The sequence below is a fragment of the Bos taurus genome, chromosome 16, assembly GCF_002263795.3.
Source record: "Bos taurus isolate L1 Dominette 01449 registration number 42190680 breed Hereford chromosome 16, ARS-UCD2.0, whole genome shotgun sequence".
NCBI lineage: Eukaryota > Metazoa > Chordata > Mammalia > Artiodactyla > Bovidae > Bos > Bos taurus.
Genome location: NC_037343.1, coordinates 38,485,651 through 38,750,939, shown reverse-complemented (window position 1 = coordinate 38,750,939; position 265,289 = coordinate 38,485,651). Strand labels below are relative to the sequence as shown.

Genomic DNA, 265,289 nt, shown 5'->3' with positions numbered 1-265,289 from the left:
ATAACCCTGTATACGAGACAACAAAAGAGACACTGATGTATAGAACAGTCTTGTGGACTCTGTGGGAGAGGGAGAGGGTGGGATGATTTGGGAGAATGACATTGAAACATGAATAATATCATATATGAAACTAGTTGCCAGTCCAGGTTCGATGAATGATACTGAATGCTTGGGGCTGGTGCACTGGGACGACTCAGAGGGATGGTACGGGAAGGGAGGAGGGAAGGAGGTTCAGGATGGGGAACACGTGTATACCTGTGGCGGATTCATGTTGATATATGGCAAAACCAATACAATATTGTAAAGTTAAAAAAAAAAAAGAGCTACCAAAAAAAAAAAAAAAGAAGAAGACATGTCAACACATTTTTTTGAAGATGGGAATTGATTCATCAGAAATGAGAAAGTTAACGTATGTATTTGCATGAGAAATGGTAACACAAAAAAGGTGAATTAAATCAGATGATGTCAGGATGGCTTAGGAGTTGAAGGCATCAGGAACTGCAAGATGTTGGTAAGGAAACAACAATATTGGTTGTAAATTTGTTTAAGGGACAGATATTTCTCCCTCAAATACGGCATAACCGTGAGGCTGGCCTCCATCCATCTTGGATGGGAACTGAAAGTTTGATGTTTGTAGAAACTGAGCTGGTGAAGATCTAGACCTGAAGATGTAAAAGGACCCCCAAACAGGGCACTTCACTATGACAAAAATTGCAGGTGTAAAAAGAAGTTTCTATAACCTTCCAGAAGAAATACAAGTTGTATGAGAAGAAAAGAGAATAGAAATAACAATGGACTTTTAACAATAATACTGAAGCTAAAAGACAGTGGGGCAATGACTTAAAAACTCTGAGGTAATAACATTTTCAGTTTATAGTTTTATATCCAACTGAAATGTTTACTAATTAAGTTTGTGAGGAAAGACATATCAGAGACTGTTTATTGGCTCTCCAAAAGCTTCCAAGTTCATTTTCCTTTTCCACTATAGGTTGGAAAAGATTTTCATTATTACAGATGCCCTTCCACCTGGAAGTCACCATGCAATTTTAATTTTAATGATGAAACATACATAGAAGTCTTCCAGTGGATTTCTGGGAAGTATTTGATTTCCTTCCCTTTCTTCCTTCCATCATTCTTTCCCTCCTTCGTTTCATTCTTCCTCTTTCCCTCCTTCTCTCTTCCTTCCTCTCCTTTCCCCCATCTTCTCCTCTTCTCCCCCTCCATTATCTTCTTCCCATATTCTTCCCTCTCTCTTCCTCCTTTCCCCTATCTATTTAGATATAGCATAGTCTTCATCTTTTGAACTGTGCTGTTGGAGAAGACTCTTGAGAGTCCTTTGGACCCTGCGAGGACATCCAACCAGTTCATCCTAGAGGAGATCAGTCCTGAGTGTTCATTGGAAGGACTGATGTTGAAGCTGAAACTCCAATACTTTGGCCACCTGATGTGAAGAGCTAACTCATTTGAAAAGACCCTGATGCTGACAAAGATTGAAGGCAGGAGGAGAAGGGGATGACAGAGAATGAGATGTTTGGATGGCATCACCAACTCCATGGAGACAAGTTTGAGTAAACTCCAGGAGTTGGTTATAGACAGGGAGGCCTGGTGTGCTGTGGTCCATGGGGTTGTGAAGACTCGAACACCACTGAGCGACTGAACTGTACTGAACTGAGTCTTCATCTTCTTTATTTATTTTTATTTTTATGATAGTGGGATGTTTTATTAGATTCCCCACTTAATGATTCATTCCTCCTGAAGAACAGAAAAATTCTGGTATTTAAAATTTTTGTTTTGTTTAAATGGTAGTGGAAGGGTTATGAGTCCTCTCATCTTGAGGTTCTTTTTTTTCTGTCTTGGAAGTTCCTAGATTTTTCACCCTTTTTTTTTTCTTCTTTCTTTACCACCAAAATTTAAAAGGGCACATTGTCCTTTCTTTTGTCTTTTTTCTCCCCCAGAGCTGTGTATTTCAAAGACTGTTTCTTTACGCATAGTTTATCCTTTCAAATTGCACCTACCTTAAAGATGCCAGAAAAAAAGAAAACTACAGGTCAATATCTCTGATGAACATAGATAAAATCCTCAATAAAATTCTAGCAAACAGAATCTAACAACATATTAAAAAGATCATACAACATGACCAAGTGAGCTTTATTCCAGGGATGCAATGATTATTCAATATTTACAAATCAATCAATGAGATATACCATATTAACAAATTGAAAGACAAAAACCATATGATTCTCTCAGTAGATGCAGAGAAAATCCTTGACAAAATTAAACAACCATTTATGATCAAAACTCTCCAGAAAGCATATAAGGAACATACCTCAACATAATAAAAGGCATATATGACAAACCCACAGGAAACATTACCTTCAGTGGCAAAAAATTGAAGCATTTCCTCTAAAATCAGGAACAAGACAAGGGTGCCTACTCTCACCAGTACTGTTCAACATAGTTTTGGAAGTCCTAGCCACAGAAATTAGAGGAGAAAAATAAATAAAAGGAATCCAGATTGGAAAAGAAGAAATAAGACTCTCACTTTTGCAGATGACATGATCCTCTATATAGAAAACCCTAAAGATACCACCAGAAAATTACTAGAGCTAATAAATGAATATAGTAAAATTGCAGGATATGAAATTAATATGCAGAAATCCCTTGCATTGCTGTATTATAACAATGAAAAAAACAGAAAAAGAAGTTAAGGAAACAATCCCATTCACCATTGTGATGAAAAGAATAAAATACTTAGGAATAAATTTACCTAAAGAAACAAAAGACCTATATATGGAAAACTATAAAACACTGATAAAAGAAATCAAAGATGACACAAATAGACGGAGAAATATACCATGTTCATGGATTGGAAGAATCACTATAGTGAAAATGAGTATACTACCCAGAGCAATCTATAGATTCAACACAAACCCTATCAAGCTATCAATGGTATTCGCCACAGAACTAGGACAAATAATTTCACAATTTGTGTGGAAACACACACACACACACAAACTCGAACAGCCAAAGCAATCTTGAGAAAGAAGAATGGAACTGGAGGAATCAACCTGCCTGACTTCAGCCTATACTACAAAGCTACAGTCACAAGGCAGTATGGTACTGGCACAAAGACAGAAACATAGATCAATGGAACAAATTAGAAAGCCCAGAGGTAAATCCACGTACCTATGGATACCTCATCTTTGACAAAGGAGGCAAAAATATACAATGGAGAAAATATAATCTCTTTGACAAGTGGTGCTGGAGAAACTGGTCAACCACATGTAAAAGAATGAAACTAGAACATTTTCTAACACCTTATACAAAGATAAACTCAAAATGGATTAAAGACCTAAATGTAAGACCAGAAACTATAAAAATCTTAGAGGAAAACATAGGCAGAACACTCTGTGACATAAATCATAGCAAGATCCTCTATGACCCACCTACCAGAGCAATGGAAATAAAAACAAAAATAAACACATGGGACTTAATTAAACTTATAAGCTTCTGCACAGTAAAGGAAACTATAAGCAAGGTGAAAAGACAGCCTTCAGAACGGGAGAAAATATTAGCAAATGAAGCAACTGACAAAGAATTAATCTCAAAAATATACAAGCAGCTCATGAAGCTCAATTCCAGAAAAATAAATGACCCAATCAAAAAATGGGCCAAAGACTAAACAGATATTTCTCCAAAGAAGACATACAGATGGCTAACAAACACATGAAAAGATGCTCAACATCATTCATTATCAGTTAAGTTCAGTCGCTCAGTCGTGTCTACTCTTTGTGACCCCATGGTCTGTAGCACGCCAGGCCTCCTTGTCCACACCAACTCCCAGAGTTTACTCAAACTCATGTCCATTGAGGTGGTGATGCCATCCAACCAACTGATCTTCTGTCGTCCCCTTCTCCTCCTACCTTCAATCCTCCCCAGCATCAGGGTCTTTTCAAAAGAGTCAGTTCTTGCGTCAGGTGGCCAAAGTACTGGGAGTTTCAGCTTCAGAATCAGTCCTTCCAATGAATACTCAGGACGGGTTGCCTTTAGGATGGACTGGTTGGATCTCCCTGCAGTCCAAGGGACTCTCAAGAGTCTTCTCTAATGCCACAGTTCAAAAGCATCAATTATTCAGTGCTCAGCTTTTCTTATAGTCTAACTCTCACATCATACATGACTATGGGAAAAATCATAGCTTTGACTGGATGGATATTTGTTGGCAAAGTAATATCTCTGCTTTTCAATATGCTGTCTAGGTTGGTCATAGCTTTTCTTCCAAGGAGCAAGTGTCTTTTAATTTTATGGCTGCAGTCACCATCTGCAATGATTTCGGAGCCCCCAAAAATAAAGTCTGACCAGCCTAGGGTTTCTCATGATGTACTCTGCATATAAATCAAATAAGCAGGGTCACAATATACAGCCTTGATGTGCTCCTTTCCCTATTTGGAACCAGTCTGTTGTTCCATGTCCAGTTCTAACTGTTGCTTCTTGACCTGCATACAGATTTCTCAGGAGGCAGGTCAGGTGGCCTGGTTTTCCCATCTCTTGAAGAATTTTCCACAGTTTGTTGTGATCCACACAGTCAGTGGCTTTGGCATAGTCAATAAAGCAGAAATAGATGTTTTCCTGGAACTTTCTTGCTTTTTCAATGATCCAGCAGATGTTGGCAATTTGATCTCTGGTTCCTCTGCCTTTTCTAAATCCAGCTTGAACATCTGGAAGTTCACAGTTCATGTAATGTTGAAGCCTGGTATGGAGAATTTTGAGCTTTACTTTGCTAGTGTGTGAGATGAGTGCCATTGTGCAGTAGTTTGAGTATTCTTTGGCATTGCCTTTCTTTGGGATTGGAATGAAAACTGACCTTTTCCAGTCCTGTGGCCACTGCTGAGTTTTCCAAATTTGCTGGCATATTGAGTGCAGCACTTTCACAGCATCATCTTTTAGGATTTGAAAGAGCTCAACTGGAATTCCATTACCTCTACCTGCTTTGTTCATAATGATGCTTCCTAAGGCCCACTTGACTTCTCATTCCAGGATGTCTGGCTCTAGGTGAGTGATCACACCATCGTGATTATCTGGGTCGTGAAGATCTCTTTTGTATAGTTCTTCAGTGTATTCTTGCCACCTCTTCTTACTATCTTCTGCTTCTGTTAAGTCCATACCATTTCTGTCCTTTATTGTGCTCATCTTTGCATGAAATGTTCCCTTGGTATCTCTAATTTTCTTGAAGAGATCTCTGGTCTTTCCCATAGTATTGTTTTCCTCTATTTCTTTGCATTGATCTCAAAACCACCATGAGGTACCATCTCACGCTGGTCAGAATGGCTGCTGTCAAAAAGCATACAAACAATAAATGCTGGAGAGGGTGTGGAGAAAAGGGAATCCTCTTACACTGTTGGTGGGAATGCAAACTAGTACGGACACTACGGAGAACAGTATGGAGATTCCTTAAAAAACTGGAAGTAGAACTGCCATATGACCCAGCAATCCCACTGCTGGGTTTCCACACCAAGAAAACCAGAATTGGAAGAGACAGATGTACCCCAAAGTTCATTTCATCACTGTTTACAATAGCTAGGGAATGGAAGCAACTTTAGATGTCCATCAGCAAACGAATGGATCAGGAAGCTGTGGTACGTATACACAATGGACTATTCAGTTCAGTTCAGTTGCTCAGTCATGTCCAACTCTTTGTGACCCCATGAATCGCAGCATGCCAGGCCTCCCTGTCCATCAACACCACAGTTCAAAAGCATAAATTTTTTGGCGCTCAGCTTTCTTCACAGTCCAACTCTCACATCCATATATGACTAGTGAAAAAACCATAGCCTTGACTAGACAGACCTTTGTTGGCAAAGTAATGTCTCTGCTTTTGAATATGCTGTCTAGGTTGGTCATAACTTTTCTTCCAAGGAGTAAGCGTCTTTTAATTTCATGGCTGCAGTCACCATCTGCCGTGATTTTAGAGCCCAAAAAACTAAAGTCTGACACTGTTTCCGCATCTATTTCCCATGAAGTGATGGGACCAGATGCCATGATCTTAGTTTTCTGAACGTTGACCTTTAAGCCAACTCTTTCACTCTCCTCTTTCACTTTCATCAAGAGGCCTTTTAGTTCCTTTTCATTTTCTGCCATAAGGGTGGTGTCATCTGCATATCTGAGGTTATTGATATTTCTCCTGGCAATCTTGACTCCAGCTTGTGCTTCTTCCAGCCCAGCGTTTCTCATGATGTACTCTGCATAGAAGTTAAATAAGCAGGGTGACAATATACAGCCTTGACGTACTCCTTTTGCTATTTGGAACCAGTCTGTTGTTCCATGTCCAGTTCTAACTGTTGCTTCCTGACCTGCATACAGGTTTCTCGAGAGGCAGGTCAGGTGGTCTGGTATTCCCATCTCTTTCAGAATTACTCAGCTATAAAAAAGAATGCATTTGATTCAGTTCTAATGAGATGGATCAAAGTGGAGCCTATTATACAGAGTGAAGTAAGTCAGAAAGAGAAACATCAATATAGTATATTAATGAATATATGTGGAATTTAGAAAGACAGTAATGATGATCCTATATGCAAGGCAGCAAAAGAGACACAGATGTAAAGAATAGACTTGTGGACTATGTGGGAGAAGGTGAGGGTGGGATGATTTGAGAGAATAGCATTGAAACATGTATATTACCATATGCAAAATAGGTGACCAGTGCAAGTTTAATGTATGAAGCAGGGCACTCAAAGCTGGGTACTGGGGCAACCCAGAGGGATGGGTTGGGCAGGGAGGTAGGAGGGGAGTTCAGGTTGTGGGGACATGAATGCACTTGTGGGTGATTCATATCGATGTATGGCAAAAACCACCACAATATTGTAAAGAAATTATCCTCCAATTGAAATAAATTAATTAATTTAATAAGAAATCGTTCTTACTAAAAAAAAAAAGTGTCTGTCTTTTTATATTGCACCAGTCCTTAAAATGGTGCCCAGTTCTTCAAATTCCTTGTATTTAAAGTTCCTTTCCTCTAGTCTGTACTCTGGTCTGCCTAGATGCTTTTCTGGTATTTTGTAATGCATGGTGAATGTAATTAATCTAGAGATTGTTCAACTCACCTTTAGCCTCCTTCACTATCTCCATCTTTCTTTCATGCAGTTTTTCTTGATCTGCCTCTACAAAGTCTTGCAATTTGAGGAGGAGGGGTGGCAGAGTGTTGCACACTGTTATTTGGTGATCTTTCTCTCTTACTCACAATTACTTTGCAGTTTTGGCATCCTCTGTCCTCAAGTTATACTGAAGGAATGTTTTGGTGTAGAAATTACCTTTTATTTCTGCTTGTTTCAATTTTTTTTGATAAGGAGATCCTTGGAGAGGGGTCATATACAGCTGTCACTATCCTCAACTGCTCCGGATTTTTTTTGCTTATATGTAGCTTGTGTGTATGTGTTCATTTAGATAAATTCTTTTCAAGCAGGATTAGCTATTTTTCCCTTACTAGCAAAATGCTTTGCATGTCCTAGTTGTTGAATAATGATCACATTCAGGATCAATTGATTTTGAATGAAATGGTACCTTAATCCACTAGGATTTCTTGAGGATTATTGACATAGTCCTACCAATTTTAAATTTAAGGCAAATAAAGTGATTAGTATTTGCCTTTGAGGGTATCAGTGAAAAATGAATGAAAAGTTTGAATAATGATTACTTTTAAAGTATATAACATGGTTCACTTTTTAATGTGCCACGGACCTCAGCAGGCATTTTCTTAGCAAAGAGATCATCATTTATAATTTCCATAATTCTAATTTTATGCATTTTGTGCTGTAATAGTAAATAATTAGTTTTTCTTAATTAGGCTAAGTATTCTCCATTTAAATATTGTTCTTTTATTCATTTTCTTTTCAATTTGAAAAACAGAAGTCATAGTTAGCAAGTACTCTACTCATGACATTATGAATTCTACATAGAGATTTAGTGAGATTTATGACAGAATGTGGTCCACTGGAGAAGGGAATGGCAAACTACTTCAGTATTCTTGCCTTGAGAACCCCATGAACAGTATGAAAAGGCAAAATGATAGGATACTGAAAGAGGAACTCTCCAGGTTGGTAGGTGCCCAATATGGTACAGGAGATCAGTGGAGAAATAACTCCAGAAAGAATGAAGGGATGGAGCCAAAGCAAAAACAATACCCAGTTGTGGATGTGACTGGTGATAGATGCAAGGTCCGATGCTGTAAAGAGCAATATTGCATAGGAACCTGGAATGTCAGGTCCATGAATCAAGGCAAATTGGAAGTGGTCAAAGAGAAGATGGCAAGAGTGAACATTGACATTCTAGGAATCAGCGAACTAAAATGGACTGGAATGGGTGAATTTAACTCAGATGACCATTGTATCTACTACTGCGGGCAGGAATCCCTTCGAAGAAGTGGAGTAGCCATCATAGTCAACAAAAGAGTCCGAAATGCAGTACTTGGATGCAATCTCAAAAATGACAGAATGATCTCTGTTCGTTTCCAAGGCAAACCATTCAATATCACAGTAATCCAAGTCTATGCCCCAACCAGTAATGCTGAAGAAGCTGAAGTTGAATGGTTCTATGAAGACCTACAAGACCTTTTAGAACTAACACCCCAAAAAGATGTCCTTTACATTATAGGGGACTAGAATGCAAAAGTAGGAAGTCAGGAAACACCTGGAGTAACAGGGAAATTTGGCCTTGGAATACAGAATGAAACAGGGCAAAGGCTAATAGAGTTTTGCCAAGAGAACACACTGGTCATAGCAAACACCCTCTTCCAACAACACAAGAGAAGACTCTGCACATGGACATCACCAGATGATCAACACTGAAATAAGATTGATTATATTGTTTGCAGCCAAAGATGGAGAAGCTCTATCCAGTCAGCAAAACAAGACCGGGAGCTGACTGTGGCTCAGATCATGAACTCCTTATAGCCAAATTCAGACTTAAATTGAAGAAATTGGGGAAAACCACTAGACCATTCAGGTATGACCTAAATCAAATCCCTTATGATTATACAATAGAAGAAGAAAGAAGAGAAACAGATTTAAGGGACTAGATCTGATAGAGTGCCTGATGAACTATGGACGGAGGTTCGTGATGTTGTACAGGAGACAGGGATCAAGACCATCCCCATGGAAAAGAAATGCAAAGAAGCAAGATGGCTGTCTGAGGAGGCCTTACAACTAGCTGTGAAAAAAAGAGAAGCAGAAAGCAAAGGAGAAAAGGAAAGATATAAGCATCTGAACACAGAGTTCCAAAGAATAGCAAGAAGAGATAAGAAAGCCTTCCTCAGCGATCAATGCAAAGAAATAGAGGAAAACAACAGAATGGGAAAGACTAGAGACCTCTTTAAGAAAATTAGAGATACCAAGGGAATATTTAATGAGTTGACTCATTGGAAAAGACCCTGATGCTGGGAGGGATTGAGGGCAGGAGGAGAAGGGGATGACAGAGGATGAGATGGCTGTATGGCATCACCGACTCGATGGACATGAGTTTGAGTGAACTCCGGGAGTTGGTGATGGACAGGGAGCCTGGCGTGCTGCGGTTCATGGGGTCACAAAGAGTCGGACATGACTGAGTGTCTGAACTGAACTGAATTGATTATCTTTATAAAGCCTCTTAGAAAAGGAGATGTTCAATTCCCTTTGTAACTCATTCTCTTTTAGCAGTCCTCACTCTCAGGGAGTTCTTTATTATGTTTAACTAAATCCTTTAAATCTTATTAGCAGTACACTTTCCGTATCACTAATTCTTAAGAAAACAAACAACTTGAATTTTTACTGGTTTTCTTCTCTGCGGACACATCTGTAACTTTTAATTCTAGTATATTTTGTGTAATTTAAAACTACATGATTTTACTTTATAAATAAAGGATGATTTCTGGTCTATTTTTGCATATTCTAAAATACATACTTGGATTATAGCTCATATATTTTTTAAGGAGATTATTTCATGGATTGAAAGCTTAATTCATAGAATCTTGGGTAAAAGGGTGAAGCTGGTCAACTGTTATAATATTTGAATGAGGGGATATTTTTAAAGAAATAATGAATATGTGCAGTTACTTAGTAAATATTAATTGAGTGCTAAGTGTTTGCCAAATATTGCACATACTTAAACAAGTTATCAAAGTACAATTTGGGCTGGTTGTAGCCCAATCAGAGTCTTTCAAGAACATACTTTCAAAAATAAACAGTCATTTAAAACTTCCTCATTAGTCATGTAAACATGATTGCTACCAAAGTATTTAAAATGTTCTGTACTTTGTAATATTTGTTTTCTCTTACAACTTTTTATAGTACTAACTGTTCATGAAATTTCTGTTTTATAGAAAAGAAAAAGGGATACTTTACTCACATCCTTATTGGAATTATCACATCTTCTGAATTATTGAAATAAGGCCTGAATTATTGCAATAGGTTTCTAACTAGTCTTGTTTCCACCATTGTCCACTTACAACACATTCTCCATCCTGAAGCTAGAGAAATTTCTCATATTGCTAGTTTAACTTATGCCACTTCTTTGCTTAAAAAACGCTATTTGGTTTCCCATTAAAATTTTTTGAGCCTTTTAGTATATGTTATAAATATTTTAGGCTAGTCACATTTTGCATGTGATTTGTGTGTAACAAATTTACAAAACAAAAATTTCACTATACGGATGAAATGATGAATCTAGTCAACATCAAACTGTGTCACAACTAGATAATTTAAAAAATGCACAAACCTAATAGAGATGTGGAGAAAATCTCCACATTTTAGAACAAAATCCATAATCACAGTCTCTGTGGCTCTAAACTCTAGACAAAGCAAAGTCATTTACCTTTTTCTTCTTTCTATATTATTCCTCCAGTTTTATGATTCTACTTTGTGTTTCCTTTAAGCTTTCAAGGCTGCCCTTGATTTTTTTGTGACTGGACAATTATGACACATGGGGAAAATTAGAAAGGTTGTTGTTATGGTTCAAAGGAGAATCCTTTGTTGACTGAGATGGTTGAGGAAACTAGAGAAAATGGGACTGTACTAATAAGAAAGGAGTAAAAGATTAGTAGGGAGAAGGTAGAGGAGGTGGTTTGTTTGGTACTGGAGAATGCAGTAGCAGGGGGTAGAAAGGGTTGAGAAGATGATGAGAATGACATGATAATCAAAGAGAAGCTTTGAGAGCAAGTAGAGGTGTCTGATGATTTTTCGATGAAGTTTTCCCTTATGGTGCCAGATGTATCCCTCTGTTTTCCAACAGGACAATCTGAATTGTTTGCTAATGCTTCATGGAATTAGATTTATTTAAGGGAATAGTGAGAACAAGAGCAAAGGTTGCCAACAAAATTAATTAGTTTATTTTAAGAACAATGTGGAGAAGGCAATGGCACCCCACTCTTGCCTGGAAAATCCCATGGGTGGAGGAGCCCGGTAGGCTGCAGTCCATGGGGTCGCCAAGAGTTGGACACGACTGAGCAACTTCACTTTCACTTTCATGCATTAGAGAAGGAAATGGCAACCCACTCCAGTGTTCTTGCCTGGAGAATCCCAGGGACGGGGGAGCCTGGTGGGCTGCCGTCTATGGGGTCACACAGAGTCAGACACGACTGAAGTGACTTAGCATAGCATAGCATAAGGACAATGTACTCCACAGTCCAATTTGTGTTTGTCTAGATGGAGGAGAGCAGGAAGAATGTGCATATGTTTGTTTGACCTTTTCTATTTTCAGGACCTGATGACTTAATAATAGCTATAAATAGCTAAGGAGAGAGAGGGAGAAAGTAAAGATTATTTGTAAGATTTTTGGCCTTGTAGACCATCATGTACTTGGAACAAGAGCCTTCTTGGTGTAGCCTATTTGGAATTGGCTTTAGAAGTGCTGCTAGAATGCCTAAAAGGCAGCAGAATATCTGGGCCTGAGCAATAGCCAGGGTAAGGGCTAAAGATAGATGAGGTGAGAAGTGAGAGTCATGGCAAAGAGAAAACTCACAGAAGAATGAGCATGTGAGCACTCTAAGGTTGGACTTAGGAGAAAACCTTCTCTCAGTATTTTACCCAGGAGTGGTGGGAAGGCTCTGATCAGATAAATGCCTCTCCATCTGCTGACAGATGCTCAAAGTCCCACTCTTGGGTCTTTATCCATTTCATTTAGGTGAAGTCTTTGATACTTTTTTCCCTCCTGTAGCATTAGCACAACACCTTACCAAATAGTCGCTACATTGATGATTCAGACACCCTGGTGTTGGAGTTTCCAGGTGAAATACAAATAATCCATAGGCTGCATTTATACTAAAACATTATTTGTTGTTTACCTGAAATTTAAAATTACCTGGATGTTCTGTATTTTTATTTGCCAATTTTATCAGCCTTCTTTGGAAGGGCTCACCAGTGTTAGCAGATGTCAGTCATTGAAAATGGAGTGTAAATTAATTTGTCAGATTTTTTTTTTACTGAAAGAAGTTTTTTTTTTTTTTTTTTTTAAGAGGAGAAGTAAATGTATGGGCCAACTGTGAGCAAAAGAAGAGTCAGGTCAATGACCTCCAGGAATAACCACTATGGAGAAAAATAAATAATAAAATATCAGGAGTTATCCAAGGGGTTGTAGAAATGAGTATGAGGTCATGGGGGCTATCTGGCAAGGGGAACAGCATGAACTGTTGAGGCAAAGCAATGAGTCATTATGGTATGAGTTTAGGAAATATGACCTGTCCAATGTCACCAGAATATAAAGAGGGCAGCAGGGAGGGGTAAGAACAAGGTAGGCTACAGCCAGATAATGGGTTTTGTATGCTATCAAGCTTGAACATTATCCAAAGGGTATGGGAAGCTTTTGAAGGATATTAAGGATGGGCTTGCTGTGCCAGCCTTGTAGCAGTGTGAAGGAGGATGGATGGGGGTGGCAGGGCATTATCAATATCCTATTATTATCTCTTTTGCAGTCCTGTGCATTTTTCTGGATGATGTATTATGAAACATCATTTATATCAGTTACCTGGAGACTTTCAGAATTCATTTTTTCTTACCTTTCTCTTATCTATAAGGCAATGTATACTGTTATTGGCTTGTGACACTCTGACCCCAGAGTATTTATCCCACAGGCTGGGCATTGTGAGTTTGTCCACAATCTTGCCTGAGCTTTTGTTAACTCATCTATGACTGTTTATTCTAATGAAGTGCATTCTAGTAGTGAGTACAAAACTCTCTAATTACAGTGCTCTAAGATAGAATTACAGTAAACATTGTTATATAATGGATAAAGCTCATATTATATGGTATCATATTACCACAGGGAGTGGTAATATGATATACACCACAAAGGAGTGTCACTGAGAAAGCACGAAAATTAATTTGCAGTTGAGGCTGGAATTCTTAAACACAAAATCTTTCATTTCCTCTTGTCTTCATGAAGTTAACCAATCAAACATCTTGTAGGTGCTTTGTAGGCTGAATGATACCTCTTAAAAAATCTTAAGAAAGATATATATGAACATAATCATATTGAAAACATATATGTACATATATATACATGTGCATGGCACCCCACTCCAGTACTCTTGCCTGGAAAATCCCATGGATGGAGGAGCCTGGTGGGCTGCAGTCCGTGGGGTCGCTAGGAGTCGGACACGACTGAGCGACTTCACTTTGAATTTTCACTTTCATGCATTGGAGGAGGAAATGGCAACCCACTCCAGCCCTCTTGCCTGGAGAATCCCATGGAAAGAGGAGCTTGGTGGGTCGCACAGAGTCAGACACGACTGAAGCGACTTAGCAGCAGCAGCATTTACATAAATGAGAAAACATTGCACATATTATTTAATTACTAGTTTTTTTTCATTAAACAATATGTTTTGTAGAGTTCCATGTCAAGTTGATTTCATATATTTTACAGTATATTATTTTACATTATGGTGGATATTTGACTTGTTGCCAGTTTTTCATGATTACAAACAAAGCTGCATTGAATCTCCTTGTCCATCCATCTTTGTGCATTTATGCAAACATTTGTATAGGATAGTATCTGGGAGGTAATCCTGCCTTTTTCAATATTCGTTTAAGTAATTAAAACCATAGTTTGGAATTAATTCAGTGCTTTACTTTTGGTTGTTGAGCAAGTAGATAGAACATGACTCCTACATTTGACTCTGAAAATTACAGACATCGCAGGGCTAGTCACCACTGTGAATGAATAGTAATCATACTGGATATGTGACTAGAGGCAGTCAGTAATCTGAAGGCTGCTCCAGAAGGTCATGAATGAATCATATGCCTAAATAGGTATCAAAGAGGAGGCTGGATATTGTGCAGAAAACACAAACCTCTATCAAGGAATGAACTAGGCAGTCTTTCAAATTCCTTTGAACTTTGAAATGGTGACTATATGAAGGCAATACTTACTGTTTCAAGGAAGGCAAGAAAGATATCTTAAACTAGAAGCCCCTGAAAACTGTATTTACTGGCCTGTCCCAGGCTGAAAAATCTCAAAAAAGTTGCCATACACTAAAAATCCAGAAAATAAAATAACAGATATAAATATCAATACTAAGCTTTCAAAAATTTTAGAAAATTTGATTGTAATGGACCTGCATTCTTCCCTTTTCAATTTATTGGAATTATTTGAGATGGATTGGTGTTAACTCTTATTTAAATGTTTGGTAGAATTCAACTGAAGCCATGTGTTCCTGGGTTTTTGTTTTAGAAACTTTAAAATTATTAATTTCATTACTGATAATTTGTCTGTTTATACCTTCTATTTCTTCCTGATTTAGTCTTAGGAGATTTAACATTTCTAGGAATTTATTCATTTCTTTTACCTTGTCCATTTAATTGGCATATAATTGTTTATATATTCTCTTAAGGATCCTTTGAATTTCTGTGGTATCAGTTATAACTCTTGCATTTTATTTATTTGGGCCCTCTCTCTTTTGTTCTTGCTGAATCTGGCTAAGGTTTTCATCAATTTTATCTTTTCCAAAGAACCAGCCAGCTCTTAGTGTTATTGATATTTTAAATTGTTTTCTAAAATTTCCATTTTGTTTATTCTCTGCTCTTTAAACTTATTCCTTCGACTAACTTTGGATTTTGTTTTTCTTTTTCTATTTCCTTTAGGTGTAAGATTAGATTATTTATTTGAGATTTTCCTTGTTTCCTGAGGTAGATTTGTATCACTATAAACTTTCATTTTAGATCATCCCATAGATTTTGGATCATTGTGTTTTCTTTTTCATTTGTCTTAAGGTATTTTTGGATTTTCTCTTTGATTTCTAAAGTGACCCATTGATTGTGTAGTAATGTATTGTTTAACCTTTATGTGTTTTTGGGTTTTGTAGTTTTTCTCTTGTAGTTTATTCCTAATCACATCCTGGTATAGTTAGAAAATATACTTTGATATGATTTCAAGCTTCTTAAATTTATTGAGACTTGTTTTGTGGTCCAGCAAGTGATCTATCCCAGAGATTATTCCATGTGTGCTTGAAAAGAATGCGCATTTTGTGACTTTTGGATGGATACTGAAAAAAGCTTGAATTTCCAGATGATTTTGGGGTAAGTATTTTTAAAGGCAACATTTGGGGTGATGGCTTGATGGCTGCATGATGTGTGACTTTACTTTTATTAATTGGTGGTGAGGTAGCAGGGTGGTGTTCTAGGAATCTTGTGCTCGGAAGTTACCACCCTCTGTCTCATCTCCCTGATTATTGGGTTGGCCAAAAAGTTTGTTTGGGTTTCCCATCATATCTTATGGAAAAACCTGAATAAACTTTTTCAACAACCCAATAGCAACTGTTAGAATCTGCCCTTTGGAACTCAGGGAAGATCTGGGAGGCTGAAACATTTTCTCTTCAAATATGAATTGAATCAGTTCTAATGAGGTGGATGAAACTGGAGCCTATTATACAGAGTGAAGTAAGCCAGAAAGAAAAACACCACTACAGTATACTAACGCATATATATGGAATTTAGAAAGATGGTAACAATAACCCTGTATACGAGACAGCAAAAGAGACACTGATGTATAGAACAGTCTTTTGGACTCTGTGGGAGAGGGGGAGGGTGGGATGATTTGGGAGAATGGCATTGAAATATGTATAATATCATATATGAAACAAGTCGCCAGTCCAGGTTCAGTGAACAATACTGGATGCTTAGGGCTGGTGCACTGGGACGACCCAGAGGGATGGTATGGGGAGGGAGGAGGGAGAAGGGTTCAGGATGGGGAACACATGTATACCTGTGGCAGATTCATTTTGATATATGGCAAAACCAATGCAATACTGTAAAGTTAAATTAAATAAAAAAAAAACTACCATTGTGGAACTAAAAACAAACAAACAAACAAAAAAACCAAATATAAAATGGAGAGAACAGAAAGGATTTTTTAAACAAGAGGGACCCATAGGGTTCTACTGTTTCAGTGACCCCTTTTCTTTGATACTCCTCAGTCTTGGGACTGTAAGAAGACAGGTTAAGGGGTCCTCAGAGAAAGAGAAGCTTAAAATTTCTCTGATTTTTGCTGTTTGAGGAAACGTCGCTTTGGGAAAGATCTCTAGTGTTCTTACTTGCTGCTGCTGCTGCTAAGTCGCTTCAGTCGTGTCCGACTCTGTGCGACCCCATTGACAGCAGCCCACCAGGCTCCCCCATCCCTGGGATTTTCCAGGCAAGAGTACTGGAGTGGGTTGCCATTGCTTTTCCATCTTACTTGCTGCAAGTAATAATAAATACTTCCTTTCCCTGACCTTTGGTGTGGCTGTATCTTTTGGCTTGACAGCCACCAAGAGGTGAACCTGGCTTTTGGGTAATGGGACAAGAAAGGGTATAAAATTTTGGATAGAAAGGTTAACTTAGCAGAGGAACTAGGTTTTAGGGGGAGTTGGTTTCAACCACTCCTGTTTCAACCTTCTCCCAATCTTTGAGGGAATGGGGTGGTAACTACTCTGGCTATTTCCTGCTTAAATGGGACATAGTTCTGCCTCAGTTTGTGGAATGGACACCAAGGGGTTGGAAATTCCCTGAATTCCAGGTTGTGAATCAGAGTTTTGCGATTAATACCTCAGCCCCCCTTGTACACCATTTTGAAGCTATTAGACCCAATTAGATTTAGGAGGAGATGTGACAAGCTGAGTTTTAATAAACTTTGGAAAATAAACCTTGTTCCCTTGTGGATTCAGGGGAATAAGTCTAAAAACAAGTCTGGACTTGGCATTTTGGGTTAGGCTTGTTGCGACCAACACAGATTTTCTCCTGAGGACTTCATGTTTTAGTGGATCATTTTTTCTGATCCATAAATCTGTGTATTCATTTGAAATAATAGTATAATTATCATATTATATCTTTACACAATACTTAAACACCTGACAGAGAAATATTTTCTCCCAGATTTGTCTTCATCAAAATTTTCCAGGCTCCTTTTTTTTTTGACTGATTTCAGATTAATTTTGGAATTGTCATTTAATGGACAATTTGTATTTGTTGGGTTTATAAACACCTCAAAACTCCTTTCTTCATATTTCAGCATGTTACTTATTCCTAGTTTCTACTCCTATCTTTCTAAGTATTTCTTTTTAATTTCCTTCTTTTACTTTTCCTACTAGGGCTGTCTATTTTCTTTTGACACTACATGTTCTCCCTAGCTGATTTCACTCGTGGTTTTAGCTTCAACAACTGTTTTTGCCCATGTTAATTTTGAAACTCTCACTTTTGTCTTCTAGAACTATGCTTCCAAATGCCTTTGGGACATTTTCAAAAGAATTTCAAATTTCGCTCACCCTAACTTGTCATCACTGTTTCTAATCTGAACCTGGTCCTTTGAGATTATTTAGTTCAGGTGGAAGAGTTACCATCCACTTAGGTTCCCAATGGAAACTGTAATGTTGTCTCTGTCTCTACCTTTCTATGTGTTATTCTACATGTTCAGGTAGACACTAATTCCATCAGTTCCCCCTGGAATTTAGCCTCTCATCTCCAATATCATCACCATCACATCAGTTTAAGTTAGGAGATTACCATCTTTGGTTTCCAGAACAGTCTTCTGACTGTGATCCTTCGTACCAAACTGTTCTTTTGTGAGGCCATCCTCCATTCAACTGCCAGAGTCTTTTCCTAAAAAATTCAGGTCATTGAAATTATAAAACTCATAGAAAGAAACTTAGGCAGTATACTCTTTGACATTGGTCTTAGCAATATCTCTCTAGATATGTCTCTTCAGGCAAGGGAAACAAAAGTGATAGCAAACAGATGGGATTATATAAAACTAAAAAGCTTCTGCACAGCAAAGGAAACCATTAATAAAATAAAAAGACAACTATTGAATGGGAGAAGATAGTTGCAAATAATATATCTGATAAGTAATTATATCCAAAATACATAAAGATGTCATACAGTTCAGAAAAACACCCCAAAGAGCCCAATTACAAAATGGGCAGAGGAATTGAACCAACATTTTTCCAAAAAAGACATGCAGATGGTCAGTTCAATTCAGTTCAGTTCAGTCACTCAGTTGTGTCCGACTCTTTGGGACCCCATGAACCACAGCACGCCAGGCCTCCCTGTCCATCACCATTTCCTGGAGTTCACTCAGACTCGTGTCCATCGAGTCGGTGATGTCATCCAGCCATCTCATCCTCTGTCATCCCCTTCTCCTCCTGCCCTCAATCCCTCCCAGCATCAGAGTCTTTTCCAATGAGTCAACTCTTCACATGAGGTGGCCAAAGTACTGGAGTTTCAGCTTTAGCATCATTCCTTCCAAAGAAATCCCAGGGCTAATCTCCTTCAGAATGTACTGGTTGGATCTCCTTGCAGTCCAAGGGACTCTCAAGAGTCTTCTCCAACACCACAGTTCAAAACCATCAATTCTTCGGCGCTCAGCTTTCTTCACAGTCCAACTCTCACATCCATACATGACCGCTGGAAAAACCATAGTCTTGACTAGACGGACCTTTGTTGGCAAACTAATGTCTCTGCTTTTGAATATGCTGTCTAGGTTGGTTATAACTTTCCTTCCAAGGAGTAAGCATCTTTTAATTTCATGGCTGCAGTCACCATCTTCAGTGATTTTGGAGCCCCCAAAAATAAAGTCTGACACTGTTTCCACTGTTTCCCCATCTATTTCCCATGAAGTGATGGGACCAGATGCCATGATCTTCATTTTCTGAATGTTGAGCTTTAAGCCAACTTTTTTCCTCTCTACTCAACAGGCACATAAAAAGATGTTCAGTATTACTAATTACTAGGGAAATGCAAATCAAAATCACAATGATATATTACTTCATGTTTGTTAGATTGACATTATCAAAAAGCTAAGAAATAACAAATGTTGCCAAGGATATAGAAAAAGGTAGGAATGGAAATTTGTGCAGCCATCTTGGAAGACAATATATAGATTCCTCTAAATATTAAAAATTTAAGAAAAGAACTACTATATGATCCAGCTATCCCACTTCTGCAACTTTATCCAAAGCACTATAAAAAAGCACTAATTTGAAAAGCTATATCCACCTGTATGTTTACTATGGCATTAATTACAATAGCCAATATATGAAAACAACCTAAGTGCCCATCAGTGGATACATGGATAAAGAAGAAGTGGTGTATATAAAGGTGTGTGTGTGTGTGTGTGTGTGTGTGTGATGAAATACAAAAATAACATCTTGCCAACTGTGACAAAATGAATGGACCTTGGTATTTTGCCAAGTGAAATAAGCCAGACAGAGAAAGGCAAAGCCATATGATTTTATCATATGTGAAGTATAACAAAGTAAAAGAACAAACTCAACAAAACCCCCCAACCTTGTAGGGAACAAAGTAGTGTTTACCAGAGGGAGAGGATCAAATGGGTGAAGGGGATCTAATGTATGGTGGTCAATGGAGCCTAAATTTTTGGTGTTGAGCACACTGTAGGGTATATAGAAGTATAGATACAATGTTGTATGCTTGAAAAAATAAATTGAGGTTAATTTTGAACTCCTAAAGTTTCAAAAAATTCAGATTGTATGATCTATTTTTTCCTCTATTAACTCTTGGCAGTAGACATTCTAGGGAAGGGAAAATAATTTTCCCCCTAGCCTTCTGAGATCTTGGCTGAGACCCTTGTAATTAAAGATAAGTTCATAAGAGAAAAAAACAGAAGTTTATTAACATGTATGTCTCATATATACATGGGAAATGCCCAGAGGAAAATGAGTAATTTCCCAAGATGGCTTAGAATTCCAATTATACAGCATTTTCAACAAAAAGATAATAAATTTGTGGAGAAATGACAGGACAAAATAAAGCAGGTTTTTGCTTCCAAGGGTGAAGATAAGCACTATTTAGTAGCGTTTGTTATGTAGATTCCTCTGGTGGTTTTTCCAGGCTGATAGAGTCTAAAGTTGTCTTTAGGTATTAACCTTTGTTCTTTGTGAATTTCTGTCCTGCTTTTAGGCAGATAGCTTTTCTTGTGTCTGATTCCCAATTGGCTTCACCTCAAGATAATCCTTATGCCATAGTGGCATATTTTGGGGTGACATGTACTGCACTTCAATGTCATAAAACTGAAAGCCCTTAGTATAAAATATAACACTGTATCTAGTTTGGCCTACCTTCCTGTTCATCCTTATTTTCTATCACTTGCCTTTTTATATCCTTTACTTCTATCACTGAACTTGAAATTGTTTTATTCATGGCTTTGATGAGTTCATTCCTTCTTATTAGAATACTGTTTTCCATCTTCTCCTGTGTATTCTTCATATGTCCAAACAAATGACACCTCCTCTGGGAACCTTTTCTAGAGAAGTCCAGGAAATATTTCTCTGTTTCCTACACTACTCCCCTCACATTGTCTTTGTAATCATGGTTACATTTTTGCTATGTTTAATATATGTACACATACACACAAAGACATATACAGTAATTCACATATGAAGTATAGTACTCCTCAGAAATATAATTAAATGCATTGTGCCATATTTATACGTACACATGCAAACAATATATATGTATATATGCATTTGTATATACAAACATGTATATGTGTATTATATATATACACACATATATGTGTATATACCCATACACATATATAATGTACACAGTGCATTTAATCATATTCCTGAAGAGTACTTCTGTGTATGAAGAATGTTATTAATACGTGGGTGGTGACATAAATATGTCCTTTTTGTTCTCAATGCCCTCATGTGTTGTTTAGAGAAAACAATAGGAACTAGTCAATTAGCTCTTGGAAAGGACTCCTTAGTGCTACCCTTAATCCTCATGTTACCTCAAAGTTTCCACTTCATTGTAAAATGGGGCAAGGTGATGATAATAGAGTCACTCAGTTGTGTCCAACTCTTTGTGACCCCATGGACTGTTAGAGGGAATGCCACAAAGATTAATGAAGTACTCTCAAACATGAAAGAGAGTCATGTTAATGAGTTCTGTGATGGTCACACTAAGTATATTATCTCAATTTAATTTATTACTGTATGCTAGGATTTTAGGTTGGAGAAGGAAGTGGCAACCCACTCCAGTGTTCTTGCCTGAAGAATCCCAGGGATGGGGGAGCCTGGTGGGCTGCCGTCTATGGGGTCACACAGAGTCGGACACGACTGAAGCGACTTAGCAGCAGCAGCAGGATTTTAGGAGTAAAGGAGAACATTAAAAATAGTTCGTGTATGGCTGAGTCCCTTGGCTATTGACCTGAAACTACCACAATGTTGTTAATTGGCTGTACCCCAATACAAAATAAAAGTTTGAGGTTTGGGGAAAAAGAAGTTTGTGTTTGATGGGAAACCAGCAGTTGCTTAACTGTTAGACTTTCTCCCAATCTGATGTAAAAAAAAAAAAAAAATCAGTGGTTATCAATGATAACGAACAGTTAAAAAAGGTTTTGTTTCTTAACTTTGTTAATGAGTTTGCCTGCTATAATCCTCACACTGGATTCAGTCACAAACATATTCACACACCTACATATACATATTCTTACACAACATGAATTTCACCAAAGATCCAGCTAAGTACTAAGTCAGGAATATGAATTGCCCTTGAGTTGCCTTGCTCTGTAGACCCCTGTTGCTCCTCATTGTTCCTTGTTCTCATCTTATTTTGCATAACTGATAAATATGATGGGAAAAAGACATACTTAAGTCTGTTTACTACACAGGACTAAGTACATAGACGTTGTAAATAGCATCCCATCAAATTTAGTTTGATAAAAATCAGTATAGTCCTTTTGACTGAATAAGATACCAACTACTCCAATTTGCCAATGAAATTTCCAGTTGGCTTAGATTTTTTTTTAATCAAAAGAGCCAACACTGTACTTATCCACACTTCCACGAGAATCTTGGTTGGGGAAAGCATCCCTGTAGCATTGGGTCTGGATTGGGAGGATACTCTTCACACCCTGAAACATGTTCTTGAAGCATAGATATCTTTACTCAGAATATCACTTTTCTTCTTTTTTAAAAAAAATATTTCATTCCATTCTCTTCTATTTATTTGTTTTTATTATTTTTATTTTTGCTGCATTGGGTCTTTGTTTCTGTGCACAGACTTTCTCTAGTTGTGTATGGGGATTACTCTCTAGTTACTGTGTGTGAGCTTCTGCTTGTTGTAGTTTCTCTTGTTACAGAGCACAGGCTCTAGGTAATGAGGGGTTTGAAGTTGTGGCACATGGTCTCAGTAGTTGCAGCTCATGGACTCTAGAACATGGGCTCAGTATTTGTGGCACACAGCCTTTGTTTCCCTGTGGCATATGGAATCTTCCTGGACCAGGGATTGAACCCATGTACAGGGATCAAGACCATCCCCATGGAAAGGAAATGCAAAAAAGCAAATGGCTGTCTGCAGAGGCCTTACAAATAGCTGTGAAAAGAAGCAAAGCGAAAAGCAAAGGAGAAATGGAAAGATATAAACATCTGAATGCAGAGTTCCAAAGAATAGCAAGAAGAGATAAGAAAGCCTTCTTCAGCAATCTGTGCAAGAAATAGAGGAAAACAACAGAATGGGAAAGACTAGGGATCTCTCCAAGAAAATTAGAGATACCAAAGGAACATTTCATGCAAAGATGGGCTCGATAAAGGACAGAAATGGTATGGACCTAACAGAAGCAGAAGATATTAAGAAGAGGTGGCAAGAATACACAGAAGAACTGTACAAAAAAGATCTTCACGACCCAGATAATCACAATGGTGTGATCACTGACTTAGAGCCAGACATCCTGGAATGTGAAGTCAAATGGGCCTTAGAAAGAATCACTACGAACAAAGCTAGTGGAGGTGATGGAATTCCAGTTGAGCTATTCCAAATCCTGAAAGATGATGCTGTGAAAGTGCTGCACTCAATATGCCAGCAAATTTGGAAAACTCAGCAGTGGCCACAGGACTGGAAAAGGTCAGTTTTCATTCCAATCCCAAAGAAAGGCAATACCAAAGAATGCTCAAATTACTGCACAATTGTACTCATCTCACACGCTAGTAAAGTAATGCTCAAAATTCTCCAAGCCAGGCTTCAGCAATATGTGAACCGTGAACTTCCAGATGTTCAAGCTGGTTTTAGAAAAGGCAGAGGAACCAGAGATCAAATTGCCAACATCCGCTGGATCATGGAAAAAGCAAGAGAGTTCCAGAAAAACATCTATTTCTGCTTTATTGACTATGCCAAAGCCTTTGACTGTGTGGATCACAATAAACTGTGGAAAATTCTTCAAGAGATGGGAATACCAGACCACCTGACCTGCCTCTCGAGAAACCTATATGCAGGTCAGGAAGCAACAGTTAGAACTGGACATGGAACAACAGACTGGTTCCAAATAGGAAAAGGAGTTCATCAAGGCTGTATATTGTCACCCTGTTTATTTAACTTATATGCAGAGTACATCATGAGAAACGCTGGACTGGAAGAAACCCAAGCTGGAATCAAGATTTCCAGGAGAAATATCAATAACCTCAGATATGCAGATGACACCACCCTTATGGCAGAAAGTGAAGAGGAACTAAAAAGCCTCTTGATGAAAGTGAGAGTGAAAAAGTTGGCTTAAAGCTCAACATTCAGAAAACGAAGATCATGGCATCCGGTCCCATCACTTCATGGGAAATAGATGGGGAAACAATGTCAGACTTTATTTTGGGGGGCTCCAAAATCACTGCAGATGGTGACTGCAGCCATGAAATTAAAAGACGCTTACTCCTTGGAAGGAAAGTTATGACCAACCTAGATAGCATATTCAAAAGCAGAGACATTACTTTGCCAACAGAGGTTCATCTAGTCAAGGCTATGGTTTTTCCTGTGGTCATGTATGGATGTGAGAGTTGGACTGTGAAGAAGGCTGAGCGCCGAAGAATTGATGCTTTTGAACTGTAGTGTTGAAGAAGACTCTTGTGAGTCCCTTGGACTGCAAAGAGATCCAACCAGTCCATTCTGAAGGAGATCAGCCCTGGGATTTCTTTGGAGGGAATGATGCTGAAGCTGAAACTCCAGTACTTTGGCCACCTCATGCGAAGAGTTGACTCATTGGAAAAGACCCTGATGCTGGGAGGGATTGGGGGCAAGAGGAGAAGGTGACGACAGAGGATGAGACGGCTGGATGGCATCACTGACTCAATGGACGTGAGTCTCAGTGAACTCAGGGAGTTGGTGATGGACAGGGAAGCCTGGCGTGCTGCGATTTATGGGGTCGCAAAGAGTCGGACACAACTGAGTGAGTGATCTGATCTGATCTGATCTGACCCTACATTGGCAGGCAATTTCTTAACCACTATACCACCAGGGAAGTTCAAATTTTCACTTTTCCTGTTCTCAAGTGTTTTTATGTTTCAAATCACTATTTTTATATCATATAAATATCCAATTGTTCCAGTACCACTTGTTGATAAGACTATCATGTCACTATTGAATTATGTGAGGTAAAAGGTACAGATTGCTTGAAATACTCATATTGCCACAACTCTCTTAAGAAGAAATATATAACTTGAATAGCCTTACATCTATGACAGAACTTGAATTTTTAGTTTAAAACTTTTCCCACAAAGAACTTCAGATTAAAGATGGCTTCACTACTAATTCCATTAAACATTTAAGAAAACAATAATGCCAATTATATACAACTCTGCCAGACAAAGAGGACAGAATATTCTTCAATTTGTTCTATAAGTCCATCATTACATGGATACCAAAACCAGACAAAAATATTATGAGAAATTAAAGACAGATTAATATCCCTAACAGACAAAAGTATAAAAATTCTTATCAGATGTTAACAAATATAATCCTATTGCATATAAAATGGATAATATTTATCATGACCAAGTTGGGTTTTATTTCAGGAATGCAAGATTGGTTTAACAGACAGTGGAATTCACCATATTTATAAACTAAAACAAACAAAAAAAAAAACAAAAAAGAGACCGTCTCAATTGATGCAGAAAAAAGCAGTTGAAAAAGACAAAATCCATTCTTGATGAAAATTGTCTGAAAACTAGGAAGAAAAGGAATGTTCTTCAATTTAATGAAGGACATTTATGAAAAATCTATAGGTAGATCATGTTTAATGGTAAGAGACTGAATGTTTTATTCCTAAGATCAAGAACAAGGCAAGGATGTCTGATCTCCCCACTTTTATCCATAATACTGGAGTTTCTAGTCAGTGCAATAATGCAGAGAAAGAAATAAAAGACATTTAATTTTAAATGAGAGAAGTAAAATATCTTTAATTTTATTTATTTATTTTTACTTTACAATATTGTATTGGTTTTGCCATACATTTACATGAAATCTTTATTTTTAGACAACATGATTATTTATGTAGAGTATATAGGTCTATATAAAGTTCCTAGAACAAATGAGTGCATTTCTATATATTAGCAATAAACAATAAGAAATTTAAAAAATTAAACTATAATATTCAAAAATGCTTAATACTCAGGATAAACATGACATAAAATGGGCACAGTGCTAAAAACTACAAGAGGGAGAAATTAAAGATCTAAATGGAGAGATATACAGTGTCATGGGTTATAAGACTCAACATTTTTTGTGATGTAAATTCTCCCCATGACCAAACACACTTTAAAAAGCTTATTAAACTTTATTCAGCCAACAAATCTGGGCTCACTCCCATATACCCTCCCATCTTTTTCTGTATCTTAAGCATGTCAAAACTTGCCAATTCAGTATGTGAAAATCTATTTAAAGTATAGATTCTCATCATAAAGAGAGTTATTATTTTGCATTTTATTTAGACTTTAGTCAGATTGGCTAGGATTTATTCTTACATCTGCAAGAAGGGAAACAACAGCTATAAAATTTAATATATGTGTATACATATCTGCAATTAAACTTCTAGGCTGAATTCTGAGACCCAAATAAATTTCTTATCAATAAAATTCAAGTAAAACAGCCAGAAGAAGCACTGGGAATAAAAGAATTTTAAGCAAATTGTAAAAAGGTTGGGGTCTTTTAGCTTCACCGACCGCTCTTGTCCTGGTTGGCTTTAATGTCCTGTCCCATTGGGTCAGGATGGCATTTCTGGCCCCATCCCACTTCCCTGGTCCCATCAGTCGAAACTGGTATGGGCTACAAGGACCAAAGAACACCTCCAGGGCCAGCTGGGGATCAGTCAGGAAGAGCCATGGTATGTTAGGTTTGGCCCCTATGAAGGAGCCCAGTTCGTCCATGTATGTGATGTAATCTGTCTGCAAAGTCTGGCTCTGGCCAAACCTGAGGAAACAAAATAACACATTGCAGTGAGTGCCACATTTGTAAACAGAGGCACAAATTTCATTTTTTTTACTTTCAGAAAAGTAGCATTTTAGTCAGCAACTCCAGTGATACCCCATGACTCCTCTCTTTTCTCACAACATAGAATGCATCATATGTTCTTTGACTTAAATTACCTGTTTTTGTTTTTTCCTCTCCTTTCTAACCTCTGTTCAACTATGATGTCATTTTTGGTTTTTGCCTCTAGCCATGAAGCCGAGAGTGAACTGACCCTAGGGTCTCAAGGTGACTGATTAACTTAGTCTTTGATACATGATATTCTTTATATGACACTTGCGTAAGATCTTCTCCAGAGTTAGTTTTTTATATTGTTGTGTTTTAATTGGTGATAGACAGGGAGGCCTGGCCTGCTGCAATTCATGGGGTCACAAAGGGTCAGACATGACTGAGCGACTGAACTGAACTGAACTGAAATTGGGTTTATGAATAGTTTTAATATTTGCTGCAATTTATAAATTGTTTCATGCATTTAGCTGGAATGTGATCTCATTTGCCTTTAGAAACTCTTAAGAATAAGATTGACATTGAGGCCTCTCTTTCCCCTCCTCTTTATTCTTATTGGCTTCAGTCATAAAGGGTGGTAAGCAGAGTAGAGTAAGCTGCATGAACTGTTAGCACATAGGAGTGCTCATTTCACAGAGCTGTCCTGTGAACTGGAGGAGGTGCAGGGGAGGTTTTTTTTGGCTGATCTTTTTATTTTTTAAAAAATTATTTATTAATTTTAATTAGAGGATAATTACAATATTGTGATGGTTTTCTGTATGAAAGGCTAATTACAATATTGTGATGGTTTTCTGTATGAAACAGGGAAGGTTTTGTTGAGTCTGAGTATACCCATGTCTTCTCTTCTTTAGGCCCTTAGCCAATGACTTTCTTGGGCCTTTAATGAATGGCATGTTAGAGACTTTAAAGTAGAAATACTTCCTATATGGTCACTTATTCATCTATATGTGATCCATTACCTAATTATTTTTAATAGATTTTTACATTTAATTTGAAAAGGACTGACTTTTATAGGAGTGATTAACACAAAAAAGAGTACATTTATACATCTGATGTTGAGTCACTTAACTTCCTACAAATCCCATTTATGGTTACTTGAAAACTCATGATTGGATGAATCAGAAGCGACTATTCTATTAGTAGAAAATATTAGGGCAGGTGAACTCTATTTAATTCTGTATTTGGTTTTCTTGTTACAGCATTGCCACCGGTCACTTTCCAGTTAGCTAATTAGTGATAGACCTGTGGCTGATGGGAAATAAGCTCTTGGGAAAACAGTCATTTCTCAACCTCAGCACTATTGACACTTTGAGATGGATAATTCTTTGTATAGGTGGACTGTTCTCTGCATCCCTGGTTTCTACCCATTAGCATGACCTCTTCACTTGCAATAACCAGAAATGTCTCCAGATTCTGCCAAATGTCCCCTGTGGGGCAAAATCACCCCTGTTTGAGAACCTGTGTGCTAGAGTTATAGAAGAGAAATATAATGATTATTATTTGCCCATCTAATACTGCTTGATTATAGCAAATGTTTCAATAATGTAAACTGACTAATGACAAGGTTATAGAATCTATTAATGTTTCCCTACATATAAAGGCAAATTTTAAGATTTGTTCATTAGCGAGTACCATCTCTTACCATTTGAGTTTCTTCCCCATTTTCTCCTCAATGTCATCCATCATTTCATTTGTAGTTGGCAAGGTACATGAATCTAAAAAAGAAATGAAGTCAGAGATATTGAAAAAGAAAAAGAAATCAGAAATATGCAATTACACATGATGAATTTCATTCAGTGTTTATGAACTATATCCCTAAAAGATTTTCTATCAAGAGGAACTATCTTTAGTGTGCTTAGCAGAATAACAATTCACAGAAACAAAGATTTGAGAAGCCAATGAACTTGCTCTGGGAATTGCAAAACTGGCTTTCTGTGAGATAGTGACCGTGGAGAAGTTTGTAGCTTCAAGTGACTCAGTCTTATACTTCTGATGACATAATGAAGGGCCTAATCCTCAACATGCCTCATGCATATAATAGCTTACCAGTGTCTTCATATTTTTTTCTGCATCCTCTTACTAAGAATTATCTCAAGAGATAGTCTGGTAAAGTAATTCAATCTAAGGTCCATGGCAATTCAATTGGGACAATGGAAGGAAATCTGGATTTTCCAGCATCAGCCTGGAGGATATTTTAAGGGATGACAGAAAATTTTTAGTTTTTTGTAAATTTCACATTAATGGAGGCCTCTTCCAATTGCTAACTATAGCTAATTTGCCTCTGTAATAATGGCAGGGGATATTATGACATTCTCATGAATACTCCCCAATCATTGTTCATATCTCGCCTCAGCCTGCTGGTACCCTGTGGTCAGATATTTGCTATGCCCCTATGAGAAAGTAAGGGACCAGAATTCTGGTCATTTTGCTCAATGTATCTTAAGTGCCAAGACAGAGCCTTGCACACAGCAGGTGTTCAGTGAATATTTGTTGAATGAATAAATGATGCCCTTAGTTTTATGTAAATTTCTTGGATATATGAACTGTATCTGATATTCCCATAAGAGTGTTGTGCCTTTCAAGAGAAAAAAACAATAGGATCACTTACAAAAGATTTCATGATGGGTTTTTGAAAGTAATCATCCTTCATGGTACATTTGAAATAGAAACTTGATTACCCACAACATGTTAAGAAAACATATACATATGCTCTATGATTGTAACTTTTTCTTTATTACCTATAGTCTAAATTTCTATGGACAGTATGTTAGGTAAGGTACAACTATATTGGCCAAGGTTCTTGAATCCTTGAATAAAAGCATACTTTAACAGTGGCGATCAACATGATTCAGTTCAGTTCAGTTCAGTTGCTCAGTCATGTCCAACTCTGTGACTCCATGAACCGCAGGACACCAGGCCTCCCTGTCCATCACCAACTCCCGGAGTTTACTCAAACTCATCTCCATAGGGTCGGTGATGCCATCCAACCACCTCATCCTCTGTTGTCCCCTTCTCCTCCTGCCTTCAATCTTTCCCAGCATCAGGGTCTTTTCAAATGAGTCAGCTCTTTGCATCAGGTGGCCAAAGTATTAGAGTTTCAGCTTTAACATCAGTCCTTCTGGCTTTCAATTCTTCACCATTGAGGATAATGTTTGCTGTGGGTTTGTCATATATAGCTTTTATTATGTTGGGGTATGTTCCTTCTATTCCTGCTTTCTGGAGAGTTTTTATCATAAATGGATGTTGAATTTTATCAAAGGCTTTCTCTGCATCTATTGAGATAATCATGTTGATGTATGGCAAAACCAACACAATATTGTAAAGTAAAAAAAAAAAAAAAAAAAATAACATCAGTCCTTCCAATGAATACTCAGGACTGATCTCCTTTTGGATGGACTGGTTGGATCTCCCTGCAGTCCAAGGGACTCTCAAGAGTCTTCTCCAACACCACAGTTCAAAGTGTCAATTCTTCGGCACTCAGCTTTCTTTATGCTCCAACTCTCCCATCCATACATGACTACTGGAAAAACCATAGCCTAGACGAGATGGACCTTTGTTGGCAAAGTAATATCTCTGATTTTTAATATGCTGTCTAGATTGGTAATAACTTTACTTCCAAGGAGTAAGTGTCTTTTAATTTCATGGCTACAGTCACCATCTGCAGTGATTTTGGAGCCCCCCAAAATGAAGTCAGCCACTGTTTCCACTGTTTCCCCATCTATTTCCCATGAAGTGATGGGACCAGATGCCATGATTTTAGTTTTCTGGAGTAAATTAAATCAACATTTGAGACATTGTTTTTCTCTGTGTAACCCTTATATTCTTTTTAAAAAAAATTTATTATTATTATTATTATTTTTTACAATATTGTATTGGTTTTGCCATACATCAACATGCATCCACCACGGGTGTACACGTGTTCCCCATCCTGAACCCCCCTCCCACCTCCCTCTCCATACTATCCCTCTGGGTCATCCCAGTGCACCAGCCCCAAGCTTCCTGTATCCTGCATCGAACCTGGACTGGCGATTCATTTCTTATATGATATTATACATGTTTTAATGCCATTCTCCCAAATCATCCCCCCCCCTCCCTCTCCCACAGAGTCCAAAAGACTGTTCTATACATCTGTGTCTCTTTTGCTGTCTTGCATACAGGGTTGTCATTACCATCTTTCTAAATTCCATATATATGTGTTAGTATACTGTATTGGTGTTTTTCTTTCTGGCTTACTTCACTCTGTATAATAGGCTCCAGTTTGATCCACCTCATTAGAACTGATTCAAATGTATTCTTTTTAATGGCTGAGTAATACTCCATTGTGTATATGTACCACAGCTTTCTTATCCATTCATCTGCTGATGGACATCTAGGTTGCTTCCATGTCCTGGCTATTATAAATAGTGCTGCGATGAACATTGGGATACACCCTTGTATTCTTAATTTGTCCACATAAACATACTCGTTGCCCCTGAAGCCCACAGGATCCAGGTGGAGGAAGGGGGAGAAGATTATCAACAGAATATAGGAGTGGCCTGACACTGTTATTTTGACAGCATTGACACCAATAATGTCTCCAGCATGCCCTGACACCCACCAGGGCCCTTTCAATCTTTGCAGGGTAACTTGACATTGCAGTGACCCACTGCTGTCCTTTTGCTTTTATAGGCTTTCAAAGTCCTATCAATCCCCCAATGAGAAGTTTAAGCTCTCTGACATAGCTTGTAAGGCCCTCCATGCTCTGGTTCCTTCCTTACTTTCTTTCTTGCTACTCTCTACCTCTGCTTTGTATTTTGTTACACTAAAATGCTTCTCATTCCTCACACAGTCCATGCTGTCTCTTACCTTTATACCTTTTCTCAGACTGTTCTATTTTTAGACAGTAACTCACATCCCAATTATCCTCACCACAACACCCTAAACCTTTCCCTGTTGTAGCATTCCCCCTACCCTGTTTTAAGCTCTGTGAGGTCAAGGCTCATGTCTGTCTTATTGCCTTTATATCCCTAGCGCCTATCACAGAGCTTGGCATGCAGTATGTCCTTAGTAAATATTTGTTGACTAAATGAATGAAAGACAGAATGGCTCACTTACTTGCAAATACTTTAACAGCCCAGCGGGCCTGCAGGTCAGCCGTGGGAATGGTAGCACCAAGGGACTGGACAAGGCCAATCACAGCCAAGGTTGGCTTTTCCAAGAATGGGGGGAAGATGCCTTTGTACAAGGTGACCTCATTATTTCTGCTTTTGATGATGGAGTCCTCAAGGAAGGGGTAGGCATAACCGTAGCCTGTTGCAAAGATGACATAGTCAATGGCCTCAAACACTGTCCCATCCTCAAACATGGCTGAAGTCTCTGTAAACTCCTTCACACTGGGTTTGATGGTTATAGTGCCACATAGGATGCGGGAGGGGAGCTCATCATTGAACACAGGCTCTTTCCTCAAGGTGCTGTGGAGAAACAAGAGAAAGAGGCCCATGCTATAAAGTACCTCATTTCCAAGAAATATCTGCAACAGTCCATAGCACTGAAACCAAATTTAAACAGTTGAACATCAGCATGAACACATAGAGGGCAACTAAACTCTCTTCTTTTGGAAAAGTTCTTTCCTGTAGATATTAATAGTCCTTAAGAACATCTGTTTGACATACAGATGGCCAACAGCCTCATGAAAAGATGTTCAACATTTCTAATTTTTAGAGAAATAATAAACTAAAATGATGTACCAACTCACACCAGTTAGAATGGGAATCATCGAAAAGTCTATAAACAATAATTAGGGATTTCAGATACATACTACTATATAAAATAAGCACAGGGAAATGTATTCAGTATCTTTTATTAACCTGTAATGGAAAAGAATATGAAAAAGAATATATTTTAACTGAATATATCTAAATGTTCTCCATCCCTTAGAAGAAACAGAGTAGCCTTCATAATCAACAAAAGAGTCTGAAATGCAGTAATTGGGTGCAATCTCAAAAACAACAGAATGATCTCTGTTCAGTTCAGTCACTCAGTTGTGCCCAACTCTTTATGACCCCATGGACTGTAGCACACCAGGCCACCCTGTCTATCACCAACTCCCTGAGTTGGTGATGCCATCCAACCATCTCATCTTCTGTCATCCCTTTCTCCTCCTGCCTTCAATCTTTCCCAGCATCAGGGTCTTTCCAGATGAGTCTGTTCTTCGTATCAGGTGGCCAAAGTATTGGAGTTTCAGCTTCAGCATCAGTCCTTCCAATGAACATTCAGGACTAATTTTCTTTAGGATGGACTGGTTGGATCTCTTTGCAGTCTAAGAGACTCTCAAGAGTCTTCTCCAACACCACAGTTCAAAAGCATCAATTCTTCAGCGTTCAGCTTTCTTTATAGTCTAACTCTCACATCGATACATGACTACTGGAAAAACCATAGCTTTGACTAGACCAATCTTTGTCAGTAAAGTAGTGTCTCTGCTTTTTAATATGCTGTCTAGGTTGGTCATAACTCTTCTTCCAAGGAGCAAGGGTCTTTTGATTTCAAGGCTGCAGCCACCATCTGCAGTGATTTTGGAGCCCAAGAAAATAAAGTCTGTCACTCTTTCCATTGCTTCCCCATCTATTTACCATAAAGTGATGGAACCAGATGTCATGATCTTAGTTTTCTGAATGTTGAGTTTTAAGCCAGCCTTTTCACTCTCCTCTTTCACTTTCATCAAGAAGCTCTTTAGTTCTTCTTCACTTTCTGCCATAAGGGTGGTGTCATCTGCATATCTGAGGTTATTGATATTTCTTCCGGCAATCTTGATTCCAGCTTGTGCTTCATCCAGCCCAGTGTTTCTTATGATGTACCCATTTCAAGGTGAAAAAGGACATCTTTTTTGGGTGTTAGTTATAAAAGGTCTTGTAGGTCTTCATAAAACCATTCAGCTTCAGCTTCTGTCTAAAGGACAGAAATGGTATGGACCTAACAGAAGCAGAAGATATTAGGAAGAGGTGGAAAAAATACACAGAAGAACTATACAAAAAAGGTCTTCGTGACCAAGATAACCATGATGGTGTGATCACTCACCTAGAGTCAGACATCCTGGAATTTGAAGTCAAGTGGGCCTTAGGAAACATCACTACAAAGAAAGCTAGTGGAGGCTATGGAACTCCAGTTGTGCTATTTCAAATCCTTAAAGATGATGCTGTGAAAGTGCTGCACTCAATATGACAGAAAATTGGAAAATTCAGCAGTGGCCACAGGACTGGAAAAGGTCAGTTTTTATTTCAATCCCAAAGAAGGGCAATGCCAAAGAATTTTTAAACTACTGCACAATTGCACTCATCTCACATGCTAGCAAAGAAATGCTCAAAATTCTCCAATCCAGGCTTTAACAGTATGTGAATGGAGAACTCTCAGATATTCAAGCTGGATTTAGAAAAGACAGAAACTAGAACTAGAGATCAAATTGCCAAGATCCATTGGGTCATAGAAAAAGCAAGAGAATTTCAGAACATCTACTTCTGCTTTATTGATTATGCCAAAGCCTTTGACCATGTAGATCACAACAAACTGGAAAATTTTTCAAGAGATGGGAATATCATATCACCTTACCTGCCTCCTGAGAAATCTGTATCCAGATCAAAAAACAACAGTTAGAACCAGACATGGGACAACAGACTGCTTCCAAATTGGAAAAGGAGTACATCAAGGCTGTATATTGTCACCCTGCTTATTTAACTTATATGCAGAGTAATCATGCGAGATGCCAAGCTGGATGAAGCACAAGCTGGAATCAAGATTGCCGGGAGAAATATCAATAATCTCAGATATGCAGATGACACCACACATATGGGAGAAAGTGAAGGGAAACTAAGGAGCCTCTTGATGAAAGTGAAAGAGGAGAGTGAAAAAGTTGGCTTAAAACTCAACATTCAGAAAACTAAGTCATGACATCTGGTCCCATCACTTCATGGCAAATAGATGGGGAAACAGTGGAAACAGTGACAGACTTTATTTTCTTGGGCTCCAAAATCATTGCAGATGGTGACTGCAGCCTTGAAATTAAAAGGCCCTTGCTTCTTGGAAGAAAGGTTATGACCAACCTAGACAGCATATTAAAAAGCAAAAACATTGCTCTACTGACAAAGGTTGGTCTAGTCAAAGCTATGGTTTTTCCAGTAGTCATGTATGGATGTGAGTTGGACTATAAAGAAAGCTGAGTGCTGAAGAATTGATGCTTTTGATCTGTGATGCTAGAAAAGACTTGAGAGTCCCTTGGACTGCAAGGAGATCAAACAAGTCCATCCTAAAGGAAATCAGTCCTGACTGTTCATTGGAAGGACTGATGCTGAAGCTGAAACTCCTAGTACTTTGGTCACCTGATGCAAAGAACTGACTCATTGGAAAAGACCCTGATGCTGGGCAAGATTGAAGGCAGTATGAGAAGGGGACAACAGAGGATGAGATGGTTGGATGGCATCACTGATTCAATGGACATGAGTTTGAGAAAGCTCTGGCAATTGGTGATGGACAGGGAAGCCTGGCATGCTGCAGTCTATGGGGTCATAAAGAGTTGGACACAACTGAGCGACTGAACTGACTGAATATGTATATATTTAACAGAATCACTTTGTATACCTGAAATATTGTAAATAAACTATATTTCAATTAAAATGTCTGCAAATATTAAATACTGGAGAGGGTGTAGAGAAAAGGGAACCCTCTTAACGCTGTTTGTGTGAATGTAAATTGATGCAGCCACTATGAAGAACAGTATGTATTTTCCTTCAAAAACTAAAAATAGCACTTCCATATGATTCAGCAGTCCCACTCCTGGGCATATATCTGGAAAAGATAAAAACACTAATTCTAAAAGATACTTGCACCTCAATGTTCATTGTAGCACTGTTTATAATAGCCAAGACATGGAAGCAATCTCAATGTCCATTGACAGATGAATGGATAAAATAGATGTGGTACACACACACACACACAGAGGAATATTACTCAGCCATAAAAAAGAATGAAATAATGCTATTTGCAGTAACATGGATGGACCTAGGGATTATCATACTAAGTGAAATAAGATAAAGGCAAATATCATATGACATCACTTACATGTGGAATCTTTAAAAATGGTACAAATGAACTTTTTCACAAAGCTGATATAAACTCACAGACAGAGAAAGCATCCTTATGGTTACTGAAGGGGAAACAAGGAATGGATAAATTGGGAAATGGGGTTTAACAGATATACAACTACTATGTATAAAATGGCCTTCTCTAGTGCTTCAGATGGTAAAGAATCAGCCTGCAATGCTGGAGGCCCAGGTTTGATCCCTGAGTCAGAAAGATCCCTTGGAGGAGGGCCTGGCAACCCACTCCAGTATTCTTGTCTGGAGAATTCCATGGACAGAGGAGCCTGGCATGCCACGGTCTGTGGGGCCACAAAGAGTTGGACATGACTGAGCAACTTCCACTTTACCTTTTTAATATTCAAAATAGGTAAACAGTAAAGACCTGTGTAGCACAAAGAACTATATTCAGCATCTTATAATAATGTATAGTGGAAAAGAATCTGAAAAAGAATACATATGTGTAACAATCACTTCACTACACCTGAAACATTGTAAATCTACTATACTTAAAAAAATAAAGAATATCTGAGCTGTTTCTTTTGGCTTCTTGAAACTTGAATATTCTCTTCTGGATAACTTAAACTATTTGAAGACTCACCAAATAGATGAGGATAAAACTAATTCCTAGTCACAATAAAGTTGTTAAGAGTGCTGACTGTGGAATCCGGTGGCCCAATTTCATAACCTAGTTCCTTCTCTTACTAGCTGCTACTTCTCTGTATTTGTATTTTGTATTATATGGAAAATAGGGATAGTACAGAAGCTATCTTTTACAGTTGTTTTGAGAGTCAAATGAACAGTTATCTGTAAAGCACTTAAAACAGTGCCTGGCATGTGCAAGCATCATTATTCTAAGCGAACTATTATTATAAATAAGCTCTCATCTTACATGAGGAAATCAGATCTATTGTGGTGAGATGTTTTAATGCCACTCCAGTAGCTCAGACGGTAAAGTGTCCACCTACAGTGCGGGAGACCCGGGTTCAGTCCCTGGGTTGGGAAGATATCCTGGAGAAGGAAATGGCAACCCGCTCCAGTGCCCTTGCCTGGAAAATCTGATGGACACAGAAGCCTGGTAGGCTACAGCCCATGGGGTCGCAAAGAGTCGGACTCCACTTCGGTTTCCTTTCATTAACTGTAGTTGCAAAAAAAAAAAAAAAGTACAACGTTGATACTGCACTTCAGTTGCCAAAATTCTAGGAATGCTGCTTTTTGATGTCATTCTTCATTTTGACTTAAGTTTCCTTCAAGGATTCTGGAGTTTCCTCTAACTATTTCAAAGACTAAGAAACTTTATAAGTCTTAGAATTTGTTTTTATATTCCACACTGTTCTCTACCTCTTTAATTCTGCAAACTGTTCTTTAACCCTATAGGTGGCGATAAATAGGTCACAGCCAAACCTGTTTTTCTCCCCTGTTACCCTCCCTACAAAGGGAGGAGTGAGAAGGTATCATCAACAACTTTTGGTAATTGGAACCCTTCCTGGATGAATGGATTTCCAATTCTGTTTTTATTGTCTGAAGGAAAAAGCCAAAATATGGTTTGCAGTTACTATTACGAGACAAAAAATCTTTACCAGTTCAAGCTCTGAAATTTCTATTACATTAAAAAAATAATTTTAAATGCATGAAATCAACATTTTTCTCGAGGGATATAGCAGTCTGCCAGACAAAGTAAGATAAGTGCTACAGAGTGAGAATTTGCTACTAAACCTTGTATTTAGTACTAAAGTTTGCAATTTGTTCTCACTTTTTAAGCCTGTATTTCTAATCACAGTGAAAAGCTTTTGCTTTTCATGGACCAAAGATGAAATTTCTAAGGAATTCTTTTTTTTTTTTTTCCTTACCCACTTAAATGTTACTTTTTTTTTTTTTTGATATACTGATTCATCTACCTAGATACCTTTTTAATTAGTAGGTATTGGACTCTGTCTTTATAGAGAAGTAAATAGTGATTCATTAATTTGCCAGGTTACATCAGTTCTGTGTCTCTCCCCTGCCTTACATGCTCCATGCCTCCTCACTGTCCTGCAGAAATGTCAACCCTTCCGTGGAGGCATGCACATTCATTTTCAGACTATCTACTTGCTGAGACATGTTGCTTAACACTACTTTGTTAATTGCTCCTCGTATGCCCATTAGTATGAAAAGTATGAAAAGGCAAAATGATAGGATACTCAAAGAGGAACTCCCCAGGTCAGTAGGTGCCCAATATGCTACTGGAGATCAGTGGAGAAATAACTCCAGAAAGAATGAAGGGATGGAGCCAAAGCAAAAACAATACCCAGCTGTGGATGTGACTGGTGATAGAAGCAAGGTCCGATGCTATAAAGAGCAATATTGCATAGGAACCTGGAATATCAGGTCCGTGAATCAAGGCAAATTGGAAGTGGTCAAACAGGAGATGGCAAGAGTGAATGTCGACATTCTAGGAATCAGCGAACTAAAATGGACTGGAATGGGTGAATTTAACTCAGATGCCCATTATATGTACTACTGTGGGCAGGAATCCCTTAGAAGAAATGGAGTAGCCATCATGGTCAACAAAAGAGTCTGAAATGCAGTTCCTGGATGCAATCTCAAAAATGACAGAATGATCTCTGTTCGTTTCCAAGGCAAACCATTCAATATCACAGTAATCCAAATCTATGCCCCAACCAGTAACACTGAAGAAGCTGAAGTTGAACGGTTCTATGAAGACCTACAAGACCTTTCAGAACTAACACCCAAAAAAGATGTCATTTTCATTATAGGAGACTGGAATGCAAAAGTAGGAAGTCAAGAAACACCTGGAGTAACAGGCAAATTTGGCCTTGGAATATGGAATAAAGCAGGGCAAAGTCTAATAGAGTTTTGCCAAGAGAATGCACTGGTCATAGCAAACACCCTCTTCCAACAACAGAAGAGAAGACTCTGCACATGGACATCACCAGATGGTCAACACTGAAATCAGATTGATTATATTCTTTGCAGCCAAAGATGGAGAAGCTCTATCCAGTCAGCAAAAACAAGACCAGGAGCTGACTGTGGCTCAGATCATGAACTCCTTATTGCCAAATTCAGACTGAAATTGAAGAAAGTAGGGAAAACCACTAGACCATTCAGGTATGACCTGAATCAAATCCCTTATGATTATACAGTGGAAATGAGAAGTAGATTTAAGGGACTAGATCTGATAGAGTCCCTGATGAACTATGGATGGGGGTTCATGACATTGTACAGGAGACAGGGATCAAGACCATCCCCATGGAAAAGAAATGCAAAAAAGCAAAATGGCTGTCTGGGGAGGCCTTGCAAATAGCTGTGAAAAGAAGAGAAGAGGAAAAGCAAAGGAGAGAAGGAAAGATATAAGCATCTGAATGCAGAGTTCCAAAGAATAGCAAGAAGAGATAAGAAAGCCTTCCTCAGCAATCAATGCAAAGAAATAGAGGAAAACAACAGAATGGGAAAGACTAGAGATCTCTTCAAGAAAATTAGAGATACCAAGGGAACATTTCATGCAAAGATGGGCTCGATAAAGGACAGAAATGGTATGGACCTAACAGAAGCAGAAGATAGTAAGAAGAGGTGGCAAGAATACACAGAAGAACTGTACAAAAAAGATCTTCATGACCCAGATAAGCACGATGCTGTGATCACTGACCTAGAGCCAGACATCCTGGAATGTGAAGTCAAGTGGGCCTTAGGAAGCATCACTACGAACAAAGCTAGTGGAGTTGATGGAATTCCAGTTGAGCTATTTCAAATCCTGAAAGATGATGCTGTGAAAGTGCTGCACTCAATATGCTAGCAAATTTGGAAAACTCAGCAGTGGCCACAGGACTGGAAAAGGTCAGTTTTCATTCCAATCCCAAAGAAAGGCAATGCCAAAGAATGCTCAAACTACCACACAATTGCACTCATCTCACACGCTAGTAAAGTAATGCTCAAAATTCTCCAAATCAGGCTTCAGCAATACGTGAAGCATGAACTTCCAGATGTTCAAGCTGGTTTTAGAAAAGGCAGAGGAAACAGAGATCAAATTGCCAACGTCCGCTGGATCATTGAAAAAGCAAGAGAGTTCCAGAAAAACATCTATTTCTGCTTTATTGACTATGCCAAAGCCTTTGACTGTGTGGATCACAATAAACTGTGGAAAATTCTGAAAGAGATGGGAATACCAGACCACATGACCTGCCTCTTGAGAAACCTATATGCAGGTCAGGAAGCAACAGTTAGAACTGGACATGGAACAACAGACTGGTTCCAAATATGAAAAGGAGTACGCCAAGGCTGTATATTGTCACCCTGCTTATTTAACTTCTATGCAGAGTACATCATGAGAAATGCTGGGCTGGAAGAAGCACAAGCTGGAATCAAGATTGCCGGGAGAAATATTAATAACCTCAGATATGCAGATGACACCACCCTTATGGCAAAAAGTGAAGAGGAACTAAAAAGCCTCTTGATGAAAGTGAAAGAGGAAAGTGAAAAAGTTGGCTTAAAGCTCAAGATTCAGAAAACTAAGATCATGGCATCCGGTCCCATCACTTCATGGGAAATAGATGGGGAAACAGTGTCAGACTTTATTTTGGGGGGCTCCAAAATCACTGCAGATGGTGATTGCAGCCATGAAATTAAAAGATGCTTACTCCTTGGAAGGAAAGTTATGACCAACCTAGATAGCATATTGAAAAGCAGAGACATTACTTTGCCAACAAATGTCCATCTAGTCAAGGCTATGGTTTTTCCAGTAGTCCTGTATGGATGTGAGAGTTGGACTGTGAAGAAACCTGAGTGCTGAGGAATTGATGCTTTTGAACTGTAGTGTTGGAGAAGACTCTTGAGAGTCCCTTAGACTGCAAGGACATCCACCCAATCCATTCTAAAGGAGATCAGTTCTGGATGTTCTTTGGAAGGAATGATGCTAAAGCTGAAACTCCAGTGCTTTGGCCACCTCATATGAAGAGTTGACTCATTGGAAAAGACTCTGATGCTGGGAGGGATTGGGGGCAGGAGGAGAAGGGGACAAGAAAGGATGAGATGGCTGGATGGTATCACTCACTTGATGGAACTGAGTTTGAGTGAACTCCAGGAGTTGGTGATGGACAGGGAAGCCTGTCGTGCTGCAATTCATGGGGTTGCAAAGAGTCAGACACTACTGAGCGACTGAACTGAACTGATGCCCATTAGAAGACACTAATATGAACTGATATTTGTAAAGCTTTAGAGTTCACAAAGTAATCCTTACATATTAAATTTCACTGAATACCACAACAGTCTTGAGGAGTACATCTTACTATTGCTATGCATATTCAGCTATAAGCATGGACAAAATATTCCTCAAGAAAATCATTTATGAGATGTCTCAGCCCTCAAAATTCTGTGCTATGGCTTGTGCAACCCCAAATGAATCTTGCATGTTAGGGTAATCTAGTTACCAGATCCACCCCCATTTTGTATTCTTTCTTACTACTTTTACCACTAGACTAATTTCAGTAAGATTTTCATCCCATTCATGGTCTCTGATTATACCATGTCATCTATGCAGTCCTTAATTTAATTTCACCAGGCTTAATGCAGTAACTAAAGCAAGACTTAGAAAGAATTCAACTTAAACCAGTGCTTCACTTTTTTTAATAGTAAGATATGTATTATTTTTAGTACCTATTTAAAGGCATCAGGCCATAGTTCTCATGTTTAAACCACGTGTTCATCTTCTTGACATATAACCAGTCAGAGACAAATGAAGGAAGGGCATTCTGAAGAAAGGATGCAAAGCGGGTAACATACAGCATGTCCCAAGGATAGCCGTCATCCCAAACCCGACTCATGACCCAGGAACCACTTCTGGTGCTGATAATGACCTGGTAGGGAAGGTAACAGATTTCAATATCACTCTGTAAGAATTAAGCAGATACAACACAATTCCATGGACATCTCTATACATTATTCAGGTAGGAAAACTTTTAAAGAGGTAGGTCAAGATGAGTAGTCCATGATAGAAGCTAGATAGAGGCAGAACTACCCTCTCTTGCTCCACCCCAGAGGGCGAGTGCATAGATGTTGAAAGAATGAGTATCCGACACCTTGGAATATGAGAGTTCTCTGTTCCCTGGTGGCTCAGTGGTAAAGAATCTGCCAGCAGTGCAGTAGCCACAGGAGAGGTGGGTTAGATCACTGGGTGGGGAAGATCCCCTGGTGGAGGGCATGGCACGCCACTCCAGTATTCCTGCCTGGAGAATCCCGTGAACAGAGGAGCTTGGTGAGCTACAGTCTGTACGGTCACAAAGAGTCATGCATGACTGAAGTGACTTAGCACGCATGCATTATTCAACTGTGACAAATATAGTGTTTGCAGACCTTTAAGACTAAAACGGTAGGTCTAGTAAAGATCAGTCAATGGTGGTGGCTGGTGGTAGTTGCTTGGCTGAGTGGGGGTAAAGCATTTAACTTGCTGGCCAAAATTAGTCTGAGGAAATGCCAAGGATTTAATTCTGTTCTCTGTGCCTGGTCTCCTTTTCCAGTCCTCACTACACATACACTCCAGGACCTTGGGCAGCTGCTTTAGCCTAAGACAAGCCCGACTGCTTATCTATTTTATCACTTTTGTGATAAGCTAAGGGAGCCTGACTTTGAATAATCCTTAGGTATTTTTAAATATCCATTTACGAATTTATTTATTGAGCAACTATTTCCTTAGAAATATGTTAGTACGTATCTATGGATATTTCCATATACATTTCCCTTAATATCCAAGTAGGAGCACTTTTAAAGAGGTAGGTCAAGATGAATAGTCCATCTTTGAAACTAGGTATTTAGAGGCAGAACTACCCTCTCTCCACCCTAGAGATCAAGTGCATAGGTGTTGAAAGAATGACTACCTGACACCTGGGAGTAAGAGAGCTCTTTATTCAACTGTGACAAGTTTAATCTTGTATTAGAAATATGTTAAGTTCTTTTGGGTTTATTGGTTATGTATGACTCAGCATGGAGTCCTCTGGGAAGACTTCTTTGACAATTCATCCATGCAAAGTTCGATTATCTAGTCATGGTGCTGCCACGGCCACAACTAAAGTCTCATTGCTTCCTTTCATGATGATCGTGTACCTGTCATCCTATTTCTACCCATTGATTCCTCCTTGAAATCAAGAAGTAGCTTGACTTACTTCTGTGTTTATTTCTAGCCTGATGGAGTGCTGACACATAAAAACAGCCTGTTATTTGTTGGCTGTTGAATGGGTAAACAATAGTAAAACCTAAATTTTGTTTCTTCCAGTGTGGTAAGCATAGTACTGTTGCATGGTAGGTGACAAGAAATACTATTAAATAAATAAAGGCAGAGCTTGACTAGCAACCAGTTTGCTTGGAGGTGATCAGAACATAAAACTAAAACCAAAAATGCATACTTACATATATATACATGTACTTAACTCTGGTTTCAGCAGACTATACTTCCTTATTAGCATGGGACACATTACATTGCTTCACAGGGAGTGTCTCAAGTCCTTGATTTGATTGGCATATACAGCAGGTAGACTGTGGTATGACATGGTCAATGCCATCCTCAATGCTTTGGATACTGCTGTTGTAGCATAGCCATCCTAAGTTTGTTTCCCCAGACCTTTTAGATCTCATACCTGTGTAACCAGACGACTGAGCTCAACAGCAATGTCACATCCTGAGTTCCCCAGGCCAATCACGAGGACCCTCTTCCCCTTGTACACTTCTGGGCCCTTATAGTCCCGGCTGTGGAGGTAGTGGCCTTGAAATCGGTCGAGGCCTACACAGAACACGGAGAGTGGTTTGAGTTGACTTCCAGAAGAAATGATTAAGTGCCGGGGTCCAGCCCCGGTGGATCCAGGGAATTCGAAGCGGGGACGGCATCGGCGAGGATCAGGAAACAATTGCTTAACTAAACGTTAATTAAGGATATAAAGAGTGGTTAAGTAAGGATAGCTCAGTGAGGAAATTCAGTGGAGAAAAGAGGCTGAAATAAGGATAGCTCAGTGAGGAAATTCAGTGGAGAAAAGAGGCTGAATAATTCAGCCAGAAGGTGAGAGAAAGAACGATATGGGGAGACCAAGTTTTGGTGAACAAGGCCTGCACTTTATTTTCCAAAGTAGTTTTTATACCTTAAGTTATGCATAGAGGATAATGGGGGAAGGGGTAGAGTCATGCAGTATGCCAGGCTTTCTTCCTGCAAACTTATCATATGCAAAAGTTTAGGTGATTTTGCATCATCTTCTGGCCTGGAGGCCTGTTAACATTTTAAGACCCTTTCTTCAGAAAACTTATTTTTCTCTAAAGGTGATTAGTCAAGCGCCACCCTCCAAAAGCATTAGATAAAGTTACATTCCTATAGGGCAAAGGTGTGGTGGGCTATAACAAGAAAAAGAATTAACTCAAGGGTCCAAGGTTGCAAACATTAAAGCTACTACTTACACCAATTATATTAATCAATACACTGCCAGGGACACAGCAGGTGAGGGATATGGAGACTTAGCAGCAAACATTGGCCCAACAAATGAAAAACCCTTCACCAATACAATTTCTAATCAATCTTTTAACTGCTCAAAGGAATCTGTGTTTAGACAGTTTAGAACATCTCCTGCCTCTCACAGCTGGGAGGCTCTGAACAATCACATGTGGCCAGAAAAACCTATTCAGGTAGGCTAGAGGATTTCCAAAGGAGTTTGTAGGTTGAAACACTGTCACACTCAGGAATTATTAACTGGAGCTGTAAGTTAACTCTTGTTTCAGAGAGAGGTAGTGGGGAACAGCCCCCCGTAAAGTCAGAGGTGTAGGTGAGAGCACAAAGCAGAAAGTAGGCAGACTCTGGTTTTGGGGGTAGATGCTCGAGAATTTCCAGGGGGACTCCTGAGGCTCGATCTCGCCTTTGTGTATGCCAAGCCTTCTTCCTCATGACCTTTGCCAGGGGCAGAGCTCCTGCTACCAGCAATTAAGAGTCACTTTTCTTCCCCCCACTATTTTTAAATGTTTGATTCTCCTATTAGCAATTTTAATTTAAAAAATTTCCCTAATTGAAATGCACTTATCCTTTTGGAGATTTTTGGCACTAAATCCCTAACTAATTACTTTTAAAGACGTCATAAAAAACTTAAGGAATTTGAACTTGTATTTGCTAATAACCGTACTATTTGTTGGAGAAGGCAATGGCACCCCACTCCAGTACTCTTGCCTGGAAAATCCCATGGACGGAGGAGCCTGGTAGGCTGCAGTCCATGAGGTCGCTAGGAGTTGAACACAACTGAGCGACTTCACTTTCACTTTTCACTTTCATGCATTGGAGAAGGAAATGGCAACCCACTCCAGTGTTCTTGTCTGGAGAATCCCAGGGATGGGTGAGCCTGGTGGGCTGCCGTCTGGGGTCGCACAGAGTCGGACACGACTGAAGCGACTTAGCAGCAGTAGCAGCATACTATTTGTTGAGGGTTTACTTGTCTTAGTCATTTAATCCAGATAACACCTCTGAATGGTAGGTACTAGTATTATCTCTATTTTAAAAGAAAAGGAAATTGAGACAAAGAAGTTTAGTGAGTTGTCTAGGGTTACATGGTAAGTATCTAGTAGAATAAGGAGTTGAGCCCAGGTATTCTACATTCAGAACCCCCAAATATGCTGCCTCTTAGCATTAGTTATGTCAATCTACTATTCTTCCTTAATCTCTACTCTTTTAATTACCTTGGTTTATGAACAACGTGGGCTTCCCTTGTGGCTCAGCTGGTAAAGAATCTGCGTGCAGTGCAGGAGACGGTTTGATCCCTGGGTTGGGAAGATCCCCTGGAGAAGGGAAAGGCTACCCACTCCAGTATTCTAGTCTGGAGAATTCCATGGACTGTATAGTCCATGGGGTGGCAAAGAGTTGAATACAACTGAGCGACTTTCATTTTCACTTTCATGAACATCAGCCTCTGACATATGAGCTCTAATATTTTTGAGGGGATGCATTCCTGTTTCAAAGAAAGAAGGAAGGAATGAGGGAAGGAAGATAGGAAGGAAGGAGAGGGGGAAGAGAGGAGGAGGAAAGAAGGAAGAAAGATGAAGAAAGGAAAAAGGAAGGGAGGTTGCTTATGTATTTATTTGCTATTTGCCACTTCTGCAGAGTAATGAAATGTATCACTACACACTCACACACATAAATACTTACATACTTACTGTGATTTTTAAAGTTAATTTGCAAAATGTGGATATAGATGAAATTTTAAGACCCAAGTTTCTTCTCTACAGACCTGTGTCTTCATTTAATCTCTGACCTGCAAGTCCTTGTTTCTTTTAGGATGAGGCCAATGATGAGTATATTTGACATATCATCAGACAAATTTTTAAAAAAATATTTGGAACATTAAGAATGATTATTATGTGCAATCTGTGGAAAACTCTATCTTATTCCATGATGTTTGTGTTTAAGATTCTTATATATTTTCCAAACTTACCAGGAAAGGAATCCGTTGGTAGATTGGGGTACACATGATGTCCTGAACAGATCATTACAGCATCAAAAATAGTAGATTCTTGTTTCTCATCCTTTTCTGAAACAACTTCCCATTGGCCAGTGATCAAGAAGTTGGGACATTTCTTAATACTAGTAACCAGGGTCTTAAAGAAAACCAGAAAGAAATTGCTTCTATTTACAGTTCTATGAGGTTTTTTGTTTGTTTGTTTCTTGCAGTATTTCTGTGGAGAAAATAATTGCTGTGTTCTCATGTTCATTGAGGATAGTGTGGAAAGGCATTAAAATAGGAAGTCACAGTGAATCTTCAAACTTCACAAGAATAATTACTCACTGGGGTATATTTATTTTTTTTGCATGTAGTTAGTAGATTTGGGATATATTGCAGTGAGTATTCTTATGAATCTTATGAAGGTGCCATATCATTTGCTTGCTGTCACCCTACATTGACATCCATGGCTTCTTCCTCTCTAGCTTCCTCTTCTATCTACTCCAATAATATGAGATTATCTCAGGCTTCAATCCTTGATTTCTGTTTTGCAATATAAGGACACTATCCTTTGGAAATATTAGTCACTTCCATTGTAAGACTGTTATGTTGATATCAGCTCAGTTCAGTCACTCAGTCGTGTCTGACTCTTTGCGACCCCATGGACTGCAGTATGCCAGGCTTTCCTATCCATCACCAACTCCCAGAGCTTGGTATAAGTAAAATAATTTAAAATATAATAAGATAAATAAATAAAATGTTAAGTAAAGTTCAAATTTATGATTTTGCTTCTTTTTTTCCCCACTATATATAGGTGCTCTGCACATAACTAATGGATTGAAGTTGAGTTCTAAACAAATGTGAAGAATTACTTATAATTATGGAAACAATGCTGCTATGCCATAACTCGTAAGGCTTCTAATCTAAGGGACTAAGTGTGTGAAGAATGATGGCAATAAAATTATCCTTTTACATTGTTACTCTCTTATTAAAGGCAGAATCTCTAACAAATGCCACATCTATTAGAATCACAACTTGGGCATTGGACTTACAGAAGTCTAAGTGTGAACTAGAGACTTTGGGGTTGTTTCTAAAACATAAGTGTGTGAGGGTGGAAGGTTCATTAGGCTGGTACAGCTGCCTCCACCACTTTCTATGATGTTTTGAAAGCTCTTAGAGACTTTGGAGAACATGTTTTAAGGAGAAATAAAAACAATTCATGAGTATTTTATAATCTGAACCAACAGTTGGTTGGTAAGGTGTCCAAACCTTTGACTCTATTTTCTAGGATAATGTATCCCTGTATCTCTGCTTTTCCTCTAATCCTTAAACATATTGATGTCAACAGCACATGTTATAAGGTCCTTACCTCAAACTGTATATATCTTAAAAGATTCTTCTTTTGAGCAAATGTCTTTATGTAGTCCTGGACCTTGCTTTGGTGCATGTAGTTCGGGTAATCGTCAGGGTATGGGAAGTCTGGAAAGCACATCATCTCTTTGGAAGAGTTGGTGAACACAGACTTGTAGATGCTGGCTCTGCCTTCTTCTGAATGGTCCTAAGGAGAATAAGACAACAGAAGAATAGATGGTTGGATGGCATCACTGGCTTGATGGACATGAGTTTGAGTAAGCTCCGGGAGTTGGTGATGGGCAGGGAAGCCTGGTGTGCTGCAGTCCATGGAGTTGCAAGGAGTTGGACATGACTGAGCGACCAAACTGAAGAAGAATAATAAGGCTTAAAAAGGAAACCAAGAATGGTATTCCCCTAAGTGACTATTCAATGCTCAGTTGATTGAAACTTTTTCCATATGTTTAAAAAAAAGAAAACAACATGAAAAAAATTGAGTGCTGTCTGTAAGACATGGAAAGGAAAGCCTTCAACAACACCTGCCACAGAGCTGATGAATCTTCCATCTTGGTCCTTTTACTCTGTTTAGCTCCAGTTTAGCTCTCTCCCCACCCCACCCCCAAGTCACAGCACTGGGTCTGATCTCACTCATTTTCAAGAACATAATTAAATGTCCAATGGATGCTGTGGCTTTTAGCCTGTTTGATTGGCTGTATGGAATTCGGTGAACTCTTCTCTTCACTAGCCATAGAACTCTCTAAAGAAATCATTTCTTGAAGGGCTCCTTAGACTGTCACTTCCTGGGTCCCACTTCTGAATTTCTGGCTCATTGTGTCTGGGTTGAGGCCTGAGAATGTGTATTTCTGATAAGATCCCTGTGCTGCTGATGCTGTTGGTCCAGGGACCAAGCCTGAAGACCACTTCTGTAGTGTAAATGAATTCTGTGTTTGAGGAATTCCTGAACTCACCAACTAGTGGCATTCACTCCTCACCAAAGAAACAGAAGAAACAAGAAGTCTTAGAACTGGTGTTAAATTTTGGCATCTTATAGTAAAACCACCATGTAATTGAAAAGTGGCTTCTTTTGAGGAGCAGTGGAAGGCTAAGTTCAAAACAAACATTTCCTCTCTGTTTCAAGAATAGGATAAAAATTCACAAAATGTGCTGCCTTGAAAGTACATCTAAAAGCTGGCAAGCCATCTTTCCCCAAATCTTGAAGGAATTCTCATGAAAGGAAGGAAAAAGATGAAATGTTATATTGCTCCTGGATTCAAGACAGCTAACTCCCTCCAGTCCAACAACCCCAAATGAGAGAACTGTGTCTATGGGGGGCTGCTTGAGTCTTCACTGTTTCCCCTTAAGTGACAAAAATAAACTTCCTATACTCATGGTTGCTGCATTTCTCATGATAACTAAGCCCAGAGATTTTAACATTTTAAACCACACTTGGAAATTTCTGCTAAGGTCAGAGAAAGAGTGAATGCTTTGCCTTGGTGGGTTCTCATGTTTGGGTCTGTCACTGTTCACCCCTAGCCAGTAACTTGTGTTAATGTTTGTGAGAAAGAGTTTTCTAAGCTGCCCACTAAAGGGAGGGCTGAGCTGTGGGTTGGAGACTGGTTTAAAAAATGTACGATTTTGCTCTGAGAGGTGATAAGACCATGAATTATTTCCATCATTAATGAATTACTAGACTCTTTCACCACTGGACTCCAGCCGAACTTAACACAAGAAGAGAAGACTATGTTCCCTATAGCTCCTTAGAATTTTCCCTAAAAGACTGTTCTACAAACAGAGGAAAATAAAAATATTATGTAACAACAGACACTAACTAGTTCCAGAGAGTTCATATTTTTATTATTTAAATATGTGGGGTGGTTTGAGCCAGTAGGGAGGAAATTAAGCTCAGATGCTCCCCACTGGCTGGGAGAGCTTGTCCTCGACCTAGATGTCTAGGACAAGATGTCATGCTATGGGGCATGTTAGCATTGTCTGTCTTGGGTTGTAATTGTGTCCATCTCCTATCATCCCCACTAGAACATAAGTAACTTGAGGGCAAGGTCAGAGACTAATTCAAAACTATTGTGCATGCATTTTAGCAGTCTGGTTGATCATCTTTCATATTCCCATTTTATCAGTCCCGTTTTTGCTTATATCTAAGCAAGCTTGCTTAGATAAACCTTCAAGATCTAGCTCAAAAGTTGTCCCTGTCTCTTGCCTTTCCTTATCTTCCATCCCACCCACTGGAAGTCATCTCTACTTTCACCAAGCTCTAATTGTATTTACTATCCTAATCATATTCTGTTTATTCATTTGTATTATGATTACTCTAAGACTTCTTTTCTCTCCACTTTTAGAATACTGCATGCCTGCTCTACCTCTTCTTTGCAGCCATGCCTAATGTAGTACCCTATGCATAATGAACTCAAATATGCATTTGCTGAATGAATAAAGGAATGAATGAGTGTTCATTCATTCAGATAGTTCTGGTTCAATACTTTTCCCTTTGGAATCCAAATGACCTATTGTATGTGGCTTGTTGAGCAACCTTTTATTATAGGCACACAGAATCTTTTGAGGTCATGAGGTCCTATATTAGAGTGTATAAAATTTAAGACACACTCACATTCAGCCTGCTGGTTTTTAAATCCCATTTGGTTTTTATTTTACAGAAAAAGCACACAGAGAAAAGTGCAGAATTCTTAAGTTTCTCTCTTCCAGAATACCTTCTACATGACAGAACTTGCAAGATAAAAGATTAACGTAACACACTTTTCAAAAATTCCTCTCTGATAATACAGCATACCAAGGAACTTTTCTTAGAAAAGAAGGAAGAAGTGGGGTGTATGGAGAGGGCTAAAGTTTAGAATATTTGTATATGTTTATACTCCCACACGGAGAAGGCAATGGCACCCCACTCCAATACTCTTGCCTGGAAAAATCTCATGGGCGGAGGAGCCTGGAAGGCTGCAGTCCATGGGGTCGCTAAGAGTCGGACACGACTGAGCAACTTCACTTTCACTTTTCACTTTCATGCATTGGAGAAGGAAATGGCAACCCACTCCAGTGTTCTTGCCTGGAGAATCCCAGGGACGGGGGAGCCTGGTGGGCTATTTATGGGGTCGCACAGAGTCAGATATGACTGAGGCGACTTAGCAGCAGCAGCAGCAACATACTCCCACAGGGCTTTTGAGAATAATTCTGCTTATACACAATGACTTTATGAAAAAGATATCTTTCCCTCTTGTGGATAACCCAGAGTCTGACTTTGAATCATATTGATCTATCATCTAGTGCTTCCTAAAATCAATTTTCTGATCTAGCTGCACTGGTTAAGTTATAGATCCGTGGACACACTGTATTCATTGCCTTCCCTGCACCTTTCATGGATTGCTGATCACTGCTACCTAGAAGCCTTTCCCACCTGATGCTGGCACACTGTTGGTGTCTGTACTGTTGGGAATGCCCCTCTTTCTGGAGCTGTGTCACATGATGGTTCTTTACGTTTCTCATCTGAGAACATCCTTCAAGTCTCAGCTAAGTGTTATCCCTATAGGAAATTTCTCTTGACTTGCTAGTATTTTAGGAGTCCAGCCTCATCTCAATCTCAAGGCACTTGTTTATTTAACTAACAGTCACCACAGGCTATCTTGTTATAAACTTTAACTTAAAAGTGTTTTATATATATATATATATAAAAGACTATATAATCTTTTGTTTGTACTCTTAGGACCAGATATATTAACATTTTGGAATTTGTAGATTTTTGAAGTTTTTCCTTAATATTTCTAGTGAGATCTGGTGCAACACCTTATCATCAAATGTAATAAAGTTATTACAGCAAAACACAGAGTTGGACAAAGACCATATATATAGCATCGTATCAGTTCAATCATGTTTCCTGACCATATGACTTCAGGACAGGTTTTGCTATTAAATGAGTTTTTCTGTCACAAGATTGTGGACCTTTATTAAAGCTTGCTACACCAAATGAAGTAGAAACCATTTACATAAAGTGGTTATGACACATATTTGTCATCCCAGAACTTAGTACAAAACTCTGTCAAAATAGATGCTCAAGCAGCACTTAATTACTTCTAATAAGTCAATGCAAAGAAATAGAGGAAAACAACAGAATGCAAAAGACTAGATATCTCTTCAAGAAAATTAGAGATACCAAGGGAACATTTCATGCAAAGATGGACTCGATAAAGTACAGAAATGGTATGGACCTAACAGAAGCAGAAGATATTAAGAAGAGGTGGCAAGAATACACAGAAGAACTGTACAAAAAAGATCTTCATGACCCAGATAAGCACGATGGTGTGGTCACTCACTTAGAGCCAAACATCCTGGAATGTGAAGTCAAGTGGGCCTTAGGAAGCATCACTACGAACAAAGCTAATGGAGGTGATGGAATTCCAGTTGAGCTATTTCAAATCCTGAAAGATGATGCTGTGAAAGTGCTGCACTCAATATGCCAGCAAATTTGGAAAACTCAGCAGTGGCCACAGGACTGGAAAAGGTCAGTTTTCATTCCAATCCCAAAGAAAGGCAATGCCAAAGAATGCTCAAACTACTGCACAATTGCACTCATCTCACACACTAGTAAAGTAATGCTCAAAATTCTCCAAACCAGGCTTCAGCAATACGTGAAGCATGAACTTCCAGATGATCAAGCTGGTTTTTTAGAAAAGGCAGAGGAACCAGAGATCAAATTGCCAACATCTGCTGGATCATTGAAAAAGCAAGAGAGTTCCAGAAAAACATCTATTTCTGCTTTATTGACTATGCCAAAGCCATTGACTGTGTGGATCACAATAAACTGTGGAAAATTCTGAAAGAGATGGGAATACCAGACCACATGACCTGCCTCTCGAGAAACCTATATGCAGGTCAGGAAGCAACAGTTAGAACTGGACATGGAACAACAGACTGGTTCCAAATATGAAAAGGAGTACGCCAAGGCTGTATATTGTCACCCTGCTTATTTAAGTTATATGCAGAGTACAGCATGAGAAATGCTGGGCTGGAAGAAGCACAAGCTGGAATCAAGATTGCTGGGAGAAATATTAATAACCTCAGATATGCAGATGACACCACCCTTATGGCAGAAAGTGAAGAGGAACTCAAAAGCCTCTTGATGAAAGTGAAAGAGGAGAGTGAAAAGTTGGCTTAAAGCTCAAGGTTCAGAAAACTAAGATCATAGCATCCGGTCCCATCACTTCATGGGAAATAGATGGGGAAACAGTGGAAACACTGTCAGAATTATTTTTGGGGGCTCCAAAATCACTGCAGATGGTGATTGCAGCCATGAAATTAAAAGATGCTTACTCCTTGGAAGGAAAGTTATGACCAACCTAGATAGCATATTCAAAAGCAGAGATATTACTTTGCCAACAAATGTCCATCTAGTCAAGGCTATGGTTTTTCCTGTGGTCATGTATGGATGTGAGAGTTGGACTGTGAAGAAAGCTGAGCACCAAAGAATTGATGCTTTTGAACTATAGTGCTGGAGAAGACTCTTGTGAGTCCCTTGGACTGCAAGGAGATCCAACCAGTCCATTTTAAAGGCAATCAGTCCTGGGTGTTCTTTGGAAGGACTGATGCTAAAGCTGAAACTCCAATAGTTTGGCCACCTCATGCAAAGATTGACTCATTGGAAAAGACCCTGATGCTGGGGGGGATTGGGGGCAGGAGGAGAAAGGGACAACAGAGGATGAGATGGCTGGATGGCGTCACTGACTTGACCCACATGAGTTTGAGTAAACTCTGGGAGTTGGTGATGGACAGGGAGGCTGGCGTGCTGCGATTCATGGGGTCGCAAAGAGTTGGACACGACTCGGTGACTGAACTGAACTGAACTGAACTGAATAAGGCAATAAACAACCATTTCATGGTTTAGATTAATTGGTCATGTCTCCTTAATAAAATGTAAATTAAAAATTGAATTCATAAAAAAAAATACATCGGTTATTTCATAGTGGAAAATACAAATTTATGGTCTGTATTTCATGCAATATTTTCAGAGTTATAGGACCCCCAGAGCAACCTATTATTGCAGGTTCCACAATACAGAGATCAGGACAGACTGAGGTTACAAGATAAATGATGTGGCTAGAATATCTTCAAGCCAAATAAGTATCATCTATATCTAATCCTAATGGCTAAGAAGTTCAGGACAGAAAGTCTGGAAGTTTCCCAAAGCTGTTTTTTGAAATTTAAGAATTGGGTTTATAATGAATATTTCCTGATTACATTGTTTTTCTAGCAATGAACCGAATGGCAGAGATAATCATTTTTCTCTCTGGATATGGCCTGACAAGAGTATTTAATATCCATGTACATGCCACACACAATCAACATTTATAATAACTTATAATATGTGCCTAATAGACATGAATTAATTAAAAAATCATATCCTGCTATAACTAGGAGGCAGGTTAGAATAAACTTAATTTTCAACTCCTGCATTTGACTAATGAGCATTTGAAGGGTGGGAAAAAAAAAAGTGACTTTCCTGAAATCTGTCTGCTTAAAAAATCAGAGTTGATACTGGAACTCAGGACTTCTGACCCCAGTCTAGGTTTTTCTTTTTCACAAGTCCCCCACCCCCATGCCCATGTTCTCAGGATTTAATAGCAATAGGCACAGGATCTTTCAGTTACATGGGGAAGCTCTGTTAACTACTGACCCTTTTACCCCTTAAAAGCCTAGAGATTTGGGCTCTGCCATGTAGATGGCTACACTTAATGAGCTGGAGAAGCCCTCTTCAGGATAAGCCTTGCTGGTATGACATAGTTTTAAATGATGGGACTTGAGTAGGATGGGAGAGAGAAGATTTTAGTTTCCAGAGCATCTGGAGCATTGTGATCAAGTCTGAAAGAACTGTTCACATTTGATTTGCAGTGTAAACCCATCACTTTCTATTGTCTTACTCACCGAGAATTCCCACAGACCTCCAACTTCATTGCTCCTTTCAAAGCAGATGGGCTCCAGCCCCTCTTCCAGACAACACCGTATGGAGGCCAAGCCACTGACACCAGCTCCAATGATGGCCACTCTCTTCACCATTGTTGCCTGTAGGAGGATCTGGAGAGAACTTCTTCAGAACATATCCCTAAATGCTTAAATTTTTTTCAGTAGAAATAATCAGCTGAAGTTTGTATGTCACGATCCTCATCTTAACACTCAAGAAGACATAGATATACATTAAGAGTTTATGCTAAAAAAAAGTTTATGCTCTTTTTTCTTTTTTTACCACTTTTGCTGTAGTAAGATACTGAATCTGACTTCTTCTGGTTATTCAAGATGCCAAAAATAGCAGAGCCAGTGAACCCCAGAGCAGTAAGAACCTTATAAATCATCTATCTAATGCTCTCAATTGCAAATGAAATGGCTGTCATTCCAAGAAGTTTAGAAATTACTTCTTCAGGGTCTCAGAGTTTATAAGTATAAGAACTGGAACAAGAATTCAAGCCTTCTACATAAAAACCTACCATAACAGATCACTTATACTTACTTGGAATGTTTGGCGCTAAGGGGCCTTACTCTTAATCAACCACCTTCTTTCCCCAGAGAAGTTACAGTTCTCTAAACATAGAAGAGAATGGCTTTTAAGAATGTCTTTTGATGTAAAAATTGGGAAAGGGGAGGAGTTATTTTTCTTAAAGTAAAAATTCCTTTTTACTTGTATTTTTCATGACGTAGAGCCCTGGAAAGAGAAAACTTGGAAGAGAAAGGTTGAGTGTGGTAGGCATAGGAGAACAGGGGCAGGGAAGTTGGTGCGGGGCAGAGGAAGAAAGGAAAAAAGGTAAAGGCAAAAATGAAGTCTGTGGTTCTAGTTCCAAAAAAATAAAGCAGTAACTATGATATGGTTATTAAAGCTGTAAAATAAACCTCCTGGGAGATTAGAGGAATAATGGTTTTTAAACATTTTTTTTGCTCTGGAATTATAGAATATGTAAACAAAGGCTATGCACCTGGACTATAATGAAAGGTTTTGCTTGGCCAACAGTGGAAAAAAAAGTCTCAATTTTCTAGAAATTTAGGAGGGCTTTATGAGATGAGTTAACTCTTGGAGAATATGAGTTTCAAAGTTTGAAACAGGCAGAATTTCAAAGTCACTGAATGTTGGCTCTGTCCCCGTCTCACTTTTCCTGTTTTTATATACCTTCTTCCTACTCTTCCCCCCTTCCCTTCTGTCCACTTCCCTGAGTGCTTCCAATGTCATGCATTGTAGTAGTCTGTTGGGGGCTCAAAGATGGAAAGAACAGTTTTACCATCTAGAAATATTTAGTCTAATGGAGAGAGGTGATCAGAGTCACAGTGGAAGTATGATTCAGTGGAGTGCTCGCACTCAGGTAGGAACATCTAGGTCCACCTGGAAGAGGAGTGAGAGAAACCTCAAGAGGAAGTGAGAAGAAAGCTGAATCTTGAAGGAAGAATAGAGGTTTCTTAGGTAGATGATGGGCAAGGAACATAAAATAGAAAGAAAAATATGTGCAAATGCACAAAAAAGAGAACAAGATAGAACAAGCTACAATTAGTTCAGTGTTGCTGAACTGTAAGGTGATGGGATCATGGCATCTGGTCCCATCACTTCATGGCAAATAGATGGAGAAACAGTGGAAACAGTGTCAGACTTTATTCTTTTGGGCTCCAAAATCACTGCAGATGGTAATTGTAGCCATGAAATTAAAAGACGCTTACTCCTTGGAAGGAAAGTTATGACCAACCTAGATAGCGTATTGAAAAGCAGAGACATTACTGAACTGTGGTGTTAGAGAAGACTCTTGACAGTCCCTTGGACTGCAAGGAGATCCAACCAGTCCATCGTAAAGGAGATCAGTCCTGGGTGTTCTTTGGAAGGAATGATGCTAAAGCTGAAACTCCAGTCCTTTGGCCACCTCATGCGAAGAGTTGACTCATTGGAAAAGACTCTGATGTGGGAGGAATTGGGGGCAGGAGGAGAAGGGGATGACAGAATGAGATGGCTGGATGGCATCACTGACTAGATGGACATGAGTCTGAGTGAACTCCGGGAGTTGGTGATGGACAGGGAGGCCTGGCATGCTGTGACTCATGGGGTCGCAGAGTCGGACACGACTGAGCAACTGAACTGAACTGAACTGAAGGTGATGGGAATAGCAGATGAATTAATCAGGCAGGTCCCAGATTATGAAGGGCATTGAAGTGCTACATTCAAGGGTTTGGATACCATCCTCTGGGTTGTGGTGATGCATTCAGGAATTTTGCACAAGGGAGTGATAAGATCAGAAAAGATCAGATTCACATGGAAACTAGAATGGACAATAACCACAATCGAGGATATCAAAACCCAGGAGGTTATTTCAGAAGTCTAGGCAGAGATGTGGGGGACCTAAATTAGAGCAATGTCAGCAGAAAGGAGAATAGAGATTGGACATATGAGATATTTAGGAGGTAGATGTTTGGGGATTTGCTGGGTAATTATAGAGTTGATGCCTCAGAGAAGGTCCTTCCATCTTTAAGATTTTATATTCGTGGCCTATATGCATATCACTCATGATTTAGAACAGGAAGCAGAAACTATTCTATTTCACAAAAAAAGGAGTAGATAAAAGGGCAAGAGGAGCAGAAACTGGAGGACTGCCACAGGCCTTGTAAGGTTGTATCACTAGAGCTACCACCCAAAGGACAGGAAACTTCTGCTATTACCACAGATGCCTTCAAAAAGTGACGTATGGAGTCTGACTGATGTAAACACATCTGTTGGAACGTGTTTGCCTACCAACATGTCACAGAAATGTAGCCTCTCCTTCCCTTTGCCTTACAAGTCCAGATGTTTATCTCAATGGGAAAACCTAAATTGTATCCAAGCTTTAACTGCAAACAAGTCTTAGAAGTGTAGTTTGAACCTTCAAATCCTTGGGATGCAGGAGTGACGCTACAGGAGTGGGTCGATGTCACTGAGCAGTGTCTAGCACAGGGGGTTATGTATGAAGTGGAAGCCAGGAACTTCCCTGGTGGTCCAGTGGTTAAGAATCCACCTTCCAATGCAGGGGACAAGGGTTCAATCCCTGGTTGGGGAACTAAAATCCCCCATGCTATAGGGCAATTAAACCTGTGTGCCACAACTAGAGAAGCCCACATGCTGCAACTACTGAGCCCATGCACCCTACAGCCTGTGCTCCCCAGCAAGAGAAGCCCTTGCACCGCAACTAGCAAAAGCCCATGTGCTCCAAAAAAGACCCAGCACAGTCAAAAATTTAAAAAAAAAAAAAAAAGAATTGGAAACCAGTTTTGTATTTCTAGAACCCCTAAACACATTCATACTCTTCTCTAATGGCTATATAATAAATACTCAGTGATTTACCCTTTGGTTGTATATTTTGTGTTAATTCTTAGAAGACTTCAGATCTCTACTCTGTAAAATGAGAAAATTGAACTATTAATAGCATCCTTCCAACATTCTCTGAATCTGTTGATTTACTGAATGCATGAGTGCATGCTAAATCTCTTCAGTTGTGTCTGACTCTTTATGACCTCATAGACTGTAGCCTGCCAGGCTCCTCTGTCCATGGAATTCTCCAGGCAAGAATACTGGTGTGGGTTGCCATGCCCTGCTCCAGGGGATCTTCCCAATCCAGGGATGGAACCCCTGTCTCCTGCGGTTCCTGCATTGCAGGCAGATTCTTTACTGCTGAGCCACCAGGGAAGCCCAATCTACTGAATAAATCAAAGTAAACTTTTCAAAGATAGAAAATGTAAGCTAAAGACAATGCAAATACATTTAAACTGCTTAAGAGATTGTTCTATATGACTCTAATGTCCAAAAGTTGATTTAATTTGGGTGCTAAGAGCCAGGTTAAATTGGAAGTTTCAGCTGATGCAACTGAAAGTGTAAGAGTGTCAAGAAAATGGAACTTGAGAGAGAATCTTGAAATGAATCTCTCTGGAAAGAGCTGGAGGTATGCTCTGTGTCCATTTTCCATCAAAGAGACGGGATCAGAAGACCTTCTTGCCACATGCATAAAGGAGCTCCATTCGATCACTTAGAGGGAGGAACTTTGTCTACCTGCCTCCTTCCTGGGAAATCTAGAGGATCAGATTCTGGCTGGCTACCTAGGAAGGACCTTCTGTGTTGGCTTTGGCCTGCACTCCCAGAGGGTGTTACAACAAAATGTGTGTAATGGTTTCTTGAGGGCCAAATGTGAGCCTCCCAAGATGAGCTAAAATGGGGTTATATTAAATTCTGTCCAGTACAGCTGCCTAGAAGCAGCATGGGACCCCAGTGTGAGGAGATGTTGCTGAGGAAGTGCCTCCCAGTTCCTCCTCTTCTAGGTCAAGGGGATACTGTGGAGAGACTACTACTGTTTGAGGCCTCTGAAGTATAAGCCAAACCAGCTATATAAGGATTGTTGTTATTGTTGTTCAGTCACTAAGTTGTTTCTGACTCTTTGCCACCCCATGGACTGCAGCACACCAGGCTTCCCTGTCCTTCTCCTGGAGTTTGCTCAAACTCATGTCCTTTGAGTTGATGATGCCATCCAGCCATATCATTCTCTGTTGCCCCCTTCTCCTCCTGCCCTCAATTTTCCCCAGCACCAGGGTCTTTACCAGTGAGTTGGCTCTTTGCTTCTGGTAGTCAAAGTATTGGAGCTTTAGCTTCAGCATCAAGTCTTTCCAAGGAATATTCAGTATTGATTTTCTTTAGGATTGACTGGTTTGATATCCTTGCTATCCAAGGACTCCCAAGAGTCTTCTCCAGCACCACAGTTTGAAAGCATTAATTCTTTGACGTTTAGCCTTCTTTATGGTCCAACACTCACATCCGTACATGACTACTAGAAAAACCATAGCTCTGACTAGACGAAACTTCATCAGCAAAGTGATGTCTCTGCTTTTTAATATGCTGTCTAGGTTTGTCATAGCTTTTATTCCAAGGAGCAAGCATCTTTTAATTGCATGGCTGTAGTCACCATCTGCAGTGATTTTGGAGCTCAAGAAAATAAAATCTGTCACTGTTTCCATTGTTTTCCCATCTATTTGCCATGAAGTGATGGGACTGGATGCCATGATCTTAGTTTTTTGAATGTTGAGCTTTAAGCCAGCTTTTTCATTCCTCTTTCTTCAATTCTCCATTTTCCAAATTCCATAGGTGGTTTGTAGTTTGAATGCTGGACAGAGCAGAAGTAGTTTGGACAGGCTGCCTGTTGTCTGGCTTCCCTGGGAAGCAGACTAGAATTCTTGGAGACTGGGGGAGAATAAGAGAATTTACTGTGAGCCTTGTATAAGGCGTGAGAAGCACTGATGCTTGACAGACAAGCTGATTATTGCAGAATAGGTGAGGGTTTGGGAAGATTTTCCAGATCACTTCATATCTTGTAATTCTCATTATTGTATTTTGCTGAACCTAATGGAGTCTTGGGAGACTCACAACTGTAGCCAGAGGCCTTGCTTTACTGTGATTCTAGATCCCTGGGGTTCATGTCATTGTATCTCCAGAACTGCTCAGACCACAGAGTTACGCCCTTACTCCTTTCCCTGAGCTGATGTCTAGCTCTACCTGGTTTATGCCAAATATAGAAGAGGGAGACAGGAAAAGAGATTTAGGTTTCTCTTTCTTGGAAGTTTCCTTCAAGCACAAGATTTTATGGCAATTGCCTTGAAGGTGACCCCTCAGGGTTATCTAAGGGGAGGCCTTGGGCCACAGAGAAGAAAGCTGTTCAGTCAGAAGAAAGTTTGAAGGGTCAGAATGGCAGTATCCCCTTTCCTTTCTTCAGTGACGACTTTACCTTCTTGGCCCCAGCCTGTCCCAATGAATGAACTTAGACTCAACTGCATTCTCTTTGAGTGCTCTTCTGCGGCTAGCATTGTTTCTTTCTTTTGCTCTTTCCCAAGGGCCATTCTTCTGAAGCTGGGACTTCAAGTGACTTTGAGAAATTAATCTTCCCAAAGCACCTATTATGTCATGCCCCTTCTTAGGAGTTGAAGATCATTTCCTGCTGGCAGTCACACTCTGCCCTGCTCTACCCATCCCACCATTTCTCTGCACACACCCTGTCTGCCCATCACATACACCCTACTCCTTCTCATCTCTCTGCTTGTGATCATGCTCTCTCCTGGTGCAGGCCCCTAAATTCAGGGGTGGAGGAACTCTTCCACCGTCATTTGGTCTGTACAAGTCCTGTGCATCTTTCAGACCCTGAATAAACTTCAGTCTCCTCAAGAAGGCTTCCTAGTACCTAAACACTTTGCTGATGATTTCCTGTAGGTCAAATATGATGTCTCACACTCCCTTACCTTGGAGACTTCTGGGGTTGTGTGCTCATTGTCTCATGAGGTTTTTTTTTTTTTTTGTCTCATGAGTTTTAAGTCTTACCTCCGTTCGACTGATTTGATATTTCCTATCACAGACTATAATGTGCACCTAAATTTTATCTTCCTCAACACCTAGTAGAGTTGGGTATTCCGTAGGAGCTCTATAAGTAAATGTTGATTTAACTTGGTGACCCTATTCTGAATATTTTCTTATTAGTAACACAGAACAGTGATTCAGTTCATCTGCCAGAAGTATTTTTTGGTATCTTGGGATTTGGAACAGACTTCATCTCTTTCCACAAGAATGCTTGGAGCCATCCTTCCTTTGTTCTGAGTATAATATTCTGTTTAACTTTTCAGATAAGTCTACACCAGATGCTTTTTTTTTAGTTTGTTTTTCTTACTGGTTGCAAAATATGTTGTCTCTGTTTGTTGTGTTATGTGAAACTGGCTTCAGTTTTTGGATCCACTTAAGTCTGTGAAATTTTCATATATCTCCCTTCTGACATGGCCAGGAGGATAAGGAGGAAGGTGCAGTGAATTAGATACTGAGAATTTTCCTGAGTTTGAAATTAGGTCAATCACTCCACAAAGAGGCCATTTTCTTCTATTTCTTCAAAGGATATTTGGTTTAACCAAGGCAATATATTGTTAAAATTTAGGTACACATTATGGTCCTATGTTCAAAAACCCCTAGTGTTATCCAAGTCTGATTTCCCTAGACTGATACTCAATCAGTTAAATTTATTCACTAACTTAGTCACTCATTAAAATATGTATACCTACTATGTGGCAGTGAATCTATACAACTAGTTATTGGGAAGTCACAGGGAATGTGGAGAGAGGTGAATTACTGTTTCAGTATTCACGAACCAGCATGGATGTGTCCATGTATGGAGGAGAAGGACAGTGGGGAGGGGAGAGATTAAGATAAGTACAAGCATAAATCTACTTCAGGGAAAAATACAAGTGACACCAAAAGGAAACCAAGTTACTATATTGACTCAAATGAGAGAGAACAAATATTTATATGCGAGTAACTTGAGAGGCTTTATGGTGGAAGTGTGGTATTTGACAGAGAAGGCAATGGCACCCCACTCAAGTATTCTTGCCTGGAAAATCCCATGGACGGAGGAGCCTGGTGGGCTGCAGTCCATGGGGTCGCTAAGAGTCAGACGTGACTGAGCGACTTCACTTTCACTTTTCACTTTCATGCATTGGAGAAGGAAATGGCAACCCACTCCAGTGTTCTTGCCTGGAGAATCCCAGGGACAGGGGAGCCTGCTGGGCTTCCGTCTACAGGGTCACATGGAGTCAGACACGACTGAAGCGACTTAGCAGCAGCAGCAGCAGTGGTATTTGGGATGGGTTTAAAGAATGCTGGCTGATTATTATTTTCCTTTGACTCAAAGTCGTTAAAAATTTTTGTCATTGTTTTTAATTTTTATATGATTTAAAAGTTAATTTTCATTCACTGTTATTAAAAAATATTGGCTATATTCCTCATGTTGTACAATACATCCTTGAGCCTGTCTTGCACTCAGTAATTTGTACCTGCCATTCCCCTACCCCTATATTGCCCTCTACCCATAACCACGAGTTTGTTCTCTATATGTGTGAGTCTGCTTCTTTTACATTATGTTGACTGGTTTGTTGTAAGTTTTTAGATTCCACATATAAATGATATCATACAGTACTTGTCTTTCTCTGACTTATCTCACTTAGCATAATGCCTTCCATGTCCACCCATGTTGCTGCAAATAGCAGAATTTCATTCGGTGACTGAGTAGTATTCCATTGTATATATGTCACATTTTCTTTATTTATTCACCTGTTGGTGGACACTTAGGTTGCTTTTATCTTTTGGTAATTGTAAATAATGATGCTATGAACATTAGGGTGAATGTATCTTTTTGCCTTAGTGTTTTTGTTTTTTTCTTGTATATACCCAGGAATGGAATTGCTGGGTCATATAGTAGTTCTGTTTTTAGTGTTTTGAGAAACGTCCATGCTGTTTTACACAGTAGCTGCACTAATTTACTCTCCCATCACTAATGTATAAGGGTTCCCTTTTATCCACATTCTTGCCAACATTTGTTATTTGTAGAGTTTTGGTGATAGCCACTCTGACAGGTGCGAGGTGATATCTCACTGTGGTTTTGATTTGCATTTCCCTGAAGATTAGTGATAGTGAGTATCTTTAAAAAATTTTTTTCATTGCTTTACAGTGCTATGTTGGTTTCTGTTATAACAACAGTGTGAATCAGTTGAGTATCTTTTAATGTGCCTATTGGCCATCTGTATTTCCCCATTGGAAAAATGCCTATTCAATTCTTCCGCCCATTTTTAAACCAGGTTGTATTTAATACTGAATTGTATGAACTGTTTATATACATTGGATATTAATCCCTTATCATTCATATCATTGGCAAATATTTTCTCCCATTCAGTAGGTTGTCTTTTCATCAAATCTGTTCTTTTCTGCTCTACTTTCTGGGCCTGGGACTCTGCAAACCTCATTCTTCTTTGCCAGCTGGCTCCTTGTCTGGGGGAGTTTAGAACCTAGAAGAGAAGGGACTTACTCCTTTCTATTTGCTTCCTGTTCCTGTCAGCACTACTGTAGCAATATACTGGTTCCATAGCCAGCTCCAGATTACAGTTGTTCTAATACTCGTAGAGCCAGTTTCTACATGCTGCTTCAAAGAGCCAACAGTAGCCAGCTGGCACCCTCCTCAGAGGTGCAATCTCAGGCCTGCAATTTTCCTTTAAGCTTCTAAGTTCCAATCATCCCAGTCTCTTCCCTTTGTCTCTTGGGCCTGGAGGTGGTAGCCCTTTCTGCAATTACTACCTCTATGATATTCTGTATCCTCTTTTTGTTCTTTAGGGTTTCTAGTATCTCGCCAACAATTTTTAATATTATATTCTTTATGTGAAAATAAATGGTGACTGGGTAGTGACTAATACAAAAGTTGCTGTCAGGAATGGTCCAATAAAAAAAACACTTAAAAATGACATTTGGGAGCTGGCTTGGTCATGTCCTTAGATCTCAGTGTAGTGTTGAGCCCTTTGACAACTGTGAATTGGGATGCAGTAATCCATGGAAAATGGTGGTATCACAACTAACCATAATATCACGTATGTTTGATTGTGGCAAATTGTGTACTAAAGCAAGTGCCTTGTAGGAACAAGTGGCTCTTATGCTTACTTGTGTGGCAACAAAGATGCTCAAAAGGTCAAGTGGAGGGATGGCTACTTCTGAAGAAACTGAAGTGCTTAAGAAGGAAAATGACAGGCTTAGGTCTTTAGACTCTGGGCTCAGTGAATGGTCAGAGAGGCAGAGCTTCTGTGGTGGACCTAAAAGAACCTCTTATTTCTTTTAGCTTCAGTGGTAATCTTGCTGGAAATCAGAGCAAATTTTACTTTTGTAGGTTTCAGAATCATAACATTAGCTGAGTCCTCAGCCTCATCAAGTCTTTCAATGAAGTTGAGAATCTTGTACTTGTAAGTCACTCTACTCCTGGAAGCAGCCTATCTTCCATATCTGAGGATGCTTAAAGATCCTGTAATAACTGTGAAAGGATGGCTATTATCCTCAAGATCTACCCCTATCTATCCCTTGTTGCCTTTAGATTCATAATCAGAGTTAGACCTCAGCATGTTCCAGGGGAACAGGTAAAAAGTCTGACTCAGGAGGAAAGAGTTTAGATTTAAGATGGGTTTGAAAGATGCTTAGACTCCAAGCATAAAGATAACTGTATCTGTAGGCATGAAGGGGGCTTCCCAGGTGGCACTAGTGTTAAAGAATCTGCCTTCCAATACAGGAGACATAAGAGATGTGAGTTTGATCCCTGGGTTGGGAAGATCCCCTGGAGGAAGGTGTGGCAACGCACACCAGTATTCTTGCCTAGAGAATCCCTATGGACAGAGGAATCTGGTGATCTATAGTCCATAGGGTTGCAAAGAATCAGACATGACTGAAGTGACTTAGAACACACATAGGTTTATTCAGAGAGTGAAATGTAAACCGTCTAGTTAGTTTGGAACAAAGTTGTTCCTTTAGTCCTGTCTTGGTATATGCTTCTTGGAGTACCCTGGACTAATCCTTTGTCTTATGACTGGACTTTTACCCTCTTTGTTTTTAAAATCATAAAATTTTATTTATTTATTTATTTAAATTTTATTTTATTTTTAAACTTTACAATATTATATTGGTTTTGCCATATATCAACATGAATCCGCCACAGATATACATGTGTCCCCATCCTGAACCCTCCTCTCTCCTGCCTCCCTGTATCATCCCTCTGGGTCGTCCCAGTGCACCAGCCCCAAGCATCCAGTATCGTGCATTGAACCTGGACTGGCGACTCGTTTCATATATGATATTATACATGTTTCAATGCCATTCTCCCAAATAATCCCACCCTCTCCCTCTCCCATAGAGTCCAAAAGACTGTTCTATACATCAGTGTCTCTTTTGCTGTCTCATATACAGGGTTATTGTTACCATCATTCTAAATTCCATATATATGCATTAATATACTATATTGGTGTTTTTCTTTCTGGCTTACTTCACTCTGTATAATAGGCTCCAGTTTCATCCACCTCATTAGAACTGATTCCCTAATCTGGTCTCCAGGCCATTTGAGTGGGACTCTGAGAGCCTGTCTGGTTCTTATCTATAATCCCTTTTTTCCATTCAGTAGCTGGATTTTTTCATACCATCTACTTCTGGCTGGAGTCTTACTCAAATGGTTAGACTATATTGAATCACAGTGTTTTTTGGAACCATTTGTAAGACTTTGACTATTGCTACCACCTGGAAACTCACTGTCTTGTCTTCATTATTGCTACGAGCAAGAAATCACCACCTTGCCGTCCTCTTGAATATCAACTGATTCACTTTGTTGTACACCTGAAACCAGCACAATAATGTAAATCAGTTGTTGTTGTTCAGTTGCCCACTCATGTCTGACTCTTTGTGACCCCACGGACTGCAGCATGCCAGTTCTCCCTGTCCCTCACCATCTCCTGGGGTTTGTTCAAGTTCACTTCCTCTGCATCAGTGATGTCTTCCAGCCATCTTCTGCTTCTGCCCTCAATCTTTCCCAGCATGAGGGACTTTTCCACTGAGTGAACTCTTTGCATCAGATGACCAAAATACTGGAGTTTCAGCTATAGCATCAGTCCTTCCAATGACTATTCAGGGTTGATTTCTGCTAAGATTGACTGGTTTGATCTCCTTGCTGTCCAAGGGACTTTCAGAAGTCTTTTCCAGGACCACAGTTCTAAGGCATCAGTTGTTTTGCATTCTGCCTGCTTTCCGGTCCAGCTCTTACAACTGTACATGACCACTGGGAAGACCATACATATCCTTGACTGTATGGAAATCAACTATACTCCAATAAAAATGTACAGAACAGAATTAAAGTACTAATCGTGTAAATGAGATGTTGAAATATACATCTCAGCAGAGATGACATTGTCAGCTGTTTTCAGTAATCCTTAATGAGAGTGAATTACAGATTCTTTGTTGAGGTTAGTGCGAAAGTAGGAGAAGTATGAAAGCAGTGGGTATTGGAATAACATGGCAAATATACCAAGGAGCACAAAAGCATAAAGGGAAATCTTGTAACTCCAAAGCAAACCCCATTGCCTCTATAGTTTCTCCCAGTGTCAGGGAGTGCCTTGGACTTTCTACATATCTGTGGCATGGACTCAACACAAAGTTGAAACCTCTGTTTACCAGACTCCCACATAGTTACATAACAAGCAAGATGCTTTACATTTCCACGTGGGGTATACTATTACAACTTAATCCTTTTGGCAAGAATAAAAGGGCAATTATTCTGACCAACTTATGTTTCCAATTCAGTAAGCTGTTTATTTTCAGGGCTTCCTCCATAGCTAAGTCTAATAACTGAGTTTGTGAACAGCAGTCATGAATACAGTAGGTACAAAGTCTATAAGAAAAGGTTTGAGTGCTGTAGGAACCATCTTAAGATTGGAAAAGGTAGTCAGAATTTCCTTTGTTTAATGGTGTTATCTTAACCCTAGAAAAATGGTCAACAGAGAACTGGGCTTGTAGACTACAGTTGCTTTCCTTCTATTTTTGTCAAAGAATTAACCTGTACCTTGCCAGGGGGTTGAAAGATTCTTGGCTCTGCCACTAGCTCTCTGTATATTTATTTCCTCATCTGCAATATAGATGTGGAGACTATCCTGGTAAGCTTACATACTGCTCATGTGTTCATGAAAAGAGGATGATAAAGTAAATTTGAAAGCCCTTGGAGAACAGTGTGATGTCCTAAAAATACAGGGAATGCTATCTGGATGAGGATGGTAATAATAAGAAACAAGGGCAACCATGTACTTCTGTACTTTAGATAACAAGTTGATTAGCCTCATAAATTAGTAACATGGGTTTCTTTCCATTTGTTGTTGTTCATTGTTCAGCCACTGTCATCTCTGACTCTTCACAACCCCATGGACTATAACACACTAGGTTTCCCTGTCCTTCACCATCTCCTGAAATTTGCTCAAACTCATATCCATTGAGTTGGTGATGCCATCAAACCATCTCATCCTCTGTCATCCACTTCTTCTCCTGCCTTCAATCTTTTCCAGCATCAGGATCTTTTCCAGTGACTCAGCTCTTTGCATCAGGTGGCCAAAGTATTGGAGCTTCAGCTTCAGCATCAGTCCTTCCAATGAGTATTCAGGGTTGATTTTCCTTAGGATTGACTGATTTGATCTTCTTTCTGTCCAAAGGGCTCTCAAGAGTCTTCTGCAATACCACAGTTTGAAAGCATCAATTCTTCGGCACTCAGTTTTCTTTATGGCCCAGCTCTCACATCCGTATATGACTACTGGAAAAACCATAGCTTTGACTATAGGGACCTTTGTCAGCCAACTGATGTCTGTGCTTTTTAATATGCTGCCTAGGTTTGTCATAGTTTTCTTCCAAAGAGCAACCATCTTTTAGTTTTGTGGCTGCAGTCACCATCTATTGTGATTTTGGAGGCCAAGAAAATAAAGTCTATTACATTTCCTTTTTTCCCCCAATCTATTTACCATGAGGTGATGGGACCAGATGCCATGATCTTAGTTTTCTGAATGCTGAGTTTTAAGCCAACTTTTTCATTCTCCTCTTTCACTTTCATTAAGAGGCTCTTTAGTTCCTCTTTGCTTTCTGCCATTAAAGTGGTATCATCTGCATATCTGAGACTGTTGATATTTCTCCTGGCCCTCTTGAATCCAGTTTGTGATTCATCCAGCCCAGCATTTCTTATGATATTGTCTGCATATAAGTTAAATAAGCAGGATGATAATATACAGCCTCGACGTACCCCTTTCCCAATTTTGAACCAGTCCATTGTTCCCTGTATGGTTCTAACTGTTGCTTCTCGACCTGCATGTGGGTTTCGTAAGGGGTAGGTAAGGTGGTCTGGTATTCTCATCCTCTTAAGAATTTTCCACAGTGTAATCCACACAAAGGCTTTAGTGGATTCTGTGTTGTATTCTAATTATAATGACTCACTATTGTGGGGACTTAATCTTGGGGGTAATAAGATCCTATATGTGTTTGAGAAAGATCACTCTTGCTGCTGCATAGAAATTGGAATGTTAGGATGCAAGACTGGAAGCAAAGAGACTACTCGGGAGGCTCTTAGAGTGATGGTTAAGAGTTAATGGTGTTTTGGACCAAAGCAGAGGCTGTGGAGGTAGAGAGAAGTACAAACATCTGCTGATGATACAGGTAGGAAGGTAGTGAGGTGCTAAGGGCTGAATTGTGTCCCCTCTCAAATTTCTGTATTGAAGTTCTAAGCCCCAATACCTCAGATTGTGACTGTGTTTGGAGACAGGGTCTTTAAAGAGGTAACTGGTTTAAAATGAGGTTTGAGTATGGGCCAAGTCCAGGATGATCTGTGTATTTATAAGGAGAGAAGATTTGGATACAGGCACACAAAGTGGGGAGACCATGTGATAACAGAGGGAGGAGAGATGGCTGTCTACAAGCATAGGAAAGACTTTAGAAGAAACCAACCCTGCTGACAACTTGGTCTCAGACTTCTAGCTTCCAGAATGGTGAGAAAATATCTTCCTGTTGTTTAAGCCAGTCAATCTCATGTATTTTGTTATGGCAGTTCTAGCAAACTAATACAGGAGGCAAAGAAAAGAATCAAGGATCATGCTTTAGTTTTTGGCTTGAGAAACTGACTACTTAGACATCTTATTACCAGGGTGAATAAGGCTGAGGGAGGAACAAGTTTGGGGTATATATGTGTGTTAATGGTGCGAAAAATGAAGAGTGGGGTTTAGTAGTTTTATGTTTGAGATGCCTATCTATGTGCCAGATAATACATCACGTAGGCAGTGTTATGTATAAACATAGAAAATTTGTAAATGGTTATATAAGTACTTCAAATAAAAGAGAGTCCAGCCACTCCTCATAGGACGTCAATACAAAGAGCTGGTTATACATAGCTAATTGGAAGGAAAGTTGTGACCAATCTAGATAGCACATTGAAAAGCAGAGACATTACTTTGCCAACAAAGGTCCATCTAGTCAAGGCGATGGTTTTTCCAGTGGTTGTGAATGGATGTGAGAGTTGGACTGTGAAGAAAGCTGAGCACCAAAGAATTGATGGTTTTGAACTGTGGTGTTGAAGACTGTTGCGAGTCCCTTGGACTGCAAGGAGATCCAACCAGTCCATCCTAAAGGAGATCAGTCCTGGGTGTTCATTGGAAGGACTGATGCTGAAGCTGAAACTCCAGTACTTTGGCCACCTCATGCGAAGAGTTGACTCATTGGAAAAGACTCTGATGGTGGGAGGGATTGGGGGCAGGAGGAGAAGGGGACGACAGAGGATGAGATGGCTGGATGGCATCCCTGACTCGATGGACATGAGTTTGAGTGAACTCTGGGAGTTGGTGAGGGACAGGGAGGCCTGGCGTGCTGCGATTCATGGGGTCACAAAGAGTTGGACACGACTGAACGACTGAACTGAACTGAACTGAATATCACTTATCAATGTCAGCAAGTTGGACTATGATTTGTATATTATTTGTATTGAGGAGAAATATGTGCTGCATGATTTCTGTGTCTGCAAAGATAAATAGATCTTGGACAAGACACAGAAAGGTCAGATGTGACCCTGAAAAACCATTCCAGATAAAGAGGCAATTGTGACATGCTGAAACAATGTACTGGATAGATGTCATATGATGTGGCTTTGGATTTGAACTGTGTTCTTTCTGGATGAGTGTATAATACTGGATTATGATCTTTGACTCAGATTTTTTTCAATCATTATATAATGATTCTTATTAGGGGTGATTTTGCTTCATTTAGGATGAGACAAGAATATTTGAGTGGGTAGCCATTCCCTTCTCTAGGGGATCTCCCAACCCAGAGACTGAACCCAGGTCTCCTGCACTGCAAGCAGATTCTCTATCATCTGGCCTACCAGGGAGGCTCTTTTTCTCAGTTCTTTTCAGATATTAGAAACCATTTAAAATCCTGTTCAATGACTTTTCCAATATTTCAAACAACTTTTGAAACCCAGTGTATGTGAATGCAAAGAGATCCTATACACTACAACTGAGGCCACAGTGATTGACATATTTTTTAATGTGTGTAGATAGGTTGTATTGTCTATTAAGTGTCATTTCAGGACTGTAGGTAGAGCATTGCAAAACACTTACTATTAAATGGGTGATATTGTATTGGATTGTATTGAGGGCCATTGACTTTTAAGATCCTGATTAGAAGGGCCATCAGAGAGACCACTTAGTCCAAGACTTATATTCATAAAGGGCCTCACACATCATTTTAGTGTTGTCTCCAAATGAAATTCACTATGATAGAACTGAAAGAAATTTTCTATCTTTAAAGATTGAACTTGCAACTGAATCTTAGGGTACAGGTAGGGTATTATAAATCCCTATTTTAGTAATAAAACCTGTAATTATCTTTTGACTGTATATGCAATATTGCATTATATTCTTTTGTGCTAAAGTTTTACTTTTTTCTATATAACCTTTTAATATAAATTACAGTTTTTATAGTATTCTTGACATTTCTTCATTAAAAAAATGTTTATATAGAAAAATAGACTTCTCTTGACTTCTGAGAATCTCTGGTGATAACATCTGTATCAAAGGGTGATTCTGAGGACTAATTAAACTTTAATTATTACTCTAACATTATAGCAGATTCTAGAAAATTCTGAAAATCTTGGACAACTGAGAACATAAAGACTTGATTTCTATAAAAAGTATTTCTGCTTGCTCAAAGCAAAGTCAGATTTTTTTTTTTTTTTTCAGTTCTCTGTTACATACCAGACTATGTACCTGACCGAAGATATTTAAATATAGACTGAAATGGTGATATTTAACTCAGCATTTTCATCACAGCATCTAGCATGGTTATGCCTAGGGGAGCATGCTCACTTCTTGGAAGACTGTTTGGGGTTAGCATGTGGGAAGATCTAAGAGTCCTCTGAAGTGAGTGGTCCTGCCTCCATCTCTGCTGAAGGAAAAGGAAAAAGAAAGATGGAAGGGGAAGAAGGAAGACAAAGAAGTTGAAGAAAGGTAAAAAGAAGAAAGAATGGTAACAGAGAAGAAAGGAGAGAAAGATAAAGAGGAAAATGAAAGGCCAGAAAAGAGAAAGTGAAAAAGATTGGTAGTTAAATACCCTGAAGATTGGCATTGACCTCAGTGTTTGGCCAAAATCTACTACTTGGTTTCAGAAGCTGGATAATTCTAAATGGCTGAATTGCCAAAACCTCTTTCAAGGCCCTTCCTCCCATTATGGAAATTGGATGTGGCCAATCATCCCGTGATCCTGCAGGTCAGTTTCATACTTAATCAGCATAGCTTTGTCAGCTGTACAAAAAATTTTTGTTTATTTGCTTTTATTTTTAATATCTCTTGAGAAACCTATATGCAGGTCAGGAAGCAAAAGTTAGAACTGGACATGGAACAACAGACTGGTTTCAAATAGGAAAAGGAGTACGTCAAGGCTGTATATTGTTACTCTGCTTATTTAACTTCTATGCAGAGTACATCATGAGAAATGCTGGGCTGGAAGAAGCACGAGCTGGAATCAAGATTGCCGGGAGAAATATCAATAACCTCAGATATGCAGATGACACCACCCTTATGGCAGAAAGTGAAGAGGAACTAAAAAGCCTCTTGATGAAAGTGAAAGAGGAGAGTGAAAAAGTTGGCTTAAAGCTCAGCATTCAGAAAATGAAGATGATGGCATCTGGTCCCATCACTTCATGGGAAATAGGTGGGGAAACAGTGGAAACAGTGTCAGACTTTATTTTGGGGGGCTCCAAAATACTGCAGATGGTGACTGCAGCCATGAAATTAAAAGACACTTACTCCTTGGAAGGAAAGTTATGACCAACCTAGAGAGCATATTCAAAAGCAGAGACATTACTTTGCCAACAAAGGTCTGTCTAGTCAAGGCTATGGTTTTTCCAGTAGTCATGTATGGATGTGAGAGTTGGACTGTGAAGAAAGCTGAGTGCTGAAGAATTGATGGTTTTGAACTGTGGTGTTGGAGAAGACTCTTGAGGGTCTCTTGGACTGCAAGGAGATCCAACCAGTCCCTTTTAAAGGAGATCAGTGCTGGGTGTTCTTTGGAAGGACTGATGCTGAAGCTGAAACTCCAGTCCTTTGGCCACCTCATGTGAAGAGTTGACTCATTGGAAAAGACTCTGATGCTGGGAGGGATTGGGGGCAGGAGGAGAAGGGGACGACAGAGGATGAGATGACTGGATGGCATCACCGACTCGATGGACATGAGTTTGGGTGAACTCCGTTGGTGATGGACAGGGAGGCCTGGCGTGCTGCAATTCATGGGGTCGCAAAGAATCGGACACTACTGAGCAATTGAACTGAACTGAACTGAACTGATGTACTTTAAAGAACAGGTAAGAATTTCTAGATGAAACTGGGAGTGAAAATAATCTTCTGTGCTTCATATGTTCAAATTCTCTAAGTCAGTTGAAATACATGCACACATTTAGTCTTATCAACGAATAGTTGAGAATCATTAATGTTATGTACAAATTAATTAAGACACTGCAATAGTTCAGTTTCCTATGGGTATGTGTGTGAACATGCTCAGTCATATCCAACTCTTTGTGACCCTGTGGACTTGTAGCGCCCCCCTCAGACTTCTCTGTTCATGGGATTCTCCTACAAGAATACTGGCGTGGATTGCCATTTCCTCCTTCAGGAGATCTTCCTGATCCAGTAATCGAACCCATGTCTCCTGAGTCTCCTACATTGGCAGGCAGATTCTTTACTGTTGAGCCACCTGGGAAGCGCTTGTTATGGGAATAGATTGATGTTAATAGGACTATTAAGAGAGTATATCTCTACTTAATGCACTGTGGTGACCTGAATGGGAAGCAAGTCCAAAAGGGAGGGGATATATGTGTATATATATCAGTGATTCATTTTTCTGTACAGTAGAAACTAACAACTTTGTTAGTTTCTATACTCCAATAAAAATTAATTTTAAAAAGTAAAAAGAGTATGTTGGCTATAATAATTTAGGAAGAATATTCTATCCTTCATGAGCCAATTAATGTTTACAAAACTTAAAGAATCATATGAGGAAGAATAATAGAAACTGTATTATATCAGTTTTAGTCTTCAGTTTATTTTGTGCACTAGTATTTATAACTTCAACAAAATAAATTTTATGTGCTATATTTAATTTGTTTACTTGATTCCATTTAGGCTATAGGGTTTCCAGAAAAGTTCTGTGTTGCTTGGTAATTTAGGAATATTTCACATCTTGTAAGAACTTCAAAGCAGAATGCTATTCTGCTTTGTTCCGTCATTCAGTCGTGTCCGACTCTGCAACCCCATGGACTGCAGCACACCAGGTTTCCCTGTCCTTCACTAGCTCATGTCTATTGACTTAAACAGTTAAGAAAAGGGAATGCTTTAAAGTTGTGTACAACAGCATCCATAGTAAATCTTAGCTCTGAAGATTAAAATACAAAGAGAATTAAAAAAAGAAAAGTAGAAAGTGTTAGAGAAAAACGTGGTCTCCTTCTCCTCTTGTTGCTCTACTGGCTCTAGCTACAGATGAAGGTATAGGCGTGTCTTCAGTCTCTGACAGGTTAAAGGGGCTGTCCTGCTTAGCCTATGCTGACTTCTGAGCCTAGCATGACTTTTTGTGTGGTTATTAGGAACTGGTAGAGATTTGACAGGTTCCAGGGTTTTGTAAGTATTCTATCTAAAGAAGCATAATAGAGAAAGGAATAGTGGATAAGAAAGATACAAGAGTGTTTTCCCCCAAATCTGTGTCTGTTCCTTCATAACCAAGTATAACACATTTTTAAAAAATAATAAAGTTTGTTTGGAAAAAAATTGAAGGTGTAGTAAGAAATATAGAGTTTAACAATATGAAGAACCCCCTGGTAACTGATGATGCTAATGGATTATTTTATCTGCTCCATAATGTCAAATGTAAACATTTTTAATTATCAAAATTTAATTGTAACATGTAGTAATACTTTAAAAATAACATTTTAGATTTATTTTGGTACTACATTCCACAAGGGATATAATTCTATATGATCCATATCAGGTTTTATTAGACTTGGGTCACAGCTTTGGCTAAAGATTTAATTTTTTATGACTTTCCATTCAGTTAAAAGGTATATTTGGTGCTCCACTCATTGTTGTTGTTGTCCTTATCTTGCTGCTACATGTGAAAGTTTGCTTCTTTATTGAAAATATAAATAAAATGAGTTACTTCTTGCTAACTTTCATTATAGACAGGGTCTTCATGCTACTTGTCTTGGCCAGGGAACAGGAGGAATTGCCTGGAGGACACAGCAGAAAACAAAAATAGAATATAATAGTCAAATAACCAAATTCGCCGCTTGATCCTGGTGAATAGTTTGTAAAATTAGGCTGAGACTATCATATTGTGACTATTCTGCTTTATTTACTCACTGTTTAGATTTGAAATACGTATTTCAAAGACTGTTATAGGAGAAAAGGAATCATGTCAAATATTTCAGATGAGTTAAGTTAAAAAGCATATATCTAACTATAAAATGTTATGGAAATGTTATAGAATTATGCAATGTTAGTGAAAGTTAAGGGGAAATGATAAATGCTCTTTAGATCATGACATGATTCTCATATGGGCTTATTTAGAAGCCTAGAGATAGTACTGTCTTACTAATGCCCACTGAATAGGAAAATAGAAGGTGTGAAATTCTTAATTTTTATATAGTGAAGCTTCTTTCCAGGTATTGTTAGTAATGTTCAGAATCCTAGATAGAATGATGGCTAGAACAACACAATGAGAGCAGCAATTGATACAACAGAAATAAGAACAGGTCTGAACCAGTTGCAAAATAAGCAAGGCTTCAGAGGACTCCCAACCACTCTTGTCGTCATAGGTTTCAGTAACCGGTCCCACTGGGTCAGGATGGCGTTTCTGGCTCCTGGCCACTTTCCTGGGCCCACCAGCCTAAACTGGTATGGGGTGCAAGGGCCAAAGTAGACCTCCAATGCCAACTTTGGATCTGTGAGAAACAGCCATGGGATGTTGGGCTTTGCCCCAATGAAGGAGGCAAGCTCATCCATATAAACAACATAATCCGTCTGTATGGTATCACTTTTGCCAAACCTAGAGGAGGGAGAGAAACAAGACTGTGGCTATCCGAGCTTCCTTTAGAAACAAGAACAGGGAAAATGCCTCACACCTTTTTATCCACGCAAATCAACATCGATCCTTTTGTTGGTAAGGGGATTATTGCTCATTATCCAGTACTTTGTAGATTTTACTGAAGGACTTTCATACTGATCTCACTTGGACATTCCACAACACAACAAGGCTGCTGAGAAAGGCATTTTTATCCACATTTACAAGTAGAGGAATTGTCTCTTGCTCACGTGTAGTTATTAATTCATGGCCACTGAGCTGATTAGTGACAGAGGTAGGACTGGAGCCTAGTTCTTCTGACTAGTTGTTGTGTGGCTGAGTCATTTATTAGAGCCACCTATTGGAAGGCATCCTTACATTTTAGAGGATGTATGAGCTAGAAAATAGAAGTCCACATCCGTGTGTTCCCAAGCTCCTCTGAAATTTAATCTTTCTGGGTCTCTCTTTTATGATATATTGCAGGAGATATGGAGGGCTGAAACAGGATTTAGTGGTCTATCAGGTGCGAAGTATATCCTTGATAACTATTTGTTGAATGGCTGAATTTAGCTCATAGCTGTCACCCTAATGGTCCCACTCAGGAGTATTCAAGACTAAAACAGTTCTAAGTATTCACAAAGTCAAATTTTGCTATGAAAATTCTGGATCCCCTTTACCACAGATGTTCTTACAATTTGAGCTTTTTCCCCATTTTTTCATCAATATCATTCATCATGTCCTTGACAGAAGGCAAAGGGCATGTTCCTAAAAAAAAAAAAAGTGGAAAGACACGATAATAGTTAAATAAGTCTGAGCCTGCAATGTTTCTTTTTTAATAATGAGTTGTGAATTGCATTAGTATTTTCAAATTTTGCTGTCATTATCTAGCAAAATAATATCTTGAACAAATACCCAGGGAGTCATTCTGAGACAAACATATAGGTCATTCCTAATCTTCTCAGAAATGATACTTGTCACAGTGATTAAAACCAAATAACCTTTCATCTTTCTATCTTTGCTCTTAAACTGGTTATTGGATTTAAAAATCAGTTTGAAGGATTATATTCTACTCTCTAAGCTTTATTTTTAAGTATGTCATCTAATAAATTATAGTCAAAGGTATATTGACATCTCTTTTTTAAGATTTAACAAACAGATCTTCATAGGAAGTTATCTTGCTTTGCCCAAAAAAGGGAATTTCTAACAGATAAGAAAGAGAATTTAACAAAGCTACAAGGTTCTTTCTGGAAAGCCAACAGTTTCTGAATGAGACTGTGGATGTGGACTGTTTACAAGTCACCAAGGATACAGGGAGGTCCTGGGAGGCCAAATCTGAGTTGGGGCTGCCCCAGGATTTCAAGCTCTTCCTGGCATTACCTTACAGAATTTTCTAAAACCTAGACCCAAACATTTGTACTCGGAGATGCTTCAAATCTAGTGTGATTTCTTTGGCAACTTTGGGGTCACCTGGAACAAGACTAGAATTTCCAGTCTAGCTCTGATTGCTCAAGACCTACAATGACTCTCTGTTCCTGAAATGCCTACAGGCAGGATCATAAGAATAGTTTGTCAACATGGCCTTGTTCCAAACCTTGGAATTGGTTCTGTCCTTGGGCAAAAGGAGAGATAGAGAAGAGGCTATATTCTGTAGTCCACCAGCTATTGCCATTGGGCTGCTTGTAACTGACCCCTTGGTCTGGTAATCCTATTCCCCCAAATTGGGTTGTTTGCCTTATATCTCATTTTCCCTAAGACTGAGTCTTTGCATCAATTCTCTGTTGGCTGGGTCTGTGCCCTGTCTCCTTTCTTCAGAGCCCACGTTATAACTAGTATCTTCACAGAGAGTAAGTGAATATTTTATAAGCAGTTAAAACCTACATTTTAATGCCAGTCTTTCTGAACCTGAATCCTGAGTTCAGTTCTAAGTAGGATTTCATTCCATCACTTTCCTGGCTGCTGCCTCACTGGAGAAACATCACCCTGCGACACATCTCTGCTTGGGACCAGGGGAGTGAAGGAGATTTAGAGAGATTGCTGATATGTAGGACCATAATGATGTGGTTGGGAGCCTGGTGGTGAGTGATGATGCAGGATATGTAGTTGCAGGTTCAAATATCCAGGATAAAAGAGCATTTAAACCCCAGCAAGTCAGGTAGGACTGGAAGCCTTACATTGGGCTTCAAAGGAAGCAGACCTGCTAAGATTCATTATCTAGAAGTTTCAGGTTTAAGACCAACCAGACTTTGCACATTACACTTTGACATCTTGATTTGTTCTTTAACCATAGCTTGGTTTTATTTTCTGAGTCTGCCCACAATGGCATTCAAACCTTAATGTGAATCTGATTCCAGTACTTGGGGCTGGATGATGCTGCCTGCCTTCTTTGCTTGACCCCAATCAAGTTCATTGTTTCTTTTTTCCTTTTAAAATACAGGGACTTAGGATTCCTTTACCTTAGAGACTGTCTACAACACCAAATGATTTCTGCTTCTACTGATCCACTGCTTGTCCTTATCTGATACATGGCAAGGAAGAAAACAGAACAAGAAAACCACTTCCTTTCCAGAAATCATACTTTTTTTCATGAATGTGGATATTTAAAGTTGCTGGATATTGGCTTTGAAACATCTTCTTTCATTAACCTTTCAAGAAATATCATTCTATTGAGTTTTAAAAATCTTAATTTTATAAAGTTCTTCTGCATCTAAGATGAGAAGCTCAGGTATTCTCAAGTTTAATGAAAGGTCTTGGATAATTGACAATTCTAAGGAGTTATAGGGCTTAACAGGTGGTGCCAGTGGTAAAGAACCCATCTGCCAATTCAGGAGACATAAGACATGTGAGTTAAAGCCCTGGGTTGGGAAGATCCCCTGGAAGAGGAAGTGGCAACCCACTCCAGCTTTATTGCCTGGAGAATCCCATGGACAGAGTAACCTGGCAGGGTTTGGTCCATGGGGTAACAAAGAGTCGGATATGACTGAAGCGACCGAGCATGCAAGGAGTTATAAATCACAAAAACACTCTTGAATCATTGTTTTGTCTATTGTTTATGACAATCTAATATATTTTAAATTGCTTATAGAATATAGTACCAAAAATATAGAATTATAGATTCTGGAAACTGGGTGGGACCTAGGATTTGTTCCTTGTTAATAGGAATATTGTTTTCCTAAAGACTCAAAGGCATTCTCAATGAGATTCTTTGTCTACTTACCCTTAATTACTTGTACTGCCCAGCGAGACTGCAGGTCAGTAGTGGGGATGGCAGCTCCAAGGGACTGGACAAGGCCGATCACAGCCAAGGTTGGCTTTTCCAGTGGAGGTGGGAAGATGCCTTTAAATAAGGTGACCTCATTGTCTCTGCTCTTAATGATGGAGTCATCAAGGAAGGGGTAGGCATAACTATAGCCTGTTGCAAAGATGACATAGTCAATGGCCTTAAACACCGTCCCATCCTCAAAAATAGCTGAATCCTCTGTAAACTCCTTCACATTTGGCTTAATGGTCACAATGCCACATAAAATGCAAGCTGGGAGTTCGTCATTGAACACAGGCTCTTTCCTCAGGGTGCTGTGTGGAAAACAGAAACAAGCATTAGAACAGTACCGTTTCCTTTGTTTTATTGGTCCATAATTAATTGATAGGAAAAACCTACCTAAGGTTTTTTAATGTTCCATGGAGTGTCATCAATATGGCTGATAGATAAAACTTATGTAAGGCCACATTATGGAGTAACAGAAGTTGGTTTTTGCTAATCCCTTCTCTATTTCCTTTGATCTTTCTCTCTTTTCCCACTGAAGTCTCCCCAAATCCCAGAATAAGCATTCAGATATAGGGGAAAACAAAGGTTAGAGTACCTGGGTCTTTAAATTTCTTTTCTACTAATCAACTGTGAACCTTGATCAAATTAAATTTTCTTATTTTCTCTTGCCTCACCTTCCTCACCTGAAGTGGCAATAACTGCTATACCTATCTCAGATCATTGGCAGACCTAAGTAATATAAAGAATTTGGCACAGTCTGTAGCACACAGATAGTGCTCGAAATGTTAGCCATTATTCTTAACGTAACATAATCCAAACTGATCATTGTGATGTGAAGAAGATCAAATAGGAGGAAGGAAGCCAAAGGTGGAAGGCTGCAGCCAGGTTCTACCATAGAGGGTGAAGTGTGAACCCCATTAAGACAAAGCCATGTCAGGTGAGAAAGTGAGGGTCTAGGAATTTAAATAAGGCCAGGAGAAGAAGAGGAAACTGGAAATCTGGAAAGAGAGCTTTTGATTATTTTTTATTCAGTAATATCTCTAGTGAGTCCACAGAACTCTGCCTTAGGGGTAAACGCAATAATGTTGGAAGAAAAGACATGGTTCTTATAGGATGATGGGAACTGTGTGTGTGTGTGTGTGAGAGAAAGCTGTAGGTAGATGCTTCTGGGGAGGAAACTGAGCCAGACAATGAGATTGGTTGGACTGCTGGTTGGAAGAAGGCTGGATTCAACCGCTCGAATTATCTGCCATTTATCTTAAACTCACTTCTATGTTGAAACTTCCTTTGTCAAGGCCACCAGGATCTTCAAGCCACCAGATCCAGTGATCCACTCTTACTCCTTATTTTAACTAATTTATTAGTAAACTCACACTTGATGGTTTCCTCCTCCTTGAAACACTGTGTTCGTTTTGCTTTCATGTCATCACTCACTCTTGATTCCTTTCAACCTACCTTGCTATACCTCACTATTACTTCTCAGTGTCCTCTGCTGAATTCTTCTCTTCCTGACCTCTAAATAGCAACATGCCTCAGGTCTTTTGTCTTCTCTTTTGACATTCATTCTTCAAGAGATGTCATCTAGTTTTCATTTATTTAAATACTATCTATATTCTGACCAGTCCACATTTTAAACTTATGGTTTGAATCTCTCTTCTTATGTACCCACTGCTGTTCCACATTCTTCTATGCAAATACCAAACAGGCATTCCAACTTTAATACATTTAAAACTAAACTTCTGCTTCTCCCATGGTTGTCCACATCTCAGTAGACATCACCTCCATCTTTGCTCCCTTGCTCAGATCAAAAGTCTGAAAGACATCCTTGACATTTTATTTGCTTTCACATTTGCTATTCAATTGAACAGAAAATCCTGTTCACTTTACCTTCAAACTCTTATCCCAATCTGACAACTTCTGACCACTGATGATCCTGGTTCAGGCCACCTTCCCATCTCATCTGGGTTTTTGATAATAGCTTCTTAACCAGTCTTTCCACTTCCTTCTTTGACCTACCCTCTACAGTGAGTTATGGCCATAACAGCCAAAGTGATCTCTTCAAACTAACTTAGACTTTGTTTCCAGTTTGGTCAGATGCCTGCTATGGTTTCGCACTGCATTCAGAGTAAAGGCCAGAGTGTTTACAATGGCTTCCAAGACCTAGCATCAACTGGCTATTTTGATGTCTCTGGTTTCATTTCCTGCTATTCTCCCCAGTCTTCTTCCCCAAGAAAAGAAGCCACTGTATTTTGTTAAACATGCCAGTCATACCCTTGAAGAGATGATGTCCTAGCTGTTTCTACCATCCAGAATAGTCTTCTCCAGATACCCTTATGGCTCATTTTCTCATCTCCTTCAGAAATTTGCTTGAAAGCTTTTTCAGTGAGACCTTCTCTAAGGGTTGTTTAAAATTGTCTTGATGTCATCCCCTCTTACCCTTATCTGCCTTATTTAGATTTCATGCTGTTTGTGTCTGTTTCCCATTATTAGAATGTAAGCCCCACGAGGATAGGGATTTTATGAGTTTATTCAGTGCTATATCCACAGGTCCTGGCACATAATAAAAGCTTAATAACTATTTGTTGACTTAATGAAATAACTTTGAGGTAAACAGCTTAGAACTTGGGTTTTTTCACCCATGTCAAAGCAATTTCTTATCATGTGATTGGCTTGGAGGATATTATAGGAGAGAGTGAGGAGAAGGCTGAAGATGAAAACACTGTGGCCATAGATCAGTTGGAGGGCTCCATTAAGGGGCAGGTAATGAGAGCAATGCATTCATCTCACACACTAGTAAAGTAATGCTCAAAATTCTCCAAGCCAGGCATCAGCAATACGTGAAGCATGAACTTCCAGATGTTTAAGCTGGTTTTAGAAAAGGAAGAGGAACCAGAGATCAAATTGCCAACATCCGTTGGATCATCAAAAAAGCAAGAAAGTTCCAGAAAAACATCTATTTCTGCTTTATTGACTATGCCAAAGCCTTTGACTGTGTGGATCACAATAAACTGGGGGAAATTCTGAAAGAGATGGGAATACCAGACCACCTGACCTGCCTCTTGAGAAACCTATATGCAGGCCAGGAAGCAACAGTTAGAACTGGACATGGAACAACAGACTGGTTCCAAATAGGAAAAGGAGTACGCCAAGGCTGTATAGTGTCACTCTGCTTATTTAACTTCTATGCAGAGTACATCATGAGAAACACTGGGCTGGATGAAGCATAAGCTGAAATCAAGATTGCCAGAAGAAATATCAATAACCTCAGATATGCAGATGACACCACCCTTATGGCAGAAAGTGAAGAGGAACTAAAAAGCCTCTTGATGAAAGTGAAAGAGGAGAGTGAAATGTTTGGCTTAAAGCTCAACATTCAGAAAACGAAGATCATGGCATCTGGTCCCATCACTTCATGGGAATTAGATGGGGAAACAGTGGAAACAGGGTCAGACTTTATTTTTCTGGGCTCCAAAATCACTGCAGATGGTGATTGCAGCCATGAAATTAAAAGACACTTACTCCTTGGAAGGAAAGTTATGACCAACCTAGATAGCATATTGAAAAGCAGAGACAGTATTTTGCCAGCAAAGGTCTGTCTAGTCAAAGCTATGGTTTTTCCAGTAGTCATGTATGGATGTGAGACCATACATGACTGTTGGACTGTTTATGGTCCACAGTTGGACCATAAAGAAAACTGAGCACTGAAGAATTGATGCTTTTAAACTGTAATGTTGGAGAAGACTCTTGAGAGTCCCTTGGACTGCAAGAAGATTCAACTAGTCAGTCCTAAAGGAAATCAGTCCTGAATATTGATTGGAAGGACTGATGCTGAAACTGAAACTCCAATATTTTGGCCACCTAATGCGATTCACTGACTCATTGGAAAAGACCCTGATTCTGGGAAAGACTGAAGGCAGGGCGAGAAGGGGATGACAGAGGATGAGATGGTTGGATAGCATCACCGACTCGATGGACGTGCATTTGAGCAAGCTTCAGGAATTGGTGATGGACAGGGAAGACTGGCATGCTGCAGTCCGTGGGGTCGCAAAGACTTGGACATGACTGAGTGACTGAACTGAACTGAATGAGAGTGAAGCACCAAGTCCTGCTTTGCTTAACTTTGCAGTTAAGAAAGCGGTTTTAGAGCAAGGTGGCTAAGAGTGAGGCACTTTGGAGTCAGCAGATCTGGACTTGTTTCAATCACCATTTCTGACTTCCTAGCTGTGGGGCTTTGGTAAACCACAGTTTTCTCATCTCTCAAATGAAGATTATAATAGAGCCATCATCATAGTTGCTGTGGCTCATAAAGAATCTGCCTGCAATGCAGGAGACTGGGGTTTGATCCCTGAGTTGGGAACATCTCCTGGAGAAGGGAATGGCAACCTACTCCAGTATTCTTGCCTGGAGAATCCCATGGACAGAGGAGCCTGGTGGGCTACAGTCGATGGGGTCACAAAGAGTTGGACACGACGGAGACTAACACTTTCACTTTTTCATAGTCGTCGTGAGAATAAAGTGAGATAATGCATGTCTGAGACTTAATAAGGCTCTGACATGTATTAAGTACTTAAAAACATGTTGACTATTATTATCATTACTCTAGGGAGTAAATGGAGAAGGCAATGGCACCCCACCCCAGTACTCTTGCCTGGAAAATCCCTGGACGGAAGAGCCTGGTAGGCTGCAGTCCATGGGGTCGCTAAGAGTCGGACACGACTGAGCGACTTCACTTTCACTTTTCACTTTCATGCATTGGAGAAAGAAATGGCAACCCACTCCAGTGTTCTTGCCTGGAGAATCCCAGGGACGGGGGAGCCGGCAGGCTGCCGTCTCAGGGGTCGCACAGAGTTGGACACGACTGAAGCGACTTAGCAGCAGCAGCAGCAGGGAGTAAAATTCTTGACCTGTTATATAACTTTCCAGCTGTGCAAATCTGGTAAGGAGAATTGTGAAACAGGAAAACACTCCTAATTTTTGCAGTTCTTTGTCCTCTGAAATGTGAGAGGTGATTACTTCACTTTGATTTGTCTAGGTGTTATTTCACATATTAGGGTTGTTGACAGTGAAATAAAAGTTAGTAGGCATTTCATGTTTAACTCTGCTTTACCTGTTTAAAGGCATCAAGCCGTAGTTCTCGTGCTTGAATCTGGCGTTCATTTGCTTCATGTACCACCAGTTAGAAATGACTGTCGGTAAGGTGTTCTTGAGGAATGTTTCAAATCGAGTGATAAACAGCATGTCCCATGGATAGCCTTCATCCCAGACCCGGCTCATCACCCAGGAGCCACTTCGGGAGCTGATGATGACCTTGAAAAACACCAATTCAACTGTTAACGTGGTGACTGTAGTAGATATGCCTCTCAGATCTGCCTTTAGAAATGGAGTTATTGCACCACTGCTGGCAGTGTCCAGAAGGCAGCCCTCAGCTCTCAGCCCTCTTTGGGAGTTGCTTTGGTGAAGAGGGGGCTTCCCCCAGCATTTTATAATCTTTTTGGATCCCCTGCATTCAGTGACCAGTTGAAGGAGGAAGACAAATACCTAGCCTCTCTCAATTTGTCTCACCCTCTCCTTCCCCTGCTGTGTCCACAAATCCATTCTCTACATCTGTATCTTTATTCCTGCCCTGCAAATAGTTTCATCTGTACCATGTTTCTAGATTCCGTATATATGCTTCAATATATGATATTTGTTTTTTTTTCTTTCTGACTTATTTCACTCTGTATAACATGCTCTAGGTGCTCTGTGATGACCTAGAGAGGTGGGATGGGGGTGGGATGCAAGGGAGGCTCAAAAGGGAGGCAATATATGTAAATAAAAATAAATATCTATACTGGTAAAAAAAAAAAAAATGACCCAGCCCCTCACTTCAACTAGGGACAATTTGGAAGGATTATCCTAGCTTCAGAGTAAATAAAGGAAAACTTCTTTCCCTTCCCTCAGAGGTATTCATCCAGAGAGCACTCCCAGATGAACTTCCTGCACTATAACCCATATCTTAGGATCAACACCCGTCAAATCATTTCTGTGGTATTCTCATCTTTTAGCCAAATCTTCTCTGGTGTAGGTGACCAATAACTGAATACTGGTTATATTTCTTCTAGTGCTTGTTTGATGATCCCACTGGTTTTGGAAGAATTTATTGGACACATTAGACACCAAACATCCCAAAGAAGAAGCTTGTTGAATGACATCATTCCAGCTGATGTTCTGCCTTTGCCACATCAAGCTATTTAAAATCCCACCTGTTACCAAAGGGCATTGAGCTATATGAACCACTACTTAGTCTTTGCATCAAGGACTCTGCCCTCCCCGCTTTCTTTCACACTTTTCAAATGGTATGGCTGGCCTTTTAAAGATAGTTCCCTGAGTATCAGGGAGGCATACTTTTTCAGCTATGTGGCTGAGTTCTGAGGCGATGTCACAGCCTGAGTTCCCCAGACCAATCACCAGGACTCGCTTCCCCTTGAAGATTCCTGGTTCTTTATAGTCCCGGCTGTGGAAGCATTTGCCTTTAAAAAGTTTTATTCCTGAGTGAAAAAGTGGAAAACATGTGAATTATTTTGATTTTCACTGAAAAAACTGCTATAACAGAACTTGTCAGTGAATATGGTTGCAGTAATAGGAATTTTAATACTTAAACTATATTAGATACAATATATCAAATTGTATAGATATATGTGCTCAGTCATGTCCAACTCTTTACGACCCTATGGACTGTAGCCCACCAGGCTCCTCTGCCCATGGGACTCTCCAGGCAAGAATACTGGAGTGGGTTGCCATGCCCTCCTCCAGGGGATCTTCCTGATCCAGGGATTGTACCTGCATTTCCTGCATTGGCAGGCAGATTCTTTTACCACTGAGCTGCCTGGGAAGCCCATTAGATACAATAAAAGCATATTTTAATTTAATGTGTACTTTTATAAACTATACTTTTGTATACATAAGAAAGACATCATCAAGGTTATTTCTTCATGCAAGATGTGTGGATGGCAGCGTAAACTTTGGCCTTACCTGGAAAGGACTCTTTAGGTATGTTGGGGTACACATGATGTCCAGAACAAATCATTACGGCATCAAAGACAGCTGATTCCTTTTTACCATCCTTTTCAGTGATAACATCCCATTGGCCAGTGGTTTGGAAATCGGGACGCTTATTTACACTGGATACAATTGTCTAAGAGAAACGCAGAAAGATAATCTTCTTTACTCTAAGCTAAAAGGCAGATTTGGCACCAACATCATCAAATAGTATGAAGAAAATCCTTAATAGCGCCTTAGGGAGAATACTTAATTCATTATGAAGGTGCATATTATAAATTCAAAGTTCCTTTTTAATAAGTCAAAGCATAAAACGATCTATATGATTTTTAAAAATATTTATTTATTTTTGGCTGTGCTGCATCTTTGTTGCTTCACAGGCTTTCTCTAGTTGCAGTGAGCGGGGGCTACGCTCTAGTTATGGGGCGAGTGCTTCTCATTGTGGTGGCTTCTTTTGTTGCAGAGCACAGGCTTTAGGGGATGCAGATTTCAGTAGCTGTGGTGCAGAGTGTAGGCTCAGTAGTTGTAACTCTCAGGCTTAGTTGCACATGGCACAGGGGATCTTCCTGGACCAGGGATCAAACCAGTGTCCCTTGCATTGCAGGGCAGATTCTTACCCACTGGACCACTAGGGAAGCCCCTATCTATATGTGTGTGTGTGTGTGTGTGTGTGTGTGTGTGTTCGTTTTTAAATCCCCACATAATTCCTTGTGTATGACCAGTATTCTCTGCAGTACAAGAGTGATTCATTTTGGGGCTCTGACGATTGAATTACAGTTTACAAGAGGCAGGTAGCCCATGTAGTAAATAATCTGGTGGCCAATAATTTACATAGTAATACATAATAATAATTTCCTAACATATTTCTTTAGCCATTTTATTTTTTTTAAACTGCTTTAAAGCCTTTATTTGATCTTCAGAATAATTCTACAAGATACATAGTTGCTTCATTTTACATATGAAATGGAGACTTAAAGAAGTTAAATAATGTGCATAAAATCCAATAACTAGGTTCAAACGTTAAATATAGGTCCTTGATTCTACAGCTGTTTCTCCCATTGACTTTCCAATTTCATTCTTTAGGTGGTTCATATTTTGGTCAAGACACAGAGTTTATATGAAATAGATCCTGTAAAAATACAGCATTTTTTTACTCTCATCCTTTTACTATGTGTTTGAAGTTAAATTTACACTTGATTAAAAGTCAGCCAAGGAAGCATCTCTGATCTCAATTATGGTGCATGCCTTGTAGCTACATGATGAGTAAGATACTATTTAGGACTGTTCTCTTCCAAAGGACAGGAAACACCCAACCCTGACTTGGTAACATTTCTGAGGCAGTCTCACTCAAGTGACAACACGCTTTTCTTTTTCTTCTGTGTCCAAGTCATACCACGCTGTTTCTTAATAAAGTAAGAGAATGAGCTGGACTGAGAAGTGAAGGCAGAGTTAAAAGCGCTTGCAGGGTTGTTGTTCTATTGCATTTCTCTCTATAGGTTTGAAGATGAAGCCAACTGGCCAAGAGTTACAAGTTTCCTCCCCAAATGAATCATGTAACTTTCACTATTTCATAACATGGATACTCCCTATAAATTGGAACACATGGCTTCTCAGGGGAAAACTTCCATAAACAGTATTGAGGGATATAAGGGAGAAAGAAATGAGGCCAGGGTGTCTATTACAGTAGGCCTTCAAGGAAGGAGGATTCTATTTTTTTTTTTTTTTAAACTTTGTACTTGTATGGTCATTGAGTTTTGTGAAGATGCACTGATATTAAACACTATCAGGGTTTTGTCCTTATCGGAGTGAAATGAACCCTGCAGCTTCCTTAATGGTCTCTTTACTAGATTAAGAAGGCACCTTTCCCAGATCATCAAAACATAGAAAGACTTTCCAACTTTGCCAAATGATCATAGAATCATACGGCATCTCAGCATTAGAAATTAAGAGCTACTCTATAGTTGCGGTAGGAAGGCTTCTCTTGTTGCAGAGCACAGGCTCCAGGGCATGCAGACTTCAGGAGTTGCGGCATGTGGGGCTCAGAAGTTGCAACTCTTGGGCCTAGTTGCGCCGTGTATGTGGGATCTTCCCAGAGCAGAGATTGAACTGGTGTGCGCTGCAAGGCAGATTCTTATCCACTGGACCTCCAGGGAAGCCCCTATCTATGTTTTATTAAACTTTATTTCCACGTGGTTCCTTGTGTATGACCAATATTCTCTGCAGTATAAGAGTGATTCCTTTTGGAGCTCTGACAATTAAATTATAGTTTACAAGAGCCATGTAGAACATGTAGTAAATAATCTGGTGGCCAATAATTTTTGTATTAACAGCAATTTCTTAACATACTTCCTTGTCATTTTATTTTTAATGTTATTATCTCAAAATGAAAGATACCATCTATATCCAGAGTGTAAGTTCTCATGTTTTAGTATGCTAAGGATCACCTGGAAAATCTTATTTTCTGACATAAACATTTAAGCTTATAATTTTCATAAAAGTTTTTGTGCTCTCTACTTGCCATAAATATTGATATATCAAATTAAATTATCATTTAGCTCTAAATATTTAAAAATTTCCCCTGAAATTTCTTTTTTTGACCTGTAAATTGTTTAGGAATAATGAGTTTTTAATTTATAAATTCATGTCTACCCAAGCATTTTTTTCTTTGCTCTGATTTCTAAGCTTATGGCATTTTGGTCCAAGAACTATGTGTAGTTAAAAATTTCCTACATATCTTAAGAAGAATGTATGCTTTCTAAATCTAGGGTCAAAGAAGCCATACTGTTAAAATTGTTTACAATTGAGAAAGAGATAGTGAAAGGAACAAATGGGAATCTTTTAATAACTATAGAATTCCTCACAGTTATGCCCCCAATAAGTTTTTTTAATAATATCTTACCTTAAATTGTATGTATTTCAGGAGGTTCTTTTCTTTGGCAAACATAGTAATATATTCCTGGAGCTTGCTGTTGTGCATAAAGTTAGGAAAATCATCAGGAAATGGAAAGTCTGGAAAACATGTCATCTCTTTGGAAGAGTTGGTAAAGACTGACCGATAAATGCTGGCCCTGCCTTCCTCTACATGGTCCTGTGAAAGAAACATTTTAAATGGAACAGAGTTTGTAAATGAGTATATTTATCATGGTCAGGACCAGTCCCAAATAATTATCACTCATTTTTGGTTGGTCTTTCCAAAAGTAAATGCAATAAGATGAGGCATAAATTAACTTCACTTACATAATTTGATGATAATCAAAGGAACTTAGAATGTTAAAATATATCTTTATTCACATCTTTTCTGAGGGAAACAGATTCTGCATTTCATCCTGTCCTTTCAAGAATATATAACTGGATTAATTTTGTTGCTTTGAACCATTAATTACAGTGATAGTATTTCCCAAAATTTACCCGTGCACGATTTCAATATGCCAACTCATGAGCATGGACAGGCAATGTGATATATACATGCAATGGAACATTATTCAGCCTTAAAAAGAAAGGAAGGTTTGATACATGCCGGGATATGCATTAATGTTGAGGACATATGCTGAATGAAGTAGACAAGCCACAAAAAGACAAATTCTGTATGATTCCATTTATCTGAGATACCCAGAGTAATCATGTTCACAGAGACTAAGAAAGTGGTGGTGGCTTGGGGCCAGGGAGAGGGAGGAATTGAGAGTTAAATTGTTTAATTTCTGCAGAGTTTTACTTTGGGAAGATTAAAATGTTTTGGAGAGGGATGGTGGTATGATTGTACAATAATGTCAATGAACTTAATGCCACAGAACCGGACACTTTAAAATAGCTACATGGTATATCTTTATTGTGGTTTACTTACCACAATGAAAAAAAAAACTTCCTTTAGCATATTATGCTGGTAGATTAGATCATAATATTTTTTATGTATCTAGGGCAGAGAGCACCTTGATTATGTTTACAATATCTTTTTAAAATGTTTTTAACCATACCCTATAGTTACATATTTTTTATTGCAACCCCGTATATACACACATACACAGGGACCAAAAGTTTTATGAAGAAAAATTATTTTCAAGAACTTGAGTTGCACACATACTTTCCATCCATTCTGGAAGGTTGCCTATCTCCACTTCATTTAGTTGTTTTTCTGGAGATTTATCTTCTTCCTTCATCTGGTACATAATCCTGTTTCTTTTCATTAGCTTTCTGTGATTGTGGTTTTTGTTCTGGAGGCTGTGGGATTATAGTTCTTGTCTATCCATTCCATTTAAATATGCAGATTAATTCATTAATTTATATCATTGCACACAAATGGGTTATAATCTCCAGAATGAAAAACATTGATTTAAAGGAATTAGGTGAGGAGAAAGGGGAATAGAGGCAGAAAAGGAGATTACTTAAACCCTAAGCATTATTCTTTGGGCTAAAATTCTGAAATTAACATAGGTCCATCTATGCTATGATTTTTCCAGTAGTCATGTATGGATGTGAGAGCCATAAAAAAAGCTGAGCTTAGAAGAATTGATGCTTTTGAACTGTGGTGTTGGAGAAAACTATTGAGAGTTCCTTGGACTGCAAGGAGATAAAACTAGTTAATCCCAAAGGAAATCAGTCCTGAATATTCATTGGAAGGACTGATGCTGAAGCTGAAGCTCCAATATTTTGGCCACCTGATATGAAGAACTGAATCATTGGAAAAGACCCTGATGCTGGGAAAGATTGAAGGCAGAAGGAGAAGGGGATGACGGAGGATGAGATAGTTGGATGGCATCACTGACTCAATAAATATGAGTTTGAGCAAGTTCAGGGAGTTGGTGATGGACAGGGAACCCTGGAATGCTGCAGTCCATGGGGTCACAAAGAGTCAGACAAGACTGAGTGACCAAACTGACATATTAGAAAGATTGAGCAAAACACAGAGGGCAGAGGGAATTTGTTTTCACATTTGAAATTCTGGTAAGATATCATTTCAAAGCCTCCCCAAAACAACCTGGGTTGGGGAGGGTTGACACTGAAGAGTCAAGTAGCAGTGATTAGGAAGAGGTAACATGATTAAGACAAGCTCGGACCTTAGTTTAGCTCTCTTGAACTCATTCAGTTTGAATAAAACATGAGTTCCTGCTTGTTCCCAAAGGGGATGCAGAAGTCATCTGAGACTCTTAGTAGCTACTTTGCCAGAGAGTTGCCAAGGGTTGGGGGGCAGCTAAGTGGCATTTTAGTAGAGCTGAAGAATGGACCATTTGGGTCAGGGACTCAATGTGCAAACTGCACCTGGTAAGTGGAGTCTGTTCAGCTAGGAGTTTCACCAGCCCCTGACAGCTAAGGGAGGACAGTTCCAGGTTCATCAACTGGCCTTTGGTTAAAGATTACTGAAGGATAGGCATGAAGGGTAATCATCTACAATAGGAACATCAGGAGACCAGAGGATTCAGAGGACAGGCCCAAGACTGTGTTTGAATTTGGGAAACTTTGGCTTTGCTTCACCACAAGGTCATGTAAGTTCTATTTCTGCATAAGCCCAGAGACAATTTTAGAAAGAGCTGAGGGACAAGGAAGGGAAACTAAAAGACTGAGTATTGCTCCTAAAGAGACCTAGAGATTAAGCTGTGCCAAATGGGGGTACTCCTTGGGTCTTAGCATGCTTTTATGTTTTTCTCTATGTAATTCTGGATATTTGTCTTGTCCTATTTATGCTAGATGTAAAAGAGTGACCTGAACACTTAGTAGTCTAGTGTTACTTACAGATAAAACATTTCAAAATATTAAGATCTCACCAGAGAAAATGGGAGAGGATCTCCCTGGACAGAGTGAGAGTTTTAAATTTGGCTGACATGCTTCACTCAACAATTTCATATTTTCTCTCAACTTATAATATGAGCTATATGGTAGACAGAATTTTAAGAATGACCCTTAGTTCATCTCCTCCTTGGGTAGTCATTTGCCCTTGAGTATGGATGAAATCTGTAAATATATTACTCCTCTGACTATGTTGTTAAGTATTATTGAATCACATGATCCCTTTACAAGCAGAGTTTTCTCTGGCTGGTATCAGAAGTTAGAGGTTCAAAACATGAGGGGAATTCAGCTTGTTCCTGGTTTCGAAGATGGAGAGAGACATATGCCAAGCAATACTGGCAGCCTTTAAGAGTTGAGAGGAATCCCATTTACAGCCAGCAAGGAAACAAAGACCTTAATCTTGAAACAACAAGGAACTGAATTCAGCCTCCACCCTGTAGTATGCAGATTCTTTCCCTGTGCTTCCAGATAAGAGCCCAGCCCAGGCAGCACCTAATTTTTGACCTCATGAAACCCTAACCAAAGAAGCTAGCTGAACTATACTGTACTTCTGATCTGTGTAAGTGAAAAGTGAAAGTGAAGTGGCTCAGTTGTGTCCGACTCTTTGTGACCCCATGGATTGTAGCCCACCAGGCTCCTCCGTCCATGGGATTTTCAAGGCAAGAGTACTGGAGTGGGTTGCCATTTCCTTCTCCAGGGGATCTTCCCAACCCAGGGATTGAGCCCAGGTCTCCTGCATTGTAGGCAGATACTCTTACCATCTGAGCCACCAGGGAGGTCCACTGATCTGTGTAACTGAGAGTAATAAAGAAACATTTTTAGCTGTTTTAGTTTGTGGTAATTTGCTACGCAGAAATAGAAAACTAATACAAAGTCCAAGGTAAAGTTTTGGAGCAAGGCAAAGTTGAGGAAAATTAGGTAACAACAAAGGAGGAATTTTATATGATAAAAATGGTGCAAACCCTTGAGACAGATTTGAGGTGTTTTTGCAATTTTGGGTGTTCCAGGATAATAAATTTCCCTAGCAATGCTGAGCTGATTGGTCTTTAGTTTTTCTTAGGTTCCCCAAGAGCCATGGTTACTGAAAAAGGAGTTGCAGCATCAGCTAATCACATCATCTGTGACTTGCTATTAAAAAAAAATATGTCATGAACATCTTATTGTTCCTATTTGGTATTATAGTGTATCTCAGAGTCCATGTGTATAGACTGATCCTTTTAAGTTGATCATATGAGAAGTTCATAAGAGTGACTAAGATCATAAATGACATTTTCAAATATAATAATTTTTTTTGGGGGGGGGGCAAGTGATCAACAAAGAACCAAACCTTACTTATCTATGGAAGTAGCTTTATCTATCTTTTTAAAATTACTAAAGTAACTCAGACTTCTGATTACATATGAAAGATTATGCAGATGTATTTAACTCTTCTTCCCCTAAAATTGGGTTTCCCAGGTGGTGCTATTGGTAAAGAACCTTCTTCCCAATGCAGGAGATGCAGGAAACCTAGGTTCAATTCTAGTTGGGAAGTTCCCCTGGAGTTCGAAATGGCAACCCACTCCAGTATTCTTGCCTGGAAAATTGCATGGACAGAAGAGCTTGATAGGCTACAGTCCATAGGCTTGCAAAGAGTCAGACATGACTGAAGTGACTTAGCATGCACACACCCCTAAAATTACTGTAAAGGTATCAGAGATATAAACCCACAGGGAAAAAAAGAAAAAAAAAGTGAAAGCAAACAAGAAACAACAATATTTTGAAAGTAGAACACAGGTGGATGAGTGCTAACTGACTTACCAGATCAAAGAAAGCGGAAAGGGATCTTCCGGACCCAGGAATCTAACCAGCATCTCTTATGTCTCCTGCATTGGCAGGAGGTCTTTCCAACTAGTGCCACCTGGGAAGCCCAAAAGTTAAGACTGCTGCTGCTGCTAAGTCACTTCAGTCGTGTCCGACTCTGTGCGACCCCATAAATGGCAGCCCACCAGGCTCCCCCGTCCCTGGGATTCTCCAGGCAAGAACACTGGAGTGGGTTGCCATTTCCTTCTCCAATGCATGAAAGTGAAAAGTGAAGTCGCTCAGTCATGTCCGACTCTTAGCAACCCTATGGACTGCAGCCCACCAGGCTCCTCCATCCACGGGATTTTCCAGGCAAGAGTACTGGACTGGGGTGCCACTGCCTTCTCCAAGTTAAGACTAGATCTAATCAAATGGGAATCCAGATTAAATAGTGATCTTATAAGATATTCAAGGTCTACCGTCTTTTACTTCATATATTTTAACTTCATAGGAAACTGCCAAGGAGGTACTCTCATTAAAATGGAACCCTCTTACACTGTTGGTGGGAATGCAAACTAGTACACCCACTCTGCAGAACAGTGTGGAGATTCCTTAAAAAACTGGAAATACAACTGCCTTATGACCCAGCAATCCCACTGCTGGGCATACACACCGAGGAAACCAGAATTGAAAGAGACACGTGTACCCCAGTGTTCATCACAGCACTGTTTATAATAGCCAGGACATGGAAGCAACCTAGATGTCCATCAGCAGATGAATGGATAAGAAAGCTGTGGTACATATACACAATGGAGTATTACTCAGCCATTAAAAAGAATACATTTGAATCAGTTCTAATGAGGTGGATGAAACTGGAGCCTATCATACAGAGTGAAGTAAGCCAGAAAGAAAAACACCAATACTAATGCATATATATGGAATTTAGAAAGATAGTAACGAGAACCCTGTATGTGAGACAGCAAAAGAGACACAGATGTATAGAACAGTCTTTTGGACTCTGTGGGAGAGGGAGAGGGTAGGATGATTTGGGAGAATGGCATTGAAACATATATAATATCATATATGAAACGAATCGCCAGTCCAGGTTCGATGCAGGATACAGGATGCTTGGGGCTGGTGCACTGGGACAACCCAGAGAGATGGTACTGGGAGGGAGGAGGGAGAGGGGTTCGGGATGGGGAACACGTGTATACCTGTGGCAGATTTCATGTTGATGTATGGCAAAACCAATACAATATTGTAAAGTAATTAACCTCCAATTAAAATAAATTTATTAAAAAATAAAATGAGAGAATAAAAAAATAGTAGGAAGATAAAGTTTTCAGAAAACAGGGTTACCCAGGATAATAGCAGTGTGGTTAGCCTAGAGAAGGGAAACAATCCAGAAGAGTGTCTTTAAGAGATAGTTAAGAGAAGAATTAAGCCAGTGAAACACCTCATGTATTTAACTGTTCAGAGGAGAGTCAAAATTTGGTGGGAGAGGTTGGGGAGTGAATTAGAATAGCATTGTAACATTAAATCAACAAATACCACAAGGCAGTTACTAACTCCAGTGAAAACAAAAAGTTAATCAAGAAAGAAAGTATAATCAGAATCCACTAAGCAGCTTAGCAATGATATTTACATGGTTGTAATAATATAGACATGAAGGTTAATTAAACAAAAAGAATGGTATGACTGTAGGAATAAGAGAAAATGAAAAATTTTGTAAATGAATCTGTTCCCAAAATTCTAAGGGATTATTGTTTTTATGTAGCACCAGTCAAAATAAATTCTATAAATGCAGAGAAAATTACAAGAAATGAATCAAAAATGAACATGATGAAACAGAGAATTCAAATTCTATGTATTAGAGTAAGAGGAGATCCAGGGTTACCTGATTTTCTGATTCTTCAAAAGAAGACATTTCCTTAGATTTTTATGTGAAATATCCTGGTTTTAAAATAATGGACCGAAATTAAAAACATAGAGATCAAATAAAATGGACGAGCCAAGCCAGTTTGCTAACTCTACAACATATATAAACTATAGATTTTTGTCTGGCAATTTTGTGATCATCCACCTCAGTGAATTATCTTATTTTTTGTAACCATTTTCCAATTGATATCCTTCATGGTATAAAATCAGATAGTCAGCAGTTGATAATTTTTCATCCATTCTATTTTCTCTTTTTTAAGTTATCAATCATTTATCTTACTGAGTCTAAACTTCTAAAAGAACATTAATTAATAGATCTTTAAGAGAGAACTTAATTTCCTGGAGGCAGTATTTTCCATCTTCATTTTGTTATAAATTTCTATCGTATTGTCACCTGAGGATTTCATTTTATTATTTTTTTCTTTCTTTTTTTTATTTATTATTATTTTTTTACTTTACAATATTGTATTGGTTTTGCCATACATTTTACTTACATATTTTTTCCAAAAATTTGAGGATTTTTTTGACTTAATCAGTTTTAGAAATGTTCCATGGGCACTTGAAAATAAGGCATATTTCATCTTTTTAAAATACAGGGTTTGTTGTATATCAACTAATGACAGACCAAAGTGCAAGATGCAATGCTTGCTAAGTTACTATTTGACCGAAGCTATGATCCTTAAAAAACCAAAAACAAACAGGAAACAACTGTGTAAATATTAGTCAGTTCATAAGATTGCGTTTTCAAATTTAAAAAGTCAAAAAAACTCTAAAAGGGACTCCAAAGAAAAACATTTTTTCTTTCCTTAAAAAAATTAACATTGTTTTCTATCTGAAATGGTTTTCCCTTTGATGAAAGATCAAACTGTAGATCACTCTTGTAGAGTTGCTAGTTTATAATGAAAAGCACTGAGCACTAGAAATTTAATTAGGGCTCATATAACTCAAAGATGTCAGGCCCCTAGAATACAAATTTTTAGTGTCATATTAGAATATGCCAATCACATCAAAAGCCAATGTGTCTTGGCTTGCTATTGAAAAGTAATTCAGTGGTAGATTAGTTGCCAAATCTGCATCAGAAAGCAATGTGATTTTGAAATATGATGAGAGTTTTCTGCTACCCTTGGGTAGTTAACTCTGCTAGTGTGCATGTGGGATGCGAAGGTGGAGGAATTCACAGCTTTGGATGAGTTGAGGATGCTTGACAGTGATTATAGTCAACACAAGGAGGGACTAAATATTAAAGATCAAAGTGATACATAGGCTAGAAAAAAAATCAGAGGAAGTGAACAAAGGATTGCCTTCCCAGAAAAAGGAGACTTTATTCATGACACTTCAGGACAAAATCCAGAAAATTTGTTGACATGTTGTTTGTGGAACTCCTGAGAAAGACCTTCTCCCTAGATCTGCAGCCTAGTCATAAAGTATTTTCTTAGTGATCAAAGCAGGTGAGGCAAATACATCATTCTGCCTTTAGATCTGGGTTAGAAGAAGGAACTATTAATAGAAGGACCTAAGAAAGTGCTGTAGAAAAAAGCTACAAAAGTTTTAATTATGTGCACATTCCTTTTTTAATTTAATTTGGCTGCATTATGTAGCACACAAAATCTTAATTCCCCGACCAAGGATCGAACCCATGGCCTCTGCCTTGGAAACATGGATTCTTAAACACTGGACTACCAGGGAAGTCCCTGCAGTTTTATTATTATTATTTTTTTACACCTAGCTAATGTTTGGATCTTAGAAAATGTAAAATGCTGACTTTATCAACTAACTGTAATGAAAATACAAAATTTAACTTTATTTTATAGTATAATCCTGTAATGTGATTTCTAGGTATATTGCTACAGACTCATGGAGGTATTTGAGAAACACTGCAAGTCACAGTATCATTTGCATCTTCAAGTCCTCCCACAGAGGTGAAAAAATTAGGGAACGGTGAATAATCAACTGTATTAGTTTCATGTGGCTACTATAAATTAAATTAAATTTAAATTTAATTAAATTACCACAAACCTGACAGCTTAAGGCAACAGGAATCTATTCCCTCATGATTCCAGAGGCCAGGAGTTGAAAACCAGCATCACTGGGCCTAAATCAAAGTGTTGGCAGGGCCAAGTCCATTCCAGAGGCTCTAGGGGAGATTCATTATCTCTTCCTGCTCCTGCTGGATGCCAGCATTCCTTAGCTTTTTTAGCATCTGGAGGCCACCTGTATTCCTTGACTAATGTCTCCTTTCTCCACCTTCACGGTCATAGCATAGCATCTTCATATCTCTCTTTCTGATAAAGTCATATTCCCTTTTTTCTTTTGTTTCTGTGTGTCGAATCTCCCTTTGCCTTTCTCTCTCTCTCTCTTTTGAAGTTTACTTTATTTTCTGGCTGTGTCAGGTCTTAGTTGTGGTATGTGGGATCTTTCACTGAGGTGTGTGGGCTTAGTTGCCCCAGGGCTGGCAAGTAGGATATTTGTTTCCTGACCAGGGATTGAACCCGTGAAATGTGGATTCTTAACCACTGCACCACCAGGGAAGTCCCATGACTTTCTCTTTTAGGGATAGATGTTATGGCATTTTTGCCCTACACAGATAGTCCAAGATAAGCTCATCGTCTCAAGATTATTAATGTTATCATACCTGTAAATATCTTCTTTTTCCCTCATTAGAAATATTTACAGGTTCTAGGATCAGGACCTGATATCATCTTTGAGGGGCCCATTGTTTGAATAGCCTATCACAGTTCACTGTCAGGCCCCTAAGGGTTGACATTTATCCCACATGTCAACTACATTCATTTCATCTCAACATCTCCAAAGTCTCAGTCCACTGCAGCATCAAACCAGGTTCAAAATCTCACATATATCAACTCAATAATTCTAAATCTCATTGTCTAAACTGTCTGAATCAGGTATGAAAGCAACTCTGAGTGTAATTCACCCTGGGACAGAATTCTCTATTTCTGGACCTGTCGAGCTAGAAAATAAGTTATCTTATTTCAAAATACAACGATGGGACAGTCACAGGGTATCAGTAAAAAACATTCTCATTCCAAAAGGGAGAAAATGGAAGGAAAAAAAGGAGTCATCAGTCCCAAGCAATTTTGGAATCCAGAAGGGTAAGTTTCATTAGGTTTCAAGTTCTGGGAAATAAGCATTTGTGTCTCAAGGCTCCAGCTTCTGGGTTTGTGGTTCCACCCTCTGGGGTAAATTTTTTTTTTTTCTTGAAGAGTACCACATGCTTGCAGGTGAGTAGTTTATACCTCCATGATGCTAAGTTCAAATTTTAAAGCCTTCCTTGAGCAACAGGAGAGGCAGCTACTCTCAAAAGCTTTATCAGCCGTGTCTTTGTTCAACAATGCTTTGTAAAGTAAGCATGAATTTGAGGATCTGGTTAAGATCACCGGATAGAAGACCTGCCAGCTCAACAGGCCACTTGTTGAAATGGCACCCAGCAATTTATTAAGGGATTAAGAATTCAAACTGGAAATACAAGTCAGACTGAATTGGAGTCTTGTGTTTGCCATTCACAAGCTATTTACCATTTTTTTAAAATTTTCTTTTAAGCTTCACATTCATTTGTAAAAGGGAAAAATTCATAGCTAGCTTATAGGATTATTATAAAGATTGAATGAAATGAGAAAGGTGTTTGGTATATAGAAAGTACTTAATAAAACAGCCTTATCAGCCTTCACTGTGCTAATCTGAAATTCTGTCAGCACATTCCAGTGACAAACACTGAGCTCCGCAATACTGGGAAGCTGCTGTATAGCACAGGGAGCTCAGCTCAGCGCTCTGCGATGACCTAGAGGGTGGGATGGGGGTGAGTGGGAGGTTCAAGAGGGAGGGGATATATGTATACTTATACATGTTGTTGTACAGCAGAAACTAACACAACACTGTAAAGCAATTATACTCCAGTTTTAAAATAATCGATGCTGAGTGGTTCAAAAAGAGTTCTTTGAAATCTAGAAAATATCTATATCAATAAGAACAATTCTCATATATTGATAATATTTAAAGAGCCATCATAGACACTTTCTTCTTAAACATAACATTTCTATTAAGGTATAAAGGTTAACACTAATTTTGTACTTGTGGAGGGAATAGTGGTTTAAAAGGGATTACTGGGGACTTCCCTGGTGGTCCAGTGGTTAAAACTTCGTGCTTCCAATGCAGGGGGTACAGGTTTGATCCTTGAAATTGAAATCCCACATATTGTGTGGCATGGTAAAAACAAGAAAATGGGGTTATTTATCTTCCTGTGTTCCTATGTATTTATGGTTTATTGGAAGAAGAAGAAAACAGGAGTAGGCTTAACCAGAGAGTATTCCTAAGGTTGTAGGCACGGAGAGAGTTGGGGCACAGGGAAGCCTCCACACCTGATAATATACTTGTTAGACAACAAGGAAGTGATCTCACAGCAGCTTACAAGCATACCTGCTGATAGAGTCCTTGATATAAATGCATAGAAGTAAGCCTGGCAAGCTACAGTCCATGAGGTCGCAAAGAGCGGGACATGACTTAGTGACTGAACAACAACAAAAGTCTTTGAAGAATGTCAAATCAGTGTGTCCTCTTCTTGGTTCCTCTTGCAGCAATCTCAAGAATTATGTATTTTTGGCCAGACCAAAAGTCAGCACCTGAAATCTTAAAATCTGTGGTCTGAATCTCTAAGAGGTTGTTCCAGAAACTCAACAAATGAATGGAAAGAACCATCAATTTTTAAATGATTAGCTCATGTAATTCTGTTACATAAACTTAACCAATATTTGACCATGGATTTTATCCCCAAGTGGCTCACTTATTAATGATTTATTGGAGTTGAGTTCTGTACACAGAGACTGACCAGCTCACTATCCCATTTACTTCTGAAGTAAGCAAGGGATTTACTTTCCAACCTGCTACTGATGTTAAGCTTTGTAGAGCAAGTGTAACTGGCATGACAGCCTGTGCTCAGGCAATGTGTTCTCGCACACTTCCCCCCTCACTCCCCAGTCTGCTGCAGTGATATCCCACTCACCGAGAATTTCCACAGGCCCCCAATGTCTTCACCCTTCTCAAAGCAGGTGGGTTCCAGTCCCTCTTCTAGGCAGTTTCTGATGGAGGCCAGGCCACTGATGCCTGCTCCAATGATGGCCACTTTCTTCACCATAGTTACCTGTGCAAAGGCCCAGAGATTCACAACTAAAACACATATGCACACACTTATACCCACAAACTGTTATGCATATACGGAAGAAGAAACAAATATATGTGCGTAAGTATATATGTATATATGCACACATACATATATATACACACATGTACATATACTCACACCCACTCTCATATATATATATGAAGAGACATATGTATGTGTATGTATATACATACACACACATATTCATTTCTTCTTTCTACTTTACATAAGGCTTGATGAAGAATAAGGTCTGGTTCCATCTGTATTTCAGTATGCCAGGTAGTCATCTGTTTCTTCCTCTAATAATGTTCTTAACCTTCTCAATTAAAAATAAAAATCATCTCTTTATCTAAAAATAACTTCTCACTAGCTACTATCCTTAACCTCTGTTCTAAAAATTTGTTTCCTAATCTTTTCCTATTCCTGACAATATCTTTAGACCCTACTGTTACTTCTTTTTTTTTTTTTTAAAGGCAAAATCACATAGCTACACAGAAAAGTAGATTTGGATAACAAAAATTAGAATCCTTACTGCTCAGAAAAGAAAGATCTCTATTGAACTATATGTCATTCTCATTTTGGCCATATTTGGTATAAAGGTAGCATTCTCCTTCTCCATTTACCAGTCCCACTCTCCCCCCTCTCAAATCATTGCAGTATCATTCTTTTTCTACCTTTCTGTAATCTTCCTTTTTTCTGTAGATTTAAGTCTTGTCCAAAACGTCTGAGCAGTTTGAAAGAAAAAATACTTCCCTGAATCAACGCTCTAGTAGGGTGATATTGGAAAATGGGAGGAGCTACTCTTAAAGAGGAACTTGCTTCTGGAGACCTCTGCTCCAGTCTATTGGCCACCCAGTGCCTGCTTTCCATTAGCAAACCCAATCTAATGCTTAAAATCCTGGACTTTTGGCCTGGGACTCAGGCACTTGTCCTAGATAGATGACTCTGCAGTTATCTGCTCCATTTTATGATGTGTTATTCAAAGTTTATTTTATTTTTCTCATTTCTAATTCTTCTGTAGGTATTTCATAGTAAACCCCGCCCCCGCCCCCTCCAATACTCTTGAAAACTAGTTGCTTAACTGAGACTTTTTGGTCCTGCAGTGATGATGAGTTTTCTCTCTTTCTTCCTATCCTCTCTTTTGACCTTTGAGGTCAAAGGTTAGATTTCTCAAAAATGTCTCTTATTGATTCTGGCTAGTGTGTTGTCATGGAAAAGATCAAATTCCATACATTGATCCATTTGTACCAGGTAAAATTAGTTGGTCATAAGACTAAATAAACTATACCTAACTCCCAGTCATGAGGTATATTGAAGTTTGTAAAAATTGTTTTCCTACTAATCATGTTCCTTAAAATTATGATACCTCAATTATTTTAAAATTGATACCTCAATTATTCTCATTAAGCAAACAATGTTTAAAATAAACTGACATATATTTAACCCTGGAGAAATTGCTCTTTATGTCTTTTGGAGGTGGTAATCCTCATCTCTTAAGTAAATATAGTAAAGTGGAGAGTCAGAAACACCTCAGATCTTAGTTCAGTCACTTACAGCAGTGTGACACTGGGCAAGTCATTAAGCCTCTTCAATTCTTGTTTTATTCATTAATCAAATGAAGATCTACACTACTACTATTTCTTGCTCAATTGTCACAAACTTAGAGGATATAAATGTATTTGTATTTATATTTATACATACATACATATATATATATATATATATATATGTCGGAGAAGGCAATGGCACCCCACTCCAGTACTCTTGCCTGGAAAATCCCACGGACGGAGGAGCCTGGTGGGCTGCCATCCATGGGGTCGCTGAGGGTCGGATATGACTGAGCGACTTCACTTTCACTTTTCACTTTCACGCATTAGAGAAGGAAATGGCAATCCACTCCAGTGTTCTTGCCTGGAGAATCCCAGGGACGGGGGAACTTGGTGGGCTGCCGTCTATGGGGTCGCACAGAGTCGGACACGACTGAAGTGACTTAGCATAGCATATATATATATATATATATATATATGTATGTATGTATAAATCTGGCATGTAGTTAGCAATATGGTAAATGTGCATTGTAAGTAAGAAGAAACCACTTTTTAATTTTATTTTTATTAAAAAAAATTTTTACTGTGCTGCATGATATGCAAGATCTTAATTCCCTGACCAGGGATCAAACCTGTGTCCCCTGCAGTGAAAGTGCAGAGTCTTAACCACTGGACCACCAGGGAAGTCCCCAGAACAACTTTTTAAAATCATAGGTTTCCTAAATTTTCTAGGCTGCAATTCAATTCACATGATTTTATCTCCTCTCGTTTTGTATAGAGCTCTTTTTAGTTTTTAATGCTACACAAACTATAGTGATCACAGATACCTTCCTGAGGAAGCAGTACTGTCTGTATAACCTTATTTTGTCTAAGGGTGTGCACATCACACCTAGTTCTGTCTTGGCCTCTGATGCTATTGTCTCTCTCCACAAGGTAAAAAAGGCTACTCTTCCCCCTTTCTGCCCTTTATAGGAGTGTATTTCATCTGTGGTGTACCCATTAACTAGCCCATCCTCTCTCCCTGGCACCTCAGCCTAGTTTTTGGTTGCTGCAGTTTTCTGCAAAGCCCTCTCATCTTCAGAATCCCAAATGCCCAGGCCCTGGTTGGAGTGGCCACTCCCTGCATCATCGCCCCTATTTTCCACACTCTTTTATGTGGTTTCCTTCAGGATCTCTGGAGTGGGGCTGGTGAGAGAGAACATTAGGAATAACAATTTAGCTTAGAAGAGTGTGGCACCCCAAAAATGTGTCCCTAGTGAATCATAAGATTACTGTTAATTCCTGGCCACACTGCCTACACACTCTATTTGACTATTCTTCTCCTGAATCCTGTAGTTTCAAGGTTCTAGGTGATAGTTTAAAAGTGAGTGTTTCCATGAAAGGAATGACAATGATTTCCTGAAGGAATGTTGGTGCTGAGTACCTAGACCCTACTAGCTCTCTCTCTTTTCTCTGTTCTTTGTTTTGTACAGTCCCCATAACTGCATGCTGCTGCTGCTGCTGCTGCTAAGTCACTTCAGTCGTGTCCAACTCTGTGTGACCCCATAGACGGCAGCCCACCAGGCTCCACTGTCCCTGGGATTCTCCAGGCAAGAACACTGGAGTGGGTTGCCAGTTCCTTCTCCAATGCAGGAAAGTGAAAAGTGAAAGGGAAGTCACTCAGTTGTGTCCGGCTCTTCACAACCCCATGGACTGCAGCCCACCAGGCTCCTCTGTACATGGGATTTTCCAGGCAAGAGTGCTAAAGTGGGGTGCCATTGCCTTCTCTGCCATAACTGCATAGAAAGATGTGTTTATAAGCTTGTAAAGAGGTGTTCATTTTGTAGTACCTGGGGAATTCAATGCCTCCTTTCCTCACATGAACTCTAGAGCTGAGGTTGAGAAACTTTTTTCTGCAAAAGGCCAGATATTAGATACTTTTCCTTTGTAGTCCATACAGTCTCTGTTGCAATGATTCCACTCTGTGCTGTCGTGTAAAAACAGCCATAGAAAATTGATGGGCATGGGTGTGTTCTCAGAAAACTTACTTACAGACACTGATATGTGAAATTCATATAATTTTTCTGTGTTATGAAACATTATTTGATTTTCTTCCAACTATTTCAAAATGTAAAAGTGACTCTTGGCTTGCAAGTTGTACAAAACAAATGGGACGAGACTTAGCTAGGTCTATCTCTGCATCACCGACTCGAAGGACAAGAGTTTGGGTGAACTCCGGGAGTTGGTGATGGACAGGGAGGCCTGGTGTGCTGCGGTTCATGGCGTCGCAAAGAGCCAGACACTACTGAGCGACTGAACTGAACTGAACTGAACTGATCCCTGCTTTAGAGAAATAGCCCTATTCTAGTGAACCATTGCTCAGTGTATTATGGGTCTTCTGTGAAGTGAAGGTACTAAAATGCTTCAAAGTATGAGCATGTAGTTGTGTTTTTAAGAAATTTCCTAGGGAAGAAAGTTTTGAAATAAATATGCCTTTACCAGTTCAGTTTAGCAATCCTGATATATTCTAATGTAGTGGGTGTTCATCGCACTCCTGCTTGCCTCTGAAATGAGAATAAGGTAGAATTACTCTTCAACTAATGGAGGTATGGCTGGGAATGTCACCCATTCTCTGGGACAATAATTAAGTTATTAGTTCCATCTGTTTACTTATCTGCTTATCTGCAGAGATCATGAATCCCAAAAGGCTGCTACAATGGCCAAGAATGATGTAAAATGAAGGTAAAAAGTCCAACTGCTGGTGCTAAGTCACTTCAGTTGTGTCCGACTCTGTGCGACCCCATAGACAGCAGCCCACCATGCTCCCCCATCCCTGGGATTCTTCAGGCAAGAACACTGGAGTGGGTTGCCATTTCCTTCTCCAATGCATGACAATGAAAAGTGAAAGTGAAGTCTCAGTTGTATCCGACTCTTAGCGACCCCGTGGACTGCAGCCTACCAGGCTCCTCCATCCATGTGATTTTCCAGGCAAAAGTACTGGAGTGGGGTGCCATTGCCTTCTCCAAAAAAAGTCCAACTGAGTAAAGCCAAATCCAAGTCAAACATGTCCTTAACTAATATGTTCCCCTGTTTACATATTCCCTTCAAGATCAGTTGAATCCCAGAAACATCTTTGAATCCTTCTGTATAAGAGATCACTGATTCCTGACACTGCTGCTCTCCCACCAAAGCCACTGCCCACACTCTGACTGCAAAGAAATGCTCCCACACAGACACCCCTCAAGACTGGAATAGGTAGCTGTTTCACTAATTCATAGAGACAGAAAAAGTTAAACAAAATGAGAAGATGGAAGAATATATTTCAAGTGAAAGAGTAAGAAAAACCCCTGAAAGAAAACCTAATGGAACAGGGATAGTTTATCTCTGCTGAAAGAGAAAACCTTATAATCTAGGATACTTTACCCAGTAAGTTTATCACTGAGAATTGAAGGAAAGATAAATAATACAGTAATACCAGCTGTTAGTATTGGAAGTTAAAGTAGTAAAAATACAGCTGTAATTAGAATGGATCAAACGGTCGTGGTATTTGATGCTGAGATATGGCTGGTGGTTTTATATCAATAATTCTAGTAATAAAACTGATTGCACCTAAAACTGATGAGACAACTGCTAAATGTAGTGAAAAGTTAGTCAAATCTATCGAAGGTCCTTCAAGAGTTAAATTACTGGTTAAGGACAGTTTTTCCTCCTCCAAGGGATCTTTCCATCCTAGGAATCAAACCCTTGTCTCCTGCAATAGTAGACAGATTATTTACCACTGAGCCATCCAGGAATCCCTAAGAGTGATGATGGGAGAAGTAGAGCTTACATTGTTTATAGGAGATGCTATATCAGGATCTCTAATTACTAATGGTGTATACTAATCAACTGCCAAAGCTCCTGATCATAATAGATATTACTATAAAAAGACTATTAGAATATGGCCAGTTGATAAATAGGGCAGATTTCTTTAGTTGTGTTTGGTTAAACCTTACTCAGTACTCTAACTGTAATTGATATTACAGCAATAATTGATATATCTAGATTTGTTGTTGTTTTTGTTCAGTTGCTAAGTCATGTCTGACTCTTTGCAACCCCATGAACTGCAGCACACCTGGCTTCCGCATCCTTCACTATCTCCCAGAGTTTGCTCAAATTCATATTCATTGAGTCGGTGATGCCGTCCAACTATCTCATTCTCTGTCACCCCCTTCTCCTGCCTTCAATATTTCCCAAGATCAGGGTCTTTTCCATGAATCATCTCTGAATTTGATATAAAATTGATCTAAGTGTAAGTTTTTATCATGTTGAAGATTAAGCCTGATATTAATGGAATGAATACCTTGTGTAACTTCTAGTACTCAAAAGTGGAATGGGGAATGTCAAAGTTTTATAATAAGGGCTACTATCATAATAAAAAATGTTGGATTAAAAATTTTAGTAGTTGTTCATTGATGAGAATATATTGATTTAATACCGATAGCCGTTATGGGAACCATAGATGCAGTGGCTTGTGTTATGACATATTTAGTGGACACTGATGGGTATCAAGATGGCAGAAGAGTAGGAAGTGGAAAAGTTTACCTTCTACAAGTGGAATTATTCACACAGAACAGTTACTGAACACCAACAGAAGACCTTAGACTTCTGAAAAGACAAGAAAACCTCCATATAACCGAATAGGACAAAAGGAAAAAAAAAGAAGGAACTGGATGGGGCCTGCACCTCAGGGAGGGAGCTATGAAGGAGGAAATGTTCTTGCACCCAAGAAAGTCTCCTCACTGGTGGGGAGATTAGACTAGACTGAGAGGGAGCTTTGGAGCCTTGGAGGAGAGCACGGCAGCCAGATCGTGGAAGGCAAATGAAGGGTAACCTGCACAGAAGGTCAGCATTGCAGCCCTCTGCTCCCCAGCCAGAGATATTTATCTGTCGGCAGGGGTAGGGGCTGGGTGCTGAAGCTCAGGCTTCAGAGGTCAGACCCAGGGAGAGGACCAGGACTGACTGTGTGGAAACAGCCTGAAGAGGCTGGGCTGTGGCAACTGAGTGTATACTCAGAACCCCGGACTTGCCAAGGTGCAAGGCACCATTAATTCGGAGCACGTGAGGAGAGGGGTGAGACCACCAGAAGATCCTTTTTCCTTGTGAGTGCTCCTGGGCAACAAGATACTACCTACAGAAACTCTGGAGGCAGGCTTGAGTCAGTGCTGCCATTGTGAGCTCCAGATGTAGGCACTGGCTGCCACTACAGATGGCCCTGCCCTTGCTGTCCTGGGAGGGCACAGAGAGCACCAGCACTTAGGAAATCTGGGAGTAGGCTCCAGGCACTGCCCTCTTTGTCTGGGGGTGGGTGGGTGAAGATAATCCCTGTCCCTAGGAAATCCATGATCAGGTACCAGGCCCTGCCCCTACTCTTCCAGGAGGACATGGAGAGTGCCAGCCCTAGGGAAACTGTGAACAGGTGCTGGGCTATGCCCCTGCTATTGTAGAAGTGTGCAAAGGCCACTGTACCTACACATCTCATATCAAGGGGATCATGGCCAACACATGGAGGAAGGAGACAGCAAACATCCAAAGTAAAAGCAGCTCCTTGGTTTTGGAAAAGAGGGTGAAGTAGAAGGACTTGAGTTCACCTTCTCTTGAGAAAACACCAAAATCACAACTAACTGCTAAACAATCATCAATTGTTTAGACTGGAACCTACTGACCAAGATATTTTACATTCAAAGTCAAAGAAAAAGACACAGTGAGATGGCAGGAGGGGGAACTTTCATGACATAAATCCTATATCTGACAAGTGGATAACACATAAACTGGAAAATAATTATATCACAGAAGTTCTCCCACAAGAATGAGCCCTGAACCCCACACTAGGCTCTCCAGCCTGAGGGTCTGGCATTAGAAGAAGAAATACCCAAAACATTTGACTTGAAAGACCAGTGGGGCTTGAGTGCAGGAGCTCCATAGGTCTGAGGAAACGAAGATGCCATTCTTGGAGGGTGTACATAAGGTTTCACATGCACTGGGACCCAGCACAAAGCAGAAAATCCATAGGAGCCAGGACTGGACTTCCTTATGAATCTTGGAGGATCTTCAGAGGGAGGAAGGTGTCAGCTGCTTCTCACTGAGGTGGCAAGAACACTGGTGGCAGAGGTCCTAGAGGATATTGATCAACATGAGGTCTTCCTGAGGTCAGCATTTTGTCATCAAGACCTTGCTCTACCCAAGAGCATATAGGCGCCAGAGCGAGAACGCCTCAGGCCAAAAACCCAGCAGGATAGAAACACAGACCTACCCCTCAGCAGACAGGGTGCCTCAAACCAAACTAGGCTCACAGTCACCTATAAACACACCCTTGACATGGTCCTGCCCACCAGAGAGACAAGACCCAGTTAGTAGAAGGAAAGAAGTCATAAAGATCAGAGCAGAAATAAATAAAATAGAGACCAAGAAAATAATAGCAAAGATCAATGAAACTGAATACTGATTCTTTGAGAAGATAAACAAAATTGATAAACCTTTAGCCAGATGAGCCAAAAAAAGAGAGGACTCAAACCAAAAAAAGAGAGGACTCAAATAAAATTAGCAATCAAAAAGAAGTTACAACTGACACCACAGAAATAAAAAGGATCATAGAGACTGCTACAAGCAGCTGTATGCCAATAAACTGGACAACCCAGAAGTAATGGACAGATTCTTAGAAAGGTACAACCTTCCAAGACTGAACCAGGAAGAAATAGAAAATATGAACAAGCCAATCACAAGTACTGAAATTGAAAGTGTAATTTAAAAACTTCCAACAAACGTCAAACCAGATGTCAGAAGTCAAAACCAGATGGCTTCGCAGATGAATTCTATCAAACATTTAGAGAAGAGTTAACACTTATCCATCTGAAACTCTTCCAAAACATTGCAGAGAAAGGAACACTCCCAAGTTCATTCTATGAGGCCACCATCACCTTGACAGGAAAACCTGGTAAAGATACCATTAAAAAAGACAATTACAGGCCAATGTCACTGATGAACATAGACGCAAAATTCCTCAACTTAATACCAGCAAACCAAATCTGACGATAGTTTAAAAGGATCCTACACCATGATCAAATGGGATTTATCCTAAGGATGCAAGAGTTCTTCAATATATGCAAATCAATCAATGTGATACTCCATGTAAGCAAATTGAAGAATAAAAAACACGATGAACGTGAAGTCAGTTGTGTCCAACTCTTTGAGACCCCATGGACTGTAGCCTACCAGGCTCCTCTGTCCATGGAATTTTCCAGGCAGTAGTACTGGAGTGGATTGCCATTTCCTTCTCCAAGGGATCTTCCCAACCCAGGGATCGAACCTGGGTCTCCTGCAATGTAGACAGATGCTTTACCATTTGAGCCACCAGGGAAGTATAAAAAAACACCATACACAATAACAAATTTAAAATGGATTAAAGATCTAAATGTAAGACAGGACACTATAAAACTCATAGAGGAAAGCATAGGAAAAACATTCTTTGACATAATTACAGCAAGATTTTATTTGACCAATTCCTATTGTAAATAGTGTTGCAATGAACATTGGGTACATAGCCAGGACATGGAAGCAATCTAAATGTCCATCAACAGATGAACAGATAAATAAGGTGTGGTACATATACAAAATGGAATAAAACTCAGCCATAAAAAGGAACAAAACTGGGTCATTTGTAGATATGCGGATGGATTTAGAGTCTGCTAATCACTGCAGATGCTGATTGCAGCCATGAAATTAAAAGACGCTTACTCCTTGGAAGGAAAGTTATGACCAACCTAGATAGCATATTCAAAAGCAGAGACATTACTTTGCCAACAAAGGTCCGTCTAGTCAAGGCTATGGTTTTTCCAGTAGTCATGTATGGATGTGAGAGTTGGACTGTGAAGAAAGCTGAACACAGAAGAATTGATGCTTTTGAACTGTAGTGTTGGAGAAGACTCTTGAGAGTCCCTGGACTGCAAGGAGATCCAACCAGTCCATTCTGAAGGAGATTAGTCCTGGGTGTTCATTGGAAGGACTGATGCTGAAGCTGAAACTCCAGTACTCTGGCCACCGCATGCAAAGAGTTGACTCATTGGAAAAGACCCTGATGCTGGGATTGGGGGCAGGAGGAGAAGGGGACGACAGAGGATGAGATGGTTGGATGGCATCACTGACTCCATGGATGTGAGTCTGAGTGAACTCCGGGAGTTGGTGATGGACAGGGAGGCCTGGCATGCTGTGATTCATGGGGTCGCAAGGAGTCAGACATGACTGAGCAACTAAACTGAACTGAACTGAACTGATACAGAGTGAAGTAAGTCAAAAAAATATTGTATATTAGCACATATACAATGCAAAGAAATAGAAGAAAACAATAGGATGGGAAAGACTAGAGGCCTCTTCAAGAAAATTAGAGATACCAAGGGAACATTTCATGCAAAGATGGGCACAATAAAGGACAGAAATGGCAAGGACCTAACAGAAACAAAAGAGATTAAGAAGAGGTGGCAAGAATACACAGAAGAATTGTACAAAGAAGGTATAAATGACCCAGATAACCATGATGGTATGATCACTCACCTAGAGCCAGACATCCTGGAGTGTGAGATCAAGCAGGCCTTAGGGAACATCACTATGAACAAAAAAACTACTGAAGGTGATGGAATTCCAACTGAGCTATTTCAAATCCTAAAAGAGGATGCTGTTAAAGTGCTGAACTCAATATTCCAGCAAATTTGGAAAACTCAGCAGTGGCTGCAGGACTGGAAAAGGTCAGTTTTCATTCCAATCCCACAGAAGGGCAATGTCAAAGAATGTTCAAACTACTGCACAATTGCATTAGTTTCACATGCTAGTAAGGTAGTACTCAAAATCCTCTAAGCTAGGCTTCAACAGTATGTGGATGAAGAACTTTCAGATGTAGGTTTAAATCTATTAAAGAATTAAAAAAATTTTAGTCCATGAAATTTAATTTTTTGAAACATTTTAGTGTTTTAAAATCTCATTTAATTGGGAGTTAGGTTAGAGCATGGTTGGTTGAGATTATATATAATTGGAGGATATATGCTATAAATTATGAGACAATTAAAATTATGTAGGCTTTGTATGAATTGTTGTGAGGCTTCCTAGGTGGCTCCATGGTAAATAATCCACCTGCCAATGTAGGAGACACAGGAGATGTGGGTTGCAAGAGTCTGACATGACTTAGCAACTAAACCACCACCACCACTTTCAAAAGCAGAACATTCTTATGAAAACTTTTGTAAGCCAGTGGTTTAAAAGGAAGAAGCAATTGATAGTGGATGCTCCAGATGTAATAAATAGAGATGAAGCACAAATGCTTATAGACACAGTTGAAAGGTGTGGTGGCTTAATGCTATGCTGAATGTAGTATCCAGGGAAGGAGCTCGGTGGGGCCATTCTCCCTCTCAGGGCATATGCTGCCTCTATAAGGATTCCTGCAAAACAAACATTGAATGCAATTTTTACTTTTCACTTTTTTTCATAAAAGTGAAAATCTTCTTTGTATTTCTTTTAGATAGTGAAAGCAGGTAACAATGTAGGTCTTCTGTAAAGGTAAAGTGGCATAAAACAAAATTTTGAAAAGTGGGTAGGGGCGTACCTGTATAACATGTATAGGTAAAGGTCTATGAGGGTTAAGAGGGTTTGTTAAAATAATTTTGTTTGATGATAATAAGTATACGAGTTCATAATTACATTTTTATGTCCTACAAGTATTGGCTAATTAACCCCTTTTGGTTTTGATGTTGGTTAGGGTTATAAGCTCAGTTACAATTTGTTTGACTGTGTTAAGGCCTTTGATGGCCATTACTAAGTCATAGTATCCCCCATAATTAAAAAGATACCAAATGTATGACAGCACAACTATGTGGGAACATGGGATGATTAGTCACTAGTCCCCCAAGATGTCTTATTTAAGGGACTAGATGGACAGTTTTATTTGGAATGATCTTGAAGTAAGAACCAGATGTAAGCTGTAGTTTCCTATTAGAACCATCACACGATATGGGCCTGGAGAGAGAAGAGGGGCATATCCCAAGTGACTTTGGTTTCCCAGAGCTTGGTAATTAAGGAAAGAGAATGACTATGAGAAACATGGTGATGAGAATTGATGTAATGTATAATAGCATTTATTTAGGAAGAAAACTGTGAGTGGATATATACCATATACTTTACCTTGGGGAGTAATTACACATGAATGGATGAAAGAGCTAAAACTAAATTTAGCTAAGACTAAATATATAAACAAAATTTAACAAATAAAACAGCTAAATTTTTTTAATCAGAAAAATAATAAAACCAAAAAGTTCTAGAACTTAGGTAATAAAAGATTTCAGCTGGGAGCTAACAGATAGGTAAAATTGAAACAGGAGCCTGTGACAAAGTTTGGCTGTGACTTACGGAGTTTTTTGACCCTTGGACGCACTGTTGAGAAACATAGACTTGGAAGTTGTATGTAACCATACCTGCTGAATGGTTCCTCCACCTAGTATTCTTTTACAAAAGGGCAAGGTTGCTATTGCACACACTGTTAATATTACCCCAGAAGCAGGAAAATCAAAGGGTTGTGATGAAAGAACTAAATAAAAAAGAGTATATCTTGCATCTGAGTTCCCATCAGTTGCACAAGTTACAAGTAACCACAAGTCACCACAAGATAAGCCACAGGAAATACCACCGGCCTTCCATCTAGAGCAGGAGGTCTGAGGAATAAGAAGTATCATTTTTATGACTCATTAGAAGGAGATTCATTGTCTTGGTGGCTTTGATAAATTTGGGGGGCAGCTGGGAGAATAAGAGAGCCTTTTGGCCCTATTCCATCTCCCAGATCCTCTCACTTGGAACCAGGTTGATGTACAAGAGCCAAAAGGATTTCCTAAGATGGTTTTGGATCTGTGAGGAATAGGGGCATGAGTTTGACGTTCATACCAGAAAAGTTTAGACATTTCACTCATAGAGTCCACATACTGTACTTGAGAGAAATACGCCACCTGGGAACAAACCCAAAAGGCAATAGGAGACAAAACAGTAAGCTTCTTGGCTGCTGTTAACTGGATACTCATGTCTGCATTTTAAAGCAATAATTTTCAAAATTTAGTTTCCACTTAGGATTTTAAAACTTGAAAGGACATTAAGGATTAAAATTCTGAGTGGCCTCACTATGACATTTTGGGCAGGATGATGCTTCAATGTGAGGGATTATCTTAGTGACTGCAGTATATTTAGCTTGCCTGGTACCCAGTCGATAATGCCAGTAATACATCTCTGGCATTAGGGTAACAAAAAACCCTGTCCCCACACATTCCCAGATGCTTCTATGTGGAAGTACTGATGGCACTGAGAACGCTTATTTTATTTTTAGGCAAAAAATGATTAAAGATGTTAATTGTCTTATTCAAATCATAGCTGGCTAGTTCAACAAATATTTCATAGGTCTGACCATGTGTCAGTCACTGAGCCAGATGCTGATGATACAAAGATTTGTAAGACATAGACTACAGAGTCTAGCACAGGAGGCAGACATATAAATAGTTGATTTCACTATTATACATATGGGCTTCCCTGGTGGCTCAGATGGTGAAGAATTTAGGAGACCTGGGTTTGATCCCTGGGTCAAGTAGATTCCCTGGAGAAGGGAATGGCTACCCACTTCGGTATTCTTGCCTGGAAAATTCCATGGACAGAGGAGCCAGGCGTGCTACGGTCCATGGGATCACAAAGAGTTGGGCATGACTGAACAACTTTCATTATACACTCACACACACACACACACACACACTCACACTCACACACATATATTGCCAGTGTGCTGAGACAGATGACATACTAAATTGGCAAAATTTGGCAAAACAACAAATAGATAAAGTTTGTCAAGCTGGTTGGATTTTATAACCATGGAGAATGCACACAGTACCTTTTATTTGTATCTTAAATTATATTCATATGCATTTTTCATACATTAATCTAGTAAATGAGTGCCTACTATATGTGCAGTAATGTTCTAAGCATTAGTGATTCATTTCCTCATGTAGCTTATATCTGAGTGATCTCTTCTGTTGTGACTATTTCAGTTCTACTCCGAAATGACTGACAATAGCGGTATATTTCTAAAACTTAGGATCCTATCAGTTCAGTTCAGTTCAGTCACTCAGTCGTGTCCAACTCTTTGCGACCCCATGAATTGCAGCATGCCAGGCCTCCCTGTCCATTACCAACTCCCGGAGTTCACTCAGACTCACGTCCATCGAGTCAGTGATGCCATCCAGTCATCTCATCCTCTGTCATCCCCTTCTCCTCCTGCCCCCAATCTCTCTCAGCATCAGAGTCTTTTCCAATGAGTCAACTCTTCGCATGAGGTGGCCAAAGTACTGGAGTTTCAGCTTCAGCATCATTCCCTCCAAAGAAATCCCAGGGCTGATCTCCTTCAGAATGGACTGGTTGGATCTCCTTGCAGTCCAAGGGACTCTCAAGAGTCTTCTCCAACACCACAGTTCAAAAGCTTCAATTCTTCAGCACTCAGCTTTCTTCACAGTCCAACTCTGACATCCATACATGACCATTGGAAAAACCATAGCCTTGACTAGACGGACCTTTGTTGGCAAAGTCATGTCTCTGCTTTTCAATATGCTATCTAGGTTGGTCATAACTTTTTTTCCAAGGAGTAAGCATCTTTTAATTCCATCTTAGTTATCCAAATTTCAGTTCAGTTGCTCAGTTGTGTCCAACTCTTTGCAACCCCATGGACCGCAGCATGCCAGGCTTCCCTGTCCATCACCAACTCCCGGAGTTTACCCAAACTCATGTCCATTGAATTGATGCCATCCAGCCATCTCATCCTCTGTCGTCCCCTTCTCCTCCTGCCCTCAATCCTTCCCAGCATCAAGGTCTTTTCAAATGAGTCAGCTTTTCACATCAGGTGGCTAAAGTATTGGAGTTTCAGCTTCAACATCAGTCCTTCCAATGAACACTCAGGACTGATCTCCTTTAGGATGGACGGGTTGGATCTCCTTGCTGTCCAAGGAACTCTCAAGAGTCTTCTCCAACACCACAGTTCAAAAGCATCAATTCTTTGGTGCTCAGCTTTCTTCACAGTCACTGATGCAATGAACATAAACTTAGGCAAACTTTGGGAAATGGTGAGGGGCAGGGAGGCCTGGCTTGCTGCAGTCCATGGGGTCACAAAGAGTTGGACATAACTTGGCGACTGAACAACAACAGACTCACTACTAAGAATTTTAGTTTCTTAAACATCCTTTAACTTTTAATCAGACTACCACAATAGGAAAGCTGGAAAGTGGAAAAAAAAAGTATTTGAAAGAAGAAGTATCATTTATTCAGTTATGTTGAGGGTACCATTCTCATCTCTATTTGAAGGAAAAAATCTCTTTCATTGAAGTGCCTTTGTGTCACTGCAAATCAGAATGGTAGGAGATGTTTCCAGGACTACACAAATAGAAAGGAGCAATGGTGATAGTGCCAACAAAACCTTCCCATAGATATAGAATATGGTGAAAAGCTACCAACAAGATGGTGGTTGAACAAGGAGGATCAAGGCTTGCTGGATTTCAAAGGCAGAAGCTGTACCTCTATATCTATAGAAGAGTTCTGACACATAAAATGCAGAATGTCTTGAATGCAGTTAGTGAGAATACGAAGCAAAGATTGAGGGATGAGGATGTAGAAATGGGAACCTGAGGAGTGGAATAAATGAAATAGTGAACTTCCCTCATAGCTCAATTTGTAAAAACTCTGCCTGTAGTGCAGGAGATCTGGGTTCGATTCCTGGGTCGGGAAGATCCCCTGGAAAAGGAAATGGCAACGCACTCCAGTATTCTTGCCTGGAGAATCCCATGGACAGGGGATCTACAGTCCATGGGATTGCAAGAGTTGGACATGACTTAGCGACTAACCAACCCCCATAGCCTCTTAAGAAAGAAGTGAATGAAGTCACTCAGTCATGTCCAAAAAAGAAAGAAGAAACCTATATATATATTTTAATAGTTAAAAGACTTTTTATTTATTTATTTTTGGCTGCACTAGATCTTAGCTGCTGCATGCAGGCTCTCTAGTTGCAGCAAGCAGAGGCTATCTCTAGTTGTGGTGCATAGACTTCTCATTGTGATGTCTTCTCTTGCTGTGGAGCACGTGCTCTGTAGACTGCGGGCTTCAGTAGTTGTGGTGCATGGGCTTACTTGCCCTGCAGCATGTGGAATCTTTCTGGACCAGGTATTGAACTCATGTCCACTGCATTAGCAGGCAGATTCTTAACCACTAGAACACTAGGGAAGTCCAGACCTCCATACTTTAATAGGATATGGTTTTATTTTAAAGCTCCTAAAAGCAAAATGAATAAAATACAAAACTATGTCTTAAAACATGAATACCATATTTTGTTTTATCTCTATGCTTGACTGCAGATTAGAAATAATCTCATGAACTCCTTTTTCCCCTCTCTCCTATAAACACAGAATGCCTGAGTTTTGGAGTAAAATTTATTCTAAATCAAATAGATCGGTGGTAAGAAAGGGAATAGAAGCAAATGTTCATGGGGCAGGAACATGGAGTTGAATGGTTTATGGTGATAGCTTCTACTTTTCTTCAACACAAGGAGCAGAATCATGAGTTTGTTTATTTGTTTTTTTTTACTAGTTTATTTATTTTACTCACTAGTTTGTTTCAGTTGGTTCAGTTCAGTTCAGTCACTCAGTCGTGTCCGACTTTTCGTGACCCCATGAATCGCAGCACACCAGGCCTCCCTGTCCATCACCAACTCCCGGAGTTCACTCAGACTCACATCCATCGAGTCAGTGATGCCATCCAACCATCTCATCCTCTGTCGTCCCCTTCTCCTCCTGCCCCCAATCCGTCCCAGCATCAGAGTCTTTTCCAATGAGTCAACTCTTCGCATGAGGTGGCCAAAGCATTGGAGTTTCAGCTTTAGCATTAGTCCTTCCAAAGAACACCCAGGGCTGATCTCCTTCAGAATGGACTGGTTGGATCTCCGTGCAGTCCAAGGGACTCTCAAGAGTCTTCTCCAACACCACAGTTCAAAAGCATCAATTCTTCGGTGCTCAGCCTTCTTCACAGTTCAACTCTCACATCCATACACGACCACAGGAAAAACCAAAGCCTTGACTAGACGGACTTTTGTTGGCAAAGTAATGTCTGTGCTTTTGAATATGCTATCTAGGTTGGTCATAACTTTCCTTCCAAGGAGTAAGCGTCTTTTAATTTCATGACTGGAGTCACCATCTGCAGTGATTTTGGAGCCCAGAAAAAATAAAGTCTGACACTGTTTCCACTGTTTCCCCATCTATTTCCCATGAAGTGATGGGACCGGATGCCATGATTTTCATTTTCTGAATGTTGAGCTTTAAGCCAACTTTTCCACTCCCCACTTTCACTTTCATCTAGAGGCCTTTGAGTTCCTCTTCACTTTCTGCCATAAGGGTGGTGTCATCTGCATATACGAGGTTATTGATATTTCTCCCGGCAATCTTGATTCCAGCTTGTGTTTCTTCCAGTCCAGCGTTTCTCATGATGTACTCTGCATATAAGGTAAATAAGCAGGGTGATAATATACAGCCTTGACGTACTCTTTTTCCTATTTGGAACCAGTCTGTTGTTCCATGTCCAGTTCTAACTGTTGCTTCCTGACCTGCATACAGATTTCTCAACAGGCAGGTCAGGTGGTCTGGTATTCCCATCTCTTTCAGAATTTCCCCCAGTTTATTGTGATCCACACAGTCAAAGGCTTTGGCATAGTCAATAAAGCAGAAATAGATGTTTTTCTGGAACTCTCTTGCTTTTTTGATGATCCAGTGGATGTTGGCAATTTGATCTCTGGTTCCTCTGCCTTTCCTAAAACCAGCTTGGATAAATAAACTAGTTTGTTTATTTTTGCTTTATTTCCATTACTCTGGGAAGTGGGCCATAGAGGATCCTGCTATGATTTATGTCAGAGAGTGTTTTGCCTATGTTTTCCTCTAGGAGTTTTATAGTTTCTGGTCTTACACTTAAATCTCTGACCCATTTTGAGTTTATTTTTGTGCATGGTATTAGAAAGTGTTCTAGCTTCATTCTTTTAAAAGTGGTTGACCAGTTTTCCCAGAACCACTTGTTAAAGAGATTGTCTTTTCTCCATTGTATATTCTTGCCTCCTCTGTCAAAGATAAGGTGTCCATAGGTGCGTGGATTTATCTCTGGGCTTTCTACTTTGTTCCACTGATCTATGTTTCTGTCTTTGTGCCAGTGCCATACTGTCTTGATGACTGTTGCTTTGTAGTAGAGCTTGAAGTCAGGCAGGTTGATTCCTCCAGTTCCATTCCTCTTTCTCAAGATTGCTTTGGCTGTTCTAGTTTTTTTGTATTTCCATACAAATTGTGAAATTTTTGTTCTACTTCTCTGAAAAATACCATTGGTAGCTTGATAGGGATTGCATTGAATCTATAGATTGCTTTGGGTAGTATACTCATTTTCACTATATTGATTCTTCTGATCCATGAACATGGAATATTTCTCCGTCTATTTGTGTCCTCTTTGATTTCTTTTATCAGTGTTTTATAGTTTTCTATATATAGGTCTTTTGTTTCTTTAGGTAGATTTATACCTAAGTATTTTATTCTTTCCGTTGCAATGGTGAATGGAATTGTTTCCTTAATTTCTCTTTCTGTTTTCTCATTGTTAGTGTATAGGAATGTAAGGGATTTCTGTGTGTTAATTTTACATCCTGCAACTTTACTATATTCACTGATTAGCTCTAGTAATTTTCTGGTAGAGTCTTTAGGGTTTTCTATGTAGAAGATCATGTAATCTGCAAACAGTGAGAGTTTTACTTCTTCTTTTCCAATCTGGATTCCTTTTATTTCTTTTTCTACTCTGATTGCTGTGGCTAAAACTTCCAAAACTATGTTGAATAGTAGTGGTGAGACTGGGCATCCTTATCTTGTTCCTGACTTTAGGGGAAATGCTTTCAGTTTTTCACCATTGAGGATAATGTTTGCTGTGGTTTATCATATGTGGCTTTTACTATGTTGAGGTATGTTCCTACTCTGCCTGCTTTCTGGAGGGTTTTTATCATAAATGGATGTTGAATTTTGTCAAAGGTTTTCTCTGCATCTATTGAGGTAATCATATGGTTTTTTCTTTCAATTTGTTAGTACAGTGTATCACATTATATGATTTGCGAATATTGAAGAATCCTGCGTCCCTGGGATAAAGTCATTTGGTCATGATGTATGATCTTTTTAATACGTTGTTGGATTCTGTTTGCTAGAATTTTGTTAAGGATTTTTGCATCTATGTTCATCAGTGATATTGGCCTGCAGTTTCCTTTTTTTGTGGCATCTTTGTGTGATTTTGGTATTAGGATGATGGTGGCCTCATAGAATGAGTTTGGAAGTTTACCTTCCTCTGCAATTTTCTGGAAGAGTTTGAGTAGGATAGGTGTTAGCTCTTCTCTACATTTTTGGTAGACTTCAGCTGTGAAGTCATCTGGTCCTGGGCTTTTGTTTGTTAGAAGATTTCAGATTACAGTTTTGATGTCTGTGTTTGTGATGGGTCTGTTAAGATTTTCTATTTCTTTCTGGTTCAGTTTTGGAAAGTTATACTTTTCTAAGAGTTTGTCCATTTCTTCCAAGTTGTCCATTTTATTGGCATATAGTTGATGATAGTAGTCTCTTACGATCCTTTGTATTTTTGTGTTGTCTGTTGTAATTTCTCCATTTTCGTTTCTAACTTTTTGATTTGATTCTTCTCCGCACCCCCCCCCCCCCGCCTTTTTTTTTTTTTTGATGAGTCTGGCTAATGGTTTGTCTATTTTATTTTATTTATCTTCTCAAAGAACCAGCTTTTAGCTTTATTGATTTTGGCTATGGTCTCCTTTGTTTCTTTTACATTTATTTCTGCTCTAATTCTTATGATTCCTTTCCTTCTACTAACCCTGGGGTGCTTCATTTCTTCTTTTTCTGGTTGCTTTAGGTGTAGAGTTAGGTTATTTATTTGATTTCTCTCCTGTTTCTTGAGGTAGGCTTGTATTGCTAGAACCTTCACCTTAGCACTGCTTTTATTGAATCCCATAGGTTTGGGGTTGTTGTGTTTTCATTTTCATTTTCATTCATTTCTATGCATATTTTGATTTCTTTTTTGATTTCTTCTGTGATTTGTTGGTTATTCAGAAGTGTGCTGTTTAGCCTCCATATGTTTGTATTTTTAATAGTTTTTTTTTTTCTTGTAGATGATATGTAATCTTACTGCATTGTGATCAGAAAAGATGCTTGAGATGATTTGAATTTTTTTGAATTTGAAATCTACCAAGGCTAGATTTATGGTCCAGGATGTGATATATCCTGGAGAAGGGTCCATGGGCACTTGAGAAAAAGGTGAAATTCATTGTTTTAGGGTGAAATGTCCTATAGATATCAATTAGGTCTAACTGGTCCATTGTATCATTTAAAGTTTGTGTTTCCTTGCTAGTTTTCTGTTTAATTGATCTATCCATAGGTGTGAGTGGGGTATTAAAGTCTCCCACTATTATTGTGTTACTGTTAATCTCCTCTTTCATGCGTGTTAGCATTTGCCTTACATATTGTGGTGCTCCTATGTTGGGTGCATATATATTTATAATTGTTATATCTTATTCTTGGATTGATCCTTTGATCATTATGTAGTGTCCTTCTTTGTCTCTTTTCACAGCCTTTATTTTGAACTCTATTTTATCTGATATGAGTATTGCTACTCCTGCTTTCTTTTGGTCTCCATTTGTGTGAAATATCTTTTTCCAGCCCTTCACTTTCAGTCTGTATGTGTCCCTAGGTTTGAGGTGGGTCTCTTGTAGACTGCATATATAAGGGTCTTGTTTCTGTATCCATTCAACCAGTCTTTGTCTTTTGATTGGCATTCAACCCATTTACATTTAAGGTAATTATTGATAAGTATGATCCCATTGCCATTTACCTTGTTGTTTTGGGTTCGAGTTTATAAACCTTTCTGTGTTTCCTGTCTAGAGGAGATTCTTTAGCATTTGTTGAAGAGATGGTTTGGTGGTGTTGAATTCTCTGAACTTCTGCTTTTCTGTAAAGCTTTTGATTTCTCCTTCATATTTGAATGAGATCCTTTCTGGGTACAGTAATCTGGGTTGTAGGTTTTCTCTTTCATCACTTTAAGTATGTCCTGCCATTCCCTTCTGGCTTGAAGAGTTTCTATCGAAAGGTCAGCTGTTATCCTTATGGGGATCCCCTTGTGAGTTTGTTGTTTTTCTCTTGCTGTGCTTAATATTTGTTCTTTGTGTTTGATCTTTGTTTATTTGATTAGTATGTGTCTTGGGGTGTTTTGCCTCGGGTTTTTCCTGTTTGGGACTCTCTGGGTTTCTTGGACTTGAGTGGCTATTTCCTTCCGATTTAGGGAAGTTTTCAACTATTATCTCCTCAAGTATTTTCTCATGGCCTTTCTTTTTGCCTTCTTCTTCTGGGACTCCTATGATTCAAATGTTGGGGCGTTTAACATTGTCCCAGAGGTCTCTGAGGTTGTCCTCATTTCTTTCCATTTTTTTTTTCTTTTTTACTCTCTGCTTCATTTATTTCTACCATTCTATCTTCCACCTCACTTATCCTATCTTCTGCCTCAGTTATTCTACTGTTGGTCCCTCCAGAGTGCTTTTGATCTCAGTTATTGCATTATTCATTATTGATTGACTCTTTTTTTATTTCTTCTAGGTCCTTGTTAAACTTTTCTTGTATCTTTTCAATCCTTGTCTCCAGGCTATTTATCTGTAACTCCATTTTGTTTTCAAGATTTTGGATCATTTTTACTATCATTATTCTGAATTCTTTTTCAGGTAGACTCCCTGTCTCCTCCTCTTTTGTTTGGTTTGGTGGGCATTTATCATGTTCCTTTACCTGCTGAATATTTCTCTGCCTTTTCATCTTGTTTAGGTTGCTGTGTTTGGGGCAGCCTTTCTGTTTGCTGGGAGTTTATGGTTCCTCTTTACTGTGGAGGTTCCTCCCTGTGGGTGCAGTTGGATGAGTAGCCTGTCAAAGTTTCCAGAACGTTAGGGAAGCTTGTGTTGGTGTTCTGGTGGGTGGAGCTGTATCTCTTCTCTCTGGAGTGCAATGAAGTGTCCAGTAATGAGTTTTGAGGTGTCTGTGGGTTTGGTGTGACTTTTGGCCGCCTGTATTTTTGTGCTTAGGGTTATGTTCCTGTGTTGTTGGAGAATTAGCTTGGTATGTCTTGCTCTGCAAATTGTGGCTCTTGGGTGGAGCTTGGTTTCAGTGTAGGTGTGGAGGCTTTTGGATGAGCTCTTGTCGATTAATGTTCTCTGAAGTCAGGAGTTTTCCAGTGTTCTCAAGTTTTGGGTTTAAGCCTCCTGCCTCTGGCTTTCAGTTTTATTCTTACAGTAGCCTCAAGACTTCTCCATCCATACAGCACTGATGATAAAATATCTAGGTTAATGGTGAAAAGATTCTCCACAGTGGGGGACACTCAGAGAGGTTCACAGAGTTACATGGAGAAGAGAAGAGGGAGGAGGGAGATAGAGGTGACCAGGAGGAGAAGAGGGGGAATCAAAAGGGGCAAGAGCAATCTAGCCAGTAATCAATTCCCTATTTGGTCTCCATAGTCTGGAACACTCAGAGAGGTTCACAGAGTTCCATAGAGATGAGAAGAGGGAGGAAGGTGATAGAAGTGACCAGGAGGAGAGGAAGGGGAGTCAAAAGGAGAGAGACCAATCTAGCCTGTGATCAGTTCCCTATGTGTTCTCCACAACCCAGAACACCCAAAGAAATTCACAGAGTTAAGTAGAGAAGAGAATGGGGAGGGAGGAGATAGAGGTGACCTGGGGGAGAAAAAGGAGGGTCAAAAGAGGAACGAGCAATCAAGCCAGTAATCACACTCCTAAGTAAAAATGGGTACTGAAAATTGGATTCTTAAAGGTACAGAATTGATAACAAATACCAAAAAGCAAAGATTAAAAATCTAGAGTAGACGTTAGACTGTCAGAAATACAATAAAAAAACCCAAAATAGCTAAAGTTATTAATATATATATATTAATAACTTTAGCTGTCTTCATATATATATATATATATATATATATATATATATATATATATATGAAATTGGAGAAGGCGATGGCACCCCACTCCAGTACTCTTGCCTGGAAAATCCCATGGACGGAGGAGCCTGGTAGGCTGCAGTCCATGGGGTTGTGAAGAGTCGGACACGACTGAGCAACTTCACTTTGACTTTTCACTTTCATGCATCGGAGAAGGAAATGGCAACCCACTCCAGTCTTCTTGCCTGGAGAATCCCAGGGATGGGAGACCCTGGTGGGCTGCCATCTATGGGGTCGCATAGAGTTGGACATGACTGAAGCGACTTAGCAGCAGCATATATGAAATTTGCTTTAAAAATAGGGTCTTTTTTTTTTTTTTGCAAGGTAATAGTAGGTTTTACAGAGAAGGCAATGGCACCCCACTCCAGTATTCTTGCCTGGAAAATCCCATGGATGGAGGAGCCTGGTAGGCTGCAGTCCATGGGGTCGTGAAGAGTCGGGCATGACTGAGTGACTTCACTTTCAATTTTCACTTTCATGCATTGGAGAAGGAAATGGCAACCCACTCCAGTATTCTTGCCTGGAGAATCCCAGGGACGGGAGAGCCTGGTGGGCTGCCACCTATGGGGTTGCACAGAGTTGGACACTACTGAAGCGACTTAGCAGCAGCAGCAGAAGCAGTAGGTTTTAAAAATGAAAATTAAAGGAGTAATAAAGAACTTAAATTTAAAAAAATTAAAAAATGATAATAGTAAAATATATCTAAGAATTTCTCTGGAGATGTAGAGGGCAGTGTGGGGTCAATTCAGTTTCAGATAATTCCTTGTTCCAGCTTATACTTCTTCTCAAGGTCTTTAGGTCCCTTCCAATGTAGCCAATGCTAACGACAGGGTTTTAATCTGTTGCACCTGTCACTTCCATAGTGGTTCCCTCTTCTTTGTTTCTTTTGGTTTCCTCTGTTTGCAAGTCTCTTCAGTATCTAACTTCTGCCCTGACACAACGGGGTGAAGGTGGTAATTTATTTAGGCTCACTTGTTCAGTTGTGCTGCAGGGAGGGAGTAAAACTGCAAACAAATATCACTGGCATGTGTGGGGAGTGTTAGCAGTGTTTGGGCCACAATGGGCCCAAACTCATGGGGTGTGTGCTTTTCCGGTCTACACTGCTCAGGCTCCAGGTTGCTCTGTAGGGGAACTGTCTAAGGCCGGCCCTGAGTTGCATGCACTTTCCAGATCTAGGCCACTCAGGTTCAGGTTCTCAGGTACTCCACAAAGGCACAGACTCAGTTGGGCCTGCGTTATGTGCCCTTCCCAGGTCCGAGCAGCTCAGGAGACCAGGTGCTTGGCGAGTGCACACTCCCCAGGTGGGGCGGTGTGTCTTATCACCTCCCTGGTCCCAGCCACTAGGTTTCCTGGGTGCGCAGCAGGAGTGCCGACTCAGGCGTGCCCTGTATCTCCTCTGGGGAGCTGATTTCTGACTGCAAACCTCATGGCAGATGTCAACCATCCAGGATCCCAGGAAGACTTGGTTAGCAACTGGGAGCCTGCTCACCCCTTGCCTTCTGGTTCTGGCTGTCGCCTGCCTGCCTCTTTGCCTCTGGCGGGGAATGGGCTGGTCCACAGCCGGCTAGCTCTCCTCTGGTATTTGCTCAGTCCTTAGTTCTGTGAGCGGGCCCAGCAGTGCCTTAGGTTAGAGCTTTTCATGGGAGAGTTCTCTCTCTCTGGCTATCCCACAATTTGGGTTGCTATCTCACGTTAGCTCCCTCAGATTGTCCTCAGGACATTCAGGCCTAGTCCTTACCCTAAGCAATGAAGCTCGCGCCTCCCTGTTCAGCATCCTCTTGCTGATGGCAGACGTGGGTGTCTGGGCTACTTCTTCACTGGGAGTTGCTGTTAGGCCTGTAATCTGTGGGTTTTATTTATTTATTCTTTCCTCCTGGTTATGTTGCCCTCTGAGATTCCAAAACTCCCTACAGACCTGCCGGTGAGATGGTTTCCTGGTGTTTGAAAACTTCTCCTCTTTGACAACTCCCTCCCCAGGATGAGTCTCCATCCATAACTCTTTTGTATCTCTTTTTATCTTTTATATTTTGTTCTACCTCCTTTCAAAGACAATGGGCTGCCTTTCTGGGTGCTTGGTGTCCTCCACCAGCGTTCAGAAGTTGTTTTGTGGTATTTGCTCAGAATTCAAATGATCTGTCAATGAATTTTGGGGGAGAAAGTGGTCTCCCCATCCTATTCCTCCGTCATCTGGGTAAAGATTCTAATGAAAAACCTGATGGTTTCACAAGGGTTAACAAAAGGACTGAATGAACTGGTGAATATGCTTATAACTTTTATTGTTTCTATCTGAAAAATTACTGATTTGAATCTGTGTTTTCCAGGTGTAAGAAAAAAAAAAAAAACAACACCTTCCCCTCAAACTAATTATAACAGTAAATTGGTAAAATTATATTTTATAAATAAATTGAAATATTTATCTTTTCTCTCTATCTGAACCCTTCAGAGATGGAAAGCTCTTCGTTTCCAGTAACTTTATCAGATAAGGTAGGAAGGATATCTCAATAACAGGTACAGAAATATCAAGGAGTTTTGGAGACCCTGAAAAGGCAGGAATTTTCTTAGATCTTTTAGGCAAAACCTGTGATAAGCCTTTGGGATGACTTTCCTAGCCCTGAAAGGTTTTATTTTAAAAGTTCAGTCTGAGACTCTATAAAAGTCTCAGCAAAGCAAAAAGGTCTTTGATCAATTATGGTTCTATAAGTCATGAGGCCAAGTTTATTGAGACCAGACCTATATTACAAACAGGTCTTAATTTGGTTATATTAGGTAAAAATGATGGTGATTTTAGGAAGAAAGAGATGTCTCAATGAATGTTAAATCCCAGTTTGTTAAGGGAGGTCTGTATCTACTAAGACTCATTTCCTGGATAGTTCTTTGCTGTTGGGGTATATTAATGTAAAATTTAATTGAATTATTAAAGGACACTCTAGGGTAGTTTCTGAAGCTTATCTCAGTAATCTTTCTTTGGATGAAGATCAAATGCCTCACACATGACCTTCAATCAAGATTGGAAGGACACAAAATTTAAGGAACTGTCTCCAACCTGGATGGAAGGACCTTTCTATCAGGTACTCTTAACTAGCTCATGCCCAGTCAAATTGAAGGAAAATTGACTCAGGTTAACTCCCACTTCCAAAGGCCCCTAAGCTGGACTGGTCCATAGAAAGGCCTGCTGACCTCAAACTCACCTTAAAACAATGTTCAGAGGAAACTACTCTACACTAGGATGAGAAGAAGATAATATCAGAAGTAGATGGCTTGCCCAAGATGCTGATCTGACTTTTATGATCATTTATGATGTTTTCTTGATTCCTTGGACCTATGCCTATTAGTCACATGTTTTCTATCATGGACATGGTTCTATGCTAGTTTAAAACTCAATCCAATTGTTGGGTTGTAGCCAATTACCTGTGCCTAGTATTTCTGGGTTACCTGTTCTCTGGGTGGATTTCTGTTCTCTAGGGCTCTCATTGGATTCCTCCTAGGAAATTTATTTTAGATGAGTGTTCAGTCCTGTTCTATCTATTCATGATATTACTAGATGGGATCCTCTCACCTGGCCAATTAATAATACCTGCTCTGATGCTGGTCATAGATGTAAGTTTTCTCTTCAGTCAGTTCAGTTCAGTTCAGTCACTCAGTCATGTCCAACTCTTTGCAACCCCATGAATCGCAGCACGCCAGGCCTCCCTGTCCATCACCAACTCCCAGAGTTCACTCAGACTCACATCCATCGAGTCGGTAATGCCATCCAGCCATCTCATCCTCTGTCGTTCCCTTCTCCTCCTGCCCCCAATCCCTCCCAGCATTAGAGTCTTTTCCAAGGAGTCAACTCTTCGCATGAGGTGGCCAAAGTACTGGAGTTTCAACTTTAGCATCATTCCTTCCAAAGAAATCCCAGGGCTGATCTCCTAGTTGTGTCCAACTCTTTGTGACCCACCAGGCTCCTCTGTCCATGGAATTTTTCAGGTAAGAATACTGTAGTGGGTTGCCATTTCCTACTCCAAGGGACCTTCCTGATCCAGGGATGGAACCTGCATCTCTTGTGTCTCCTGCATTGGCAGGCAGATTCTTTTACCACTGTGGCACCTGGGAAGCCCACTCGACAGATGGCACTTGACAAATATTAACTCAGTGACAAATGAAAGGTTTGCAGGGAGTGTGCCTAGGCTTGGTTTGGCAGAGAAGCTGGGTGTGCTTTTGATGCACCAGGCTTACTACTTCTCCAAATGTCTAAGGCTGGCTCAGTTTGAGGTTAACTCTTTTTTTGTTTGTTTGTTTTGTTTTGTTTTCAAGTAATTCTATTTCATAGTTTGGTATTTTCCAAATTTAATAAAAAATAATCTGTCCAATATTTCTTTAGCATTCATGTTAGCCCATTTCTTTTCATTAGAGTCTTTTTTTAATGTCTATGTTATTTTATTTTATTTTTTTAAATTTTATTTTATTTTTAAACTTTACAATATTGTATTAGTTTTGCCAAATATCGAAATGAATCTGCCACAGGAAAAGTAATAAACCTAAAGTTTAATTTAAAAAAAATGCTTAAATAGGAATATATCCTAGATGTAAAAGATTTTTGATAATCAGGATCTTTGTATGACTAGTGAAGTCACTCAGTCGTGTCTGACTCTTTATGACCCCATGGACTGTAGCCTAACAGGCTCCTCTGTCCATGGGATTTTCCAGGCAAGAGTACTGGAGTGGGTTGCCATTTCCTTCTCCAGGGGATCTTCCCAACACCCTGAACTCCCTCAGGGACTGTTGAACAGCTATAGCAGCATGGGGTTCAATCTCCATAGAGGCAGATGGCAGATCTGTTCAGTCACTGGCAATGCTCTTGGTAAGTGTCAATTTGTAGTTGACAAGGCCCCCTTGTGGTCATAAATTCGACCATACTTTGGGGGGCATTTCATGACCATTTTGTCCCTTGTTGCTGGAAAGGCTTGTTCCCAGTTCTGAAGAAGGTTTTTGTTGATAAGACACTCAATGTGCTATTACTGGACTAGGTCTTAATAGTCAAAGATTTCTGGACACCTGTCTTCTATGGTCCAGGAAAGTAGTCCCTCTCATTGCATCTTTTCATATCTAGAGTTACACTATTACAATCATTGATCATATATCGAGCTATACATTTGATCGACTGTTTCAAGTCTAGTCATCATTGCCATTGGAGGCTCAGTCATATACATGGTAATACAAGAAATAATAATCTTGTGAAACAAGCAAAATACAAATGGTATAGTTAATAACATTAGTGGAATTAAAAGTAATTATTTTAGCCATGAGCCTCCCACACCGGTTTTTTTTTAAAGATCGTCAAGGCTAGGGAATGAGTCACTTAAAGCAGAAATCAGATTTTTCATGTGGTTCAAATATGTTACATTGAAGGATTTATCAGGTATGAAAATGTAGCATTCAGTTTGACTTACAGCACAGATATCTCCCTGAGATGCTGAAAGGTGTCAAGGGCCTTGCAGTTGTGTAGCACTGCCTTTCTTATCATAGAGACAGAATTCAATAGCCTAATAGCCCAGTTACTATCATTTAAAGCTTATGAAAGTTGGTAAGGCTTCGATACGGTCAATTACATCCTCCAACCCCATTGAAGGCACACTCACACACACACACACACACACACACACACACACTGCTAAGTGGCCATACCAGTAGAATACAGATCTTTGACCCACTGGTATCATACCAATGGTATATTGATTAGGGTTACCTCTAATTTGTTAACATGTATGATCTTAAATTCATGGGAATCCCAGGCTACGCCTTCATATCCATCCCTGTAGATGTGAAGGCCATAAGTTAGTGCCACAAATCCACTCTGAGTTCCATATCAATTATTCTCTCTAAGGGTAATGATAGGCATAGTTAATAAAACACCCAGCCTTGTCTCACAATTACCAGCTTGATCATAGAGCAGCCTTTAAATCTAAATGACCATAGCCTGGACTTAACCATGTAGATCCTCCCCATAATTGTGGGAGTTTTCCTTTTAATAAATGAGAAGTTAAATTTTTATTGAGACTTAGCTCATCACTCCGAATGAATTTAAGTGACCCTATGTACATCATGAGAAACGCTGGGCTGGAAGAAGCACAAGCTGGAATCAAGATTGCCGGGAGAAATATCAATAACCTCAGATATGCAGATGACACCACCCTTATGGCATAAAGTGAAAAGGAACTAAAAAGCCTCTTGATGAAAGTGAAAGAGGAGAGTGAAATGGTTGGCTTAAAGCTCAACATTCAGGAAACTAAGATCATGGCATCTGGTCCCATCACTTCATGGGAAATAGATGGGGAAACAGTGTCAGAATTTATTTTGGGGGGCTCCAAAATCACTGCAGATGGTGATTGCAGCCATGAAATTAAAAGACGCTTACTCCTTGGAAGAAAAGTTATGACCAACCTAGATAGCATATTCAAAAGCAGAGACATTACTTTGCCAACAAAGGTCCATCTAGTCAAGGCTATGGTTTTTCCAGTGGTCATGTGTGGATGTGAGAGTTGGACTGTGAAGAAAGCTGAACACCGAAGGATTGATGCTTTTGAACTGTGGTGTTGGAGAAGACTCTTCAAAGTCCCTTGGACTGCAAGGAGATCCAACCAGTCCATTTTAAAGGAGATTAGTCCTGGGTGTTCCTTGGAAGGAATGATGCTAAAGCTAAAACTCCAGTACTTTGGCCACCGCATGGGAAGAGTTGACTCATTGGAAAAGACTCTGATGCTGGGAGGAATTGGGGGCAGGAGGAGAAGGGGACGACAGAGGATGAGATGGCTGGATGGCATCACCAACTCGATGGATGTGAGTCTGGGTGAACTCTGGGAGTTGGTGATGGACAGGGAGGCCTGGCGTGCTGCGATTCATGGGGTTGCAAGGAGTTGGACATGACTGAGTGACTGAATTGAGGCACGCCAGGCCTCCCTGTCCATCACCAACTCCCGGAGTTCACTCAGACTCACGTCCATCGAGTCAGGGATGCCATCCAGCCATCTCATCCTCTGTCGTCCCCTTCTTCTCCTGCCCCCAATCCCTCCCAGCATCAGAGTCTTTTCCAATGAGTCAACTCTTCGCATGAGGTGGCCAAAGTACTGGAGTTTCAGCTTTAGCATCATTCCCTCCAAAGAAATCCCAGGGCTGATCTCCTTCAGAATGGACTGGTTGGATCTCCTTGCAGTTCAAGGGACTCTCGAGTCTTCTCCAACACCACAGTTCAAAAGCATCAATTCTTTGGTGCTCAGCCTTCTTCACAGTCCAACTCTCACATCCATACATGACCACAGGAAAAACTATAGCCTTGACTAGACGAACCTTTGTTGGCAAAGTAATGTCTCTGCTTTTGAATATGCTATCTAGGTGGGTCATAACTTTCCTTCCAAGGGGTAAGCGTCTTTTAATTTCATGGTTGCAGTCACCATCTGCGGTGATTTTGGAGCCCCAAAAATAAAGTCTGATACTGTTTCCACTGTTTCCCCATCTATTTCCCATGAAGTGATGGGACCGGATGCCATGATCTTCGTTTTCTGAATGTTAATTCTTTTTAAAATATATTTTTATATGGACCATTTTTTTTTTGATGTGGATCATTTTTTAGTCTTAATTGAATTTGCTACAATATTGCTTCTGTTTTGTACTTGAAGATTTTTTTTTTTTTTTTTTTTACCATGAGGCATGTGGGATCTTACTCCTCATCAAACTCTCACTCCCTGTATTGGAAGACAAAGTCTTAACCACTGGACCACCAGGGAAGTCTCTCACAATTTAGTTCTTCTGTTTCTTGTGTTCTATTCCACCATGCCTTGCTGAGGGCACTAAGTCATAGGTGCTATTGAAGGAGGGAATAGATCATAAGGTTCAAGGGATACTGAGAACAATAGTATTTAATATATCAAAATGTGGATTATCCTATTTTACAGCTACTATCATCGTTCATATTTATGTGAATTCACTGATTTAAGGAGGGCTTGTAAAGTTGTGACTAAGCAACTTAGGCTCTAGAGCCAAATGGCTTGGGTTCAAATCTCAGTTAACTGTGACTTTGGGTATTTTTAGTGCCTCGATTTTCTTGTTTGTGTCATGGAGATGATCATGGTACCTTCCTCACAGCATTGTTTCATGTGTTGAATGAGATAACAAAGGTACAGTGGTCAGAACTGTGCACACAGTAGATGCAGCATGTTAGTCACTCTGTCGTGTCTGACTCTTTGCAACCCCATGGACTATAGCCCACCAGGCTTCTCTGTCCATGGAATTCTTCATGTAAGTATAAGTGGAGACATGTTTTCTTATGATATTAGAAACTGAGATTTAAATGGCAAATTGAGGGATAGGTTTACAATATGCTTTGTATCTTTTATAACAAAAATGACCATGAGATAGTAAATGTGAAAGTGACTTTTTATCTCAAATCATAAAATAAAGACTCTGAAACCTGGTATGTATGAGTATAGACCTATTAAGTATGATCTGATTTATCTGCCCTACAAATACTATCTTCCCTTGACTTTTTCTTCCCTATAAATTCAGTTTGATATAGCAACTGGGTTATATGGGTAGAGAGTTCTGTGGCTCCAATGCAAGCACAGTCTTCAAAAAAACTTCAAAATGCCTCACTTGGCTTAACTGTCCTCAGACCCTACAGAGAACCCAAAACCAGCTTCTAAATCTACCTCCTGGTGAATGGGTCAGAATGGACTCTCAGAGTTCGGAGCAAAGTGATTTTTTTTCTTAGGATTTTCAGTTCACATTACTACTGAGTGTATACTGTGTGTCCAGCATTAAGGGCTGGGGATGTGAACTAAGAGGAATCCTCACACTGATGAAACTTATGCTGTAGTAGAACTTGGGAAAATACACAGTAAACAAAGTAAATGAATAAAAATATAGACCATGTTGGCTGATGGGGAGTATTTCAAGAAAAAGTTATGTAGGGAAGGGGGAGAAATGTGAGTGAGAGTGAACTGTTGTATGTGGCTTCTTTTGCTCTGCACCTGCCTAGGATGTAAAACCAGAAAAGGACATCTCAATACTTGATGCACCACAGCAGGGCTCATTTGCTTTTTCCCAATGAGAGAAGATCATGGCTAAGAGAGCTACTCTTCTTGGAGTTGTTCTGATGAGTAATTTGAGTCTACCTGCTTGAGAGAAACAGTGACAAGGGAAAGACTGTGGACATTCTGGGATGGAGGTGTCGCCTACATGGGTTGGTAACTTCCTCTTATTGTTAAGGTTGTTTATCTTAGGAGTTGCTGACAACTTGGCAGTCATACCACTGGGAGGGAGAATGGGGTGGCCAGCACTCCCCTTGCAGTACCAATTCAACAAACATACCATGCTCTATTCTAGGCTCTGTGCTGTCCCTGAGAACTCTCTACCCATATAACTCAGTTGCTATATCAAACTGAATTTATAGGGAAGGAAGTCAAACGAAGATAGTATTTGTAGGGAAGATAAATCAGAGTGTACTTCTGAATAGGTTTATACTCATACATACCAGATTTCAGAGATTTTATTTTAGGATTTGAAATTAAAAAGTCACTTTCACATTTACTATCTCTTGGCCATTTTTGTTATAAAAGATTCAAAGCATATTGTGAACTGATCCCTCAATTACCAGTTAAGTCTCAGTTTCTTATATCATAAAGTTGGTTTTAAATTATTTACCTTTACACTGTATGCTTTGCTCTCTCTGCAATCCAGTGACCTTCCCTTCCTTACCACTTTAGCCCTTACTCCCATAGCAACATTCTGGATCTTGCCATCACCAGGAATTACCCAAGGAAACCCAGGGTAATTTGGGAAGTACCTACACTAAACACTTGTAGAGTACTGTATAATATCACATATTATATTTGGTATAAACATGGGCTTCCCAGGCTCAGTGGTAAAGAATTGGCCTGCTAATGCTGGACATGCAGGAGGCAAGAGTTCAATCCCTGGGTTGGGAAGATCTTCTTCCTAGAGTAGGAAATGGTGACCCACTCCAGTATTCTTGCCTGGAAAATTCCATGGAAAGAGAAGCTTTGCAGGCTACAGTCCTTGGGGTTGCAGAGTCAGACAAGACTGAGCACACATACCTATAAACACAAGCAATCCTCCTTTGGGATCTCAACTTCTTATCTTTCCAGAACCCTGACACCTTCTGTATTAGCTTGTTAGGGCTGCCATAACAAAGTACCCCAGAACGAGTGGTGTAAGCAACAGAAACTGACTTTGTCATACTTCTAGAAGCTACAAGTCCCAGATGAAGGTATTGGTGGGTTCAGTTCAGTTCAGTCGCTCAGTCATGTCCGACTCTTTGCGACCCCATGAATCACAGCACTCCAGACCTCCCTGTCCATCACCAACTCCCAGAGTTCACTCAGACTCACGTTCATCGAGTCAGTGATGCCATCCAGCCATCTCATCCTCTGTCATCCCCTTCTCCTCTTGCCCCCAACTCCTCCCAGCATCAGAGTCTTTTCCAATGAGTCAACTCTTCGCATGAGGTGGCCAAAGTACTGGAGTTTCAGCTTTAGCATCATTCCTTCCAAAGAAATCCCAGGGCTGATCTCCTTCAGAATGGACTGGTTGGATCTCCTTGCAGTCCAAGGGACTCTCAAGAGTCTTCTCCAACATGACAGTTCAAAAGCATCAATTCTTCGGCGCTCAGCCTTCTTCATAGTCCAACTCTGGTGGGTTAGATTTCTTCTAAAACTTCTCTCTACTGGATTAGTCAGGGTTCTCCAGAATAAAACCAATAAGATATATGTATATTTGTGTGTGCATGGTAAGTCATTTCAGTCATGTATGACTCTTTGTGATTCTTTGGACTGTAGCCCACCAGGCTCCTCTGTCCATGGGATTTCCAGGCAAGAATACTGGAGTGGGTTGCCATGCCCTCCTCTACAGAATCTTCCTGACCCAGGAATCCAACGGGTGTCTCTTATGTCTCCTCCATTGGCAGGTGGGTTCTTTAACACTAGCGCCACCTGGGAAGCATGTAGATCTGTACAACAGGAGATTTACTGTAGAAATTGATTCACATGAACATAAAGGCTTCAAAAAACTCCACTGTCTGCTGACTGCAAGCTGGAAAATCAGGACAACAAGTGGAATAATTCAGTTTGAGTCCAAAGGCCTGAGAACCAAGAGCTCCAGCATTGGAGGGCAGGAGGACCTGGATACTCTAGCTCAAAAAAATAGACTGAATTCACCTTTCCTTCACCTTTTTGTTCTATTCAGGCCCTAAATTTATTGAATGATGCCCACAGGCATTGGTGAAGACAAATCTATTTTACTCACTCTACTGATCCAATACTAATCTCTTCTCCAAACACTTTCACAGACACCCAGAAATGATGCTTTACCAGCTCTCTGGGCATTACTTACCCCAGACAAGCTACCACCTAAAATTAATCATCACAGCTGCTTTTCCTCTGTGTCTTCACATAAGTCTTTCTTCTGTGTGTTTGTGTGTCCTATCTCCTCTTCTTATAAGGAGACCAATCATATTGGACTAGGGTCTAGACTAATGACCTCATTAAACTCTAATTACTTTTTAAAATAACTGGTTTCCATATAAAATAACATTCTACAGTAATGGCAATTAAGACTTCAACAAAGGAACCTGGAAGGACACAATTCAGCCCATAACCTTCATTCCTACTACACCTGGTCTAACTGTCGAGCCCATCCTCTTGCATCTTCATTTTCTTCTTTGCATGGCCTATGAACTCTTGTCTTTTACTCCAGCCACCCTCCTAACAAAAGCCATAATTCCACCATCTCTCTTCCATTGAATCCATGTAAGAAATACACACTGAAGGTCAACTTATCTGTTATACATTCCTTCCCTGATCTTAGATTAACATTGCTCCTGGAGAAAAATCACACAAGCACATCCCAAATGTTGTTCCTGTGCATGAACAAGTTATGTTCTGTTAGAAATGCATGCCTCTCCACCCCAACTAGAACCAGGGGCTCCAGGCAAGCCTCACAGCTATTTACTACATTTTATGCTCTCCTACAGTCTATTCTTCTAAAACTTACTCACTCACAAGTTTGTTTTTTTTTTTAATAAAATAAAAATAAACAATAGAAAAAATATTAAAAATATAAACATGTGGAGGCTAAACAGCACACTTCTGAATAACCAACAATCACAGAAGAAATCAAAAAAGAAATCAAAATATGTATAGAAATGAATGAAAATGAAAACACAACAACCCCAAACCTATGGGATTCAATAAAAGCAGTGCTAAGGTGAAGGTTCTAGCAATACAAGCCTACCTCAAGAAACAGGAGAGAAATCAAATAAATAACCTAACTCAACACCTAAAGCAACTAGAAAAAGAAGAAATGAAGCACCCCAGGGTTAGTAGAAGGAAAGGAATCATAAGAATTAGAGCAGAAATAAATGCAAAAGAAACAAAGGAGACCATAGCCAAAATCAACAAAGCTAAAAGCTGGTTCTTTGAGAAGATAAATAAAATAGACAAACCTTTAGCCAGACTCATCAAAAAAAAAAAAAAAAAAGGTGGGGGGGGGAGAATCAAATCAAAAAGTTAGAAATGAAAATGGAGAAATCACAACAGACAATACAAAAATACAAAGGATCGTAAGAGACTACTATCATCAACTATATGCCAATAAAATGGACGACTTGGAAGAAATGGACAAATTCTTAGAAAAGTACAACTTTCCAAAACTGAACCAGGAAGAAATAGAAAATCTTAACAGACCCATCACAAACACAGACATCAAAACTGTAATCTGAAATCTTCTAACAAACAAAAGCCCAGGACCAGCTGGCTTCACAGCTGAATTCTACCAGAAATTTAGATAAGAGCTAACACCTATCCTACTCAAACTCTTCCAGAAAATTGCAGAGAAAGGTAAACTTCCAAACTCATTCTATGAGGCCACCATCACCCTAATACCAAAATCACACAAAGATGCCACAAAAAAAGAAAACTGCAGGCCAATATCACTGATGAACATAGATGCAAAAATCCTTAACAAAATTCTAGCAAACAGAATCCAACAACGTATTAAAAAGATCATGCATCATGACCAAGTGACTTTATCCCAGGAATGCAGGATTCTTCAATATTTGCAAATCAATCAATGTGATACACCACATTAACAAATTGAAAAATAAAAACCATATGATTATCTCAATAGATGCAGAGAAAGCCTTTGACAAAATTCAACATCTGTTTATGATAAAAACCCTCCAGAAAGCAGGCAGAGTAGGAACATACCTCAACATAGTAAAAGCCATATATGATAAACCACAGCAAACATTATCCTCGATGGTGAAAAATTGAAAGCATTTCCCCTAAAGTCAGGAACAAGATAAGGATGCCCACTCTAACCACTACTACTCAACATAATTTTGGAAGTTTTAGTCACAGCAATCAGAGTAGAAAAAGAAATAAAAGGAATCCAGATTGGAAAAGAAGTAAAACTCTCACTTGCAGATGACATGATCCTCTACATAGAAAACCCTAAAGACTCTACCAGAAAATTACTAGAGCTAATCAGTGAATATAGTAAAGTTGCAGCATATAAAATTAACACACAGAAATCCCTTGCATTCCTATACACTAACAGTGAGAAAACAGAAAGAGAAATTAAGGAAACAATTCCATTCACCATTGCAACGAAAAGAATAAAATACTTAGGTATAAATCTACCTAAAGAAACTAAAGACCTACATATAGAAAACTATAAAACACTGATAAAAGAAATCAAAGAGGACACAAATAGATGGAGAAATATTCCATGTTCATGAATTGGAAGAATCAATATAGTGAAAATGAGTATACTATTCAAAGCAATCTATAGATTCAATGCAATCCCTATCAAGCTACCAATGGTATTTTTCAGAGAACTAGAACAAATAATTTCACAATTTGTATGGAAATACAAAAAAGCTCGAATAGCCAAAGCAATCTTGAGAAAGAGGAATGGAACTGGAGGAATCAACCTGCCTGACTTCAGGCTCTACTATAAAGCCACAGTCATCAAGACAGTATGGTACTGGCACAAAGACAGAAACATAGATCAATGGAACAAAGTAGAAAGCCCAGAGATAAATCCACGCACCTACAGACACCTTATCTTTGACAAAGGAGGCAAGAATATACAATGGAAAAAAGACAATCTCTTCAACAAGTGGTTCTGAGAAAACTGGTCAACCACTTGTAAAAGAATGAAACTAGAACACTTTCTAACACCATACACAAAAATAAACTCAAAATGGATCAAAGATCTAAATATAAGACCAGAAACTATAAAACTCCTAGAGGAAAACATAGGCAAAACACTCTCTGACATAAATCATAGCAGGATCCTCTATGACCCACTTCCCAGAGTAATGGAAATAAAAGCAAAAATTAACAGATCAGACCTAATTAAACTTAAAAGCTTTTGCAAAAGCAAGGTGAAAAGACAGCCTTCAGAATGGGAGAATGTAATAGCAAATGAAGCGAGTGACAAAGAATTAATCTCAAAAATACACAAACAACTCCTGCAGCTCAATTCAAGAAAAATAAGCGACCCCCTCCCCCCCAAAAAATGGGCCAAAGAACTAAACAGCCATTTCTCCAAAGAAGACATACAGATGGCTAAGAAACTCATGAAAAGATGCTCAACATCACTCATTATCAGAGAAATGCAAATCAAAACCACAATGAGGTACCATCTCACGCCAGTCAGAATGGCTGCTATCAAAAGGACTACAAACAATAAATGCTAGAGAGTGTGCAGAGAAAAAGGAATCCTCTTATACTGTTGGTGGGAATGCAAACTAGTATAGCCACTATGGAGAACAGTGTGGAGATTTTTTAAAAAACTGGAAATAGAACTGCCATACGACCCAGCAATCCCACTACTGGGCATACACACTGAGGAAACCAGAATTGAAAGAGACACGTGTACCCCAATGTTCATCACAGCACTGTTTATAATAGCCAGGACATGGAAGCAACCTAGATGTCCATCGGCAGACGAATGGAATAGAAAGCTGTGGTCAGTTCAGTTCAGTCTCTCAGTCGTGTCCGACTCTTTGTGAACCCATGAATTGCAGCATGCCAGGCCTCCCTGTCCATCACCAACTCCCAGAGTTTACCCAAACTCATGTCCATCGAGTCGGTGATGGCATCCAGCCATCTCATCCTCTATAGTCTCCTTCTCCTCCTGCTCCCAATCCCTCCCAGCATCAGAGTCTTTTCCAATGAGTCAATTCTTCGCATGAGGTGGCCAAAGTATTAGAGTTTCAGCTTTAGCATCAGTCCTTCCAAAGAAATCCCAGGACTGATCTCCTTTAGGATGAACTGGTTGGATCTCCTTGCAGTCCAGGGACTCTCAAGAGTCTTCTCCAACACCACAGTTCAAAAGAATCAATTCTTCAGTGTTCAGCTTTCTTCACAGTCCAACTCTCACATTCATACATGACCACTGGAAAAAACATAGCCTTGGCTAGACAGACCTTTGTTGGCAAAGTAATGTCTCTGCTTTTCAATATGCTATCTAGGTTGGTCATAACTTTCCTTCCAAGGAGTAAGTGTCTTTTTAAAAAAGCTGTTTACATATATGCAGTGGAATATTACTCAGCTATTAAAAAGAATACATGTGAATCATTTCTAACGAGGTGGATGAAACTGGAGCCTATCATACAGAGCGAAGTAAGTTAGGAAGAAAAACACCAATACAGTATATTAACGCATATATATGGAATTTAGAAAGATGGTAACGATGACCCTATATGTGAGACAGCAAAAGAGACACAGATGTAAAACACAGACTTTTGGATTTTGTGGGAGAAGGCGAGGGTGGGATGTTTTGCGAGAATAGCATTGAAACATCCATATTATCATAAGTGAAATAGATCGCCAGTCCAGGTTCGATGTATGAGACAGGGTGCTCAGGGCTGGTGCACTGGGATGACCCTAAGGGATGGGATGGGGAGGGAGGGAACACATGTACACCCATTGCTGATTCATGTGAATGTATGGCAAAAACCACCACAATATTGTAAAGTAATTAGCCTCCAATTAAAATAAATTTAAAAAAAAAGAATCTTTACCCAGTTCAGAAACTGATATTTATCCAAAAGTCCTGTTTATACATCTTGAAGTGGAAGCATTTTTGCAAAACTTGGTTAGTGCTATGACAATATTTTGAGATAGTAGCTAGAATTATGCCTGATAACATTTTACCCAAGCATATCAAAATTTTAGGAACTCCATACAGTTTCTAGGATATCTATATTAGTAACATTTACCATGCAATATAACCTGAGACTTGTTACTCACTTGACAATACATCCCATGTAATTCTGTATACAAAATGAACCTAATTAGTGTAATATCTCTCTTTGGGGTGTTCCAGGGGCCCTCTGAAGCATCCCAAAGTTAGCTAGAAATCTTCATTAGGATGATTTAGGAAGCTTTGTCAACAAACATCAAAAAGTTTTAGAACACTCAGTCAGATAGGATTATAGGCCATTGTGAAACAATGCTATTCACTTAGCCACAGTAACATTAAGGGATTTCAGAACAGATCATTTAATAGATAAAGAAACAAATCTATTATCAAAGGCAGTTCAGTATCTGAATAAAAGGTGTCCTCTTAACAGAAAGAAAAGCTAAATTCAAGTGTTGCACCAGCTTATTTAAAAGATAAACTTAATTAACTTTATTTTAAACTTAGTCCTAACCAGATAGAAAACTCTTTCCTCATGGTTCACTTTTCACAAACCTTATCGCTTTCTGTATTCATTATTGTTTTCTTCCATCCTAAAAAGCTACCTGTAAGTCAGGCTTACCTCCTTTTCCCTTCATAAAATGCAATTTCATTCCTCATACCTTTTTTTTTTTTTTTAAAACCAAAAACACACTTCCTACTTCCCTTAAGGAACCAAGAACTGACTTTTATATTAGCATTTTATAGATTGGAGAGCATAAATATCAGTGATAATTTCTAAAATCTTTGTTTTTTTAGAACATTTTAGGATGGCACCAAATATCATTTATTTTTAATCCCAAATCTCTTTAGTTTCTCTGTAAGAGGTAATCAGTGTTTGGTAGTAAATGCTTCAAATTCTAATTTTATTTGGATATGACTTAGCTATTCAATAGACTTCCAACACTTAGTTTAGCACAACTCTTAGAAGTTCAAGGGCAGTGGCCAAGAGGAGCTACCCCACGTCCAATGAAAGGAGCAGCAGCTGCACTTTGCTGGAGCAGCCGTCAAGAGATACCCAGGTCCAAGATAAGAGAAACCCAAGTAAGATGGTAGGCGCCGAGAGAGGGCATCAGAGGGCAGATAGACTGAAGCCACAATCACAGACAACTAGCCGATCTAATCACACAGACCACAGCCCTTGTCTAACTCAGTGAAATTAAGCCATGCCATGTGGGGCCATCCAAGATGGACGGGTCATGGAGGAGAGGTCTGACAGAATGTGGTCCACTGGAGAAGGGGACGAAAAACCACTTCAGTGTTCTTGCTTTGAGAACCCCATGAACAGTATGAAAGGGCAAAAAGATAGGATACTGAAAGATGAACTCCCTGAGTCGATAGGTGCCCAATAGGCTACTGGAGATCAGTGGAAAAATAACTCCAGAAGGAATGAAGGGATGGAGCCAAAGCAAAATCAACACCTAGTTGTTGATGGGACTGGTGACAGAAGCAAGGTCCAATGCTGTAAAGAGCAATATTGCATAGGAACCTGGAATGTCAGGTCTATGAATCAAGGCAAACTGGAAGTGGTCAAACAGGAGATGACAAGAGTGAACATCGACATTCTAGGAATTAGTGAACTAAGATGGACTAGAATGTGTGAATTTAACTCTGATGACCATTATATCTACTACTGTGGGCAGGAATCCCTGAGAAGAAATGGAGTAGCCATCATGGTCAACAATAGAGTCCAAAATGCAGTACTTGGATGCATCTCAAAAACGACAGAATGATCTCTGTTTGTTTCCAAGGCAAACCATTCAATATCACAGTAATCCAAGTCTATGCCCCAACTAGTAACGCTGAAGAAGCTGAAGTTGAACGGTTCTATGAAGACCTACAAGACCTTTTAGAACTAACACCCAAAAAAGAGGTCCTTTTCATTATAGGGGACTGGAATGCAAAAGTAGGAAGTCAAGAAACACCTGGAGTAACAGGGAAATTTGGCCTTGGAATATGGAATGAAGTAGGGCAAAGGCTAATAGAGTTTTGCCAAGAGAACGCACTGGTCATAGCAAACACCCTCTTCCAACAACACAAGAGAAGACTCTACACATGGACATCACCAGATGGTCAACACCGAAATCAGATTGATTATATTCTTTGCAGCCAAAGATGGAGAAGCTCTATCCAGTCAGCAAAAACAAGACCAGGAGCTGACTGTGGCTCAGATCATGAACTCCTTATTGCCAAATTCAGACTTAAATTGAAGAAAATAGGGGGAACCACTAGACCATTCAGGTATGACCTAAATCAAACCCCTAAAGATTATACAGTGGAAGGGAGAAGTAGATTTAAGGGACTAGATCTGATGGATAGACTGCTTGATAAACTATGGATGGAGGTATGTGACACTGTACAGGAGACAGGGATCAAGACCATCCCCATGGAAAAGAAATGCAAAAAAGCAAAACGGCTGTCTTAGGAGGGCTTACAAATATTGTGAAAAGAAGAGAAGCCAAAAGCAAAGGAGAAAATAAGAGATATACGCATCTGAATGCACAGTTCCAAAGAATAGCAAGGAGAGATAAGAAAGCCTCCCTCAGTGATCAGTGCAAAGAAATAGAGGAAAACAACAGAATGGGAAAGACTAGAGATCTCTTCAAGAAAATTAGAGATATCAAGGGAAAAATTCATGAAAAATGGGCTCGATAAAGGACAGAAATGGTATGGCCCTAACAGAAGCAGGATATATTAAGAAGTGGTGGCAAGAATACTCAGAAGAACTGTAAAAAAGAGCTTCATGACCTAGATAATCACCGTGGTGTGATCACTGACCTAGAGCCAGACATCTTGGAATGTGAAGTCAAGTGGGCCTTAGAAAGCATCACTGCGAACAAAGCTAGTGGAGGTGATAGAATTCCTGTTGAGCTATTCCAAATCCTGAAAGATGATGCTGTAAAAGTGCTGCACTCAATATGCCAGCAAATTTGGAAAACTCAGCAGTGGCCACAGGACTGGAAAAGGTCACTTTTCATTCTAATCCCAAAGAAAGGCAATGCCAAAGAATGCTCAAACTACCGCACAATTGCATTCATCTCACACGCTAGTAAAGTAATGCTCAAAATTCTCCAAGCCAGGCTTCAGCAATACATGAACCATGAAGTTTCAGATGTTCAAGCTGGTTTTAGAAAAGGCAGAGGAACCAGAGATCAAATTGCCAGCATCCGCTGGATCATCGAAAAAGCAAGAGAGTTCCAGAAAAACATATATTTCTGCCTATTGACTATGCCAACTGATGCCTTTGACTGTGTGGATCACAACAAACTGTGGAAAATTCTGAAAGAGATGGGAATACCAGATCATCTGACCTGCCTATTTAGAAACCTATATGCAGGTCAGGAAGAAACAGAACTGGACATGGAACAACAGACTGGTTCCAAATAGGAAAAGGAGTACATCAAGGCTGTATATTGTCACCATGCTTTTTTAACTTATATGCAGAGTACATCATAAGAAACACTGGGCTGGAAGAAGCACAAGCTGGAATCAAGATTGCCAGGAGAAATGTCAATAACCTCAGATGATATCACCCTTATGGCAGAAAGTGAAGAACTAAAAAGCCTCTTGATGAAAATGAAAGTGGAGAGTGCAAAAGTTGGCTAACAGCTCAACATTCTGAAAACTAATATCATGGCATCTGTCCCATCACTTCATGAGAAATAATTGGGGAAACAGTGGAAACAGTGTCAGACTTTATTTTGGGGGGCTCCAAAATCACTGCAGATGGTGACTGCAGCCATGAAATTAAAAGACTCTTACTCCTTGGAAGGAAAGTTATGACCAACCTAGATAGCATATTCAAAAGCAGAGACATTACTTTGCCAACAAAGGTCCATCTAGTCAAGGCTATGGTTTTTCCAGTGGTCATGTATGGATGTGAGAGTTGGACTGTGAAGAAAGCTGAACACTGAAGAATTGATGCTTTTGAATTGTGGTGTTGGAGAAGACTCTTGAAAGTCCGTTGGACTGCAAGGAGGTCCAACCAGTCCATCCTAAAGGAGATCAGTCCTGGGTGTTCTTTGGACAGACTCATTTTGAAGCTGAAACTCCAATACTTTGGCCACCTCATGTGAAGACTTGACTCATTGGAAAAGACCCTGATGCTGGGAGGGATTAGGGGTAGGAGGAGAAGGGGATGACAGAGGATGAGATGGCTGGATGGCATCACTGACTTGATGGACATGAGTTTGAATGAACTCTGGGAGTTGGTGATGGCCTTGGAGGCCTGTCATGCTTTGATTCATGGGGTCACAAAGAGTCCGACATGGCTGAATGACTGAACTGAACTGAATGGAATACTTTCTTCTGCATCTGAGAGTTTGTGAAGAGAAATTTTATCTTTGGAATAAAATTTATTTGGGAAATATTTATATATTTATTATTTGTTGGTTGTAAAAAATGGAGAATAAAAGGAAGAGAGAAAGGCATTAACAAATCAAGCTATAAAGAAATAGGACACCCAAATTTCAGGAATTAAATTCTCTAAGACTGTGGGACAGGCTTATGAATCTAATTCTAAGTGGTGATTCAGTTGGAATCAATGTATTATTATAGAATTCTGGTTCCTATGGCCTCTGACAAAGGACCTCCAAATAGAATATTCCCTACCATTCTCTTTTCAAACCATAGATTTTTAGTTCCACTAGATTTTCTGTCTATGTCATAGTGAGGTGGTGAGGGAAGGGAGGTTTCCTTGAAGAGAAATCAGCAGAGTCTCATTGAAAGAGAGTGTTAGGAGCATTAGTGGTGTCGTGTGACTCAGGTCACAGAACTGATGCTGAGAGCAGTAACTGGATATGACCTTTGTCTTCCTCAGGGAAGGGGTATGTTTTGGTGGAATGGAACAGTTGTGTTATGTTCTTCATTCCCCTCCAGAAAGGATCCTTTAGACTCATTTATTTGTAGACACAAGTCAATGCTACCTCATTATGCTAATGCTTCTTTGAGATACAGGGTTTGTATCTTAACAGAGTTGTTTTTATGGCAAAGGATAAAGATTTAAAGGTGTAGTTTCAAGCTTTAGGGAGCTGGGGGTTTGAGAAAGGCTGTATTAATTAGAGTCAAGAGCAAATCACTGTAATAAAGAGATCTGTAAATACAAAGACTAAAATAGGTAGTTGTTTCAGTTCAGTTCAGTCACTCAGTGTAGTCCGACTCTTTGTGATCCCATGAATTGCAGCAAGCCAGGCCTCCTTGTCCTTCACCAACTCCCTGGAGTTGTTTATTTCTCTTTTAATGTAAAAATGCATCTTGGGTAGAACTTGCTCTGAGAAGCTTTCCAGATATCCAGGCTGATAGGGGCTTAGCCATATTCCAAGGGGCATATTATTAATTGTCTGCAAGTCTGAAGCTGAGTTCCATATCCACATTCAACTATCAGGAAGGGATAGAACAGATTTCCTCTTTAAGGAAATGATTGAAAGTGAAAGTGAAGTTATGTCCGGCTCTTTGTGACCCCTTGGACTGTAGCCCACCAGGTTCCTCCGTCCATGGGATTCTCCAGGCAAGAATACTGGAGTGGGTTGCGATTTCCTTCTCCAGACCTAGGGATCGAACCCAGGTCTCCCATATTGCAGGCAGACGCTTTAACCTCCGAGACACCAGGGAAGCTGGTGGCTAAAGGAAGTGAGTAGGCTAAAGTCATACACTTTGCTTCTGCTCACCTTCTATTGGTGAGAACTTTGGCCACTTAGAGACCAAAGGGGATTGATTGCCCCTTGAGTAGCCATGTGCCCATGTTGGGTAATTAGCTGACTCAGTTATCTGAGTGCACTCCGCCACCACTCAACTCTGTATTCAGAAGTTATACTTTCTTTCTATTCTTTGAAAGAAAAGATAACTGATGCTGTGATGGTCACAGACATAAAAGCGGAAAACTTCCCCACTCTGGGAAAAGAAGCATACATCTAAATCCCAGGAGGTTGCAGAGAGTCCCATATAGAGTTAACCCAAAGAGTGACATATCAAGACACACTGGAATTAAAATGAGAAAAATTAGAACAGGAGAAACAGCAGAAAGGACCAGGAAATGATGGAGGACATTACTGTTGTAGCTGAAAGCAAGAAAGAAATCCCTGGTCACCAATCTACAGGACTTTAAAGAACATATAAATATCACAGATTATCTGACCTTTTACAAAACCCTCAACATTTGTATAAACAGGGCTTCCCTGGTGGCTCATATGGTAAAAAAAAAAAAAAAAAAAGCATCTGCCTGCAATACAGGAGACCTGAGTTCGATCTCTGGGTCAGGAAGATCCCCTGGAGAAGGAAATGGCAATCCATTCCAGTATTCTTGCCTGGGAAATTCCATGGATGGAGGAGCCTGGTGGGCTACGGTCCATGGGGTCGCAAAGAGTTGGACACGACTAAGCGACTTCACTTTCACTTTCAACATTTGTATAAGGCCCACTGTTGTTATGTCTATTTTTGTAGGGAAGAGTTGAGGGTGGCCGAGGTTGAATGGTTATGAACTGGTTTGGCTTGCTTTGTTTTGTAGAAATCTAGGTAGGTATATGGAGAAGGCAATGGGACCCCACTCCAGTACTCTTGCTTGGAAAATCCCATGGACAGAGGAGCCTGGTAGGCTGCAGTCCACGGGGTTGCTAAGAGTCAGACACGACTGAGTGACTTCACTTTCACTTTTCACTTTCATGCATTGGAGAAGGAAATGGCAACCCACTCCAGTGTTCTTGCCTGGAGAATCCCAGGGACGGGGGAGCCTGGTGGGCTGCCGTCTATGGGGTCGCACAGAGTTGGACACTACTGAAGTGACTTAGCAGCAGCAGCAGCAGGTAGGTATATTAGCTTCCTACTGCTGCTTTAGCAAATTACCACACATTAGTGCCTTAAAACAGTACCAGTTTATTTTCTTATAGTTTTGGGACTCAGATGCCCAAAATGGGTTTCACTGGGCTGAAACAAAGTTGCTGGCAGTATTGTGCTCACTCTGGAGGCACTAGGGGAGGATCCATTTCCTTGCCCTTTTCAGCTTTTAGAGTTGTATTCCTTGAATTCCTTGCCTCATGGCTCCTATCTTCCTCTTCAAAGCTGGCATCACTGCATCTTCAAAAATCTTTCCTAACTTCCATCTTCGTCTTATAAAGAGCCTTGCAATTACATGGGGCCAGTCCAGATAATCCAGAAATCATTTCCCCATCTCAAGATCATGTCATTTAATCATGTCTATAAATTTTCTTTTGCTATGTAAAATATCATACTCGTAGATTCTGGGGATTAGGAATTGGTTATCTTTAAAGAGGTTATTGTTCAGCCTACCACAGTAGGTATCCTGCTGGCTTAGAAGGTGGGAAAGAAAATTTGTTGTGATTTGGAAAAGTTAGGTCTGGGACATCTGGATGATATGAAATAATATGGGTTAAAAGGTAAATTGAAATCATCTATTCTGTCATCATTTCTAATATGAAGTAGCACTCATAATTATCTGAAAATTTTTATTGAAGCATGAGAGCAATATGTCACTTTAGCATTTTATTCATTTGGCAAGTATTCATTGAGCATATATTAGGTGCCAGACTATGAGTTCCAGAATACTTAACCACGTATAACATTTCCTTTTAGGAAATTTCAGTTTTGTGGGGCAGAGAGAGAAAGACATTAGTAATTTCACTACAGTGTGATGAATTTAATAATAGGTATTCAGAGCATTAAGGCAAAACATAGGAACAACATCCAACTATCTGATCAAAGAGGATTGGAAATGCATCTCAGATATATCAGTCAGGGTTCAATCAGAGAGGCAGAACCAGAGGTTTGACTGTAAGAAGCTGTGGAAGCAGGTGAAGAAATCTCTGCAAGGTTGTTGTGTTCACATCTGATGTTGGAGCTTGAAGTCTGCAGGACAGGCAACTGGGAAGGGAAGGTGGGTGTAAAGTAGAGAGCAGGGATAAGGTAGAACCCACAAGCTGGGGACTGTGTCAGTCTCTTGCTGCCTCCGACACTGAGGATGTTGATGATGTAGTTGTCCTGCAGGAGAAGTTGGTGTCTTTTGTAAACATTACTCAACCCACTTGGCCCAGAAGTGACAGAAGCTGGAGGAAGACCCAAGGGAAAGTAGAGTGGCTGCTGCCCCACACCAGCGAGGTGAGCTGGCAGAGAGATGAAAATGTGTGTGAACTGCAAGTTGACCCATCCCAAAGCCCACAGCACTGGAAGTGATGGAGGAAAAGGGGCTTTCCTCTAACTATAAGTAGATGTCCCTGTCGCTGGGATGGTTTATATTAGGATGTGACACAGGTGGGAGGAAGGTAAGGTGAGATGAGTGAAAGATGAACCCGAAGTCTTAAGTCAGGCAAGATCACTGCAGATCAACATCTATATATCAACCTTCTTATAAACCAGAATAAAGTGTTAAACAGGATCCTGATGGCAATGGGGACCACTAATTATGTTGATTATGCAGTTTGCATTTCAAAAAGTTTAAAGCCATTAGCAGAGCACACTCTTCCCCTCAGGTTTCAACTCTCCTTATTCTTCTCTCCTTAACCATCTGTATCCACAACAAAGTCTCCAGCTTCCCCCAACACTCTTCTTGCCTCAATATCTCTATCTGGAATAGTTTGTCTGCTCTCAATCTTCTTCCCCTGCAATGCTATTTCTTCCTTTGTAAATACTGCACAAGGAGATCAAACCAATCAATTCTGAAGGAAATCAACATTGAATATTCATTGGAAGGACTGATGCTTAAGCTCCAATACTTTGGCCACCTGATGGGAAGAGCTGACGCATTGGAAAAGACCTGATGCTGGGAAGGATTGAAGGCAAAAGGAAAAGGGGGCAGCGGAAGATGAGATGGTTAGATAGTATCACTGACTCAATGGACATGAATTTGAACAAACTCTGGGAGATAGTGAAATACAGAGGAGTCTGGCATGCTATAGTCTATGGGGTCACAGAGTCGAACTTGACTTAGGAACTGAACAACAACAGGCAGCATTCACTGCAGGATGGAAATAACAATACCATGTGTCTTCCTGAGGATGGAACCTTGTTGACATCATCCAAATACCCCCGCACAGTGTCTGGCACTTAGAAGATGTTCAGTAGGTAAGTATTGACCACATCAAGCTCCAAGAGTTTCTCATCAAACACTTTGCTTATATGTTTTTTCAGTTTTATTAGTGGTTTTGATGAAGTAAGGCTTTTTAATCACTGTCAGACAGAGAGAGGCTGGACATTTCTACATTTGAGTTAGAGGATCAAGAAGAGACTATAAAAGTTTCTTGCATCCTTCACAAAAGCATCTAAAAAGGACTCCAGTTATCAAGGGAGATAGGAAATCACTTCTCTTACGAGGAGTGCTCCAAGGCACTGGGGAACCTTGCATTCTTTACCGATGCACCTTCATTCTTTACCAATACATCTTCATAATTATCTTTTGTGGTGGCTTCTTTATCACTCCTGATTTCTTTAATCCCCATAGGACTGCCTGTCAGGTCCTTGGGCGGGTTATAATTATAAAGAAGCTTCAGTTTTTTTAAGTAGATGAAGTTAAACAGTCTTTGGAAGCTTTGTTTAATATTTGAAGTGGTCAATTTATATGCTATTTCCATAAAAATTTTGTTTGTTTTTTCTGCCAGCTCTCTGATCACAGGATCTTCATCCCTAATCACTCGGTCAATAGCTGTAACAGTAGACAGGCCATTAATTCAAAGCATTGCTTTCATAGTCTGAGAAGATCTCAGACTCAAAACAGTCTCACCACCTTTCACAGGAGCCCCGCTGCCCTAATGTTTGTCACTTAGACAAATAGCATCCAGGAAGTTTTTGTCTTCTGTCCTCACTGGACCTCATTACGTGCTGAGGGCATATTATGTGTTGAGCATTCTGCTAGACAGCATAAACATATATTCATGAATAGGCTCAATATTGCTCAGAATAATGAAAAAAGTAGAATCAGTCTAAATGTTCATCAGCAGGAAAGGGCTTAAAGTTATTAATGGAATATCATAAAGCCAAGTAGAACATACATGTTAACATGATGATGTAGACTCATGTTTCTTAGCATGAAAAGATGTTTATGACATGAGTAAGTGAAAAAATTATAAAACAGTTATGATAGTTTAAAAAATAAATACACAATAGTTTATATTTTTTAAAAATACCTGCAATTAAATATATACAAAAATGCAAATATCATTATATCCAGATGCTGAGCTTGTGGGAAGTTATTATTTTCTTTCTTAATAAAAAGAAATAGAGAAGGAAAAAACAGATAGATGTAGAAATGAGAGAAAAAGGAGAAGGAGCAGGAGGAGGAGGAAGAGAGCAAACAAAAATATCTGAGCAACATGGAGAGAGTGCTTTGCATTTAGCTGCTGCTGCTGCTAAGTCGCTTCAGTCGTGTCCGACTCTGTGCAACCCCGTAGACGGCAGCCCACCAGGCTTCCCCGTCCCTGGGATTCTCCAGGCAGCAGGCAGTCAATAAATATGAGTGAATGAAAAAATGAAAAAGGAAGAAAATGATGTGTCAGTGTAGGTTCATCAATTGTAACAAATATACTACTCTGCTGGGAGATGTTGGTAACAGGAGGAGGCTGTGCATGTGTGGGGGCAGGAGGTATACAGGAAATATCTAGTTTCTACTAATCTAAAATGTCTCTTCAATATAAAGTCTGCTACCAAAAGAAGGAAGGAAGGCAGCCACCTTGTTTTCTGCTGCAACCTGTTTGATATTCTGATCCTGAAGGGGAAATATGCAGAGGCCGAGAGAGATCCAAACATTTTGATAGAATAAGTATTGAAAAGTGAAAGTGAAAATCACTCAGTCGTATCCGAGTCTTTGCAACCCTATAATCCATAACACAAATGTAACACAAATTACAACATATGAGTGATAGTCTCTCCGTCCTGTCCAACTCTTTGCAACCCATGAACTGTCACCTGCCAGGCTCCTTTGTCCATGGAATTCTCCAGGCCAGAATACTGGAGTGGGTAGCCTTTCCCTTCTCCAGGGGATCTTCAAAACCCAGATTGAATCCAGGTCTCCCACATTGCAGGTGGATTCTTTACCATCTGAACTTCCAGGGAAGCCCAAGAATACTGGAGTGGGTAGCCTATCCCTTCTCCAGTGGATCTTTCCGACCCAGGAATAGAACTGGGGTCTCCTGCATTGCAGGCGGATTCTTTACCAAATGAGCTATCAGGGAAGCCCAAGTCACTCAGTCATGTCTGACTCTGTGACCCCATGGACTATACAGTTAGCCTTTCCCTTCTCCAGGGGGTCTTCCCAAACCAGGGATCAAACCAGGGTCTCTTGTATTGCAGGTGGATTCTTTACCAACTGAGCTATCAGAGAAGCTCTTCTGATGCAAGTACATATTGCTATCTCCTAAAATGTAAATTCTCTAAGGGAAGGGACTTTGCTTTGTCTGCTGCTGTATGTCCTGCTCTTAGAATAGTGCTGTCATATTGTAGATGCCAGATAAATATTTGTTGAATGGATTAATGAGTGATTGAATTCTTAACTCTCTGTAGTTCCTAAGGATTCTAGGATGATAGCTAGGTCTTAGATAATGAGAGGGGTAGATGGAGAGATTGAAGCAGAGAAAGATAGAGGGAAAGAATAAAAAGTAAAAAAATATGCCCCTTATCCCAGTCCTTCTACTGATTTCCCCTTAACCACCTAACTACCTCTATAGCACTTTCCCATCCCTGGCATCACTATAGAGCTCAGATATAAATGGAATCACAAATAGGGAAGTTATTTAGACCTATATATAAAGATTTCATTATAATTTCAACACTTACCCTCAAGCATGACATCAATTTCATCTCTGAGCAGTAAATGGCCACCCAATTTTGCCAAGTACCCTATGCACAAATTAAAATTAAAGTTACCCCAAAATACATTATGAAAATACATTATCTGATAGTATCTACCTTCAGTGCTTTCTTCAAAGCAAAACATCTCTAGATTATTCTTGAATAATTAGTGATTTAAAATAATTAATAAATCTTTATTGAGATATATGTGTGTATATAAATGTGCACAAATCACATTTGTACACCTTAATATATGACCAGAGTGAATACTTCTAGCTACCACTTAGGCCTTTAAATAGAATATTACCATTATCCTAGGAGCCTCCTTTATGCCCTTCCCAATTTCCTCCTTCACCTTTCAGAATACATTCTTTTGCTCAACACTACATTGTGAGATTCATCCTGTTTTTAAACATAGCAATAGTTCATTCATTTCCATTGCTTCATGACAGAGGTTAGCAGTGTTCTCTCGAAACAGAGCCATGCTTATTAGCTTATTTGCTTATGGATCATCTCCAGCTTTTCTCACCCTACAAACAGCAGAGTTGAGTGGTTGCCACAGAGCCTGGTATTCAAAGCCTGAAATATTTCCTATCTGGTTCTTCACAGAAAGAGTTTTCTGAATGCTTTTTGTATGATATGCCATCTTATTAATGCATCACTTTTTAGCCATTGTGCTTATGATGGACAGTGTGTTGTTTTTAATTTGAGGCTATTATGAATAGTGATGTTATTGTGGGCATTCTTGTACATGAACTTTGGTGTAGATTTATATGCATTACTGTTTGGTGTATAGCTAGGAGTGGACTTACTAGCTAATAAATATGCTTATGGTCACCTTTAATCATTACTGCAGAAGAGTTGCCAAGGTGATTGTTCCAATTTTCACTCCCACCAGCATTGTACGAACATTTCTACTGCTCTCCATCCTTTCTAACACTTGATAATTGTTAGTCAATCTTTCAGTCAATCTCATGGATTTGGTGGTATTATTATATTGGATATACAAATTGGATATATAATTTTATATATGTTGAATATATAATTAGATATATAATTTGGTATATTGGATATACAGTTGTATATTTCTTTTGCAAAGCATCTGTTCTGTATGTCTCTTGCCTGTTTTTCTATTGAGTTGTTTTAAAATTATTTATTTTGGGGCATTTTAAATTCTGATTACTAGTCTTTTAAAAATATTACACCTATTACAAACATTTTCTCCTACCCCAGGGCAAAACTTTTCCATTTGTACTTTTCTTTTTGATAAGCAGAATTATTTATTTTTTGGCTGTGCTGGATCTTTGCTGCTGTGCAGGGGTTTTTCTCTAGTTATGGCTAGTGGGGGCAACTCGTGGTGGCTTCTCTTGTTTGGATCACAAGCTCTAGAGCACAGGGTCCACAGCTGTGGCACACTGGCTTAGTTGTCCTGAGGCATGTGGTATCTTTCCAGACCAGGATCAAACCTGTGACCCTTGCACTGGCAGGTGGGATTCTTAACTGCTGGTCCACCAGAGAAGTCCTCTAATTTTATTGCAGTCCAATTTACAATTAGTGAATTTTGGGCTCCTGATAGGAAATTTTTGCTGTCTCAAGGTCATAAAGATATTCTCCCATATTTACTTTTGGAAACTTTATTGTTTTACCCTTTCGCATTTATGTATTTCAAATTCAACTGCAATTATATGGCATAAAATAGGGGTTGATTAATTACCTATGTAATTAATCTAGCACTATTAAGAGAGAAAAAAAAGTCCTCTCCTTATTGCTTTGTAGGATCATTTATATCAAAAATTATGTGAGGGTCAGTGTCTTAACTCCATTCTATCATTGTGCCATTTCTATATTACCTTAATATATGATGGGTCTTGATATCTGATAGTATAAATTCTTCAACTTTGTGGGTTTTTTTCAAATTTTCTTGGCTATTCTCAAACCCTTAAATTTTCATGTAAAAATTAGAATCAACTTCTCATATTTCATATACATACACACCCAAAACTCCTGGTGAAATTTTTTTTGGAGTTGTGTCAAATATACCGATCAAGTTGAGGAGAGCTGACCATGTTACAATAAAAAACTTGTCAGAATTTTCTAGTTTTGTTTTGTTTTCTGTGTGTGTGTATGTATGTTTATGATTCAGAATTGTACCTCTTTCCTTAGTTTTATTTTGGGATATTTGATAAATTTTGGTGTAATGTATTAGGCATTAAAAGATTAATTTTCTAGTATTTATTGTTAAGTGTGTAGAAACTCAGTTGATTTCTGTATATTGGTATTATATATAGAAAACTTGCTAAATTTAATTCCTATAGTTTTTATGAATTCTTTCCAATGTTCTAAATACTCAATTATTTATCTGCAAATTTTGGAAGTATTATTTTCTTTTTTTCCAAACTTACCCATTTTATTTCTTGTTTTTACCTTATTTTAGTTTTGAAAAATTCTTGGTCATTATCTCTCTAAATATTTAGTCTTATTTTTTTTCCACTATCCTTATGAAAGTGTATATTAGGCCTTTTAACCATATCTCATGTTCTTATGCTTTTTTCATATTTTCCATTTTTATCTTTTCAAGTTTTGATCTTGAGGCTGAATATTTTATTCTGACATTTCTATTTTTTCTCTTCCTAAATTTATTTATTTTAAATTGAAGGATAAGTACAATGTTGTGTTGGTTTATTCTGACATTTCTAATTCTCTTAATCTCATTTCAGTTCTTTCTAATCTGCTGCTAACTTCATTCATTGAGATCTGCATTCTATCTCATTGTGTAATCTTTTGAACATACTAATCATATTTATTTTAAAGTTCATATCTGATAAAGTTGAATAACCGCATGTACTAGATTCTGTTTCTACTGTTCTTCCTTGTAATTAAAAAAAATCTAAATGATTTTTTAAATTAAATATCAGTTATAGTGTATACAGATTTGTGTTGATACTGTTAGTCTCTGAGCATTTTATCTTCTCCCAGAGAGGATTTGTTTTTGCTTTTTTGGCAGGCAGTAGGGCTAGAAGTATATCTCCTTAATTAGACCATGGAGTTAGATATTCAAAGATTCGATAATTATAAGGGTTGGTATATTTTTAGTTTACTCTTACTCCTAGGGTAGAGACATCAGGGATCGAGTGGAAAACTTGGGTGTTTTTACCAGGATCCCTCCTCATTGTCAATCCACTCTAAGTTTTGTTCCACCAGTTCAGTGAAACAGCTAAAATTTCTTCATAGTTTATCAGCCTCCCACTACCCTTTTTGAATATAGAATTGGAAAATCCATAAAGGAAAATAACCCCCAAATATCAGGCCTACTTCTTTTAGTTTTTCTACTCTTCACTGCCTTATAAAAGCTCTTAAATGTTTTCAGATAGACTTAAAAAATATTTTTATTGATATTCTTATTATCTTCCTTTTACACATCATAAAAATTCATGTTATTATTGTTTAGCCACTAAGTCATGTCTGACTCTTTTGTGACCTCATGGACTGTAGCCCCACCAGGCTCCTCTGTCCATGGAATTCTCCAGGCAAGAAGACTGGAGTGGGTTGCCAATTCCTTCTCCAGGGCATCTTCCCAACCCAGGGATCAAACCTGCATCTCCTGCATTGGCAGGCAGATTCTTTACCATTGAGCCCCCAGGGAAGCCTGAAAAAAATTCATAGGGATAAAGAAATTTGGTGAAGTTCACATGGCTAGTGGGTATTCATTCTGAGATTTCAATGGAAGCTTATATATTCTCACCAATATTTCACATTGCCCCTACCTCAGTTAAAATAGGGATCACAAAAATCACAGCAATACATTATTTTGATAATATGATTTACAGATAATAAAACTCGGGATATTCTCATTGACATGTGGAACATGGGCTTGAGAATTTAACACTGATGCTTAAAGACAAAGCCCTGTGTTGTGGAGGTATCCTTAACTGGCATACTTTTGCTTAATTTTGTAATCCAGTGTAATTCCTTTTAGAATTAGATTGAGGTTACAAATAAATGAATGAAAATTTCCTATGCCAGAGAATACTAATTTTCCCTATTGTCAAATTACTTCTTTATCTTTAGTTCTCTTACTAAAACTAAAGTGAGTTTTAGCTGGACACATGGTTGTTCAGCAGATGACTAGACTTTCAAGAGTTCTCTGCAGCTAGGTATGGTGACATGTCTATGTTCTGGGCAAATGATCATTTAGTAGGTTATATTCACTCTTTACAGAGATGGCTGTGTCCTCTTGATATATTTCCCTTCCCAGTTGACTGTTACATAGAAGTGATGGCAGGAGCTAGAGCAAACATCTTAGATCTGATGTAGGAAACTGTATGATGAGAATACAAGAGCAACAAAAGAACTGGCACTAGTCTACTTACACTAGGATTGGTAAATGGGAAAGAAAGCAGCTACTATCTTGTTTAAGCCATAATTAGGTTAACCCAGCGACACCTTTTACCCTTTATGTTTTTGCTTATTTCTTGGTGTAATACTGCTAATATTGTCTGTCTGCAATGCAGGAGACCCGGATTCGATTCCTGGGTTGGGAATATCCTCTGGAGAAGGAAATAGCAACTCACTCCAGTATTCTTGCCTGGAAAATCCCTTGGACAGAGGAGCCTGGTGGGCTACAGTCCATGGGGTCACAAAGAGTCAGACATGACTGAGCGACTAACACACACACAATACTGCTAAAATGCTGAAGTTAATCAGAAAAGACAAAGAAGGATAAAAACCACATGCTAAGAATGATAGCATTATAAATCCAATGATGCAATGAATATCTATATACACATATCACTTCTCATATGTGAATATATCATAGGATAAATTCTTTTGGGGGGAGATTATTGTGTCAAAAGAATATGCATCTCACATTTGGATGGATATTGCCAAACTGTTCTTAGACATTGTGGCTATTTACACTAACCAGTAATGTGATTGTCTACTTCCTGTAACCTGGACAGAAATTTGTTGTTTTGTTCTTTGTCAGTTCGATGGATGGAAACACTTTATCAGTTCAGTTTGCATCACTTTTTGAATGAAGCTGTGAAAATTTTATGTATATGAACCAAATAAATTTTTTCCTGTATTTTGTCCATTTTTCTAGTGGGTTGTTTCTTTTCTTAGGGATTTGTAAAGATTCTTTGCTATGCCGTGTTTAGTTGCTCAGCTGTGTCCAACTCTTTGCGACCCCATGGACAGTAGCCTGCCAGGCTCCTCTGTCCATGGGGATTCTCCAGGCAAGAATACAGGAGTGGGGTGTTATGCCCTCCTTCAGGGGATCTTCTCAAACCAGGGATCGAACACAGGTCTTCCGAATTCAGGCAGATTCTTTACCATCTGAGTCACCAGGGAAGCTCAAGAATACTGGAATGGGTAGCTTACCCTTCTCCAGGGGATTTTCCTGACCCAGGGTCAAACCAAGGTCTCCTGCATTGCACGCAGATTCCTTACCAGCTGAGCTACCAGTAAGAACTTATTCATCTTTTATATATGATATGTGTTATAAACATGTTTTATTACAATTTGCCTTTTGATTTTGTTTACAGTGGTTTTTACTTGCAGAAATGTTTACTTCTGAATAGTGTGTCAATTTTTTCTTTACGACTTTTACTTTTACTTAGAATAATCTTACCTACCCCATGATTATAAAGCAAATTCTTCTACATTTTGTTTACTTTTATTTATTATTATGGTTTCAGTTTTAGTATCTGAGCCTTTGACCATCTGGAATTTATCTAATGTAAAAATTAAAAGAGGGATAAAGTGATCAAAAAAATTCCAGATGGCTCACCGGATGTTCCCAAACCATTTAAGGAATATTTCATATTTTCATCACTAGTACTTAAAAACAATGATTCACTTTAAAAAATTGTATGTTTTAGCAGTTATTTTTGGATTGTATTTTATTCCATTTTCCTATTTATTCCACATGATTATAATTACTGTTGTGTTAGTTGCTTAGTCATGCCTGACTCTTTGTGACACCATAGCCCACCAGGCTCCTCTATCCATGGAATTCTCCAGTCAAGAACACTGCAGTAGTAGTATTCTACCTTCTTCCAGGGGATCTTTCGGACTCCAGGATCGAACCCAGGTCTCCTGCATTGCAGGTGGATTCTTAACTGAGCCACCAGGAAGCCCCATTGTAGCTATAGTAATATCTGATAAGGCTAGTCCGCTTTCTTTTTTGGTTAGAACTTCCTGGATATTCCTGCATGGTAACTTTTCTACATCAATTTTAAAATTAGCATGTCAGTTTTGAAAAAAGTCCCAGTGGTATTTTAATCGGCATCTCATTCCTTGTACAAACTGATTTAGGAAACAATTAAAGGACAGAAATGGTATGGATCTAACAGAAGCAGAAGATATTAAGAAGGGAGAAGGCAATGGCAACCCACTCCAGTACTCTCGTAGAAGATATTAAGAAGAGGTGGCAAGAATACACAGAAGAACTGTACAAAAAAGATTTTCATGACCCAGATAATGATGATGGTGTGATCACTCATCTAGAGCCAGACATTCTGGAATGTGAAGTCAAGTGGGCCTTCAGAAACATCACTATGAACAAAACTAGTGGAGGTGATGAAATTCCAGTCGAGCTATTTGAAATCCTAAAAGATGATGCTGTGAAAGTGCTGCACTCTATATGCCAGCAAATTGGGAAAACTCAGCAGTGGCCACAGGACTGGAAAAAATCAGTTTTCATTCCAATCCCAAAGAAAGGCAATGCCAAAGAATGCTCAAACTACCGCACAATTGCATTCATCTCACACACTAGCAAAGTAATGCTCAAAATTCTCCAAGCCAGGCTTCAACAATACATAAACCGTGAACTTCCAGATGCTCAAGCTCGCTTGAGAAAAGGCAGAGGAACCAGAGATCAAATTGCCAACATCTGCTGGATCATCAAAAAAGCAAGAGAGTTCCAGAAGAACATCTATTTCTGCTTTATTTACTATGACAAAGCCTTTGACTGTGTGGACCAAAATAAACTGTGGAAAATTCTGAAAGAGATGGGAATACCAGACACCTGACCTGCCTCTTGAGAAACCTGTATGCAGGTCAAGAAGCAACAGTTAGAGCTGGACATGGAACAACAGACTGGTTCCAAATAGGAAAAGGAGTACGTCCAGGCTGTATATTGTCACCCTGCTTATTTGACTTATATGCAGAGTGAAGTGAAGTGAAGGTCGCTCAGTTGTGTCCGACTCTTTGCGACCCCATGGACTATAGAGTCCATGGAATTCTCCAGGCCAGAATACTGGAGTGGGTAGCCATTCCCTTCTCCAGGGGATCTTCCCATCCCAAGGATAGAACCCAGGTCTCCCACATTGCAGGCGAATTCTTTATCAGTTGAGCCACAAGGGAAACCCTAAATGCCGACTACATTATGGGAAACCTGGGCTGGAGGAAGCACAAGCTGGAATCAAGATTGCAGGGAGAAATATCAATAACCTCAGATATGCTCAACATTCAGAAAACTAAGATCATGCATCCAGTCCCATCACTTCATGGGAAATAGATGGGGAAACAGTGGCAGACTTTATTTTTTGGGGTTCCAAAATCACTGCAGATGGTGACTACAGCCATGAAATTAAAAGACGTTTACACCTTGGAAGAAAAGTTATGACCAAAGTAGACAGCATATTCAAAAGCAGAGACATTACTTTGCCAACAAAGGTCCATCTAGTCAAAGCTATGGTTTTTCCAGTAGTCATGTATGGATGTGAGAGTTGGACTATAAAGAAAGCTGAGCACTGAAGAATTGATGTTTTTGAACTGTGGTGTTGGAGAAGACTCTTGAGAATCCCTTGGATTGCCAGGAGATTCAACCAATCCATCCTAAAGTAAATGGGTCCTGAATATTCATTGAAAGGGCTGATGTTGAAGCTGAAACTCCAATACTTTGGCCACCTGAAGTGAAGAGCTGACTCATTGGAAAAGACCCTGATGCAGGGAAAGATTGAAGGTGGGAGGAGAAGGGTTCCACAAAAGTTTAGATGCTTGGATGGCATCATCAACTCAATGGACATGAGTTTGAGTAAACTCCAGGAGTTTGTGATGGACAGGGAGGCCTGGTGTGCTGCAGTCCATGGGGTTGCAGAGTTGGACATGACTGAGTGACTGAACTGAACTGACACATTTAAAATTTGATTCTTTCCATAAAATGTCACTTATACTTTTCTATTTATTTTTTCTTTGTGTATTTCAGTAATGCTTGCAAGTCCTTCATGGAAATACTGCATACATTTTAAAGTTTCTTTTTAGATCTTCCTTCCTTCCATTAACATGATCTGATACACTTTGAACTGATTTTTGTATGGTTGTAAGGTAGGAATTTGTGTGTGTGTGTGTGTGTGTGTGCGCATTTCCATTGTCCTAGCACTTTTTATTTGACAGCCCATCATTTCTGATCTGATATACATTGTCAGTTCTAATATTTATATTAGGTGTTTTTGTATGTGTAGATCTGTTTCTAGGCTTTCTATACTGTTTCACAGGTCTCATCTTTCCTTGAGTGAGTAACAGATCGTCTACAATTTGTTACTTATATCTCACATGTTGGTCTTGAACGTCCACATACATCCAGAATCAACTTGTCAAGATCTATGGAATTATCTATTTTTTAAATTATAATTGTATTTAATTTACTGATTAATATTTCTCAATGGGGGCTCAGAGGGAATTCTAGATGGGATAAGTTGTGACTAGTACTGTTACAATTATTACTGAATATTAAGCATACTCCTGTAACATTAAATGCATTAATGGACATTAAATGCTATATGAACCTGAAGCAAGCAGACAAGGGAGCCTGGGGGATATAAAACACAGTTTTCAGAGGCATGGAGAAATGTAAAAAATAGTGAAAAATGGATTGGGAGCTGGAAGTCCTACTGTTTAGCAGATACTGTATGTTCTTCAGTTCAGTTCAGTCACTCAGTCGTGTCCAACTCTTTGCAACCCCATGGACTGCAGCATGCCAGGCCCCCCTGTCTATCAGCAAGTCCCAGAGTTTACTCAAACTTATGTCCATTGAGTTGGTGATGCCATCCGACCATCTCATCCTCTGTCGTCCCCTTCTCCTCCCACCTTCAATTTTTCCCATAATCAGGGTCTTTTCAAATGAGTCAGCTCTTCACATCAGGTGGCCAAAGTGTTGGAGTTTCAGCTTCAGCATTAGTTCTTCCAATGAATATTCAGGACTGATTTCCTTTAGGATGGACTGGTTGGATCTCTTTGTAGGCCAAGGGACTCTCAAGAGTATTCTCCAACACCACAGTTCAAAAGCATCAATTCTTCAGTGCTCAGCTTTCTTTATAGTCCAACTCTCACATCCATACATGACTACTGGAAAAACCATAGCTTTGACTAGATGGACCTTTGTTGGCAAAGTAATGTCTCTGCCTTTTAATATGCCGTCTAGGTTGGTCATAACCTTTCTTCCAAGGAGCAAGGGTCTTTTAATTTCATGGCTGCAGTCACCATCTGCATTGATTTTGGAGCCCCCAAAAATAAAGTCTGTCACTGTTTCCATTGTTTCCTCATCTACTTGCCATGAAGTGATGGGACCGGATGCCATGATCTTAGTTTTCTGAATGTTGACATTTAAGCCAACTTTTTCCCTCTCCTCTTTCACTTTCATCAAGAGGCTTTTCAGTTCTTCTTTGCCTCCTGTTGTAAGTGTGGTATCAATTGTATATCTGACGTTATTGATATTTCTCCTGGCAATCTTGATTCCAGCTTTTTATTCATACAGCCCCACATTTCTCATGATGTACTCTGCTGCTGCTGCTGCTAAGTCACTTCAGTCATATCCAACTCTGTGTGACCCCATAGACAGCAGCCCACCAGGCTCCCCCGTCCCTGGGATTCTCCAGGAAAGAACACTGGAGTGGGTTGCCATTTCCTTCTCCAATGCATGAAAGTGAAAAGTGAAAGTGAAGTCTGCTCAGTCGTGTCCAGCTCCTAGCGACACCATGGACTGCAGCCCATCAGGCTTCTCTGTCCATAGGATTCTCTAGGCAAGAGTAGTGGAGTGGGGTACCGTTGCCTTCTTGGGATGTACTCTGCCTATAAGTTAAATAAGCAGGGTGACAATACACAGCCTTGATGTACTTCTTTGCTGATTTGAACCAGTCTGTTGTTCCATGTCCAGTTCTAACTGTTGCTTCTTGACCTGCATACAGATTTCTCAGAAGGCAGGTCAGGTGGTCTTATATTCCCATCTCTTTAAGAAATTTCCACAGTTTGCTGTGATCCACACAGTCAAAGGCTTTGGCATAGTCACTAAAGCAGAAGCTGTTTTTCTGGAACTCTCTCGCTTTTTCGATGATCCAACCGATGTTGACAATTTGATCTTTGATTCCTCTGCCTTTTATAAATCCAGCTTGAACATCTGGATGTTCTTATGCAATAATTTATCCATTCCTTCTTTAGTTGGCTAATTCCATCCATCACTGCTTTCTTTTTTTTTTTAATTTAATTTTATTTTTAAACTTTACATAATTGTATTAGTTTTGCCAAATATCAAAATGAATCCACCACAGGTATACATGTGTTCCCCATCCTGAACCCTCCTCCCTCCTCCCTCCCCATACCATCCCTCTGGGTCGTCCCAGTGCACTAGCCCCAAGCATCCAGTATCGTGCATAGAACCTGGACTGGCATCTCGTTTCATACATGATATTTTACATGTTTCAATGCCATTCTCCCAAATCTTCCCACCCTCTCCCTCTCCCACAGAGTCCATAAGACTGTTCTATACATCACTGTCTCTTTTGCTGTCTCGTACACAGGGTTATTGTTACCATCTTTCTAAATTCCATATATATGTGTTAGTATACTGTATTGGTGTTTTTCCTTCTGGCTTACTTCACTCTGTATAATAGGCTCCAGTTTAATCCACCTCATTAGAACTGGTTCAAATGTATTCTTTTTAATGGCTGAGTAATACTCCATTGTGTATATGTACCAAAGCTTTCTTATCCATTCATCTGCTGATGGACATCTAGGTTGCTTCCATGTCCTGGCTATTATAAACATTGGGGTACGTGTCTCTTTCCCTTCTGGTTTCCTCAGTGTGTATGCCCAGCAGTGGGATTGCTGGATCATAAGGCAGTTCTATTTCCAGTTTTTTAAGGAATCTCCACACTGTTCTCCATAGTGGCTGTACTAGTTTGCATTCCCACCAACAGTGTAAGAGGGTTCCCTTTTCTCCACACCCTCTCCAGCATTTATTATTTGTAGACTTTTGGATCGCAGCCATTCTGACTGGTGTGAAATGGTACCTCATAGTGGTTTTGATTTGCATTTCTCTGATAATGAGTGATGTTGAGCATCTTTTCATGTGTTTGTTAGCCATCTGTATGTCTTCTTTGGAGAAATGTCTATTTAGTTCTTTGGCCCATTTTTTGATTGGGTCATTTATTTTTCTGGAGTTGAGCTGTAGGAGTTGCTTGTATATTTTTGAGATTAGTTGTTTGTCGGTTGCTTCATTTGCTATTATTTTCTCCCATTCTGAAGGCTGTCTTTTCACCTTGCTAATAGTTTCCTTTGATGTGCAGAAGCTTTTAAGGTTAATTAGGTCCCATTTGTTTATTTTTGCTTTTATTTCCAATATTCTGGGAGGTGGGTCATAGAGGATCCTGCTGTGATGTATGTCAGAGAGTGTTTTGCCTATGTTCTCCTTTAGGAGTTTTATAGTTTCTGGTCTTATGTTGAGATCTTTAATCCATTTTGAGTTTATTTTTGTGTATGGTGTTAGAAAGTGGTCTAGTTTCATTCTTTTACAAGTGGTTGACCAGATTTCCCAGCACCACTTGTTAAAGAGATTGTCTTTAATCCATTGTATATTCTTGCCTCCTTTGTCAAAGATAAGGTGTCCATATGTGCGTGGATTTATCTCTGGGCTTTCTACTTTGTTCCATTGATCTATATTTCTGTCTTTGTGCCAGTACCATACTGTCTTGATAACTGTGGCTTTGTAGTAGAGCCTGAAGTCAGGTAGGTTGATTCCTCCAGTTCCATTCTTCTTCCTCAGGATCACTTTGGCTATTCGAGGTTTTTTGTATTTCCATACAAATTGTGAAATTATTTGTTCTAGCTCTGTGAAGAATACTGTTGGTAGCTTGATAGGGATTGCATTGAATCTATAAATTGCTTTGGGTAGTATACTCATTTTCACTATATTGATTCTTCCAATCCATGAACATGGTATATTTCTCCATCTATTAGTGTCCTCTTCGATTTCTTTCACCAGTATTTTATAGTTTTCTATATATAGGTCTTTAGTTTCTTTAGGTAGATATATTGCTAAGTATTTTATTCTTTCCATTGCAATGGTGAATGGAACTGTTTCCTTAATTTCTCTTTCTGTTTTCTCATTATTAGTGTATAGGAATGCAAGGGATTTCTGTGTGTTGATTTTATATCCTGCAACTTTACTATAGTCATTGATTATTTCTAGTAATTTTCTGGTGGAGTCTTTAGGGTTTTCTATGTAGAGGATCATGTCATCTGCAAATAGTGAGAGTTTTACTTCTTCTTTTCCAATTTGGATTCCTTTTATTTCTTTTTCTGCTCTGATTGCTGTGGCCAAAACTTCCAAAACTATGTTGAATAGTAATGGTGAAAGTGGGAACCCTTGTCTTGTTCCTGACTTTGGAGGAAATGCTTTCAATTTTTCACCATTGAGGATAATGTTTGCTGTGGGTTTGTCATATATAGCTTTTATTATGTTGAGGTATGTTCCTTCTATTCCTGCTTTCTGGAAAGTTTTTATCATAAATGGGTGTTGAATTTTCTCAAAGGCTTTCTCTGCATCTATTGAGATAATCATATGGTTTTTATTTTTCAATTTGTTAATGTGGTGTATTACATTGATTGATTTGCGGATATTGAAGAATCCTTGCATCCCTGGGATAAAGCCCACTTGGTCATGGTGTATGATCTTTTTAATGTGTTGTTGGATTCTGATTGCTAGAATTTTGTTAAGGATTTTTGCATCTATGTTCATCAGTGATATTGGCCTGTAGTTTTCTTTTTTTGTGGGATCTTTGTCAGGTTTTGGTATTAGGGTGATGGTGGCCTCATAGAATGAGTTTGGAAGTTTACCTTCCTCTGCAATTTTCTGGAAGAGTTTGAGCAGGATAGGTGTTAGCTCTTCTCTAAATTTTTGGTAGAATTCAGCTGTGAAGCCGTCTGGACCTGGGCTTTTGTTTGCTGGAAGATTTTTGATTACAGTTTCAATTTCCGTGCTTGTGATGGGTCTGTTAAGATTTTCTATTTCTTCCTGGTCGAGTTTTGGAAAGTTGTACTTTTCTAAGAATTTGTCCATTTCTTCCATGTTGTCCATTTTATTGGCATATAATTGTTGATAGTAGTCCCTTACGATCCTTTGTATTTCTGTGTTGTCTGTTGTGATCTCTCCATTTTCATTTCTAATTTTATTGATTTGATTTTTCTCCCTTTGTTTCTTGATGAGTCTGGCTAATGGTTTGCCAATTTTACTTATCCTTTCAAAGAACCAGCTTTTGGTTTTGTTGATTTTTGCTATGGTCTCTTTTGTTTCTTTTGCATTTATTTCTGCTCTAATTTTTAAGATTTCTTTCCTTCTACTAACCCTGGGGTTCTTCATTTCTTCCTTTTCTAGTTGCTTTAGGTGTAGAGTTAGGTTATTTATTTGACTTTTTTCTTGTTTCTTGAGGTGTGCTTGTATTGCTATGAACTTTCCCCTTAGGACTGCTTTTACCGTGTCCCACAGGTTTTGGGTTGTTGTGTTTTCATTTTCATTCATTTCTATGCAAATTTTGATTTCTTTTTTGATTTCTTCTGTGATTTGTTGGTTATTCAGCAGCATGTTGTTCAGCCTCCATATGTTGGAATTTTTAATAGTTTTTCTCCTGTAATTGAGATCTAATCTTACTGCATTGTGGTCAGAAAAGATGCTTGGAATGATTTCTATTTTTTGAATTTACCAAGGCTAGCTTTATGGCCCAGGATGTGATCTATCCTGGAGAAGGTTCCATGTGCGCTTGAGAAAAAGGTGAAATTCATTGTTTTGGGATGAAATGTCCTATAGATATCAATTAGGTCTAACTGGTCTATTGTATCATTTAAAGTTTGTGTTTCCTTGTTAATTTTCTGTTTAGTTGCTCTATCCATAGATGTGAGTGGGGTATTAAAGTCTCCCACTATTATTGTGTTATTGTTAATTTCTCCTTTCATACTTGTTAGCATTTGTCTTACATACTGCGGTGCTCCCGTGTTGGGTGCATATATATTTATAATTGTTATATCTTCTTCTTGGATTGATCCTTTGATCATTGTGTAGTGACCATCTTTGTCTCTTTTCACAGCCTTTGTTTTAAAGTCTATTTTATCTGATATGAGTATTGCTACTCCTGCTTTCTTTTGGTCCCTATTTGCATGCAAAATCTTTTTCCAGCCCTTCACTTTCAGTCTGTATGTGTCCCCTGTTTTGAGGTGGGTCTCTTGTAGACAACATATGTAGGGGTCTTGTTTTTGTATCCATTCAGCCAGTCTTTGTCTTTTGGTTGGGGCATTCAACCCATTTATATTTAAGGTAATTACTGATAAGTATGATCCTGTTGCCATTTACTTTATTGTTTTGGGTTCGAATTTATACACCATTTTTGTGTTTCCTGTCTAGAGAATATCCTTTAGTATTTGTTGGAGAGCTGGTTTGGTGGTGCAGAATTCTCTCAGCTTTTGCTTGTCTGAGAAGCTTTTGATTTCTCCTTCATACTTGAATGAGATCCTTGCTGGGTACAATAATCTGGGCTGTGGGTTATTTTCTTTCATCATTTTAAGTATGTCTTGCCATTCCCTCCTGGCTTGAAGAGTTTCTATTGAAAGATCAGCTGTTATCCTTATGGGAATTCCCTTGTGTGTTATTTGTTGTTTTTCCCTTGCTGCTTTTAATATTTGTTCTTTGTGTTTGATCTTTGTTAATTTGATTAATATGTGTCTTGGGGTGTTTCACCTTGGGTTTATCCTATTTGGGACTCTCTGGGTTTCTTGAACTTGGGTGATTATTTCCTTCCCCATTTTAGGGAAGTTTTCAACTATTATCTCCTCAAGTATTTTCTCATGGTCTTTCTTTTTGTCTTCTTCTTCTGGAACCCCTATGATTCGAATGTTGTAGCGTTTAATATTGTCCTGGAGGTCTCTGAGATTGTCCTCATTTCTTCTAATTCGTTTTTCTTTTATCCTCTCTGATTCATTTATTTCTACCATTCTATCTTCTAATTCACTAATCCTATCTTCTGCCTCTGTTATTCTACTATTTGTTGCCTCCAGAGTGTTTTTAATTTCATTTATTGCATTATTCATTATATATTGACTCTTTTTTATTTCTTCTAGGTCCTTGTTAAACCTTTCTTGCATCTTCTCAATCCTTGTCTCCAGGCTATTTATCTGTGATTCTATTTTAATTTCAAGATTTTGGATCAATTTCACTATCATTATTTGGAATTCTTTATCAGGTAGATTCCCTATCTCTTCCTCTTTTGTTTGGTTTGGTGGGCATTTATCCTGTTCCTTTACCTGCTGGGTATTCCTCTGTCTCTTCATCTTGTTTAAATTGCTGAGTTTGGGGTGTCCTTTCTGTATTCTGGCAGTTTGTGGAGTTCTCTTTATTGTGGCTTTTCCTCGCTGTGTGTGGGTTTGTACAGGTGGCTTGTCAAGGTTTCCTGGTTAGGGAAGCTTGTGTCGGTGTTCTGGTGGGTGGAGCTGTATTTCTTCTCTCTCCTTTCGAAGAGTTGGGTTGCTTTTCTGGGTGCCTGATGTCCTCTGCCGGCATTCAGTAGTTGTTTTGTGGAGTTTACTCGATGTTTAGATGCTCTTTTGATGAATTTGTGGGGGACAAAGTGTTCTCCCCATCCTACTCCTCCGCCATCTTGGCTCCTCCCCCCATCACTGCTTTCTTTAAGGGTTCATGGTAGTGAACTTTTGCTGAGTTTTTGTGTTTTAGAAATATTTTATTATCTTTATAGCTGGATATAATTTTGATGGAGCTTCCCTGGTAGCTCAACTGGTAAAGAATCTGCCTGCCATGTAGGAGACCCTGGTTCACTTCCTGGATCAGGAAGATCCCCTGGAGAAGGAATAGGCTACCCACTCCAGTATTCTTGGACTTCCCTGTTGGCTCAGATAGTAAAGAATCTGCTTACAAGGTGAGACACCTGGGTTTAATCCCTGGGTTGGGAAGATCCCCTGGAGGAGGGCAGGACAACCCACTGCTGTATTCTTGCCTGGAGAATCCTCATGGCAGAGAGCTTGGAGGCTGTTGTCCATGGGTCGCAAAGAGTCGGACATGACTGAATGACTAAGAACAGCATGGCATAATTTTGATGATCTAAAAATCTTTGGTAACATGTTTTTCTACTAAGGATTTGTAGGTACTGTTCCACTATATTTTAGAGTTGAATACTGAAGTGGAGAAGTCTAATGGAAGATTTATTTATTTTGTAATGTATAGGTGACTTTTTTACCCAAATGTTCAGAGAATTCTTTAATTCTAAAGTCCAATAACTTTGTTAGGAATGTTTTATTCTGTATAAAATATGTCTTGAAAATTTTTACCATCTTCAGCATATTTAATTAAAAATTCCTTTAGTTTTTAAATTTTACCTTTGAATACTTTTTTTCTGTTTTAATTGTCCATTATTTCTTCAGGGATATTATCTTTCTGTAATCTGTCTTCTCTATCATTACTCCCTAACTTTTCAAACTATTTCTTATTGGTTTACATCTTATTTTGCTACCATTTCTCAACCCTTTACTTCTTGTCCCTTACTGGGTTATCAACACTATGTATTTTCTTCCATTGCCTGCAATGTAGTTTTTTTTTTTTTTAAATAATGGTTATATATTTTTCTTACACTTCCTACCATACTTTGAAAGATTATTTTACATGTGCTCCCATTTTACCATTATATATTCCTGAGCACTTATATCTATAGACCTTTATTTTTAAATGTTTTGGATTCATGAATATAATTATTATCATTTTCAAGTACTCTGTAGAAACATTTTGTTTTCAACTTCAAAGAAAGATAGATCTCAATTTATTTCTGCCAAAGTATTGATAGTTATATTGGACATAGAACATTAGAGAAGCGCGTTCTGCCTCCCTAAGATAGACGCTGATTCAAAAGGAGCCGTAATCCACAGTTTCTTTTTATACTTGTTTTGGTTGGTGGTACCTCTCTCCCATTCCCCAAAGGAGTGATCTGTTGAGAATGATGAGTAATGGTTTACCAGTTTGGGAACTGGAAGCAGAAACATCACTTTCTTTTAGAGTTTTGAGAGTTCTTTCTGAGTTCAGGTGTAGAAACATTTTTTAAGATTTGATTTGTTTCCTGCATTGCAAGTGCATTCTTTACAGCTGAGCTACCTGGGAAGCCCACAAGTATGATATGACTAAGTATTTTCTCATTCTTTGATGCCCTACGTACTTCCTGATGGCAAATGGGAACTCCTTCCTCTCATTCCAAATAAAGGATTATTAGTTTTGATCTTCAGACAAGGCAATGGCACCCCACTCCAGTACTCTTGCCATGTATGGAGGAGTCTGGTAGGCTGCAGTCTATGGGGTCACTAAGAGTGGAACACGACTGAGCGACTTCACTTTCACTTTTCACTTTCATGCATTGGAGAAGGAAATGGCAACCCACTCCAGTGTTCTTGCCTGGAGAATCCCAGGGACGCGGGAGCCTGATGGGCTGCCGTCTATGGGGTCGCACAGAGTCAGACATGACTGAAGCGACTTAGCAGCAGCAGCAGCAGCAGTTTTGATCTTCATGGTAAGAAGCTAGTGGGAAAAAAAACTGGTTGGTCAGATTTGTTCAAGGTTGAAAATTTTGGTTGTCTTCTTTTAGAATCTTACTGTACTCCCTCAACTCTACATTTTCTTTTGTTGAACTTTATTGGATTTGGTAGCTCTTCCTCATCTGTTGTGGGCTTCCCTGGTAGCTCAGATGGTAAAGAATCTGCCTGCAATGTGGGAGACCCGGGTTCAGTCCATAATTTGGGAAGATCCCCTGGAGAAGGGAATGGCAACCTACTCCAGTATTCTTGCCTGGAGAATTCCATGGACAAAGGAGCCTGGCAGGTGACGGTTGATGGGTTGCAAGGAGTTGGACAGGACGGAGCGACTATCACTCATATGTTGTAATTTGTGTTAGAGATGTTCATGTTTTGTTAAAGACTGGCATTTAAAAAAATATATTATTCTTCAATGGGGAGAGGTGATTTTTAAGCAGCAAGGGAGAACTTTAGTGGTTTGCCACCTTCTTAAATTTTGAAATTCATCCGGTTGAATATTTTGTATGATAGTTTAATTACATACTTATACTCAGCTGTGTATTATAAAATAGAACTCTATTCTCATCATATATTTTAACTTCTGCTCATTATAGATATCATCTGAAAATTAAAGTCCATCCTAAACAAAGAAAATCTATAATTTTTTCAAGGAAAACTTTTAGCTGCTATCCATTCTTTACCTGTTAAGACAAATTAGGAAATGAGAATTGAATTTTACTTACCTAGTAAAATAACTGATCCTCTTCTCAGATATGTTCTGGAACTCTCCAAGAATCCTAAGGTCTCAGATATCAAATCTGTAATGTATTTTTGATGAGAAATAAGCTGAAAATAAAAAGGAAAAAAATTCTCTCACTTCTTGAAAATATACATATGCTAAATTCAGAGAGGCTTCCAGGGAAATGAACTTGGTTGCTTATACCAAATCAGGGCCAGGTTAAAACTTGGGGGTTTCTATGTAGAAACGTTACTCTCTTGCTTGCAGGTATTATTCAGCTTGTTATATGATATCCAGTTTTTGGGTTTCCAACCTTTGGTTAACATCCTTCCATCCCTACCTGTCTATTGTTGCAGTTTATGCTGATTTTCAGAAAACCAGCTCATTCAGCCATGGAAAACTAATTCCAGTTTTTCTTTTGGTGATCTGAAATGCTGTGCCCATCTTTAGACTGCTCAAAGTAGGTGGGTTGGAGGAAGAAAAAATAGATGATCCATGTAAAGGAGAAGAAAGTGGGAAAATTTAATTTTTGTCTGGTCTCAAGCCCTAGCTGTAATTGTCCACTTATTATCTTCTCTTCAGAGTCCTTCTGGATTCACCTTGTGCCCATTATGCTTTTCATCACTTTGTATATCCTTTAACATTGTCTTGGTAACTCTTAGGGTAGTAAATCTTGAGTGGACACTTACAAGATTGTTACAGATGTTGAGCACCACCAGCTCAAAATTGTAATATTCATCCTTTAGGAAATATAATGTTGACCATTTTAATTCTGAGGCACAGATTTTTAATGTATATTTACATGCCTGTGAAGCAGAAAAAGGTCAGTAAAGATCCATTCCATCTGGTGTTATATAAAACACTGTGATTCTCTGCAAAACTAAGACAAACAAAATTTTAGGACTTACTTTAACTACTCTTTCCTCTGTGTCTTCCAAAAACAGGATCAGAGGCACCAAGCCTGCATAAACCACATCATTTAGCATCCATGTGTACTGACTCATGTCCATGAGTAACTGACCAAAGTGGCGAATGGCCATACTCCGAATACCTTCATTACCCTAAAACATGCACACAGAAAAGACCTCATTTGAGGATATATATACACACACACTAAATATATACACACACTAACATATAGTATGTATATATATATATATATATATACACACACACACTATATAGTATATATATTTATATAATGTATATAACTATATATGATGTGTATATATGTGTGTGTATATATTTATCATTTGTTTTTAGAAAAGATTCACCTTGGGTAAATTCACCTTGGGTCTAAGAAATCATCTCTTCTTCTGATTTTGAAATAAGACTTACTTACCAAAATTCATATTACATGAAATAAAATCCCCTGTGAAAAGTGAGCTTCTTAAATTTAGGAAGATAGTATTTAATAACATACTAAAGATATAATTGGGGATGGTCTTGATCACTGTCTCCTGTACAATGTCATGAACCTCCATCCATAGTTCTTGCTCCTTGGAAGAAAAGCTATGACCAATCTAGACAGTATATTAGAAAGCAGAGATATTACTTTGCCAATAACAGTGCATCTAGTCAAAGCTATAGTTTTTCCAGTAGCCATGTATGGATGTGAGAGTTGAACCATAAAGAAAGCTTAGAGCTGAAGAATTGATGCTTTTGAACTGTGGTGTTGGAGAAGACTCTTGTGAGTCCTTTGGACTGCAAGGAGATCAAACCAGTCAATCCTAAAGAAAATCAGTCCTGAATATTCATTGGAAGAACTGATGTTGAAGCTGAAACTCCAATACTTTGGTCACCTGATGCGAAGAACTGACTCATTGAAAAAGACCCTGATTCTGGGAAAGATTGAAGGCTGGAGGGGAAGGGGACGACAGAGGATGAGATGGTTGCATGGCATCACCAACTTGATGGACATGCGTTTGAGCAAGCTTCGAGAGTTGGTGATGGACAGGGGGGCCTGGCATGCTGCAGTCCATGGGGTCACAAAGAGTCAGACATGACTGAGCAACTGAACTGAACTGAAAGATATAACATGTAAAAATCCATATAACTTGGAGATAATTTCTATCAAAATACTTAGGGTAATGTAACCATGATATATTCAAATGCTGGAGGCCTTTACAGAATTGCTACTGAATACCAACGCGAGTTCTTTGCATACTGGCATAATACTAGGTTTCCAAGGGTTTACTTAGTCCAAATAGGATGGTGATTGAATTATAAGGATTCTAGAAGAGAAAAATTACAAGTCAGAGGAAGAGGTTAATTTTTTAAAAATATAATATCACTTCCAGGTTTTACAAAAATATTATTCCACTTTGAAGATAATTATTTACATGGACATACTAATTATCAGCTGTATGAACTTGGTCTAATATTCACTTCAGTTTGCCTCAGTTTGCTTATATGTAAACTGGAAAATAGTAATAGAGTTGTCTTCTAGTGAAAGTGAAAGTCGCTCAGTCATGTCCGACTCTTTGGGACCCTGTGGACTATTCAGTCCATGGAATTCTCCAGGCCAAAATACTGTAGTAAGTAGCCTTTCCCTTCTCCAGGGGACCTTCCCAACCCAGTGATTGAACTCAGGTGTCCCACATTGCAGGTGGATTCTTTACGTGCTGAGCCACAAGGGAAGCCCAAGAGAGTTGTCTAGAGAATTATATGAAATTGTCCATGTAAATCCCTTAGAATAATGCCTGGTGTACAGTAAATGCTCAATAAATTTTAGCCAGTGTTATTATTACTATTATTATGTCCTTATAAAAATCTTTTCTGCCACTAAGTTTCCTCTTTCTATAATTTAATAATATTGAGCCCCCTTTCAATGAAATCTGCAGAACTAGTAAGAAGTTACAAATTTTGGCAAGATAATTTACTATGACACAATTCTCTGGTTCACAAACAACTCATCAAAGGAGTCTTTAAAAACAAATAGATTTCTCATAGCATACCAACATGTTCTTGTTTATTAAAATACTATATTTTTAATAAACTATACATTTACCATAAATACTACACATTACCATAAAAATGAGAATTTTCAAAATGCACAACTTTCTGATCAAAGACTTTCTAATTAATGTTTTCTATGATAATAAATTCATTTGGGGTATTACACATGTCAACTCTAATACCCATAATATACCTGCTACTCACTCTGTTTTACAGATGATGTACTAACAGACTGAGCCACTTGCTCAAGATTTCACAGCTAGTCAGTGGCAGCACAGGGATTTGAACCTAGAAAGTCCAGATTCTGTGTTAACAAATATAGCCACTAAACTACAATTCCTCTTTCATCTAAAAATAAAGGCTACATTTTGACTCTCATTTCCTATGGTCAGACTTCTGTAGCTTAAAAACAAACATACAGGGCTTTCCTGGTGGCTCTGTGGTAAAGAATCTGCCTACCAATGCAGGAGACATGGGTTTGATCCCTGATCCGGGAAGATCTCTCATGCCATGGAGCAACTAAGCCTGTGAGTCTCAGTTAGCCTGTGCTCTAGAGCCCAGGAGCCACAGCAACTGAGCGCATGTGCAGCAACGACTGAAGCCCACGTACCCTGAAGCCCATACTCTGAAACGAGAGAGGAAACTACAGTGAGAAGACTGTGCACTGCGACTAGAGTATAGCCCCTGCTTGCTGCAACTAGAGAAAAGCCCGAGCAGCACGGAAGACCCAGCACAGCCAAAAATAAATGAATACATAAAATTTTAAAAATGTGTAAAAACACATATACAAACTTAGAGCTTACTTGGTCAATATTATTATCTCTGGAAAACAAATGGCAGATCGGCACAAATTGACCGCCTTCTGTTCACTTATTCTGGAATGTAATATCATTGCCTTAGCTGGTGCTTCAGCTGAATGATGAAACCCAATGATCTCACATATCTGTGAGAAACTCACATGATCCATCAGAGGACAGTAGCTGGAGGCAATTCTGGTAGACAGGGAGGAGTAGGTCACCTTGTCCAGTCTGTCTAAAAGCTTTCTGAGGGTTATCAAGGCCCGGATTATAACAGTCATGTCTTTGGAAAGGAAGGCGTCCAAGATGGATGTTAACAAGCTGCAGACATTTTCTATCTATGTATAACAGAAAGAAAGCGGTGGGAATTAGAGACTAGAAGGAGACTTGAGGTAGCATTTGATACGCACACCTCTGATTGTGGGCACCATGCAGTGATGTGCTGGGGCTGGCTTATAGGAATCAATTGTCAAAAAAAGTCACTATTAAAAATTTAAATTTTGTAAATTTAGAAATAAATAAAAAACAATGGTAGTAAATATTCAAGACTCATTTCTTCCTATTTCTTTTGCTAAATTTTCTAATTTTTTCTGCCTTTCCGGTTGTTTACATGTATTGTATCTGGATGGTGGAAATATTAACTAATAATGTGCTACTGTGCATCTCTGCCCAGATCCATGTTTACTGATGTCCCTTTGATAGATTGAAATCAGCGATGGTGGGAGTATTTACATCAGGGAATAAGTGGTCTTATTTTCACAGAGTTGATTGTTTAATAAATATTTACCAACATGCCATTGGCAGTACTAACATCTAAACATGAGAGCCACTGAGCTCCTGAGCTAAGTTGTGGGCCTCAATTGCAGATCAGAGACATGCAGAGTATCAAGCCATTAAAACATGAAAAGGAGGCATCAAAAAAGAGAAAGAAAGGCTGGAAAGAAAAGAAGTAAAAGAAATAAATACCATTTGCCAAAGTAATAGCCAGAAGACGCTTGTGTCATGCAGGAAAACTGAGTCCTTACTAGTAGATGGTATATTAAACCTCAATCCAGATCACTTTCTACTGTGTCTCTCTTGGTCAGAGCACTAGACAAGGCAATAAATAACTTTCTATTTATAATTCATACTATTGACTCCTATGATTTATCTAAAGCAAATTAACTATGGCTCACTTCATTCTAAATTTAAAATGAGTGCCCACTGACTGTCTTTAAGCTTTCAGAGACTATGCTTAATACATATACTGCTGCTGCTACTGCTGTTAAGTCGCTTCAGTCGTGTCTGACTCTGTGCGACCCCAGAGACGGCAGCCCAACCAGGCTCTGCCGTCCCTGGGATTCTCCAGGCAAGAACACTGGAGTGGGTTGCCATTTCCTTCTCCAAATACATATACTAGGATTTATTAAATTTCTTATTAAATCAGTAACAATTTATGGAATATCTGCAGTCTCAGCATTGTGCAAGGTACTTTGGAATTTGCAAGTGAATTATAAAACTTAGGAATATGCTTTGATGTACTCTTCTGGGAAGGCAAGTATTCACATGACAGTGGGAAATGATATGGGACAGTAGTTCTCCAGTTTAGCCTGTACCAGAATCACCTGGCTAAAATCTTTGCCTGTGTGGATCACAACAAACTGTGGAAAATTCTTCAGGAGATGGGAATATCAGACCACCTCACCTGCCTCCTGAGAAATCTGTATTCAGGTCAATAAGCAACAGTTAGAACCAGACATGGAACAACGGACTGGTTCAAAATTGGGAAAGGAATACATCAAGGCTGTATATTGTCACCCTGCTTATTTAATTTCTATGCAGAGTACATCATGCAAAATGCTGGGTTGGATGAAACAAAAGCTGGAATCAAGACTGCAGGGAGAAATATGAATAACCTCAGATACACAGATGACACCACCCTTATGGCAGAAAGCAAAGAGGAACTAAAGAGTCTCTTGATGAAAGTGAGAGAGGAGAGGGAAAAAGTTGGTTTAAAACTCAACATTCAGAAAACTAAGATTATGGCATCCGGTCCCATCACTTCATGGCAAATAGATGGGGAAACAAGGGAAACAGTGACAGACTTTATTTTCCTGGGCTCCAAAATCACTGCACATGGTGACTGCAGCCTTGAAATTAAAAGACGCTTACTCCTTGGAAGAAAAGCTATGACCAACCTAGACAGCATATTAAAAAGCAGAGACATTACTTTGCCAACAAAGGTCCATCTAGTCAAAGCTATGGTTTTCCCAGTAGTCATGTATGCATGTGAGAGTTGGACCATAAAGAAAGCTGAGTGCCGAAGAATTGATGCTTTTGACCTGTGATGTTGGAAAAGACTCTTAAGAGTCCCTTGGACTGCAAGGAGATGAAACCAGTTGATCCTAAAGGAAATCAGTCCTGAATATTCATTGGAAGGACTGATGCTGAAGCTGAAACTCCAATACTTTGGCCACCTGATGTGAAGAACTGACTCTTTTGAAAAGACCTTGATGCTGGGAAAGATAGAAGGCAGAAGGAGAAAGGGACGACAGAGGATGAGTTGGTTGGATGGCATCACCAACTCGATAGATGTGATTTTGAGCAACTCCGGGAGTTGGTGATGGACAGAGAAGCCTGGTAATCTGCAGTCTATGGATTTGCAAAGAATCAGACACGACTGAGTGACTGAACCGAACTGAACTGAGGATCACCTGGAGGAATTTTGAAGTCATAGGTTGGTGGGCACAACCTCTAGGATTTGTGATAACATAGGCCTGTGATAGGGCCTAACAAGGTGCATTTTTAACAAGTTTCCAAGAGACGCTGATGCTGTTAGTTTCAGAGTCATAGGTAGAGAGCCATAAATATAAATATTATATAAGCAAGTGCTTATAGTTGGAGTGGCTCTGAAAGGGATCAGGGTGCTAGAAAGCAGAATATTCAGTGAAATTTGCCTTGAGATAATCATTGAAAAATAAGAAAAATGTGAATGGGTGGAGGAGGAAAGTAGTATAAAGGAAGAAAAAACTTGAATGAACGCTCTGAGACAGGAATTAGTGTGTATTCATGTGTATATGTTGGAGTGAAAAATAACTTACAGACATGTGGTTTAGACTGAAACAAGAGTGTTTATGTAAGGCAATTTTGATAAGTCCTGAGTGTAGTGAATAATCTTCTGGGAAAATAGAAATAAGATGATAAAGCCTATTAACAACACATCCTTTCAATTCAACTCAGTTTCCTTATTGATAAAATACTTGACTTTGTTTTAGTGATGTATAAAGTAAAAATAATCAGTGTTTTGTCAGTAATGATATTGAGTTATCTCAGATCATCAAATCCCAGATCGTAACTTTGAGTGCTGGCAGACACAAATCACATACACATGCATACCTCATTGATAACTGGTGCCATACTGGCAATTTTCTGAAGGCTCAATTTGCAAACTGCAGGATCGGGATCATTGACCCAGTTTCTGAAGAGAACCAAAAATTTTTCTGGGAATGGGTCCTTGAAGAAATTATTGAGAAGCTAAAAGAAAACAGTTAAGTTTGTAGATGGAATAATGGCCAAGCAAGATTTTTTTGCTTCAGTAATAAAAATCAAGACATGTTTAGTAAAACGAATACAAATCACACTAAAACTCTAAATACATACACAAACTTTTACTTCACATATATTTCTGGGCCCATAGAGGGAAGGAGAAGTAGCAGATGTAATAAGAAATACGTGCTTTGTTATATACATATGATGAAAGAAAATTTCATACATATAGATATGATGAAAGAAATTTTTCACATAGGATAATAGAGTTTATGTTAACTTTTTTTTTTTAACTTTTTATACTTTTATGCTGCCTCCTCTTTCTCTTACCTGGAGAACCTTGGTGCCTAATAGCAGTTATATGTTTACTTATTCATTTTCTACCATGTAATGCATACCATGGGCTTCCCTGGTGGCTCAGATGGTAAAGAATCTGCCTGCAGTGCAGGAGCGTGTGTGTGTGCTAAGTCACTTCAGTTGTGTCTGACTCTTTGTGGCCCTATGGACTGTAGTCCGCCAGGCTCCTCGGCCCATGGGATTCTCCAGGCAAGAATACTGGAGTAGGTTGCTGTGCCCTACTCCAGGGGATCTTCCCAACTCAAAGATCAAACCCATGTCTCTTATGTCTCCTGTATTGACAGGCAGGTTCTTTACCTCTAGCATTACCTGGGAAGTCCGGGAGACCCAGGTTCAATCACTGGGTCCAGAATATCCCTTGGAGAAGGGCATAGGAACCCACTCCTGTATTCTTGCCTAGAGAATCCCATGGACAGAGGAGCCTGGTCTGCTACAGTCCATGGGGTTGCAGACAGTTGGACATGACTAAGCGACTAACACTTTCACTTTCAATGCATATCATAATCTTAAAATTATGGTCTCAATGCATATAACATCAATAAACCCTCTGAGGCGGGGAAAATATTTCTTTACCGACTTTTTTTAATCTTTGTGATTTATCTCACTAATGATGTTTAAAGTACCGTGTTCATATGTTGCTTGATATCCTCCACAAATCTGTGGTGTGTGTGTGTGTGCGTGTGTGTGAGAGAGAGAATCATACAATTCATTAAGAAAAAACTAAGGTCATAGTAGCTAAATGGATAAAGATCAGGGTATCCATAATATGAAACTTTAATTTATAGATAATAATATTTTAAAAATATTCAACCTCTCTGAAAGTTTTAACAGTAAGAACAAATCAAATCACCCGCAGGACATCTATTCTACCTCTCACATTGGAGAGCTTGTCCACGGTGGTGAAGTGCTATGGAATGAGCTCACCCATGAACTGTGTGGGGAGCACCGATGGCCCTGCCTTCCAGTTAACCGTCCCCAGACTGAGAATGTTTATGTCGCTAAGTTGTGTCCGACTCTTCTGTGACCCCATGGACTGTAGCCTGCCAGGCTCCTCTGTTCATGGGATTTCCCAGGCAAGAATACCGGGCCGAGTTGCCATTTCCTTTTCCAGATGCTCTTCCTGACCCAGAGATCAAACCTGCGTCTCCTGCATTGGCAGGCAGATTGTTTACCACTGAGACACCAGGGAAGCCCAAGAATGCTTATACACTTTAGTTATTATTGCAAATTCTTGGAATCTATTATAAGAAAATAAAATACCAAAAGAAAGAAAATTTAGGCACAAAGATGTAAACTTGATTGCTATTTACAGTAGTAGAAAACTGCTGCTGCTGCTGCTGCTAAGTCGCTTCAGTCGTGTCCGACTCTGTGCGACCCCATAGACGGCAGCCCATCAGGCTCCCCTGTCCCTGGGATTCTCCAGGCAAGAACACTGGAGTGGGTTGCCATTTCCTTCTCCAGTGCGTGAAAGTGAAAAGTGAAAGGGAAGTCACTCAGTTGTGTCTGACTCTTAGTGACCCCATGGACTACAGCCTACCAGGCTCCTCCGTCCGTGGGATTTTCCAGGCAAGAGTACTGGAGTGGGGTGCCATTGCCTACTCCAGTAGAAAACTAGAAATAACAAATATAAATATATGGCATGGGCATTGGTAATACTATCTTAGGTGTCACTGGCTTAAAAGACCAAAATAAGGTAAAATACATAGATTGTGTGCTCAGAATAACTAAAGGCCAAGAGGCTGCATAGTTGAACTGGAAAGTTGACAATTGTCCAGAAATTCTAAACAGAGAAAGCAGTGGAAGAGTGTGGTCATTGCTGATTTCCTGGAAGGACAGTCATGTGACTCTCCAATTGTATTACATCCATGATGTAATATTACATCCAGTAAGTATTACATCCATGATGAGAGAGGCAACTAGGTTTCATTCAACATTATCAGGTATATTAATGACGCTTATATAAATTTTATGTAGTCTGTATGTTTATTTTTTATTTGTTTTTTTTTTTCAGGCTCAAGGATTCTTATTTTATTCAAAGGATTTTAAGCCATTACTGTCGATCCTTTTGTTGATCAGATTGTCATAGGTTTTCCTGGGGATGGTCCTTCAAGCTGGCTTCTGTGTCCTTTTGACCCATTCTGTCATTTTTTTAAGTAAGTCTGGCAGAACAGGGTGTTTCAGATTCATTGTGTACATTCCGTGGAATCAACCATTCCTACAGGGAACCCTTGTTCCTTTTGTGGGAAACAGTATGTAGAAACCAAGATCTGAGGAGTAGAGGTACTCACAACTTCTAGGCCTTTCTGAGCTAAGAAATTTTTTTTCTCCCTCCCTCCATCCTTTTTTTCTCCCCCACCACTTGTCTTTCTCTTCATCCATCTGTTAATGTTAAAAACCTGAATTCATTTGCTTTATTTGAGATAGAAATTAAAAACAAATAGTAAGTGTAAATCTCTTTTAACTGTGTTATTGTAGGGGAGGGATTTGGTATGTTATGTTTAGACCAGTTAAGTATTTGTACATAATTAAAGGATAGTACAATAAAAATAATGAGTCACATAATAAAATATGAGAGATTCAAATGTATTAAGCAAGTTTGAAAAACATAGGTGATTTGCTATTGCAATGTTAAGTTAAACTAATTCATGTATCCTTCTGAAAGCTTTAGAAGTACATACTATAGTGTAGGGGTATGCCTTTGTAATTTATTAACTATTTTCCTATGAAGTTTGAAATCATGTCATACTTTGGGAAATATTTAGCATCATACCTTAAATCGAAACTTGTATATTATATATTACTTTTAGGGAAGATTAGATTTCATTTAGTTAATTTCATTTTATAGAATTTTCTACATGCCTTTTGTGAGCAAAAATCTTCAATTTGCTTAATTCTTTATGGCATTCCAATATTTGATGTAATGTTCATGTACAAAGTGATAGAGTTCTATAGTTTCATGTTACCCAGTTATTTAGTCCATTCTTTTTTTTTCCTCCATGCAGTCTGAAATCTCATTTAGATCCAAATGTTACCTAGCACCTTTAGTAAACTCAATTATCCACATACTTTAACAAGCATGCAGAGATATATGAATTAGTTCTACAAAAATAATTAGTTTGCACAATTCAAACCCCTTCAAAGTTCAATTTCTGGAACAGTCTAAAGGGACAACCCTCTCATAGTCCAAATCTATCTTCACCTTACCCCCTCAGCTTCAGATATCTGTTATTGTCTTAACTTTTGGTAAGAATCAGTATATGGAGAGGGAGATAAAACACTGGAATGTTGATTTAAGTTTGGATGAGGAAAGGAAATGAGAACCCAGTTATTCACAGTCTCCTAGTGAAACTCACTTCAGTGAAGAATATTATTGTTATGACACTGTCTTCTGACCTTCTAGGACCTTCTACAGCGAGTTTGTAGAGATAATGCAAGGTCTCTGGAAACTGTGGAAAGTTGTATTCACTGAGAGTTCTGTAAAGAAGAATAAGGCACTGAATTAGCAAAGAAGATAAAAACACTTTCTGCATCAGCAAATGCTAATGGTAGAAAAGGGAGAACCATTAGCCTTATATTTTGTATCATGCAGATAAAAAGAATATTCTCAAATATCCCTTAATCCAAGGTAAACTGCAGCCCCATTATGAATTCTGTGCAGACTCTGGGGAGTTATATATACCTGGATCACTGATAATATCTCTGTCCTTAACATCAGTCCTCTTTCCTGTTTCTCCTATCCTGTGTCACAGTATAGACTGCCCTATGTTACTGCAAGCTCCCATCCATGCCTGACCAAAAGTAGAAAAAATAAATAATACAAAATAAATATCTTGACAATCAAAGGTGACCACACAGATTACACTGGTAGTTTTAGACCAAATCATTCCTTTGAATGATATAATTAAGAAACTATCTTGGGAGATATCCTAGGTTATTAAGGAGAAGAGGTGGTGAGCCCTGATTCACTGAGCCGTTCTCTATAAGACACTTGGGCCAGTGACCAGGCTCACAGTTATTCCAACATGCTGGCCTGGATCAGATTAGCAGGACTGGGAAGGATCATGTAACAGAGCTTCGATTTGAAGATTCCAGGAAGAGAAGCACTAAAGTGTTGTTGTTCAGTTGCTATTTTGCATCTGACTTTTGGCGACCCCGTGGACTGTAGCACATGGGCTCCTTTGGCCCCCACTGTCTCCTGGAGTTTGCTCAAACTCATGTCCATTGAGTTGGTGATACCATCCAACCATCTCATCCTCTGTCACCCCCTTCTTCTCCTGATCTCAGTCTTTCCCAGCATCAGGGTCTTTTTCTGATGCTCAAATTTGAATGGGCATACAGATCAATCAGGGATCTTGCTAAAATGCAGCTTCTGATTAGTAGGTTTGGAGAGGGCCTTGAGATTCTGCATATTTCACTCCCAGGTGATGCTATTTGTATGTGGACCATGCTTTGAGTAAGAAGATTCAAATGTACTAAGGTACTGATGATAGAATGATTCTATCTGTAGGATGGAAAGGTACCACCTTTTGTTTTTATATAAAATAAGATATGTTCTTGAAATCTATGTGCAAATAAAATGTTGGTTTAAAAGCTCCAAGAGTCCAGGAACCATATGCACTGTACTTTCTGAGTCAGTCACAACTTCAAATGGTCTACTAAGTTGTCAAGGCCATGTATCTTGATTCTTGATCAGAAAATCTGATTCCTGTAATCAGAAGCTTGCTATTCACTGGTGGATTAACTAGAAAAAGAACTGTGGTACAAGTAAAATCCCTTTTCTATTATACTTTCCCAAATTTATCTGTCTCATTGGGCACAGGTTTATATCAGACCTCTTCTAAGTGGGAGCACATTTATAACCATCTGATGTCTATAAAGCAGAAATCAGCTAACAACAGAGGAAGGAAGAAGCAGATTCCCCTCCAGCTCTCCTTATCTGAAAGAGAAACTTGTTGGGTAGAGGAAGGATAATTTGGTATCTATATCATTAGGTAAGAGAGAAAGGCAAGGAAAAGTAAACCCCCCCTCAAAAATAAGTGAAAAAGTAGAAGTTGAATGGCAATTCAGATTATTAAGAGAGATTTGGAAGTTTGGAGTGGATACTGACTGTGTTCCCACAGTTGAAGAAAGATGAAACGGGTAGGAAAGAGACAGAACATTTCTCAAAGCCCCTGCTCTTACTTGGCCACAAGGTAGACTCCGTGATGGTGAAACAGCACTTGGGAAAACTGGTTCCAGCAGTTCTTTCTCTTTAGAGCAGTATCCACCTCTTGAAGTCCAGAACAATTCAGCAGAACTCTCAGGGCATCCCGGGCATAGCTAAGGGCCCAAAAAAGAGAGTCATCACCTGCCAGTAGCCATTACATAACTAAATACAAATGACCTGGCTTTTCTACGATGGGCAGGATGCTGATTTGGGAAAGGGGATGCTTCAGAGGAAAACAGCACTAAATGGTCTTCATCTCTCCTGATTAACAGGGTGTGGGGGTGTGGAGTTAAACTGAAATTGTAGCATATAAAATCTAGGATTAATAATAGAGCAGCATATTAGTTTATTAAAAGCTTATTAGCAAAAGATGCTAAATGATATGAAAACATGCTAAAGGTGCCTGTTGATTGTCTTCTTTGGATGCTTTAAATAAATAGAATACATTCTTACCTACTTGAGATGATTTGGTGTATGTCTGCTTGAAAGAGAGTGGATTATATTAGCATACTTAATATCTTAATGGGACAGATTGTGTTTGAGAGTCCTGCCTGGCTTAGATGAGGGCAAATAGCAGACAGTTGGGTCCAGATTACCCTGCACAGTAGTAAACCTAACTGTAATCTCTTGGGCAAAAGAGAAAAGCTGAATTTACCTTATGTGGACAGAATGACAGGCTTCCCAAGTGGCACTAGTGGTAAAGAACCCAGCTGCCAATGCAGGACACGTAAGAGATGCGGGTTCAATCCCTGGGTTGGGAAGATCCCCTTGAGGAGAGCATGGCAACCCACTCCAGTATTCTCGCCTGGAGAATCCCATGGAGAGAATTTCCTGGTGGACTATATAGTCCATGGGGTTGCAAAGAGTCAGATATGACTGAAGTGACTTAGCATGCATGCATACATGGACAGAATGGCAGCATGCTATCATAAGCCCACTCATCACATCACCAACCACAAAGCAACTTTACATTTCACAAAACACATTTGGGCATATTATTTCACCTGACACCTAATTTACCCTGAGAGATTATTATCAGGGTAAATGGCAGAGCTAGTACATATCCAGCTTTGGACCTGCTGCTCCTCCCTACTCTTTCTCTCTGTGTGGTGGCCTCCCTTTGTGGCAGGAATAAACTGTGTTCTGTGGGAGTGATTTTTTTTTATACACTACATACACATTCAGGGAAGGTCCTAGCTTACTTTGAGGTACTTAGGGTAATTACTTTTGCAAAGGCATCCTACCCTTCTAAGGGGAGAAAACTATAATAAATGAATATACTGCACATGGGATTATGTAGTTCCAAAGGAACCCAAAGGAGTAGCACATTTCTTATTCAGTCTGAAACAAGCCCTAGTATCTCACAAAGGCCTGTCTTCTGTCATCAGTCGCAGGTTGCTGCTGTAAAAGAGTTGAAGCATGAGGGCCATCAAAAGCTGGGGGAAAAACTGGGCCACCGCTTTCTTGTAAGGACCAAGAGGCAGTAATGTGCACAGGGCCTGGGATGCCTGTAATGGAAAGGTTTGGCGTCAAGAATGTAACCATCTCCCTTTAAACCCAGTCAGCAGTGATGAGGGACGTGGAAAGGGAGGGACTCTGCAACCCTTCCCCCAACTTCCTTGAGGGAAACCTGAAGCGAGCATGTATACTCATTCATTCAATAATGGTCACTAAGTCCATTCTGAGGCAAGAACCGTGCCAAGCATTTTCTGGCCATGGGCTCCCAAAGCACTGTCAACAGTGCCTGACTGCCAAACCGGCAGGAAGCAAGCTGATTCCCAAGGAGGACACAGCTCCCCCAACTCCATGCCAATGTGGTTAATAACGCAGGTCCTCCCACTGCTTCAACAATCCAGGACAGTGAAATATTTAAGGGGGGACAGGGCGTACCAGGTCACTAACAAATTGTTTGGTGCCCTGACCACTACAATACCTACAATATCAGAGAAACATATCTCACCACCTCATGTTTACAGGACATTATCCATTTTTTCCTATTATATCTCTATAAGACTTGAATTTACTCTCAGGAGTGCCAGTGTGGGTGCTTGGGAGATATATAATGATGGCATGAATGAGATTAGGCCTTCACGTGCTTATCAAGTCTATGTGACCTGACTGGTGCCTACCTCTCCGATACCATCTCCTACACTTTCACCCTTGTTAGTTCTTTCCAGATGTTTTGACCTTGCTTCACTAACATACCAGGTAAACTCCCATCACTACATGGCTTTTGCCCTTCTCTCTGACTAGGACTCTCATGCCCAGGTACCTGCAAGGATCACTCCCTCACCTCATTCAGGTCTTTGATTAGATTACTATAGTAGAGAGACCTACCCTGAGCAATTTACCGAAACCCTCCCAGCCACTTCTTTTTCCTACCCTGCTTTATATCTCTTCTAAGCTTTGTATCATCTGACATATGACACATTTTTTTGGTTCATTGTCTGTGTCTCTTACGAGACTGGAAGCTTTGTGATCATGGGTGTGCATTGAGTGAATGAATGAATGAATGAGAGCCAAACTGTGTCAAGGGAGTATGATTGAGTCTGTGGGCAGATAGGAATTTTCATGATTAAGAAAACAATGACAACAAACAGAAATTAATCATTGTGTTATTTACCGCCACAGGCATCATATTCGTAGCGTCGAGAGAGAAATGTTTTCTTTCTGTTATTATTTTCTCCATTTCTCTAGGCTTTCCTTTCAGTATCAACAAGATTGTCTTCAGTACATGAGGGACCACACTTGACTCAGAACCGGCTGCGTACCACATCAGTATCAAAATGCTGCAAACACAACCCCCCAACCCTGATCATGAGAATCATGCACTTTTCATTTCCTGCTCAACAGTGTGACTCAAATCAGGAAAACAATCTTGGTTTTACATGTTTATAGAGCAAAGAAACTTCAGACAAGTCCAAAACAAACTGATATTCCCATTCCCAAATGATCCCATTAAGATTTTTGTCCTTGAAAACAGAGGAAGAATTTTAATAAGGTCTTATGGAAAATACAGTCTCTCAGTCTGCAAGTTCATTTCCTACTATTATTTAAATATCTGTCCAGCTCAACATCAGGAACTGATCAGCTTCTGTACCCCATACTCTTCCTTCCACCTTGTGACCTTGTTTGTCCAGGGATAATTGAATATTTTAAAACTGGTATCGATATACAAATTAACATATATGTAAATAAATCAATGTGAAAAGCTAGATAAAAAGGTAATTAAATAAAAATCTACATAACTTAAAAATTAGAAAGTTAAATTTAAAAACTAAGCCATTTCCCCAAATGTCACATATCTAATCAGTTCACCAGATGTGACTAGAACCCCAGCTTCTCAGCTTCCAATTCCCAAGTTCCTTTCCCTACATACCTGCTACTCTTCAAGATTATTCTTATTGTTGCTCATTTTAAAAACAGTCCTCTGTCTTGGTATATTCTTGATAGCTTGTCAAGCCGTGCTGAGTTCTGAACTCTGTTGCTCATTCTCTCTGCATTTGGGTTCTTACTATGGGGCCCTGGCACTTCAGAACATGGACACACTCAGCTCTCTAGAACGCTAGTACCAAATGCTTTTGTCTGCAAGGCTTATTCATAGAACCATGCTTAGAACCACATGGACATCAAATCTTTCAAGGCCTCTTCCTTTACCTCTTGATCGTATCCTCTGGCTAACCAGATCTTCTTTCTGTTTCTCCGTTTAAGCTTACCTACAAATTCCACTCTTTTTTACGTCCATCCTCACCTACTATTGCACAAGACCTGCTGGTGACCAGTTTAATAAAGTTCATCTAATTCTAATTATGTTTCCTTTCTGTACCTTCTCAGTCATACTGTTTATGATGGACTCATTGGCAGCTTTTGTCTTATACTCATGTGGGTATATTCACTCTCCTCAACAAAATGCTTGAAGGCTGGGAATACTTTACACACAGTGGATACTCAGTTCCTACCTAAACAAGAAAACACTGAGTCTTATGAATATTTTTACTTTTCAAGAATTTCCTAAGTAGTAAAATCAGATCAGATCAGATCAGTCGCTCAGTCATGTCCGACTCTTTGCGACCCCATGAATCGCAGCACGCCAGGCCTCCCTGTCCAACAACAACTCCCGGAGTTCACTCAGACTCACATCCATTGGGTCAGTGATGCCATCCAGCCATCTCATCCTCTGTTCTCCCCTTCTCCTCTTGCCCCCAATCTCTCCCAGCATCAGAATCTTTTCCAATGAGTCAACCCTTCGCATGAGGTGGCCAAAGTACTGGAGTTTCAGCTTTAGCATCATTCCTTCCAAAGAAATCCCAGGGCTGATCTCCTTCAGAATGGACTGGTTGGATCTTCTTGCAGTCCAAGGGACTCTCAAGTGTCTTCTCCAACATTACAGTTCAAAATAATCAATTCTTTGGTGCTCAGCCTTCTTCAAAGTCCAACTCTCACATCCATACATGACCACAGGAAAAACCATAGCCTTGACTAGATGAACCTTTGTTGGCAGTAATGTCTCTGCTTTTGAATATGCTATCTAGGTTGGTCATAACTTTCCTTCCAAGGAGTAAGCGTCTATTAATTTCATGGCTGCAGTCACAGTCTGTAGTGATTTTGGAGCCCAGAAAAATAAAGTCTGACACTGTTCCCACCGTTTCCCCATCTATTTCCCATGAAGTGATGGGACCGGATGCCATGATCTTCGTTTTCTGAATGTTGAGCTTTAAGCCACTTTTTCACTCTCCACTTTCACTCTCATCAAGAGGCTTTTTAGTTCCTCTTCACTTTCTGCCATAAGGGTGGTGTCATCTGCATATCTGAGGTTATTGATATTTCTCCCGGCAATCTTGATTCCAGCTTGTGTTTCTTCCAGCCCAGCGTTTCTCATGATGTACTCTGCATATAAGTTAAATCAACAGGGTGGCAATATACAGCCTTAACAAACTCCTTTTCCTATTTGGAACCAGTCTGTTGTTCCATGTCCAGTTCTAACTGTTGCTTCCTGACCTGCATACAAATTTCTTAAGAGGCAGATCAGGTGGTCTGGTATTCCCATCTCTTTCAGAATTTTCCACAGTTTATTGTGATCCACACAGTCAAAGGCTTTGGCATAGTCAATAAAGCAGAAATAGATGCTTTTCTGGAACTCTCTTGCTTTTTCCATGATCCAGCAGATGTTGGCAATTTGATCTCTGGTTCCTCTTCCTTTTCTAAAACCAGCTTGAACATCAGGAAGTTCACGGTTCACATATTGCTGAAGCCTGGCTTGGAAAATGTTGAGCATTACTTTACTAGCGTATGAGATGAGTGCAATTGTGTGGTAGTTTGAGCATTTTTTGGCATTGCCTTTCTTATGGATTGGAATGAAAACTGACCTTTTCCAGTCCTGTGGCCACTGCTGAGTTTTCCAAAGTTGCTGGCATATTGAGTGCAGCAATTTCACAGCATCATCTTTCACAAATACTTTCACAAATACTTAGTAAAATACTTTGTGAATTTAAGCTTCCTTTAAAAATGCAATCTCTCAGTTGAAAAAAGTCAACAACAACAAGAACAACCAACAAAAAACCAATAAACTTGGTTGGCTTGTTGAAAAAAATCAACAAAATTGGTTTAGTGTTTTTTGAAATCATTGACCTCTTATAGACATTAATTTAATCCGTGTAACAGCTTCATAGATAAAAAGTTTCCTCATGTCATAGATTAGGAAATTGAGGATCATGATGTTTATGAAACTTACATGATGTCACACAGGATATAAGGGTCAATTTGTTTCCAAGGCCTGCATTCTTTCCATAATGTAACTTCCTGCCTATTACTCTCTTTTAGTAATAGAGAAGTAATACCTTCCCTTCCAATGTATGAACTATAGAAATGGAGTAATGTGATTTAATAAGCTCTTCAAATTTGGCTGTTAGATTCATAAAGTCATGTAGGCTCACATTAGCATCCTTTCTTCTTAAATATTTCTTATGATCCTGGATCATGAATTTCAAATAAACAGTTAAGGGACAGGGAACTCCCAAGTATACCTGGGAATTTTTTTGTTTTATTATCTTATTGGTGGGTGGAAATATCTTAGGTCTGTACTTCATAAATGAAAAAAAAAAAACCACTATGAATTCTATCACATATGGGGGAAAAACCATTATTACTTTGAGGAGAGGTTTTTCAATGTGGGATGCACAACAGAACACAATTAAAGCCTCGAATAAATAATAACAATTATCATTTCTTGATTGTCTACTGTGTGTCATGTATTTTATGAAGCTACACATACTGTATATGATCTTAGTTAAGCCTTACAATCATCTCATGTGGTGTAAAAATAGACATTATCTTTCAGGAAAAAAAGAAACGAGATCTGACCTGCCCCGCTCTATCTGACTCTCAAGACTGAACAAACCCTGCATGAGGGGCCTTACTCATCTGCTGGTACTGGATAGTCCATAAGTTGAAAGATGACCTTCTTCGGTGAAGTACGTGTCAACAAGGTGATGACCCGCAACATAGCTTCCCTCAGAATGGGAGAATCATCTCCACACAATTGCTTATAAATAGTATCCACAATTTTAGACACCTGTAAAAGCAATTTCACAGGCCAATTAGAGTCTCTTGTTCCCTAGGCACTTATAAACCAAACATTTCTTAGACATTAAGAATTTAGTCTTTCTCAGAATAACCGAGGCAGCAACTAACACACAAATAAGCACCAATGGAAAATATATTTATGTGCTTTTTTACATAGTGAAATGATTATTTGCATGAGAAATTAACTTGCATTAATTTTTTTCCTTGACGTTTTTAAAAAATGTAATACTATTTATTTGATTTCAAAAACATTTAAGTACTCCAAGCATACAAACAAAATTAATAGGACATTGCAGATCATGTTTAGTACAGAAGGTTCTTGAACTTTCATTGGTGCAGTGGCTCTTGGCTTTGTTGACAATGCAGAGTTCTATGGTTTGTTTAAAAAAAGTTTAAAACTACTGCACTTCAGTGAAAGTGAAAGTCGCTCTGTCGAGTCCAACTCTTTGCGAACCCATGGACTATACAGTCCATGGAATTCTCTAGGCCAGAATACTGGAGTGGATAGCCTTTCCCTTCTCCAGGGGATCTTCCCAACCCAGGGATCAAACCCAGGCCTCCTGCAATGCAGATGGATTCTTTACCAGCTGAGCCACAAGGGAAGCACTTCAGTGAAAAACTATCCAAAACAATTCTCATTCCAGCTGACCCTCTCCTTTTCCACAGCTAATAATGGCAGCGGGATGCTGTGTCACTATATACAAAAACAAGACAAGCTTGGATGCCCACTGTAGTGTCCACAGGTCCAGTTCCACAGTGCACACCCTGAGCTACGGCCCCTCTGGAAGGCATTGCCCCGCAGCCTCCACACCAAACAAGGAACATTAAGAGTGTATCTCAGTTGCTTTGTTCTTTTACAAACTATACATATGTACAGTTGAGAACTTGGGATTTCTTGCCAATGACCATAAAGTTAACCCATAACCTTACAAATTAAAAAAAAAAAATGCCAGGAACATCTTAAAAAGCCTTGTCACACCAACAGCAAAGTGCAGAGTGAGGAGAATATGAGAGCCTTTTCATTTTAGAAATATGTACAACTTTGATAGTTTTCATACAGTTTTGTACAGTTTGATACACCCACGGTCACTTCATGTAAACCACTGACAATTACTAGAACACTTTGAGAGACTCAGACATGATCATGATCCAACTGGGTAATTAAACCTAATGAGGGCAACAGACACATCTCGTGCTTGCTGCCTCCATGAGAGTCGCTGCCTCCATGAGAGTCACCGCCTTCAAGTTTTATTGAGATCATAATTGACATAAAGCGTTGTATAAGTTTAAAGCATATAGCATAATGATTTGATGTCCATACATCATGAAATGATTACCACAATAAGTTTAGCATACATCCATCATGCAAAATAAAAGAAAAAGAAAAAATATTTTCTGGTGAAGAACTCTTAGAATTTACTCTCAACAACTTGCATATATAATACACAGCAGTGTTAATTACATTTATCATGTTCTGCCGTATATCCCTAGTACTTATTTATCTTCTAACTGGAAATTACACCTCCCACCAGCCTTTGGCAAGCCACAAATCCTATCTCCTTTTCTATGAATTTAATTTGTTTTTGAAATATAATTGACCTACAACACTTCCTTAGTTCCTGGTGTACAACATAGTGATTCCATATTTCTATATGTTACAAAATGTTCACCATGTAAATTTCTCATCTGTCATTGTGTGAAGATATTACATTATTCTTGGCTATGGTTGCCACACTGTAACTTTCATCCTAATTACTCACTCTAGGAGCCTCTCCAAGATCAGTGTGTTTGACCCACGTTCTTTCTGAATTACTGCTTCTGCCCTGGGTCTTTGAGCATATGAGTTTTACCGTGTATGCTTTAAGAGTAAAGTCTTTGTTTCTTACAGCCCTCTGACTCTCCTGAAAGCAAGGCTCAGAGGCCTTCAAAATCAGATATTCTGGGAGTTCATCTGTCTGGTGCAAACAGACCCCAAGCTGGCTAGCCCAATGTGGGCTTTAGATGTCTTACTCCTTGGGAAGAACCTCTGAAATTGTATTATCCTCTGCTTCATTGGTCTCCAACCTGGGGGTATGGATATTGACTGTATAGTGTCTCTGACTTCCTACCCATCTTATTGTGCTTCCTTCTTTAGTTCTTTAGTTGTAGATTTGTTTTTCTGCTAGTCTCCTAGTCTTTCTCATCAATAGTTGCTCTGTCAGTCAGTCAGTTCACTTGCTCAGTCGTGTCCGACTCTTTGTGACCCCACGAATCGCAGCACGCCAGGCCTCTCTGTCCAATCACCAAATCCCAGAGTCCACTCAAACTCACATCCATCAAGTCGGTGATGCCATCCAGTCATCTCATCCTCTGTTGTCCCCTTCTCCTTCTGCCCCCAATCCCTCCCAGCATCAGAGTCTTTTCCAATGAGTCAGCTCTTCACATGAGGTGGCCAAAGTACTGGAGTTTCAGCTTTAGCATCATTCCTTCCAAAGAACACCCAGGACTGATCTCTTTTAGAATGGACTGGTTGGATCTCCTTGGAGTCCAAGGGACTCTCAAGAGTCTTCTCCAGCACCACAGTTCAAAAGCATCAATTCTTCGGCCCTCAGCCTTCTTCACAGTCCAACTCTCACATCCATACATGACCACTGGAAAAACCATAGCCTTGACTAGATGGACCTTTGTTGGCAAAGTAATGTCTCTGCTTTTGAATATGCTGTCTAGGTTGGTCATAACTTTCCTTCCAAGCAGTAAGCGTCTATTAATTTCATGGCTGCGATCACCATCTGCAGTGACTTTGGAGCCCCAAAATATAAAGTCTGATGCTGTTTCCACTGTTTCCCCATATATTTGCCATGAAGTGATGGGACCAGATGCCATGATCTTAGTTTTCTGAATGTTGAGCTTTAAGCCACTTTTTCACTTTCCTTTTGCACTTTCATCAAGAAGCTCTTTAATTCTTCTACACTTTCTGCTAGAAGGGTGGTGGTGTCATCTGCATATCTGAGGTTATTGATATTTCTCCCAGCAATCTTCATTACAGCTTGTGCTTCTTCCAGCCCAGCGTTTCTCATGATGTATTCTGCATAGAAGTTAAATAAGCAGGGTGACAATATACAGCCTTGATGTACTCCTTTTCCTATCTGGAACCAGTCTGTTGTTCCATGTCCAGTTCTAACTATTGCTTCCTGACCTGCATATAGGTTTCTCAAGAGGCAGGTCAGGTGGTCTGGTATTGCCATTTCTTTCAGAATTTTCCACAGTTTATTGTGATCCACACAGTCAAAGGCTTTGGCATAGTCAATAAAGCAGAAATAGATGTTTTTCTGGAACTTTCTTGCTTTTTCCATGATCCAGTGGATGTTGGCTATTTGATCTCTGGTTCCTCTGCATTTTCTAAATCCAGATTGAACATCTGGAAGTTCACTGTTCACGTATTGTTGAAGCCTGACTTAGAGAATTTTGAGCATTACTTTGCTAGCGTGTGAGATGAGTGCAATTGTACGGCAGTCTGAACATTTTTTGGCATTGCCTTTCTTACGGATTGGAATGAAAACTGACCTTTTCCAGTACTGTGGCCACTGCTGAGTTTTCCAAAGTTGCTGGCATATTGAGTGCAGCACTTTCACAGCATCATCTTTCAGGATTTGAAATAGCTCAACTGGAATTCCATCACCTCCACTAGCTTTGTTTGTAGTGATGCTTCCTAAGGCCCGCTTGACTTCTCATTCCAGGATATCGGGCTCTAGGTGAGTGATTACATCATCATGATTATCAGGGTCATGAAGATCTTTTTTGTACAGTTGTTCTGTGTATTCTTGCCACTCTTCTTAATATCTTCTGCTTCTGTTACGTCCATACCATTTCTGTCCTTTATTGTCCCCATCTTTGCATTAAATGTTTTCTTGGTATTTCTAATTTTCTTGAAGAGATCTCTAGTCTTTCCCATTCTGTTGCTTTCCTCTATTTCTTTGTACTGATCACTGAGGAAGGCTTTCTTATGTCTCCTTGCTATTCTTTGGAACTCTGCATTCAAATGGGTATATCTTTCCTTTTCTCCTTTGCCTTTTGCTTCTCTTCTTTTCACAGCTATTTGTAAGACTTCTTCAAACAACAATTTTGCCTTTTTACATTTCTTTTTCTTGGTAATAGTCTTGATCACTGCCTCCTGTACAATATCACGAACCTCTGTCCATGGTTCTTCAGGCACTCTATTGGATCTAATTCCTTGAATCTATTTCTCTCTTCCATTGTATAATCGCTAGGGATTTCATTTAGATCATACCTGAATGGTCTAGTGGTTTTCCTACTTTATTCAATTTCAGTCTGAATTTGGCAATGAGGAGTTCATGATCTCAGCCACAGTCAACTCCTGGTCTTGTTTTTGCGGACTGTATAGAGCTTCTCCATCTTTGGCTGCAAAGAATATAATCAGTCTGATTTTGGTGTTGACCATCTGGTGATGTCCATGTGTAGAGTGTTCTCTTGTGTTGTTGGAAGAGGGCATTTGCTATGACCAGTGCATTCCCTTGACAAAACTCTGTTAGCCTTTGACCTGCTTTGTTTTGTACTCCAAGGCCAAATTTGCCTGTTATTCCAGGTTATCTCTTAACTTCCTACTTTTGCATTCCAGTCCCCTACAATGAAAAGGACATCTTTTTTGGATGTTAGTTCTGAAAAGTCTTGTAGCCATTCAACTTTAGCTTCTTCAGCGTTACTGGTTGGGGCATAGACTTGGATTACCATGATATTGAAAGGTTTGCCTTGGAAAAGAACAGAGATCATTGTTGTTTTTGAGATTGTATTCAAGTATTGCATTTTGGACTCTTTTGTTTACTATCATTGCTACTCTATTTCTTCTAAGGGATTCTTGCCCACAGTAATAGATATAATGGCCATCTGAGTTAAATTCACGTATTCCAGTTTATTTTAGTTCACTGATTCCTGAAACATTGATGTTCACTCTTGCCATCTCCTGTTTGACTACTTCCAATTTGCCTTGATTCATGGACCTAACATTCCAGGTTCCTATACAATATTGCTCTTTATAGCATCGGACTTTGCTTCCAACACCAGTCACATCCACAACTGGGTGTTGTCTTTGCTTTGACTCCATCTCTTCATTCTTTCTGGAGTTACTGCTCCACTGATCTCCAGTAGCATATTGGGCACCTACCAACTTGCGGAGTTCATCTTTCAGTGTCCTGACTTTTGCCTTTTCATGCTGTTCATGGGGTTCCCAAGGCAAGAATACTAAAGTGGTTTGCCATTCCCTTCTCTGGTGGACCATGTTGCATAGGTTTATTTTATTCTTTTTGATGTGATGGTAAATGAGATTGTTTCCTTAATTTCACTTTCTAATCTTTTATGGTTAGTGTATAGAAATGAAACATATTTCTGCATATTTATTTTTCGTCCTGCAACTTTACTGAATTCATTGATGAGTTTTAGTAGTTTTCTGGTAGCATCTTAAGAATTTTCAATCTATAGTATCACATCATCTGCAAACAGTAACAGTTTTACTTCTTCCTTTCCAATTGGATTCCCTTTATTTCTTTTTCTTCTCTGATTACTATGAATAAGACTTCTGAAACTATGTTTAATGAAAGTGGTGTTTAACTGTCTTGTTACTGATCTTAGAGGAAATACTTTCAGCTTTTCACATTGAGTATTATGTTAGATGTGGGTTTGTCATATATGGTCTTTATTGTGTTGAGGTATGTTCCCTCTGTGCCCACTCTCTGAAGAGTTTTTATCATAAATGGATGTTGAATTTTATCAAAAGATTTTTCTGCATCTGTTGTAATGATCACATAGATTTGTTCTTTAATTTTTTAATGTTTTATATCACATCATGATTGATTTGCAGATTTTGTAAAATCCTTGCATCTGTGGAATAAATCCCACTTGACCATGGTATATGATCCTTATAGTGTATTTTTGGATTTGGTTTGCTAACATTTTATTGAGGATCTTTACGTCTATGATCATCAGTGATATTGGTGTGTAATTTTCTTTTTTGTGTTTTTTAAATTATTTTTTAAATTATTTTATTTTATGTTTTATCTTTACAATATTGTATTGGTTTTGCCATATATCAACATGAATCTGCCACAGGTATACACGTGTTCCCGTCCTGAACCCTCCTCTCTCCTCCCTCCCTGTACCATCCCTCTGGGCCGTCCCAGTGCACCAGCCCCAAGCATCCAGTATCGTGCATCGAACCTGGACTGGTGACTCATTTCATATATGATATTATACATGTTTTAATGTCATTCTCCCAAATCATTTTTGTCTGGTTTTGGTATCAGGGTGATGATGGCATCATAGAATTAATTCTAAAGTATTCCTTCCTCTGCAATTTTTTGGGAACAGTTTTAGTAGCATAGATGTTTAGTAGATGTTAGTAGTATAGATGTTTAGTATAGTACAGATGTTTTCTCTAAATATTTGGTAGAATTTGCCTGTGAAGCTACCCATTCTGGAACTTTTGCTTGTTGAAAGTTTTTAAATCACAGTTTAAATTTCAGAACTTGCTATTAGTCTGTTCATATTTTCTATTTCTTCCTGGTTCAGTCTTGGGGGATTGTACCTTTCTGAGAGTTTGTCCATTTCTTCTATATTGTCCATTTTGGGGTGTATAGTTGCTTCTAGTAGTAGTATGATCCTTTGCATTTCTGTTGTATCCATTGTAACTTTTCCATTTTCATTTCTAGTTTTATTGATTTGGGTCCTCTCCCTTTTTTTTTTTTTTTTCTTTATGAGTCTGGCTAAAGGTTTATCAGTTTTTAAAATACTTTCAAAGAACCATCTTTTATTTTTATTGATCTTTTCTTTCTTTAGTCTATATTTCATTTATGTCTGCTCTGATCTTTATGATTTCTTTTTTCCTACTAACTTTGAATTTTTTTTTTATTCTTTCTCTAGTTGCTTTAGGTGTAAGTTAGACTGTTTATCTGAGATTTTTCTTGTTTTTTGATAACCTCATATCGCTTTAAGCTTAGCTCTTAGAACTGCTTTTGCTGCATCCCATAGATTTTAGATCATTGTTTTAATTTTCATTTGTTTCCAGGTATTTATTTCCTCTTTGATTTCCTTAGTGATCCATTGGTTGTTTAGTAGCATATTGTTTAGGTTCCATGTATTTGTGCTTTTCGGAAAAGACAATGGCACCCCACTCCAGTACTCTTGCCTGGAAAATCCCATGGACTGAGGAGCCTGGTGGGCTACACAGTCCATGGGGTCGCTAAGAGTCGGACGTGACTGAGCGACTTCACTTTCACTTTTCACTTCCATGCATTGGAGAAGGAAATGGCAACCCATTCCAGTGTTCTTGCCCGGAGAATCCCAGGGATGGGGGAGCCTGGTGGGCTGCTGTCTATGGGGTCGCACAGAGTCGGACACGACTGAAGTGACAGCAGTAGTAGTAGTAGTAGTATTTGTGCTTTTTAGTTTTTCCCTTACAGTTGATTTCTAATCGCATATTGTTGTAGTTGGAAAAGATGTTTGATATGATTTCAATTTTATAAATTTAATGAGGCTTGCTTTGTTGCCCAGAACTATCCTGGAGACTGTTCCATGTGCTCTTTATTTATTTATTTTTTTTTTTTGCAATAATTTTATTTTGGAGGATACAGGAGAGAGTTACACAGGTGAAGGCTAGACATTTTGGGTTATTTTTTTTTTTTCAGTTTTTTTTTTTTTTTTCTTATTTATTTATTTATTTTTTTTTTAATTTTTTATTTTTTTTTAAACTTTACATAATTGTATTAGTTTTGCCAAATATCAAAATGAATCCGCCACAGGTATACATGTGTTCCCCATCCCGAACCCTCCTCCCTCCTCCCTCCCCATACCATCCCTCTGGGCCGTCCCAGTGCACCAGCCCCAAGCATCCAGCATCATGCATCGAATCTGGACTGGCAACTCGTTTCCTACATGATATTTTACATGTTTCATTGCCATTCTCCCAAATCTTCCCACCCTCTCCCTCTCCCACAGAGTCCATAAGACTGTTCTATACATCAGTGTCTCTTTTGCTGTCTCGTACACCGGGTTATTGTTACCATCTTTCTAAATTCCATATATATGCGTTAGTATACTGTATTTATGTTTTTCCTTCTGGCTTACTTCACTCTGTATAATAGGCTCCAGTTTCATCCACCTCATTAGAACTGATTCAAATGTATTCTTTTTAATGGCTGAGTAATACTCCATTGTGTATATGTACCACAGCTTTCTTATCCATTCATCTGCTGATGGACATCTAGGTTGCTTCCATGTCTTGGCTATTATAAACAGTGCTGCGATGAACATTGGGGTACACGTGTCTCTTTCCCTTCTGGTTTTCTCAGTGTGTATGCCCAGCAGTGGGATTGCTGGATCATAAGGCAGTTCTATTTCCAGTTTTTTAAGGAATCTCCACACTGTTCTCCATAGTGGCTGTACTAGTTTGCATTCCCACCAACAGTGTAAGAGGGTTCCCTTTTCTCCACACCCTCTCCAGCATTTATTATTTGTAGACTTTTGGATCGCAGCCATTTTGACTGGACCACTTTCTAACACCATACACAAAAATAAACTCAAAATGGATTAAAGATCTAAACGTAAGACCAGATACTATAAAACTCCTAGAGGAGAACATAGGCAAAAGACTCTCCGACATATATCACAGCAGGATCCTCTATGACCCACCTCCCAGAATAATGGAAATAAAAGCAAAAATAAACAAATGGGACCTAATTAACCTTAAAAGCTTCTGCACATCAAAGGAAACTATTAGCAAGGTGAAAAGACAGCCTTCAGAATGGGAGAAAATAATAGCAAATGAAGCAACCGACAAACAACTAATCTCAAAAATATACAAGCAACTCCTACAGCTCAACTCCAGAAAAATAAACGACCCAATCAAAAAATGGGCCAAAGAACTAAATAGACATTTCTCCAAAAAAGACATACAGATGGCTAACAAACACATGAAAAGATGCTCAACATCACTCATTATCAGAGAAATGCAAATCAAAACCACTATGAGGTACCATTTCACACCAGTCAAAATGGCTGCGATCCATGTGCTCTTTAAAAGAATGTATATTCTGCTGCTTTCAGATGGAATGCTCCATCTAAATATCAATTAGTCTATCTAGTCTAATGTGTCACCTGTATCTCCTTATTGATGTTTTGTCTAGATGATCTGTCCATTGCTGTAAGTGGGATGATAAATTTTCCCACTATGATTGTGTTGCTGTTATTTTCTCCTTTTGTGTTTGATAATGTTTGTCTGATATATTGAGGTGCTCTTATGATGGGGGGACATAGAAACTTACAATTGTTATTTCTATTCCTTGGATTGATCCCTCAATCATTATGTAGTGTCCTTTTTTTGTCTCAGATAACAGGCTTTATATTAAAGTCTATTTTGTCTGATAAGTATTGCTACTTCAGCTCTCTTTTGATTTCTATTTGCATGGAATATCTTTTTCTATCACCTCACTTTTGTCTGTATATGTCTCTAGATCTTAAGTAGGTCTTTTGTAGGCTGCATATATATGAGTCCTACTTTTGTATCCATTCAGCCAATCTATGTCTTTGGTTGGAGCCTTTATTCCATTTATATTTAAGGTAATTATCAATATGTGGATTCTTATTGCCATTTTGTTGATAGTTTTGAATTTGTTTTTTGTAGATATTTTCCTCCCTTTCTTCTTTTGTGATTTGATGACTATCTTTAGTGTTGTGTTTTGATACCTTTTTTGTGTGTATAACCATTACAAATTTTTGATTTGTGGTTACCATGACATTTGGGATAGCAGTCTATATATATGTGCATGATTATTTTAAGTTCCTGATCTCTTAATTTCAAATGCATTTTTAATATCCTGCATTTGTACTCTTCTTCTCTCATGATTACTGATTTTGATATCATATTTGTCTGTGGATAATCTCCTACATTTACTGGTGAGCTACTACTTTCATAATTTTTTTTGTTCCTACTTGTAGTCTCTTATTTTCCACTTTGAGAAGTTTCTTTAGCATTTATTGTAAAGCTAGTTTGGTGGTGCTGAATTCTTGTAGCTTTTGCTTGTATGTAAAGCTTTTGATTTATCTATCAAATATGAATGAGATTATTTCTCTTTTATCACTTTAAATATATTATTCCACTCCCTCTTGGTCTACAGTTTCTGCTAACAAATCAACTGATAACTATTTGGGAATTTCTTTGTTATGTTATTTGTTGCTTTTAATGTTTTCTCTGTGTTTAAGTTTTGTCAATTTGATTACAGTGTATCTCTGTGTGTTCTTGCTTGGATTAGTCCTGTATGGGATTCTCTGTGCTTCTTGAATTTAGCTGATTGTTTCCTTTCCTGTGTTAGGGACATTTTCAGCTGTTATCTTTTCAAATATTTTTTCAGCTTCTTTCTCTCCCTGTTCTACTTCTGGGACATTTATAATGTGAATGTTGGTGTATTTGACCCCGTTGTCTCTTAAACTGTCCTCACTCCTTTTCGTTCTATTTTCTTTATTCTGTTCTGCAGCAGTCATTTCCAATATTTTGTTTTCCAACTCATTGATTCATTATTCTGCCTCACATATTCCACCCTTAATTCCTTTGAGTGTATTTTTCGTTTCAGTTATTGTATTCTTGCGGAGAAAGCAATGGCACCCCACTCCAGTACTCTTGCCTGGAAAATCCCATGGATGGAGGAGCCTGGTGGGCTACAGTCCATGGGGTTGCTAAGAGTCGTACACGACTGAGCGACTTCACTTTCACTCTTCACTTTCATGCATTGGAGAAGGAAATGGCAACCCACTCCAGTGTTCTTGCCTTGAGAATCCCAGGGATGGGGAAGCCTGGTTGGGCTGCTGTCTATGGGGTCGCACGGAGTCGGACATGACTGAAGCGACTTAGCAGCAGCAGCATTGTATTCTTGAAACACAAGTTGTATACACACACACACACACACACACGTGTGCACATGAAGTGAAGTGAAAGTCACTCAGTTGTGTCTGACTCTTTGCAACCCCATGGACTGTGGCCCACTAGGCTCCTTTGCCCATGGAATTATCCAGGCAAGAATACTGGAGTGGGTAACCTTTCCTTTTTCCAGGGGATCTTCCTAACCCAGGGATTGAACTCAGGTCTCCCACATTGCAGGTGGATTATTTACTATTTGAGCCACCAGGGAAGCCCAAAGAAATTGGGCTTCAAAGAGATTGAAAGTACTCAAGAAATTGAGCACTGAAGAATTGATGCTTTTGAACTGTGTTGTTGGAGAAGACTATTGAGAGTCCCCTGGACTGCCAGGAGACCAAACCAGTCAATCCTAAAGGAAATCAGTCCTGAATATTCATTGGAAGGACTGATGCTGAAACTGGAGCTCCAATAGTTTGGCCACCTGATGTGAAGAACTGACTCATTAGAAAAGATCCTGATGCTGGGCAAGATTGAAGGCAGGAGGAGAAGGGGATGACAGAAGATGAGTTGGTTGGATAGCATCACTAACTTGATGGACATGAGTTTGAACATGCTCCAGGAGTTGGTGATGGACAGGGAAGCCTGGCGTGCTGCAGTCCATGGGGTTGCAAAGAGTCGGACACAACTGAGTGACTGAACTGAACTAAACTGATTGTATTCTTGATAAAAACTTCTTGTGACTTCTTGTTCTGTGAATCCATTCTTTTCCCAAGTTCTTGAATCATCTTTATGTTCATTACTCTGAACTCCTTTCTTGGATAGATTGCCTTTTTCCACTTCATTTCACTTAGTTGTCCTTCTGAAGTTTTAGCTTGTTCCTTTGTCTGGAACATTTCTTTGCCATCTATTTCTCGGTCTTTTTTCTAAATTTCTCTTTGTATTTTTATGCATGTAGTAGGTTAGTTATGTTTCTTGACCTTGGAGAAGTGGCCCTCTGTAGGGGATGTCCTATGTATCACAGCAGTACATTTTCCTCTTATTACCCAATGGCCAGGAACTAACTGGCCCCAGGGTAGTTTCTGACCTGTGTTTGCACACTCAGATCTGCAGGCTGTGGAATTATGATTTTCTTAGTCTAATGTCTGCCCCCTGGTGGGGGAGGCTGGATTAGAGGCTTGTGCTGGCTTCCTGGAGGGAGGAGTAGGTGCCTGCCCTCTCGTGGGTAGAAATGGGTCATGGTTCTCTTGCGGACAGGAACGTGTCAAGGGGTGTATCTGTTGGTGGCTGTGGGCTCAGGAAGTCTTTAGGCAGCCTGTCTGCTGATGGGTGTGGCTGTGTTCCCACTCTGTTGTTTGACCTGAAGGGCCCCAGCACTGAAGCCTACAGGCTGTTGCATGGGGCCAGGTCTTGGTGCCAAAGACCCAAACAAGATATTTTACTCATGTAGATGAACACTCCCCAATATGTCCACCACCAGCTTTTATGACCCCAGAGAGAGCGAGAGCTTCTCCTTGCCTTCTCAGGAAACCCTCCAAGACCAGCAGGTAGTTCTGGCCCAGGCTTCTATGAAATAACTACTTTTATCCTGGATCCTCTTACACACAAGAACTTGTGTGTGCCTTCCAAGAGTGATGTCTCTGTTTCTCTTAGTCTTGCAGACCTCCTGCAGTCAAGCCTTACTGATATTCAAAGCCAAATACTCTGAAGACTCCTTCTCCTAATGCTGGTCCCCTAAGCTGGGGAGCCTGGCATGAGACTCAGAGCTCTCACTTCTGGGAGAACTTCTGTGACATTATTATTTTCCGGTTTGTGGGTTACCCACCTGAGTGCTATGGGGTTTGATTATATCACTACTGTGCCCCTCCTACTGTTTCATTGTGGTTTCTTCTTTGTGTCTTTGATGTAGAATATCTTTTTTGGTATGGTCCAGTCCTTTTTGCCAATGGTTGTTCAGAGGTTAGTTGTGATTTTGGTGCATTTGTGAGAAGAGGCAAACTCAGGTCCCTCTACTCCACTGTCTTGTCTCCAACCCCTCTTCACTTTTAAATGAGTTTTAGCTAGACCTGGAATTCTTCTCAAACCAAAGGTTGTATATTCAACATCAAGCTTAATCTACCCACCTCACCTCACTTCTTATTTCAAAAATGCTTCTCAGAGGTTATAAGCTGAAAAGTTGGTTGATATAAATTTATATTCCATTGCAGTTTCCTTATGTACAATTGAATTATCTGTGTACAACCCTTTACTCTGGGGCTTCCCTGGCGACTCAGCAGTGAAGAATCCACCTGCAATGCAGGAGTCTCAGGAGACACAGGTTCAATCCTGGGATTGGGAAGATTCCCCTGGAGGAGGGCATGGCAACCCATTCCAGTATAATTGCTTGGAGAATCCTATGGACAGAGGAGCCCAGCAGGCTACAATCCATTGGATTGCAGAGTTGGAATTGACTGAAGCAACTTAGCATACATTCAACCCTTTACTCTAAACAAGTGTTTACTGTAAAATATTCATCCTACCAAGATGAACATGAGATGGAAGACATAAACCATTGTTATTCTCCACAGATCTCTTAACTACTAGGTTTGGAGCTTTTTCTTCTCATCCTCCCCCTACTACTATAAATTCAGCATGCCCCTAAAACGAGCCAGCTATGTTACTGTATGTTCAATTGTAGAAAAGATGATTTTTTTCAATCCTCGAGGAAGGATGTGCTGGATTAGATTATTTAGAAACTGTAAGCCCACAAACTATATTTGAAATTTAGGAGTTTTCAGGAAAATTTTAATGCAATTTTTCCTTATAACTGACTTTAGAACCTAACCCTGTTCAAGAATCCACTGTATTCAGTAATTCAGTTCTTTGTGGGAGCTGGGGAAATAAATTGCTAAACCCCGGTTTGTTCATTTTTTCTCCCTAGTTAATGATTTTTGTAGAACAGGTTAATTTTACACATCTAGTTTTCTATTTGGCTTCTCTTCCTCTCTATGACCTGATATGGCTTTACCTAGATTCCTTTCCTCACTGCATGAGAGGAGAACTTTATTTTGTTAAGGAAATGACTGTTGCCCTCAAGCTTGCTTTGCTTTGCCTTTTGGAATGCTCTGCTTGCCTTTGCTCTGCTTGCCTTTTGGAATGCTCCTGACTATATTAGCATGGGAGTTTGTAAGAAGCATTACTTCCTTTTTCCTGCTCTCTGAATTTGTGTGCAAGCACTCAGTTTATCTATAATCACGTAACACTGCTATGTCAAGAGAGGGAATTGGGAGGTCAGCCCTTATGTCTCCATCAGAGCTGGTTTAATGGGCATATGACCTATGCAACTGCATAAGGTCCCATATGCTGAAGGTCCATCAGTTTGTTTAAACCTCTGCTGTCACTATATTGAATTTTTAATAAGTTTTCCCTTTAGCTTGTGTTTTTAAATAAACTCCCAAAGGACAGTGGAGCCTGCGTGTACATGGAGGAGATAAGTACAATATGTGAGTCAGTGAAAGCCTCTCAGTCATGTCTGACTCTGCAAACCCATGGACTATACAGTTCATGGAATTCTCCAACCCAGAATACTGGAGTGGGTAGCTGTTCTCTTCTCCAGGGAATCTTCCCAACCCAGGGATTGAACCCAGGTCTCCTGCATTGCAGGTGGATTCTTTACCAACTGAGCCGCCACCAGATGGGCCCAAGAATGTGAGTCAGTAGCCTCTTTCAGAGGTAGCATTCACAATGCCCTAAGGCCATAGAACTCCAGTGGCTACATTAGTGTGTAGGGGGAAATCAAAACTGGTATAAGATAAGCATTTATTGATGCTTCAGTCAATTAGGCTGAAAATGACAACAGAGGAAAGAGAAAGATGTGGCAATCCATAAATTGTTTTCCTTCCGATCTTTCCTTATTCATGAGTAAGATGGTGATAGAGAGTGTTAAAGAATGTGTGAATGACAAGAAGTTGAATAAAGACAATTAAGTTAGTTTTGTGTAGTGTTTATAACTCTTTTGGCAAGAATAAAATGCATATGCATGCATAAGCTATGAAATAGGAATTGTAGTATTTTGTTAAGTTGTGTGGTCTTACATTTGCATTTATAACTGGCATTGCACAATATAAAGGTGGGCTGCAGAATTCATGCTAAAACTTTAAATTTTTAGTTTTTTTTTTAATTAGAAAATAACCCCATGATAAATTGAGGAGGCGGAGCTTCATACGTTTGTACATTTAATACTACTTTTTTCTATGTTTTGAATAAGAAGTCCTACATTTTAGTTTGCACTGGGACCCACAAATATGTGGCCAGCCCTACAGCAAACTGAGGGCTCTTAAAACTGTCCTTAATGGTTACACAGGGTATTTCAATTATAGTTGTACTATTTTATTGTTGTTAATGTATTTCTTTAAAATTTGAAGCAAGTATAGCAAAATGTTACAATTTCGTATGATTGGTGGTTGGATGTTCATTACACTAGTTTTGAAACTTTTCTTCATGCTTGAACTATTTCATACAAAAAGCTTCATTTGACTGAAGTGACATAATGAACAATGACAAGAAATATATATGAAAAGAAGTAGGCATATAACAAAGTCAGAAAAAGCCCATTCGAGAATGTACTCTGTACTCCTCCACTCATTGTGAAATATCTTACCATGGTGACCTTATGGGCATTGCATTCCAGAGTCAGTTTCAGTATGGTTGCTGCCTCAGATGCAATTGATTGATCAGGTACAGAGAGTTTCATCAGGAGACTCCACACAAAGTCAGTCAGCAAGGGTGGCAATAAGGTTTTTCCTACACTCTGAAACCAAAAAGAAAAATCATGATCTCACACCTTACTTATATCAACAAAGACAACTACATGATTTTTGTGGGTTTTAGGTACCTTTGCTGTTGTCAGCCTCTTCCTCCATTAAACATATTAAAAATTACACTTTACACTGTGTTAGTATTAAGATGACTGTCATTCAAACTTAATCATATCTATTTTTCATCTTATTTTAAAAGCAATTAAAACATTTTTACCTGAATAAATCAGCTCTGGGGCAAGCCAGGGAGAAGTGGGAAACCATATCATTAAAATTTAGAGCAACTATAAAATATTGATTTAACCCCATTTCAGCTATTCAAATACTAAAAACTATTGTGAAGTTCTTAAGCTTTGGAAATAAGCTCGTTCAGATCCAAAACAAGCATGATTTGTGGAAGATGAAGGAAAGGATAGGATAAGAAAGGAAGGGCCACTGAAGGGTGTGTATTTTTCTCTTTTTCAGAGAAGCATCAAGAAGTGGGAAGGGAAAAAAGGCCAATATGTCTATGATTGAGGCACAACAACTGCAATTCAAACAATCTCTTTTTAAAGTTAGAGGAACATCCATGGACCATAAAATGCGAACAAAATCACAGTACTATGGATCTCTCAGTTAAGAAAGACAAATGAACCACATTTTCTCCCTTTCTAAATGTATATGTATATATACAAAACTTCTTTTGTGTGTGTGTGTGCATGCCATTCTCTGAAATACAGAAAGTATTCAATATTGCCAATAACAGCTTTTCAGCATCCCTGTTAAAGGAATGGAGCATACATCTTTCTGGTCAGTAGGGAAGGATTGAGGTCTAATTGAAAACTGATGACCACCAGGCTCCCTCCTACTGAGCAGACAGGTGAGGTATAGTATTTTTGGAAAGCTATGAAAGAAAGATAAAGGATGGTCACTAAGGCTTAGTGAGGTGAACAGAATATCATAGTTGGCTATACTTTGAGAAAGTCAGATTTGATTGTACAAGATGTTGAGTTAAAAAAAAATCATTGAAGAGGGGATATTCTTTTGGGACATTTGTTTATTCAACAAAATAGCTTAGTGTCTATTAAGAGTTGTGGAAGGAGCAATTCCTAGTGAAACTTAGAGATAGTGTTAGAAGTTTCTGTCATGTGAAGGTAGAATGGAGAAAAACAAACCTGACTCCATATTGGATCTATTCTTTCAACTCTAGCCTTTGTGCTCCATAACCTGTGATTAGAAATGCTGGCTTTGCACTTTTATCTCAAATAGTAAAAGAGTGTTCCCTATAGCCTGAAATAAAATACTAGCCCTTTCTCAACAATGTTCTGCCTCCTAGTCTTGACCTTTAAAGTATAACACATTTCCATTCATATAGAGGTTAAATGTTGAAGAAAAGAAAATAACAGTTGTCTTTCTGAAGGTTTATGGGAGCATTGTGACCAGACCATCCTGGACAGCTGCAGAAACATAAGTTTCCAACAACCAGCCACACCTCCTCCATTTTTAGTATAAAAGAAGCTTAAATTCTAAGTCCAGTAAGATGGTTCCTTGGGATACTAGTCAACCATCTTCTTGGGTTTTCTGGTTTTCCAAATATGTTGCTATTTCTTATCCCAACACCTTGTCTGTTGATTTATTGGCCTATTGTGTGCTGAGTAGTATGAACTTGGACTCAGTAACAAAGGTATAGATATGACAGTAGAGTACATCAAATGATAGACTCCCTTATAAAACGTGATCTAGCTCTCTTGGCTAAAAACCTTGATGCGTATCCTCCGATTTGCATCCTCTGGACTTTGTTGTTGTAAATGGTCCTGTTGGTTTCCTTACTACAACCTTAGATTCTCTCACCTACCTGTCCCAATCTACCTTTGAAAGTCCCTTCCTCCGGATTTTGTAGCTACTGCTCTTGCACACAGTGCTGTCCTAGGCCTGTTTTGATCTCACAGTTGGGAACTGAGTAATAGAGGTCATGAACACAAGGACCAGGGCACCCTCCCCAAATCCAGGATTTCTAAATCTTATGGACATTGAAGTCAGGTGAGAGGACACCAAGCTGGAAGTGGAGATAGTAAGCGTCATAAAGCACTTGAAAGAGACAGACCCTGAGGAGGCTGCTAGTGCTAGGCTCACTAGCTAATTGTGGGTCTCAGGATTTCAATTCCAGGGCTCTGGAGTTAAGAATGGAAGAATGTAGATGGACTTTCTAGTAAACCTAGATGGATGCTTAGTTTCTTCATGTAAATAGAAAACTTTATAGTTAACCAGGCTTGTGACTTCTGAGGGGAGGTGGATTAAGAATAATGCTTGATTTTGGAAAGATGCATCATAATGCAGATGCATATTTAAGGATATCTATGTGGTCTTTTTTATTGTATTATTTGAGATGTATTGCTTCCATATCTCCACAGCCTCCCACAATTCTATCTGCCTCAGTGTGGGAGGGCAAGACAATGCTTTATGTATGTAGTTTCAGGAGAAAATCTAAGACCCTTCAATTCAAGAGATAAGCTAGCCTGAAGGGCCTCTCCAGCCGGTTTTGCTGAACTATTGATTCCTGTGTAGCTAGAAGAGCGTCAGTTGAACAGCATGATTCAGGCACCTGTGCCGGATGACCTCGCAAGCATATGAATAAGCATATATACTTTGAAGAAGGTGAAAGAGTGTATAGAGATGTAGAGTCTCATGATTTTCCCTAAGGTTGGGTCAATGTAGAAATTACTTACTTAGTACTAAGGTTTATCACTTAAACTTAAGAAGTTTTTAAAATTTAATAGGTTTTTAAAAGATATACCAAATTATTTTGATGTTTGCTGAGTAAATTATAATAGCATTGAAAAACCTCTTAATTGCTGACTTCACTAATTTTTCTAGAAAACCAGAAGTTTCCCATCTTTAGTAACTTATTAGCCAAACAAAAAGAAGCATAACAACTAGGAAACACTTACCTCATTTTGCTTTCTGTAAGAATTACCTAGTAAATAATGTAAATTGCTATGTTCTGGAGTAATAGGCATAATTCTTATTAACAGATGAAGATCAAGAAGCCAAATACTCTATCATTTACTCTTTGCTTTACTGAATTTAATTTAAATAAAAGAGAAAAAATCTATTAATATAAATTTTGTTGAAATAAGTTGCCATTAAAAGTAATTTACACATGAAACAAAAGCTATAGGATAAAGTGGGAGCTAAGTTACCTGAGCAATTTTACTTTTGTCTTTTTGCAAATTCTTGGGTAGAAATTCTGTACCAGAGGAAGAAGGCTGGATACAATGATTTCCAGGCTTATCATACTTTTTATTTTTACTTTTTGCAGTACCCTCTGTATTAAGGAAGAAAGTTTAAGATTTTCATTTGACCACTGGTTCCTTCCATAACATTGCTATTTCTAGTTTCCTCTTCCTGCCCAATTCTGGGAATGTAAAATTTTCTGAATGTTTAACTCTCTGCTGAAAGTTTAGTCACATAAAATATTAATATTATGACCAGAATTTATAAAGTGTTAAGAGAAGTCTCTGTGGAGGACATATATAATTTTAATAGGATGACCAAGTATCAAGTACATTTCGGCCATCAAATGCATAGTTCAGTGCAATGGAAGAGCTACTGCTAAGTTGGAAAGTCTATTGGTAAAAGAGCAGACTTGGAGGCATTTTGCAAAGAACTGAGGGAGTGGTATAGCAACAAAGAGAAAAGCTTTCAAATAAGCTTCACGTGCAGATGTCTTTAGTTCTAGAAGAGGTAGATTTTAACTGAATTTTTATTTGCTAACAGCTTTGTAGAGATATAATCAATATGAAACATATTTAAAGTGTATAATTTGGTAAGTTCTTAAAAGGAAAGGCTACCCACTCCAATATTCTGGCCTAGAGAATTCCATGGACTACAGTTCATGGGGTCGCAAAGAGTCTGAGTGTATTTCAAAAAGGACATGACTGAGCGACTTTCACAAATGACGTATATATATATATATATATATATATATATATATTCAGTTCAGTTCAGTTAAGTTGCTTAGTCGTGTCTGACTCTTTGCGATCCCATGAATCGCAGCATGCCAGGCCTCCCTGTCCATCACCAACTCCCAGAGTTCACCCAAACTCATGGGCATCGAGTCGGTGATGCCATCCAGCCATCTCATCCTCTGTTGTCCCCTTCTCCTCCTGCCCCCAATCCCTCCCAGAATCAGGGTCTTTTCCAATGAGTCAACTCTTCGCATGAGGTGGCCAAAGTACTGGAGTTTCAGCTTCAGCATCAGTCCTTCCAATGAACACCCAGGACTGGTCTCCTTTAGGATGGACTGGTTATATATATGTATATGCCCATAAGAGTATTACTGCAATAAAAAAGATTTATTCCCTCCAGAAGTTTCTTCCTGTCCTTTCATAATTGCTCAAACCTGCTACTGGATACACACTATAGCACTTCCTGATTCAAAGATACACACAGATCTGCATTCTTTCATTTGTATTTTATAATTTCATGTAAGTGGAGCAATTTAGTATGTGCTGCTCTTCTGTTGCTTGGCATCTTTCATTCAGCAAAATTATTTGCAATTCATTCACATTATTGTATTTGTCAGTAGCTGATTGATTTCTCTGTGATAAATACTACCCCATTGTACGTATATACCATCATCTATGTATTCATTTGCCTCTTGGTGGACATTTGGTTGTTTCCAGTTTTTGGCTATTAAAAATAAAGATCCTGTCAACATTCATGTACAAGTCTTTGAGTGGATATTTGCTTTCATTTCTTTTAGGAATGACTGGAGGAATGACTGAAGAATGACTGGACCATATGGTAGATGTGTGTTTGACTTTTTAGGATACTGCTAAATTATTTTCCAAAGTTGTATCATTTCACATTCCCTCTGACACTGTATGGCTCAGATGGTAAAGAATCTCTGGCCTGTAAGGCAGAAGACTCAGGTTTGATTCTTGGGTTGGGAAGACCCCCTGGAGAAGGGAATGGCTACCCACTCCAGTATACTTGCCTGGAGAATTTCATGGACAGAGGAGCCTGGCTTACAGTCTGTGGGATTGCAAAGAGTCAGACACAACTGAACAACTAACACAGATGGACTGAATGGCACTAAAGTAATTCAGGGATAATTTTTTCCTCCTGATGAGACAAAATCTCTTTGAGTAATCTGCTTTATTACTTGTGAATTATGAAGTTTCAAATTCTAGCTTATAGGCATGGGCACCATTCCCAGTCTTTTGGAATTCAGTGCTTTTACCTCTTTAACCGTTTTGGGTATTACCCCCTAACCCCGCAAACCTCAGGAAGTTTCCTTACATAGCTAAATAGTTAAATGGACTCACTGCAGATCTCTGGAGCACTCCTTTCTGGTACTCTGCCATGTGAACTCTAGATATCTTGATCTTTCTGGATTCCCAAATCTGTCTCTTCAACTTGGGACCCTTGGATTGCTCATTTCTGGGCTGCAGCCTAGAAACTTACTCTAGGTTGTAAACTCAATCAATTGTAGACTCTGCTTTATTTATTCATTTGTTCTCTTCTCTCAGGAATCATTGTCCTTTGTTATCTGTTGTCTTTAAACAGTTTATTATGGGAAGGCAAATCTGTTCTCTATTTAGGTACTTAGAAATAGTTTGATATCATAAGGTCTTGCCCTCATGCTTTGTTAGGTAGACCAAAACAGCATTTATTTACATCTTTTTCCCCATCACTGAAGCAAGAATTCTATTTGATGCTCCATTAGAGACAAAAAGAATGCTTTTTAAGAGTCTCATATGGTTTTCCCAGTGGTCATGTATGGATGTGAGAGTTGGACTGTAAAGAAAGCTGAGTTCTGAAGAATTGATGCTTTTGAACCATAGTGTGGAGAAGACTCTTGAGAGTCTGACCTTGGACCGCAAGGAGATCCAACCAGTCCATCCTAAAGGAGATCAATCCTGAATATTCATTGGAAGGCCTGATGCTGAAGCTAAAGTTCCAATACTTTGGCCACCTGAGGTGAAGAACTGACTCATTGGAAGAGACCCTGATGCTGGGAAAGATTGAAGGCAGGAGGAGAAGGGGACGACAGAGAATGAGATGGCTGGATAGCATCACCAACACAATGGACATGGGTTTGGGTGAACTCAGGGAGTTGGTGATGGACAGGGAGGCCTGCGTGCCGCGGTTCATGGGTTTGCAAAGAGTTGGACATGACTGAGCGACTGAACTGAACTGATTGGTAATTTTTCTTCTCTTTCTTCCCTGCCTCCACCCAGCATTTCTGTCCCTGCCAGTAACACCCTGACACTAATCTAAGTATGAAAGTGAAAGTGTAAGTCACTTAGTCATGTCCGACTCTTTATGACCCCATGGACTGTAGCCCACCAGGCTCCTCTGTCCATGGGATTTTCCAGGCAAGAATACTCGAGTGGGTTGCCATTCCCTTCTCCAGGCGATATTCCTGACCTAGGGATAAATATTGAAGAACCAACTATAACATTTTACAAATAATTCTAAAAAAGATTTAAAAATACATTTTGATAAATGGAGCTATAGATCTTGGGGCAGGATTTAGAAATCTACAGATGTAGAACCTCTTTGGAACCCACAGTAGAATAATTAGGAACAGATTCTTCGTAACCCTTAGAAAAGATGAATCTTACCGCTCTGAATCTTTGCAATGCAGAGGAGGTGATACATTCCCACAAATGCCTGTTGTGTGATTGAGGGATCAGAATGAGAACACAAAAGAGATAACTCTGCTGCCAGGACACCCAAACATGGAGCATTAACACTTGCCTAGTGAACAAACAAAGCAGAAAGACGCATTTACTAAGCGTGAAAGTGAAAATGAAGTCGCTCAGTTGTGTCCGACTCTTTTCAACTCCATGCACTATAGCCCACCAGGCTCCTCTGAGCCACAGGGAAGCCCTTGCTAAGCATGCTGCTGCTGCTGCTGCTGCTGCTAAGTTGCTTCAGTTGTGTCTGACTCTGTGCGACCCCATAGACGGCAGCCCACCAGGCGCCCCCATCCCTGGGATTCTCCAGGCAAGAACACTGGAGTGGGTTGCCATTTCCTTCTCCAATGCATGAAAGTGAAAAGTGAAAGTGAAGTCGCTCAGTCATGTCCAACTCTTAGTGACTCCATGGACTGCAGCCTACCAGACTCCTCCGTCCATGGGATTTTCCAGGCAAGAGTACTGGAGTGGGGTGCCATTGCCTTCTCTGCTTGCTAAGCATAGTCAATGTTAAATGTTTGTGTCTTATATGCACACACACATGCACACACACATTCACACAGACTCAAACACACAGTAAGTCCCCCACATATGAACATACTCTGTTCTGAGAGTGTGTTCATAAGTCCAATTTGTTCATAAGTCCAAAAAATTTACCTTAGGTACAATCAGCTATAGAGTACTGTACTGTAATAGGTTTATAATACTTTTCACACAAATACATTAAAAAAACCACAAAAATATCACATCTAAAATCTTACAGTACAGTATTTTGAAAAGTACAGTAGTACAGTGAAATGGCTGGCATATTTGCATTCACACCTTTGAATGATCACAACTTGAAGATTTATATGTGGGGGGCTTACTGTATCTGACTATGGTTACAGTTGAGTGTCAGAGTACACAAACTATGTATTAAAATCCTTTCTCTGTTACTGAGTCTCAATTTTCTCATCTATGAAATGCATATAACAAATGCTACCTTGTAACATTATTGTGGAAACTAAGCCGGTAACATTTATGACAAAAAGGAAAGTTCCTAGCAAAGTGCTTAGAAATACTAGAGATTCCACCTAATGTTAGTTTCTATTCCATAAAGTAGGTACCCATTTGTAGGTAGCAAATTCTTAGGATACTGGGTAGGGGAGCGAATGTCCAAAAACTTTCATGCTCCTTCTCCATGTATGAAACACTTCAGATGACTCTGTGAGTGAGTCACTGGAGAAGTGTGACTTTTCTTCCTACAATTGCTCTAATTCTTTCCAGGGAAATTAATTTTTTAAAAAACTCAGTACATTTGCTTCGGGTATGAAAGCTACTATCAGAACATTTATGTATCTCTCCTCCCACCTTCCCCCACCCCATACACACACAACTTCCTTGTGGCTTCTCAAATAGGCTTCTCGAATATTTAGGTTTACATCTTGACTGATTTGTTTAGTCAGATCACATGTAAATAGAGAGGGAAGCAGACATGTAGAAGAAGAGATGGAAGAGACATTTTGCTTTTCTGAAAGTGTGAGTGTTATTACCAATTTTTTAAAAACAATTAGGACTCTGCCCACATGTAGGTTTGCTCAACTAGTGGGCCTGCAGAATCTTCTTGTCTCTAAGACGAATCATTACTTTTCCTAGATAGATGTTTTGATGAATGAACAATGGTTGGTGGTAAAAGAGTCAAACCAACCTTCCAGGGAGGTCCCACGACCTGTTTCTCCTTCTTTGTATTACTCTCATATACCCTTATCTCATATACCTTCTCTTGTTGCTTGACTCACTCACATCTATCTCAGTCTTACACACATTCACACACACATAGCGCACACACACACACTTATATGGAGTCATTCCTGAAAAAACATGAGGTGACCTAGGTCATGTGCCAAGCGTATAACCAAGTTAGAATGCTGGAAGTGATGGTCTAAGTAGAAGAGAAGATAATCTCTTGCTTCTGTGGATGTCTTCCTTGGATTCTTTCTGCCTATACTTCTTTGTAAGGATACCTGGGGCTCCCCCCATCCTTAGGTGGCTCAGTGGTAGAGACTCCATCTGTCAATGCAGGAGACGCAGGTTCGATACTTGGGTTGGGAAGATCCCCTGCAGTAGGAAATGGCAATCCACTCCAGTATTCTTGCCTGGGAAATTCCATGGACAGAGAAGCCTGGTGGGCTACAGTCCATGGGGTGGCACAGAGTTGGACAAGCCTCAGCACATGATTTAGGAGAATCTACAAGCAGACAGTAGAGGTCGCTGTTCAGGCCCCAGGAAGAAACCTTTTATTTCCACTGGGTACTCTGCTCTTTTGGTTTGCATTCCAAGTTTCATTTTCCATTGAATGGCAAGATTTTCAGAACTGCAATTGTATTAAGAAAAAAGGGCAAGGTGCTCTTTTTCTCTATTGTGGGTAACGGAGGAGTATGAGTATGTGTCTAGTATTTTTGCCACAAGCTTCTCTACCATAAAAATTTTTGCCACATACATTTCTGCTGCAAACATTTTAACACATGACTAATTGGTGATAAGGCAATTTTGCTGTGAAAGATAAAATAATTAGTTGACAGTTCAGTCTGACACTTTGGTTTCAACTCGTTGCAATGAGTCAGACTTTATTTCAGTTAGCCCATTTATTGATGACTTTATTGAGCCGACAGATGACAATGATTTGCCCCGAGAGTTGGTTTCTTATTTTGAAACATGCTACATTGAAGGAAAAAGAGGTTAAGAGTCTCAAAGGCTCAGAGGTGAACCTACATTTTCCATAGAATGTTGGAATGTCTACAAATAGACATGTGGTAACATGCCAAGAACAAAAAACAGGAAAGAGGTTTTTATGACACAATATAAAGCTGTTACAAATATGCATTCTAATACTCAGAAACCAATGCCTCTCTTAATGAAGGAAGAAATTTTGGCAAAAAAAGAGAAAAATTGCCATGCTGAATAAGGAGATGAATCAACAAGCAACAAACTTATACTATGAATGAAAACCTTCAAAGACAAGTGCTTAAGTACCACCCACAAAATAAAATCCATTTTTTTTGCAGGGGCAGGATTGACACGAATTTACACACATTTTAAATGTATTTAAGTTGCATTTATCAAGAAAGTCTTTTAAATTTTGTTATTAAATTTTCAAGTTTCATAATGACCTTTTCAATGTCCTCCTTTTATTTTTCATGAAAAAAAAAATTGCCTCATGGCCAATTAGTTACACTACAAAGATATCTATGGTAAAGATGCTTATAGCAAAAGTATCTAGAACCAGGTGAGTATGTCTTACAGTTTATCTCACTGGAGCTGGGGAGCATTTACAGGGGATTGGCCCTAGAGTTTTTTGTATATAGTTTTTTTGCCTTGAGCATTCTCTCTGATTATCCCTTCTCATGAACTCGTGTATGTATAACTCTGAGCAGGTGTCTTTGTAAAGGAAGCTGCTAATGATGCCAGATAGGGTCTTTCTAGATGTGTGTCTCTAGCAGAGTAGGTGTGGCCATGTCTAGATTGCATAGCATGTTTGAGGTGGAGGGGAGACATGACCTAGTATGGGCAAAGAGAAGAGTACGGTTGTTTGAACCTCGGGGCACACTGATTATGCCCTGCACAGGTCCTTTCAGAAGTCTGCCAACCTCAGTCACACCTCCTCAAACACAAGACTTTGGGAATTTTTAATACAGTATAATTCTGTTTTTTGTTTTTTTTTTTTTTAGAAAATCTATATAAAGTGTTGAAAGTAAAAAAGAGTTAAGATATGGAGACATGTAGCTTCTCTGTTTCTGTCCCTAAGTGCTCCTGCTTAGTTTTCTGGCCCTTTCTTAATGGATTCCTTCTTTTGCACATCTCTGGCCTCTCCATTCCTTATAAGAATTATGAGAGTTTCAAGTGTTAACTTCCAAAGGCAAACATTTACTAAGTCATTTAGCTGCTTTTTATCCATCTCTAAACAATGGACTTCCACTTCAGTTCTCACATCAGTTTGGGGCATTGCCTACCTATTCCTGCTTGATGAATCAGTACAGGGGCCATATTCACTTTTTGTTGTTTCCTTTTGGAATATAAATATTTCCTCTTTACTCCTTTTGAGACTAGATACTCATCTGCACCCCAAATTATCTATTTTTGATAATCATTTTTGTACTCTTTATTTACCTGGGGCTATTGTATTTGGAGGGTTTTCTCAAATGCCTGCCAAATCTCAGTTGTCTAGTCATATTTAAGAATGGGATGCTACTAGTGGGATTTTGTATGTGAGCAAGACTTGTCAACTGGTCGACTTGGCTTTAGAGTAGCTGAATGGGGACACTGGGGTCATGCTGAAGTATGTCTAAACAACAGAACCAAGATGATTTTCTCAGGGAATTTGCAATTGTTTTGAGAAATAAGTCCTCACATTTTGTCTACCAATGGACTCCTTTCCCTGTGGAATAGTGTATGTGTAAAGGAGGATGGGATGCAATGTAGATCCTTCTGTATGAGGTGAGTCTTTTCAGTGAGTTAGCACATCTTCAAGTTTCCTCTGCCTCCCACCCTTCATCACTACTTGGGTTTCCATAGCTTCAGACTCTCCAGGGTCCATAGGGAAAACTACCTCCCTTTTCGGCCATCCTCCATCCTGATGTTCACGTGCCCCTGGTCTTTCAGCTTCTCCTGCCAGACTTTATCAGTTACCATCTTCTATCTCAGAGAAGGCAATGGCACCCCACTCCAGTACTCTTGCCTGGAAAATCCCATGGATGGAGGAGCCTGGTAGGCTGCAGTCCATGGGGTCGCAAAGAGTCAGACACGACTGAGCGACTTCACTTTCACTTTTCACTTTCATGCATTGGAGAAGGAAATGGCAACCCACTCCAGTGTTCTTGCCTGGAGAATCCCAGGGACGGGGGAGCCTGGTGAGCTGCCGTCTATGGGGTCGCACAGAGTCGGACACGACTGAAGCGACTTAATAGCAGCAGCAGCAGCATCTTCTATCTATTCTGTCATCCAGAAGTTTGCTGACCTCGCTAGCCCATTAGGATCCCTTTACTAATTCTCTTTGTTGCTGTAGCTTTATACATTCAATGCATTTTATTACTATCATTTTGTGGAGGGAGTGGAGATAGACATGTGGACAATTTGTTAGCTTCGACTGGAAATCTTTCACCTGTCTTTTGAATGCTGATATGCCAAATCTAGGAAAAATCTCTGTTGATAAGATAAGGTGACGTGTTTAGCTCACATGTCTTCACCTGTTTGAAAATAGTTTAATCGAAAGGACAAATATTCTTTGGGTGGAGCCATTCCTTCACCCTGATGGGCACACAGGTCATGTAAAAGGAATGCCATTTTAAAATATATTTCTGATAGAATACAAATGAAAGAATTGTTCAAATTGACAATGGCCTCTGAGAGTCTGGAAGACACAGGCCATGGTAATTTATGAAGAAAATAGTTTTATCCAGTGAATGGCCAGAATCTGAGAACGGAATGGGTAGTTATATTTAGTTAGAGAATGGCAGAACAAATCTTCATTATTTACACTGTGTCAGATATAGATATATACAGACCTACACAGACCTTGCTTATGGGAAGTTTAGCTTTTAATTTGTTAATATTTTTGCCCATTGTATGTATTGGTCCCCTCACCTTCATTAATTTCACGGACTTAATTATCTTTAAAAATTGTGATCTTCCTGTGCTTCAAAGATGGCTCTGATGGTAAAGAATCTGCCTGCAACGTGGGAGACCTGGGTTCGATTCCTGGATCGGGAAGACCCCCTGGAGAAGGGAATGGCAACCCACTCTAGTATTGTGTGGACAGAGGCTATCATCCATGGGATTGCAAAGAGCCGGATACGACTGAGCGACTAAAATAATAACGATTATCTTTAGAAGACATTATTTAAAGACAATGTTAACTTAGTAAAGGTTTGTTTCCAAGACTGAGATAAGCTGCTGCTGCTGCTAAGTCGCTTCAGTCGTGTCCGACTCTGTGCGACCCCATAGACGGCAGCCCACCAGGCTCCCCTGTCCCTGGGATTCTCCAGGCAAGAACACTGGAGTGGGTTGCCATTTCCTTCCCCAATGCATGAAAGTGAAAAGTGAAAGGGAAGTCACTCAGTTGTGTCCGACTCTTAGCGACCCCTACCGGGCTCCGCCATCCATGGGATTTTCCAGGCAAGAGTACTGGAGTGAGGTGCCATTGCCTTCTCCAGAGATAAGCTGGATGAGGCTCTTATAGTTCCCACCATCTGGAAAATGCTGGTGTGCTTCCACCTGGTGGCGTTCAGCAAACACTGCAGAACAAAGGAAAGCAATACTGCAGAAGCGCAGTCTTTAGGAGCAGGTGGCAAAGGAGCAGTCCCTGTGACTTACAGATCCCCTGACTTTCCTGGCTGCAAAGCTTAGCACTCTGCTGATCACCACCATGGCTTCCTCCTGCATGTACGAATTATCTTCATTCATCCATACAGCCATTTCCTGTTGAAAACACAAGAACCATCCTAGAACCGTGATGTTTCTATTTCCACAATTTCCTTTCTTCTGCTCAGATCATCACCTTCACGAAGCCAAGATTCCCCATGATCTCCCAATAATTTCACACCTATTCTCTATGTATTTAAAAAGTATGACAATGAGCTTGTATACCACTGTCTATAATAGTATAGTACTTCATCTGCCACAGTTGCTACACTATGGGTTTTGTTTTATTTAATTCTATCCAACACGTATTTACTAATATCCACTATTAACACTTTGCCAGACATCATGAAAACTTCAGCATGGATTATTAGGATTACCATGATTATCATGGAAAACAGGATTATCATCAACTGCTTCTCTTCTTTTTATTTTAAAGTGCATGCTAATTCTCTCTGTTAAATCATTGGATCTGATTTTCAGTTTTAAAAAAGAATCAAAATGTTATCTGACCCTGAAATGTCATTTTATTCCAGAATTTCCTCTGCAAATTCACGATACAGATATTTTCTGTCTCACGGTATAGAATATATTCCTGGAGGCAGCTCAGTGAGAAAGTTCTTGTTAATTTTGATTCATTGCTAAATTTGGTCTGTCTTGCTGTGGCTTCTGCCTCTTTGTTCTAAATCCTCAGGTGCAAGGACATAGGTATAACCTTGGGAAAGGAATAAGACTGCATGTGCCTCACATGTTAACCACCATTAGTAAGTAGACTTCTTAAGACTGATTGTTGGAGTCCTTAGTATTTATGCCAATGGTTGGATAACTCTCATCCCTTTCACTTGCTCCCATTGTATAAAACTGTTCTGAAGTTTATTTCCTAAGAATGAAGAGTCTTTAAATCTCAGCCTCTTCCTTTTCCAGGAGTGAGGTTCAGCTCTTTCTGAGGATCAGGAGAGTTTCTAGATGTGGTACGTTTAAGAATAAGGTGGTTAAGTAATGGACTCCCAAGTTATAGTAGCGCCTCCACTCATTAGAGGCCCACATATTGCTTCTCTCTCAGCTTCCACTTCCTTATCTGCAAAATGGGAGAAATAATTTTAACTTCCTCATAGGGTTATTTTAAGGATTAAGTTAAATAACCCATTTATTAAGTATTCAGTTTAGTGCCTGATATAGAGTAAATGATCAATAAGCAGCATAGGGTGGTTGAAAGAGTATACATGGGAGTGTTAGTGAAAGTGTTAGTCACTCAGTTGTGTCCAACTCTTTGCAACCCCATGAACTGTAGCCCACTAGGCTCCTCTGTCCATAGAATTCTCCAGGCAAGAATACTAGAATGGATAGCCATTCCCTTCTCCAGGGGATCTTCCTGACCCAGGGATTGAACCCACATCTCCTGCATTGCAGGCAGACTCTTCAGCATCTGAGCTTCCAAGGAAACCCTTGGCTTTACCTTTCACTTTCAATAACCACCTTAAAGTGCATGGAAAATAAATGGCTAAAATCAGGCACTGTATATTTTATTATCTTTCACATTTCTATTTATCTTCATATATATCAACTCTACTTCTTTCCTTGAATGTATTTTATGATTTGCAAAACCCATCAATCTAGTTTCTCAGTATTTCCAGACAGCTGCCTCCGGATGCTATCATATTAAAAATGCAAAACTGAAAATCATAATATGTCCAGATAAGTCTCTGTCTCTGGCTGGCACATTAAAAATATACTGAAGTCTTGGATATGAACATTGGGATTATGGATGTTTATTAGACCTTCCTTGATACCATGATATCCATGAAGATAGGATGACCATGGAATTCTCTAGTCCCAGAGTTGTGAGGGAAGAACGTGCATATTAACATTATCAAAATATGGCTAACTGTTACATGGACCTGAAGATGGTTTTGACCAATCATTGTATGTTCTGCTACCCTATATTGTGTTCACACTTATGTTGCCACATAAAACCTGGCTTCTTAAGTGTCTGTTGTTGCCATACTCCCAAAATTGAATTCTTAAAATTCTGTCTCTGTGGTTCAAATAAAAGGAAGGGATTTCACTTGGGAGATAATGACACATTCTGGAAGGTAAAGAAAATCTTTCAGCTGCCAGATACTTGAAGGAGATGCAAGTATGGCAAATGGTAAAAAGTAAAATATAGTATGGGCTTCCTTGGTGGCTTAGTGGTAAAGAACCTGCCTGTCAATGCAGGAGACACAAGTTCAATCCTTGGGTTGAGAAGATCCCCTGGAGGAGGAAATGGCAACTGATTCCAGTATTCTTGCCTGGAAAAATCCCAAGGACAGAGGAGGCTAGAAGATTACAACCCATCGGTTTGAAAAAGAGTTGGACATGACTTAGGGACTAAACAACAATAACAATATAGTATGCTCTTTAGCTTTATAACAAGAAAACAAAGCCATATATTTTCCCTTTACCTTTAAGAACTGCAGTTTGTAGACATCTTTAGACACTAAGATCAGAAGAGTGTCCTCAAATATGTTTAAAATAGTTCGGTATAAATTCTGAAAAACAAGTAAGTTAGACAACCAGCCAGCCAGTAGTTATGTAATCCTGGATCCTCAGTTCTCCCCATATATTGAAGGTAAAAAAAATAAAGCAAGATGTATCTATGGAGGTGAGACCTCATTCAATACAACATGCCATGAATTGCTTTAATACCTTGTAGGACAAGAGAACTGTGTAGCAAGACTGAGAAATAAAAAACCATGGATGTTACTGATCTTACTACAGAAGTCTGCCTACCTGCACTTTTCTTGGCTCCTATTTACTTTGAAGCACTTGCCAGTAAACTTGCTGAACTTGCTAAACAAATTAACCAAAATCTCTTCACCCATTTGTTCCTATAAGTTCTATACAATTCCTTACACCCCAGGGATTGTAGAGTTCACCAGGAATCCAGGAAAAGAGATTAGTGCTGGAATATGCTATTTATCTATTATATCCAAAAAGAGTGAAGAAGAAAACATAGATTACAACTTGTGGGCAGACATTCTGTGGGATTGCTGTGCATAAAGACGTCTCATCATGATTAAAGGAAGCAAAGTCTTACTTCTAGGTCATTTTCGTCTTCTTCATGCATTCCAATTTCCCTCACTTCATCAAGATTTGTGACAGCAAATGCCATTTTAAAGGATGACTTTATTATCTTCACTTGAGTTTCAAACTGCAATGCAGGATCCACGAAACTGACCAAAAAAAAAAAAAAAAAAAGATATAATTATTAAACTAAGGAAAGAACAGATGTAAGCTAAATTTAGTGGCCTTTTCTTAGTTTAAGAGTTAGTATACTAGAACATGAGGCCCAACTTTTGGCTTTATATAACGTGTGAATTTTAAGTATTACTCTAAAATTATTATGGTGATTTAAATATAAAGGAATCATTTTTTTGGTAAAAAATAATTTGTAATCAGTTATTTAGAATTCAAAATATATTTCTCCATAGACATAATACTTTACAGGGTGGTTATTTCCCAGCTAAGCTCTTCAAGCCATGCTGAAATTTAGGTAGTTGAAATATATCACTGCCACATTTTATCTAATCCATGAGACTGTGTTTTTCACATGTAACACTTCTGATATTGAGATATATCTTTCAGTAGATGGCAAAATAAACCTTCCCATCAACCGTTAAAAAGATAAGTTGTGACACAGCTATTTTTCCTTTGATAAGTGTGATCTGGATAACTGTGCCTCCTGATTTTTTAAAGTACAAATAATAATTTTTTTTTTTTTACAAGATGGTAATATAGTTGGTAAAGGTAGGAAATCTTGTGCTGAACTCAGAATCATTTCCCTCTACTGGACAAGAAGATCTAAATATCTGCTATCCGTTGTTTGAAATGGAATTTCCTGGAACATAGTAGATAATTTTTTAAATCTTAGGAAGATTGATTTGACCTATTCATGGACTCCAGTAGATTTTCAGACTCTGAACAAATAAAAGTGTGTTACCTATCAATAAGTTCCAGTGGTTTTTTTTTCAGTGGTAGGATTCTAGGGATGTATGATTTGGTTTAGGAAAATGAAAAATTAATATTTTGATAAAATAGAAAATCATCTTGTAATGTACTTTGAAATCATATTACCAGTTCTAAAAATGCTAAAATGGTCCACATAATGAACAAGGATTAGGAAAGTAGCATGATGCTCCCCTGGTAGCTCAGCTGGTAAAGAATCCGCCTGCAATGCAGGAGACCCCGCTTTGATTCCTGGGTTGGGAAGATTCCCTGGAGAAGGGATAGGCTACCCACTCCAATATTCTTGGTCTTCCCTGGTGGTTCAGATGGTAAAGAATCCGCCTATAATGTGAGAGACCAGGGTTCAGACCGTGGGTTGGGAAGATCCCCTGGAGGAGGGCATAGCAACCCACTCTAGTATTCTTGGCTGGAGAATCCCCATGGACAGAGGAGCCTGGTGGGCTAGAGACCATGCGGTTGTAAAGAATGAGACACAGCTGAGTGACTATGCACGCTAAGCACACACGTGATGCTCTGATGCATTCACAACTGCTGATGGAGTAAGAATCTTCCCATTTAAATGTGAAGAAGGTTGAGGGTCAGATATTGGTGATAATAAAGAAGAAAGCCCAACAAAAATATATGGGTCAACATAGACAATTATCAGCAAGTACACTTTTGAGAATTTCAGTGTAAAACTTTTCTTATATTCTAAGATATATAACAATATGGTATAGAAATAAATGTGAGAAGAAACAATAAATATCTCTCACAAATTACTGTGTGCTTTAAAAAAATTTTTGAGCTAAATACTTGTTTCAGATATTGGAGTGAAGTGAGAATTAGCGGTAAACCAAATATACTAAAATTTTTTCTTGAAAATGTTTTATTTCTTCTCATTATAGAGCAATAGTATTATATAATATTAGTAAGTGAAATTTTTGCAAGATTAATTTCAAGAATCACAATTGAATAAAGGAAAGTAGATGTCTCTTGATAAAAGCATGGGAATATTATATAAAACATCAGAAATAAATCAGGAGGGCTATGTCAATATGCTGTATGATTAATTCAAATAAAAAAGTATTAAGAGATATGTACAATTAATATAAATTGATAAAAGTCATAGTTATTAACATAAAATCTCAAGCACATAGAAACAAAATTGAAAATTGTTGAACATATTTATTAAAATATAATATAAAAACTATTAAATTATTAAGAATATAAGGAGAAATAGAAGTACATGGGAGAAGATTAAGCATTCAGTTATTAGTATGTGGCAGGTAAAAATTTAAAATCTGCAAATGATAAGGCTATGCTTTAATATAATTAATAAAGAGATATAAATAAATTATACTAATTAGATAACAAGGGTTATCTCTTTAAATAATCAGGGAATGCTGAAAAATATTTTGCATATAGTTAGCCATAGAAAGTTTCAAACTATAAAAGCATATATATTTCATTCTCTCATCACCATGAGAAATCTATTTTAAAAATTATAAAATTAGAAGTATTTAAATATTATCAACATTTTTTTTCTTATTTAAAATGAGACAAAAATAATAAACTATGCATATAACTTAAGATTCTGAAAGGGCTAAAAATACAACCAAAGAAGTGAAGGGCATAAACAAAATAAATGCATTATTTAAAAAAAATTATAAGGGGAAATAAGTATAATGGCAATTTTAAAGATTTAAAAGAGAAGTAAAAAGGGAGTAGAAACTAAATAATTAGGAAGACTAAATTAGTCAAAAAAAGAAGGGAGATATTATATGGGTTTAATTTTGTTATTGTTTAGTTGCTAAGTTGTGTCTGACTATTTTGTGACCCCATGGACTATAGCCCACCAGGTTCCTCTGTCCATGGGATTTCTCAGGCAAGAATACTGGGGTGGGTTGCCGTTTCTTTCTCGAAGGGATCTTCTCAATCCAGGGATTGAACCCACATCTCCTGCTTGGCAGGCAGATTCTTTACCACTGAACAACCAGGGAAGTCCATGGGTTTAATAGTAACAAAATTCATTTATATTGTTAAATTGTACAGGTATATATGAAGATATAACATGTGTAAATCTTTATATATCAAATAATACTTGATCAAAATATGAAAAGCAAAATTTATAATAAATTTTTTAAAATAAAGGAAAACCATTATGTATGTGGGAGATTTTTAACACATTTAAGTAGACCAAAAAATTAAAATATGGAGAAGGGGATTCTAATTTACAGTCTGCCTTTCCATGAACCTTGTAAAATAATATAATATTCCAAATCTTGTCTATATGTATCTTTGTATATATGCATGCATATCTTCCAGGTGACTAGGCTTTGATGAAACACTTATAGGTGCAGTTCTTCTGGAGAACAAATTGACGCTATCAAAAGCTCTAAGACAATTCATATAATTTGCATTACTTCGGGTTTAGGGGAAACAGATGCTAAAAGAGGATTTTAAGAAGTCTAAGAGAAGTAAAAGAGATTTCCAAAAGAAGCAGAGAAGGAAGGAAAAAAGATTAGGGTAGGAAGAGTCTTGGATTACAGCAAGTTCCAAGGAGGTTTCAGCCTGGCTGATGAGGATCTCTCGAGCTGAAGTCACCCACTGGCACCCACTGGAGTTATTTGTCCTACCATGCTGGGTCACTGATGCGAGCAGCCCACAGGAAGTGAGGCCTCGCAGACCATGTTGGCAAATCTACACAGGCAGCAGCTGTAGCTGTTGGCCAGTGAAGATCTTCCAGAGCAGGGCATTTTTATGGTTACCTATCATTTAAATCAGGGCTTCCCTGGTGGCTCTGTGGTAAAGAAATACACCTGCAATGTATGAGACTTGGGTTCCGTCTCTATGTTGGGAAGATCCCTTGGAGAAGGAAATGGTTACCTGCCGGGGTCCAGCCCCAGCAGGATCCAGGGGTACCCTCAGGATGACGGCTTAGGCGATAAGGATAGCAAAGCAGAGAGCAGGGCTTGATCTTCCTTGATTAACACAGAAAGCCAGTAAAGCTCCTGTGTTCCAAGGAGTCATCCTGAAAGAACAGAGAGAGAAAAGGAGGGAAAAGGAAAAAAAAAAAAAAAAAACCGACATGGGGAGACCGAGCTCTGGTGAGCAAGGCCCATAACTTTATTTTCAAAAGGAACTTTTATACCTTGACTTGTACATAGAGGGAAATGAAAGATGCAAAGTCATACAGAGTCAGCCCAAACATTACATCTGTTTATCAAAACCAGGACTTTTTCTGCATACCTTTCCCATAAACAATGTTGTGTACAATATGTTCTGGCCTTGGAGGCCTGTGGACATTTTATGACCCTTTTTTGGTAAAGGCTGATCAGTCAGAAAACTTATTTTCCCTTAAAGTGTTTTTTCTCTATTTTTCCCAGCCTCAGAAAATAATAAACAGAGTTACATTCTCACAGAGCAAAGGTGCAGCAAGTTACAACAAAGAAAGAACCAATTAGCTCAAAGGTCTGATGTAGTTAATTCCAAGGCTGCTGCTTGTTTTTCTTAGATTCCAACTATGTTAACCAATGCACTCCCAGGTGCAATGGATAAGGGATATGGGCACTTGGCAGCAAGCATTGGCCCAAAAAGGAAGCCCTTTACCAGTACTATCTAGTCTAATAATTTTTCATCCCTTAAAGGACTCTATGCTCATTAGGACTTTTAGAATGTTTTGGCTTCCTGTTCCTTTCAAGACTGGGGAGTTGTGAACAATCATGTGTGTTAATTGCAAGAGTATGGATAAACCTGTCAGGCAAGCTAGAATGTCAACAGAGGGGTTAAAATAGAAATATTCCTTTTATGTCCAAGAGACTTATTAACTAAAGCCCTAAGTTGACTTTTTCCAGAGAAAGGTGGTCGGGGATAGCCCCCTGTTAATGTCAGAAGAGTTGGTGAAAGGCACAAAATAGTAAGACAGACAGATTTTGGTTTTGGGGTAGATGCTCGAGCAGATTCAGGGGGTCCCTCGAGGCCTGATCTGCCTTTGCCTGTCAGGTCTCTTCCGCATGACCTTTGTCATGGATGGGATCTCCGTGGTGGCTCCCGGCAGTAACCCATCCCAGTGTTCTTCCCTGGGAAATACTATGGACAGAAGAGCCTGGTGGGCTACAGTCCATGGGGTAGTAACAGAGTCAGACATGACTTAGCGATTAACACATACACACACACACACACACATCACTTAAACCAGAAACCTCACTCTCAGAAGGGTATTTCAAAGAAGTTTTTCAGAGCAGATACAATCTTTTATGTACAAGGATGATCATCATAGTATTGATAAAATTTAGTTTCAGTTCAGTTCAGTCGCTCAGTCGTGTCCGACTCTTTGAGACCCCATGAATCGCAGCACACCAGGCCTCCCTGTCCATCACCATATCCCGGAGTTCACTCAAACCCATGTCCATCAAGTCGGTGATGCCATCCAGCCATGTCATCCTCTGTTGTCCCCTTCTCCTCCTGCCCCCAATCCCTCCCAGCATCAGAGTCTTTTCCAATGAGTCAACTCTTCGCGTGAGGTGGCCAAAGTACTGGAGTTTCAGCTTTAGCATCAGTCCTTCCAATGAACACCCAGGGCTGATCTCTTTCAGAATGGACTGGTTGGATCTCCTTGCAGTCCAAGGGACTCTCAAGAGTCTTCTCCAACACCACAGTTCAAAAGCATCAATTCTTCGGCGCTCAGCTTTCTTCACAGTCCAACTATCACATCCATACATGACCACTAGAAAAACCATAGCCTGGACTAGACGAACCTTTGTTGGCAAAGTAATGTCTTTGCTTTTGAATATGCTATCTAGGTTGGTCATAACTTTTCTTCCAATAAGAAAATGTCAAAATTTGGAAGTATTCTGTTGCCATTGAAATGAAAATATGATCTTACAGAAAAGTTAAGACAAAGTAAAAATAAAAAGTAGTATAGTAGTTTATCTGCCTATTTATGCAATACAGAAAGGTTTATAAACATCAGAAGGAATAGGTGCTGAATTAGGGTGAGGAGCCTGGAGTAACTTTTCACATTGTTGATATGTATCTATTACATTTTAAAGGTATTCAGCTAGTCCAATAAGAGAGCATGAAAGCTTATTATACCTGGAGTTCAAGGCCAGGATCATGGCTTGATTACTTATCAGACCTGAGTATGCGTCCCAAAGGCTGGTAGCTGATTGCTCCTGCAAGTACCAGGAAAAAGAAAAGAGTCAATGATGATATATCTGTGGAGCTCATAACACCGTGTGTAATTCTGCCTTCTACAGAGACCAAAGAGGCCAAACTGGACTTGAAACATAAGCCCAAACTTTTATAGAAGTGTTGAGACCAGACAAATTGTAATTTAAAAGCTATGCATGATACTAAATGCTGGCCTTTTGTAGCCAACCATGGTTGTCTATGTAATTGGCATTTCCAGACAAAATTTTGTTAGGAATGCTCTTTACCAGGTGCTCTTGTATACACCACTGTTAAGTGCAATATACTCCTTGTGGAGTCTGTCTATGAAGATACCAGCAAGATGATTTATGTTAGGCCTTACTGAAGAATGTCCAAACTCACACTACTACAGAATGAGAACCAGGTGCAGGTAAATATATAGCTGTCTAATATAACAATTTAAACTTATATATGATATTCAGTGGGATCCCAATAAGAATTTCCAGTTTTTTATACAAGAAGTTGGAGAACTAGAGAAGGACTAATAGAACAGGATTTCTTTTCTTCTCTGCATCTCACCCTTGTTTATGTAAGCCTCTGTTGCAATGTCACTTTCTTGTATCAGGCCCATTAGTGCTGTCTATAAAAATCCTCAGTATTTCTGAAATAGCTCAGAGTTCTTTCAGGTGCATGTATGTGTGCATAGCCGCTCAGTCATGTCTAACTCTTTGAGACCCCATGGACTGTAGCCCACCAGGCTGCTCTCTCCATGGAATTTTCCAGGCAAGAACATTGGAGTGGGTTGCCAATTCATACTTCAGGGGATCTTGCCAAACCCAGGGATCAAACACATGTCTCTTTACCACTGTGCCACCTGGGAAGACCCTTTCTTTTAGGTACTGCTTTATGATAATGATTTTTCAAAGAGGGTTTTTTCTCTCTAGCACATAAGCAAATGACTGCCCCTGATTGCTTCTCACCCTAAAAGAGCCCTTCTCCATTTGCTCAGTGCTGCTCCATTGACTCCAGCAATGAGTGCCCTGTGGGATCTATGTTCTGCCTCTGTGGAGTGTAAGAACAATCTTGAAGGATAGAACTATATTCCTATCTATTAAGTCCATGTTGTGGGGTGCATGTTTGAATTTTCATAAATTTCTATATTGAAATGCTAACCCCAATGTAATGATATTAGGAGGCAGGATCTTTTGGAGGTGATTAGGTTTAGATGAGGTCATGAGGGATAAGCAATCCTTTAGCAACTAGAGCCTTTCTAAGAGAGAGCTTGCTTTCAATTTATCTCTCTATCAAGTAAGGATACAAGGAAAGGATGGCTGTCTGAAAACCAGGAAGAGGAATCCCAGCAGATACTGAATCTGCCATTTTTTGGTCTTGGACTTCACAGCATCCAGAATTGTGAGAAATACATTTCTGTTGTTTAAACCGTTCATTCTCCTGTTGTTGTTTAGTGCTTAGTCATGTCCAATTCTTTTGCAATCCCATGGACTGTAGCCCTCCAGGCTCCTCTGTCCATGGGATTTTCCTAGAACACTGAAGTGGGTGTAGAATACTGGAGTGGTTGCCATTTCCCCCTCCAGGGGATCTTCCCGACCCAGGGATCAAACCCACATCTACTGCTTGGCAGGCAGATTCTTTACCACTGAGCCCCCTGGGAAGCCCATCCATTTTCTGGTCTCGTATTAAACCAGCCCAAACTAACTGAAATAGTCATAGAAACTTCCTGATTGGGGATCTTAACTAGAAAATAGCATCTTCCCACTAGAGATAAGCATCCTGCCATGACCTTTCTGGGAATCATATTGATTGTTGTCTAACACCTCTTCTTTGTGCTGTGCTCAGACTGAGTGGTGCAGAGGACTTATTTTCTTTTCTCTAAAATATTTATATTCATATTTAGTATTGATTCCTAACAACATCAAATATGATTTTACTTAATCTTGAGAGAATAGGTCTTTGCTATGCTACATATTAACATTTTGCACATTCTTACTTAGAGAGCATGGAACCTTCTGTATGGCAGACAGCTCTCATTGTAACATGGAAGTATAATGGTAATTCGTTTATTTTGGAAAGACATTTTTGTCCTCGTCACCACTTTCATTTGATTTGCCCAGAGATCCACAAGTTGTATTTCTCGACAATGACTAACTGAACATTTTGTCTGATATGAGTAATGATCCTCTGGCGGTATTGTCTCAGTGGCAGATTTTCTTATAAAATACATTCTAACTGAGCATGAGTCCTTGGAAATTAATATATGACACTTTAAATCTCAGTCACTGGATCTCAACACTGGCAGTACATTCAGTTCAGTCACTCAGTTGTGTCCGACTCTTTGCGACCCCATGAATTGCAGCACGCCAGGCCTCCCTGTCCATCATCAACTCCCAGAGTCCACCCAAACTCACGTCCATCGAGTCGGTGATGCCATCCAACCATCTCATCCTCTGTCGTCCCTTTCTCCTCCTGCCCCCAATCCCTCCCGGCATCAGGGTCTTTTCCAACGAATCAACTCTTCGCATCAGGTGGCCAAAGTATTGGAGTTTCAGCTTCAGCATCAGTCCTTCCAATGAACGCCCAGCACTGATCTCCTTTAGGATGGACTGGTTGGATCTCCTTGAAGTCCAAGGGACTCTCAAGAGTCTTCTCCAACACCACAGTTCAAAAGCATCAATTCTTCAGTGCTCAGCTTTCTTCACAGGCCAACTCTCACAGTACATTAAGGGGTTAAAAAATACTGATTTGAATACTGGACCACACCTTCAGAAATTTGGATATAATTAGTCTGTATTCAAGACCTGGCATCAACATTAAAAAAAAAAAAAAAAAGCTTCAAGGAAGTTTTGATGTACAGCCAGAATTGAGAAGCCCTTTTTAATCCTCCTGCTTGCTTGTGCAGTAATAATCATTGTTAAGTTGATCTATAATAATGTGGACCTCTGCTTCTCCTGTTAACTAGCATCTCTCTTTTTCATGGAGCCAGATTTGTTACCACAACTCTAGCACCATCTTATTGTTCTGCCCATATTATTTTAGTATATCATTTGTGGATTCACTGATTCACAATACTCCTTCCTTGTTATCAGTGTGCTTTCATCTGGGCTATATATACTGATAATGCTTACCTAATTCCAAAAGCCAGTGTACACACTGATAAGCAATAAGGATTGTCTAACATATACCTATCCAACCAGTCCATTCTGAAGGAGATCAGCCCTGGGATTTCTTTGGAAGGAATGATGCTAAAGCTGAAACTCCAGTACTTTGGCCACCTCATGAGAAGAGTTGACTCATTGGAAAAGACTCTGATGCTGGGAGGGATTGGGGGCAGGAGGAGAAGGGGACGACAGAGGATGAGATAGCTGGATGGCATCACTGACTCAATGGATGTGAGTTTGAGTGAACTCTGGGAGTTGGTGATGAACAGGGAGGCCTGGCGTGCTGGGATTCATGGGGTCACAAAGAGTCGGACACGACTGAGCGACTGAACTGAACTGAACTGAACATATACAAACTGATTCTCCAGTGGTGTCAGTATAGGAAGTTATAGAATTTAGCTAGGAATTTCTACTTCTCCCAATTAGGCTTTTTGTTTTTCAGAATATATAACATGTTCACCAGTGTTCGCAGAAATTCTTCAGTGCTTCCTCTGGGGAGATACATTTATCATTATAGCTTTAACTTCTATTATATGGATAAGTTCTCTTTTATATCATTTTCAATTACTCCTTAATCACTATGACTCTTCATTGGAAACCCATAAAAATTGACAAAATGGTCACAATCCTGGAAATGTATACTTCGTAATATATTTCATAACACTGGATTTTAGGGCTAGTCTTATGGGCCTTAAGCTTCCATATTTATTATTTTGGTTTTCTTCTCTAAGCTAGCCATCTGCTTTTTATATATATCTTATATCATTGACATCTTTGTTCAGTATCACTTGTCATTCTTGGCCAGAAAAATTGGAGTTGTGCCAACTTGGCTAGTTTCTTGAATCTCAGATGTTTCAAATGACATACATATCATGTGTGTCTTATGCCACCTTAGCCAGGGTATTATCATAATAATCATTATCCTGAGGGAATTTGAACTCCCCTCTGGTAATTCACAAACTCTCCTGGGAATGTTCAAAGGGAGCCATGGACTGGTCTTCTAGAATAGTATGTGAGTCTGTACCTTTTCCTTCATCTCTACCTCACTAGAACATCTCCTTTCTCTGACAACAGCAAAATGTGAAAAGTTCAGGGAAATGGGGCATGTGAATTGAGGTATGAGTATTCAATGTCCTTACCTCTTCATTTTGTGCTGGTGCCACACGGAAGGCAGTGATACTGTTGCTGATGCTCTTGTGTCCCTACCAACCCTGCCAAGACCAGATACTAAGAGAGCCGAAGGCTACACCCAGAATAAATTCACCCCCTACCCAGGTGGCTCAGAGGTAAAGAATCCACCTGCAAAGCAGGAGATGCGAGTGTGATCCCTGGGTCAGGAAGATCCCCAGAGAAGGAAATGCAACCCACTCCATTGTTCTTGCCTGGGAAATCCCTTGGACAGAGGAGCCTGGTGGGCTACAGTCCATGGGGTCACAAAGAGTCAGATACAACTTAGTGACTAAAACAACAACTCCCCAATCCAGTTAAATTATTTTTCACTACTGCAAAAAGCACCAGAACCAGTGTAACTACACTGTGCACTCTCGGTATTGTAGTTTTTTCAGTTTTCACTTGTTCTTACATTCATTTCAGACTTTAACTCTGGGGGAGATTGGTGGGACAAATCCCTGAGAGAAATTTACTATGCTGTTATATTACATAGAACTGCCCCCCTCCTTTTAAAAACTCATTCTATTTAAACTAGTTTTGTGCCTCCACTGTCTTTCCTTAGAAAGCTATTTTCCAGAGAGGTGTGGGACTCTCATCTCTGCACCCTACTAGAAGTCATACTTCACCGATTCTCCAGACATTTTAGGGTTTTAGTGTCAACATATTAATAGCTTGACTTGTGATAGGACCCCAAATACACACTCCCCTCATTAAAAAGCCTTTGCCATTCTTACAAATCTTCCCTTTCGACCAAGCATCTTGCTATGGAAAAATAGAGAACTGAATAGTTCTTTAATATTACTGTAAGACTGCATTCCCAGGATGCAGATATTTTCAGTTGACCATCAGACAGTTATTTAGTATCTACCATGTACTAGGCACTGTGTTAAGCGGTGGGACTAGAGCAGGGGGCAAGACAGATAGTATTTGCCTATAATCTCGTGGGTAAGTAAACTTGAAACAAAGGAAATTGGTACATGATCAAAAGAGGAATTACAGGGACTTCTATGGGAAGCTAATCTAGCAGAGGATATCAAGGAAAATTTGTTTTCTAAAGAAGTTTTAGACTTAAGTTTAGAGACTTATAGGGGTCAGAAGAGCAGAGGAAGAGTTTTTCAAACAGAGAAACACTAGGGCCTAAAGATGACTTGAGAAAGTATTTGTTGCATTACAGATGTGGTTCTCAGCCCTGGCTGAACCTTAAAATCACTTGGATCCCTTCTGAAAATACAAATGCCTAGACTTCACCTCACAAAAGTGATTCAAAATCTCCGAAGGTGTGGCTCTAACAACAGTATTTAAAAAGCTCCACACACAATTCCATTGGGTTGGCCAAAAAGTTCGTTTGAGTTTTTCCATAAGATGGCACAAAAACCCAAATGAACTTTTTGGCCAACCCAATAATATGAAGCTGGAATTGAGAACCATTGTATTGAGGTCATAAAATGAAACCATATGGATGGAGCAAAGAAAGTAAGGAGAATGGTAAGTCATGGGGCCAGAAAGGGTGGATCGCAGCTGGTCCTATTGCGAGCCCTTTTGTGAGTAAAAGGATTTAGTACTCATCTCTCAGTTCAGTCCAGTTCAGTCTCTCAGTCATGTCCGACTCTTTGCGACCCCATGAACTTCAGCATGCCAGGCCTCCCTGTCCATCACCAACACTCGGAGAACTCATGTCCATCGAGTTGGTGATGCCTTCCAGCCATCTCATCCTCTGTCGTCCTCTTCCCCTCCTGCCCTCAATCCCTGCCAGCATCAGGGCCTTTTCCAAGGAGTCAACTCTTCACATGAGGTGGCCAAAGTACTGGAGTTTCAGCTTTAGCATCAGTCCTTCCAAAGAACACCCAGGACTGATCTCCTTTAGAATGGACTGGTTGGATCTCCTTGCAGTCCAAGGGACTCTCAAGAGTCTTCTCCAACACCACAGTTCAAAAGCATCAATTCTTTGGTACTCAGCTTTCTTTATAGTCCAACTCTCACATCCATACATGACCACAGGAAAAACCATAGCCTTGACTAGATGGACCTTTGTTGGCAAAGTAATGTCTCTGCTTTTGAATATGCTATCTAGGTTGGTCATAACTTTCCTTCCAAGGAGTAAGCGTCTTTTAATTTCATGGCTGCACTGACCATCTGCAGTGATTTTGAAGCCCCCAAAAATAAGTCTGACACTGTTTCCACTGTTTCCCCATCTATTTCCCATGAAGTGATGGGACTAGATGCCATGATCTTCGTTTTCTGAATGTTCAGCTTTAAGCCAACTTTTTCACCCTGCACTTTCACTTTCATCAAGAGGCTTTTTAGTTCCTCTTCACTTTCTGCCATAAGGGTGGTGTCATCTGCATATCTGAGGTTATTGATATTTCTCCCGGCAATCTTGATTCCAGCTTGTGCTTCTTCTAGCCCAGCGTTTCTCATGATGTACACTGCATATAAATTAAATAAGCAGGGTGACAATATACAGCCTTGATGTACTCCTTTTCCTATTTGGACCCAGTCTGTTGTTCCATGTTCAGTTCTAACTGTTGCTTCCTGACCTGCATATAGGTTTCTCAAGAGGCAAGTCAGGTGGTCTGGTATTCCCATCTCTCAGAATTTTCCACAGTTTGCTGTGATCCACACAGTCAAAGGCTTTGGCATAGTCAATAAAGCAGAAATAGATGTTTTTCTGGAACTCTCTTCCTTTTTCCATGATCCAGTGGATGTTGGCAATTTGATATTTGGTTCCTCTGCCTTTTCTAAAACCAGCTTGAACATCTGGAACTTCACAGTTCACATACTATTGAGGCCTGGCTTGGAGAATTTTGAGCATTACTTTACTAGCGTGTGAGATGAGTGCAATTGTGTGGTAGTTTGAGCGTTCTTTGGCATTACCTTTCTTATGGATTGGAATGAAAACTGGCCTTTTCCAGTCCTGTGGCCACTGCTGAGTTTTCCAAATTTGCTGGCATATTGAGTGCAGCACTTTCACAGCATCATCTTTCAGGATTTGAAATAGCTCCACTGGAATTCCATCACCTCCACTAGCTTTGTTCGCAGTGATGCTTCCTAAAGCCCACTTGACTTCACATTCCAGGATGTCTGGCTCTAGGTGAGTGATCACACCATCATGATTATCTGAGTCGTGAAGATCTTTTTTTTACAGTTCATCTCTGTATTCTTGCCACTTCCTGTTAATATCTTCTGCTTCTGTTGCTACTGATGCTGCTAAGTCGCTTCAGTCGTGTCTGACTCTGTGCGACCCCATAGACGGCAGCCCACCAGGCTCCCCCGTCCCTGGGATTCTCCAGGCAAGAACACTAGAGTGGGTTGCCATTTCCTTTTCCAATGCATGAAAGTGAAAAGTGAAAATGAAGTCACTCAGTCGTGTCTGACCCTCAGCGACCCCATGGACTGCAGCCTACCAGGCTCCTTTGCCCATGGGATTTTCCAGGCAAGAGAACTGGAGTGGGTGCCATCGCCTTCTCCATCTGCTTCTGTTAGGTCCATACAATTTCTGTCCTTTATTGAGCCCATCTTTGCATGAAATGTCCCCTTTGTATCTCTAATTTTCTTGAAGAGATCTCTAGTCTTTCCCATTCTGTTGTTTTCCTCTATTTCTTTGCACTGATCACTGAGGAAGGCTTTCTTATCTCTCCTTGCTATTCTTTGGAACTCTGCATTCAGATACTTATATCTTTCCTTTTCTCCTTTGACTTTCACTTCTCTTCTTTTCACAGCTATTTGTAAGGCCTCCCCAGACAGCCATTTTGCTTTTTTGCATTTCTTTTCCATGGGGATGGTCTTGATCCCTGTCTCCTGTACAATGTCATGAACCTCCATCCATAGTTCATCAAGCACTCTATCTATCAGATCTAGTCCCTTAAATCTATTTCTCACTTCCACAGTATAATCATAAGGGATTTGATTTAGGTCATACCTGAATGGACTGGAAGAAACACAAGCTGGAGTCAAGATTGCCGGGAGAAATATCAATAACCTCAGATATGCAGATGACACCACCCTTATGGCAGAAAGTGAAGAGGAACTAAAAAGCCTCTTGATGAAAGTGAAAGTGCAGGGTGAAAAAGTTGGCTTAAAGCTCAACATTCAGAAAACGAAGATCATGGCATCTGGTCCCACCACTTCATGGGAAATAGATGGGGAAACAGTGGAAACAGTGTCAGACTTATTTTTGGGGGCTTCAAAATCACTGCAGATGTTGACTGCAGCCATGAAATTAAAAGACGCTTACTCCTTGGAAGGAAAGTTATGACCAACCTGGATAGCATATTCAAAAGCAGAGACATTACTTTGCCAACAAAGGTCCATCTAGTCAGGGCTATGGTTTTTCCTGTGGTCATGTATGGATGTAAGAGTTGGACTGTGAAGAAGGCTGAGCACCGAAGAATTGATGCTTTTGAACTGTGGTGTTGGAGAAGACTCTTGAGAGTCCCTTGGACTGCACGGAGATCCAACTAGTCCATTCTGAAGGAGATCAGCCCTGGGATTTCTTTGGAAGGACTGATGCTAAAGCTGAAACTCCAGTACTTTGGCCACCTCATGTGAAGAGTTGACTCATTGGAAAAGACTCTGATGCTGGGAGGGATTGGGGGCAGGAGGAGAAGGGGACGTCAGAGGATGAGATGGCTGGATGGCATCACTGACTCAATGGACGTGAGTCTGAGTGAACTCCGGGAGTTGGTGATGGACAGGGAGGCCTGGTGTGCTGCGATTCATGGGGTTGCAAAGAGTCGAACACGACTGAGCAACTGATCTGATCTGATCTTATCTGAATGGTTTAGTGGTTTTCCCTACTTTCTTCAATTTAAGTCTGAATTTGGTAATAAGGAGTTCATGATCTGAGCCACAGTCAGCTCCCGGTCTTGTTTTTGCTGACTGTATAGAGCTTATCCATCTTTGGCTGCAAAGAATATAATCAATCTGATTTTGGTGTTGACCATCTGGTGATGTCCATGTGTAGAGTCTTCTCTTGTGTTTTTGGAAGAGGGTGTTTGCTATGACCAGTGTGTTCTCTTGGCAAAGCTCTATTAACCTTTGCCCTGCTTCATTACGTATTCCAAGGCCAAATTTGCCAGTTACCCCAGGTGTTCCTTGACTTCCTACTTTTGCATTCCAGTCCCCTATAATGAAAAGGACATATTTTGGGGTGTTAGTTCTAAAAGGTCTTGTACTCATCTCTAAGGCCAATAAAAGTGAAAGTCGCTCAGTTGTGTCTGACTGTTTGCAAACCCATGGACTATACAGTCCATGGAATTCTCCAGGCCAGAATACTGGACTGGGTAGCCTTTCCCTTCTCCAGGCCATCTTCCCAACCCAGGGATCGAACCCAGGTATCCCACATTGCAGATGGATTCTTTACAGCTGAGCCACAAGGGAAGCCCACAAGGCCAATGGGAGTCATTTAATAGAAGGAGGGATAAGACCACAGGGCTGCTTTGTAGAGACTTGATTGAATGAGATAAAATTGTTGCCAAGAGAATGTTATAAAAGAGAGATTGTAATATACTAGGATTAGAATGTTGGCAGTAGAAAAAGAGAGATGCATAGTGACTGGTAGTAATATCAAATGCTGCATAAAGGTCATACAAGAAAATTATCCTTTAGATTTGAGACATGAAAACTACTGGAGACCTGGAGGGTTTCTGTAGATGCCCAGACTGGCAGGTCATCATGCTGAGTATTCAGCTCAAGTGTTATATTTGGATCTGAGGTTCTCAGCTATCTTCAGACACAAATGAAGCTATACACAAATAAACAAAGAAAAAAATTCTACTAGTCAAAGATTGCTTTTCCTTTCTACAAGAAAGACCAAAGCCAACAAGTGAGACACTCAAAACAAAACAAAAACAAGCTGTGATATTGTAACAAAACCATTTTATTTGTTCCCATTTCAGAACCATGTATATTGGGGACAATACTTGTCACTTATTGATTCTGGTGTGACATAGTAATACTCATTGAAACTTGATATTCTATGCCTGCTGCTGCTGCTGCTAAGTCACTTCAGTCGTGTCCAACTCTGTGTGACCCCACAGACGGCAGCCCACCAGGCTCCCCCATCCCTGGGATTCTCCAGGCAAGAACACTGGAGTGGGTTGCCATTTCCTTCTCCAATGCAGGAAAGTGAAAAGTGAAAGTGAAGTCGCTCAGTCGTGTCCGACCCTCAGTGACTCCATGGACTCCAGCCTTCCCGGCTCCTCCATCCATGGGATTTTCCAGGCAAGAGTACTGGAGTGGGGTGCCATTGCCTGAGACCTTAAATAGTACCTTTTCCTATCTCATTGTTCTCAGCTGGATTTCTGTCCCTTGTGCTTTCTTTTATTTCTCTACTCCAAACAGAGCAGTGAACATTTCTGTTGAACTCATTATTGACGGCCACTATAGTATACTTTCTTGAGGCATCTCAGAAGTTATAGCATGACTTTAAAAGTAGACAGCCTTTTCAGAGACCCAAATATCCCTCACTTCCTTCACTTCCAAAGGGGAAGATTTCCATTTTCTTTGATTGAGGCCAGCAAAAAGAGGAACTTTTTCAAGCTCAAGTGTACATGGACATCGTAACCAGTTAATATATCCAGTATCACTGCCTAGTATCAATAGTATCAGTACTTAAGTCCAAGTCTTAATACGACTTCATTCCAAACCTTTTTGGTGATTGTCCACTTTGGAGCCCTATATATTCATATATCCACTTCAATATTTGAGAGAATTCTGCTGATAAAACTTAATCGTTTCTTCCTCCTTCATTTTTCAAAAATATAATTGTATAAACCATCAGAACTAGTAATACAGTATTATCAGTACATAAATACATAAAAGCATGAGCAGAACAGTTGATGAAGCCGTCATATTCACATCAACTTCAGTGGTTCAAGAGGATGAGGATTACTAGTTACTTATTTTCCCACGGCTCCTTATAACCCATTCCCCTAATAAATCCCCAATTTAGACCTAGATTAGACCTCTGAGTTAGGTCAATAGGGATTATTGTAATAATATAAACATTCTTTACATCTCTTCTATGGTATCTGTGTAAGCAGAACACATTTTTTTTCCAAATGATTAATAAGGTTTAGCCAGTTGGTGATACAGACATTGTTTCCTAATCCCCACATTTTAGAAAGGCCTCTAGAACAGATCAGGAAGATCTCCTGGAGAAGGAAATGGCAACCCACTCCAGTATTCTTGCATGCAAAATCCCATGAATGGAAGAGCCTGTTGGGCTACAGTCCATGGGGTCCCAAAGAGTCGGACACAACTGAGCGACTTCTCTAGAACAGGCACTTATTTTGGAACAATTTCAATTTAGATTTGCCTAGTCAATCTAGTATTTCAATTTGCCATCTGTTATGCCTTTTATTTTCCACTTTGACAAAAATCACGTCATCTGTGAACACTAGTAGTTCTAGGTAACTCATACTACCTAACTGCTTATCTATTTAGTGTTGAAAAGTTCCTCTTTAAATGAATAAATCTTCAATGGGCAGAAAAATCCTTTATTATTATCCTCATCAGTGAATGTTATATGATAATTGGAAGTAGTAACACTGACTTAGCCAGTGTAACCCATGGAAAACCATAACATTCCAGCAAGTAGTCTGATGACTCTTGAAGGCAAGATAGAGGGCATTTGCTCAGTGATTATGTTAATACACGGAATTTAAAAAACTTCTGTATTTCTTTTTACTGTTACTCTTGGACAGACATTTAGCAATAGCAGTTAGAATGGAAAAGCTACATTCTAACTATATGAATACCTAAAGCATTAATCTCTCCTCACATAGTCCTTCTAGAGCATTGTTGAAATTGTCTTGTCAGTGAACATTCGATGTGCCAAATCACTAACACACACACCTCAGTCTTTCCACAAGGAGAACCTCTTTGGTTGTGTCCTGAGTTGATTCTTCAGTATGTTTTCACACATCTCAGATCAAAGCCAGGAGATCTTGGGATTTCTTAAGATGTTACAGTATAATATCTAATAGGAGTCTCAGGGGAAAGAATGAAGAAAACCTGAGGAAGAAAATTGTTCAAACAATAATACAAGATAGGGGCTTCCCTGATGGCTCAGTGGTGAAGGATCTGCCTGCCAGCGTAGGAGACACGAGTTCGATCCCTGGTCTGGGAAGATCCTACATGCCAGAGAGCAAATAAGCACATGCTCCACAACTACTGAGCTTGTATTTTAGAGCCCAGGAGCTGCAACCTCTAATGCCCATGTGCCCTGCACTCTGTGCTCCGCAACAAGAGAAGCCCGCAATGAGAAGCCTGCACACCAACGTCTAGAGAGTAGCCCCTGCTTGCCGCAACTAGAGAAAAGCCTGTGCAGCAATGAAAAACCCAGCAGAGCCAAGAAATAAATAAATAAATTCTTAAAAAAATAATACAAGATAGTTTCTCAAAGATAAATGATCTGGAATCTGGAGATTGACATATGAGTAAGTGCCTAACATACTTGAATAAAAAATGCACCTAAAACTATTGTTATGAAATTTCAGTTTAGCCAAGATGAAGAAAAATCTTAAAGGCTTCCAGAGAAATAAAACAGATGACTAAGGCTGCAAAATCAGATTATAATCAGATTTTTCATTGATTATACTGTATACCAGAAAAATGTAAGTTATGCCTTCAATTTTATTGTTTAAAGAAAATTATTTGCAACCTAGGGAAATGGCTAGAATCATCATTGATGATAGCTGTTTTTATTATTATATTTTAAAATTTTCATCTATATTGCATTATTTAAAAGATGGAAGCATACTACTTTTACAAAACTAAAAAAAGCCATTTAAAATTGATCATATATCTACTTCACACACACACACAAATCTCTAAGTTCCCAGAACAGAAATTGTGCAGGTCACATTTTGCTGCAACCATGCTATGAGATTATATGTTAAAAATAAAAGAAGGAAACAATGGATATGTATATGTAAAAAGATGAATTTATATTCCTACCTCACACCTAAACAAAAATAACTCAAAATAGAGACTAGATCTAAGTGTAACAGCTACAACTGTAAAATCTTTAGAAGAAAATGTAAGAGAAAATCTTTGTCACTTTTCGTTTCAGCAGCATTTTCTTAGATACAGCCCCCAAAACACAGTCAACAAAAGAAAAGAAAAATTAGATTTGATCAATACTAAACATTTTTGCTTTTCATAAAGACACAATTAAGGAAAAGAAAAAAAAGTCAATGTGCTGGGAGAAAATATTTACAAATCATATATTGTATACTCAATAACTATAAGTATATAAAATACACCTAGATAAATTATTAAGAAATATTTAAGGTATACATGAAAAAAACTTTACTGAAGATTCAAGTAAATGAGAGAATAAAGCATGTTCCTGATGATAAGAATTTAAATGATGTCTCCATAAACTAGTCTATAAATTTAGTATTTATTGTTGTTGTTGTTCAGTTGCTAAGTCGTGTGTGACTGTTTGTGACCCTGTGGGCTGCAGCACACCAGTCTTCCCTGTCCTTCACTATTTCCCAGAGTTTGCTCAAACTCATGTCCATTGAGTTGATGAAATCATCCAATCATCTCATCCTCTGTCACCCTCTTCTCCTCCTGCCCTCCATCTTTCCCAGCATCAGGGTCTTTGCCAGTGAGTCACTTCTTTGCATCAAGTGTCCAAAGTATTGGAACTTCAGTTTCAGCATCAGTCCTTGCAATGTATATTCAGGGTTGATTTCCTTTAGAATTAACTGCTTTGATCTCCTTGCTGTCTAAGGAACTCTTAAGAGTCTTCTCCAGCACTGTAGTTTGAAATCATCAATACTTCAGTGCTCAGCCTTCTTTATGGTCCAGCTCTCACATCCATACATGACTACGGGAAAAACCATAGCTTTGACTATATGGACCTTTGTTGGCAAAGTGATGTTTCTGCTTTTTAATATGCTGTCTAGGTTTGTCATAGCTTTTCTTCCAAAGAGCAAGTGTCTTTTAATTTCATGGCTGCAGTCACTGTCCTGAGTGATTTGGAGCACAAGAAAAGAAAGCCTGTCACTGTTTTCATCTTTCCCCCCATCTATTTGCCATGAAGTGATGGAACTGGATGCCATGATCTTAGTTTTTTGAATGTTGAGTTTTAAGCCAACTTTTTCACTCTCCTCTTTCACTTTCATCAAGAGGCTCTTGAGTTCCTCTTCATTTTCTGCCATTAGGGTGGTATGCAATTTAGTATAATTCTAATCAAATGCCAAAAGAAATTCTAGGAGAAATTTAACAAGTACAATTAAAAATTTTTCTGAAAGTGGGGACTTCCCTGGTGGTCCAGGGGTTGACTCCACACTTCCACTGCAGAGGACACGATACTAGGTATGGAAACTAAGATCTCACATGCAGCACAGTGTGACCAAAAACAAAAAAGTTGATCTGTAATGGCCTATATAGAAAAAATATATATAAAAAAGAGTGGATAAATGTGTATGTGTAAGTAATTACTTTCCTGTACATCTGAAACTAATGCAACATTGTAAATCAACTATACTCCAATAAAATAAATAAAAAATCAAAGTTGTTTTGAAAAGTAAATAAGTAAATAAGAGGAACCACTGGATAGATTCACTTAATTAGATATAGAAAAGCTCTATGCTATTAATATATAGCTGAGCCATCTGTAATAGATTAAAAGTGTGATAGCTCCTTTACTGCTGTGATTTGCTAAGATAATATTGACTATTTTTGCTGATTGTAAAGGATCCGCTTGCCAATGCAAGAGATGCGAGTTTGATCCCTGGGTTGGAAAGATCCCCTGGAGCAGGAAATGGCAACCCACTCTAGTATTTTTGCCTCCATGGACAGAGGAGCCTGGCAGGGTACAGTCCATGGGGTTGCAAAGAGTTGACGTGACTGAGAAAGCACGCAGTTTTGCTGGAGCCAAATGATGCTGCTGAAGCGGCCATCTGTCAAAGGCATTGATACTGCTGCTAGTGCTTGCTGGTAGAGTTCCATGACGATGATACCCACAATCAAGAGAACTAGTAACTTATTTTACTTAGCATAATATCCTGTCTATTAATGTTGATGCAAATGGCAAGATTTCATTCTTTTTATGGCCGAGTAATATTCCATTGTATGTATGTACTACATATTTTTTATCCATTTATTTGTTGATGGAAATTTATGTTGCTTCCATATCTTGGCTGCTGTAAATAATGCTGCAGTGAACATAGGGGTCATATATATTTTCAAATTAGTGTTTTTGTTTTCTTCAAATAAACACAAAGGAGTTGAGTTACTGGTTTGAAGTAATATAATTTGAAAGTCAACTATACTTCAATTTAAAAGAGAGAGAAAGAAAACTGGCCTTGCACAAAAGATTCTCTCACTTTCTAGCAAGAGCCACAGGTGACTGCGTTCACTCTCACCATTTTATCTACTCATTGTTTCTCTCTCTTTTACAGCAGCTTCATCTTTCTAGGACTTGGCAGCTAGGACTGCTATAGTAAGACTGCCCACTCTTCTACCAGCCCATTGTCCTTGAATCACACTTATGCACCTTGATAATATTTTCACACAAGAGGTGTTCTTCTCTTGCAGTCTCTTCCATCCTGATAGTCCTGTCTCATCTGGAGTGGTCCATCTGAAGTGGGCCTGAATTCTAGCAAGAACTTAGTTTAGGCTCAAACCATGACCTTTACATGAAACAAGTTTAATTTTTGTCCCATGAATCATTTGACCATCTCCTGTCTCAGTTCAGTTCAGTTGCTCAGTCATGTCCGACTCTTTGCGACCCCATGAACCGCAGCACGCCAAGCCTCCCTGTCCATCACCAACTCCCGGAGTCCCCCCAAAACCATGTCTATTGAGTTGGTGATGCCACCCAACCATCTCATCCTCTGTTGTCCCCTTCTCCTCCTGCCCTCAATCTTTCCCAGCATCAGGGGCTTTTCAAATGAGTCAGCTCTTTGCATGAGGTGGCCAAAGTATTGAAGTTTCAGCTTCAAAATCAGTCCTACCAATGAACACCCAGGACTGATCTCCTTTAGGATGGACTGGTTGGATCTCCTTGAAGTCCAAGAGACTCTCAAGAGTCGTCTCTAGCACCACAGTTCAGAAGCATCAATTCTTCGGCACTCAGCTTTCCTTATAGTCCAACTCTCACATCCATACATGACCACTGGAAAAACCATAGCCTTGACTAGACAGACCTTTGTTGCCAAAGTAATATCTCTGCTTCTGAATATGCTAACTAGGTTGGTCATAACTTCCTTACCAGAAGTAAGTGTCTTTTAATTTTATGGCGGCAATCACCATCTGCAGTGATTTTAGAGCCCAGATAAATAAAGTCAGCCACTGTTTCCACTGTTTCCCCATCTATTTTCCATGAAGTGATAAGACTGGATGCCATGAAGTTAGTGTCCTGAATGTTGAGCTTTAAGCCAACTTTTTCACTCTCCTTTTTCACTTTCAAAAAGAGGCTCTTCAGTTCCTCTTCACTTTCTGCCATAAGGGTGGTGTCATAAGGGTGCATATCTGAGGTTGTTGATATTTCTCCTGGTAATCTTCATTCCAGCTTGTGCTACTTCCAGTCCAACATTTCTCATGATGTACTCTGCATATAAGTTAAATAAGCAGGGTGACAATATACAGCTTTGACGTACTCCTTTTCCTATTTGGAACCAGTCTGTTGTTCCATGTCCAGTTCTAACTGTTGCTTCCTGACCTGCATGCAGGTTTCTCAAGAGGCAGGTCAGGTGGTCTGGTATTCCCATCTCTTTCAGAATTTTCCACAGTTTATTGTGATACACACAGTCAAAGGCTTTGGCATAGTCAATAAAGCAGAAATAGATGCTTTTCTGGAAATCTCTGTCTATATACATCTATTTCCAACATAAGTCTATGTCATTCTCTTAAATATAATTTGGTTTTTGGACCTAAGTGAAATATGGACACTGCTTCTGAAAAACATTAAGAACTGAAATTACAGTGCAATTTTAACCTTCTTAGGACCATATTCTTACTTTACGAGTTTAGCAACTGTCTTACTAGATCACCAGTTTATCTCTGGAGACATAGCAGGAATCAGTAAAACAGCTGACTGAACAACAACAGCTAACAACAAAACAGTTTCAAATTCTCAAGTAAGATTGCTCTATACTAATTTATTTTATTAAGATACCCCTTCACCAGAGAAATAAAAGGGATTAAGGATGACTTAGAGACAAAGAAAAGAAACCCAATGACATAAAAGTAAAATAAAGATTAAAAGTAGGATAAAATTGATGATCTGTGAGGCACATTTACGGACATACATAGGAAACAGCATCTTTACAAGAGCAGGAGATAGATTTCAAATTTAGATACAAATGTGTAGGTTGAGCCAGTGATGAAACTTAATTATCTATAGAAGCATCTTTTTGAGTAAAGTTTTAAAGCACTATATTGATTTAAACATTTTAAAAAGTAATGCACACACATAGAGCACAGCACGATAGGGTAAATAGCGACAAAATTTCCACGTCTTCCTTCTACCTATCCAGAGATAGAATACACCGATATGGAAGTGCTAATAACACTGTTTTAGCTGAGAAGACCAGGAAATGCTTTTATTTTTTCTTGTAATTCTTCTACTGTACTCTATCCCTCTCTACTCACTGATCCGATCCTCTCCTAGATCGTTGTCTCCCTTATTGACTTCTAAGTCTGATTTCATGAATTTTCCATCTCTTTTGGTTACTAAAATGAATTCACCATTATTTTTAATACTGAATCCTGTTTATTTAAAAACTTCAACCTTATTATTTTTCCCTTGATCCCAAGGGCAGGCAAGATTCTTGGTTTTAGGGCCAACACATTATAACTTGGTGGTGATACCAGTGATTCTGGGACCAGATTCCATGAATTTGTATCCTGTTCCGCCACTTGAAAATTATGGGCCCACTGGCAGGTCACACCTCTTGCCTCAGTCCTCATTTTCTGAGCAGGGATAATAGAAGTACTTACTGTGTAGGACTGCTGTGAGGATTAAATGAGCTTTTCATGTGAAGCACTCGGAGCATAACTAAGATGTTATTAAAGCTATCTGTTAGCCATTTTTACCATTATTGGAGTGAATAATGGGGTTTCTCTCTCTCACAGCTCTCCTTGTCTCCTCTGTCTTTATTTTTATATTTAAAATAGTATTTATTTTATTTTTGGCTGCCCTGCGTCTTCATCGCTGTGTGAGCTTTCTCTAGTTGTGGCAAGTCGAGGCGACTCTCTAGTTGTGGAGTGCAGGCTTCCATTGCAGTGGCTCCATTGTTGTGGAGAACAGGCTCTGGGGCGCGTGGGCTCGGTAGCTAACGCTCCTGGGCTCTAGAGCACCGGCCCAATAGTTGCGGCACAAGGGCTTAGTCTTCCGCTGCATGTGGGATCTTCCCAGACCAGGGATCGAACCCGTGTCTCCTGCATTGGCAGGCGGACTCTTTACCACTAAGCCACCAGGGAGGCTTCTCTGAGGTTGTGGTGGTGAACTGGGAAAATAGTTTTCTCTTTTGTCTGCCCACAGCATGACCTCTTGTCCTCTTTCTGGCGGTCACTCACTTCCGACCTAGTTTGCTGGGAAGGATTTCCACAGTAATGAAGAAGAATAATGGGCTATTGTAGCGGGCCAGTCAGGAGGTGAAGGTGGATGGGAAAAATAGTGTGATGAGTCAAAACTTTCATCCTTTTGAACTAGTGTTGAAGGTCATTTTGGGGGGCACACAAGGGTAAGCAGGAATTGGACTCTGCCAAGAAAATGCTAAAAACAGTTTTCAACCAAACTGCCCTTTTCTCTTCCATCTACCCACACAATTGTATTGGTTGTTTCCCCCTCAAGAGATTTCAGTTACATGAATATACTCATGAAATATCACTTACCACACGGTGCCACTTGACACTGGACTGTAGAACGTGGAGATTACTTACTAGTCAAAGAGAAGAGAGAGACTCATTAAAATGTATTTGTCAATGTATGGTAAAAACCACTACAATAATGTAAAGTAATTAGCCTCCAATTAAAATAAACAAATTAATTTTAAAGAGAGAGAGAATGAACTCTTACCACCTGTTGGAACATATCCCCAAATCTAAAGCTTTGTATAACCTTAATGGCAAAGCCCAATAAAGATAGTGCATGAAGACACACACACACACACACACAGGAAAACTTCAGACAAATTCATCACAAATTTTACTGAACGCTTAACTAAAGATTAGCCAAAGAGCCATATTAAAAGTATAATCAAGTGGTATTTATTTCAAACATACAAGAATGGTGATATTAAAGAGAACATAAAATATAATTCTCGACTTTATTAAAAAATTACACGATAATTTTTATTAAGGCAAAATTCTGATAAAATTTTAAATCAATTCTTGATAACAATTCCTTAATAAAATAGATGTGTGTCATTCTCTTAAAGTGACATATAAACACAAAAGCCAGAGCCAGGTGTAATAGAGAGATAATTAGAAGCATTCTCAATTAAAGAACAAGACAAAGATGACCATTATTACTACTATCATTTGCCATTTCTGGACATTCCATCCAGTATTATTGAAAAATAGAAAGAAATAAGTATATTAAAATTGGAAAGAAAAAGACTGTATTATCTTTTAATTCTTTATCTCATGGGAAAGTACACGAGTGCCTTTTAAATGTGTCTATATCAGAATGATTTAACTAGCATTGAAGTTATGGATGACTGAAGTGTTTGGTAAATACTCTAATAAAACTTTTAGAACATGGTATGTTTTGTTTGCTTGTTTAAGGGGGTAGCCCTTTGATCATTACTTTCATTTCTTCTAATTGTTCTATTTAAATGTTCTGGGTCTTCTGTGCTTCTTTTTAAAAAATAATGTCTTTATTTTAGAATAATTTTAGATTTACAGAAAAGTTGAAAAAATAGCATAAAAATAAACTCAAAATGGATTAAAGATCTAAATGTAAGACCAGAAACTATAAAACTCCTAAAGGAGAACATAGGCAAAACACTCTCTGACATACATCACAGCAGGATCCTCTATGACCCACCTCCCAGAATATTGGAAATAAAAACAAAAATAAACAAATGGGACCTAATTAACCTTAAAAGCTTCTGCACATCAAAGGAAACTATTAGCAAGGTGAAAAGACAGCCTTCAGAATGGGAGAAAATAATAGCAAATGAAGCAACTGACAAACAACTAATCTCAAAAATATACAAGCAACTCCTACAGCTCAACTCCAGAAAAATAAATGACCCAATCAAAAAATGGGCCAAAGAACTAAATAGACATTTCTCCAAAGAAGACATACAGATGGCTAATAAACACATCAAAAGATGCTCAACATCACTCATTATCAGAGAAATGCAAATCAAAACCACTATGAGGTACCATTTCACACCAGTCAGAATGGCTGCGATCCAAAAGTCTACAAATAATAAATGCTGGAGAGGGTGTGGAGAAAAGGGAACCCTCTTACACTGTTGGTGGGAATGCAAACTAGTACAGCCACTATGGAGAACAGTGTGGAGATTCCTTAAAAAACTGGAAATAGAACTGCCCTATGATCCAGCAATCCCACTGCTGGGCATACACACTGAGGAAACCAGAAGGGAAAGAGACACGTGTACCCCAATGTTCATCACAGCAGTGTTTGTAATAGCCAGGACATGGAAGCAGCCTAGATGTCCATCAGCAGATGAATGGATAAGAAAGCTGTGGTACATATACACAATGGAGTATTACTCAGCCATTAAAAAGAATACATTTGAATCAGTTCTAATGAGGTGGATGAAACTGGAGCCTATTATACAGAGTGAAGTAAGCCAGAAGGAAAAACACCAATACAGTATACTAACGCATATATATGGAGTTTAGAAAGAGGGTAACAATAACCTGGTGTACGAGACAGCAAAAGAGACACTGATGTATAGAACAGTCTTATGGACTCTGTGGGAGAAGGAGAGGGTGGGATGATTTGGGAGAATGGCATTGAAACATGTAAAATATCATGTATGAAACGAGATGCCAGTCCAGGTTCTATGCACGATACTGGATGCTTGGGGCTAGTGCACTGGGACGACCCAGAGGGATGGTATGGGGAGGGAGGAGGGAGGAGGGTTCAGGATGGGGAACACATGTATACCTGTGGTGGATTCATTTTGATATTTGGCAAAACTAATACAATTATGTAAAGTTTAAAAATAAAATAAAATTTAAAAAAATGAAAAAAAAAAAGAAGATAGGAAAAGAACTAATTAAATTTAAACTTTATACTTAAAAAGCTGAATATATATATTTTTAAGGTCAATAAAATCAAGATGTCTGCCCTTTCTATTTCTATGCAATATTAACCTAAGAGCCCTAGCGAGTGTATGAAGACAATAAATAATAAATATTGGAAAGAAAAAAAATAGCATAGAGTTTTCATGTACCCCTCACCTTATTTCCCCTAATGTTATCATCTTACATAACCATGGCACATCTGTAAAAACTGAAAAGTTAATAAAAGTACAACTTTATTAACTAAACTGTAGACTTTGTCTACTAAAGTCCTTTTCCTGTTCCAGGATTCAATTCAGGATCCCACATTGCATTTAATAGTTATTTCTCCTTCATTTCCTCTATTTTGTGATTATTTTGTAATCTTTCCTTGTTCATGAATTTGACTATTTTGGAAGGTACCTGGTCAGATGTTTTGGAATGCCCCTCAAGTTTGCATTTATCTGATATTTTATCAACATTTCATTGGAGATATAGGTTTTTTTTCTTTGTTTTTTTTTTTTTTGGAAAATATCACAGAAGTGAAGTGTTCTTCTTATCAGAAAGTATCAGATTTTGAGTTTATTCACTAGTTGTACTGTTTTTCCTTTATCAAATTCAAGGATGCAGCTTCATCTTTATGTATGCCTTCTTTCCTCCATCTTCCTTGGATTTACTGTGAGGTTCTTTTTCTAACTTCTTGTGGATTCTTGATTCAATTATTTCCATCCTTCCTAGTTTATAATTCTAAGTATGTAAAGCTTTGGATTTTTCTCTGCATGCTCTTTCAGCCGTATGTTATAGATTCTAATATGTAGGGCTATCAAGATTCTGTAACTTCTGTATTAATTTCTCTTTAACCTAAGAGTTGTTTAAATAGAATATCTTATATGGCAAATGATAGGAACTTTTTGTTTCCTAAATTTATTACTAACTTATTTTTTTTTTTTGCATTGTGATCAGAGAATATTTCTGCTGTTTCTACATTTTGGAATTTATACAGAAATTTCTAGCTTAACATATGGTTATCTTTTATGAGTATTCCTTTTTGTGGGCACTAGGGAAAAAAAGATACATTCTTTGCATTCAGGGCTAGAGATTAAAGTTTCTCTCTCTCATCCACACACGTATATACACACTTACCTTTGTCTTCAACATAGCCTAAATTCTTACTTGCTTTAATAATCCTTGAGGACATGCCGACAGAGGTGACTTAAAGCCTTCTGCTACTAATGCTGTAAAAGAGTATTTTGTATTAGTACATAAACCAGTATGTGTTCCTAGAGCTTTGTTTTGCTTTATAAATTTTGATACTACTATGTTATATGGTATTTCAGTTCAGTTCAGTTGCTCAGTTGTGTCCGACTCTTTGTGACCCCATGAACTGCAGCACGCCAAGCTTCCCTGTCCATCACCAACTCCCAGAGTCCACCCAAACCCATGTCCATTGAGTCAGTGATGCAATGCAACCATCTCATCCTCTGTCGTCCCTTTCTCTTCCTGCCCTTAATCTTTCCCAGCATCAGGGTCTTCTCAAATGAGTCAGCTCTTTGCATCAGGTGGCCACAGTATTGGAGTTTCAGCTTCAACATCAGTCCTCCCAATGAACACCCAGGACTGATCTCCTTTAGGATGGACTGGTTGGATCTCCTTGCAGTCCAAGAGACTCTCAAGACTCTTCTCCAACACCACAGTCCAAAAGCATCAGTTCTTCAGTGCTCAGCTTTCTTTATAGTCCAACTCTCACATCCATACGTGACCACTGGAAAAACCATAGCCTTGACTAGACAGACTTTTGTTGACAAAGTAATGTCTCTGCTTTTGAATATGTTGTCTAGATTGGTCATAACTTTCCAAGGAGTAAGCATCTTTTAATTTCATGGCTGCAATCACCATCTGCAGTGATTTTGGAGCCCAGAAAAATAGTCAGCCACTATTTCCACTGTTTCCCCATCTATTTGCCATGAAGTCATGGGACCGGATGCCATGATCTTAGTCTTCTGAATGTTGAGCTTTAAGCCAACTTTTTCCCTCTCCTCTTTGACTTTCATCAAGAAGCTCTTTAGTTCTTCTTCACTTTCTGCCATAAAGGTGGTGTCATAAGGGTGCGTATCTGAGGTTATTGATATTTCTCCCATCAATTTATATCATTTTAATTTTCAATTGCTGTGTAACAAGTTACCACAAACGTAATAATAATAATAAACACCCATTTATTATTTCACATTTTCTGCTGGTCAAGGTCAGGCAGTGCTTAGGGTCTCACATGGCTAGAATCAAGGTGTCAGTATGAACTTCCATCTCACTTGAGATTCAGGATCTTCTTCCAAGGTCATTAAGTTGTTGGCAGAGTTCAATTCCTTGAGGCTGAAAAACTGAAGATCCTTCCCTCTTGCTGGCTCTGTCTGAGGGCATTTTTCAGCTTCTAGAAACTGTCTGCAGTTTGTGTACTTTGTGTACTTTGCCCCATTTTTGAGTTATTTTGCTTTTTAAATGTTTCTAGTAGGTAGAATATTGCTGGGTTTCATGTAACTTTAGCCAGATTCCTTTCTCTGTGATGCAAAAGTAGGAAGTCAAGAGATCCCTGGAATAACAGGCAAATTTGGTCTTGGAGTACAGAATGAAGCATGGCAAAGGCTAATAGAGTTTTGCCAAGAGAATGCATTGGTCATAGCAAACACCCTCTTCCAACAACACAAGAGAAGATTCTACACATGGACATCACCAGATAGTCAACACTGAAATCAGATTGACTATATTATTTGCAGCCAAAGATGGAGAAGCTTTATACAGTCAGCAAAAACAAGACCAGGAGCTGACTGTGGCTCAGATCATGAACTCCTTATTGCCAAATTCAGACTTAAATTGAAGAAAGTAGGAAAACCACTAGACCATTCAGGTATGACCTAAATCAAATCCCTTATGACTATATAGTGGAAGTGACAAATAGATTCAAGAGATTAGATCTGATAGACAGAGTACCTGAAGAACTATGGACGGAGGTTTGTGACACTGTACAGGAGGCAATGATCAAGACCATTCTGAAGAAAAAGACATGCAAAAAGGTAAAATGTTTGTCTGAGGAGGCCTTACAAATAGCTGTGAAAACAAGAAAAGTGAAAGTCAAAGGAGAAAAGGAAAGATATACCCATTTGAATGCAGAGTTCGAAAGAATAACAAGGAGAGATAAGAAAGCCTGCCTCAGTGATCAATGCAAAGAAATAGAGGAAAACAATAGAATGGGAAAGACTAGAGATCTCGTCAAGAAAAATCAGAGATACCAAGGGAACATTTCATGCAAAGATGGGCACAATAAAGGACAGAAATTGTATGGATCTAACAGAAGCAGAAGATATTAAGAAGTGGCAAGAATACACAGAACTGTACAAAAAAGATCTTCATGACCCAGATAATCATGATGGTGTGATCACTCACCTAGAGCCAGACATCTTGGAATGTGGAGTCAAGTGGGCCTTAGAAAGCATCGCTACAAACAAAGCTAGTAGAGGTGATGGAATTCCAGTTGAACTATTTCAAATCCTGAACGATGATGCTGTGAAAGTGCTGCACTCAATATGCCAGCAAATCTGGAAAGCTCAGCAGTGGCCACAGGACTGGAAAAGGTCAATTTTCATTCCAGTCCCAAAGAAAGGCAATGTCAAAGAGTGCTCAAACTACCGCACATTCCACTCATTTCACACGCTAGTAAAGTAATGCTCAAAATTCTCTAAGCCAGGCCTCAACAGTATGTTAACTGTGAACTTCCAGATGTCCAAGCTGGTTTTAGAAAAGGCAAAGGAACCAGATATCAAATTGTCAACATCTGTTAGATCATTGAAATAGCAAGAGAGTTGCAGAAAAACATCTACTTCTGCTTTATCGACTATGCCATAGCCTTTTGACTGTTGGATCACAACAAACTGTGGAAAATTCTTAAAGAGAAGTGAATACCAGACCACCTCACCTGCCTCCTGAGAAATATGTATGCAGGTCAGGAAGCAACAGTTAGAACTGGACATGGAACAACAGACTACCTCCAGATCAAGAAAAGAGTATATCAAGGCTGTACATTGTCACCCTGCTTATTTATGTAGAGTATATCATGAGAAATGCTAGAATGGATGAAATACAAGCTGGAATCAAGATTGCAGGGAGAAATATCAATAACCTCAGATATGCAGATGACACCACCCTCATGGTAGAAGGTGAAGAAGAACTAAAGAGCGTCTTGATGAAAGTGAAAGAGGAGAATGAAAAAGTTGGCTTAAAGCTCAACATTCAGAAAAGTAAGATCATGACATCTGGTCCCATCACTTCATGGCAAATAGATGGGGAAACAGTGGAAACAGTGACAGGCTTTATTTTGGTGGTGATGGGGGGGGTGTTCCAAAATCATTGCAGATGGTGACTACAGCCATGAAATAAAAGATGCTTACTCCTTGGAAGGAAATTTATGACCAACCTAGACAGCATATTAAAAAGCAAAGACATTACTTTGCCAACAAAAGTCCATCTAGTCAAAGCTATGGTTTTTACAGTAGTCATGTATAGATGTGAGAGTTGGACTATAAATAAAGCTGACTGCTGAAGAATTGATGCTTTTGAACTGTGGCATTAGAGAAGACTCTTGAGAGTCCCTTGGACTGCAAGGAGATCCAACCAGTGCATCCTAAAGGAGATTAGTCCTGAATACTCATTGGAAGGAATGATGTTGAAGCTGAAACCCCAATACTTTGGCCACCTGATGGAAAGAACTGACTAACTGGAAAAGACCCTGATGCTGCGAAAGACAGAAGGCAGAAGTAGAAGGGGACGACAGAGGATGAGATGTTTGGATGGCATCACTGGCTCAATGGATATGAGTCTTAGTAAACTCCGGGAGTTGGTGATGAACAGGAGGCGTGGTGCACTGCAGTTCATGGGCTTGCAAAGAGTTGAACACCACTGAGCAACTGAACTGAACTGAACAGAGTAGATTTTGGTCTTAATTTTGTTAAAATTTTATGCTGTTTTTCGGTTGCTTTTGCTACTTTTAAGTCCTTTAATGCTTGGTATTTTTTCCCTTTCTTTGTGTGTGTGTGTGTGTGTGTGTGTGTGTGATATGGTGTGTTTTGGGGTATTTCTTTAAATATGAAAGGTTATATTCCTGTTTTGATTATCATTAAGATGACTATAATTTTTTTGTAATGTATTTATTTCTCAAAACTTTATAGACTGAATCTGTCGATTCCAGCTGTGAACAAAGATGAAGTTTCTTTATTTATATTTCCTCCCTTCCCTCGTTCTCTATATGATTTTAGTTGATTAAATCACTTAGTGAAAAATTTATGCCTTTTTGTATATATTACTTGATGACCTATTAATTCTCAAATATAAATAATAAAGAAATCAAGGTACTTACATTTTCTTATTTCCTAATTTTCATGGGTGATTAGTTATATAATTTTTATGCTTACAAGGTTTAAATATTTACATTCAGTTCTGTAAAAACAATCCCCATTTTCTTTTAAATAGATTCAGTGAGCACTGCTTCTCTAGCATCTCTTTGAGCTGAAGTTTATTTTCTATTAGTCTCTTGAAGAAGGGAATCACATTCCTTGAGTTCTTTCTTGTTAAAAGCCATTTCTCACACTCACTCTGATTGTTTTTTTCAAACATTCCATATTTACTAAATGTGTATTACCAGTTTACTGTATCAAAGTCTTAGCTTTAGCAAAAGTTTCCCCTTTAAAATTCTCACAGGATTGAATACAAATGTGAAGGAATTTTAGAACAGATCTAGAATTTTTCCTGCGATACAAGTTTTGCTATTCTGGGTTTTTACATGTGCAAGGTTTATTTTAATAAATAAACTGTGACTGACATTTAAAAAATTGATCTTTAAACTACTTAGTCTTGAGCGTTTCACCACCTGATGAATTTTTCTGTTTCCTGACTCCTTGAAATCCAGCTTCATTGAGAAAAGTAAATGTTTTATGGAAAGGAACTCAATTATAGAGCTTGAGTGCTTGAGGTGAGTCTAAATTTTGATGGTGTAAACTGCCATAAGTTAGTATAAGTACTCGAGATGCCTGTGAGGCAAGAGAGATGTGGTCAAGATGGTGGGAAAGAAGATAGATATGGAGTCAGGAGATTAACAAAAATAAACTCTTCCAAATGGCAAATTTGTTAAGAACTTTAGAAGAGGGCTCATTGTGAGGTTAAATTATAATATATTCATAATTTTTTCAAGAGAACAAAAACTAAGAAAAGTAATCAAGGTTAGAAAGAAGACAGGCTTTTGACTGAAGGATCAATAGAAGAAAAAACACTTAACTTATGTGTAACTTCTTTGCAATTGATAGCAGGCAGGTAGTGAAGAGAAAGTCCAGTGTTTTACCTCTTAGACAAAGGAATCCTTTGAGATGTTGTTGCTCGTCATGACAACAATATATTTCAAAGATTCCATTTTGGAATGGACATGGTTCTTGCCTAGAAAGTACTGATATGCCCAAATGGCTGGTAATGCTCACTGTCACTCCCAGGGAGGGAAGCCTCTGGTTCCTATGTTATCAGCACTTAAGGTAGCTCTGCAAACCAACAGCTTGTTAGCCAGTGGACAAAGGATATGAGTAGAAAATTCACAGAAGAGGAAAAGTGAATGGTCAATATAGATTACAAGATGCTTAATCTTCCTCAAAGTCACAGAAATGCAAACCAGTAAAGTACCATTTCACAACAAATAAGTAAAAATAAAAACTAAAAGCAAGTAAAATTTAAAAACTGATTATTTAAATATTGGCAAAGATCAAAGAAACTGGAACTTTCTCACACCACTGGAGGAAGTACAAATGACATAGCTACTTTGTAGAGTGATTTTCACATTTTAGAAAAATTGAAAAACTGCATGCCAGAATTTTCATTTGTTGGTCCATAGACAGAAATGTTCGTGGAATCTGCAAACTTGGAGGCACGGGGAGGGATATTCACTGCAGCATTATTTTTATGACAAATTTAAGATATATTTTACATTCCATAAAATTTACCATTTAAAAGTGTACAACTCAGTAGTTTTAATTATAATTACAGATCTGTACAACCATCAGCACTACCTATGCAGCTATAACTATGAGAGATATAAATCTGGTCTGAAGTTGTCTTTAGATGTCTTCATCTGATTTTGATATCAGGGCCTCATTGCATTAGTCAGTCATGTTCAATCCTCTTCTACTTTTTTTAAAAGAGTTTATAAAATTGGTGTAAAATTATCTTTAAACATTTGGTAGAACTTGAGATCAGCCCTGGGTGTTCTTTGGAAGGAATGATGCTAAAGCTGAAACTCCAGTACTTTGGGCACCTCATGCAAAGAGTTGACTCATTGGAAAAGACTCTGATGCTGGGAGGGATTGGGGGCAGGAGCAGAAGGGGACGACAGAGGATGAGATGGCTGGATGGCATCACCGACTCGATGGACATGAGTTTGAGTGAACTCTGAGAGTTTGTGATGGACAGGGAGGCCTGGCGTGCTGCGATTCATGGGGTCGCAAAGAGTCGGACACGACTGAGCAACTGAACTGAACTGAACTGAACCATTAAAGCAATTTGGTTCTGACATTCTTTTATAGGAAGGTTTTTGACTATTAATTTAATCTTTTGTTATAGTTCTGTTCCATTTTTTCCTACTTTTTGAGTCAGTTTTGACGGTGTGTGTCTCTATAAATCTCTCCATTTCATATGTTATATAATCTGATGGAAATTATTCAGAGCATTCCCTTATGATCTTTTCAATTTTGGAAAGGTTTTTCTTCATTTTTAAAGCATAATTTTGCCAGATATAAAAACCTTAGTTGACAATTTTTCCCCCCCAGCCCTTTCCACATATCACCCTACTACATTCTGCCATCTGTGTTTCTGATGACAACCCAGCTGTTAATCTTATGACAGTATCTTATAAAATAAGTGAACTGCTTTTCATTTGTTGCTTTTAAGATTTTCTCTTTGATTTTGGCTTTAGACATGTTGTTTCACATTCTCTGAACATCCGTGTGTGGAGGTTAATGGCTTTTTGGGTCAAATTTGGGAAGCTTTTGGCCATTATTTCTACAAATATTCTCGCTCTCCTTTCCTTCTGTTACTCATATTAGGCATATTTTAGTATACTTGATGATATACCATGAGTCTCTGAAACTTTGTTTATTTTTCCTCATTCATTCAAATTTCTGCTTTTAAAACTGGATAACCCCAACGGACCTAGTTGCAAGTTTGATGATTTTATCATCTGCTATTCAAATCTGCTGTTAAGCCCCTCTAAGTAAAATTTTCATTTTAGTTATACTTTTTACTTCAGGATTTCTATTTGACTGTGTTGTATAATTTCTATTTCCTTTTTGATACACCCTATTTGGTAAGAGAAACATTGTTTTTATATATTTTTTAAAACACAGTTTCCTTTAGTTCTTTCACTATATTTTTTACAGTCTATTAAAAGTCTTTGTCTAGTGGGTACAACATCTGGTTTTCTTAGCAACCATTTCTATTGGTCTTTTTTCCCCCCTGCATATGGACCATAGTTCCTTTTTTATTGCATGTCATAATTTTCATTAAAATATGGATATTTAAAATAACTTAATAGCAGCTCTAGTGATCATATTGCTCCCCTCTCAGAGTTTGTTGTTATGCTCATTATTGTTATTGTTGGTGGTGTTTTTTTGTGTGTGTGAATGTAGTGACTTTCCTGGACTAATTCTGTAAAGTTCATATTCTTGGTCACATATGGCCACTTTCTTTGCTCAGTTAGCTAATGATTGTGCTCTGTTAGTTGCTCAATCGTGTCCAACTCTTCACTACCCCATGGACTGCAGCCTACCAGGCTCCTCTGTCCATGTGATTCTCCAGGCAAGAACACTGGAGTGGGTAGCCTATCCCTTTCTCCAGGAGATATTCCCGACCGAGGAATCAAACCAGGGTCTCCTTCATTGCAGGCAGATTCTTTACCAGCTGAGCTACCAGCTAATGATTAGACAGAGATTTTCTTAAGGGTTTTGAACCACTAAGTCTTCCTTCCTTTGCCAAGGAGCTCTGTCTGTGTGCATGTGTTGTTGTTGAATGCCTTCCACACTTCCAGCAGTTTACAACACTGCCTTAGCCTTTGCTCCCTGATTGCAGAGCCTTAAGGTTGCCCAGAGGTAAGAGATTAGAACCTTCTCAGGCTTTTCCCTGGCATGTGCAGAGCCCTGAACATGATTCCCAGAAATGTGTCAGAGCTTTCAAAACCTCCTATGGGCACTTATTTTCCAATTTTTCTCTTCTTGGTCAGCCTCTTACTTGCTCCAGCTGGTATTGCCACCTCTGGGAGATACATGTTAAACAGTTACCACTGATTGGTTTGGGCAATTGCTCTGAGAATAAAGCTGTTTGCACTGAAAAATCTCTGAGTCAGGTAAAACAGTGACAGGCCCTATGAACGGTAAGTTCTCAGGGAGATAACAAAAAACTCAAACAGTAATCGTTCCCTAAAGGATTTGGGAAATCTACAAACATATTCTGCCCTCTCTAGCAGTGGCTAGGCTGCTGATTTTCACAGCTACCATGGTATTGGGGTTCTTGGTTTTCAGCTATTTTTAAAAATAAACATTTCTTACATGATTGCATTAATTAATCCCCCAAGTTATAAAAAATTAGATTTTGCTAGTGTTCTCATTGCTTTTATAGAAGAATAAATTTTTAGAGGTTTTACTCCATCATTGGGCTTACCAGGTAACACTAGTGGTAAAGAACTTGGTTGCCAATGCAAGAGACATAGAGAAGAGGATTGGATCCCTGGGTCTGGAATATCAGCTGGAAGAGGGAAGGGCAACCCACTCCAGTATTCTTGCCTGGAGAATCCCTTGGACAGAGGAGCCTAATGAGCTATGGCCCATAGGGTCACAAAGAGTCGGACATGACTGAAGCAACTTAGCACACATGCACAGACTCCACCATTATGAAAGTACTTACACAGCCTTACTTTTAATAGGAAAAAAATTGTAAAAATATGTTATACTAAGAGAATGGACAGTTAATTGTGATCTCTGTACAGTGGAACTCAGCAGTTAAAATATGGACTAAAAGTATAAAATCTGTACATGGATAGCTACAAAAACCAAATTGTAGAATTATACCTACAGTAAAAATATTTATATAATTAAGACATATAAAACACACTAATATTTTTGATATGTGTATATATTGAAAAAAAATTATTTTTACAAAACACAGGCTGGGAGGGTAAATACCTATGCACAAGTGATGGAGATTTGGAATAAAAAAATAAGAGCAACTTTCCCCATGTTTATTTATAGTATTTATTCTTTTATGAAGAAAACATGGACACATGAATGTTTGCTATATTATTTGGGTGGTTTTCTCTATTTGAACTCAGGAAAAGAGAAGAACGTCATAATGGTTTGGGTTCTGTTCTCTGGTAATTCACTTGACTCTGTTCAATTTTTTATAATCTATGGGTGAACAGAAAAGAAAAGACAAGAGTAAGATAAATAACTGCTGAGTCACAATTGGGTCTGTTATAAAATGATTTTGAAATGGATTTCAAATCTCGAATGTCAAATTCTGGTTTTCATTCTTCTTTGAAAAAAATCACAAGCTCAAACCATACAGAAAAAACGTGAATCATTCCCTTCAGCCTTCCTAAAATCTCCATAGTATGTCTCTGCTCCAGTGACGGAAATGAAACAATCGACAGAGTTTCTCTTCTGTCCAAATTCTTGGTTTGTAATGCCTCCATAGCTTTCCAGTGGAGGGAAAAGGAGTTACTTTACAGTTATAACCACTTGAAAGAATTATCACCTCATTTCCAGAGATTCCTGACATCCCATTATAGGAGCACAGATATCAGTTCTATTTTACAAGCAGTAAGTGGGGTTATCTGAATTGCCATGATACATAATTTTTCTCACAGACTATTTGACAAGGTAAAATGAAAAACAAACCTAAGCGTAGTCCCTCTTGACCTGTTACTCAGCCGGAGAAAGCATCAAAAAGAGTTGTCATTACCATGTGGAACCACTAGGTGTCACTAAAGATAAAGCTTGTATACATTAGAGACTAGGAAAACAGAAAAGGCAAGCGCAATTCATCATGTTAATTGAGAGAATTGAAATTTCCACCTTCATTTGACACAATGGAAAATGGCTTAATACCTAGCTTAATACCCCTAGGAAATGGTTTCAGGCCCAGTCATATCTGTGCATGGACCCATTTGGGTTGGCAAAAGCATTTAGCAAAAAAATAACTAAATGACCTCACAAAAAACTCAAGAAGTATGTTATAGAATGACTTTGTTAATAAAATGGGGTTAAAATTTCAAGCCTCAAGTTCTGAAGTCCCTCTTGGGAATTGTGTCTAAAATTTCAACAGCTGCCTCCAGGTGGCAGTGAGTCAGATAAATTAAATTCTCTTTAGACAAGGAAATTGAGATATGATTTTTTTTCAAATTAATTTTTACTTTTCTCTATGATTTCCCCCATTTATGTCTTTATCCTGAAAAACAAAACTGGCAGATAGTATAAATTAAGTACATATTTGCTGGATGAATACTATGAATCAAGGGAAGGAAACCAGTATTTATTTAGTTATTCTTTATGCCTTGTTCTCTTCTGGCTTTCTTGCATTCCCCCTTTTACCTAATCTTCACAAAAAACCCTGTGAGGTAGTTATTGTAATCGTGGGTGAGTACAAGCAATACTCACAGCATATAAAGACAAATGGTCTTTACTTTTATCTCTCAGTTCAGTTCAGTTCAGTTCAGTCGCTCAGTCGTGTCGGACTCTTTGCGACCCCATGAATCCCAGCCCGCCAGGCCTCCCTGTCCATTACCAACTCCCGGAGTTCACTGAGACTCATGTCCATCGAGTCAGTGATGCCATCCAGCCATCTCACCCTCTGTTGTCCCCTTCTCCTCCTGCCCCCAATCCCTCCCAGCATCAGAGTCTTTTCCAATGAGTCAACTCTTCGCATGAGGTGGCCAAAGTACTGGAGTTTCAGCTTCAGCATCATTCCTTGCAAAGAAATCCCAGGGCTGATCTCCTTCAGAATGGACTGGTTGGATCTCCTTGCAGTCCAAGGGACTGTCAAGAGTCTTCTCCAACACCACAGTTCAAAAGCATCAATTCTTTGGCCCTCAGCCTTCTTCACAGTCCAACTCTCACATCCATACATGACCACAGGAAAAACCATAGCCTTGACTAGATGGACCTTGGTTGGCAAAGTAATATCTCTGCTTTTGAATATGCTATCTAGGTTGGTCATAACTTTCCTTCCAAGGAGTAAGTGTCTTTTAATTTCATGGCTGCAGTCACCATCTGCAGTGATTTTGGAGCCCCAAAAATAAAGTCTGACACTGTTTCCAGTTTCCCCATCTATTTGCCATGAAGTGATGGGACCAGATGCCATCATCCCTTAAACCTTTATTCAGTAGGAAAATTCTTTCCCTGCTCCTGGATAAAACCTTCAGGCACACCTAGGATATATGATCTCCTATTGATACTAAAACATCCTCTGATCACTTTCAGTGGTAGAACTGTCACAATTTGGTAATGAAAACTGTACAATTTTATGTAATAACACAACTTATTTTACTCAAAATCACAACTTACCTTCCCCAAACTGGGGCTGGTGGTGGTCTGGCAGCTTCCAAAAGTGACTAACATACTCTTCTCAGCTCCTATGGTACTTCTACTCATCTCCTTTCTGACTCCCTAACATACTTTGGAAAGAAGAAGAGACGACAAGGGAAGTAAATGGTCTTTCTTTGAATGGTGCTTTTGAGATAGAAACATTTGATTGCACTTTCAAAGGTTCAAGCTAAGCATTTTCTTCTAGCTGGCCACTCTCTCTCAGTCTTTCATATATTTTAAATTTCTTTATTTATGTCAAATTTATCTTTAATATACCTTTCTTGATTACATACTGTGGTATTCCCTCCTTCTATAATAATAGAAGTCCCAAGTTTTAGCTGAGCCCATGGTCCCTTGCAATAAGGACTTCATTTCCCACTCACCTGTATCATGTTGCTAAGTCGCTTCAGTCATGTCCGACTCTGTGCCACCCCATAGACGGCAGCCCACCAGGCTCCCCTGTCCCTGGGATTCTCCAGGCAAGAACACTGGAGTGGGTTGCCATTTCCTTCTCCAATGCATGAAAGTGAAAAATGAAAGTGAAGTCTCTCAGTCGTGTCCAACCCTCAGGGACCCCATGGACTGCAGCCTTCCAGGCTCCTCCATCCATGGGATTTTCCAGGCAAGAGTACTGGAGTGGGGTGCCATTGCCTTCTCCCTGTATTATGATCTATGTACAAATTCTTGAAGCATCCTTAAATGAAGAGGCTAGCTTTGTTTTTCCTTTCCTCTTTCATATCAGCTGGAGCAAGGACATAGTCTTGCAGGCTCTGTGACAGTGAGGTGGAAGCCCTGTGCTGAGGGCCTTGGCAATCATGGAACTGACTTGGCAGCTTTGTATACATAGGCTTCTTTTAATGAAGATAGTTAAACTTCTAGTCTACTGCTTTAAGTTTTTATCACTTGCAGGCAAGCAAACTCCTAAGTGATAGATTTGGAAAAGACCCTGATGCTGGGAAAGATTGAAGGTGGGAGGAGAAGGGGATGACAGAGGATGAGATGGTTAGATGGCATCACCGGCTTGATGGACATGAGTTTGACTGGGACATGGACCAGGAGTTGGTGATAGACAGGGAAGCCTAGCGTGTTGCAGTCCATGGGGTCACAAAGAGTCAGACATGACTAAGTGACTGAACTGAAATGAGAGGAACATACAAGTAAATGAGACTTAATTTTAGAAGAGGTTTGTTAATGAAGAAAATCAAGATTAAGAAAATGGCCTTTAACTTTTATCACTTTACATTCATGACACTATATGAGGTTCTGGAAGAAGAGTAAGCAAAGGTGAAGTAAAGGAGGTTCTGCCCACAAGAGGTCACTCTCATCCTCTTCTCATCCTTCCCCTGCCAGACTCTGAATCAACACCCTGAGGCTGATTTCTTCTCCAACATTCCATAGCGGCTGCTTCTCTGTTCTCTGAGGTAGCACGCCTTGTTTTTTCCTTATTAAATTCCAAGAATATCTACTGACATCCGGGGAAATAAGTAAAGAAAGAAAGAATGTTGCCATGGTGTTTTCATGCTTAATTTCCTATAATTATATTTCTCTTAGATAAATTATGTATTATAATGTGTTATAAAAATATATAGTAAGAAATAGAACTTTTTTTTCCCTAAAATGGTCAATTCTCTGTCAGATTCTGAGACTATTTCCACAAGAGACTTCCAGTTCAAGGACATACTCCATGAACAAAAGATTCTATAGTTACTGCCTCTTTTTTGCAAGTTCATGTTGTACATTAGCATATTAAATGGCAGAGTACTCCTGAGGTGCTCTCAGAAATGTGTTTAATTTTCTTTACCCTAGAATTTTCCAATCTCATTTCATTAGGGGACCCTTTCATCCTATGGCATCTATTAACATGTATTAGTACGGCACCCTCTGCATCCTGGGGTGTCACAGTGAGCCTTTCATGTTGTCTACAAGTTTGATCACTGATTGAATAATAACAGTCTTTCATAATTTTCAGATAGAAGTTAGGCTTATGCAGAGCATTTCCTTAGTTTGAAGTAATTTTCTCATAAATTTTACTTAAAACTCTGGTATCAATGACTGATTTTCTGTTTGACAAAATAAATGTACAAGTAACAAGCATTATTACTGAAAAAAATTTTAAAGAGACAATTATAGATTTAGGCTTATTTTTCCAAGGTAATAGTTTCCGTGGTTGTGATTTTATGTTATGCATATATGGTATTGTATATTTGTTAGAAAAGTATTTGTGGGTCTTATGATAAAATGTATTTTGATACTGTCTTTGTTTGGTGTGTGTACATGGATGTTCAGTCGTATCCGACTCTTTGCAATCCCATGGACTATAGACAACCAGGCTCCCCTGTCCACGGAATTTTCCAAGCAGGAATACTGGAGTGGGTTGCCATTTCTTTCTCCAGGAGATCTTCCTGACCCAGGGATTGAACTCTTGTCTGTTGTGTCTCCTGCTTTGACAGGCAGGTTCTTTACCAGCTGAGTCAACAGGGAACCCCATCTCATGGTAAATCTTAAAGGTACAACTGAGGAGCTAGAGAACCTTCACTCTTTGGATTGAGTGATGGAAGCGTGAAAGAGCAGGAAGGCAACTGGGGGAGGAACTTGAGAGCAGGGAAAAGAGGGAGGAGGAAACATTGCTTTCTTATTAATGAAAGCACTACTTCCCATGTTTATAAACTGACCTAAAGAAATGTCAATAACCTCAGATATGCAGATGACACCACCCTTATGGCAGAAAGTGAAGAACTAAAGAGCCTCTTGATGAAAGTGAAAGAGGATAGGGGAAAAGTTGGCTTAAAGCTCAACATTCAAGAAACTAAGATCATAGCATCTGGTCCCATCACTTCATGGCAAATAAATGGGGGAACAATGGAAACAGTGGCTGACTTTATTTTTGGGGGCTCCAAAATCACTGCAGATGGTGATTGCAGCCATGAAATTAAAAGACACTTACTCCTTGGAAGGAAAGTTATGTCCAACCTAGGCAGCATATTAAAAAGCAGAGGCATTACTTTGTCAACAAAGGTCCATCTAGTCAAGGCTATGTTTTTTCCAGTAGTCATATATGGATGTGAGAATTGGACTATAAAGAAAGCTGAGTGCCGAAACACTGATGTTTTTGAACTGTGGTGTTGGAGAAGACTCTTGAGAGTCCCTTGGACTGCAAGGAGATCCAACCAGTAGATCCTAAAAGAGGTCAGTCCTGGGTGTTCATTGGAAGGACTGATGTTGAAGCTGAAACTCCAATACTTTGGCCACCTGATGTGAATAGCTGACTCATTTGAAAAGCCCCTGATGCTGGGAAAGATTGAGGGCAGGAGGAGAAGGGGACGACAGAGGATAAGATGGTTGGATGGCATCACTGACTCAATGGACATGAGTTTGAGCAAACTCCGGGAGTTGGTGATGGACAGCGAGGCCTGGCATGCTGCAGTTCATGGGGTCACAAAGAGTCGGACACGACTGAGCGACTGAACTGAACTGAGAGAAATGTCCTTGTTTTTTTCCCCAGGTACCTCTCTTTCTTCTCTTTACATTGTATTTCAAAATAGAAAGGACATGGTTAAAATGAGCAAAGGCCATTCTGATTTTTTTACTACCTAGCATTTAATTATAGGAATGATAAATATATGAAGCTAAAAATAATGCCTAGTGGAAAACAATCCCTAATGGAAAAATCAACAGGAAGGCAGGATGCTGGCCCCATCACTAACATGTACATTGTAGTTTAAGAGTTCCATTGTATTTGATTTTTTATTTGGTTGTTTTAAGCTCTTAATTAATCAGGATATTTCTTTAAAACTATAGCTGAATAATTATGCCACATTTTTATAAAAAAAGAATTAAACTTTCCACCTTCACATTAAAGAAAATTC

The 265,289-nt window shown here is 39.2% G+C and overlaps 3 protein-coding genes and 1 non-coding gene across 7 annotated transcripts; all 4 read right to left on the bottom strand.

The window, feature by feature from the left end:
• Positions 1-25,769: 25,769 nt before the first annotated feature.
• LOC517828 (putative dimethylaniline monooxygenase [N-oxide-forming] 6) lies at positions 25,770-55,606 on the bottom strand. Its single transcript, XM_005216926.5, has 8 exons — positions 54,580-55,606; positions 47,660-47,848; positions 46,285-46,447; positions 43,468-43,610; positions 41,495-41,694; positions 31,836-32,191; positions 28,384-28,456; positions 25,770-26,678 (listed from the first exon to the last, which is right to left on the bottom strand). Exons 1-8 carry the CDS (start codon positions 54,709-54,711, stop codon positions 26,336-26,338), a joined length of 1,599 nt encoding a protein of 532 aa, XP_005216983.1. The 5' UTR covers positions 54,712-55,606; the 3' UTR covers positions 25,770-26,335.
• Positions 55,607-74,436: 18,830 nt separating this feature from the next.
• On the bottom strand, positions 74,437-101,319 carry FMO3 (flavin containing dimethylaniline monoxygenase 3). 2 transcript variants are annotated; one of them, XM_059875218.1, is made up of 9 exons: positions 101,135-101,319; positions 100,444-100,581; positions 88,834-89,022; positions 85,908-86,070; positions 85,281-85,423; positions 84,004-84,203; positions 78,849-79,204; positions 76,327-76,399; positions 74,437-75,619 (listed from the first exon to the last, which is right to left on the bottom strand). In XM_059875218.1, exons 2-9 carry the CDS (start codon positions 100,573-100,575, stop codon positions 75,277-75,279), a joined length of 1,599 nt encoding a protein of 532 aa, XP_059731201.1. In that variant the 5' UTR covers positions 100,576-100,581; positions 101,135-101,319; the 3' UTR covers positions 74,437-75,276. The 2 variants fall into 2 exon arrangements, with proteins under 2 accessions (XP_059731201.1, NP_776482.1); NM_174057.2 differs by having other exon boundaries at positions 75,221-75,619; positions 101,277-101,287.
• Positions 101,320-102,760: 1,441 nt separating this feature from the next.
• TRNAE-UUC (transfer RNA glutamic acid (anticodon UUC)) lies at positions 102,761-102,833 on the bottom strand. Its single transcript has one exon. It is a non-coding gene; the product is annotated as a tRNA-Glu (tRNA).
• A 1,775-nt stretch (positions 102,834-104,608) lies between these two features.
• MROH9 (maestro heat like repeat family member 9) lies at positions 104,609-255,112 on the bottom strand. Of its 3 annotated transcripts, none has more exons than XM_059875703.1 (21): positions 249,914-255,111; positions 246,401-246,447; positions 227,139-227,218; positions 221,137-221,272; positions 220,502-220,588; positions 218,013-218,117; positions 211,590-211,725; positions 208,158-208,282; positions 204,822-204,971; positions 189,123-189,277; positions 185,330-185,495; positions 184,072-184,214; positions 182,682-182,819; positions 180,854-180,974; positions 176,994-177,131; positions 173,780-173,956; positions 170,772-170,924; positions 170,553-170,669; positions 169,868-169,970; positions 151,281-151,343; positions 104,609-104,692 (listed from the first exon to the last, which is right to left on the bottom strand). In XM_059875703.1, the coding sequence occupies exons 1-21, from the start codon at positions 249,966-249,968 to the stop codon at positions 104,637-104,639; spliced, it is 2,451 nt and encodes an 816-aa protein (XP_059731686.1). In that variant the 5' UTR covers positions 249,969-255,111; the 3' UTR covers positions 104,609-104,636. The 3 variants fall into 3 exon arrangements, 2 of the variants coding, with proteins under 2 accessions (XP_059731686.1, XP_059731685.1); XM_059875702.1 differs by lacking the exon at positions 104,609-104,692 and adding an exon at positions 147,230-149,154; XR_009490841.1 differs by lacking the exons at positions 104,609-104,692; positions 151,281-151,343 and having other exon boundaries at positions 169,884-169,970; positions 170,204-170,669; positions 249,914-255,112.
• Positions 255,113-265,289: the final 10,177 nt, after the last annotated feature.

What these genes read in the sequence shown, in the direction of transcription:
- MROH9 (XM_059875702.1), bottom strand. Translation starts at nt 249,968, where the DNA reads ATGTCCTCAAGGATTATTAAAGCAAGTAAGAATTTAGGCTATGTTGAA. An exon ending in CCAGGAAAGTCAGGGGATCT is followed by an intron (nt 211,726 to 218,012) that starts GTAAGTCACAGG and finishes TTTGTTCACTAG; the next exon opens with GCAAGTGTTAATGCTCCATG. An exon ending in CATTGCAAAGATTCAGAGCG is followed by an intron (nt 208,283 to 211,589) that starts GTAAGATTCATC and finishes TCCTTAATACAG; the next exon opens with AGGGTACTGCAAAAAGTAAA.
- FMO3 (XM_059875218.1), bottom strand. Translation starts at nt 100,575, where the DNA reads ATGGTGAAGAAAGTGGCCATCATTGGAGCAGGCATCAGTGGCCTGGCC. An exon ending in ACCTAAAGAGTCCTTTCCAG is followed by an intron (nt 85,424 to 85,907) that starts GTAAGGCCAAAG and finishes TTTTTCACTCAG; the next exon opens with GAATAAAACTTTTTAAAGGC. An exon ending in TCAGCCACATAGCTGAAAAA is followed by an intron (nt 84,204 to 85,280) that starts GTATGCCTCCCT and finishes GTGTTTTTCAAG; the next exon opens with GTCATCATCAGCTCCCGAAG.
- LOC517828 (XM_005216926.5), bottom strand. Translation starts at nt 54,711, where the DNA reads ATGGTGAAGAGAGTGGCCATCATTGGAGCTGGTGTCAGTGGCTTGGCC. An exon ending in GAGGTCTGTGGGAATTCTCG is followed by an intron (nt 47,849 to 54,579) that starts GTGAGTAAGACA and finishes TATTCTCCTTAG; the next exon opens with GACCATTCAGAAGAAGGCAG. An exon ending in GGCTGTTAAAGTATTTGCAA is followed by an intron (nt 28,457 to 31,835) that starts GTAAGTGAGCCA and finishes TTTCTTTTTTAG; the next exon opens with ATTCATGTACCTTGCCAACT.